General features: G+C 32.1%; 17 protein-coding genes and 2 long non-coding RNA genes across 19 annotated transcripts; 11 read left to right on the top strand and 8 right to left on the bottom strand.

Moving 5' to 3' along the window:
• The first annotated feature begins 41307 nt into the window (after positions 1–41307).
• LOC149488399 (uncharacterized) lies at positions 41308–44384 on the top strand. Its single transcript, XM_089695528.1, has one exon. The coding sequence runs from the start codon at positions 41453–41455 to the stop codon at positions 43397–43399; it is 1947 nt and encodes a 648-aa protein (XP_089551654.1). The 5' UTR covers positions 41308–41452; the 3' UTR covers positions 43400–44384.
• Positions 44385–50695: 6311 nt separating this feature from the next.
• Positions 50696–52121, top strand: LOC149488398 (uncharacterized). Its single transcript, XM_089695227.1, has one exon. It carries the CDS (start codon positions 50726–50728, stop codon positions 52001–52003), a length of 1278 nt encoding a protein of 425 aa, XP_089551353.1. The 5' UTR covers positions 50696–50725; the 3' UTR covers positions 52004–52121.
• A 4983-nt stretch (positions 52122–57104) lies between these two features.
• Positions 57105–59230, top strand: LOC149488397 (uncharacterized). The gene is made up of 3 exons (XM_089695226.1): positions 57105–57829; positions 58098–58164; positions 58251–59230. The coding sequence occupies exons 1-3, from the start codon at positions 57182–57184 to the stop codon at positions 59183–59185; spliced, it is 1650 nt and encodes a 549-aa protein (XP_089551352.1). The 5' UTR covers positions 57105–57181; the 3' UTR covers positions 59186–59230.
• An 860-nt stretch (positions 59231–60090) lies between these two features.
• On the bottom strand, positions 60091–60931 carry LOC149488396 (uncharacterized). The gene is made up of 3 exons (XR_016315602.1): positions 60840–60931; positions 60576–60675; positions 60091–60295 (listed from the first exon to the last, which is right to left on the bottom strand). It is a non-coding gene; the product is annotated as an uncharacterized LOC149488396 (long non-coding RNA).
• A 1328-nt stretch (positions 60932–62259) lies between these two features.
• On the top strand, positions 62260–63891 carry LOC149488395 (uncharacterized). The gene is made up of 3 exons (XM_089695224.1): positions 62260–62317; positions 62681–62750; positions 63091–63891. Exons 1-3 carry the CDS (start codon positions 62264–62266, stop codon positions 63738–63740), a joined length of 774 nt encoding a protein of 257 aa, XP_089551350.1. The 5' UTR covers positions 62260–62263; the 3' UTR covers positions 63741–63891.
• A 237-nt stretch (positions 63892–64128) lies between these two features.
• On the bottom strand, positions 64129–65687 carry LOC149488394 (uncharacterized). The gene is made up of 2 exons (XM_089695223.1): positions 65585–65687; positions 64129–65303 (listed from the first exon to the last, which is right to left on the bottom strand). Exons 1-2 carry the CDS (start codon positions 65666–65668, stop codon positions 64263–64265), a joined length of 1125 nt encoding a protein of 374 aa, XP_089551349.1. The 5' UTR covers positions 65669–65687; the 3' UTR covers positions 64129–64262.
• Positions 65688–108191: 42504 nt separating this feature from the next.
• On the top strand, positions 108192–110031 carry LOC149488393 (uncharacterized). The gene is made up of 4 exons (XM_089695293.1): positions 108192–108198; positions 108897–109095; positions 109222–109283; positions 109358–110031. Exons 1-4 carry the CDS (start codon positions 108192–108194, stop codon positions 109396–109398), a joined length of 309 nt encoding a protein of 102 aa, XP_089551419.1. The 3' UTR covers positions 109399–110031.
• A 6695-nt stretch (positions 110032–116726) lies between these two features.
• On the top strand, positions 116727–169536 carry pb (homeobox proposcipedia). The gene is made up of 4 exons (XM_089694968.1): positions 116727–116916; positions 126454–127070; positions 167115–167257; positions 167366–169536. The coding sequence occupies exons 2-4, from the start codon at positions 126566–126568 to the stop codon at positions 168749–168751; spliced, it is 2034 nt and encodes a 677-aa protein (XP_089551094.1). The 5' UTR covers positions 116727–116916; positions 126454–126565; the 3' UTR covers positions 168752–169536.
• A 1132-nt stretch (positions 169537–170668) lies between these two features.
• Positions 170669–172137, bottom strand: Pfdn5 (prefoldin 5). Its single transcript, XM_089695527.1, has 3 exons — positions 171838–172137; positions 171552–171761; positions 170669–171400 (listed from the first exon to the last, which is right to left on the bottom strand). The coding sequence occupies exons 1-3, from the start codon at positions 171937–171939 to the stop codon at positions 171230–171232; spliced, it is 483 nt and encodes a 160-aa protein (XP_089551653.1). The 5' UTR covers positions 171940–172137; the 3' UTR covers positions 170669–171229.
• Positions 172138–173399: 1262 nt separating this feature from the next.
• Positions 173400–175483, top strand: Grx3 (Glutaredoxin 3). The gene is made up of 4 exons (XM_089695526.1): positions 173400–173714; positions 173845–174013; positions 174095–174360; positions 175249–175483. The coding sequence occupies exons 1-4, from the start codon at positions 173665–173667 to the stop codon at positions 175424–175426; spliced, it is 663 nt and encodes a 220-aa protein (XP_089551652.1). The 5' UTR covers positions 173400–173664; the 3' UTR covers positions 175427–175483.
• A 625-nt stretch (positions 175484–176108) lies between these two features.
• LOC149488389 (golgin-45) lies at positions 176109–179553 on the top strand. The gene is made up of 6 exons (XM_089695525.1): positions 176109–176280; positions 176368–176855; positions 177528–177665; positions 178177–178238; positions 178689–179073; positions 179343–179553. The coding sequence occupies exons 1-6, from the start codon at positions 176253–176255 to the stop codon at positions 179484–179486; spliced, it is 1245 nt and encodes a 414-aa protein (XP_089551651.1). The 5' UTR covers positions 176109–176252; the 3' UTR covers positions 179487–179553.
• Positions 179554–182133: 2580 nt separating this feature from the next.
• Positions 182134–188037, bottom strand: CREG (Cellular Repressor of E1A-stimulated Genes). Its single transcript, XM_089695524.1, has 6 exons — positions 187868–188037; positions 185789–185984; positions 185384–185538; positions 184492–184611; positions 183900–183981; positions 182134–182409 (listed from the first exon to the last, which is right to left on the bottom strand). Exons 2-6 carry the CDS (start codon positions 185979–185981, stop codon positions 182255–182257), a joined length of 705 nt encoding a protein of 234 aa, XP_089551650.1. The 5' UTR covers positions 185982–185984; positions 187868–188037; the 3' UTR covers positions 182134–182254.
• A 748-nt stretch (positions 188038–188785) lies between these two features.
• On the bottom strand, positions 188786–204971 carry CstF64 (cleavage stimulation factor subunit 2 CstF64). The gene is made up of 10 exons (XM_089695523.1): positions 204807–204971; positions 204454–204722; positions 201828–201953; positions 201272–201379; positions 200285–200369; positions 200082–200135; positions 199484–199625; positions 190191–190297; positions 189519–189604; positions 188786–188959 (listed from the first exon to the last, which is right to left on the bottom strand). The coding sequence occupies exons 1-10, from the start codon at positions 204868–204870 to the stop codon at positions 188840–188842; spliced, it is 1161 nt and encodes a 386-aa protein (XP_089551649.1). The 5' UTR covers positions 204871–204971; the 3' UTR covers positions 188786–188839.
• Positions 191655–192685, top strand: LOC149488387 (uncharacterized). Its single transcript, XR_016315650.1, has 3 exons — positions 191655–191791; positions 191918–191979; positions 192054–192685. It is a non-coding gene; the product is annotated as an uncharacterized LOC149488387 (long non-coding RNA).
• Positions 204972–223761: 18790 nt separating the features above from the next.
• On the top strand, positions 223762–227627 carry Sur-8 (leucine-rich repeat protein shoc-2). The gene has a single exon (XM_089695520.1). It carries the CDS (start codon positions 224076–224078, stop codon positions 225768–225770), a length of 1695 nt encoding a protein of 564 aa, XP_089551646.1. The 5' UTR covers positions 223762–224075; the 3' UTR covers positions 225771–227627.
• A 77-nt stretch (positions 227628–227704) lies between these two features.
• Positions 227705–231120, bottom strand: Mtl (Rac family small GTPase Mtl). The gene is made up of 6 exons (XM_089695521.1): positions 230965–231120; positions 230755–230870; positions 230286–230435; positions 230116–230198; positions 229625–229785; positions 227705–228802 (listed from the first exon to the last, which is right to left on the bottom strand). Exons 2-6 carry the CDS (start codon positions 230868–230870, stop codon positions 228725–228727), a joined length of 588 nt encoding a protein of 195 aa, XP_089551647.1. The 5' UTR covers positions 230965–231120; the 3' UTR covers positions 227705–228724.
• A 428-nt stretch (positions 231121–231548) lies between these two features.
• Tes (testin LIM domain protein) lies at positions 231549–237437 on the top strand. Its single transcript, XM_089695518.1, has 6 exons — positions 231549–231710; positions 231797–231926; positions 232578–232730; positions 233082–233161; positions 234167–234325; positions 235089–237437. The coding sequence occupies exons 2-6, from the start codon at positions 231797–231799 to the stop codon at positions 236655–236657; spliced, it is 2091 nt and encodes a 696-aa protein (XP_089551644.1). The 5' UTR covers positions 231549–231710; the 3' UTR covers positions 236658–237437.
• A 156-nt stretch (positions 237438–237593) lies between these two features.
• Positions 237594–238197, bottom strand: Pfdn6 (prefoldin 6). The gene has a single exon (XM_089695519.1). It carries the CDS (start codon positions 238093–238095, stop codon positions 237727–237729), a length of 369 nt encoding a protein of 122 aa, XP_089551645.1. The 5' UTR covers positions 238096–238197; the 3' UTR covers positions 237594–237726.
• A 767-nt stretch (positions 238198–238964) lies between these two features.
• On the bottom strand, positions 238965–264615 carry LOC149488381 (uncharacterized). The gene is made up of 15 exons (XM_089695517.1): positions 264456–264615; positions 259654–259800; positions 256099–256175; positions 255289–255379; positions 251075–251266; positions 249986–250182; positions 249260–249433; positions 246230–246308; positions 245673–245818; positions 244948–245189; positions 243683–243815; positions 242985–243447; positions 242591–242737; positions 242238–242331; positions 238965–241004 (listed from the first exon to the last, which is right to left on the bottom strand). The coding sequence occupies exons 1-15, from the start codon at positions 264467–264469 to the stop codon at positions 238980–238982; spliced, it is 4221 nt and encodes a 1406-aa protein (XP_089551643.1). The 5' UTR covers positions 264470–264615; the 3' UTR covers positions 238965–238979.
• Between the last annotated feature and the right edge of the window lie 23743 nt (positions 264616–288358).

Raw genomic sequence — 288358 nt, 5'->3', positions numbered from 1 at the left:
ACGCAGGAAACATCCGTTGTATCATTTTAGATAGATTGTATATTTTGTATCTGTAGAATTGAAATCAAAGCTATGTATATGTTGTCTCCATTCTTTTCTTATCGGATTGTTGATCCCAATGCGAATGCGTCACTTAAATTTTATAAAAGACAATTAAGAACATCAAAAATAAAGTGATACGTAAATATTTCACAGTGCAATATATTATGTAATTAATAATAATTATATATTTATGAAAAAATAATTACATCAGATTTAATAATAGCAATTGTTTTGAATGTACATAATATGAATAAATGATTACATCATAATAGTAATAATCACAATTGTTTTATTTCCCATTTGTTGCAACCCTAGCATATTTTCATGTAGCAGCAGAAGTACCTACACTGGCGGCGCGGCGGCATCGTGCGACATCAAAGGCATTGCCTTACTAGGTAAGTTTATAATGACTCATTTCTTTTATTATATAATTTACGTTTTACTTTTACAGAATCCGATTCAATGGATTATGAAGACGAGTCACACAACGCCATACGATAGTGATGATGAATGAACATTTCAATAAATGCATGCGTGTTTTTTTATGTTGTTTTGTAATTGTTAATTGTTTCTTAAATAAAGAAATAAACTAAATATTTAAATGATGATTTGTTATTTGCAACACAACTTTATATTTGAGATTCTTTACAAATGTATATTTAGTTTTGTATCATCAAATTTATAAATTTTATTCCATAGTTTTCAAAATTAAATGTAAATGACCATAAAAACATTAATAAAGTAAATCATTGATGTAAGGTCAGGGAACGTAATACATATATACATCTGACCATGTAGAAGCTAAGTCTTGTTGACTGCTGAAGTCTGTAAAGTTTTGTTGTCTGCTGAAGTCTGTACGCAATGAAAATGTCTGCCGTTTCGAAAATAAGTTTTTAAGACCCTAATAAATAAAATATATGAATGGCAGATCTGGTCAAATACTTTCAAAATTGTATTTTTTTCAGCACTTTCATAAGTGTCTGCCAGAATGTTATCCGCGTGATAATGGTCTGCCATTGTTATTTTCCGATAGTAATAATAATCTATTTTCAAATATCAAAATGGCAGACGTGGTCAAATGGTTTCAAAGTTCGCCAAAAATTTCCACCTGTCTTACCTAAGCGCGCGCCCCGTCCACCACTCTGGGCTTAGTGACTCCTCATCTCATGTGTAGTAGGTATAGGGGAATCAACACACAAAAATCCAGGTCTGGTCAAATACATACAGGTAGCTTTGCGCTAGCTCTCTAGCTATTACTTCTTATGGAGAGAAAACGTAAACATGTACCACGGGCGAAGCCGGATAAAATAATAAATAGTGTATTAGATTTGTTATTGTATCTTGTATAGTTGTATACCTACGAATAATTATTCTTACGTCTTGTTGGGAAATGTTCAAATACCTACCTATTGAAATAATTTACTGTTACAAATCATTAGTGTTATTAGTTTTGAGTGAATAGGCATGGATCAGAAATTCAGAATATAATATGCTACTAACTACTCAAATACATACATGTTTACACAACAAACACCACTGACCTCTATAACTATAAGATATAGAGGTCAGTGACCGTCAGTGACAAACACTATGGATACCTACGCTCGCGAATGCAAATTCGGTGATTTACTAATTATTGATACCTAGTCATTGAATTCGTTTTGAAATAGCCTGTACTTTGTAATTTTTAGTGTTATAGACATTTATAAAATGTGGTGCTCATTTTTTTTTGTAATAAATTATCCTGCTACGCTATTGTATTTTCGTTGTTTTATTTCAAATGAACACCCATACAATTTTGTCACGAGCCGCCTCTGGCCTCTGGGTGAAATCAACCAGTCAAATGATTTTTGTTCTAATTGTATTTTGGTAGTAGTTTGTTTAGAATTTACATTACCATTGTTTAATTTTTATTTTGTATTTGCAGTAAAATAAAAAGATGAAAAACTTCATTAGGTATATTGTACGACACCTCACTCTGAATCGCGCTAGCGAAATTTTTTCGTTACAGAGCACATATACAACTTTCGAACAATCTTCATTGAGGCCGGCCGGCAAATCGAGTATGTCGAGAAACTTCACTTATTCGATGGAGGTATTCTACCTTCCTTCCTCCACAGTTGTGGGACCCCGACGTGCATTGAACACGCAGCTTTCTGATACTAGTAGCTAAAATCAAAACCACAGATATGTCTGTGATCAAAACCATAATAATATTTTTACCTATTATTTTACTAAAAGTCGAGTGCATCGAAATCGTAAATATGTTTTTCACCTTCCTGGTTTTTTTTCCATAGTAAATAGTGTTTTTGATTTGTTGTTGTATGAATAATTATTCTTACTTGTTGGTTATGAAATGTATTTTGAAATAATTTACTTTTACAAATCATTAGTGATATTAGTTTTGAGTGAAAATGCTTGGATCAGCATAATATCATATTTGCTACTTCAAATACATGTTTTGATAAAAAAAAAAAACAATAGTGTAATGTAGGTAATAAAATAAAACTGCGTTTTATTGTAGGTAATCAATTTTGACATTATTTATTTCCCAAAATTACAATAAAATAGTTTACGCCAACAAATATAACTTTTATTTTTATAACAATCCTACTTCCTACTAATGCGAAAGTTTGTGAGGATGTGTATGTGTGTGTTTCACGCAAATACTACTGAACCGATTACAATGAAATTTAGCACACATATAGAACGTAACTTGGACACATTGAATAGGTTTTATCCCGGAAACCCCACGGGAACGGGAACTATACGGGTTTTTTTTTGAAAATGCGGGCGGAAAGCTAATCGTTCATAATAATATAAACCGTAGCAGGTGGCGTTTTGAAGTTTTGTCTACCCATACAGAAAAATGAAAACCACAGGAGATTGCCCAAGTGACTATGGCACTTGGTATCGCAATCAAACTTATTGTGTCAAGATGAAATATAGCTCAATTTAAAGCTTGATGTTAGTACTTTTAGATATGATTAAAGTTTTTATGTAAATATAAGCCGCAGTTCGCGACAATAAAAATAAAACAATAGTTTTATTCAACACTTCAAAAAACTACTTAATCGAGTTTAAACTAACGATGAACGTTAAGTTTTACATTTATTACATAGGTAATATTTTAATTTACAAGACAAATGTGAAAAGTAAATCGTAATTTAAACATTATTTCAAAATAACATCGAACAATGCGTCGAACACATTCATTTGACATTTCAAATAGAAACTATGACATATGACGTTTGCAAGAGAGATAGATATAGGTATGTGTCAAAACAAAACTTTTACTTTTATTTCTATTTATTCGGTATAATTACAACTTAATAGTGATAAATATGATCATTATAAATACAAATAGGAATTAACAATATCACGAACACGTGACACAACTAGTATTTTACCGATTCCATACGTAGTCATACATGTTTCAAAAGAAAAACTTTTACTTTTACTATTATTTCAATTTATCCGGTTTAATTAAGACTTAATATTGATACATATGATCATTATAAATACAAATAGGAATTAACAATATAACGAATACGTGGCACAACTAAAATTTTACCGATACCACCCGTGGTCATTCTCCTTTGTGGGTCATTTGTAACAGGATGGCGGTTCTACAGCGAAAAAAGAAAAATGATGGTCAGAACGCTGATACCGGATACCTTAAGATACTGTAATATAAAATATTACTAGATTAGATAAAATATTATAGGTAGTATCTTCACCGTGTGTGACGCGCTTTACATTCACGCCATCTAGAGTTAAATCTTTATCATTTTTGTATACGTCTGTGTGTGTAAACGACCCTGTATGCAATGACAGATGTTAAAACGCATAATTTTACCGAATTGGGTGGATTTTAAGGCAATGATATAACATATTTCAATAAAATATAATATTCAGTAACCGCCATGACTATTCCTAGGTTTGATGACTATTCCAATTACGCAAAAACTCAAATAAACTAGAAATGTAGAATTCAGCGCCATCTAGCGGGATATTGGCTGGGAACAGATCGTAGCAATCACCTTAAATAAATTTTGTTGCAGAACGTAAAGAATTACAAAAGTTGAACTACAATATAAACCATAGGATATAGGTGCCTGGATTGGGATATTATATTTTATAATTGCTTTTTGTTTAAAATTTTGCAAGAGAAGAACTATGACTTTAATAATTATAAGTGACCTATATTATTATCCTACGTCGTAAGTAAAGAAATATATTTGTGCAAAAAAGATTGTGACTACACTCCTACACGCAATTACTTTTGAACCTGAGTCATCACATTTCGAATTGAAGCTCCAAAATAATATTGGCGACGAAAGTTCTCAAATATATTGCGAAAGCTAATAATCCCATATTTGCCATTTCATACATACGCATGTCGTACCAAAACGTCAAATGTTACAGCATTGAGGGGAAACGTTTGGTATTCTTGATCTATATGGAATCAACAATCTTGTATTGGCAAAAGATTAAAAGCAATTTGAGCTTTGACACGCAGCTATAGAGTAGATTTTCGAAAGATTGGTAAATGTTGATAAGGTTGTGTACAGTTGAGTAAGCAGAGGTTTCATTAATCAGGGAGCAGTCGCGACAGTGCAGCAGTACTCCGTCTCGGTACAATTTTTTTCCTCTTGCGCCCTTATGCTGTTATTGGACGCGATTTCCTGGGATTCTGAGGGACTGGGTGGTCTTAATCAATAGAACGTATTACTCGTAGTATGTAGCATTAGAGTTAAGTACACGTTCCGTCTCGTGTGATGAGTAATTATTATAGTAGTCCTGTGGTTAACGGAAAATGTAAACATTTATATTGAAACTTCTAAGAATCGTGTATTTTAATGACTGACAAAAATCGTTTATTAATTCAATTTTGTTTTTATTTCTTACACTGCTAAACACAATTCACAAAAAAAATGTTGTGTGGTTTTATGAAACCACGGTAAAAGTGAAACTTAGGCACAAAATTATCGTATTTGTACGATAATGACTCCGAACACTGCTTTATACCTACTCGGCAGCCGACCGTCACGCGACATGCGCTACACAGACCAAAAAGTTTGAGACGATGTAATAAAAGTTTCACTTTAATATAATACCCACCAATATTTTCGGGAAAAGTTGGGTTGCAGACATAAAATAATATAGGTAACCTATATTGTTACCATGAAATGTTATCGTTTAGTGAAATCATAAAAAAATCTTTTAAAAAATATGTACATTATGAATTTTATAATTATAATGTACATATTTTTTAAAAGATTCCCTATTGGAGGGAAACAACTTGAAACTATTATCGCTTTAAAAAACCCCGCACCAAAAAACAAAAATGTCCTCTCAACTATGTGTTCCCACTACCCACTATTTCAACAACCCTCCAACAATTTACATTTTAATGCATAATTTTACCTACATGGCGGAGCTGGAGGTCCCTAAATATCACCCTTATCTACACCCCTCAGTCACTCTTTGCACTCCATCCCGCGAATAATCCCTCTGGGAATGAGGACTGTTGCGCGCTTTTTCTGTTACTTTTGTTAACGCTCACTGAATATCAATGAGGGAGGTTATACAATGTATACCTACTTTGATATGGATTTTATTTGATAGAATATGGATTTGTGATTTTGCCAGTCAATTTTGGTTTTTTTTTTTCAAAGATGTGTAATAATGAAGGGTTAATTTAAGCATAAGTTAGTAATGAAAATCTTGATTTTTTTTTTACTGTACAATAGGGGAGCGCTTGACCACGATCTCGCCTGATGGTAAGCTGAGATGTGGCCTAAGATGGAGCGCGCTGCCCTAAAGGCTAAAATGTACCTGTTCCTCTGCTCTTGAAGAGCTCCTTATTGTACTCATCGGGGAACACATATTCAGGAAGCATGTTCCAGTCCAGTGGTTTGAATAAAGAATGACGATCCGAACCGCTTTGTCCGGGTAGGTACATGGAACGACAACCATGTGGCGATGCCTAGAATCTGTGCGCCATTGCTAATGCATCGTGGAAGTTCATCTTAAAACTCAATATAAGTAGATAAAAATCTCTCTTTGTCTATGATGCTAATTCCATATTGTCTTAAAGCAGAATGAACGACTAATCTCGAAACATTTAATTTAGAATTATGTTTATTTACCGAATAACATTAGATTTGTACCTACCAACATAACTTTTAACTTTCTATCATTCGTTCAATATCTCAATCTCCGACATGATCACGTCTTCATAGTCGCTCAATTTTTCGCCCAATCAATCTTACACTGACTGTTACATTACACTTAAATCAACTCCAATTTCACGCGTCTCTATATCACCTCACTTTCTAACTACCACCGGTATTACAAACAAGTGATCGATCGCGTGGAAAATTGTACCGAATTGGCGTAAATATTTTGACACGATCCCAATATCGTATTACGAAACAATCGATGCACAAATACTTCCAAGTTTACAATGTCCCAAGTTTGAGTGATCGGCCCCATGGGCTTTTGAATTCAGTGACAAAGCCTGATTACCGAATGCTACCGCTTGGGAGTGAAACAGTATAAAGTTGTTACTCTAGCAAATTATGGAATGTGTAGTGTTCATACACTACACATTCCATAATTATTCGCTAGAGTGTTGTTTACAATGATTGTGCAAAAAAATAGTATCGTGAATACAATTCAAAACAGTATCTATTTGCATATAACTTGCTCTAACGTTTTATTTTATGAACATTTTTTTAAGGATTTAGTCGTTAATTCGTATTTGTTATTATGTAAGAAGCCTGCTTAGAATGCTTTTTCTTTATATCAGATATATAGGTCTTAGGATGTTTTTCACATTCACATTTTGCTCACCATTTCGGTTTGATTTGTATTTTTTCAGATCAATTTCCTTTTTCCTGTTATCTCAGAAATACCTAGAACGTATAATCTTTATTTTGAATTACATTTGCTACCCGATATGATTGAAACTGAAAAATGCGATAAACGCTGTATCGATCGTAGAAAAATGAACTTCATGCTTACTAATTACATTATTTACATTATTTATTATTATTATTTATTACATTAATTATTATGCTATGAAATGAAATTATGGTCATGATATTACTTTTTACGATATACTTATTTCGTGATTGTACCTAATGATATTCGTTACCACGATATGCTTATTTCGTGAAATTCCATACGATTTGCGAGATTCGAGTGCAATTATACGTATATGTTTCAACACAAGTGCAGCAAGGAAGGCAGCGCAAAAAGCGCTTAACAGCGCTACCCAGTGACTAATGATCTGGTGAAAGCGTACGAGGATTCCGAAAAATACCGCTTCGTCGCATCTACAACGATTGAAATTTACAAAAATAATTGACATTGCTGTAGAAAGCGGCTTTTTGTGGAGAATTACATTCGTATGTGCGAATTTGCAAATGTGGATTGCGAAAGTTGAAAAATATTGTAATTACATTTTTTATCCTAGTCGTGTAAGGAAGACTTGAAATAAGTAATGCATACCTATCTGCTGAAATTAAAACGTAATATTTAACTTTTTGAATAAAAAAAAATTATAATATAATATCTAGATACAAATGTATTTCTCCGTTCATTATGTGTTGCAATTTAAGAAAGCAATTATTGTAGGGTTATAGAGATTTAAAAAGTATCTCTATTGGAATTAGTTTTTCGTCGATTGATAATTTAAACATTTTTCCCGTTTTCGTGTTTCGGTCATAAAATTGTACCTATCCTACCTAGATAAATCAAAGTTTACAGTTTGGTTTATTAATTGATGAAAAATATAGAATTGATGAAGACGTTTGTTGACAGGAAGTCACATACGATATTTTCAATTATAAAAAAAATAATAATAATAAAATAATAAAATGGTCTTTATTTGTTTCTCACAACATTAGAAAGGTTACAAAAACTTATTAATACTACACAATGTACAGTAGAAGATAACGTTGTGAGAAACTGGTGCCTGAAATAGACTACATAGAAGTCTGAGGTACAGGTCACCAGCCCCTCTCGCGGATATCATACGAGAATACACAAGTTTACGTACCTACAAAATGCATAGAGTTTTACAAATTTTAATTTTATAAGAAGACAACTTTACCTTAAAAACACTAATACAAAAAAGTAAAGAGAAAAATATATATTATATATATATGTATATATATATATTTAATTTTAATCCTACCAAATCTAAAAGGTATGAATGTGTATGATGTGTGAATAAAAAAAAGATATATATATCTTCGATTATAATCGAATAATTATAATTACGTAAATCTAAGCTACAATCCACATGCATACAATATTTACGATATCTTGAAACTACTCGATTGACGAAAAAGATATATACCAACTACCAAATAATATTTGATATAATATTTCCAAAGAAAATACCAACTGTACAATTCTATAGCGAAGCAGAACGACGCTCGCTAACAAAGAGCGTAGATACCTAAACCGATCCTTTGCAGAGAAAAATAGTAGAAAACCCATTAATAACTGTCACCAGGGCTCCTTGTTAAATGCATACAATACTTGAAGCTTTTTTAAAAGACTCACAATAGCGACTTGGCTAAATTAAAAGTTTTTCGATATATACGTAGCTACGCGACACTGCACGGAACTAGAAAACGAGTAATTATTATATACTTGACTAGTACAGTTCGCAAAATAAATTAAGTTTTAAAAATAAGTGTTTCAATTTTTTGGAAACTTTACACAATTCCAAATTTAATACAATGAACCTAAACCAATAACCAAATCTCATTGCAATTTTATACCGTCGATAATTTATAAAAAAAAAATAAGTTCATTTATGCGATTTTGAAAATAAATCTGACGACGTTGTACCACATTGTTGATAATAATGAATAGGTATCAAAGAATCAAGTAATGAGGACTTCCTATGACTTCAACAAACTCCTACTTAGCAATGATGTAATCTTATTCTAGGCTAGATTGTATAAACTGTGTAAATAGCTTGTACACAACATAACACGTTGATCATTTATCAATAATTATCACGCCGTTTAACAGATCATAAATTATATGAGTCATAAATGAACGGCCACATATTCTTTGTTTATGGACATATTCATACTATTTATTAAGATATTTAAAACAAACAATTCCAAATGGTTGTACAAGTTAGTACCCTCACATAAATATTTAAGACCTGCTCGCTTAAATAAATGTAAAAAAAACATTGTTTCACTCTTGAAATTCTTTAAATAAATACGAATAATATGCCCCTACAAAATACTGAAAATGTGTCGTTGCGAACGGTACTAAAATGTCAAGCAGCCCGGATTTGTAAAGACGAGTAAGTCGAAAAAATCAAAATTAATGATATCAGTGGCGAACAGGCGAGCACATGCACACGTCCTACATACTTACCAGATACAGCTTTCATTCTATGAATCGTCCGGAAACGTTTTTACGCAGATACATTTCGATTTACTAAACTCATATTTTTGTGCTTTGACAAATTGGATGAGAAACACCTTACAACTAATTAAAGTAATTGGTGTGTTAAAAAGTCTTAGGTATCCAAATTTATTGAAACTAAGATAATAAGCTGTATAATATTGGTGGGAAAAACTGAACATTAATTTCGTAGTAATACAGTTATAGATACTAGTACCGTACCTATTGTCAGTACAGTTTAAAGATCTTTTAACCTTCCAATTTTTAATTGACCCAAAAGATACGTTACTCTATTCGCACAATATTATGTTTATTTACAGTAATGTTGATAACAATTTTGATCCTCCCATAACTGACATAGGACAGTTTTCTTTAAAATTTAATTCCAAAAATGAAGATGAATAATTCACAACAAATCTTGTATTTCAAGTTGATTGACTTATCTTCAAATCAGTTGGAAGTTTACGCGGGGGCGCCCATTCCCAATCATCGGATGATAGCATCTACGCCACGCCGTGACGTGATCTCACGTCAATGTTTTGACGAGGATACTGAAGTAGTTTACGGAGTATGAAGCTTCATTGTATATTGATTACGGTGGTATGAAGCATCAGCTTAACGCGGATGAAGCATACAAAAATAGAAAATCATGCTAAATTATGAATTCCTTTTATGTCTACAGCACCTAGTCAACACCTCATCCAGACAACACCTTCGCAGAGATTATACCTTGCAGTCAGTATTTTTGCTATAGTCTTTACCATAGAGTTTCTGTGATCTGTGGTCTTTACTCTCCTTAGCGAGGGAAGCTGTTTTCAAATTGGTAGTTACACTGTATGCACTGCAGATTGACCTAACCTAAGTAAAGTTTGGTTCATTATTCTTACGATATTACTAATAAATAATTCTTAAAGTAGTTCCATGTGAACTTGTGATAAGTATATAACTTTTTGAACTTAATAAACGCATGGCTCTGTACAAGAAGATAAGATAAAAAGGTGAGCTTCATATCGGAAATGGCAACCTACATAACAGAATCGTATTCAATAAATGTAGCCAAGTCTGTAATTTTCTTATGATTAATGCTCAAATAATATAACACTTTATCTATTCAGAATGTAATAACCTCAATAATTAATAACCAATTTTAATAGAATGAAGTGAATTAGAATTACGAATTTTTAATGTTTATTTTTTACAATAAAATTTGAATAAACTACACACATAGCTTGAACAACGCAAATAAATGATATACACATGTCTATCTTCAATATACTTACTACACTAAGAATAGATCAATTTGCATTAAAAAAAAAGCCATTCTTATAAACGACCTAAAAATTGTACCAAAGCAAAAGAAAGCACCATCAATCCTAGAACGAACTACGATTAAAATATCCAAAAACACTCTAGAATCGATTGGCAGATTTTAATTACTCAAATATTAAGTGGTTCGAAGTAATCAAGGAGAGACCCCGTGACCCGTTTTAAAAGTTTTATATGAAGGCGATCGGGAACGAGGGGAGTGATAAATGAACAACATCAATCAGATGAATTTAAATGTTACGAATTTTCGCATCGAGAAGTTATCGTTATTAAGGAATTGTACTAATGGCGAAATGATAAAGAAATAGTGAAGGCTTAGGACTTTCAACGGGTTCGCTCCTTTGAGTGATATTATTTTTAAACGATTTTCGTAGAGTTGTTAATCTTCTTTGCAACTTGAAAGAATTAGGATTATGTTATGTACAAGTACAAAGTTATCGTTGTTTCTTATTAAGTATACAATTTTACCTATTAATTATTCAAATTTGTATGAAAAAGAGCTTTTATCGTAATTTGTAAGTAATGATTATGATTAGTATCTACGCACAATATAATGAAATTATCAATACGAATATTAAGGTCAGTCTCAAATATATTTTCCCATATTAACACCTACCAAAAATTGTACATACATTCCTTATCTTAGCCTTAATTGATTTCAATTATCGAAAGTCGTTTCCAGCTACTATGACGTGATTATAGACATTACGTCCACATAAATAACACCTTATCTTGCTTGATGACCGACGATCAGCTACTGTAGGGACACTTTTTAACTGGAAGCATTGTCGTCTTCGGAAATGAATAGAGCTGCTTGTGGTTCTAATATATTGTATGGTGCTTTAAAAATGAAGTAAGTATTTTGTAAGAAGTTTAGTTTATAATGTATAAAGTACCTGCAATCTGCATGATGTGTTTAATTTGAATAGTAAATTAATAATTCTCACAATATCTTCTAGTCTAAAAGTACCTAAGTAAAGTTTGTGCTATCTTATCGGGGTCGTTAATTGAATTTTAAAATACTTTTAAACATCTATTTATATCTGTGATAAAATGTTATATAGCTTTAAGACATAATCTTTCTTTTTCGAGATTTAAATAAAAGTTTGCCAAACATGTTTTTTTTAATCTTAGATAAAAAAAATATATCAAAGCGTGTGTATCAATAGGCATGTGTTTCAACTAGTACAATTCATTTTTATGCTATTAAAACCCAAATACACCATATTCTTATACGAGTATTCAAAACAAAAACAGTGTGAAAAATAAAAATACAATGGAAGGGTTGAGCCCTTTATAATAATAGTAAAAATATTCGAATTCTTCCTCATAAACTACTCATTTACCTCCAAGATCCTGTCGTGTTTCCGATTATGCTTTTAGGTAACTATTAAAAAATAACTCTGTCATAAGCTATTAATCAATATCCGATAAGGGAAGTCAAAATGGGCGGTCCGTGTTGTAAGCCAGGTGATTTATTTTATAAGTATACGAATGGTGACCAATTTAACATGAACTATGCAGTTCGAGACATATGCTTATAAGGATCTTGAAGACACGAGGTCGTCTTGTCTGGATAATGTTTAGGATAACAATATTTGGTCGAAATGTATTTATTCTAAAGAACAATCGAGGCTTTTCTCAGGTTAGCAAGGTATCATAATTAATTTCCAGGCTGTTTTTGTTATTATAACACTTAATATGTAATTTTCAAAAACTTACACTTCAAAGAAATACCGTCCTTTTGAGAGATTAACAGCAACATTTGCCAACCTGATCTTGCCAACATTGATGGATCTAATTCTTTGAGTAAAGCTAATTGAATAGTAATTAATCAATTATATAATTATTTAACGTAAGTACCTACTGAAATATTGTAAATACAGAAATACAGACTGCCCTTTTTATTAGTACAAGTTACTACGTAAATATATCAAACCTACATATTCCTGACAAAATTTGAATAAATATTTTTGTCATTGCGCAGATTCACGAATTTCAGTTGTGTAGGTACAAAAAGATGCCTGCTACTATTTTACAAATTATAAATATCAATAAGTGGCGCCATCTATTTGATTTAGTCTCGTTATGTAGAAAACGTAAAATCGAAACAAGAAGCCTACCATAGATACCAGCTTCTAGCTAATACCGCCATCTGTTGTTGAGTAGCAAGATCTGTATAATTTGATAAGCTTTACATATTTACTGTTTTATTTACAAAACATACATTTAAATATTATCTATATATTTGTTACTGAAATATCATCCAAAACATTTAAATAAATGATATGTAAATAAAAACTATGACGGTTTTATTGTTACAGTACCTATTGCAAATAAAGATAATTTTGTTAGCTAGTAATACACAAATATTTCCCCTATTTTATTGAACTAATAACGCATAAATTCTTGGGTTATGCTTATAAACGCATAGATGCAAAATAAACTAATACAGTATAAAATGGTATAAGTTTCGTCTAAAAATATTATTAGGTATTGTAACATTTACTTGATGTCAAAAAAGATACGCTTTTTGCTATATTTATATCGTGATAGCTGTAAGCTGATATATATGTATATGGGTTTAAGAATATAAGAAAAGGCCTACAATTTTTTACAATTGTAAATGAGTATTTTGATTTACACTAAACTATACGTATTACATGCAATGACGGTAGGCAATTGTATCGCCTGTCTAGCGAGATTTTATAAAACACTAGCTAGCTGCGCTTCGCGGTTTCACCCGCGTGGCTCCGCTCCTCTTAGTCTTAGCGTAATGATAGCCTATTATAGCCTTCCTCGATAAATGGGCTATCTTACACCGAAATAATTTTTCAAATCGGAACAGTAGTTCCTGAGATTAGCGCGTTCAAACCAACAAACTCTTCAGCTTTTCTAATATTAGTATAGATTCTGATAAATTCATTCCACGTGGCTAGTATAACATTTATGTTAGAATCTACTACCTTTTATCTTCCATCTTTCCTTTTAAAAAATCCTGTCTGTTTATTAGGCATCAAGTTAAATAAGTAGGTACTTCAGTAAGCACCTGAAAATACCTTTTTGGGAATCTCACTATTTTTACCTCAACTGACTCCGCAGAGTTAATATTACCATTATATACCAATAAATAAGCAATTGATAAAGTATGTTATTATAACTATCATTAGTAGATCTAAGGACTTAATAAAATTATTTTAATGTAAAATATTAATAAATTACTATGTAGGTAACTACGTAATATAAGATGGGTTAGTCAATTCAGAAAATAATTAAATGCTTTAAAATTAGTGTAAATTCATAAATATAGCAGTTTTAAATTAAATACCTACTTGTCATATTTTTATTATGATTACACACTGTACATACCTAATATTATTGGGAAAATAAAAAGACAATCTTTTGTTTAAATTCTTTATAAATAAAACGTCACAATATTACGTTGATTATTGGTAGTTGGTAATACAGTATAAATTATAATACAAGGCAGAATAATATATGTACTTTAACTTTTAAGTGAATTTATATAATGGAAAAAATCCATCTATGTTTAGTTTTATTCACTACTCTCCTGGGAGAGTTAAACATAAAATTGTAGCAGATTTACAATATCAATAAAATCTAGATCCTAGATTTTTATCAGCACAACGACTTTGCATTTATCTTGAATAATATTATGGAATATAACTTAATAACTTAACGACAATACGCATCTATGCATTGTTTTCTTTGCATATTCCATTCGTGTTTTTAATTAAGCAATAAAACTATGTTTTCTTATGAAAATATAAATTGAAGCCAAATGTTGTTTTCATTCAATAAAATATTCATTCAACTAGTGTGATAATTGATGCAAAATAACAGATTGAAATTATTGAACATCTTTAAATTAAGAAACGTCTTCATTAATATGCAAAATTATTGTATATTTGTATTTTTTTTTTAATTTAGTGTGATAGGTACATTAAATTGTTTAATAAATAAATAATAATTAAAAACAATATTTATCTTTATTTATACCTACACTCATACACACTCATATTCTCACTAAAATAAAGATATCCATTGATACACCATCCAACCGCTCAAGTGTGAATACACTACAGTCTATAGTCTACTACAAGTGTCATAAATCGTTGTAAAAGCCATATACAGGATTTACGATAGTAATATATAGCTCAATAAAGGGTATCGCACATCGCTATATTGCTACCTTGTCACATACATTGTATTGAAGTGTACTTTACAAAGGAATTCCATGGTGAATAATGGGTGATAACCTTTATTGATGTTCTTAATGATTATGTAAATTCTGAAATGGATCTTGTATGGATAATACGGTTATTAAAGTATGTACATGAAATTGTTATTAATGAATTAATTAATTGTTAAAAATAATGTTATTTCCTTTGGTGCTTATAAATGAAACTTTGAAGTCTCGTCTCAACAGTGAGCCATGTTATTTAATGGAACATTATTTTGTCAATACGCAGATACAAATAAAAGTTAGCTCTTAATGATTATGATATACCTTCCTAAGATTCATTTAATAAGTAAGGACATTCTAAAAAAGCTTTACAAGTTTTCAGTTTATCAACCGACAATTATTGTACATTACTACACAAATTATACATTAGGTATTAACAGAATTCAACTAATAATATTTCTTCAGTCTTCTTCCAGCATCATCTTGGGAGTTGGAACATTTTATATAAGCTGTTCTTTGTAACCATCAAATTTTCGGCCCCCAGCCCAGCATAATCTTCATACATGATTATGTAGTAGTAAGTAGTAGTAGAAGTAGTTAGTAGCGAGGTCTTCCAGCCGTGAGATACCTGTAGAGACGAGCTTCTGATGTGCTATATTCTACAAAAGCCCGGATCTACAGGGTAGATCACGAATGTGCCATAATAATTCTTCTTTTGTAGTAACTTGATGTAATTGATATCTTGATATTGTTCTAGAAAAATCCAGAAGATCGAAGGTAACTGTAACGGCTGAAACATAAAATATGTAGTGATGCAAGTCAGTGAGTATAAATGCTATTACTAATAGGTACAAGTTATTTCTTTATTAATGTTTGTATAGTCAACATTTTTTTTGTATGCGGTGGGAAATTAATTTTTTAAGTTTTATACACCTAGAATAATTGTAATAATCGGTAAGTATATAAGCCAAGTTTCTTTCTGTTTTCACTTTTATTAGTTTTAAATTAATGCAATGATTAAATTGTAACGCTTTCTTCCTTAAAGGTTCATACTATGAAAATTTTAAAACAAAAGTTATTACCATTGAGATAATATTACTACGTATGGAGGAGACACCACGAACAAAATCTGTGCGCCATTTTTTTGCTCTAACTAAGTTTTAAAAATTATTATCTAGTTAGCCGTTAGTTACTTACCGATAAAAAGTTATGTTAGTCACTTTTCTGTATTATTTGTATTATTTGTGCAATATCGTAACACACACGAAGGCATATTTGATGCGTTTCACTTTTAAACAAATAAAAAATGAGCAGTTAAGCCATAGTTATGGCTTATGGTGAGCGGAACATAAGTGATGTAGGCGGTGTCGTCTCCATATGTATATCTCAATGGTTATTACCAATCTTTTGTTTTTCATTTCAACCACCATAAGGGAAGGGAGCGTCCATAAATTACGTGAGGTGTTGTTTTCAATTATTTGAATTGTATGCCTTCCAAAAAACGGACATATCATCTTTATATTATCGAATGTTACTTCCTTTTGAATAAATAAATAAGAATAAAATGACCTAAACCTCATAAGTTACATATTTATTTCAGCCCCTGTCACACCGTCACCGTTGCATCTTGAACATCAAAGGCAGACGATGATCTGAAAAAAGTAATAAGTAAATTATCAAATGTTTCTTATTTATGTGCAATTTAAAAAAGAAAAACAAATTTAAGGAAATCAAAATGATTTTGTTTAAGATACATCAAGATTATAATAATAATATATCTATTAAATTAGGTATGGTATCTAAATATTATGGTTATATGAAGCCACGCATGAAAAAGGCTTTTTATAAGTAAATGATTTTTGTTAATAAATAAATATAACATTGACAGAACATTATCATAAGCGTGAAGAGCCTTGAAAATTATGAAAATCGTGGCATAAGTAATCCATCATTTGCTTCCTAAACAAATATTAACCATAAATTATGTAATATAAATTTATTCTCATTTTATATTTCTTTAAATCTTCATCATCATTGAAGCGAAAGGTATCGGATGATTAGATATGAAATAACAGTGCCTACCTATTCTTTATACTGATAAATAATAAATATATTTTCGTTCCATCAGCATTTTCGCTCCTACTCTGTGATCAATGATGAAGGAATATTTATTATTTATTCACTGTAAACGGACATTTTACAGTGAATGGATCTGGTGAAAAATTCAGAACTTACAAATAATTGCACACAACACCTAAATACTAAAATACAATATGTCTACGACATTAACTAATAAGTTATAGAGGTATTTTTACTTCAGAAAATTTTCTCCCGCCAAAAATAGCCCAACACAAAGCTCTCCCGCTACATTACCTACATCCAAGTTATCCAATATAACAAATAGTGTACACACAACAATACCTATTACCTACTTAACGCCCACCAATCAGCGTCTCGCGAGACTCACAAAAAATAATCTCGAGCACTTTCCGCAAATCATCTGAACCATTGTGTTCTGATAATGTAGTAACGCAAGCGTTCAACAAAAAGCACTTAATTGCACGAGGGATTGCGATGAAAGGAAAGCATTCATTGTTTCCCCGTGAGGCTGTGCCTACATCTCGCCCATCAATTTCCCCGCTGACACACTCGGATTGAGATTTAGTTACGTATCCGGGTAATATCATCGGACATCGTTGTTAACGCTCGCCGATTCTCGTTGACGCGCAGAAGCAATAACGCACCATCGCTCAATGCTAGAAAAATGGTTGCGCAATTTCGAATATACATAGGTATTATGTGCTAATACTAACTATAGCCTATCACTGTACCAAATTGCATATACTTAGATCGGCCTTTTTGCGAAAAAGTAGCAAACTTCTACCTATCCACTATTATTAGTATGTAGGTAATTAATACAACAATAGTTGCAAAATATGTATACGTAGAAATCAATTTGATTCGCATTTATGATGAGATATTTCATAAATAAAATTGAAGTGCCAAAATTATGGAAGCTAACCTAGTATCATGAAAAAAGTTCCCGTGAACCCAATATATGTATAAGAACGTTAAATTATAATTATACAAAATTAGAGCAGTGCCTATAAACTTCGTTGCTAATTAGAAGCTTTTAGCAAATTCACTTTAATCAAGTAAATAACTAGATTCGTCGTTATTCAGCGCAAGCACAAATGATAATGGATTTGTAGGTGTAGAGAAACCGTCGGATTTACAAGCACCTGTTCGAATTAAGCGCGCCCTAATTGAAGTTCATTTATAAATCCGACAACGAACCCGCATAGGTACGTTGCGCAAATATCCATAAGCAATTAGGCGCAAATAGGACTAGTGGTATTCTGTGCTCGAGCGAAATTGAACTCAAATTCCCCTGCCCCTCCGCCCGCCATAGTGTCCTTTGCTATCATTAATCTTGCACGCTGTCGAGCAAACAGCATCCTCTCAGCGAAAACAACTTTAGGGCTGCGAGTTGTCGATAATTTACGAAACTATCGATAAATGTGATTACCAGTGACAGGATGACTTACTCAGCTTAAATTGTACAATGAGTGATTAATTTGATTTGGGATGACATTGTTTTAGTGTGTATATTTAGAGACAAAGTGTCTCGGGAGGATTTATTTACAAATCAATTTAATTAGCCACAACTTTGTGTTTATGTAAACGAATCAATTCCGAATTCGTTTATACCCTTTTTATATTATCTAGAAACTATTCAAAAATAAACGGGAGAAAATGCTTCAATGTTGTATTTTTTCATATTCTTCTTCTATCTAATCTTACGTGCGTTGAAAATATTTCTTCTTATGTACTTATTAGGTATAACGTAGGTATAGATTTTTTAAAATTATCGACAATAGAATGGAACTCACTAGTCACGTCAGAAACATTTCAAAGCCGGGGCAAAGCTGTAGATTTCGTCGTAATTCCCTTGTCTGTCCATTCTGAATGATTTAATATTGAGTTGGATGTATTTTTATTAAATGATACAATTTATTTCATTTTATTTCCTTTTTTATGTTATTGAACAACAGGAATCTACTATTGTTTTCTTTTTACGCAATTATAATAAAACAAAGTCCCAAATAATTAAATTTGTAATAAAAGGTTGTTTTGAATTTCAGCAAGAGAATTAATTATTAATCACCACGTAATTTTAAAAAGCCTGAGGTCCGTGTTGCAGTGGGAACAAAATATATGAGCTGATGATGTGAAAACATAATATTTACAGGGACAATAATTTAAAAACATACTACCTATACCTACCTATGTTGTTGTTGCTGCTATGTATTCATCGTTGTTCCCTTGGGTCGCGTCTGAAACATTCAGACACAAGTGTTACATTACAATATGCTGACGGGGACATTACTTTTACTTCGACCTGTGTGTTTTATGTGAGTCTAATATTTTAGGACAAGTTAAGGTTTTGTAAACAAAATGTGAGCATTGTAGTTATGGTAGGTATCTTGGGATCATATTTAAAATTTGCTAAGTAACGATTTTACATTAAATCTGAAGAAATTCGCTGCAGTAACTAAATATATAAAGCCACTTATAGGTAATCGGTGTGTTGAATACGTCAAACACCTTCTTCATCTCAGTTAGTATTTAAAAAAAGCATAGGCGTACGTTAATACATCAAAGTAATGTTCCTTATATTCCTTAAGTATCCCTAACGTTATATACGAAATTTAGCAAAAAATCCACAAATCCTTGATGGATACCTACCAAAGATAAAAGGCTTTGTCCGATAATAACATGAGATAGAAGCAAAAAGGCGAGCTGAAGATGCCGTCTTTGAGATGAAATGTTGAGGAAGCCTTGTCATACATATAATGGAATGAGTAGATAGATATATTTACCATTTATGCTAAAAATAGCGGGGTAAAAATTTCTGTCAATATGTATCTCAATAGAGACTTTCAATGATTGGCTTATAATAATATGTAAGAACAAAGGATATAAGGATGAGTATTTTAATATAACTAGGTATTCATAGAATGTTTTAATCATGGATTCTCTTTTCCATAGATACTGCTTTACGAATCGGTGGTAAATGTTAAAAATATGTAATGACGATTCGAAAGTGCTTCTAAAAGAAGTCCAATTGAATAAATAAATGTTTGAGTTTGAGTTTGATTAAATAAAAAATGTTTAATGTTTGTGTTTAACATTTAGGTACATTTGGGTACCTACTATGAAATTATTTATACATAATAAAAAATCGTACAGACTGATACAAAGGTACCTAGGTATAGTTGTAATCTCTTTCTACTAATTATCTGTTCTGCTACTCAGATGTAAAAACGGGAATATTCCCATTTTAAACGCCTTGAAAAACATACATTTTCAATATTGAAGCTTTTTAGACCATCCCTATTCCAAGACGTCTCATACCAATTTAGCCGTCAAGTTCGAGGGCTACAATTGTAACAATTCTAATTAGTCGGGTTTTATCCGCGAAATGAAAGGCCACTTACTGAGAATAATCAGCTACTTATTCATTCTGTATTAATTTAATTTTATGTTACTCATAGAATTTAATTAAGCTGAAACTTTCCATTAATATAAATGAGTGTAATGGCCGCTGTGCGAGATGCTAATTAAAAGAGGAAGATGAAATTCATTCGTGAATTACGATATAATTTGGTAATTAAAATTTGTCTAGCGACCTAGACAAATGTTGTTCTAATTTCCATAAAGCAACCGGTAAAATTAAAAATGGAAATTCAGTATTAAACTTCAATATCCATAAAAAATAATTTAAATTTTCAATAAAAATAATATCCTGAACTAATTAGAAAACCAAAAAAATTTTTATTTAATAATAGCTACTGCATTTTCCTAATTTTGACGATATTCAATAGCGATTGAATCTTCCAGTCTTCCACCGCGATCGTAAAAAGATTTATCTTCTTATCATATATTCAGAGAGACCGTAAATAATTTTTCTTCTTCTTATTAATTTATTCATGAAATCGATTAAAACCAGAATCTTCTCTCGTGGTCGGTTTCATCCCTTTACACGGTAATCAGGCTACTTCATGTAGGTACATTAAACTTGATCCCATTACACAAAAACTTTCCTCTTAATATTTTAGCTAACGAGTTAACTTCGGCCGTGCGGTCTTCAGAGATTGCTTATTACACACCGCCGAATATGAGTTTAACTTCAATCCTTCATTCATTCCATTTAATAGTCAAGCTTCGGTAAATAAATTAGGGAAATTAAACATAAGGTTTAATAAATGAGTAGAGTATTTTTCAGCAGATGTGTAACCGACTTAATCACGTTGCAGAACTTAGGTATACCTAACAGTGAAACATTTTGTAAAATGAATTTGCATAAACTTTCTTATGCAAGTCTAGTTACGTGCAACAACTTAGTTTCCAACTTCAAACTTCAAACTTCTAGAATTCTCAAGAGAGAAAGAAGTTTAAATATTCAAAAATATATAATTGTCTGACTTTTTCTCGACGTCACGAGTCCTCAAATCTTTGTCAAGACAAACTTTAAACAAAAGACATGAGACTCAATAACTAACCTAATCACTAAAAATTGAACCAAAAAATAAAATAAAAAATATCTCCAATCACAGTCAATCATTTTATAGCCTAATTCATATTGCACATTCTATAAAACAGCCAGACACCTAAAACACACTCAAACCCCTGGAGCACTATATGTCCCTGCTAGCGCTATCTATCCATAATGCGAGTAAATTTTAACCCTTCTAAAATATATCACTGATAATAGCAATAAGCTGAAGCCCTAAGGCTTGATAATAGGATAGTTGTTTGGCTCTACGCCAGTGACCACGCGAGATTTATTTTATGTCCACCGGTCGATATGGCCCGCCGCGGGACCAACTTTATGGTCCTATCAAATATCGCGTCATATGAATACTATAAATATTTATAACCATATTGGATCCCGGTATTGTTGTATTTGCGTGTGATAGTGCTATTATATAACTCTTCTAGTTTTTAGATTAATACCATACCTAAAGAATATTTTTGTTTGAAAATTAGAGAAATTTAATGTATTTCAATTACGTTTAACGTTATATTTACTTTTTCGTTTAACGTTTAACGTTATATTCCATTTCCATATAATTAATTGTAACTTTATAAAATAAGAAATTATGAAATTGAACGGCATAATAGGTAGGTACCTAAGGTGTGGTATAGGTAAGCTATCTACTACCTACCTATTGAACAAAGTACAATATCCAAGCCTTAAAAAAACTTGTATGAGTAAGTATATATTATTATAACACAAGTAAAGTTTGAAAATGCCATCTCGAAATTACTTAACTCAAAAAGCAAAGAAAAGGAAAGACACTTCTCTGCAAGGAAATTAAACTGTCAAATAAAAGAAAATAAAAATAACATCGCAACAGCGTCCGCTTTCTGAGCGCAGGAAATAACGAACAATTCAAAGTTTTCTGTACAATTCCTTGATTGCTGTAAGTATATCTTTATAAAACATTCTATAAATTTTCTATGTTGACGTTTCATTATTTATGAGCCATTTTTATGAAGTGAAAGAATATTTTTAAATTCCACTTTATTATATAACTGTGGTATTTTATTCTACCGTAATGATTTTTATCTATAATAAGATTACGCTTATGAGAAGGAACATTTAATATGCTTTTTAACATTTCGCTTGTAGACATTAGCTGTCTATAACACTATTTAACTTTCTACAATAGTCCGCGAGCCACTAGAAATCATGTAATTATCATCGATCAAATTGAATCCAAATAATAAAGCAACACAACAATAAACTTGTGACTAAATGCAGCAACAGCTCAAGATTAAATGGCCCAGTGCCACAAGATTACACCAAACTTGTACTGAAACAATTCCAAGGCTTTCCATACAATATATTTCCGCTGGGAAAATTACTTAAGCTTAATTTACTTGCAAACTGCAGTAGTATCTGCATAACGATACAAAGTTAAGCTGTAAGCACATTTGCATGCTAACTATGCGCAAACCCATTTAAGCACATTGTTAACTATGTAGATAGAGAAACAAAAACATGGCAAAAATTTACATTTTAAACATACGAAGCTTAATTTTCTTTTATATTTTTGATAAGGAAATGTTGAACGAATTCTCATTCTCATGTGGATTTCAGAAAAACGTTTTTGTAGAACGTTTGCATATTCATTAACCGTAATTGAACAAAGCTTCTTAATGAAAGAATAAAAATATATTTTAGAAATGTCTTCAAGAAATAGAACAAAAACTGTTACTGTAGATTTTAATTGTAATCAAGGGTTTAGTTATAAAATAAAAACAAGTTTTAAAAGTTGCGTTTCGCTATAAATTCTCGAAATTCAGTTATGTACTATAAATCTACCATCACAATGTATCTTTAGAAATAAGCTAGTTTGGCATTATAAATCCCAAAATAAACAAAGAGTGTAGTTTCAGTCGTGTCCAACCAATTATTCCGCTCAATAAACCCCATGCAAAACTCAACTTTATTTAGTTCTAAACTGCATCTATCTGCTATAACGGAACAAAGTTGAGGCGAGGGTGCTTTTGAGTAAACTAGAAACTATTTTAACTAGCACTATGAACGTGTGCTTACATGACATTTATTTGAGTTCGCTAAAACTCAATTTTGAAAATTGAGATTGAGAATGTTGGTAGTATGTGAAGCTACTTAATAGTTTTAGAGATAAATAAATGCAAATATGACTAGGCAAATTATTTTCCATTGATTGAGAATTCAGAACATAAAAAAATGAAATATATAATGGACTAGCGGTCCGCCCCGGCTTCGCCCGTGGTACCTATGTTTAAACTATCCTATCTCTCAAGTTGGATCGAACTGCACATGGTGTGCGAATTTTATTATAATCGGTTAAGTGGTTTAGGAGTCCATTGAGGACAAACATTGTGACACGAGATTTATATAATATACTAGTGGTCCGCCCCGGCTTCGCCCGTGGTACCTACATGTTTAAACTATCCTATCTCTCAAGTTGGATCGAACTGCACATGATGTGATTTTATTGCAATCGGTTCAGTGGTTTAGGAGTCCATAGAGGACAAACATTGTGACACGAGATTTATATATATTAAGATTAAGATTAAGATAAGATAAGATAAGATTAAGATATATAGGTAGATTTATGCTTTAAAAGGAATAAAAAACATATGAGAATGGAGATAAGTCAAAGTGAATTACGTTACTCCTATGAATGCTATGAGAATAACTGGAATTAGAATAAATACATAATTGACTTTCTTTTGAACCTAAACATAATCCTCATAACTTATAATTGCACAAAACAACAATCGCATTTGTGTCTAAAAAGAACACTCACCAAAAATATTTCAAAATAACTTTAGAACAATACACTAGAGTAAAAATAAGACATAATAACATAGAATTTACATAAATTCAATTCTCATAGTTACGCTGTCTGGTTAGAAACAACCAGCTTTAGATAAAGCTTGCCAGAATATTGTTTGTTCAAATTGCATTTGCATTTCTTGCTCGAGTCTAGACTGGAGGGAATTTACGGAAAATAAAATGTAAGCACTTGAAACTTCGAAATTTTCAACATTTTGGAAGAATTGCTAATTTTATTGTGGTAATTAAGTAAGTAAGGTAATAAGAACTTTATTGTTATGGGATATGGTGCATTTTACGTAAGTTTTATAGATCGATATTTATTTCAAGCAAACTTCTGCTTCAGCCATCGTATTCTAAGCCCTACGACATTTTCAGTTTCACCGTTTTTGTATGTATGTTCTCAGTTGAGCAAAAAGCACGATAAACGAATTTGTTTAACGTGCTTTTTGCTTAAAAGTAAAGCCAAATTAATGAAATTGTTAGAGCTATGATTTATGTGAACAAATACGAAGCAACATCCATGTCCTCATAACCCTTAATTGCCCATGACCAGACGCGCACTTTTTGTCGTGACCATAAACTTTTATAAGCTTTCGCCATGGCATAAATTCGGGAACGCTTAAGCGGTAATCATTACACCAACGAAGCATATTCTAATAATAAAAACATAATTTTATGTTAATAAGTATAATATTATGATATCTTTTTTAAAGTTATCATTGTATTACATATTATGAAATGTAGCCTAACTTTTCGTATCCAGTAATACAAAATTGTCTACTTACTCTTAGCAATAAGTACAAAGTATTTTCGACTATGTAATTTTCCAACACCCACAAACCCCCACTTATATTAGATTCCACCATGATACCACATAAAGACCTAAATACCAACGCTTACGTACACATAATCCCACACAGACAATTATCCGAACTCATTCTAGAACATACTTATCACGTCACTGGCAAAATCAAATAGCAAGATGGCGGCGGGTGCAAAGGGGTGTGGGTTGTAATTTCGCAAAGCATACGTATTAGATTAGGGATCGCCACGAGTATACACTATACATATATGCTGGACTTGTTTAATTAAAATATAAATTAGATAGATGCTATCGAATGTAGCAATTTAACGTAAATGCGAAAACGTATTGTTTGCATATAATAAATGACCATTAATTACGATTGTGGCAGGCAATTTTGTCTAGTCGGGCTTTCGACTAAAATTACAAGTTATTGTGAAATTCATATGAAATAAAGTCGTTACTAGCATGTGTTCCCATGTTAAACCTTTAAAACTGCCCAACCAATTTTTATACGGTTTTTTTTATAAATAGAGTTGTTGATGAGGAAGGTTTTAATTATATTTTTAAGTTGTAGGAAAGGCGGGCGGGGCTGTGGGCGGAAAGCTCGTCTTTTATATCAATATATATGTACTAACTTATTTAGTATGAATAAGTACACGTACAGAAAAAAGCACAAGTACATATACAACAGATATTTTAATTACCGTTTTATTACGGTGCATTTACATCAAACGAGCGAATGCTCATTCTAACCCCACTATGTTAAATTCTTTTAGTATAAACAGGCGTAGAGCATTCTTTCGTTGTTCTGAGTGCGTTCGAAAAATTCTATGCAATGTTCAAATACTTAACAACACTGAATATGAGCTTTCGTTTTTCACTAAAAGAACACGAAAGAATGCTCTTGCTTTAGCTCCAACTCTATGTTCGTTTGATGTAAATGCACCGTTAAGCAAAACCAAGCCATAAAAGGTAAAAAATTGTAAATGTCACGTAAAAATGAAGGCATAATCGTAAGGTATTATTGGCATCATTATAACAGGATGGCTCAGCGCTAACGATCCGTTTATTTTTACGATAAAGGAAAACATCAAGAGTTATATTGACAAAAATTCGATTTTATTTTTCTAGTAGATAGACCTATGGATAAAGTACAATTTACTGAGAATAAGTTAACGTTGGCTACGTTATATTATTGATATGATATATTATTATTGATGATTATAAAACAAAAGACTAATTTTATCATGGAATACAATAATTTTATAAAGTTTATTTCAAGGCATTAAATTTCAGAAAAGATAGAATGAGGGTCTTATATCTCATCGAGCTATCTCATTACTCATTCATACTCATTTCAATACTAACTTTGCTAATTTTATATCTTTCTCTCTACGCTTGAAGGGTTGTTAAATTTTACTTTTGCTATTAAATAAGATATAATGTTAAATTTATCTTGAAATTATTTGAGTTAAATTCATGAGAAATTTTAATTATAATTCATGAGCGAGCATAGCCTAGTATGGGTTGAATTTATTATTGTCTGTTCAATTAGAAAAGTGTAACGTATTAAAATAATCTAAAAAGTATATTTTTACGAGAAATTGCTTGGTTTCACGAGACTTTATATCAAGTTTTGTAAAAGAGTATTAATTTTCATAGGACATAAATTTTCAAGATTAATGCAGATTATAAATCCTATAAATTTCGTAAATAATTAATCACAGCGCGCGTCAATGTTTCAAAATCTTTAAAGAGCAATAAGTTTTCATTATTATATTGTATTTCATTTATTTACTTAACATTTAATATATCAGGTAGATACACAGACCTAAAAACTTTACTTCTCATAAAAAATACGATATTTTACGTGTTTTTCTTGTTTTCCTTACTCAAAGTTAGATTACAAATTGAGCCAAGTAATTAAAACGGCGTAATTAAATGTGTTTGATTAAGTAGCATTGTTTGGCTGTTAACAATAATATCCTTGGGGGCTTATAACCGTAACTCGTACCGCTCTTGTCCCCTGAGATTGACCATGACACGGTGAAATTATGGGGATGGGCCGCAAAAATACGTACCTGTTATAAAATATTATATACATTGTGATACAATATAGTTACCTATTTTATTATTGCACTGCATTTCAGTTATAACTTTTCTAATTGGCAATGTTTTTTTTTCCTTCATTCAATAAGTCTAAGGTCAGTATGGATCATACTGCGATAATACTTATAATCTTGCTAGTTAATTTATTAAATATATTTTTTCATCCTAAAACAATGAAATATTTAGGCAAATGAGGAGGATGCAAAAAAAGCTTCCGATAGTTAAGCGACTCTCTCTTCCATTTTTGCTTTGAAACGTAAAATTTCCAATATAATTTTCTATTGAATGTAATAGTTAATGTATTCCATAAATTATTAGAGAATACAGTTTGTATTTTAATTATTACAGGGCTTAATCTTACTAATATTATAAATGCGAAAGTTTGTGAGGATGTGTGTGTGTTTGTTACTCTTTCACGCAAATACTACTGAACCGATTACAATTTAATTTAGCACACATATAGAGGGTAACTTGGATTAACACATAGGATAGGTTTTATCCCGAAAATCCCACGGGAACGGGAACTATGCGAGTTTTTCTTTGAAAACGCGGGCGAAGCCGCGGGCGGAAAGCTAGTAATACTAATATATATCTTATTTACTACCGAAATAGATCTGTAGTCTGTACATATTAATCCAAATCCTCAGTAAAAGAGTAAAAGTTATTCAGTTTTACACGTCTTATCGTCATGCTATAAAATAACGAGAGGAAAACGAGGAAAATCCAATTTTTCTCAAGTACCATAATTTGTTAAAGTACCCTCGGCGAAAATTTGAAAGATATTAAAGTTCAGTTTAATAATGAGAAAAGTTTTAAAACCTCAGCTTTCGTGATCTCTCATCATTTCTTCATATTTTTATAAATTTGTAAAGAAAAATAAATATATTAGAGTAGATATTTATTATAATTATTAACCAAGACTTGATGCTATTTTAATACGTTAAAAATAACCAACTTTTTATTAAATTAACAATAAAACTGACATGAAAAAGAAACCAAATTGGTTTATAGCAGTTGATAAAACGAAATAAAACAAATATGTATCATAAAATAACATAAATAAAATTATCATAAATAAACTAATGCAAATATTACGCAAAATAAAATATACATTACCTTACTCGCCCGCCGCGACCGTTCACCAAAACTTGTCGGCATCTGAAATGTAACAAGACAATTATTTTAGTTTCACAGACCCAAACAACTAAAGGAATAAAGTGAGCGTTTTGTTAGAAACGAAACAAGTCAACAACACTTGTGAATGTCACGCGATGAAGGGAACGAAAAGGGAGTCGTTAAGCGAACACAATTAAATTATCACCCCGTTTCGATTTTCCATTCCTTTTAGGTATATAAACGTTATAAATATACGCACCTATTTTACATTTTAGTCAGCTGGACATTTTGAATTTTGTCTAAAAATTGAACTCTTGTAGTATCGTTATCCGCTGAAGCTCAGTCGCGTCTAACTTTGCGGCGAGCCGCGCCCCTACACGCTACTTGTACTGAATCTCTACCCCTATTCCGGGCTTTGGGAGGCAGCGGTGCCCAATACCAAAACGGCATATTTGATATCTCAAGCTACAAGTGAATTTTAACTCTATCTCATTGAAATAAGTTTGCGAATCAAGTAACGCTGTCCACGATATGACCTTTCGAAGTCTGTCGAGTGCATTTCGGTACCCGGGGATGCTGCGCAAAATAGGAGCACAAAATATGAACGAGACTGCGAGGCGCTGGCGGGTGGGGAGGGGGGTGCGAACAGACATGGGATATTTGAAATTTGAATAGACCTCGCCAGCTCTTTTCACGGGCGAGCGCGGGGCGGGGGTGAGGGGGGCGCTGTTGTGTCGGAACCACGCTCCGGCAATGTACAGTGCGCAACAAATGTGCAATGTCCATCACGTCTTTTATCAGAACCCTCTGTTACTTTAGAAAAAAACAAAACAACGCTGGATAATTGAATTTGCCCTCATTACATTATCTGCGAAGCAAGATGTTTTAGGGAAATTGTATTCATTCTCCTCTTTATTACCACATATAAATGGAAGATTTGTTTTATTCGCGGATTGATGTTATGAGGTCTTCGTTTAATTGTATAAATTAAACATATCTATATAAGACTTTTCATAAATCTGTCTAAAGATGCTACAATTGCAATTTGTCCTAGTTAATTTAGTACTCACTAACTAAAAATAAAGAGAATCCACATACAGATTTATGGTAGAATATGTAGAATGGAATCGAACAAATAATATTTAATGTTACACATATGAAAACATTAAGTATCTACCTACATCACATTGATAGCAATGTACCTACTAGACAAGAATATAAAATCGCTCTAAAAACACTTATAGCTCTAGTCAGTCTAAGTGTAGTAAAACTAAAGAGATTCAAAAATTTAAGTGCAAACGTATCCACTTATAGTTAACGTTAAAAAGACTGTCTGGGACGGAGAATTTCATAAGTTCTCGAAAAATCTCGGTCTCAGATCCAGAAATTACATCCGCACTAAAATGTTAGATATCTGTGGGTAAGACAGGACTTTCTTGAAACTTGTAATATCCGTGTTATTGCAACTGATATATTATAATAGCTATTATCCTATCCAACTAATATTATAAATGCAAGAGTTTGTGAGGATGGAAGTATCCGTTTTGTAACTCTGTCACGAAAAACTAACTACCTAGATGAATTTGATACTTGGTAATAATGGAAGCTTATGTACCAGAATAACACATAAGCTATAAAAATAGCTTAGTCATATCATATTTTCATTGTAGGTATATACGAGGTCACTGATATAGTCATATAGTCACATAGTCATGTAGTACATACGAGGTCAGTAATATTGTCATAGTCATAACAACAGATTGTTAGGATTATCTCGCGTCACAGGTATTAAACGTGGACCATAAATTCGTGTCCTGTCCGCGTGGAATCCACCGATAACTCACGGCTACGAACATGTCATATAATTTACTGGCTGCTAAGATGATTACGTATGACGAATTGTAAATTAGAATATATTTGTGAATTTTCAAAGTATCAGTCCTTTTTTGTGTGAATAGGGACTCGTGTTTTTACAATTTGTCAGGATAAATCTGCAACTTTAAGCCAACGATTTGGATTATTTTGTAATGGTTACAAAATATCTTTTGTATTAGTAACATTCTGTAAATTGAGCTTTAACTTATACAATTCTTGATTGAAACATCGATAGTCAATGGTGAGGAAACACATTATATCGAAACATAATCCAAAATCTTCAATCATATTATAATATTTGGGTTAGCATTGCAAGCACAGTATTGTTGGTTTTCTTAAATAAATAACTGCTCTTGGCTGCGAACGAGTTCATGGCCTCAATAAAACGAACATTCAATTAGTTAAATATTTAGTTATTGTTATGACCTCAACCCATACAGAACAAACCCTCAGTTTAAAAATAAACAATAAGTAGGTAATAGTGCTCAATTTATCAAAACTCTCAACTTCTGAAAATAGCACGCTAAATTAGCCAAGTGATTTATAATATTAATTCTACTTTTGTTAAAAACACACAAATTAAATTTCGACAATAAAAAGAAGAATTATGACTTTACTATGTCTAGTCTAAAGATGTAACTTGAACTAAGAAAGTACCTATTAACACATTTAAGTACCCAGATAATTTATAAAATCAAAATACCTATGATATATTCTAAGATCAAGAGTAGGATAAATTAAAATATGATACAAACACGGCAAAATCAAATAACTTCTTAACCCAATTTATCCTAAAACAATACACAAAGCAGATGGCCTCACAGTGAACACAAATACAAAATAAATGCACTAAACACACAGAGTAAAACAAATAGATTCAGTTTCGAACAGATCCGCTTAGTGAAGCCCCATTAACTACCATGCATTGGGCGTCCGCCAATTTAATGTGTAACTTGGCTCGGCAAACTGTAATCCCTTGGTTAATGGACGTTATGATTGAGTAACAAGCTATATAAAAATGTTATGGATCCATCATTGAGGATCTGATACATTTCGTGTTGTGAAATCTTGTTTTGTAACTCATATTTCATTGAATACAAATCGTACTTTGATAGTTATTCTTATTCATGAATCATGAAGCTGTTGGTAAGAATATAACAATTGATTGATGCATTCTGGACGGTATTCTAAAATAATAGCATTTACATATTTAATAAAATTACAAGAATCTCGTTGATACACTTAAAAGTCTCTGTAAGTATCGAATCCTTGCTATAAAACCAATAATTTAACGTATTTAAATAGAGTCTCCATACAAAATGATGCCTTGAGGCGATATAAAACTGTGCGAAGAGACAGGATTTTTATACATTAACTTAGTTTAATATTAAATGAAACTAGAGGGTTTTACTTCCAAATTTATGAGATTCTTTGTAATGAGCTTTGTGGCTCGTACTGCACGTATAGTGCCTAATTACCCCTATCCATTCGTTCCTAAATGTTAATAATGTAGAAGATATGTGCTTCCTACCATTACCGCTACTTAGAGACATACAATTTTAACTCGTTTCAAGAAGGACATCGATTTGCTCCGTAGCTAAAACAGGTTATCTAAGCATCTATAAAATATTATTCTTATGATTATACAGTTCCTATAAAATTGCAGGTTTTAATAATATTGCAGTCAATTTTAATTCAAGTAAATTTTTTCTCGTGTGCCCAGTTCATACCAGCAAACACCTCGTTTCCCATATGCAACTTGTATTTGACTTTGAAAAATTTATAAATTTATACCCTAATATATCCAGTTGAGATTACCAGTCGCAATCTTTATGTAGATGCTGTAACAGCCGTTAACAGCGAGGCGCGGCTGAATTAATTGTAAATTTACGATGTCATTAACTTGATGCAGAAATAGTGCAACGAAGGATGGATAGAACGCAAATTGTACGAGAAATGTTTCTTGTTAATATAAACTCAATTTTAATTTTAACAAGGAAACATTTCTGGTTTATGAAGGCATAGAAATAGTATTTTGTATAGTAGAATAATTGTTATTACACGTGGTTATTGACTAATTGTCTCATAAATGTTATGCTGATTTTAAAAGGCTAAACAAAATTTAATCGCACCTGATTTCGAAATACAAGCTGTTCGAGTGTGATCGAAACAGAATTTTATTTTGTTCTAGTCACACAAAATAAAATTCTATTTACGAAGATATATCGCGTTATTGATGTGCATGTGCAGATATTATTATAAGATTTTTGCCATGAAACGTAGTTCCGCTTTATTGCAAAAAGCTACTGAACGAATTCACTAGATATTAGGTAACATAGATTTACTCTGTAGTTAATAAATGATGAAAGATGAAAATCGTAGACGTCGACTAAGTTAAATCGAAATCTTTAAAAATCTTATCGGTGCTTCGTGTAAAATATTTGACCATTACTTTGATATAATAGCTACACTGTTGCCTTAAATCCCCTGAATTTATGGATTGACTTTCGTATATATTTCTATAAGGAATATGAGCTTAGTAACTTGAAAATATTAGTCAAACTATAAAAAGTATCGATTATAATTTACGGTTTGTCTATATTAGATTTACTCTTACGGTTCCAATCTTTTGTTCTTCCCTATTTTCTTCATTATTCTGCACCCTGCCTGCCTGGTCTATAGTATTTTATGCTCTATGATTATTCGGCTTTCATAGTTTATGACTAGGTTCTTTTCAATAGTTAATTCTCACCATCGTCTTGGGCATAAAGCATTGTAACGTCACCTGCGTTACAAGCGGTTATTATTGGAGGTAAAACACCGTTTATATTCTGCGAACGGTACTGTGTCTATAAATCAGAGCGATAATAATTATACGGCACCCATTTGTAGCTATAGGGTGAATGGAGGTGATACAGCGACAATAGTTTGCAATTTCATTGGATTATAGTTGAGTAACGTCTACGATATGTATTCGTTAAAGTTACGTGTGTTACTGCTGTTTGTAATACTTGGTGATTTTTAAAGTTAGGATGTGAATTACTGGATTTTCTTCACTACCTATTTATTCTATTAGAATTTGATATTTATTTCAAAGATTCATATTCATTGAACATAGATCCTTACTTAAAGTTTTCCCAACTTTATTATCAATTGAAATAAGTTAATACTTACAAATATATACAAATTCCCACTGAACGATTGTAATAAAGACGCGTCAAATAAACAACTAAAAATAAGAAAACAAATTACAAGGAACATTTGAAATGATACAGTTTACCTGTTATCGCAGTACCCTCGTCAACAATAATGCAATTATCGCGAACTCGGGAACACGAGTTGAGAACATAGCTAATAGATTCGATTCAACAACTTTATGCCAACGTCATCTTATGTTCGAGCCTTTATCAGCCTTTATGTAGTTGAGGACGAAGCTGACTTGAATGAATATTTTTGTCATTTATATACTATAGTTGCTATGATTATCATGCCATATGTACGTATTAGACTGGGAAGCCTAAATAATAATTTCTTTCTGGAGATAGAAATATCTATCAGGGCTTCTTCTTTTTTCGATATTTATTATAAACAACTAGATTTGCTTCTCATCCTGATAAAAAAAAAATTTCAGAGAATTTATTATAAGGCAAATCTAAACTTTCTTATTTTACTGTTTTGAAAAGCTCTGTCAATTTTTTTCTGAAACTTTCAATCTATTTTATAGCTGTTCTATATTTATATTCGTTTCCCATCAAATTATTCGTGTAAACAACATTGAGATCAACACTTGTCTTCAATATTCAACTCGTATGCTTGTGACACGTAAATATTTCTAGAGGCATTATCCGGTAGGAAATAAATGTTTTGTCTCAGATAACAATTCTAAAGATAGACTACATTTTTGGTTGCATCTGTAACCACGATTTATCATATTCACAATGCTTATATTAGCTAGGTATACAGACACAGTGTAAGCAATGTTCACTACACACACTAAAATCTAAATTCATCCTAAATAATATTTACCCGTCAGCCTGCAAAATATATACAAACTTCGATATAACCCCTATTAAGAATATAACAAACGAAGTAGCTGTCACCGCATTTCGTCCGTGGGGCCCTTTCTGAACATACCCTTTTTATCTCCACTCATTCGACCCTCACAAACTTTCGCAGAAATCATCGCTCCAATCCCACCCTTTAATACTATTAGATTCCTTACATGAAATAATGCAAATAGAAGATATAATATGACTCGACAAGTGGAAAAATATGTTTCTTATTACTTCCAAATTCTACGGGAATCTAGCCTTATCATCACGTATTATTACGTACTAAACATTCACTCTTATCAGATTTTAGTCTACGTACACAAATGTTTTATAGCTAACATTTTTCCAACTGTCGCACAGTTTTACATGATCCATATTTCACGAATTCCAAAGACATAAATAAGTTTGGACTATTGCCTAACGAATTCGATACAAACTGTATTTGTCACTCGCATAAATTTCGCTTGAAATAACTGAATCCAGAAGCCCCTATATACAGATTATACAAAGTTTTATAATATTGGATTTTCGTAGGCGACAATCAAATTACCATATTTTATAATAACGCCTTCTTGTTTTAGGCAAACAGCTTATTCTATCGGAGCGTCAAATGTTACACAAAATAGGAAATTGTTGGCAATCCCGAGATGCGTACCATGTCTCAAAATATGTTACGCGAATTATTCAGTTTTTGCTTCTGCCGAGATCATCGGTTGTCTCAACTCGCCCGTCGTAACTAACATAATTGTGATTTGCTAAAATGAACTTAGTATTCAACGACTTATGGTCCAAAAAATGTTTTCATTTGCAGATAAAATATGCTTAATAAGTAGTAGGCTTAGATTTGTTCTTTTACTCTCGCGGTGGGATTTGAGCGGTTTTGTTAAGTGTTCGGCTTGTTCACGATGACGGAACGGAAAAAATTTCTTATCTCTCTGGAACACGGTTGAAAAACAGATTCGTCTTTAGGCTTTTCTATTTTAATGATGTTGGAAGTAGGTTAGGCAAGTATCAGGCATCTACGAGAATAAAACGATTCATGGTTTGTAACAGTTATGGCATTTTTTACTTTTTATCGGTCTAAAATAGAAATACTTCGAAGTTTTAATAATGCTTCCTAAAAAATTTACCAATTACGATTAAAGTTATTCCAAAAAAATTGCAAAAAATCATTAAACATGATATTTCATACAAAAAAATGAACAACCATGGATAGAATATATAACCAAAGAGTCCACATAGATTTTTCTCCACTTCGAGCTAAAAATGACTCTCAATAGATGAGTGCAGCAATAAATCGGGCACCTTCGGACCCGCACTAACTCTTCGATTACAAGCGACCCGCGAATTGCCGCTGAACAGAACTTAATGAAGATATAAATGAAACTTACCCTTTTAAAATATTGTGTAGGTACCTTCTTGTACATAGAATTACATACAATAGATAGAATAGATGTACCTTAAAAAGTACAGTATAATAATTTATGATTGCAAAAGCGATAATTAGATACGTATCAAGCAAGGTTTTATATTTAGGGCTGATTTTTCAATCCTTGGTTAAAACTTATTCGTCGAATAATGTATAAAACTACCATTTTAAAAACATGTTCTAATTGCCCGTATTTGACAGTTTACGTGACATTTTAATATTATCATGTAATACTTTATTGGACGGATAAGTTTTATCCAAGCATTGAAAAATCGGCCCTTAATCATTGTAAAACTAACTATGGATAGTTTATCTCTGTATTTTTAATTTATTTACTTACAGGGCGTTTAGAGAAGAAACCTCGATACTTTCCTAAAGCCTGTTAGCCTGATGTAAAAAGCTTTAATTTCTAGATAAACCTAATTTATACATGTCTATAAACGTACTCAATTTTAATTTCATTTCTATATCATTTTGATCAATGAGAAAAAAATGTATTTATAAAAATTGAAATATTGTAACAAATAAAGCATCTTACCGCACTATCGATAAATATTCTGTTGAATTTAGACATTAATTCTTCTTATCGGCAGGTCCCAGATTCCAATTCATAGAGCCTGTTATCTACGACCGGGACACTCCGTATATTTACAGTCGATTCAGATTTATAGCAAACTTATATACCTGGGAGGTTCAACTAACTAGAAAGTTTTATGAAACGTTGTTAAAGCGTCGACATCCTGAAAAAAGACATAAAATAAGAAATACAAACATAACATTTTAAAGAATAATAATATAATAATGCAAATTCGAATAAAATGAACCATTTCAACCAAGATTGATGATAATAGAAGAGAGCATCTCTAAATGATAAACTCATAAGGTTCACCACAAATCGTTAATTCCCTGCGATGTCTGATTTAAATATTCCAAGTCTTTACTCTGATATTCCGAAGATGTAAGAGAAAATTTTGCAACGAAAATGTGACCGATCATACGACGTACTGTTATTGCGTCGCGACATTGAGAAGGAGTGGGACAAAAATACGAATTGTAGCAGTTCAAGAGAGAGAGACATACCTTTTGGTAGTTCATATTGATCTTTTACCCGCCATTTTAGCCTGTGCCATTTTCGCTCCGGGCGTCACATGTACGCCAGGGCATGTCTGAAAAAATAACAAAACGTTTTTATTCAGCTATCACTTTAAATTTTAATAAACACCCGAAGGATTCCTTTATTCCCACAATCGCATTTTATGATAAGCCAATGACGTGAAAACGGTACCACAGAATAGGTTTTCATTATAAAAGCAGTTTCATTCTGAGAGGTCCCCGTTTTCTGGGACCGTAAAGATTTAAGCGAAGAATATTATTTTAGGAATATTTCAATGGCAAATCTTCTTGCAATGTAAAACAATGTGATTGCTTTTGAATAACTCTCATTGTTGTTGCCGTGATATTGGATGCCAATAAAAAGTAACGCGAATAATAAATTCGGAAACAAAATTCGCGCCGCGCAGTTTACGCGTAGGTAGCAATTACTCCCGCAGCGTAGCGGAACTTTTTCATTTTGATATATGAAAATTAAAAAATATTTTCCGTAAACATTTGTACATTTAGGATATAAGCGTATTTGCTGTGTTAATTAAACACATCGGATGAAAATATGAGGAGATTATGCTCGTTTACGCTTGCATTGCTCACAAAGATAAATACGAGACGAAATATACGAATATTTCATTAGACATTTTAATTAATGCAACTGTTCCATAAGCTTTTCTTCTATCTTCTTTTGTAGAAAGAGCAAATGATAATGTATAATCATTTTATTTCTTTTATAAGCTCTATTTATAGCTTCATCTTAGGCAATATTGTTTTGTAAAAATATGTGGAATAAAGAATTTATATGACTATAAATAATGGAGCCTATTATCCTCTATGAACATAATGTATTTCTACATTTCTAAATAAAAATTACAGTCCACATACAAGTAAAATCATTGATCTCATTTCACTTTACTGCTACGAAAATGTGAGCGGCCACAAATTATCTAATTATTTCACAAATCGTAAAACATGAATAATTATCCTTGTTTTATTTTCTCCGCCAGATTACTGTCTCTGGCATAAAAAATAAATTATCCCGTCTATAATTGGACGGTAAATTTTATAGCCATCATAAAATTACCATGAAACACTGCAAATAGCTTTTCAAATCAACATTTTGTTCAGCCATTGTGAATGCATTTTTCTGTTGCATGCCAGAACTTAAAATTGAGGTTTTAAAAAGTTTGTTTTAAAATTGAGTTTGTCCTATATTTGTATAGGTATCTGGTAATTATAGTATGCTCTTGTGGTTTAAATAGTGCCTATTCATTATTATATATTAATTTCACTATGGGATAACATCTGGTCATTTAGTATTGGTAACGCCAATATAATTAAAATAGTAAATGTAGAAATTAAACGTTTATTGTTTGTGGTGTGTTCCTTCATCCTTCCCTACATACGAGCACAACCAATCATCGCGTAACACCACCGGGGTATCCCGTGCCCCGGCCCTTGGTCGCGCTCACCGCCGCGTGTGTGTTTGTGTGGAGTGTGGGACTGGACGCCGTTCTTGCCCGCCGCGAGCTGGAGGACCCTGACCGCGTGGCCGCCGCGTGTGTTCTGGACGCTACTCCCTCCGACGAGGTACGTGCCGTGTGTATCCTGTCTATCCCTCTTTGCTAACACCACGTAGATCTAAATACAGTCCACTTTCATATCGAGAATATATTTACGTATATTTTTATATTGGCGCGACCATTGAGTGGTCCTTCGACCCGGATAGTAACCATTGTTTGGTCATTCCGTATAAATACCTGATGATTCCACCGCCCTTGTTAGGATACTCATTGTGTAGGCCCTAATAAGCGATTAGTAGTATCTTCAATGCGAAATACTATTTAATATACCGCATATAATAGAACGACAATGCGTCTTCTACTATTCATATAAAATATATTTTAAACCCGCCCTTATTAGGATACTCATTGTAGGCCCTAATAAGTGATTTAATAGTACATTCATTGTGAAATAACTATAACCGCATAGATCGACATTGCGTCATCTATTATTTTTGCTTAAAATATATTTTATTCCGCCCGTAACATTAAGTTACGCGTATATTATTATTAAAATAGTTAATTAAAACTATATTCATATCGTTTATCCGCAGTTATAACGCTAAAATCATTATAAATCGAACATATTTCATCATATTTATTTATCCGCTACCCGCGTTCGAAATTTATAACGTTATCTAGGTCATTCCGCGATCCGCTGTTATAATCCGACCATATTGAAAATTCATACTCGGTTCATATTACGCTTGCGTCGCTGACCTACTTTATTTAGTCGTATTACTTGTTATTGTAACTTGTATTGTAACATTCTCTGTTTGAATATATACTTTTGTTATTAAAAATGCCGCCTAAGAAAATGACTAAGTTACCTGATAGTGACGCTTCGGATGTTAATGATTCGGAAGATATAAATGATTCGCAGTTATCCATGTTATTAGCTAAACGCGAAGTTATATTCGAAATGGTGCAACAAATGTATGATTTGTCTTTAAACGTTCATAACAACGCCTCGCTTATGGAAAGTTTCCTTGACGAGTCCGCGCAGATAGAATCATTACGTGAAAGATTTGAAAAGTGCTTAGACGAATACAATACTCGCTTATTATTATTAACACCTACCGCGAAACCTGATTATAAAAGCCTCGTTGCATTCGAGTCTTTATATAGCAGAGTTATAAGAATTAAATCGCAATATTCGCAACCAAGTCCGTCACACGGAGATATTAATAATTTGCATAAAAATAGGCCTAAATTACCGCCTATCGAATTAGTACCATTTTCGGGTGATATTCGCTCATTTCCGCTGTTTCTTTCGAATTTTGAATCAGTTGTTCATAACAATCCCGGCCTTACAGATGCCGAGCGTTTATATTATTTACTAGGTAAATTAACGGGGAAGGCCACAACTGTTATAGCTGGTATAACCCCCTCCGCTGAAAATTATAATTTAATTTTACAAACTTTAAAAGATAAATATGATGATAAACGTATGTTAGTTTCCGCGTATTTAAATCAAATGTTTGATTTTAAACCTTTGCTTTCTCCGTCCGCAACAAACTTTGATTTATTTACTGATAACTTTATTAGCGCAGTGCGCGCCTTACAAAATATAAAGTTAGATAATATTACAGATTTAATGATTGTTCATATCGCGTTGAAGAAGTTAGACTCAGATACTGTTCGCGCTTTCGAGACTAAGTTTGGTAGTGAAATGCCTACTTTTGATAACTTAGTTCAATTTATTCAAACTCGTGCGAAGGTATTAGAACGTATTCATCCTTCCACAAATTTGGGAATAAATAAACCGCCTCGAAAGAATAATTATAACCGCAGTTCAAATAATACTTCTTCCGCACCGCCTAAGACGTATCAGTCTTACGTAACAACCGCTGATTCCGCTTATAGTTGTCTTTGTACAAATATTACGCATCAACATTTATTTAAATGTTCGAGTTTTCATAAAATGAGTCCGCAGGAACGTTTGAAATACGTAAAGGATAGAAACGCGTGTATAAATTGTCTCAGTATAAAACATCGAGTTTCTAGTTGTTCGTCGTATTTTAATTGTCGCATTTGTAAATTAAAACATCATACAATGTTACATTTGAAACGCGAATCTTCCATTCCCGCGCCTGCGTCTCACCCCCCGCCGCGCAGCTCACCGCCGTTGCCTGCGCCGTCCGCGTCGGGCGAGTGCGTCCGCTCCGACATTGCGCTATGTACCGCTAGCTATACAGCTGATACTGATAACGCATTTCAATGCAACGCGCCCGCGAATAAACAATGTACTATTTTATTATCAACCGCTGAAGTCGTATCTTATAATTGTAAAGGCGAACGGCTTGTTATTCGCGCGCTTTTAGATTCCGCTTCGCAAAGTCACTTCATTACGAATGAATGTTGTGAACGTTTAGGTATTAAACCGCAGAAAACCGAACGTACTATTATTAAGGGGTTCGGTGGTTCAGAAAAAATTGTAAATAGTAATTCCGTAAATATAAAATTTTATTCACGTCTTGACAACAACATATCTTTTAATATTTCACCGCTAGTTGTTGATCATGTTACGGATTTACTACCTACCGCTGTTATAGACACTTCTGTCTTATCGCATATTTCGCATTTACCGCTCGCAGATGAGAGTTTTGGTACGCCAAATAAAATCGATTTATTAATCGGTGCTTCTCTGTTCCCTCATCTGCTTCTCCCCGACGTAGTTCATGCATCTCGTGACTCGTCGGCGCCCGCTGCATTGCGCACGGTGTTAGGCTATGTAATAATGGGTTCAGTACCCACCATACCTAACATACATAAACCGCCCTTGACGTGTTGTCACGTTCAAGAGACCGCCGCTATTGACTCATTAGTCAGGCGTTTTTGGGAGCTCGAGGAGCTTCCTACCGCACCGCCCGTTCAACATCCCGATGATGTTGAATGTGAAGAATATTATAAATTAACTACAACCCGCGACCCCGTGAGTGGCAGATATATTGTTTCGCTTCCATTTAAGGATGATTTCTACACTCTCGGTGACTCATTTAATATTGCCCGCAAAACGTTTCATGTGCCTCGAAAGAAAGCTTCAAGCTTCACCTAAATTAAGGTTGGCATATGATGACGTCATAGAAGATTATCTAACGAAAAATTATATATCACCCGCGCCTCCGTATGATCCGCGTGACCCTACACCTATTTATATTATACCGCATCACGCTGTTCTGCGCGAGGATAAATCGTCGACTAAGCTGCGCATGGTTTTAGATGCTAGCATGCCAACTTCTGGAAGCCAGCGTTCGTTGAATGACCTTCTGCATGTTGGGCCGAATTTACAAGGCAATTTGTTTACAATAATTTTAGGTTTTCGTCTCCACGCGATTACCATGACCGCCGATTGCCGCCAACAATTTCTGCAGATATTCGTGCGTGAGCTTGATCGTCGTTTTCAATGTTTTTTATATCGTTTCAGCCCGCAGGATCCGCTGCTTCTTTATCAATTTAATCGAGTTTGCTTCGGCATCAAGTCTAGTCCTTATCATGCACTGCGCACGGTAAGACAGCTCGTAGAAGATGACGGCGCGAGATATCCGCTCGCGAGTGGCATTGCGTCTTCCTCGTTGTATATGGATGATATCGCCTTCTCTATTCCCACGGAATGTGAAGCAGTTTTCGCGTCGCAGCAGCTCATCGATTTGTTTAAGGGAGCTCAGTGGGATCTTATTAAATGGAATAGTAATAGCAAAAATGTGTTAGATAATCTTCCCGCTTCGCACAAACTTTTACCCTCCGCGGTAGAGTTTGATAAGACCGTGCAACATAAATTACTTGGTCTGCATTGGTCTACTGTTCATAATTGTTTTTATTTTAAAATTACCGCTCCCGCCGATGTGATGTGCACTAAGCACTCCATCTTGTCAATTACCGCCCGTCTGTGGGACATGATGGGCTTCGTTGCTCCCACAGTCGTGTATAACATCCCATCAGATAATTTCTACCATGTTTCTGGTATTGAAAATCCCGCTGACATTCTTTCGCGTGGCATTACGCCACAAGATCTCGTACCGCACCCTCTGTGGTTCCACGGACCCCAGTGGGCTCGTTCGGACCCATCTGATTGGCCTCTTAGGAGTCTCGATGGTGAGTCTATTGCAGACATTCCCGAACGAAAATTATTAGCGCACACTGTGTGCCCGCCTATAAAGCATTGCGCTTTATACGATACCGCCCTTCGCGTCTCGTCGCGTCGTGTATTTTATATTTATAGGTTCCTTATATTATTAACCCGCCGCGGTGTTATGATGACCGTAGAGGAACCTAATTTCGCTGAGAATAAAATTATTCCCGCCCTGCAAAATAAATATTTTGCAGAGGAGTATTATAATATACTCTTTTATAAATTTTATTCACAGGCTTTCAACCGCTTGAAGCCTTTTATTCGCAACAGACTTATCCTCATCGGACGTCTAAGCGATTCCGCCCTGGAATATGCACATAAGCTTCCAGTGATATTACCGCGCAATGATCACATAATTATTAAGATCATTGATTATTATCATATTAAATTTAAGAATATCATAACGCATTTGTTTCTTGTTATTTTAATTACCGCGCTTTTATTAGCTTTACCCGCGCCGCAAGTCAAATCTGATCACGTCAGTTTGCTTGATAGGCATTCGCTACTGGACAAGTTAGTTCAGTCGTTTTGGAAACGTTGGAGATTGGAATACTTACACGGTTTGCAGGTTAGGCAGAAATGGAATACGCCTTCGACACCTATTACTCCTGGAACGGTCGTGGTTGTAATAAATGATAATGCACCGCCCCTAACCTGGCCTTTAGCCGTCGTAGAGAAAGTACATCCTTCAAAGGACGACGTCGCGCGCGTTTGTACAGTAATTAGAACCGCCAAGGGAACTTACCTTCGCCCGGTCGTTCGTTTATGTCCGCTTCCAAGACAATAGTTATATCGCATTAGTATATTACCGCAGTTAGTTAAGTTTAATTTTAAGTTTTTGCACCGCTTTCGTTTATAATTTCTTAGTTATAATACCGCCGTGACTTTAGGAATTTTTTACACCCCGCTCGCTTTACGCGATCCTAGAGTCATAGAATTTGTTAGTTGTAATACCGCCGTGACTTTAGGAATTTTTATACACCGCTCGCATTACGCGATCCTAGAGTCATAGAATTAGTTAGTTATATTTCCGCCGTGACTTTTAGGATTTTTTATTATCCCGCTCGCATTTTGCGCTCCTAGAGCCATAGAACTTGTTATTTATATTACCGCCGTGGCTCTTAGGACCTTTATCAACCCGCGCGCATTATGCGATCCTAGAGTCATAGTTTTTCGCTGTATCTTATGATTGGTTTTAAATGGTGACCCATTTAGGGCGGGTGGATATGGTAACGCCAATATAATTAAAATAGTAAATGTAGAAATTAAACGTTTATTGTTTGTGGTGTGTTCCTTCATCCTTCCCTACATACGAGCACAACCAATCATCGCGTGGTCACTAACCACGTGACACGTCCAATAAGACGTGAACGCGACGTGCGCGTCGCTGGAGTCAGTCGGGTTCGCTCCGTGCCTTCGCGAGGTTCGGGACTCGGCCACCGCCGGAGAGCTTCCACGAGGCTCTCTAGATCATCAGGCATTGTGCCCTTGTAACACCACCGGGGTATCCCGTGCCCCGGCCCTTGGTCGCGCTCACCGCCGCGTGTGTGTTTGTGTGGAGTGTGGGACTGGACGCCGTTCTTGCCCGCCGCGAGCTGGAGGACCCTGACCGCGTGGCCGCCGCGTGTGTTCTGGACGCTACTCCCTCCGACGAGGTACGTGCCGTGTGTATCCTGTCTATCCCTCTTTGCTAACACCACGTAGATCTAAATACAGTCCACTTTCATATCGAGAATATATTTACGTATATTTTTATATTGGCGCGACCAAGTATTATAAAGAAGGGAACCATCATTCCCGAACTAAGAATAAAATTATATTGCTTTTTGCAGGTTTAAGCAAGGTTCTCTAATAATTACAAAAGTCATGTTATTTTTTATAACAAATAGGTAGGTACTTATTAGTAATTTTACCATGATTGTAGCAATATTCTACGATTAATCTTCGAGTAGTGTCAATTCCGTTCTAAAATCCCAGCTGAACAACAGTCTATATTAAACAAATAAATTAGATACATCCCTACTCACTCCTTCAATACATGATAAAGGACTTTAAATTAGCACGCATATTCATAGCACTATTATTCACAGGCGATCGATACTGGGCAAACAATAAAAGGCTTAACAAACTCAGCTAGTTGGTATCTACAGTTCTGGCATGAGTTCAGAACTATGGTGCTAACGTGAGCATTTCGTACATCTGTCAGCATATGAACGCTCAGACGTTTTTAATATAATTTCTTGTTACATATGAAAAGCGTGATCGTTGGTTATTACTTGCCAAGATAGTATTTATTTTTTATAAGTTGTATGAATAGGAAAGATTTTTATTATTTTGTACCGATAATAATATTATTGTGCTTGTTATGTACTGTGTATACACGCCTTAACTATTAGAGGATGCATGGGGCCACCCAAGAAGGACTTGCACCTGTTAGCAATTGCGACATCGCGCACACCTGCGATTCCAGAGAGTGTTGCGGCAATCATCGCCACCGCGACGCTGTAGCTGCTCCGCCGTGGACGACGAGCACTCTTGGTTCCAACATTGAACCGGGAGGGACGTAGTTTAAGTTAGGAATAATTTATAATGTAATTTTTTTACAATAAATTATTAATAAGTAAATTTCGGTTTTTTTTGCGCCTTCGCGGGTCGGTCAATATAATTGGCGCAGTCTTGTGGATAATCCTTGAGAGCCGTCTCTCGGAACGCGAAACTACAAGCATCGAGTATCGCTATTCCATCGGAGGGACGACAACGGGGATCCAGAACCTACATCTATTGGCCACCGCAACGCGAAGGGTATCCGAACATTGATACTGCAAGAAAGGCCGAAATTTAAATCCTGTAAGTACACTAATTCTCTTAGTGACTTGCCATTCCTAGATTTGTAAGTTTTCCTAGATTACCCATTCACGGGAACCGAGGAACTGTAGTGCGTAGGTTTAAAATTTAAATATTAATTCATCGCGAATTAATTTTCGAATTTTACAAAATCAATTGTAAAATTCAAAAATTTGGAAAATCCAAAAGTGCACGCCTCATAATTTTTTTTTTTAATAAATATTTTTAATTATTATTTTTGTTTATTTAATAACAATTAAACCACATCGAATCAGACCCTGAAAAATGAAAGGGTTCTATTCCTGAGCATACTCAAGCGTAAGAGAAAAAAAAAGACTCGATTAGTAAAGTATTTCGGTCGCTATCGTGTTAACAAGAAAAAGGATCCGCACATACAGACACACGGACGTCCAAGACAGAACTTTTTTAAACTGTTTTTTAACTAGTTTAAATAACAAAAATGACATCAAAAATATCATGAACGTTAAAAATAGTGTTTTTTCTTAATATGTGTGTGTATGTATTATCTTACAAGTGCAATGTATGATACATAAAGACATTTTAAGTTAGAAAAATCAGATGTTTTGCGCGAAGCGACAGTAGTACCCACCTCAACGCTTCGCTTATGAGGCGTGCAATATAGATTAATAAGTTTAAATATTAATTCATCACGAATTAATTTTCGAATTTTATAAAATCAATTGTAAAATTCAAATATAAATCTATATTACGTTGATAAAAGATTAATAAGTTCAAATATTAAATAATTATGAATTGAATTTTGAATTTTACCATTTAATTCATTTTATAATTTAAATTTAAATATATTAAGTAAAGATTATTAAGTATTTTTTTTTTAATCTAATGAAGTTAATAAATTTAATTAAGTTTAATATATTCCTAAAGGTAGTACAGATATTTAAAATGTCAGATTTGGATAAAATTTTTAATGCACTTAGACTTTTGCCAGAATTTGATAGTAATGTTAAATAAATTACACAAATTTTATGGCAAAGAGCAAATCTTTCAAGTGAATTATAGAGAATATATAGAAATATAGTTATAGTTTTTACGTTCCCGGTTGTCCTTCCTGCTACCTTTGAATTATTTAAATTATCCATAGTTCCTAATAAAGATAGTAAAGTCCTAATTCCACCCTATCCTTTTGTGGCAATTCACGACGAGGATTTTATGTACATGGAGGCAGAATGCCCGAAGTCTGGCCTAGGGTATCTATGTGAGGACAAGCTGAACCATCATCGATCCAAAAATGACTGCGTGTATCACCTTATTACCACGCAACGAGTCGTCGCATCTTGTCTCTTCACGCCTGTGGAGCTCGGAGCACCCGCACTAGAAAAATTAGACGACGCCCACTACGTCATCAGTTTCCCCAAGCCATCAAAAATTCACCTATCATGCTCGCAAGATCAATATGACGTCATTAAGGAAGCTACTTAGCCACAATACCCAAAAACTGCATTCTTCAAACGGAGGCTTTCAAGATAGTCAATCGAGAAGACCATATCAAAGGACAGATAATGAAAATTGCAAACCTGCCAGATTCCAGCCAATATAATACAGATGAAAAAGTTCTGAAGTTGAATTCGATAAATTTGGATAAATTACACGCTAGTAACAGAGCTATATCAATGGAAATGCCTATCAGTACCAACAACGGATACGAGATTCTCTATATGCAGCCTTCCATCATACCGATATATGTTCTATTAATAACGAGTGCAGTTGCCCTAGTGACATGGTACGTCGTACGGAGAGTGCGTACATCAAAGCCTATTACTACGAGTGTTCATGGTAATCAAAGAGAAGAAATAGAACATCAATCGGCGGAGTATGAAATTTCAGCGATATTAACGAGCCTTGCCCGCTTGTGTTATGTACTGTGTATACACGCCTTAACTATTAGAGGATGCATGGGGCCACCCAAGAAGGACTTGCACCTGTTAGCAATTGCGACATCGCGCACACCTGCGATTCCAGAGAGTGTTGCGGCAATCATCGCCACCGCGACGCTGTAGCTGCTCCGCCGTGGACGACGAGCACTCTTGGTTCCAACATTGAACCGGGAGGGACGTAGTTTAAGTTAGGAATAATTTATAATGTAATTTTTTTACAATAAATTATTAATAAGTAAATTTCGGTTTTTTTTTTGCGCCTTCGCGGGTCGGTCAATATAATTTGCTTACCTACTACCTACCTATTTGATAAATCTAGCACCTCAGTCATCATGATAAATACAATGAAAATGTTGACATGGCTTGCATTTTGCGAAATTTGTCTCTTTGTCACATTGCCTACAGCTAAAGAAGGCTACATCTGTATCAAATCCAAATATATATCTATTTATAACCCTTCATTGAAACGTGAGTTCATAAATAGTAATTTACAGTTATAATAATGTATGGAAAAGAAGTGTCGAAGTCCCGTTCAAACAGTTTTTGTGCACGAAATGACAAATAAACAAAATAATATAAACAAGACAGTGCCGTCATCCCTACACAATAACGATAACCACTCTAAATTAATATTGAGCGTGTCTAAACTATTTACAACCGTATTGTATCCCATATAAGTTACTCCAATAATGTAATACTTAGGTTGCGACGGGCGCAAACTTTCCCAAACTTCGGCTGCAGAATCTGGCACGAAACTATGAACGGACAGCTTAACACCGTCTGTAAATTTGCAAGAGCAAAATTAATTCCGTTGCCAACGCTTTGTGCAACGATTTATTTTTATAAGTATTTTTAATTTTTACGTTAAACTTCATGAAGCTCGTATTTTATGCAAGCTTTTTCATTTTTTTTTTTAGTTTCTCGTTTACGAACTATTGCCCAAAATTTATAAAAGAATATAATTAAATTCAGATTATTTTATAAGCTCGGCTTCACCCATATTTTAAGGTTCTTCTGGAAAAGGGTTGATTGTCAGACAAATAGGTATTCCAACATGTTTCTACAACGAAGGATAGTCTACACCTGTGCCTTTATTATAAATATATATATAAATTAAACAGAATGAATCCATCACATATCTTCTTCGTAAAAGATTAGTCTGTTCATTGTTATCTACATGAAACCATCAAATCCTCGATCATATTTCTATAGATATATACTAGATAATTAGGTATGTCGTTAAATTAGGACTTGAGCTACTACATTACCAGACCACATAATAACTGCTTCATAGCACACACTTCACATGTTTATACATTTGATCATTCAAATAAGATGTAGGTATGTATTTACAAACCCCTGTATGAAATTAATGATAAAATAAATTAACATATTAGTATGTTAAAGGTGTCCTTATTAACAGAATTTATCTATTGCGATGTCTATCTACAACTTTCAAGCAGAACTTTTGGTCAAGATAGGTACGATCAACATAAGTGCCATATGCCATGCAAACATGCCTGTATTCAATATTACTTATTTAGAGTCTATCTGTACTGACGTTAAATATGTACGTTCGTACATTCGTACGTAAAAACACAAACAATATTCTTTCATACCACGATATTGTGCCAATTAGATTTTTCATACATATTCATTACAATAATATATAAAGCAGTTGGTCAACAGACATCATATCGTATACATATTATAATTTACACGGCGTAAACTTTTCCTTCAACCGTATCCAATTTGATATCAAATGTATTAAATTTCTAGTTACATCATAAAACAGTATATATGTAGTTACTTACCTACCCTAGACTTGAATCGATTTTTTTATTTTTACAAAAATGGCGGTAGGTTTAGGTGGAATTATATTAGATCAGCTATCTGAACATAGATGGCGTGATATTTACTATTACTTTATGAATGTATTATTTAATTTTTATTTTCTTATTCACATAAATTCAACAGGTGTTTAAGCCTGTTGAATTTATGTGAGCAATAAGCAACAAATAATGTACCTAAATAATAGTACAATTATTTTACTAAGCAATTCACCATGAAACCAAACAGAACAACTGTTACTAACGCCATCTCTTTAAATATAGCAGGTTTATGAAAGCCTGCAAAATCCTCGAGAACCTTACAATACGTATTTCTTTACTAGAAACAATTGCTCATTTGTACTATTTGATTAAAACTCACCAAACATTGTGAAGATGTCGTTCTTATCAAACACATGTTTATACATTTATAACTAATGACATAAATACAAAATGTAAATACTTACTCAGTTGTTTTTAATCATATTTACACGTCGCGAACTGCTGTGATTCCAAACGTATCCAAACAATCACTATTTTTTAATTATCACGTCAAACAAAACCACAGATGAAGAATAATTTTTGAAATTGGAATGTTGAAAATTCCATTCTTTATTTTTTTTTTTTTATTTATTTAAAGTTGTAACCCACAGTCCATAGCCACTACCAACAACAAACTGTTGATAATTCTAGCCATCTTCTACTCAACGTTTGAATCATTTCTCTTTGGCGGGAACAGATGCACTTCAGCTTGCCATCTCGCTCTCTCGTGCACATATCAAATAAGTGCATCTCACAGAAGTCGATTAAAGTAGAACCATTAATGTGAGAACAAAAAAGGGTCCCCTTTGAGTAAATTGTAATATATCATCGCCTTGACATTATAGGCTTGGGGCATTTGTGCCGAATCGTCGAGTTAAGTCAACGAATTGCGAAGTTTGTAATCATCAAAATTGTAATCTCATGAACTTATTTTAAAATGTTTCTGTAGATTGACAGAAGAGGTATAAACAACCATCCTAACTACCTATGTCTAGGATTATCTGTGGTCAAGTTATAAAAAAAGATTCTACTCCCTGAAAAAAAAAAGAAATTCGAATAAGACGCTTAATAAGTCACCTATGGAAAAAGCGCGGGAACCTTCGAACGAAGCGGGTGTAATTTTAATTATTGAGCTTAAAATTATTAATTTAATATATGATCAGTGGAGTTTGGTTTTGTATATATAGTTTATAATTGTAGAATTGTATATTTTTAATAAATTTTGTATAGTAGTGTTCGTATAGGTAAGTTTTTTTTTTTATATTTTATGTATAGTATGTAAAAACCAAAAATTCATAGGGTAAGATTCGGTAGATGAACGATCCGCCGGATCCTAATCCCCCAGGGCTGGGTACCCCCGGTCCTGAGGTAGCCAGTTATGTTACAATTTCAAATACATGTCTAGATAAAAATTTAGTTCTGGAAAGTACTCCAAAAAAAAGGCGTCTTAGAAGGAAAGAAAATAATGAATTAAATGAGCTAATGTTAACAGATAATACTTATGTTGATAATAGGCAAAATGAATCTAATATTCAACCTAAAATACTTGATACTAGTTCCATGCAAGATAGTCGATGTGAATATGTAGGTACAGATTCTTATCCTTACATTGTTCATGTTCAGCGAACTGAATCATCACCCGGGGATGGCTCCACATTGCACCCCATAACTTTCGGAAGGTTTTTAAAAAACAATAATATTAAGAATATTGTGTCAGGAAGTATAAAAAAAATAGGCAGAAACCGTTGCATAGTTGCATTTACTACAGCACAGGATGCAAATGATTTTATCAAAAATAAAAATTTAAGCTCATACAACCTTAATGCAAAAATTCCATTGTTTAATATCACTAGAATTGGTATTGTTAAGGGAATACCAACTGAATGGTCACCTGAAGAAATAAAAGAAAATGTGTCCACCCCAGTAGGCTGCGGTAAAATTATTAAAGTGAGGAGAATAAATTATAAAGTAAATGTTAACAGTACTGTATCTTGGAAGCCAACACAATCAGTTGTTTTAACATTTGATGGCCAAGTTTTACCCGAACGTGTGTATGTGTGTTATAACTCCCTACCAGTTAACCTATATATTTTCCCTACCATCCAATGCTATCAATGCTGTCGGTATGGTCATACTAAAAATATATGCCGATCTAAACCCAGGTGTTACAAGTGTGGCCAAGACCATTCCGGTGACACTTGTACAGTAGAAGAAGATTGTGCATCATGTTTGTTGTGTTCAGGGTTTCATTATGCAATCAACAAAATCTGTCCAGAGTTTAAACGCCAAAAAGACATTAAAATTAGCATGGCTCAAAAAAACATTTCATATGGTGAGGCAAGTAAACTTTTCCCACAAATATCAAAGTCGTATGGGGATGTATTAATCTCTTCACCGGCTTATTCATCCCCAAACAGATTAAATGTAAACACTACAAATTCTTCTTACAAAAAAACTTATTTTTTGAAACCAAAATCGCCTCCGAAGATGAACAAGGGTTTTGACAAAATAGCTCACAATACAATTATCAGGGAAGCTCAGATACCTACGCCTGAAAATGGATGTGGTTATCAAGTTGCCCCTAATGATAATGAAACTTCCCAGATAATGGACATAATTACTTCCCTTATCAACACATTATTAAAGAATAACACCTTAAAACCGTCCAACGTTGCCACTTTATATAAATTAATTGATAGTATAAATAGTAATCATGGATTCCAAAATAATACAGTGGAACTGCAGAAGCGTAATACCTAAAAAGTCAGACCTAATTCACATAATAAATAAGCATAATCCTTTTTTAATCGCTCTAAATGAGACTTGGCTAAAACCAAATCTCTTTTTTCGCATTCCAGGCTATGTTTGTATTCGAGATGACAGAGTTGATGGGTATGGTGGTGCTGCCATACTTATTAAAAAGTCAATTCAATTTAAACGTCTAATATTACCAGCGCACAATAATAAATATGTAAATAGTGTTGGCATTAGCTTAAAAAATAATATTTCAATCATTTCAATATATATATCGTATAATTCAGCATCAACGTTTAATTATTTACAAAATTTAATAAGATCAATTTCTACACCTTTATTGTTGCTTGGTGATTTCAATTCCCATCACCAATATTGGGGAAGTAGTATTACTACTAGTAGTGGTGAGCAACTTTTAGATATTATGGACATGCATAATTTATGTATACTTAACACAGGTGAACCAACGCGACGTACGCGAGCGAATGAAAATCTGAGTGCGGTAGATCTTTCTCTTTGTTCGCCAGGTTTAGCATCATCCATATCATGGCGTCCCTTATCATCCTCATTCGGCAGTGATCACTTCCCGCTATTAATGTCAGTTCCCATAGGAAATACTAATAACACAACAAGAAAGCCACGGTTGAAGTACCTATTGAACAATGCTAATTGGGATAAATTTAAAGAAAAGGTTGATTTACGTATTAAAGATCTACCTGAAAGTCAGGCAGGTAATGAAGAGATTTGTTCTGAATATTTAGCGAAAATATTGATTGAAGCTGCTGATGAAACTTTCCGGCATAAATCTGATAAAAGTTTTAAAGTTCCTACCCCACCGTGGTGGGATAAAGAATGTAGTGATGCAGTTAAAGAAAGGAAGCGTATGGAAAGAATATATGAAAATGACATGTCTGATGTTAATTTTGAAAACCTCTCTCAAAATATTAACTTTACCCGATCACTTCTTAAAAAGAAAAAACAAGAAGGTTGGAAATCTTTTTGTTCGTCATTATCACCAGATACTTGTTCAAGTGAAGTGTGGAAAAACATCAGGCGCTTCCGATCTGCTTTTAGGGAACAAACATCTGTCATTTCTGAGGAATTAGCTCACAAATTTATGGATAATTTAGCTCCATCTACAGCGCCAGAGTACATTGGGAAATCATTACCTGTTATCTCCCCTACAGACCACGATTATAGCTCTTTAATAGTATCTCCGTTTGTTTTAGAGGAACTTAAAGGAATTCTTTCATGTGTTAAAGATTCTGCGCCGGGTATGGACGGGATTCCATATTCCTTTTTATCTCACCTATCAGAAATTGGTCTAAAATATTATCTGGACCTCATAAATTTAATCATGATTTCTGGGAACATTCCGCGATCCTGGAAATTACAAGAAATTATTCCTATTTTAAAGCCCAATAAATCTTCAAGTGACGTATCATCATATAGACCAGTGGCTTTATCATCTGTCCTTTGCAAAATTTCAGAGCATTTAATCAAAAATCGACTGGAGTGGTATTTGGAACACAATAATTTTTTATCAAATAGCCAATACGGATTTCGTAAGGCGAAAAGCACCATTGATAACATCTCCATACTGACTTCTGATATTAATATCGCTTTTTCGGATAATCAACATGTTGTTGCTGCGTTTGTTGATATTCGCTCAGCATATGACAATGTGGTTATCACAATCCTACAGCAGAAACTTTTCAGACTGGGAATTCCTGACATTTTGATTAATTTAATCATATGTTTATTAGAAGAGAGATATATTGTTTTGAATATTGATGAATCAGTCCATTTTCAACGTACCATGAGTAAGGGTCTTCCTCAAGGGTCGGTCTTAAGTCCTCTATTATATAATATTTATACACATGATTTAGCTGATTCGTTTAATAATAGAATTAACACCCTTCAGTATGCTGATGATCTGGTATTATACACTATAGATTCTAGTTTAGATTCAGCTTGTATTTTTTTAAATAAAGGTCTCATCGAGCTTAAGGGCTGGCTAGATAAAAATGGATTGGATGTTTCTGTTGACAAAAGCGTCGCTCTGATTTTTACGAGATCGCGAATAGTTCCTAGGGTTGATATTAGTTTTAATGGGAAACGGATCCCACTCCAAAATCATACAAAATTTTTAGGCGTGGTCTTAGATAGCAAAATGTCTGGTACCTTTCACGTTGAGTACATATGCTCAAAATGTGAAAGTTTACTTAATTTGTTGAGGTGTCTTTCCGGAGTTTGGTGGGGTGCCCACCCTTTTTGTATGAAATTGGTGTATAATGCTTTGATACGCAGTATTCTAGATTATGGAACGTTTTTGTTAGAAAGCGGTAACGTAACGGCACTTAAGAAATTAGATAAATTCCAAGATAAAGCTCTGCGCATTGTGTTAGGTGCAATGAAATCGAGCCCTATTAATGCCCTTCAGGTTGAATGTGGAGATCCCCCACTGAAGATCAGAAGGCAATATTTATCCGATAGATTTTTATTTCGTATAATACAATTCACCAACCATCCATTAATAAACAAGTTGAAAATTTTAAACGATCGGATACGTACATCTTCTTTCTGGAAAAATAAATCATTACCTTGTTTAATTATAAGTTACCGAAAACTCATTTCAATGTCATCTAGTATTTTTCAGTCCCCAGTTTTACCTCTGTATGCATATAACTTCAAGTGCCTTTTGATCAAACCAATTATACAGTACAATATAGGAATCAATAAGAATGATATGAATTCAAATGCAAACTTTAGGTTTAATGTTGATAGGGAGTGGCGCAATTGGCATCATATTTTTACGGATGCATCTAAAACCTCGACTGATAGTTGTGTTGGAGTTGGTATATTACACGTACAATTTAAGATTACACAAAAGATCAAGTTACCGCCGGAGTCTTCAGTGTTCACTGGGGAATGCTTTGGCCTACTAAAAGCAATAGAATATATAATATTAATGAAGCTACATAAATCTGTAATTTTTACTGATTCAATGAGTTCTCTGCAATGCTTAGATAAATATCCTTTCTATAATAAACCATTTTACCCTGTTATTTTTGAAATCAGAAATAAGTTAGCTGAATGCGTTAACCTGGGATACTCGGTGACTTTTGCCTGGATCCCAAGTCATTGTGGGATCCAAGGAAACGATAGGGCTGACAGTTTGGCAAAGGATGCGGTGCAATGTGGAGATATGTATCCATACATTAATTATCCTCATGATCTTATGACATTACCGAAGCGATATCTCTTTGAAGCGTGGAATACGGTCTGGGCAGATACTGGGCAGTGTAAGGGAAGGAATTATTATAGAATTCAACCGACAATACCAATAAAGCCTTGGTTTATTGGTGTTGAAGCAAATAAATTAGTTGTATCTACAATAAGTCGCATGAGAATTGGACATATGTGTATTCCTAGCCATCTAGCCAGAATTGGCGTATTAAATACTGAAGTTTGCGAGTGTGGAGAGAGTGAGGGAAATATAGACCATATATTTTTCTCTTGCTCTTTATACGATCATTCTTCCTTTTATAATTCATTAATTTCCTCAAATGTTCCTCTTCCTACTCGTATGTCATATCTTTTAATGTATCCTAAAAAATATTTTATTAATATATCTATTTTTATATTTAAGAATAACGTCAAATTGTAAGGTTTATTATTTTCCATTTAATCTATTTAGTTTATGTAAAAAATATGTAATAATATAATGTAATTTGTATTGATTTTTCCTAACTCTTCTGATCACCTTGCCTTTCCTATCGTGGTCCTATCCTATTTTCCCGTGTATGGATTCCCTACCTTTTACTTGACACTGGCAAATAGTCATATCTTCTTGCCATTATAAAAAAAAAAAAAAAAAAAAAAAAAAAAAAAAAAAAAGAAATTCGCTTAATTAATTTATAATCTTTTTAGACCTAAAAACTTTTTATTGAAGAAAGATTAATTAATAATATTATATTGAAATATTAATCACTCATTTAAAAGGTATTTATAAAAATAATCTATTTGTGAGATAAATTTCAAAAGTAAAAGAATGTATAGTGTATTTTGCTTTTACAATATAGTGTAAAATATGCTTTAATATCTACAGAGTGATCACAAATTTAATCCACGGACGCTCCAAAGTTGCACGGGTCAGAGTCATTTATCAAACTGTAACAAAGGAGCCACTGAGCAGCTGACTGCAACTATGAGAAGAACAGAATCGTCAATGAAAGGAATAAAACGCTTATTCTATAAATTATGGGTTATTATTATTATTTTTATTAATCAAAAATAATTATTGTATTTGTATGTTTAAGTTTTCTGATTCTCTAGTTACCTACGATTGAAATTCCATATTCTACAAAAATATGTCGCAGTCATCTGGCCGAATCTGTTATTTGATTGAATGACTAGCATGTTCGTTGAATGGCGACATTTAATATAAAGATTACGGTTTTATTTACTGTAAGTATATTTATGTTGATATCTTTTCGTATCTGCCTAAAAAATCTGCGGTCACATAAAGTTATATAATAATATTTTTATCTTAACGACCTTACAATCAACGCAGGTATATATATAATTTTATTTAAATATACTTCTTAGGGTTGTACACAATTAATTAATCTATCAAATAAATGAATAGTTACTTGTATTTATGTATGTATATGTATTATACAAAATATAAAAACACAATTAATATTGGGTAAGTATAAATAAAATATTTCCCTATTTTTTTTACAACGACTCGAATTAATAAAATGATTCTAATTTATTTTTAAGTAGCAAGTTTGGTTTATGTTGTTGTATAAACAAAACAATAAACATTATTTGAAATAAATGTCATTTAGTTATTTTGACGTAGCTTAGGTGTCCCCATAAAGATTTATCGACGAGCGTTTGGCTACTGAACTGCATTTTAAACTATTATCTAGTGTCCGTTTACTATCAGGGAGTCGGTATGTCCGTCTTATCGGTAGCACACAAAGAACTCTACGACGTCAAAATATAGCACACAAACGAACAAAGTCATTACCAAATTAACGACATTCAGGTATAGAAAAAAGCATTTAGTAAACAAATCTTTAACAGTGCGGTCGCCTTATTGCTTTGTGAACGTGTGTAAGTGAACCTTAGTTAATTTTTTTTGAGGTGTGCCGAACTAAATGAGCCATCGCAATGTCTACGATGACACCGTCTCCGCCGCAGAGCACACATTCAGACGAGGATTCGAATGATTCCCTATCGTCGGAATTCTCTTCCGAAATCACACCCAAAAACACCGTTCTGACATTGGAACAAATGACTCAGAACAATTTCTACAAAGTTAGTGCACTTACATCACATGGAGTTGAAGACATACTTGCGGACGGCTCTAGTTATAATATTCACGATGGTTCATTTCAAGTTTGTAAAACAGAAGGTGTAGTTTCCGTCCCAAATTCATTTGTACATGATTATAATTCTCGGGATTCTACCGCCTTTACTATACACGATATCCTAGGACTACAACAGTCATATGGTACTAACGCTCAAGATGATAATATACAACGATATGAATATCAAATACCCCAATATGATAATATCAGTAATAGTTCAAACAATAATTACGCATCAGGTGCAGAAGAAGTTATATCAGAAGAATGTGGAAACAAAAATGAAAACATATATTCAGGTCATTCACAAATGGAAGACCAAATAATATACCACAGAAATTACTCTAATGAGAACATGCAATGCCACCATAGGGACGAATTAGGTAATGATATCACAAAAGATGCTGATGTTGAAATCAACGACCTGAACGAGTCCAACTTTTCCAACCAGGTAACTATTTCAAATTCGAAATAAACCTTAATGGCACGGAGATAGATACCACATAGTGATTAGTTAATATCGGAATGAACGTCACTTATTGGTGTGATTTACCGCAAGTCAACCGGATTTTTAATGACAATTTAATATTTTTGTAGATTGTGTCAATTAATAATTGGAACGTTGATATTTTCATTCCCTTTTTGGCTGTTATATTAGAAACAACTCAGTATTCAATCTAAGTATTATTTTAATTTAAATATCGTATAATTTCTTTCAGAATACCACATGGTGTGATAAAGTTGTAATCAATAATCCTACTGCATCAGCATCATCCATATCAAACGGTATGTATTTTAATATTATAAATGACGCAATTTATTGAAAATATTTATATTTAAATCAAACTTATATATGGTTTTCTTTTTTTCAGATATGTCTTCTGATGCATCATATCAAAAAGGATTTACAAAAAGGGCTAGAACAGCATATACAAGTTCCCAATTAGTTGAACTCGAAAATGAGTTTCATCAAAACCGCTATCTGTGCCGACCTCGTCGAATAGAACTGGCAAATTATTTGCAGTTATCAGAGCGGCAAATCAAAATATGGTTTCAAAACAGGAGAATGAAGTACAAAAAAGACAACAAGCATAACAAACCTTCGTCATCTGTGGACGATAACAGCCCATCGACAAGTTCCAAAGAATTATCACCGAGTCAAGATCACAAATTGAGCCATGGGAGGAGTTGTGGGGGACATGATAGACATAGACGCTTGTTATCTGACGGCCATTCGAGTCACCATAAAATCTATCTATCGCCTAATGAATCAACACCGAGACCACCTGAATATTCACCACAGAACGCATTAAAAACTGTGATAAAAAGTCCTCAAAGCACGTTGGATTTGCCCTCCTATACGCCAAACTTAACTTATTCGACATATTACGCAGCGGGCTCAGGCAGAGCCGCTTACTCACCGATGGCCGAAGTTTATCGTTACAATGGCGATGAATCATTACAGCCAAATTCTAGTTCCCTATCTACGTTGCCACCGGACAGTTACGTGCCTAACGGAGTCAACTTAAAATTAAGTGATGATATGATGCGTTATCCTACAAGTGCATCGTACTACAATTCTTTATCTACGGGGGTTGTGATGCCGCCTTCTTCTTCAGATGTTTATGGATATTCGTCGAGTATACCCACGTTACCGACTCCCTATGAAGACAATTTGCTAAATAGATCATCTAACATAGCACTGAATCAAGATGCTTACTTCTCCTATATACCAACTTCTGAAACTTCTAGTCAAAACACTACGTCTGCTGTAAATAAATTCTCTTCATCGTACATATCATTGTAAATATAAATTCCGTTTTATTATTACTTGTTTTAACTTAATATTTTAAAAGAGTTAGGAGGTTTTTTGTTAAAGTGCCTTACTTAATTTGTTATAATAAATAATAATTATATTTCTGAAATGAAAGAGTGTACTTAATGTATAAATAAATATATTATTTAGTTCTGCAAAAGTAGTTTAATTTCCATTTCATGAATTTAAACGTTATTTTTTTTTAATTTAAACAACTTCTGAATACAAAATTAACTCAGTGGAATTAGGTAGTAGTATTGTATACTCTAGTAGAATTTATGTAATGATATAAGTTATCAAGTATAACATAACATAACATAACTTCAACCTCATATCAGAAATTACTTGCCTCCTTTTTTACTTCTGAGCAATGAAATAATTATCAACCAATGTTACAAATTCGATACCTTATAATTATGAGGTTTTTATAAACTATTAGTACAAATAAAACAGCTGAAAATTATATTAGAATTATCTTTAATAAATTAACTTAAAAATAACTGGGCAACATAACTATTAATGTAGTAAACGTAATTTCTAAAAATCTTTATAAATGTCACAGTAAAAATTCATCAACAACACTTGCTGGTGAAATAGGTTCGTATATTGGATGATTTTCATAGCTTTCTTTATAAGTATCTTCAAGATCAGCAGTTGGCATACACGTATCATTTTCCATAGGAGTAGCACTGATTAAATTTTCAGCTTGTTGAGGAAGATAATCATCTATGATTCTTACTAATTCAGTCATAACATGGTCATCCAAGGCTACGTTTCCATGTGAATCTACTCTTTCGTTTATTTGAGATTCAATATAAGCTAGACGATCACAATTTGAATCACATGTATCTATAGAGGATGGTGAATCTGGAATGTATAATTTTTCCCTTTTCTCCGATATGCGCCGTCTATTTTGAAACCAAACTTTAATTGACTTCTCACAGACTTGCAACTTTTCTGTCAATGCAATTCTTTCTTCTCGACAAATATATGGTCTTGTTTTGAATATCTGCTCCATAGCAATGATTTGTTCTGTTGTGAATGTAATTCGTTTACGCTTTTTCTTAGAAATGGTTTTCTTGATTTTCTCACTGCGGTGACCTGTGAATGAATTCATTCATTAATAATACAAACGTACATGCTATATTATAAGGGTATTAAATGCGATTAAGAAATCCGACACAATATGCTGCTGCGATTTTAAAGTTAAATGGATGAAATTGACTATATCATAGAAAAGATTATAATCTTGTGCGCTTTAAAAAGTTTTATAGGTGCTATTTTTCTATATTCATAGTCAATTTATATTTTTATTCTCTATTGTCCTGCAATATATCGTTTTAATAACTTACTGAATCGATATACATTTGAAAGTACTTACATATTTCCGAATTTCGTTCTTCTTTTGTAGTTTGATCAAATTGTGGGTTTTGATAACAGCAATTGGAATAACCCATACTCTGTTCACAAGCCACATTAACCTGTAAAGAAAAATGACGTAATTAGTTGAAAAAAAATATTTTCTAAACATACTAATTCCCTGTATATTTGGATATTATTTGTCTAATCAAGCTAGTAGGATTTTACAATATGTTTTACTATTGAATTCTGGGATTATATTGAATTAATATAAATAGGTACCTACCTGATTAAACCATTCTTGAGTTTCGTTGATACTGCTATTATTACAGGCATCATTTGAAACCTCTGCGTCTTGTGTATAGCACGAAAATCCAAACAAACATTCCTGAAAACAAAATTGTTACAATGAGATAAAAAGTTAATACTTATAATGATATTATTGCCTACAATTTATTTATTATCTATCTATCAAATTATATCCAAGTTTGGAGAAGAAAAATTGAATGAATGCTTTATTCCAACATTCCAAAATATGTTCTTGTATTAAACTTTAATAACTTTTCTACTGTTTGTAAAATGTTCATGTCCATTACTTTAAATTAAACTTTTGCTAATGTAACTTGCTAGGATCTTAAAATTTATTAACTCTTCATAAATAAATATTACACACATTGCTTTTCTCGTATTCGTGTTTTGATTTTTCGAAAACTGTAAAAAATTTTGGAGATGTAAAATATTTTTTTCTTACCTCATTGCTTTCAGGGTTGAAGTTTTCATAAAAATATTGAAGTTTACTGTTTGGACTGCTTTGAGCGGGCGAGCAATTCTAAAAATAAATAATTAATATTAGTTATGTATATTAATATAGAATTTTTCTTGATTAGGTAATTAATAATTATTTTTTAAATTGATGATTTTTTTTGTAAGTCACTATATAACACTCACTTGTTTAGTTAGGTCATCCTCTATTGTAGAATACATCTCACAATTTGAATTTGACATTTTTATTTATTTTTTTATAATTTTCACTCGCACACAACCCTTACACTATCACTTACTCTTATGGAATGGTGAAATTATTTTTAAAAGTTATTTTATATACTTAATTAAAGTGATTAAGCATATCCCAAATAATCTGGAATTTCCATACATTTTTATCCCTAATTAGTGAACAATAGCCACCCCTAATGAGGTTGTTTACAGCACACAAAATCCTGTTATGTCATAAACGATATAAATAATTAATTAACGCAAAAAACAAGTGTGATGTTAAAAAAAACGTAATAATGCTATTAATTTGTACATTTAACTTATTTATAACATACCTAGATAAAAAAATATTTTTGATAAATATTGTCCAAAATTTTGGGTTTTTATCTTTGTCAAAATCTATGTCTATACCTACTTAATATTTTGTTTTAAAACCAATTTTTTTTCTTCCTCATATCATTTAATTTAATATTACGTGCAACAAAGTGGTCTCAAAGTATTCCTAATTTTTATAAAAATAAATGCGGGTACATCGAAATTTGTTCAAGTTTCTAGTTCATCGAAGAAAAAACAGTTACGTGGTGCATTCGTGTCATTCATGTTTTGCTAGAAGCGTGCGACGTTCAATATTATATTTTATATTGATTTTAATTAAATTTCTTATTTGTTTTATTTGTATACAAATTTACGTTCTTTCTTTTGCTCGTATTTATTATAATGCTCCATAACATGCTGATGACTTCGTTAACGGCCCTTGGCGATACCAATGAAGTAAGTTCAAATTTTTTCATCGTTAAATTTTTGTTAACTTTGGTTTAGCATACATAAGTTAGTGTTTGAAATAAGTAAAAATTTTAAATTTAAATAGATTTATATCATAAGTGGCTTTGGAAAATCTAAGGCTAACCGAAATGCGAGTGAAACGGATTTATAAATTCTACACAAAATTCTCATCATTTTGGTCTTCTCTATGATTTAAATTATTGACTAAAACCATGCTAAAATTTAAGAACAATATTTTATTTAAATTTAGTGGATAACCGTGCATAATTAACGATTTTTTAGCTAACGGACTTTTAGCCTTGTACCTACATAATTAGTTATTGTAACCAACTAAATATTATTTTTTTACAGATCAATTGTTGGGAGAACAGACCCTTCATGAAATCCTGGCCAGAAAATAAACAGAATAACGCAACAAAAAGTAAGTTGAATTGGACCAATATATTACCTATAAAACGTATTTAATTTCATATTATAATCCAGTTTGAAAATGCAACCTTTGTAAAATTGTAATATATAAGCATATTAGAAAGTTGCTTTGGTAATTCCGTTATTTTCTATAGGTAGTAATTTATTGGTACGTTACATATCATATTATTTGGTTGTTTATTTTTCTGAATAAGAATTCAAGCGCAAATGATTTTTTTATGCACTTATGGTAAAATAAATTATAGACATTGCCAGGTAAATGCACTTGAATTAAATGAACATAAATAACCGGAAAATACCGTACTATAATACCTACTACCCGTATATTACAGGTCATTCAGTAACCAAAGTGATAAAGAAGAAGAATAAACGCAATCGCACCGCGTACACAACAGATCAATTGCGTGTGTTAGAGAGAACCTACATAAAGACAAAGTATATCGATGCCGAACGTCGCAAAGAGCTCGCACAACATCTAAACATCGGTGAGAAATGCATCAAAGTCTGGTTCCAAAACCGAAGAATGAAAGAAAAGAAAGAATCTTCCGAATCTAGTTGTGATTCCTCCAGCGAAAGCAACGCATTTGAACCCATAACGCCGCCACCGCCTGCTAATATTACAGAAGATATTACGATATCACCTAATTTCAATACAAACTATTCTCATGATATTCCCCAAACTTACCAAAATACAACGCAAAATTATGTATTTCCAACCGACGTCAATCAGAATGGCTACGATTACAATGCAGCTCAATTTTATAATAATTTTGCACCCGAAAACTACGATTATAACAATTGTGGGTATTACTTTCAAAACGAAAGAAATGTTTATCCAACTCAATATTACCCAAATGATTCTACGCCATATTATAACGCAAATGATTTTACACAATATTGTAATTATGAAAACTGGAATGTTAATGGTTTTGAAACTGTTTCCTATGATAATGGTAATGGAAATGGGCTACAAGGTATGTAAATGAAAACAGAAATTTTATTTAAACAATTATCTTATATTTAAATATATCATAGATCTTAATTTATTTTTATTTATTTATAAATGACAGTGTTACTTCGGTACTCAGTGAATTTTACATTATAGACTTTGTAGCATAAGAAACTTAGATAATTAAGGTAATGAAATTAATTATTTTTACATTATTTATTATATTTTTACTAATTGAAGTCTTGATTATGTTATTAATATAAAAATGTTTTTCTTCTTCTTGATTAATTGACAGTTTAAAACTCTATTCTGTTATGTCTATAAAGTTTATTATTTATTTAGATTGTACATGTCTTTCTATAAAACTGACTCACTTATGTTTTCTTATTTCTTTAATTATTGCTTGTACAAAAATAAAGCGGCTTCTATGTTACAAAATAAAAGTATGTACAATAATGCTTATATTCTTTAATTAATTACTTATAAGATAGATAACAAGTTGTAATATTAACAAATGGAAATAAATTATTAAAACTAAAGATATTTTTATTCTTATTACAAGTCCGGGTTTGGGTATGGTATTGTGAATATAGGGATATATTGACCTTGGCTCTGATCTTGAATGACTTGTGGAACAAATTGCAGATGGCAGTCACAGTGACAATTATTTTTGCGAATATTCTGTTGATTGAGGACGAATGATCTAGGATACGAATTTTGTAAGGGAGTAATCCCTGGTACGAATGAAGTGTAGGGCACATTTACTGGTTTTAGTAGTACATTCCCGGACGTAACACATGTAGGTGTATAACAGTTTTGCAGATAAATTGGCGTACTCCTGGAATCGCTTCGAATATTATCCGTAAAGTTAACTTGATGACAATCTGGAACTTTATTGCGTCGGGATAAATCTTCAGGTATTTCTTGGGCTTGTGAAGAATATTGAACCTGGTTAGGTATTTTGTTGTGCACGCTTACATTTTGTGGTATGTTGTTATCTTTTGTAGAAAAAATTTCCATTTTATTAACTAGAGGTACACTCTTTTCAGGCATTTGATTTTGTCTGTCATCTTCATATCTATTAGTAGAACTTATTGTGAAATATGATGATGAAATATTTCCTGTAGTTGTTGTTATTTCATGTTCTCTAAAATCAGCCAGTGCTGTTTGATTGCATTGTTGATTAGGCAAACCTGTTTTGCATTCTTTTATTTTTCCATGATTGACATTAGAATCTTCATTAGTACTTTTTAATGATGTTGTGATACGAACTTCATCATTAGCCGATTGCAAATTATTAACATTATTTAATTGATCGTTAGTTAAATTCACAGTAATTGATTTATTTTGATTCACGTTGTTTACTTCTCGGCTTGTATCTTTTTTCTCCTTCATTCTCCGGTTTTGAAACCAAATCTTAATGGCTCTTTCTGGAATGTTAAGAACATTTGCTATTTCTTGCCGACTTGTGTTTCCTATGTACGGAAACTTTTTGAACTCCTTTTCTAAATATTTTATTTGCTCGGTAGTGAAAGCACTGCGGAATCTTCTGGGCTTTTTAGAACTTCTGCACATAATGTTTTGTGTTGATGATACCTGTGGGTAATAAAACGTTTAATTAATTATCATATATTTAATTCACAGTAGGTATATATTTTGTATAATTACTATAGAAAAAACTTGCACACATATACTTAAAAACATCGTACATAAAGAACTCGGATACAAAAATTAACAGAAAATTTATATTAGTTAATAAAAGGAAACACCGATTTTAATATAATTTAATCTGTTCAATAAACATTGAAATAATTAATAAAATTAAGTGATCCTAATACTCTTAGCATTATGATTAATAATTGATAAAAAAAACTTACCGATCTCTGCATTTCCATATTACGGGCATTAAAATTATCCATGTCAACTTTCATAGCACACTTTTCGATACGGTTAAATTGCATCCTACAGACTATATGACGAAGTAGCTTCCATCACAATACTGAATGTTTATCATTCAGATTTCTATATAAATAACGATTGTCTCGAAAACATTATTTAATAGCTAACAAATTACGCTCATCTCATTAATAGTTAATTAATATCATTAGGTCGCAGACATCAAATATTGAACTCTTAATTTAACGTTAATTAATTATTCTTTACAATTACTAAATTAAGAACACTATTAAAAGTGTTTGGTGTTTTCCTTGGTTGTTACAATAAAAGTGTTTGGTGATTTCCTAGGTTGTTATTACAACTTCGTAAGTTATTTCATTTTCAAGTGTAATATTAATACAACAAACAATTAAGTATTTACTAAGACAGCGTTTATTTCAATCAATTAATCTTAATGTTAGGTTTTTAATTTTATTCTGTTTTACTTGAAGTGTGCTTGAAGCATGATTAGTTTCTCTCCAGTAAAATTAATTCAAAGTGGATTATGTAACAATTCAGTGACATTTAACATCATGATCCGGGAAAACATGACGACGTTTTGTCATTCAGATCTTGGCATTTAAATCCTTGCACTTAATGAATTTTATTTTGGAGGTAGGAAAATCCAATAATATTAATAAAATATTTCTTTTAATATATAAATGCAGTGATACATCCAAATTTAAGTATAATATTCATATTAAAATCATTTTAAACGATTCAATAAACTACAAAAAAAATTCAATGTTTGAACTATCTCTTTGGGCAAATATTTCCTACGAATCTCTTTTGAATTAGCCAATTTTGTTTAGGTTTGATTTTGATATTTGTTTTGATATAGAAAATGATTCTACTTTATTTTTGATTTTCCACCTATGTAAACGTTTCTATAGTATTATGTTTTACTTTTCATTCTATTTTCTTAAGAGAAGTTAAATGTCAAGCCTAATTTTTAACCGACTTCTTTTGTAATTATTGGAAGGTGAAGGTGTCATTTAATATCGCACAGGGACTACTCACTACGTACAACAAAAGTAACTTTACAACTATTTATACATTCTTATCTCCTTACTTAGGTATATTAATGCGAAAATGTATTTGTTCAACCACCAATGGACCAATTCTATAATATAATATTTGTATCTGGAGATAGTTAGGAGCGAGATTTAACTACATTTTGTCGCGTTGAAACGTCTCATTCCCATTAGAATTTCTTTGACTACGCGGATGAAGCCGCGGGTGAAAAGCTAGTAGGTGTACCTATGCTTACAGAGCAACGAAGAACACGTTACATTGAAATTCATAATTTTTTACAACAATAATCTTAGTCTCAGATATTAGTGGATTACTGACATAAAGGTCCTAACATCACTAATAAAAAAATAAAATAATATGCATCATCATGCAATAAAAATCTGTTATAAAAAACTATTCGCACCGGTTCCGTGGAATAGCTTTTTTGGTTCCGGTTGTTTTTCAGTGGATTTATCAAAAATCATTAACATCCAGTCAGCCGATATTAAATTACCTGTGGCTGTGGGTGAAACCGCAGAGCACAGCTAGTTACAATATATAGAACTGTCTTTTAGACATCGATCACCAAATTTTTGTAATTAGTTATTTATTAAAAAACAGGATAGAATTTACGAAAAAGAAACGTTTCATTTAATATTTTTAACAAAATAAGAAAACATTCAACTAATTTTAACTAAATTTATGACGATAATATTATTTATTATTAAATTATGTCCCTAAAAACATGTAAATTAAAATAATATAAACATAAACTTTATCAATTATTATAATTGCAGAATAGAAGCGGCAAGTGAAATAAAAAGTTGCAGTTTCTAACAAATACCATCTGATGAATATTATCAAAAGGTGCAAAAAATAAAAAAATGAAATAATTTTAAAATATTTTATTTATATTATTTAAACTTAAAACAAGGTACTCGAAAATATATTATAAAAATTAAAATAAGTTAAATAATTGATTACAAATTATTGCAATTTTAAATATGTATATTTATATCGATAATTTCTTATTCACAAAATTACACAAACATCAAACTTCATCATTCATATCCATAATTCGAACCCACGATAGTTCTCCCCAATTGTCTCCATTGACATTAGCCTTCGATGCTCCACTATCTTCATTATTAAATTCAGGAGAAGATTCTTCTGTCTTTATATCGCTCACAGTTTCCTCAGTATTGCTTATTGTCTCATCATCATTTACTTCAATCGATGCGTTATCAACTTCGTCATTAACAATAATAGATTGAAACTGTGATTGTAAATTATCTTGTTCATTATTTACATTATGATTAACTGTATTGCTAGTAGTGAAAAAGTTAGGATATGCGTTCACAACCGCATTCTGTACTGGTACAGGAATTGTACTTGTGTCTAAAGTAGGCATAGGTACTTGATATCGTTCAGCCTGCATAATCTGTCTTGGATTATAAACAGTATTATGCACAGTTTGATGATAGGTGTTGTATGGAGGTGGAGGCATGTTATTTTCTGGCGAAGACTCAGTTGTACTAGTAGCTTCGAAATCTTCACCTCCTTCAGCTCTTTCTTTTTTATCTTTCATACGCCTGTTTTGAAACCAAACTTTTACTGTCTTTTCACTGAGTTGCAAGGTCTCGGAAAGCTCGATGCGCCGATTGCGGTCAAGATATCTTGTTCTCGCGTATTCAAGTTCTAACTCCATCATTTGATTTGTTGTGAAGGCTGTACGCGCACGTTTTGGTTTCTTGATTCCATTACTCATTACTTTGTTCACATTCCAATTGGTGCGTGGTACTTGTTGACCATTTGCAGGAGCGTTGTTCCATACATTATTTGCATTCACGTATTGCTCTGTTCTAGGAGGATTAGGATAACTATTTGTGAACACTGGCCCGTTTCTTGACATATTAGTAATAGTAAAAGTAGCATCAGGAATGTTTACGCCGTTTGGTATGTAGTGACCATTGCTAATTGGCTCTCTTTTTTGATATGATAAATCCGCGTATTCCCTGGTTGGCTGGCTGAAGTTATTGTTCATATTGAAGTAATTCGAATTCTCATTTGCCATCGATTTTTGCATCCCGTACATAGGCGCAGGAACAGTATGAGCATTATTATTTTCATATTGAACACCTGGCCATGGCAGAGCCTGGAAAAGATAAAGCATGGTTATTAGGACAATGCTATATTAGTTGGTGTAGAAATAATTATTTCAAACTGAATATTGGGAAATATTGCATCATAAAAGTTCACTTACCATTTCAGGTCGAGGATTTTGACTGTTAGTTTCAGGGCTCCATTGTTGGTCGCTAGTGTCGCTCAAATAAGTTAGCTCTGCCTGTGACTGACTAGCTAAAGACGATGACACAGACATTTCAAAAACAATACCTGTGTTCGTCACGAATACGAAAGCAACTTTAATTGCAAACCATTAAAGGACCAAGTATATATAGGCCCCACTTTTCACTCATTAATGAGCTGTTCAAAACAAGGAAGCCTCAAAATCAGGTGATTAGTGATTAGGTGTTGACCATTTTTATTTTCTATATTTTCAGAAATAAACAAAATTTATGAACAATATAGGTGTTTGTTTTTGTCAAGAGGCACTGTGCAGCTTTGTAAGAAGAGAATTTTGTAAAGTATAATAATCATAATCACTTAAAGTATTATATAATTCTATTTTGAATTAATATTAATTAAGTATATCTATTAACAATCCATCAAATACGCTAAGTACCTATGCTCAAATTATAATTAATTAATTTTGTTCATATAAATTTAACTGGATATATTTCGTTTGATTTAAATTTTAGCCTTTAGCAGTATAATAATTATAATTGCTCGAAAGTTAACATACAATGTATTAGGTAGGTATATAACAGCGTTTCTTTACTGTTTTTCTTAAAACTAAAATCACAAATAAAAATGTCACTAATTTTCATAATAGATTAATCATTCTGTAGGTCATTTTCTTTAGTTTTTTAACGTAGGTAATGAAGAAAAATCGGTAAATAACTACGTTATCCAGAATCATTTATAAAGTAGATACCTACGTATTTAGTTATATTTTAGGGCTAGCTTATTTTTTATGTAAATCTCACAATATAAGCAGACATTTATATCGATATTACATAATGATGCATAAAAAGTCTGTTTATTTATTTATTAATCTTCATTACTATATATTTTCTATTTAAAATAACCAACAAAACATACAACCATATCTTTTATGATTATAAAAAATAACTACAACAAAAAATATCTCTTTTTCAGTCGTAATATCACATAATTCGCATAGCATTCGAATGCATTTGAATTTCTGGACGTGAACAATATAAGAGTCACTACTGTAGGGTTAAGCGCCTGTCATGATAATTATTTCAAAATTATTTACTTAAAAGAGATATTAAATATTAAAATCTGATTTAATTTTATTCTATCCTTTATATAAAAAAAAATATTTGCGATAAGTTTGACGAAAAAAGTGTCATTGTATACCATAAATCCTATATAAGGTAACAAAGGAAGCTAATACATGTTGTTGATTCTGAGAGCTTATTTTAGGAACCTTTAATCAACATAATATTTTTGAATTTTCCTATATTTTGAAGTGAAACTTCTTTAAGCGGTCTAGCGGTCCGCCCCGGCTTCGCCCGTGGTAGGTACATATTTACGTTTTCCGGGATAAAATATAGCCTATACGGATTCGGAAGAATCCCTCTCAGTAATGGTAAAAGAAATTTTGAAATCGGTCTAGTAGTTTTTGTGCCAATACAAACATACAAAAATACAAAGGTTTCCTCTTTATAACATTATTATAGATAAGAAAACTATATCATTAATGTGTAACATAAGGGTTTATTGATAGATACGGTATCAAAGATATTATGGTTCTATTTTAAACTATTTAGGTACTACTAATTACATAAAAAATATAGCACTGTCAATTGTCATATTAAAGCCATTCAATAAATAAATAAATAAAAGTATCTGCATCTGTATCACAATAGTATCTGCCTTAAAGCTAAAAATTAATATCAATCATTATAAATTAAACAAAAAGGTGAAAGATAATAAGTTCAATGCAAATAAAGATATTTTGTATTATTTATTGTAAAGGTATAATGTGAAGGAGGTAAAAGGTATAATAAACATATGAACTTAAAATTAAACTTATACCTAGTTAAAATCTTTGACTGGTTTAGTTCAGAATTAAATTGGAAAGTGGACTAGATTCAGCCAGTAATGCTTAAAATATTCTAAAAATAAGTAGGTATATCGGTTTTTTGATTACTTATTAATCTGACAATTCGTTAATTAACTCCCATGATAGTTCCAAATCTTCGTCATTTAAACGTTTAGAAGTATTTTCTACACATTCAATAGCTGAAGACAATATATTTTGTTCTTTTATGTGTTGAACATCATTTTCAAGGAATTGCACGCATCTACTGACTGCTTGTTGCTTTTCGTCTAGGGTAAAATTGTCATGCTTTGGCATTAAATTAGTTGAGAATGAAATTGTTGCCATATTCTGTGGCTGTAAGTTCATTCCATTTGAGTATGTTGAAACTGGATTGTAATTATTGTAATTTCTATACCAATCCTGATCTTGTGGCATCACAGGTGTTGTCTTCATAGAATTCTGTTGATAATAATGTGATGGTATCTGTAGCGTATATCTTTCAGGTGAAGATTCTGATGTACTGGTAGCCTCGTTTTCTTCCATTTCTTCAGCTTTATCTTTCTTCTCTTTCATACGTCTATTCTGAAACCATACTTTTATAGTTCTCTCTCCCAAGCGTAGTGTATGTGATAGTTCTAAGCGTCGATTGCGTTCCAGATACTTAGTTTTAGCATATTCTTGTTCTAGCTGCAGGATTTGCTCAGTTGTAAACGCTGTTCGTACTCGTTTCGGTTTCTTCGTGCCATAAGTTTTATTATTAATTGAGTTATGCTTATTAGGATTTTCATATGTATTCACTCGATCGTTTACGTTGATATTATAAGTTGGAAACGCGGCCGCGGGACCGTTATAAGCGCTCCTGCTATTCGGAATAGAATCAAGTGAATTTATAGTTATGGGATAGTAATTGTTCGGAGAATGGTGATCTTGATACGTGATATGAGAAAAATGAGTATTATTGTCATTGTTAGCTGTACTTCTAAAGTCTGTTGTTAAATGCGGTAATCCGTAATTTACGGCATTATTCATATCGTAGCGTTGTTCTAAAACGGGCACCTGAAAAATTAAATAATATTATATTATACATTTATCAATATTTTTTTTATTATTGATTGATTATAAATTATAAATAACAAGGCAAATAAGTAGAAAATTGTTCTTACCGATTCATTTTGAGAAGCACTAGTTTCAGAAATCCATTGACTACTGAAATCCGTTACAAATTCTGTATCCATTAATTCCAAACTGTTTGTAGAAACTGCCATTTTTCTGTATTTTGTATTAATTGTATAATATTTACTTGTTGGTTGCACTTGTTACGAAATGAAGGGCTAGTTTAATTACTGTCAATTACTGAACCTCTTTATATACAACCCCACTCCAGATCATTAGGGCTTGCTGACTCAAAATTTTGAACTTCTAACAAATCATTTAATTAACATATAGATCAATAATTATGGATTATTTTCCGGTATGATTTTTATAAGCTAGAAGGCGATTTACTAATTTTTAAGTTTAATTTACCTATCATGTAACTCGTACCTCGTACCTTTCGATAGAATACATATTACAATGTATACTATGAAAAAAATAAATTGAGTTGAGTATGAAAATATAATAAATTGAGTTTATATCATCTGTATTTATAGGTCATCCATAGATAAATTAGACTGGTAGTAGGTACAAGGTCCTCAAAATATTATGAAGTTATCAGCCATTTAGATTATGTTATTGAAATATTAACCGCCCATTGTATATCTTTTATTGTGTTTTTTTTTTTCATTTTTGTATTTCCTTGATGTGTATACAATGAAGAATAAATAAATAAATAAATAAATAATACTGTTTTAAACATAACTGGCTATTATTTTGGATATCCCTTATTAAAATTACATGATATACTTATTTCTTAAGTATTTTTAAAGTTTGTCTAAGCCAAGCACAGAATTATTACTAACACATATTAAACCTATTCAATACTCAACAAAATTTGTTACAAATTATGTGTTACATAATTGACCTCTTAATTAAACGATTATATAATGATCAAATTGATTAATTATTGAGAAAGTCTAAGGCCTTGTAGTTTAACGGAGCATTTGAAGAACTCCACTTCTGAATTATATTTTCAATATCAATATAATAAATATTATTGTAATAATTTATGTAATGATAATATTGTTATTTGGACGTAAATAAATGAATTGAAATAAGCGCCATCTCGTGATCTATGGCAAAAGCTCACTGAAAGCTTTAAGCTCGTAAGTTCTACAACTACGTGCACCGTAGCTTTCATCCGCTAGATAGAACTACGGAACCTGTATCCTCCTGTACTAAATCGTATTTTATTTGTTATTTACGCTCTATAAAGAATAATTATATCCACCAATGCAATTATATAAATTATAAAATATTGAAAACAAAAGCGCATCGGCTTTATAAGCAAACACGTATACTTACGTATATATTTTGATCTTACTGTATTTCATGTTATCATTTTAGATCCTATAGGTGGCAGCATCTTTCATCTTATAGAGAAGCGGCAAAATATATTATTTTTGCAACCATTGCTCATAATATACGATGATATTATATCTTGATTAGTAGAACACTACTGTTCAAAATATTCATTATAATTTATAATACTATAGAATCAACAACATATGTATTATTTGACTTAATAAATCATTAAATCAGTTAAATAATTTTGATCACGTTTGCAAATAAACAATCGACTAAAATTCTAAGCTTGGTGTTACAGTAGGAAATTCGGGGCTTAAAATCATATTGCTATCATTTCAATATTCTAAGTATGTGTTTGTTTATCAAATTCTAAAACATATACGTAAGGCATTTTCAACATATTTTAGAATATATTTTTGTTCAAGTACTTATACCTGTTATGAACTTCTTCCTCTACTTTTGCTTACAAATTTTAAATTGTTAATTATTTATTTATTTATTTATTTATTTATGATGCACCAACAGTAACTCAATTTGTAACATTATATAAATAATCGTACATAAAGTCTTAATCTAAATTGGCTACTAATTATAGGTACATACAGCATTACTTGAGAATTGGATTGAATTTAATATTTAATCTAAATAATTATACACAGAAAAAAAAATGTTAGATGTAGAGCAATGTGAAAACAATATTGTCAAAAATAATTGTAGGAATTCAATAACATTTTTACAGTCATTCAATAATAATTATTAACAAGTAGGTAATAGATAATTATCTTACTTATAAATTTTACCATATCCATGACAATTGTCGAATGCAAAATATTTCAGCAAAGTATGTCTATACTGTGGCCTATGCTTGAGTTTGCTTATATTGAATAAACGTGAGTTGAATTGTGGATTAGGGTTGTCAATTCGTACTTTATTATTCCCTATAATAGTATCTTTAATACCTTAGATTAATAAATAAATGTATAATTTTTAATGAAATTTTAAAATCACAGTATTAATTTTGTAATAAATTTTTAAGAGCATTATTTTTCTTTAACCGCTAATACGTTGTACACTACTAATTTGTATCTTATATCCGAGGATTATTTCACAAATTGTATGAATATTAACATAAGATGAACAATGCAACTTCGTTGTTTCATTTTTTAAATATTGATGCTACGCTCATATTATTCGTAGCGTTATGTAGTGTGTAGCTTTATATGATAGACTATCCAACACGAACAGAATTTCATTTTGTATCAGTAGTTCATACGATTAGCTCATTCAAAAAAGCAATCAATTCGTCAGCTTAATAAATTTACGATTTTAGATTACAATTCACCTAATATTGCCTAAAATTTATAACACATTTAGTTTACCTATACATTAAAATTTCACATTCACAATCATTTTGTTTTAAATATAAGCTCAAGCTGTCACAGTATTTTTAAAGAGCTAATCATAACAATAGATAAAAATAGGGATTATACCTGATCTTGATGTTTACTTACCGAGTTTTTCTACTTGTTTACGCCGTGACAACCAACAAAGGGATTATGACGACTTAATGAACATGTTTAGGTACACAAAATTTCTTTTTTTGTAGGATTTTTTTGACTGAATAAACAATAGTGTTTACATTATAAGCATGTTATTGCCGTTTCCTTATTTGTTTTTAATAATATTTCTGTTTATAAAAAAATCGAATGATGAAACCAACCGTAACTATCCCTATACAGAACATTTGCACATACTAAATAAATTAACAAAATAAATTGAATTTATATTGAGTACTGATTGATATAATTAATTATTATTGCGATGTTAATTAAAAGTAAAGGAACGGAACAGTAAAAATAAAATTAAATAAAAATAAAAACTGCATTACTCGCAGCCCTACTCCATCCGTCGGAGATCATCAATCATCGAGCAAGACAATCACAACCGGCGCATCTGCCGTCGCGCTCCCAGCCCCGTCTACCACCTACTTACCGAATATTTACTATAACCTACTTGAGGTGACAACCCTTATACATCTCACACGAATTAGTTCTATAATAAATTAAAGATAGTTCTAGCGGCTATTTATCGTAATGATCTGTGATAAGTTAATATTATATGAAAGGAATTAAATAGAATAAATCTTAATCGATTATAAATAATAACTTAACGCTGAATTTATACAATTCAGGTATGAAAACATATTTTATCAAAAAAAATGACTTTTGAATAACTAATATTACAATATCAAACGTACAATTTCTTCAAACATTTATTATGTACACCAGTATTAATGCTACATTTCCTTAAAGTGATTATACACACGCATTTCGTTTCATAAATCAACAACCCTCTCCTAAACGCTACTTTTAATCCCGACGCCTATTCCACCTTGTTATATTCTCGTAAAAAATCACTTTCCATATTTCACTAGTGGAAACATTGTAATATCGCGTACAACCCGCGTCTTAATAAACATTTTTTTTCATCGCATGAAAATGACATTCGGGCGTCACGTGTGACATTGATGAAAAAATATAAAAGAAATGACGGCTTCGACGAGAGACGCGAGGGCTCCTGCCTCCTAGCCATCCGCTCGCATCCTTGTTGTATTCTTATAAAACATAGATATCTATAGATTCAATAGAGATGAACTTTACATACTTAGTAGCCAGCGGCATTTTATTTCGATGAGCTTAGAATAGTATCTATATCTATATATCTACTATGCACTGTAGGCTTGTTGTTGTTAATAAACCGACTTTAAATAATCAAGAATCTGGACACATGAGAGAGACTTCTAAAGATCCACTTAATGGTCGATATATTTAAAGTTGAAGATAGGCGTTGTTATTATAGATTTGGAAATATAATTCAACGAACATACTTGGTTAACATTAGTTAAACAGAACCTTAAAGAAGTGATCTTCGTATTGACGAATATCAAGCATTGGCTTGACATATTGTGTGCTGATTCATTAGGCTTATCTTTGTAGGCTATCAGAGAAGGCCTACAAAGTGTCAAAAATATTGCTAACACTCCCCTATCTTCGCCCGTGTTAAATCCTCAATGCATGTTCATTACAATTTATATAACAAACCAAAGATACCATTCTTTCCACTAAATAAAAACCTCGATAAACCTTTAAGAATTCATCCCATGCACGTAACAATATTGTATTACCGTTCCAGTGTATTTGTTATGTAATAAAGCGACAGCGGGTCCCGATTGCGTTTGACAAATGAGTATCATTATTTGACAGCCGCGATCGAGCCGGAAGATGACGGCGTGACAACATGCTGTTGTCTTATGTTTTATTAAATCCGAATATTGGTATGAGATATCGTTATTGATGTAACGGTTAAAGCATCATTAGGTACTCCTGTTCCTGTTTGTCAAAATTAGAATGTTTAAATCTGGCTCGGTGTTTTCCGGATGCTTTAATTTTTATGTGATTATATTTTGTATGAGAAATAAATGTACGTGTATGGTGTAAATGTATGTGTTTTTTACAAAATAGAGAATTAATAGTAGTACTAGAACTACTACTCCCCGAATAAAGATTGCAAAAGTAAAGGGTTGCGTAACTAAAACGTTAATTCAAATCAAATTACAAAGTGATACAATTTAAAGATTTATATGAATAGCACAATCTCTGTATTTCAAACAAAACAGATGAGCTTGCTAATCGATATCTAATAGGTATTGAAATGAAAAAAAAACAAGATGGCGCCAACGAAAAAAGGCTGAATAAAAATTCCTGGAATGCAAATTAAAAATCGAATCATCGTCTGTCTAATAATAACCGTCAAAGAAACCGCGAAGAGCGTGGAAACTAGTAGCGGATCTCGCGCCATAAATCATACTGCACCGCGGAAACTCAGTGATTCTACGCAAGGGTTTGTTTTAATGTTCTGTTGTGTTGATTTAATATATTATCTGTATTATCTAAACAATGTTTGAATCGTTTGCATGTTCTAAATTTAAAGTTTAGCTTTTTTTTAGTGGCCTATTTTTTTTTATTTGGCATGGGCTTTGACAACTGTATAGTCTATGCTTTTTTCAGTTATCATTAATTATAACTTATAGGTAGTCTGTGAGCTATACTTATAAATATTCGCTATTATAACATTCACAAATTCATTCTTTTCTGTCTTTCAATGTAGTGTTTCTAATATAAACGTGTTTAATGTGACTTTCAATTTTAAATTATGACTAAACTTTTAACCTCATTACTAATTAAATAATTTCATAAATTGCATAAAGTAACGATTTTACTGTATCAATCTAATAATGTAATTTTAATTATAGCCTCACTAATGTCAGCAAATAATTTGTTCATAGTATTTCATTAATTTGTCATAATTATAATTATGGAAATGTGATAATTATTAATTATTAGGTATCATTAATGTTTACGAAGCCTTAATTAGTGCTTAATTTAGAATGTTGATGTGTGTCTTTAATTTTTACTAAATGAATTGCGTAGGTACATTTGATTTGTAATCATTTTTATAAGATTCAAATTGAACTTTACATTACTTATTGAGAGCTGCTAAATCATTATCGGTTATTAATTTATCGTGTTTATTAACTGATTTGCGTATAGTTACATTTCTTTGATCTTTTTATGCATTCATTTATTAGTTTCCGATTTCTTAGTTTAAGTGTTTCGTTTAATAATCATTTAATGTAAACCGAAATTAATAAAAAGTTTAACCGTCAAAGTATCATCCAAAAACTGTTCAATTACATAATGTTTCTTCTCATTACCTAGAAAAATGTACCTACGAATTAAAACGAACTTCCCAAGAGTTGTAGTAACCGCTCCATATAAATCCCGATCGTTTATTAGTATCCTTGTACACTGAGAGGCCATGATAAATAGTCGAGCACTGGCGATAGGCCAACCTCGCGGAATAATCAAATTTTGTACTCCACGCTGACTTCTCCATACAGTACCGTGTCTTTTATGGATTTTATTCCCCTTACAAGATGCTGGGGTCTTGCGGTCGCTTGAATTAAATTGTCGTTGATAAAGTCTTTTGAAGCGCTCTTATTTCCTGTTGAAACTTGCATAGATAACAAATGTGGAAAGGGCGGGAAGCTAAATAGGTGTTCCTCATTTTATATCGTGAAATTTAAAACAACAAGATTTTTAAACTTCTAATTTTATTCTCTACTACTTACAACGATTGTGGCTGTCGTGAGTTGTACCTATTAACTATCCTGTGGTTGTACGTAAGTTGTAAGTTTAGTTATGATTCTTTCCCCCATTATTAAAAAGTAAAAAAATATATATAACCAATATTTATTTTATTGTAAATAAAATACTGTACTGTACTTATAAATAAAATACGCTTCATATAAAATATTCCGTTACCATAATAGTAGACATCAATTGGAAAACTTTGTCCATTGATTTCCTATTGAATGGCATCGTATGAATCGCATTATTATAATATATAAGTAGGCTAATATATTCATAAAAAAGATTTGGTGATAATTAAATTGCAATTTTCCAATTAGTGCATTTATGTGATTAATGAAAAAATAAAACAAATTGGTAACGATATAGGTATGTCAAGTTTAAGCAGCATAAGAACTTGAAGCAAAGCCATGATCTGGAAAAGTACTTCTGTAACTCAAATAAATTTGACATATTCCAAAGAGATATGAAAATCATACAAAGGTAAATGAACACGTCAATGGTAACGATGTGTTTATTTTCGCACAGAAGTTTACTGTTCAGTACGATCTTTATAAATAAACCGAGCCCATTGCCTATTCATGACCGGGCAGAATTTTCCCCCTCCCCGTTGTCACCTCACCCCCGTATCAAACAAGCCCCTTCATGTCAAATACTCCGCGCCCCGGGCCTGTCAAACTCTTCGCGAGCGTTTGACAGGGATCCTCCCTAGCCGCGAGGAGGTAGAGTGCCACCTTGCACCATTCCGCGGCGAGTCGAACAGCACGTTAAATAGGGGTATTTAAAGTTTGATTTCGCACTCCAGCTGGGCCTCTCCCCGCAGGCCGCTCGGCTGTCATGAGTCTAGGTGCAGGCGCCACGGCGAATGATGGATGACGTCAGGGAAGGTCGGCAGCATCACGCGTCATTCATGTGTACACAGGCGTAAGGGATACGTTTTTCGCGTGACGATATAATATCGGTGACGGGAGCCCGACAGCAAATTTGCATAAAATTTGCTGTCGGGCTCCCGTCGAACCGCCGCGCCTATAGACAATCGCCGATATCGGGTTTTATTTAACCGTAACTGGACATGTTCGGAATCGAATCTAGAAATACTTGATCGCTTTTTAATAATTTAAATTTTGCTGCAGGGTTTGGCAAATGTTTAAATAATTATCATAATGGTGGGGCGAATTTCTTGTAAATATCTCCCACGTATCGCTCCCCCGGTGAGACGACTCGTTCCTCTAATGTATACTTTATGAAAATTAAATATTTCACTCGCAGCGGCTTCGAGATGTTCCGCCGAGTGGGGATTACAACAAATTTGCATTATTTAATGGATACTGTGCGTGAGGATTTGTCACGAAGTTCACTTGTTTAGTTCACGTTGCTATTTTGATTGATTGTTTGTTTAAAGTTTTGAAGTGAACGTTTCAATCCACGGCTACAATTAGACCGAGTCTGATAACGCAGCATTGCATATCTGAGCTTCGTGTTGCAATACGTCCATATTAAGATCTCTTCAGACTGGTTAGAAGTGTTTGCCTCTTTTTATTTTCCTTTCTCATTTTTTCATGAATAAAACAACAGATTTCTACTTCCGTCGGATAAGTTCGCCCTCCCACCTTCGATTTATTCCATGGATAAAGAAAACTTCTTTTAAAAATGTAAGAAAAGTTCCCTTTAATATTTTCCGTCTGTTAGCTATCTCGGCTTGCCGCTTATATTATGCGCATTTAAAATTATGTTTTTATTTTTGTCCCCGTTATTGAAATGCTCCATTTATGTAAATTGTTATGTTGAGAATTTTCGCTGTTTTATACAGCATTCTAGATTTTGAAATGAAAATCTTTCAGATATATTGACTCAATTTTCTACTTTATAATATGCGTCGATCTCGTATATTCGAAATACACATGAATATAAAAAACAGAGACTTCTTCCACACATGCAGCACCAAAAAAGTATCATATTCGAAAAAATTTAAAACAAAATTATCGAATGGTCGCACTGATTCTTCAATGATTCAGAACTTCGCATTTATGAGCAGAATTTTTTCTTTTTCAACCAAAGTTGATTCCTGTCCTCTACATAAAGGTGGTCACTGATAAATCTCAATAACAATTTATACGTTATTCAGCTTCACGGTGTTTCGATGTTCAAGGCAATATTATCCTTGAATCATCTCTTTATCCACGCTGCAATATTCTACCGTCATGCTGTTACGCGTAGCCAGCTCATTTGTAATTCTAATGCATGTGTGCGATGTAAAAGATAATATTTTATCTATATTCCATGGTGTGGGTTGAATTTGTACTATGCGGTTATGTATTATAATTACTATAAGTTTCGTATTGGATTCGTTCAAGTATAGGTAGTGGATGAAAGGACAGGTTCAAATCAACTGCTACGTTTCTGAAAAAAAATATCATATTTTTTTAATTTTTCATACTTACTAAGTATTGTAAATTGTAATACTATTATATGATACTTACCTATTTTTACTTTTTATGTCAGTTGCAGATAAACTGGAATATCTACTGCAGCTACGAGTTACAACTTAGAAGTCGATCATCAGATTTCAAAAAGTCTCAACATATTGCTGGCAAAATTAACAACAACATCCGAGGGTCAATACATACATACCAAACAAGTGATTTTTGTATTACAAAAATTTTCGAAATAGAATCAAATCATTGAAATATGTTTGAGGATAACTTTACCAAAGATCATACGAACTAGATAAAGCAAATTACGCATAATAACAGAGGTGTGCCCTGTTTCTAGACTGTGATAGGTATCAACGGCAAAACAAGCCTCGTTTTAACAAGGCGTTAAAATTGACAAGGCTATAATGAAACTTGTATCGGACGATCAATCGATCAAGATCACGTACTATCATTTGACGTCACCGAGATTGACGACGCACTATTTAAATTGGCTGTCTGATAGCTAAATAAAATCCCTGCATTGTAACTAGTAGCCCCAATGGAAGGATGCAGATTATTTTTCTATCTATGAGAAAGATTTTTTGGTTAAAATAGCACACATTTAGCACAAATATACACACGTATGATAAGCTACATCTATAGTATAATTTCTTCGCAAAAACATCTTCCTCATACCTAATGTAAAACCATAATCTTTACTTTTATAGTGTAAAAAGTTATTGTTCTTTATCTTAAAGTAGTCCGAAGGTATACGTGCCTAATTTCTGAACACGTTGAATATATAATATTTGTACGATCTTATCTCCTAAAAATAGAAAATATCAAGAAATACTTATCAAAAACTTCTATATAAAAAGATTTCTGTAAACACAAACCACATACATACTTACACAACAATTCGTTGCTAAAACGCGGCTTTATCGTAATTGTTTTTAGGAAAAGATTTCATAAATATTCATGCGGTATTAGCATGCGGGATCTGAATCCCGTATCGGCGGCGGTGTCTGTCATTATATCACCATTTGGTCGCAAAAACATGCACCTTTATACCTAGCGCGCGACAGCCCCTCGCGTTGCGTCGAACTTGATTGACGATTAGGCTAGATGTAGGGGAGCGATTTAAACGCGGCGGTTGGAACGCGATGTTATGAGCAACGAAGGAATAGCGTTTGAAAACTGAAACAGTACCTTCAGGATGAAATATTGATTACAGTAAGGAGGGTTATGTACAGTGCCGTCTTTAGGATCAACGAGGCTATGGGCCAAGGTACTGGCTGGGGCCTATGTAAGGGATGGAAAATCCTTAAATTTTAACTTTATCATTTTTCAGTTTACAATAACGCAATAGGCTAAATCGTAACCCCGTCTCTTAACACCCCACATATGAGAGTTCAATAAATAAATTTTTTGAATCTTTGATACACGAAAGAACGAAGAATTATTTATTCCTGATCTATACTTGCAACTGAAGAAAGAATTTCTGACGTCTACATTCCCAAATATTGAAATAAGTCTCCGAATATTCCTTACCCTAATGATCACCAATTGTGCTGGTGAACGATCATTTTCTAGATTAAAGTTGATAAAATCCGATCATCGAAGCACAATGTCACAGTCACGATTGAATCATCTAAGTTTAATGAGTATAGAATCGGACTTATTAAAATCGATTGATTTTGATGAACTCATATCTAATTTTGCTGCGAATAAATCGAGAAAAAAAGTTTTTTAAGCTGTATATAATTACTGTTATTTTAGTGCAAAAATAAATTTTTAAACAAATTTTCTAAATCTTGTTTCTATTTTACCAAGTGTGTGATTTGATATTTTTCTTATTATGTTATAAAATTTGTTGTTGTATATCGAAAATTTTCAGAATTGTGGGGCCCCTGCCTACCTCGGGGCCTCGGGCCAGGGCCCTGCGGGCCCTGCCTTAAAGACGGCACTGGTTATGTAGCGCACGTGCGAAACATCCTTAGTAGTTACGACTTTAATAGGAAAGGTCTCTTTCAGATGAGTAGTTAAATACTTACCTTAATTTTAATATGAAATATAAATATGAACCACACAAGTCTTTTTACACAAGTACATTTCATAAATACGCAAACATTTATGAATCTATACATATAATAAATCTGTAGAAGGGTCAATTCTGTACATTGAAAATATTGAAAAAATAAATAGCAGGGGGTGTTACTGGATCGATACCAAACCCAAATATGTGGTTAAAAAATTTTTTGTCTGTCTGTCTGTCTGTCTGTCTGTCTGTCTGTATGTGAAGGCATCACGTAAAAACTAACGGTTCGATTTCGATGAAACTTGGTATAATTATACCTTATTATCCTGGGCATAAAATAGGATACTTTTTATCCCGGAAAAATACGTAGAAAAAAAATAAATCTTAATTTTTCTTAATTTTTCCGCGCGGACGGAGTCGCGGGCGGAAGCTAGTTGCAAATATAAATCTAAAAAAACCCATGATCGTTATTCCTAACACTTAAATTTGCTAGTTTAATAGAAAAATAATTCAAGCTGAATCGAATTTAGTTAAACACAATTCTATCAAATTGTTTATGAAGGTCCCGGCTATATATGCACTATAGGCTAAAGTACCTAATTGCATCATAACCTATATATGTATAAAACATCGCACATCTAATTGAAGTTAAAAAAGCCCGCAAAATTATACAGCTCCCACCGTTACGATTACCATAAAATAGAAAAAAATAAGATTTAAATACCCCAAGAACGCTCTCAAGCGTTCTGAATTAATAAAGGAGTCCACGCCCACTCGCAAGGGTAAAAGAAAATTATAATCCTTTCTTTTAAAATGCAATGAGGTGGTTTAAAGGGATTACAGAGGAAATGTGCCTTTAGCAATTAGTGGTCCGTAATTAAAAGCATGATGCATTGTCGGGCAATAAAACTAGTAATAGCGGGTTTTATCGAGTGTAATTGTGAGCTTTTCATTGTTAACTTTGTATGAAATATTGTTAGAACTTTTCACGTATATTTTTATTACAAAATAATAAAAAAATATAACCTTTACCTATAGGTATATTAGTTCAATAAATATTTTGTATTGAAAAGTTATTTATTATCTTATTCATTTTAAAATAGCATTTAGCTTATTATTAACATGCATATATATATAATATTTCAATCAACCATTTCTAATGAATTTTTCTATCCGACTATTTCAGGAGGACAGCATAATTATGATTCAGCTTTTTTTCATAATTATTACACGAATCATAGGGAAATTTATCTCAGCACATTGCACTTCAAAATATACAAGACTTATCAAGAGTGCAGTAAAACGTCCGTAGATGAACGGGAAGCCGGGACACGGAAGTGACGTCACTATCAGGCGCTGATTGCTCGTAAACTTCGCGCGCCCGAGATAACAGTTGCCATGTATATTGTATACCTATGTAGGTATATGCTATGTTGCTTTAAATTATTCTGAGTTTTATAATGAATATTCTAAACGTGATGTTTTTTCATATGATTTTCTTCTAGACCTGATTTTTTATAAGTAAACGCAAATGTAATAGGTATACAAAATGTAAAAATACAATTTGAAATCGATAATATCACGTTAACAAAGTTATTTTCAATTCAATTCAATTTTTATTCTATGACATTAAATATTTGTTTATAGCCAGTTTAATAATTTTTTTTTTCTTAGCCAGTGCGCACAATAAAAAAAAATGCCTATTCAAAAATGGAATATCTATTTATCGATTTCCTTTGTTCTAGGAATGCGCGGGAAACCACCGAGTGATGAGGAGTTTTAGTGATGTCATCATCGACGAGACCCAAGCGAGCTTGACATTGTTCTACAACGCCATGTTATTGTAGTGCGACCGACGGAAATGATGCTTGAAGTTCATTTTTTTATATTTATATTTTGAAACACATAATAATATAGTTATTACAATAATATGTATGTATAGTATCGTGAAATCAGACATATTTTTATAAATAAAATTTTCTTATAATTATAGTTTATCAATAAAGCGCATATTAATTTGAAAATCGGTTAAGTGCGATACAGTCTATCTACACTTAGGGGCATAAATAAGCTTTAAATGATTCCTTTGAATGGAAATACTGGGTTAATAATAATATTTTAAAATATGTCTTGATTAATTATTGTGATAGCTGCCCTCTACAAATATTATATGTATAAACTTGAAAACGAGTTTGCCATCATTTGAAAATAGATGTTTTATAAATAACGAGCAAATACTTGAATAAATCACATCATCATTGATTCATTGCAATTTTCAAATATCTAACTATCACGGTTTATGAGATACAGCCTGGTGACAGATAGACGGAGAGACACACAACGCAGTCTCAGTATCATATATATAGTCATAGTCTGAGTAATAGGGTCCCGTTTTACCTTTTTTTTTTATGAAACTCTAATAGGACTGAATTCAAATGCCATGTTCGGATAAAAAAAATCGGTGTCTTACAACGTATAATTAAAATATATAAATATGATTATTAAATAAACCCACAATCTCCAGCATAATCATTAATAGAGAAGACTTTTATATAGATTCAATCAGTTTTAGAATAATTATGTAAAATTTCTTTCTTTTTTTTTTGGAAGACTCAAATCTCAATACATACATTTATGAATATTAAAACTGATTAAAACTAATTTCCTAATTATAGACTTCGACATTCAACTATCAAATCGTTCTAAGCGCTCTATAACGTCAACAAATGCGGACTACGGTACTAGAGCGTCATTTATCACGACATACCGAATATTACTGTGCGATCGTATTATTCTGTCTCAAATAATAATATTTACTAATTTATATAACAACATAATCAGGTTTTTTGAGTAGGAGTTCTATAAATTATCGCAATTTTAAATTATATAAAAAGATTTTTGACGTTTTATTAGATAGGTACATATATATAGGTAGTTGGCTAATAGACAAAATACTATCGATTTATTTGAAATTTACGAATACAGGGTACAAATTATTATTAATGAATTTTCTAATAAAATCATCAACATTGCGATTACTACGTCAACATTCATACATCCATAGATAGGTACATAATTTCTTATCCAAATATGTGCACCGGTATAATAATGATGCCCACATATACTTGATTATTACAATTAGCATGATTATGTTATTTAAAATGATTACACAATTTTATTTCAATAGAAATACAGAGTTATTTTTAACCTTGCTGATTATTATCTGGATTAATTTCTAACTCATTTATTTAAATTTGCTATGATTAAATGTACAATGATATATAGACATATAATAATACCGGTTTGGGATAAATATTATATTACATAGTAATAATATATTATATAATATTATATGTAACTAGCGGTCCGCCCCGGCTTCGCCCGTGGTACATATGAAAAATAGATGTTGGCCGATTCTCAGACTTACCCGATATGCACAGAAAATTTCATGAGAATCGGTCCACCCGTTTCGGAGGAGTAGGTATGCAGACTAACATTGTGACACGAGAATTTTATATATATAAGATATTATATTGAATACATAATACCTACTTATAATTGAATAATTTTGTATTTTAAAAATGTAACCTAAAAATACTGCACATCCATTTTATGATATAGATATGAAGATCTATGATTAATTAAATACAGCATTAATTTGTAGGTACCTACTAAACTATTTGGAAAAATACTTCTAGTTTTGTTTATTTTTGCTAGATGGCGCTCTGCGTTGTGCTTTATAAAAGTTTATTAAATGCTTGAAGCAAGCCAAATCTCCACCAGCCACCTAAAAAACTTAAAAATGCAAAAAAAACCATCTTATGCAACTAATTAATTTGTTTATCTGTTTCACTTGAAAATCCAATAAAATACAGTTTCTAATAAACATGATAGTGATGACTGATGAGAATATTAACATATTTTCAAAATATGCAGAAACATTATATCTATGTTACATACAAAATTACGACCATTATAATAAAGACATTTACAATTGATTTAATGATACCATAAATGGCATATCTTATTTTATTTAAAACCCCATTACATCAGCGGTCGGTCGATTATTATTTGAGATTTTTATCGTAAAACCACTGTATCATTGTGAGATAATAAAAGCGAATGACAACGTATTATTCGCTATTCATTTCGAACGAAGCTCCAATCTCTGCGGGACTTCGAGAATTTTCGCGAAGGGATCCAAGTACAATTGGATTTTTGGTTAGAAAACCGGAATAATACAAACGGGTATCCTGAAATCTCTGATTTGAATCGTTTCAACGGGGCTTTAGTGTGAATTGGGGCTCTAAAGGTATTTTTCGCTTTTCGCTAAGTCACGGTGCGGGCTCGGAGGAAATACCATGTCCAGGACCTTTGCCTTATATTATATTATGAGACGGCATCATATCAGTCATCCATCAAAACTAGTGTTTCTTTTTCCTATTCCCATATACCTAATAATTAATTACATTCTAATAAGAAAAAATGTACTTACCTATAAGGGAAAGCATGAGTAGGTCGATCGCATCTCAATTTAAGAAACATGAAATCTCACAGGAGACTAGTGTTTCTTTATTATATTTTTTCTTTGCGTATCTACAATAAAGGCAAAGTAAGTCAGGAAAAACAAAAACAACTAGTTAACTATTGCAATATAATGTCGCCAGTAGGGGTACGAGTTACACTTACTGCTACCTATATTAAACCGAGGAGGCTACCTAATATAAAGTAGGACATACATTAGTACCACATTTTAATACCATATTAAAGAAACTATCATACATCTATGTTAAGTATTTAACCCTAACCAAACTAAAAGCTACGCAACAAAATATAAGTAACACAAAACACGGAACACCCTCACATCGTTATGCTCTTTTCATCCACGTTGGATTCAGCATTTCCACATCTTTACATTGAATGTTTATTTAAAATTTTCCACATATCCTTTGTACGTTATCTGTTTGCTGGCGGAGCCTTTGTGTTTGTTGATTCTGCATGCTTCTTATGGAACCTTAATGTTGGCAGATAATGTGGATTTCGTCATACGTTTGATACGTTTGAGGACTGAGCTGCTAAGTATGAAATGACAGTGTGCAATGTATATGTAGTTAAGTGTTTACGCATTCGTTGTGTAGATAAATGGAGACATATTATTTTTGAAATTGATGATTTATTTCAATAATACCTACCAATCTCTGTTCAATTCAATGTCTTAATACTTATTTCAATAAAAATTACAAAGGCAATACAAAAATTACATTTTTCCTATAGTATAGTTCCTGAGATTAGCGCGTTCAAACAAACAAACAAACAAACTCTTCAGCTTTATAATATTAGTAGTATAGATTAATATTTATTTTTACAGTAAATAATATAATAATACGTACATATTCGTTGATTAGTATCAAGTTGATTAGTATCGTCTAGTGACGAAAATTTAAAAATTCCTAGGATTCTCTGATCTCTGTATAAAAATAGTAACACTGAGCAACATTTAGCCCACTTGAGGGACGATATTATTGTCGGATGTCCAGTAGAATCATCTTCCAGTAGTACATCCTACCAGGAATTTAAAAAATCCATTTAAATTCCTCAACTTCAAGCCTTCAACTATAGAAATGAAGACGTACCAAGAGAAAGCTGGCATACCATCGGGGCTGTGATGAAAACCAATACCGTTAGTTTATTCTATTATTCAAGCATATATTTGTTACTAATGTACGCGGTGCCACAAAGAGCTAGGCGTGACCCGCGGGCGTGAGAACGTGCTGGTACCGCCTCGGGTCCCCACTACCCCCCATTCGTGGTAGGGCTGCCAGAAGGAAGAAAATTAAAAAAAAAAGATAAATAGACGTACATTGAAAATTGTAATAAGAATTTATTATAAATAAAGCTTCTGACTTCTTAAGTAACTCAGGCCCCGAAATCACAGACACAATAGAAAATCTATTGTGTCGTGGACCGATCGGGCCGTTCGGGGCTCGATGGGTTAATAAAGTTTACTTTCGAAGCATGTAATATGTGTTAATTATCATAAAAATAACGAACAAGGAACACTCAAATTACGTAGGTTATACGTATGGATAAACCTATCCAAATAATACAAGGACATACAATATATTATTTATTTTATTTTCCTACGAGATAATAAAATAACCGAGTAGCAACCCTAATCTGACCGCATAGCATGCTACGGGTCACGAACAATACCGACCACCGAGAAATACTTTGAACCGTGAAACGTAAATGTATAGAAATTTCCTAAGATCTCACCGGCCCAGGAAATGCGTTGAGCAATCGTCCAGCTATTCGAACTGTAAAAATTGAAGTTATGCGTTACATGGTTGCCAATGTTGAGAAATTTAAAAGATATTTATGCACTGGATGTTACGCAAACTTTGTTTATTGTAAAAAATTGTATACCTACTCGTGCAATTGTATGGTATGTATAAGCAAATTAATATTAAGTAATTTTAAGCCAAGCTAATGTATTTTATACGACGGCCTTCTGAACAAGGTTACGTTATCGCATAGAAGTAAGGGGTCCTAGAACTCCTAGATTCCATTTCCGGTAGAGACCTAAAAAAGTTTCGCTCAGGCAGGAGAACGCTAATCATCTATTTATCCGAAAAGAAAATAGACCAGTAAAACAGGTGTAAATGCATCTGCCCCATACCTCACAAGGGGACATCCAGGAATAATATACCTAATATACCTTACCTATGTTATCGGTCAATTAAGGAAAGCTGGCATGTTCACAGTACTCACACTTATGCAATTTCACTTACAGTATGTTCAAAAATAAATGCGACTCTAGTTTCATTTTAGACTTGAATTGTAAAATGGGTGCGTTGTAGATAAATATATGCAAATATAATTACTTATGAAAGCTCTCATAATTTACCTGTAAAATTATAATTTAAAAGTAAATCAATTGATGAAGTTAATAATTATTTATTCTAATAATAATCAATTGGATAAAAGTATTAATAATCATTCAATTATCAAATAATAATTAAATTTCAGGTCATAAAAACAATACAAATAACACGTGTACGCTCACTCCCAACACACGGATGGTTGTTTTGATAATGATTTAAATAACGGACGTCTTCTGCAGTTGCGGAGCAGTCTTGTCCTGACTTTGGTCGAGTAAAGATATCTAAGAAATATTATATTTGTAGTAAGTACCTACGTAATACCTACCAATACGCGCTAACAAATATGTGTTACATGTTTAGATATTGTATAATTTTCACACTATTGGTTTTAAACTCAAACTCAAACATTTATACAATTAGACTTCTTCTAGAAGCACTTTTGAATCGTCAGAACAGTTTTAACATTTACCACCAATTCAGAAAGCAGTATCTATAGAGAAGAAGAAGAATCTATTTAATCATAATCGTAATCTTCTACTTCACTGAAACTTTCATCGCTCGAAGAACTCGATGTTTCGTTGTCGGAATTTCTTAATGTTATTATAAATGAGTCAGTGTAATTATCTACTTTTGGTTCTAATTGAATATATTTTTCCTCATGTTCTCGCGTCTTTCTCCAAACGTCACTAAACATATCCAGACTAATAGCATTTGCTTCCTTTCTAAATAATTCTTCCACAGTTTTCAAGTTAAAGTTCACATTTTGTGATGCTACTTTCCCTTTAATTATGCCCCATAGTAACTCTATTGGGTTGAGTTCTGGATGGTATGGTGGAAGGCGCAATACACTATGTCCATGATCTTTGAGGATTGCATCAAGTAGGTAAAAATTGTGTATAGTTTGGCTTATTTTTTTTAATAATGTGATAACTCTGATTATTAATTAGTAATTTGATTTTAGTCAAAATTTATATTTTTCTAACAAGATCCTTATCATCCAAATTTCCACCTTGGTGAGAAAAATTGACATTTCTAATGAAAATGAACAAAAAAATTAAATGATTTTATTAAATACTGTAAAATAGTCTATAATTCTTCCATTTACTGTATCACAAAATTCTTCATAGATTTTTAGATATTCGTACCACACCAATTACATCACCCTGTATTTATAAACAATTGCAAAATATGACACATACATAGGCCGGGAGATACTGACACAAAATTTCGGGTCATTTGTAACAGAATGGCGGTTCTACAGAGGTCTTATTACGCAATGACTAAAAGAAAAATGATGGTCAGAACTCAGAACGCTGGTACCGGCGGACTAGTCGCGTGGGCGTTAGTCGAACTCGTCGGATAAATAGCGAAAGTCAAACGATTTGTAACACAAAAATTTTAGAATTCACCGATAGCCCATAAAAAAGATGTAGGCGGTAGTGTCATGCCATACTTTTCCGGTGTAACTTACAGCCCCCCATACCAACGCGATGCGTTGATTAAAAAAAAAAACAATTCAAACATTTGTACCAGGCTAACTTTTGCACAGGTAATCATCATCGTGCAGACATTTACGAAAATCGCCATGCCATACTTTTCGGACGATTTCAAAATGGCCACCATACCGCCGAAAATCTGCAGAAAAAAAATTTTTTTCGCCAAACAATTTGTACCAGTATTGCATTTGGATTTTTGGAGAGTATTTGATAAAATGTGACCATTATTATATTTGCCATACTTCTAGTAGGGGGAAAAAGTGCTGCCATACTTGAAAATTAATTTATTCGTCACGTTTCAAAAATACGACTGTACAATACGTAAAATAATTTTTTACAGTATGGGATCATTATATTCTGTTTGTTTGTATACAATTCTACCTAGAAAAAAATATCGCAGATTGCAAACATGGGGCGGATGATTGTAAGACTTAAGCCAAGACGTAAAAAAAATGAAAAGAATTGGCGATTTGTACCAGTACGGCATTTTTGGAAAGTATATGGTGCAACGTGACCATTATTATATTTGCCATACTTTTAATAGAGGGAAAAATTAGTGCCATACTGCTACAAATCGTTCAAACTACGAATAAAATCTTACAATAAGAAAAAAATCTTATACACATTCGCCACCTCCCACAGGTATGGCATTATCACACTTCTATTTATAATCATTCAGGAGTTGTTGAAAAAAAAATGTAGGGTGGTACAAATCGTTTGGCGAGAAAAAAAAATTAAAAAATTTGCAGATTTTCCGCGGTATGGCGACCATTTGGAATCGTCCGAAAAGTATGGCATGGCGATTTTAGTAAATGGCTGCACGACGATGGTTACCTGTGCAAAAGTGAGCCCGGTACAAATGGTTGAATTGTTTTTTTTAAATCAACGCATTCACGTCGGTATGGCGGACTGTAAGTCACATCGTAAAAGTATGGCATGACACTACCGCCTACATCTTTTTTAAGGGCTATCGGTAAATTCTAAAATTTTTGTGTTACAAATCGTTGGACTTTCGCTATTTATCCGACGAGTGTGACTAACGCCCACGCGACTAGTCCGCCGGTACCAGCGTTCTGACCATCATTTTTCTTTTTGTCATTGCGTACTAAGACCCCTCTAGACCGCCATCCTGTTACAAATGACCCGAAATTTTGGGTCAGTATCTCCCGGCCTAACATGTGCAATGTGTAAATGTGTTGACGTTCCAGCTCTTCTTAATATACCTTATATAAGATTATGACGTATAAATTATAGATATGTATAAAATATAAGAAGTCTTGGTATGGTATATACTTGTTGTATAAATTCCTTGAAATAAATAAAGGCAAAAAGGTTACGTAGGTACTGTCTTCAATATGATTATGAACAAGTGAACGATACAATTTAGCGATGCGACAAAAATAACCCGAAATTATATTAAACGATGGACCTCATTAGGAGGGTGAATGCTCGTCTCTCGGGTGTCATACTGACGAGTGTATTACGTCATCACATAAATATCAAGTACTGTTTCATAAAACAGTGTAGATAATGAATTATTGGTGTGTCAAGCTGTTATTAAATTTGTATAATTACAAGAAAAATAGTATAGTATGTAAATACCTATACACTAGGGAACTTTAGATGGACCCTGGTGAAATCTACCTCGTGAAAAATATATGTAGAGTAAAATAAAATCTTTCATTGCTATCAATAATTGACATTTTAAATTAATTACTTCATTAATTCACTTGAAAAAGCTTATTATTTTTTAACGACATTCATCACTGCTTTATACAACATTCCATGAAAAAATATATTAATCTACACTTTCAAACGCTTCATCAACCAAGCATTCGACCATCAAATCCACGTAACAAAACGAATTAATACAAATCATAGAATTAAGTGTGAAGTCCCAAACATCTTAGCACGCTCTATTAACCATGTTAGTGTCGGCTAGACAAATGCCTCTACTGAACGAAGTCGTTATAATTTATATATTTTTTATTATGAGCCGCTCGTGTCAATATTTTGTCACGAAGCCCATTTACATGGACATGTATTAATGCGATCATTAATTTGTCTGTAACCGAATTAACGCGGTGTTCTTTGAAGTGTTAATTGTCGTTTCGTACGTGAGCGCGTCAAAACAATAGCATAATGGTTCAGGTGGTATGAAGCGGAACATTGTGAAAATACTGAATTATATGTTATATTCCAACAGGCTACACGTATGTCGATCTGCTCTATATTATTATGTCGACCTGCAATCATGACTGGTACTGGATGAAGAGTTTTTTGTTTTTTTGCTATTTAACACACAAGTTTAGTACGTTCATTATGCACATATAATTAATATAGTAGGTATCTATAAAAGAATGCAGATATAGGTATTATAAAATTAATAGGTACTTATAAGATATGCTCCATGGATTAGATTATAGATACTCTACGAAGCAAACAAATGAAGCTTGCTGTCAAATTCTTGCTGGTATCAAACAATTTTTTACCTACTTAATAGATCGACATTTCAAACCGTAGGTACATACCTAAACAATACCTCTATATACGAATAAGTAACATGGCCGTACCAATCTCAAAATAAAACACACAGAACAATATTTTAATTGTGAACGTACAACCACGCCCAGTCACGCGAGATCGCGTTTGTACCTTCGAATTTATTTAGCCCTACCGCTGACGAAAACTCTGCTCATTGGTAAAGTTTTACACGAACCACGCTATAAACAACAATGTTTTATAGAATAGATTATATGAAGATATATTTCTGTTATAAAATGGATTAAACATCTAGTAAAGCCCCACTCTTGTGAGGTCAGTATAAGCTCAGATCAGATAAAACACATAGGTAATCAACTAAATAATATAGTGTGAATGTCGAGGTGACTAAAATAATTATTTTAAAAATACTTTATTCATTTTTCATGAATATTTTAATAATATATTAATCATTTTTATAATCTGCACCTACATGTAAACAATGCAATGAAATGCAAATATTCATTATAACCTATTAACAACAATAGATGACATAAAAGTATTTGTTAAAAAAGCCTCTTAATCAAGATTATAAATTTAATCATATATTTAATAGAAATTTATATATCTAATCATTCTGATGTTTAGACATATCTACACACTAGACATTTTATATACAAGTTTAGTATTGGTCGCTGCCCATGTATCGATAAACCAATCGCGATCACCGGTTCCCAATTTCAATCGATAATAAATAATTCAAACTTAAATTCCACCTGCTATAAATTTTATCTGGTTGTGAGAAGCTATAATTTCCTTGCGGCCAATAGGAAAAAGTTTATTGAGGTTCATTTTTAAAACTCTATAAAAAAGCGCGTACGCATGCAGCCGCTGGGGGCGGACCGAATGCGCCGCGTCGGCTCGATTTCGACCACTTTTTATTTTTAATTTTAATATTCCTTCAATATTTTATGTTTTCTACACATCTGCCACAATAAACGTAACACCGACTACCGTACGACACATTAAAGAATAACACATTGCGAAATGTTGCCAATAATTACATGGGACACATTTAGTACACATTATCGATGATTAATCTAGACCCATTGTGCTTAAGAGCAGGGTTTGAACAACGCAAACGGAACATAACTTATGCTATCTTTTAAACAAAAGATGGATGACCAGTGCTTCGGGCATTTCAACATGAATATAAACGAACGCAGCACCTCCCAAGAACCATACATAATTTACCAATTAGATCGATAACCGGTCATAATATTACCACTAGGGACGTAAGAATCTAGCGAACTTGGAGTAAAAACTGATGGTAGAAAATTATAGATAATTGACCGATTACAGCGGCCCCAAGGCGGCACGACCGCTCCGTGCCTTCGGACGACGTAATGTACCGATTATAAATGGTACCAGACATGTAATAGCATCGATTTCGATCCTGGATTCAGCGACGCTTATTATATTAAGTGAGGACCGAAAATACGGTTGGTGACGGCGTAATCGCTCGTAATCATAGCGTGTAACGTATGCTCTATGTGCAGGAAGCACGGTGTGATGTTCGGAATTTATGATACATGCGAATGTCATTGTATGATAAATTAACAAGCCTGTATTTAGGTAACATACGGTGAATTACATACAGTGTAGTATGCCTGTAGCAAAAATTGTGCTAATTATATTTCTTATAACTGCGCTGATGAGCAACTTTATCCTGAATAAACAATTCATTAAATTACGATATTTAAAATAAGCTTCACCCGAAGATAGTTTCATCACGCTGTAGTAATGAACATGCCTTACTCAAAATAAAGAATGATGTATCCAAAAGGATTCTCTAATATAGTTTAGATAACCTCTTAAGGCCGTTCCCAGAAGGGTCATCCCTTTATTTCTGCAACAATCGCTCGGAAATTGATATTGATGCGGAAAGGGCAGGTTTTCCATAAAAATAGGGTTTATTTAAATAAAGGATGACCGGTCGGGTAGGGGTCTGACGTGTGATGGCTAGTATACTTTATGAGATTGTCTAGTACCCATACTGATACATAGATTTCTGATGATATGAAATAGCTATTGATACAGTGTATCTGCCATCTAGATATAAGCGAGAACTTGCTATGTTAATAGCATATAATATTAACCAGTCTGGTACATGTTCGGTATCAGACCCTGGATCTACTATAATTTTATGTAGTAGTAATTATATACACCAACCTAGTGTTGACAGAAAATCTAGCCGTAAGCTAGATTTAAACTAGTATATAAGACAACAGCTAAGCAGACCTTTTCTATTGTACATCAAAACATTCAAGGCTTGGCTAGCAAATTATTAGAAATAGAATTGTTTTTAAATCATAATATAGTATTAAGGTTTTTTGTGTAACAGAACATTGGCTTAAACAATGTCAGTTGTTAATAAATATTGATAATTATAAATTAAAAAGTATATACTTCAGGACATATGCTATTCATGGAGGTTCTCTTATTTTTGTACATAATAGTGTAAAATGCAAAGAACGAACTGACATTGTTAGTCTTTCTGTAGAACGGACCATTGAACTGTCCTGTGTTGAACTGGAGCGTTACATTATTGTTTGCGTTTATAGACCCCCTTCCAGTGACTATAATATGTTTGAGACAGTCATGGAAGAAATATTAAAGCGTTTAAGTAGGAGTAAAAAAAAAGTTATAGTATGTGGTGATTTTAATATTGATATACTTTTACAAACACAAACGGCAACACGAATTGTTAATTTGTTTCAGTCATTTAATCTGTATAAACTTTTTAATGAACCCACACGAATTACACCTACTTCTGCAACCTGTATTGATAATATATACTGCGACTGCATCTGTTTAGAGAAAAATATTCTCAATACACTCACTTCGGATCACTGTGGCCAGAAAGTAGTTTTTGAATGGGATTGCTTACCTGAATTTAAAAGAATTAATGTTAGGCCTATAACTAAAAAAGGCATTAATAAATTTAGAGATAATATTAATAAAAACCTGCCCGTACTGAATGATCAATCCTGTCATAATAATCCTTGTGAAATGTTTAAAAATCTTTTTAATTTAGTTCATAATGAATTTGAAAAAATATTTAAAGTTAAATCTTTAAATATTACCAAGGATTTACCATTTAGTAAATGGGCGACACCTAGCATACATAGGTGTAGGATCGTTCTTTATGAGTTATATGGTATGAAGCAATATAATAAAGACCCATCTTTTCTTAGTTATGTTAGAAATTACTCAAAAACTTTTAAAATTGTTTGTTTTACTGCGAAGCGTTTGTATATCAGAGATAAAATACGCGACTCGGATAATAAAGTTAAAACAGTTTGGTCTATTATTAATGGTGAAATGGGTAAAAGCAAATCAAGTAATACCATAAAACTTGTACATAATGGCATGGTTATTGACAAAAATGCTGATGTTGCGCTTGCTTTTGAAGATTTCTTTAGTAGTGTCCCTGCTAGCATTACTAATAATTTAAACTCGTCTTCAGTACTTGCAGAGACCTTTTTGAGGGACCATGTTGCGGGGTGCAGTACATTATTTCAATTGCGTCACGTAACTGCTAATGATATTGTTACAGCATTTAAGACACTTAATTTAAAAAACACTTGTGATCTTTGGGGAATGTCCGTAAATTTAGTTAATAATATAATAGAAAATATTGCAAACAATTTAGCTTTCATATTTAATAAGTGTTGTGACTATGGTACATTTCCTAATTTACTAAAGCTTAGTAAAGTTATACCTCTATTTAAGAAAGGCGATCAAGAAGACTGTAACAACTATAGACCTATCTCGATTTTACCAACATTAAGTAAGGTATTCGAAAAGTTAATATTAAACCAATTGACTAGTCACTTTGCTTCTAATAATTTGCTGCACACCAAACAGTTTGGTTTCACAAAGGGGCGCTCAACCACAGATGCTGGAGTTGCACTACTAACACATATATATAAGGCATGGGAAAACTCAAAAAATGCTTTGGGGATATTTTGTGACCTCTCCAAGGCATTTGACTGCGTTGAACATTGTACATTATTGCGTAAACTTAATCACTATGGGATTAAAGGACAAGCTCAGAACCTCATAGCCTCATACCTGCATGATAGGATACAAACTGTAGTTGTTAATGGAGAACGTTCTAGCGGTGCGTCAATTAACATTGGTGTTCCACAAGGATCTATTTTAGGACCCTTCTTGTTCTTGGTATATATCAATGATCTACCTTATTATTTACAGGATAGGTGTGAAATAGTTCTGTTTGCAGATGATACCTCATTAATATTCAATGTGGATAGGCATGACCCAAATGTTGACGAAGTGAACAGTACTCTTTTACACATATCCGACTGGTTTACTGCTAATAATTTATTATTAAATGCCAAAAAAACAACTTGTGTTGAATTTTTACTACCTAACGTTAAAAAGTTGAGCAGAAATATTACCTTGAACGGGGAGGTATTACACCCTACAGAATCGACTGTATTTCTTGGGTTAACATTGGACGAGAAACTACAGTGGGGAGCCCATGTCAACACCGCTGCAGGTAAGCTCAGTTCAGCAGCATATGCAGTCCGAAAGGTAAGGCATCTCACCGATGAAGATACAGCTAGATTGGTTTATTTCAGCTACTTTCATAGTATTATGTCCTATGGAATTCTACTATGGGGCAGGGCAGCAGATATAGAAACTATATTTATCTTACAGAAAAGAGCCATTCGCTCTATATATAATTTACGTGCTCGGGACTCACTAAGAGATCTCTTTAAGAATACTGGTATCCTTACTGTACCATCACAGTATATATTTAATAATATTTTGCATGTACACAAAAATGCCGACGTACACACAAGAGTAGGAGATAGACACTGTTATGGCACAAGGAACAGAAATAGAATTGAAATGCCATTTTTCCGATTAGCTAAAGTTAAAAATTCATTTATGGGTCAAGGTATACGCTTTTACAATAGAATTCCTCATAATATTAAAGAGTTTGGTAGTGCTAAATTTAAAACTTATGTAAAAAATATATTAGTTCAGAGAGCCTATTATAGCATTAAGGAATATATGGAAGATGAAAATCCATGGAGGGTTGTCGCGTAAGAGCCACAGGACAGTTCTTTGGCATATTATGATATATTATGTAGTTAGATTTAAGTTACAGATTATGTAATATTGACAATATGATTTTAAAAGAGCAACTATGGAGTTTCTTGCCGGTTCTTCTCCATAGATACTGCTTTCCGAATCGGTGGTAAATGTTAAAAATACTTATGTAATGACGATTCGAAAGTGCTACTAAAAGTAGTCTAATTGAATAAATAAATGTTTGAGTTTGAAATAAATGTTTGAGTTTGAGTTTGAGCTTCATGAGTTGACGAGAATATTATAATTCTGTTATTGACATTTATATGGGTAGTTGAACGTTTTAACTACTTAGGTATATCAGATAAAACTGATAAATATAGAAATTAAATAATTTTCAGAAGATATTTATCTACTTCGTATCCACGAAATTTATTTTCATAATTGCTGAAAAATACTTAAAGTCATATTATATCTCTGTCTTTAAATCTGTTTTCTTTTTTTCTAGATTTCGTTTATAGTTTAATTTTCAAGTCCCATCGGAATCGGAACACATCGGAATTTTACTTCCCTAAAAATGAACCCTTTATTCGCCACAAGAAAAACAACCGCCAAATCTCAAATAACTTTGTCCAAAGTTATTAATGAACTCCCAAATGGGCAGAAATGTACAAAAGTAAAAATATTGACGTGCACACAAGATATATTGGCGTATAATAGGCGTGACATTACATCTGACCCTCCCGGGACTCGAACCGGAGACCAACACATGGCAGTTGATGTCCTCAGAATTATTTTACCCCATTTCATGGAACTTCGTCATGCCCCACGCTTTACCGTAATGGCATTAAAACAAAAGTAGAAATCGTGTTTAATGCTTCATATTCTTTGGCTGTTTCAAATTTTGATTTCAAGATAATAATTTACATTGTATTGTTTATTATTTTACGGTAGTAATGTAAGATATTACCTATTACGATTTTAAGCATATGTAAAATTCATAGGAAAATTTTGATAAATACGATCACAAATTCATACAATTTCGACTTACATTGCAAACGAACGTATACCAAAAACAGAATCATTTTCAAAATATTTTTGTAACTTAGTTCACATTTTATGTATATTCATGTCATTAAAGAGTCATTTCTTCATTCGTAACATTAACTTACTTTTAGTAATTACTTTTACTACAATATTCTCATTTAGCCATAGTTTTAAGTACAATTAATCAGTTTTTCATTTTTCGCATTTCGTATCTATGATTTACAGCGTTTCTTCAGTTGTTTTCCGATGTCGTGTTCTATCTTGAGATAGGATCCGAAACAAATATTCATTGTTAATTTAAACGTTAGTTACCTAGGTACAATATTGAAAATGTCTAGTTTCTAAAAAAATGTTTTCAAAAGCTCCAGAATATTATGTTAGTACCTACCATATTTGCAAATATAATAAATAGCTAATTTATAAAAAAAGAACAACAATTTACTACTACTTAAATACTTACTAGTACTTACTATATCATAAAATATAAATTCAAAACTTAGAGGGATGTAAAAGCAATTAGGTAGGTAAGTAGGTATAGAAAAATAATTCTACTCGTTAAATACATTTCATATAAAAATAATTGTTTATTCTGGAAAGATAATTATCATCGCGAGACTCCAAGGATATGTCATAAATGTTTTAAAGGAAATTAAAAAAAGGAAATCAAAATATACGTAACCGAAGGTTCGCGTGCTAGGCCCATGTTTGTCAAGTGAGTGCAAACAAAGCTTGGGCTCGGTATGATCGTTAATAGCTCAATTTAACCCTCTTTATTATAAATAGTCCATATTTAACTGAGTTAAACAAAGAACGATTCATATTTCCTTTTTATCTTTTGTAATCGCGTGATGTTTCTTAAGGCAGGAATAGAGCTTTAAATATAAATAATATTAATTGTAACGTATTTTTATTTTTGCGAATAATTCACAAAAATGACACAAATGTACTTTTTTTACAGTTCTAAAACTATTTTGGTTGTACATGATATAAATTTACACTATGCTCTCCTAAAAAAAGATTAAGATTCATTCAGGAATTTTTTACGGATATACTATCCAAAGAGGATATAATCACTACGTGATACTAGGTATCATCAATCATGTCATTTCATTTGTTTCATGCTCATTTAATAACTATAAAGTAGTAAAAATTGTAAAAATATTGATAGTAAGAAATGTATGGATACTTATTGTTTCCAAAAAAACGTACAAAACGGAACAAACTCAAACTCATATTATTAACATCGGTAAAACTTTATCAAGCCCCTGTTACTCTATATTAAGCCTAACCACATACAAGTTAAGGTTTCTTATTCGGTGAACATTATTGAGAAGTAAAACCAAAGAATTGACATGTACACCGCAGTTCAATTAGGCTAATGGGATAGGGCTCAAAGGGATTAAATTAATTAGTAAGAAAGTTCCACTCCATTTTGTAATACCGTCTTTGTTTGTCATTAATACGATTTTTCCACGAGGGGAGTCATTTTCTAATGCTGGCGCTACACATTGGCTTCAAAGTTTGAGCAAACATTTGTACAAACTTTGAAGTGAGAACTTTGACGCAAACACGATTACAAATATGCCTGCTAGACTTGTTTTCAAATGATTTACGGCACAGTTATTGCAAAGATGGCTGATAGATCGGAAGACGATTTTGTGGACGCCGTCAATCTGTTTTATTTGAGTGCGTTCAATTTTTGGTTTCATTCTTTACATCAAAATGTACATATAATATATAATATAATATATAATATAATATATAATATAATATATAATATAATATATAATATAATATATAATATAGAAATTCGATAACTACATCATTACTCCACTCCATTATGACACTCAAAATATACACACACAACTGCTCCGGTCAGCACTCAGCGGCGCGCGCGTTACTAAGCATTGCAACAAGTGTGGCAGGGCGCACAAACTTTGAAGCAACTTTGAAGTTTGATTACTTTGATGTTCGCAGAAAAACCGACTCGACTCGGCAAACTTCAAATATGTGTTCAAACTTTGAACAAATAGGCAAATGTCAGTGCCACACTTCGCGACTTTGTAGGTATTTGCGTATTTGATCACATGTCTAGCGCCTGCATTATAGGAATTTTTTTGAAATGGGTAAGTCACTCGTAATTTGCGTAATTTTAGCGTGTTTATTAATACATCATAAATATATATTATTAACTGTTATGAAATGTATTTTGTTTTCATTTTCTTTTGCTTGTATACATTTGAAATGTTTTAAAAAAAACTTTTTGTATATTCAAGAATCAAAACCAAAACAATTTTCACGCATTTCGACGTTTCCGTGTATGTGGTAAGATTACAGTAGTATTTCTCGTTTTTGAGCAAAAGTAGAATATAATAGAATATAAAAGCTATTTTTGAAAGGAAGGTGCCAATACTTGCTTAAGGTGTTATCATAATAAAAAGAGAGGTGTTACGTCGTCAATTAACTGTAATATTTTTGAACGCAAAAAATCTTTAAAATATTTATAATTCTAATAACTTTAGTTAAAACCCGTGAAAACATTCTAAAGCCTTCCAATAAACCATCTCATATTGATAAATTTGCCTAATACACAAAACATGGCACATTAGCGGCACCGTGCTCGTAGCACCTAATTAACGATATTAAAATACGTCGCCGACCGCAAAGGAGCGTCACAAACATTGCATTCGCACATTGTAAGCCATAAAACGCAAACGCTACCCTCCTTATTTATACGAATGAGAATTTTAAATTAACTGTGTAAAGCATCCAGTGGGGCTGGACGCTGCGCTGGCCCAGTGAGGTGTTTTGGTCGGTTCCACTTTGTACCAACACTTACAGATATACATTGTTACATTTTAATTCGATAAAATGAGTAGAGCATAAGCCAGGTATTTGTTAAAAAATGTGATTTAATTTTGCAGAAATACCTAACTACTGAATTTAAATTATTTTACTACGACCCCGGCGCGGCGATTCAAAATTGATTATATTATACATATAAATTGAATTCAAAGTAAGGTAAGTAATAAAATAGTTTTCTTATCGATAAATACACCTCGAATAATGTATGGTTATAAATATGTAAATAATGGAATCGGTTTGATAATATTGGTTCACCTTCACCTTATTCTACTTTTCCCATTTGCAAAAATTTTGAATAATTATAAAACGAAACAAAACAAACTAAATGTATTTGCAGATATATTTACTGCCTAATCAAAATTTTTAAACATTTTAAATTTATGACTCAACTTCATTATACAACAATTCAAAATTGTTATGAAATGACAAATGTTTCAACAACAAGTGCACAAAGCGGAACACAGCAGAATGTAATACGAGGGTCATTATATCGTGTTCTTGTAAAGTCGCAGCACTTGCCGATATATCTTAGTGCGGTCACCTAAAGCCCTTTCGGACAATGCTTTATTGTTGCTCTTACGCAAATTGAAATATTCTGTATTTCTGTGTACCATTTAAATGTGCTTTTCTTCTGTGTTAAGGAAATTGATGGGCAAACAGTTTAATGAATGTACGATTCTTTATTTTGAGTGAATTTTCCGAAAGTTTAATAGTTTACGATAAATGCTAATAGTAATATTTTTTTCCATCACTTTCCATAGGTACCATTATTGTACATAAGATGCCCTGGTTGCAAATATTTTCCAGGACTGCTTTAGTTGTGTTTATCTTTATTTATTCTTACAGTAAATTTTGGGTCTACCTAAAATACTAAAAACAGTATAATTTCAAAATGGTGTAGCTAATCTATGATGTACATAAGATGCCCTGGTTGCAAATATTTTCCAGGACTGCTTTAGTTGTGTTTATCTTTATTTATTCTTACAGTGAATTTTGGGTGCACTTAAAATACTAAAAACAATATATTTACAAAATGGTGTATCTAATCTATGATCAAGAGCAAAAATTAGGTCGTGCTTGCAACGTGGAGGTCATCACGCCTTATCCAAGATCGGAATTAGAGTGGCATTTGTACCTATGTTATTTCATTTAATTCTATTCGTGATTCATGAGTTAGAACATTCTAGAGTCTCGGCCGAAACCTACATTATATTCACCATACAATTACCGATTAATTAATTAATTAATTACTGTTACCGATTTGTTCATTTTGCAATGTCAATATTTCTTCAAAATTAGACAGTTGTCTACTTTATAATTTAATTACAGTTAGGACAATTTAAAACATACCTAATATATTAAGAAAAAAAACATAATAAATTGAATTTTATGAAAATAACACAGTGGTCATTATTGACCAGTGTTTAGGCATAACAAGATGCAACTACCTAATCTTTATTTCATCATATCGTAACTTATAGGTATTGTTAAGACATTTCATCTATATTTCTTCAAAATCCTTACATATTCTATTTTTATTGAATTCCCGGAGTCGCGGTTGTTGAATCAATGATCCATTTTATTAAGTATCAAGTTATGCAGTTCCGAGTCGCAAGGGCGCGTTCAGCTCCTATCAATCATTGGAGGCTTTTTTGAATTTAATAAAATAAAATTTGTATTTTGTCATCGACGCTCCCTCGCGTTTCTTACAGGGCCGTACTTGGGATGTAGCTGATTAAAAATAATATGTAAGTACTTAAATGTATTTTTCTGTATTCTTACTAAATTAGGTCTATTCTCATTTGCAATTATCATAAGGTAGGATGAATAAAATATAGGTCCATTAAATAAAAAGGTTAACAGTTTTATTAGATTTATTGAGTTTTCCACAGGTGATTTACCTACTTCACGTCACTTCTTAAATTAATAAGTACCAAATTATTAAATAAAGATAAGTTAAGAATAAAAAAATGTGTGGTTTTATGAAACCACGGTAAAAGTGAAACTGTTCGAACGGTTCCGAACACTGCTTTGTGTAGCGCATGTCGCGTGAGTCGTGATGGTCGGCTGCCGAGTAGGTATACCTACTCGGCAGCCGCGATACACGCGACATACGTGTTTTTAAAATTTAAGGTTTAATTATAATTACAAGCTTAAAGTGAATATTTCGTATGCAATCAAAAATTACAAAACAGTTTTGTTTAAAAAAAACCATCAATTTATAATTCTTGCAAAAGCAGAACAGCTATTCCCTCCTTTATCAACCAATTAAAATAAAAACGCAATTTAACTAACACTTCAATCCGTCCCTGTGCAGGCAGGAGTTGGCGCGTTGGCAATGCAGCGCATCTGTCACCGTTCAAGTCTCCCCCCGCGCCCCTGCGCCCCGCGCCCCTGCGCCCCGCGCCCCACAGCCGCAGCACCTTGTGAAAAAGAATGCGACGGTGAAATACGTGGAAAATGTGCACAATATTTATAGTAGAAATCGTATTTATTCAAGTACTATGTATAATCTGTATTTACTATTTTCCATTTTTAGTTTGGTATTTTTTTTATATTTCCTGAAACAAATGTGATGAAGCAAAAAAAGAACCGATCTTAATCTGAACATACATCTCGTCTAGTGAAAAATAATTTGATGTGCAGTGAAATATCTACGTGGAAATGTATGTGATTTTTACTAGAGGAATGTATAAAATACGGAAAATGTAGAGCCTTTATTTTAATTAAAATAAAAAGAAATTAACAAATAACTCTGAATATGTGAAACTTTTATTAAAAAATATATGTAGTTATTATTTTATGCTAAAACGGTTTTTCTTTCCGAACATCCCTACTATTTCTGTTCACCAAGTTTGCATAAAATTTCTTCAACCAAAATCAACGTTTCACAACAACCTCATCAAAAAGATAATTACAACAATCTCACATCGTATCTTCAATCATTGCATTCTTACAACAAACTCAATTTGAATATCATAACAAAGCATGCGATGCACGCTCGAATCGCCGCTGTTATTGCGAACCGCTTTAAATATAAAAAAGGGTTATTTTCTCAAAATGTAAGGTGCTCCGAAATAATGATTAATGGTCGCAAATAAGCGGGTGAGCGTGGTTCGAGCAAAAAGTGCATCGGTGCATCGAACTGACTACAATGTGGACTGGCACCCGCACTTCGTCAATATTTGTTTGAGCATTTGTGTAGCCGCGTAATGCTAAGCGACTCTACTGTTGCAACGTGTTTGCAAATTTGTCGGATTATATCTACGCATCTATTACGTTGTAGTATTAGTATTATGTGATGATTTATTGTGACAATGCGTCAATATCGAATTGTGTTCATAATTGAAAGAAGTTCATAGTTTTCAGAACTATGACTTTTTTCCTCAATTAATAGAACTACATAATATCTGTGTTCATATAAATTTATAATGGAATGGCGGGAAAGGATGCGGGTTCGAGTCCCGCCTCGTGATCGAATTTTTTTCTATTCTTTATAAATTTATATTTATAAAGCATTTGAATGCCACAAAACCAAAAATATCAATTTCAACAAAAAAGGTCGTGTTCCATCGTTACAATATTGTATTTCATATTGGTTGAGATGGTTGTTAATCATCTCAATAGATGGCGCGCGGTGTGTCCCTTAGACACATAAAACTGAAAGAATAGAATAAATTCTATTGCTCTGGTGGGTCACGAGTGGCTAAATTGGTCAGGCATCCGCCCCGGAATGGCGCGAAAGGATGCGGGTTCGAGTCCCGCCTCGTGATCGAATTTTTTCTATTCTTTATAAATTTATATTTAATATTTATAAAGCATTTGAATGCCATAAAACCAAAAATATCAATTTCAACATATCTGTGTTCAAAAAAATGTATGTGTGAAATTTAGCAAAGTGGTAGCAAGTGACTATGAAACGTGTTGCTAAAACATTGAGGTCATAAATGTCAAGGCTATTTAATACAAAACGAATAAAATTAAATTGCTTTTTTTCAACATGAAATAAATGGAGGAAAATATCATGGTGTAATTTTATTTCTTCGAATCAAAAGTTCGTCATACATTGCGACGATATTATGGTCGACTGTCATGGCAACATGGCAACCTTTACAGAAAATACGCATAATAAATGCATAAACAGTAGGTACTAAATAATGTTTAATTAAAATTAAACTAACTATAAGTATTAAATTTCGTCCAGACAGAACAAAATATCCATCTTAGTTAATCAGCGCGTTGTTTCACGAATAACACTCCACTAATCAAGTTTAGCGGAGAATTAATCAATTTCTGTAATTAATTTGGAAGGCGATAGGTACGTCAGCCGCAGACCGACAGGTGGCAAATCTACAGGAAACACCCTAATTAGAGTTTAGACCAGCCTTCCGCGCACTTGGGAAATATCAACGGCATTATAAACTGAACAAATGTACCGTTTCTTATTAATCCCCCTGTTTATTATCGTTTTAAATCTTGTTGCTGTTTCAGTTAATGATTTATTGTGCTAAATTTTTGTTCGATATAAACAAATAATAATTAAAAAATGACGTCTTCGTTCGATTGGTGACTCTACTTATTGGTGTTTACTACAATAATAAAGTCAAGAAAATAAAATACATCTATAAAAAAATATTCTTATAAAAAATATTCATAACTCCTTCTTTATCTACATTATTTTAATCGGCATTCTATTTCCCTCTTGCTTCTTATTAAAATATTTATTTCTAATAGGTAGGTACTATTAGAAAACTTCTTATTCTACCGTCTACGATTCTTAAGAAATTGTTGAGAACCAAAGCAGTGTAAGTATTTTATACGAATAAAGATTCTCTAGTATCAAATCTAAGCTAAATCCCATTTTGAATTTCCAGAGACTCCATCACAATTCACAAGCTCATTAAACTAGCAGTTATAAGCCGACGCGGTTATAAAAATTTTACCAACTAGGTATATTTCGTAAGCAAGGCTTCTGTAGTAAACAAATTGTGTAAAATTAATATTGAAAGTTTTTGCACTACCCGATGATATAAGACAGGCAATCTTGTACGACCTTAGATAACTTTAAATCACCTTATGTAATTCGCTGATCGCGCAAAAACTTTATGACCCTGTGGTCAGTTACAACAAATTGTGTCAATGTAATTACATATTCACCTTGATTTCAATCTGGCACGAGGTTTGCTCCTTTGTATGGGGAATTGAAAATTTTAAATCCTCTTCAAGTTTTACCTTCAGTACTTATGATGTAAGCAAATAACTAAGTTTTAAAGACGAATAGCTCTATCTATTTTTACGTTAGTACCTAACCTTACCTTATAATGGCAGGTATTAACACTATTATTCAACTCTAATTTTTAACGTGAATAATATTTAAATAGAGCTGATTTCGTCTTTTAAACTAAGTAACTGACAAGCTTGTACGATATAATATGTGTATTGTATAACTTATAAAAGCTCTATGGGCCATTTTCAATCTTGTGAAAACCAACAAATTGTTACTACAAATTTATCAATGTAGGTAGTAATCGAATTCAAAATGTATGCAACTACATATATGAACACCTTACTCACACAAGTAAAAAGCATAAATACATACATATAAATATTATAGGACATTATTACACAAATCGACCTAGTCCCACAGTAAACTCAATTAAGGTGATGAATTAATTTTTCTAACATTTACGGCCCTTTTTAAACCTTCGTAATTTTTATATTATTAAAGTTGTCGTGATGAAAATTCTTGACATGAAAGTTCAATAGTAACACAATACGTCTACCGTTTTAGAAACATGATTCCATGATATTTTCTCGATAGAAAAAAAATACAAAGTTCTCATTGTTATTTTTTTATAATCTCTGGCATCTTCAAAATAACAAACGTAAAGTTACGACTTTTTGGATATTAACTATAAAATATACAACCTATACGTCTACCGATTTAGAATTTTGAAATATGCGATGGTTTTGAAATAAACAAGAAATACTTGAAATTAGCGCGCGACCAGCCAATATAGCGAGAGCCGCCCTGTACCTTCCTACCCCGATCGCTGCACGAGTCATTCCCGCTACGGCCGTCACACGGGGAACTTGTGTCGCTCGCGCAATCGTAACAAAGGGTGACAACACGATAAGACAAAATGGGGACAATAAAGAAAATAAGAAGAAGAAACATAAAGGTTGGAGGAAAAAGAATGCTTACAATTGGAACAAATTAATGAAGTAAGTTGGTTTTATTTTAAATTTGATGATAATTGTATTATAGACGATGTTTGATATGTACCCCTGTTTAAAGTACATAACGAATGTGTAAGATTTTTTCATTTATAGCATAGATAATCTTTTCAGAAATCCGGAATCCAGAAGGAAAATAAACCCACTGATTGTTCACAATGTGAACCCACTCCTTCGTAAGTACCTTTATTCAGTCAAAAATATATGTTATCAACGCTCTACTGGTTTTATCGCATGATTCCATTTTTAGCAAAAAGCAACAAAGTGCAAAGAAATAAAAAATCATGGTGAACTTAGTAGAATTATGGTGGATGTAATATGGAACAGGAGCTCATTGGAGTAGTATTATATTTAAAAAAATACAAAAAAATTTCAAGAATTACATTTCTTAGTAGGTGGCAGATAAGTATGTTGTATAAAGAATTTGATGTTGATATTTATTTCATTTATACTTACTACACCTGTGCGGGAAATTGCTTAGTACTAAAACAGGTTTATATTCATATTTACATAGTAATGTGAGTTTTCATTTCGAAAAATTTTGTGTAAGTATATTAAATTGAGTTCCTGGGTGATCTGGAAACACAATTGGGCCCGGAAGATGGCGCTGCAGTCACTCCTCCTAATCACATGAACCTATTTGGATGAATATTTGTGTGCACATTTCATTGTTGTGGGATGATTGGTTGATTCGTTTTCACATTAGCTAATATTATGTATTTTTGTTGTAAACTTAATTTAATGTTTATAATACATTATTATTGGTATAAATAAGCCAGTGTTCGTCTCACATTGCTGTACCTGCCTACCTACCCTACCAGGGCCTAACTTTGTTCTGGCTATTTTATTTTGATTATTTGTAATGAATAATTACAATTATAATAGAGTGCAAAAAATAAATACATGCGTCAATATATTTTGTGTTTTTTTTAAATCAATTTTTTTATTTAAAAAAATATCATTCCGACCGCGGCTTTCCCCGCGTGGAATTAGGTTATATCGTGAATCCTGTTTTATCCCACAGAAGTGTTCAGTTCGGATAAAAAGTATCCTATGTGTAAATCCAGGCAATTAGCTATATTTTATCAAAATTGGTAATGTAGTCTTGACGTGATTAAGTAACAACTAACAAAAAAATATACAAATTAACATCCAAAGTTTCGCATCAGTTTTACTGTATTAGTGATATCTTCCACTCTTGACTTTGACTGAGAAGAATTAGGGTTTATGACTTCTTTCAGAAATAGTACCTTTCATTTCTGGGCATGATGTAATATCTACGTCAGCATCAAATTCTATCTAAATCAATTCAGTAGTCCGCGTTATTGAGTACCATTTCATTTTTTCAGAGTAACAATATTTTTTGTTATTTTAAAGATTATTTATAACCTGTATTATTTTGTAATAAAGTAAACATTACGAAATAATAATAATTATTAATAATGTCTAAGTAGTTGTTAAAAAGAAGATTATTTGTTTATAAGCAAGAAAATAAAACCAATAAATCAACAATTAAATAAATGTATAACAATATTATAACTGTATGACGACTCCATACATGTTTGTCCCGAGTCGGCCAGCGCGGCAGCGCGGCGAGTTTGCAAGAATGACTAATTCGCGCACATCCGCGTTCGCGATAGCGAGCTATTAGACTCCGCCCGCCAAGCAGTGGATTTTTTTTTGTGTATCGTCTTAAGGCTTGTGTTGTGGGTACCAGGCGACGATAAATATAATATTTAATAAATACATATATAGATAATAACACCCAGACCCAAGAACAAATAATTGAGTTCACCACACAAATATTTTCCCTGACCGGGGATCGAACCCGGGACCGTCGGCTCAGTAGGCAGTTACTTTACCACTGCGCCAACCGCGGCATTGAAGTATGTTTCTCCATATTTATTTACAGCTCGATGTCAAGCGTTGCCTCTGTCACACACATGACGTTAATATGCCCAAGTTGTGCCCAACCCTTTGGCAGATGCCGTGTGAACCCAAATTATAGCTTATCACTTATTACGAAATTTATATTTTTGTTATTTTAATGGATATCATCAACCTTTACTAGGAAGGGTGTTGTTAGCTGTAAACAATTGATCACCTAGATACAAAATGATCTCCGGAAATAGAATTATGAATTTAAGTATATATGAATTAATGAAATTACCTACAATTACATACAGCACATAGATATTAATAATTTTAACTTCTGTCTACAAAATTTACTAAGCAGAGAGCTGAATCTACGCAACGACTGCCTCTTATTCTAGCAAACATGGGTGAGAACAAGATATCAAATATTTTTTGTATTTGCTGACAGTCACTTTAATGCTATTAAACTCTTTTTTAGATCGGGACTGCAATTAAATGCTAAAGCAATTATTTTACACATAATGAATTTAAAAAAGCATAATATAGTTACATTATTTTTATACGAGTGGAAATTTTGAATAGGGATTATTAATACGGGATTAACTATATTTATTTACAACTCATATAATTTGATGTTTGATTGGATTATTATAAATAAATAAAAAATCCACGTAACTTGTCTTGTACCTAACTCAGTTTTAGGAGAATATTAATTAATAATATCAATACCTACTAAAATAGAAGTGTAGAGTCAACGCCAGACTTCAAACTGGCTCTGGCTGCTCAACTGACCTCAGACTGTTAACTGCAAAACATCAACTGTCCAAATCTGTTTTAGTTAGTGGTATAGTGGTAAATAAGTCATTTAACTTATTTTTATTGGTTATTATACTCTCTATTTCTATTTCTATATCTATTTGAGAGCTACAGTTATGGCTCCTAGTTATATGTAAGTTCATACTACATACACATAGCAATTGTGCTATTTATTTATTTAAAGCAATAGTTGTAATATATATTTTTTGGGATGAAATTTTTGGTGGTGTTTATTTATACTGGATAAATATACGTTTGGTTTTGGATTGCTTGGCTTCAAAGGGTTTTTATTATTGACTATACATTTTTTAAGCATGCATTGAAAATATCTAATGTTAGACATTCTATAGACTATATGCATCAATCATTAGTCACTACAACTGACCATTTAGTTTCAATTGACCCTTCAGTACTTGTGTTTATGTCACTAATTGATAGCAAAACAGACGCACATAAAAATAAGCCTAGACATACCAGCAAAAAGTGTTACAATCGCTTATAGCTTGTAATTACAAGTGAAGACGGTAAATAAAATAATTAAAGTAATTAACAGGCGATACCCTATAATTATACTTCATAGCGTTACGTACATTACTCATGTGTACATATAACGTTCAATGTTAATGTTACAAAAAATATAACATCCATTTCTCAAATGTCTATCGCATAAATAATTTTCAATTTTATATAACACTTTTTACAACAGTTAGAAATATTTAACGTTAATGTTGCATGCTTCATGAGTTTTGTAATGCGAACAACTTTTCTTATAGGTTCCTTCTTTCTTAGAGGTATATATATTATTTATCTTCGTGTTACTACATTTAGATACTTATAGGTTATACTTATTTCCATAAAATTATATAAACTACATACATAAGGTAGAGCGTCTATGTCTGCACTTGCCCACACTATCTACTACCTTCGTGCTACACTTTTTTGTGAGGTAAATTAAGCTAGAAGCGAAAAACACCAAAACCAAAATAGAAATTGAAAACATATAAATCTATTATATTTTAAAGGAAGTGGCGTTAGTTACACTTTTCGTAATTCACGAACGATTCAGTGGACTTGTGGAGTGGAGAAATTTTTTTGCTTTGTTTGATTTAGGTATGTGTCTTTCGATTACCAAGATTAAAAATTACCAAAAATCTAAACTAACATAAAACGGTCATCCAGGCGAAGTGGAGGCAAATAGTTAGCTTATATATCAATTTGTTGTTGAATAAAATAATGCAACAATAATTAATAGAGATCTCAAAAATAAATATAAAATAATAGAGCAGAAATGAACAAAAAGTATTTAAAATGTTCGATAAATATATTGCGAAAATTCATTTTGTGTGGATAGGTAGTTGTTATTTTTTCACATCAAAAACTACTAAATGGATTTGGTTAAAACTTTAAGCCTTAGGTTAGCTGAATATACGCCAATTCGACATCGACTCTACAATCTACATGTTCTGAATTATTTTAATAAGTGCGCCAATGCATATTTTTCTATGCCCTATTTGCTAATGCAATTTAGCAGACTGCAATAAAATAGCACCATCATAATTATTCAATTATAGTTTTAAATATTCATTATTTAAATAGAAATGAGAATAGCCAGTAAAAATAAAGTCTAATGATTAAAACGCGCTTTGAATAGCTGATGTTAACGGATACCGCGTCGTAGAATATTTAAATAAGTTTTTAACTTTGTTTAATTATTCTTTTTATCCCTTGAATATTCAACAACGGGAAACTGGTGACCACAATAATTATTTCTGTATTGTATGCAGCGTTGGCTGCACACGTTAATGTAAAAAAGTTACGTACAGTCTACAGGTATTTTTTATTACATACCTACCTACCGATTTGGTTTGGATAGGTACCATGATACCGACTCATATTCTACCGAAGAACACACCTACTTGATACGTACCTAAGTAGGTAGGTATGTAACGTAACTATGAAATAATAAGGTAGGTATACTACTACTACTTCGTATAAAAATATAGTTCTTTTTTTAAACAGATAATTAAAGAAGTAAGTACTTTTTTCTATTCCTTAACTCTACCTAAAGTCTACACTCGATAGTTGTACCTACCTAGATAAAAATTGGTCATGAAATATCTTAAATTAGGTAGAGTAAGTGCGCCAATTATGGACTGGTTCCGTAATATGGACTACCTTCATTTCTCGAAAACCATCAGTCGTAGGTAGGTATCGGTCTCCGCAAACTGAATTCCACTCCACCAGAGCCTCGCCAGTCGTTTGCCGTTGGGCAGAGAGCGCGCACGCATTAACGGCAGGCATTTTTCGTTTTTGTCATCGCGCGATGTAATTTTTTACCAAACTTCGTAAGCTCATAACTTCATAAAATATTACTTTTTGGAAAAGTGAATTATACCAGGGGAAAGGTGAGTTGCTTTACAATCATTCATAATAAGTTGATATATCGAATAGTTTAAATATTTTTCTTAGCAACAATATTACCGTAAGAATGTATGTGTATTATAATATGGACCACCGGCATGTTTTAAATATGGACTAGTGGTTCATATTAGTAAAAGTCAAATAGTTTTATTTTAATTTGATTGTTTAAGGATAAAATCTACAAATACAGACAAACATGGGATAAAGAGGCAATGGCTAATGCAAATAAAGCACGTGTTTGCATTATGCGGTTTTCGTGCCACAGGGATATATCCCGTTAATAGACACGTCTTCGAAGATCATGGCTTTATTGACGAAGACCTTCCAGCAGTAGAGGGGCCCTCTAATAACCCAGCGCGCGATATAAGGACACCAGTTGATATAATTCCTGATAACCCGATACCTCAGCAAAGGGCTGTTGTACCTGAACCCGATAACTGCTTACCTGAGACAAAGGCTGTTGCATCTCCCACACCTCAATCTGTAATTGAACCATCACCCCAGACCCGTTGATGGACATTATGAAGCAAATGCACAACCAGGAGTGTCAACACTGACTATGAATGATTCAATAGTTAGTCCCTCTACATCATCTAAATCATATTTTTCGCAAAAAGTGTTTCAGCCTATACCGCATTTAAGGAAAACTGTCAGCAACAGAGGAAGAAAAACTACCAAGCCTGCTACAATCTTGATATCTTTTTTTCAATAATTTTGTACCAAATTCACTATGGTCCATATTTAAAACCATGTGGTCCATATTTTGTACACTTTTTTCTAATGAACAAAAATGACATACTTATTTTAGAAAATGTTGATTATTTCTAAGATTTTAATGTTCCTTAAGAATTCTAATATTTGATTTTGTTCCTAGATAACTACCGAACCTTTTAAAATATATAAGGCTGATTAATCTTTATAATTCTGAGTTTTATTACAAAAAAACCTTATGGTGGTCCATAATTGGCGCACTTACTCTAACTGACACCAAGGTAGAAATCTACAAGCAACGTTAGCAACTTTACCGTTTTATAATATCAGTCAAGATAAATGTTGTGTAGACGTAACCTAATTGCAACAAGGCGAACTCTACATATCAATGCAAAACTAATTTCATTTCTTCTTTTCAAAAATTCTTCTATTTTTAAGGCATATTTATTCACCTTCTACCAAACGAACAGAACAACCTATTTTAGATATAGGTATTCAGATAAAAATGAACAGAACAAACACGTTATCCAGTATTAAAAACATAGACGAATCATACAAAGGCAATGCTCAAGAAAGAAGTCTCAAAACGCGGGGTAATTAAGACGGCCACCCAGCGACCGAGGCCTTGACCGACAGCCCTAATGAGCGTTCATGCTTGAACCTTATCATCATATACGTCAATAATGTCGTGGAGACTTTTATATTTATTTAAATTTGTTTTTTTTATTGGTGGAAATGTTTGTATTTTTTTTTCAAAAATGTTTTGAATATTAGCGACATCATATTCAAAAAAGCTCATCGAAATATTGTAAGTAAACTTACCTACGTTATAACAACGTTACCTAATCCTCAAAATTAATTAAATGTTCACGAGTTGTATCTGTTCAAAAACAAATCAGACGCCATATTTTTCGAATGCATTTCCCATGCAATGTCCCGTTCGGTAAACAAAAATCAAACAAAAGAATCGTAGCGATGAGCTGGTTACTAAGTTTTTTATTCTATTTGGTCGACAACAGCGCGATCAAACGAAGAAGGTGCTATGTCGTTCCGAACGCTAAACTCAAATCCCACGTACATAAAAGGCTTAACTTTCCCAAAACAGGTTTTCTTTAAAGACATTTTGTTTTTCAATATAAAAGCTTCAAACACGAGAGCTCCGCCTACACTTGATTTAAAATTAGAACTCTTGCGTGACAAACGCCGGTAACTTGAAATGATATGGTAAAAAGTTAAGCTTTATATGCAGGTATTAAAGCACATTATTCTGTAATAGTTTATCTGCAGTAAGGTGGGTCGATCCGTAAACGCCATTGGCCCAATAGCGCAATGTGAAACAAACAAGAAATGTGTGGGAACGGGACGGCACTAATCAACGGGTAGAGCAATGACTTTTAGAACGAATTGTGGATCACAGTGAACAAGTATTATGTTTAATTTTTTTCCATAAAATATCCAAAACGTAACCCAAGTTCTAATAGAAAATTAAGAAATATTTATAATAATCTAAATTTTGTATATGTTCAACGAGAGAGATAAATTATAAGGTTATGTTATGGAAAAGACAAAGAAAGAAGATACGTTTTGCTGTTTGACTGCGCTATCGAACGCATCAAAAGTGCTGCACGATTCGTAAAAAGTTTTATACCGTAGCGCCTGTGTTATAAGGTGCAAATTGGTTTAACATAATTTCTGAAGTAGTACTTTTTGGAATGATCGGTCGTAAGAAAATGGGCATGGCGGCGAGCGAGCGGTGACGATTCGTTTAGTAGACATTTGACAGTCGACACGCCACACTGACATTCCGATAGTAGGACTGATAACAAATCTATTGATAATTTTTTGTTGACTCTTATACTCTGTGTTTGGACATAGTGATTAAAATATTGTTTTAAGGATATAGTGATGAGTGAAGTGATGTGTTCAGTTTAATGACTAAATTGTTATGAACTGTTTGTTATTTGTGATACATATTTGTTGGGTAAAGTAAGTTTCAAACTTTTTTAGTATAGACCTGGAGCGTAAAAAATATAATTATAATATTTTCTATAAGAAATACTAAATGTGCTTGTATTTCAGATATTTAATTACTTAGATCATTCTTAACACAAAAATATTATTTATACAAATTATTTATATATTTAAAAGAATATCTTATATATTCATTAAATCTCTAGAACCCATACATAGCTACATACATATGATACATATATGAACCTACAATTATATATTATATATATATTAAATAAATCTAAAGTACCTAGGTACCCATATCTTACTACCATCCTAGCATATCAAGGTATTTTCTTCTGCTCTACCATAAATTATTTTGTCTGAAACGCAATCGCATTTAAATATTTAGATAATAATAAAATATTTAATACCTATTGATATCAATAAATTATTATAAGTATTAATTATATTTAATTTAATCTAGTTGCTCTACATTTTTTCCAAATTAAAAAGAAAAACTGGTTGGCTAGAAATTTTTTGAACACTTCATGAGGTAATCAATTATAATTCTAATAGGTTCAGATTGGTATTTAATTTTATTATTTTGTACATACCTACATGTTTTTTTTTCTTGTTAAATGCTATGTTATATTTTGAATAGGTATTGAATATTTTTGGAAAAGACATATCTAGATGAAAACAGTTTCTAGAAACAAACTTATTCTAGTAGGTTTTGAAGATTTAGGTTACATTTAATATAACCTTATAAGAGGCAGGAGGCTTCATACCCATAATTTTACTAAGTAGGTAATCTAGAGTTAGTTACCAACCTATTTGTACAACCTGAATAAACTTTGAATAAAATAATTTCCTTCATAATAAGTTAATTGTTTTTCAATATAATACTGTACATTCAATAAACAAATTCGTCATATTTCATCAAGCTCTACATCACACAATAAATTTTTACCGCTTTTTCTCTGCCATAATAGGTAGGTATATTTAATTCTAAACACCGCTATTCATCCTACATACTAACCAATCTATACCACACATGTACAGCTTAACAGGCTATATTTTGCATACCACATACATTAAAATACACATAGAATACATGGAAACACTGGAAATCTTAAGTTTAAAGTAGCCAGATAGGTCCCGCCTACCGTCGCTGGGCGGGGCACGCCCATCGCGATACCATGTATTGCATGAATATCCTTTATCACACCCCTTACTGTCTGGCAGGTTTAGCTGGAATCGATTGCGTCTAGGAAATTTGTAGGCACAATAGATAGGTACCTACTGAGATGATGTAGGTAACTGGACTGAATAAAATTAATGTGATTTTGGATGTATGATGTAAAACTTATTATAAATTGTATCTTTTATAACACAAAAAACATTTACGTAGATACATACCACGATTCCTATAGGTAGAGGAAAATTGTTTTTTTTTTTTTTTAATAAAATAATATTTATTAGCAAATTTTACATATTCAGTTCACAATTATTTGCTCTGCCTTCTGAACTAGGTTACCTGTGTCTCAGAAAACAGTGCCTTCCCTTATGAGTTCATACAAGTATTATTAAATACGTTTAAACAGAATATAAATGTTTGGAAAATGTTGAAAACCCATTTTTTAAAGTGTAGCTTATTCAATCTAAAAAAAGATGATAAAAAATATCTCACGAGAACAGGAAATGTATCACTTATAGGTACAGGGTGAATAAGTTAACATTTTTATACAAATAACAAATAAATTATTTTAAATAATTAATAGACTCTGAAAAGACTAGCTAAGAGTAGCTAGATATGTTTTCAGAGTAAGAGAACTGTAAGTACGTATGTACAACAACTAAAACAACCATTTCTCATTGTTATGAGACAAGGCTCAAGTAAAATAAATGTATTTTCCGGTAAGCGAGAGTAGCTTCTATTGTGCTATATACAGGGTGTAATCGTTAACTGTGCACAGGCAATTTTTCCGTAACTATTACAGATAACAAAAAACTTTAAACTGAAATCGAAAGTACTTAACCTAATGAGTAAAATGGCCGTAATAATTTTTTAAAAATAAAACGAGAAATATCAATAAAAATATCTTTAAGCCCTCCCATACATTTAGTATGAGATATGAATATCCCATGTACATTTAATATGAAAGATTTTAGCTTTCTCTTTCTTTTTTTGGTTTTCTGCTTTAATTACTTCGCAAATTTGAAGGGAAGTTCATTTAGAAACTTTAAATAGAGCTCCTCATTGTATTGCACAATGAGGACGTTATTTCGAAAATCTGCTATGAATACAAAATGTATGGGAAATCAAATGTATGGGAGCGTTTAATGTAACATTTTTGGATATTTCTCATTTTATTTTTAAAAATTTATTATGGCCATTTTACTCAATAGGTTAAGTACTTTCGATATCAGTTTAAAGTTTTTTGATATCTGCAATAGTTACGGAATAATCGCTTGTGCACACTTAACGATTACACCCTGTATATACCTATAAACCTCTTACGATGTATGCTTATACTTGTATATTATTATATATCACTAACTAAAAAATATATAACACAGTTAACTTCATCACACATGTAAAGACATAAGAAAAGATATAAAGTTATCGCTAAATATATTTATCAACCTTATAATCTGTTGCTACTTCGATATAAATTTTAGACATACATATTATGTATATCAATTAAAACAGCATCTATAATAACATCTTTGCTATCGTAATCAAATATGATTAGTATTCCGAAATTCAATTCAAGATAGGATAATTATTTTAGAACACTGCTTATCTTTATAACCTTTAAACATTTGATTACATCTCAGATACATACATTTTCCACGAATTATGATAAACACTTTTATTGGATTCCGATCAGATATCAGCATATTTGCAGAATTTGTGTTTTTTTAAATTGTATACTCGGCAATTATGTTTACGTCGTAGATATCAGCTATCTCAATAATATAATTATTATAAGGTACCTACATTGCTTCTTTGGCCTTTCTTGATTCAGAACATGAGATCCTTTTAAATATACCTTATCTCACGAAATACAAAAAGTGAACATAGGTTAAACAAACTGTTAACCCACAGCTCACTAGTAAGTAATAGAAAATTAGTAGAGAACTTTATTTTTTAACTCAAAAGAATGACGCTCTATTTCGCCCAATTATGCGTTTGCACACACAATTTGTTAGAATAACAGTGAAATGTAGCTGTACTTTTTCAGACCCATTATTATGCCATATATTGTTATTTTTACTTCGTATCTTTAAGCTAGATATGTCAAAGATGTGGACAGTAATTTATCCTTTCTTTCTCTAAGATTGTATTTCCTTCATCCAGCAATAAATGAAAAATGAATCAATTCATTTATGAACTAGACTACCCTACCTTCATATAATGCCCAACAGGACTAATTCATACATTACTCTCAACATACAGATCATCACGCACTTTTACGACTGGAAGCACCCTCCACGATCCATCACAAATCTCAGCTGACGTTTACGACCTCTCTTATGACCTATACCTTCCGTTACATGATCACTACACTCACGGTTTGTCGCTTACCCTTTATGGATAGAATTTATTGGTTTTATATTGCATTAATATGTGAATGAGAAACTAGCTTTGTACCCGCGACCTTATTACAAAGAAAATTCCCAAGGGATTAGGATGTTTCAGCTAGGTAAAAAGTGCTCTATCTCTATATTACCTTCTATGTAGCCTCCTAAATAGTTAGAAGGCTACATAGAAGTTAAAAAAATAGCTGCGTTGCGATCTGAAAAACAAACAAACATACCATCGCATTTTACATATTATGAAAAAAATAGCGAGTAATAGTAACGATCTTTAAGCTTATAAGTTAAGTTACATAAAAGTGAATACGTACCTCATTTACACGTATCTTTCTGAGTTTTTGAGGGTATAAAAAAGAACGTCGTATCTGCAGAGTGTTGATTTATGATATTTCTTTAAAAACCTAGTCATTCCTTTCAAGGCTATATGACCATGAAACACGTATTACAGCAAAAAAGTTATTAAGAGTTGTGTAAGTTTTTGTTGACCTTCAGATGAGATAGATTAGAAAGTTAATTGTAAGCACAAATGTAACCAAGATGGCCGCGATAATTTCTAATGCAGGAGTTTCCACTGCAATAATTTTCGCACACGCTTTTCTCTTGAATTGAAAAGGTTTAAATAAATATATGGTGTATGCTTACCTGATGTTAACTTCAGGTTAATTGCAAGGCATTTAAATAATATAAAGCAAAGTGGGAGAAATTTTTCTCACACCGACAATTCCTATCCATAGGACTCATAGGACTCAGGGGTAATTTTACGTCATTTCATTTTAATATAAATTAAAAAAGTGAAGTCCCATGTCCCCTAGTGAGGTAAGGGGCAGATACATTTATACATCTGTTTCACTGATCGATTTTCTTTAGGGACAAGTAGGTGATCAGCCTTCAGTGTCCTGACAGACCGAGACATTTTTTTCAGGACCCCTCGGTGTTACGCTCACGCGTCAACCACTGTACCAAGGAGGCGGTCTTATATAAATTTTAAAATTATAAATCCATACTAATATTATAAATGCGAAAGTAACTCTGTCTGTCTGTCTGTTACTCAATCACGCCTAAACTACTGAACCAATTTTCATGAAATTTGGTATGGAGATATTTTGATACCCGAGAAAGGACATAGGATAGGTTTTATCCCGGAAATCCCACGAGAACAGGAACTATGCGGGTTTTTCTTTGACAGCGCGGGCGATGCCGCGGGTGGAGAGCTAGTTTAATATAAATTAGGCCATATAAAATTGTATAAGTTAGCCGCATACCTAGTTAATAAAATAAAAAAGATAGTAGTAGGTACTAGGTACTATTCTATACTTACTGCAGGTTAATAAGAACCCTCACTATTTATATACAAAAGGTAATTAAAATGTTAATGCACTTTATTGCTATGGCTTATTTCACCTACCAATTCAAAAAGATACATAAAACATATGTACCTTAAACACAACAAATCCACACAAAATATTTAAAAGACAAATTAAGAAGAACAGATTAACTGGATTATGTCAAGGGCCTTACAAATATAATTTTATATAAATTGAAAAGGATACCGTGGGATGTGGTACAACGTGGGTCTTCAATGATCTACGTGGGAACAGTAATGAACAATGATATGGCGCTAGATATTATCAGATTCCTTGAAGTCTCGACGTTTAATGATCTCTAGTATACACCCATAAATATATGTAGGTATACTATATGCGTATAGCTAAGGTTCTTACACCCACTTATAGACTGTACCTACCATACTATAGCTATAAGGTTCTATAATATGATTATTGAACCTTATATTGTGTATATAGAAAAGGCTCAGTTATCGGGATTCATCGGGATAGCAAAATAAAATATGTAGTGACTTTGAACCTGAGTTTCGTTTATTTGTGCTATGTTAAATATCTGAGAACTTAATAGAACATCAGGCTCGCTCTGGCAAAGCTGCAACTTCAGTCTTCTTCTTCAGCCTTTATGATAATAACACTACGTATTCAAATTAATAATAGAACCTAGGTACTGTTGTTTTTAATTTTAGGCTTGTCAAAATGTTGCCAAAGAAAGAAAGGTTTAGTTTTAGCTTCATTTTCTATAATAATATTGAAGAGATAAAATGAAGCCTCCTATAAAGTAGAACTTCACAATCTACTTATCTATAGCCATTCATATAAGAAAGATTTACTTGAATAGCAATACGTTTACAAACAATGACTTTGCTACAAATAACAAATAATATTATATTACTTACCACATACCTAATTTAAATAAAAAAATAATCACGAATTCAGAAGTAAATTAGTTTTCTTAGATCGTGGATGGCTTAACAGTGGATATAACATACCTACATGTAGATTGTTTTAAAGCTTCTGTAATAAAAATAAAAGATTCCTTACATTTCCTCTTTCCATACGGAGGAATTTCTGCAAAGATCGTAGAGCCATGTCATTCTTATTCTAAATCCTATTTATTTTCAAATTTTATTTTGGTAATTTTGATCGACATCAGAATCTCTCTAATACCATACACATTTACATATTCCTAAGAAACAATTATATCTATAGTTGAGATTACTGAAGAATTACATACATAACCTAAAGTCAAAAACAAATCCATTTTTGTATCAAAGAATACTTCACTCAACTACTCAAAGGATGTAAATCCATGGATGCGCCCGAGTACAATAAGGTATTCCCTCCAGTCTATATTCAAAGTGCACAAGCATTACATAAGCGGTATCCCATATATTATACCTATATATTATACAGTGGGCGGTGTCCGCACTCCGCACGCCATTCCATGAGTATTCCCCGAAGAGGAAATCGTTACGGCAAATTGGAAGCTAACCACTAGTTACTAGCTAAACACTACACTCCTACACGCACTACCTTGCCTTAAATAACTAAATTGACGGTCATTTCTCCTTCTAAGAAAATTGTTACGTAATTCCAGAAAAACTCATTGGTTCAATAATCGTAGAGCTATTTTTCATGTCACATAATTAACATAAAAATTCTTATTTATTTATTTAACACTTTATTGTGCAATAAACCAGGTACATGAAATAACAATTTACAATACTTTCTTGTAGAAGTTATATGTAACTACTGCATTTCGCAATGTTCTTGTTCAAATCAAACGCAAGTAAAAAATGTAATTATATTAAAGAATAGATATAGACTAATACACCTTACAGACTAATATCACATTATATTATCACTAAACAGTTTGAAAATTCCCAGCCATCTCACCCTCATGCAGGTTATGACAATATCCCACACATTAAATTAGCTTAACTGCTTTTCGCTCTTACATTTCAATGACGGCGTTCAGAAAATAGCGCCATAAACAAATTCATAAGGAGGCTATGCTCTCGATTTTATGCGTTTTTAAAGGGGAACCCCGCGGAGCCCCGGGAAAGTGAAACGCGGCGTAAAACCGACTCCCTCGCGGAAAACAACAAGGAAGGATATACAGCTTGACAAACTTTTAAATTATCTTCGTCTTTATCATAATGTAAAAAATGACAATTTCCTGGCTGGCGAATGGAACATGAAAAAATAAAAACGCTTTCCTAATGCTTTATTAAAATTAGTTTGTACATGTGTTAGGTACCTATCTACCACAAGAATTTGTACCTAATCGTTTATAAAGCAATATTTGCCCAGCAATATTATGATTTGTTACATATCCGCTGTTTCACACTCATTCGTATGACAGGAAACAACACACTTTTAAAGAAATTACATTTCATCGTGCATCCGTATACGGAAAACGTAGAGGGAATTTTAATTCGACGCAGACCCATACACATTAAAATAGGTTTAACCGCCAGCCGTTCCACTTTCGAAAAAATAAAATAAAACAAAAAGGCGCGATCCCGCCATACCTCGCGGGCGAACCGCAAATTCCACGGGAAAAAATCGTATTTCGAACGTGGTTTGAATTTTAAATTGACATTCAGCGTGAAAACCCGTTTCCACCCAGGATTTTGTGAACATTCCCAGTTCACTGGTCGTATTAGGGTAACACTGTAATATTGCCATGTATGCGGACTGTTCGCAACTTGCAAACTATTAAGCTGACGCCTCACGACTTATCGCTATCATAAACACAGAATAAACTGAAACACATAACACGTACATACCATTTAGATATAGTTTGAAGTTGTCGACTGACAGTTAACCATAGTAAGCACTATCACAGTTGACAGATATATACTACGTACATACAGTTAGGAAACTAAGCCCCCCCCCCCATGAAATTATGACGTATAGCTATAGGGCTGTTACTTTTTGATATTTAACCGACTTGAAAAATAAAGGAGAAGGTTATCAATTCGGCCTGTATATTTCTGTTTGCTTTTTTTCACAGTTGATTTTGTGGTAATTTGGAGATTAAAACCCGTTAAAATACAAAAATGGTGTAGCCTAAATATGAATTTACAAGAAGAAACAATCCGAATTAATACAGCTTGTAAAAGTAAATACGTTTTTATCAGTGCTATATTTCGAAATCTAGTTTTGTTATGGACGCCGAAGGCTATTTTAATGTACCTAAATTATTTATAATGCTTGATATTTGTATTATACATATATTCAATAATTATTTTAAACCAGAATTTACAATACTTGTATGTAGGTATACCTACTAAATTATTTTTAAAACGATAAATTAAATTAAATTAAAAAACACAAAATATGCAAAAATAAATTAAAATTATTATTATACGAGCATAGAACCTCTACCTTTTTGTTTTAGGAAGAAAAAGAAAATAGTTTGACAGGCTTAGTGCTTGAAAAAGTGGAGACGCCACGTATCGATAAAAATACAATAATTATTATATCTATCTTTTTCTTCCCTAATATTTACGTAATTATGCACATAAATTTAAACAAGATTTTTTTAAGGTTTCCTTTTTTTATATTTTCGTGCTCTTCTAGATTGCGTAAAAAATAGATGCGATCTTTAAACAGACTGGACTCCTAATAGGTACTATTTGTAGCTATCATTTTGATAGAAAATATGTCAACATAATATAAAACTCATACTGCCATATCTATAGAAATTAAAAAATAGTCTCTTTTTAACTTGTAGTCAGATATGGTATTTACAAATATATTTATTGAAAGGGCTACAAACTGAAACAATCGATATTTATTTAATGTGAATTGACATCACTTTAAACTTTTTTCCATACTATATTCAAAATCTGTGGATGTGTCACCCGCTACTATCGATCCCCCTCAATACCCTTGTAAACACGCTTGATGGGGGGGGGAGCCATTTCGAACATTTTGTATGAAGTTTCCTTACTGTATGTATCTGTATATTGTGGCACTATGGTTAACAATGCTTACAAATACCTACATACCTACCTAGTTACATTTATCTTGTAATGGCTAATGATTGTTTTTCTAAAATCATCATTAGAATGAGTCCAACGTAATATTATGTAGTAGGTACTCAGTTGAATATGAGTTACACTGTATACGTGTCACGTAGTATCATAAAATTTGTATAATTTCCATATATTTTCCTCTCATTGCAATTTTCATTTGACTGTGATGTGTTCATTATCTCATCATTCTCGTTCGTTGTTCAGCTGAGTTTATGACAATTTTAATAACTTTATTGTTGTCGACATTAGGTACGCGCTATACACTCCATGATGGCCGCTAAATTATAATAAACAATTTGAAGCGCTCATTATTCCCTCGCTCATCACGACTCCGCCGAAATTATTCGACACAAAACCGCGGTAATGTCGAACGTCCACGAATAATTGCTGAATAAACCACAGACAGCCTTCTCTTGTTACAATTAATTTTGCACTTTACTATTCAGCGGAACGTCGAACAATTACGCGTTGTTTATTTAATACAGACAAATTACTTCGATTATAAGTTCATAGAGCTATCATTTAATCAATTTAGACTAATAAACCGCTTTATATACTAGAATAAATATCTGTTTCAGATAATATGCTGCCTTCGAATTATGTACCACTTATCCTGACCCGTGTACAAAACCAGAAACTGTGAACGAAAATGCTAGCGCATGCAAAGCGTAAAGTGAGGTCGCTACACGAATGATCGCGGTCCAAGAGACAGCTATGCAAGAGATATGCAACACAGCCGCACTGCCACTCGACAGTAACCCTTTAGTGCGTAAAATAAAATGCGAAGAGTTCCCAGTGAGGGGCAAGCAATCCACAAGAGTTGGCATGGGGGTGCGCGATGAAATGGAAGAGGATTTCGCAGTGAAGGCGAGGAACACTCCACCGATGGGGCCTGCGCCGGGGCAGGAGCATCGCATGGAGCATGGCGGCAACGGGTTCTGGCTGGCGGCGGTCACTGCGGCCGGGGCGCCGCATCCGATGCTCGAAACTTGCACAGAAACCGGCTTCATCAACAGCCAACCGTCTATGGCCGAGTTCATGACGGCCCTTCCACAGCTCGGTGGAGGAGAACTCAGCCCACAGCACACCCCTCCAGGATACGGCCCCGATTTACCTTCACCTGGTGGCGGTTTAAATGTACCTGAGTATCCGTGGATGAAAGAGAAAAAAACGACACGAAAAAGCAGTCAACAAGGTAAGACATTTTCACTTAATATGCATTTTTTGCCATACAAGAAGCGGTAAATTTGAAAATAAAACGTGAAATGACACTAAATTTGCAAAATTATATGTAAACAATACAAAGTGAATATTAAAGTAAACAGATTGTCAAAAGCTCTTTAGTACTGTAAGTAACTACTCAATAGATAACTGCGGAGGAATTATAATGATTGTGCCTTTCAACGGTTACAAATGGCCATTCAACCATTGTGTTCTGGTTCATGGTCCCAGGGTTTCTTTAATGAACGTCAAATTACTCTGAAATATATTGAATTGCAGCGACGACATTTCGTGTAGATAACCGTTGATCTGTGAGTGTGGGATTATACCGTCTGGTGGTAACAGAGTCAACGGTAGCGAGTCTACCACTCCGTGTAACGGAACGGAATATTCGACATGCACTATAAACACAAATTATAAGTGAGAACATTTGAAAACATAATTTTTACATATCGAGTATTCTTGTAAATATAGCTTCTGCTCCTGAGATAGGCAGGTTGATAAAACAAATAACACGCTTTTGTATTACAACTTAATAAGTGCGATTAAAAATAGATTTTGATGATGTAATTTGTATCTAGAGAGTATTTACGAGTGCGATTATTAAACAAGATATTTTTCTGAAATAACTAAATATCTACACAAATAGGTAATGTAAACAACATCTATGGTTCTGGTAGCTGACATGATTTTGTATGCATAAAAAACACATATTGATAAAAACTACATCAAAAAGCTATTCACCCTCAAAACACAGTCCCAATAAAAGTTTCTCACAAAACAATTGACCCCAAATTTGTCTGGGACACAAAACATGAGCTCGATCCATCACCATCCGTCGAGAGACGACCTCACCTGGCAGTTGGCACTCATACGTCATGTATGATCAAATTGCTTTAAATAGCCCCTAATAATTATTAAAGCTTGCTTTTGTCTGATATTAATAAAAAAAATGCTTTGATATTGAGAGTTACGAAGATTTCAAATGATAAGACGTTGAATATAAGAAGTAAAAATTGATAATTTTTTTTACATGATTATATTTATCTCTATAATTCTGTGATTTATTTAGATCGGTTGATGATTGAAATAACCTATTTGTCCTTAATCAAAAAAAATAATCTGCTTTCACCATATTGTTGACCAAACAAAGCCAGAAAAAAGCTTTAAAATATCTTAAAAATTGCTGAAATATCCAAATTGAAAGGGATAACACGAAAAATATTGGCAGTCAATAACTCATATAATAGTGTTTCAAAATATATTTATTTATATTTGTTGATGCGATGAACGCGCGTCAGTTGAACGGGAGCTGAGCCTCCCGCGGCGCGCGCTGGGGGGCACTCAACTTTGAAAACTATGCATATATCATATTATCACATTCTTACGACATATCAAACTTTTGCACTTGTACACTTGAAGGCTTAAATTTTATCTCTTTTTTAACATTTTCGATAATCGTAGGGTAAAAATTAAAAGAAAATCTGTCTCAGATTAACAACTTTAGACTTACAAATGACTTGGATAGACTTTGATCTTCAAATTTTTATGAGATTTCGAAAAACTGTTCACAAATCTCATCACTCCAAAAAAAAAGTTTAAAAAATGATCTCCAAAAAATGTGCAAATCCCAGACTGTTACGCGTTTTAATTTACATTCTTATTCGTATCGGATAAACAATTTTAAATCTTGTTTTAAGTGGATTAAAATACAAAATAGCTCCAGAAGATAGTTGCGAACTGCTACCGGGGGCAATCCATCACTGTCGCTATCTGGCGATGCACGCTCCTCTATGCAGCTTTGTACTATACTCGGATATTGGATTTACTAAGTTTTGACTGATTCCTTAAATTGTGTTGTACTTATTTCTTGGAGACAGCTGTATACCTTTGTTGACGTGTGTTGCACAAGTTTTACGAAATATTCAACCGCAATTGATGCAATACTACAAGCTGTAGTCATCACCCAAAAATTGGTACTTACTAAAATAAATGTATTGGAATTGTACAGAATCAGTTATAAGATTAATTCATTATTATTTGAAAACAAATCAAACAAAGACAACAGAAAAATATTCTTCATTCATCAATATCAATGAAAAAAGAATTAAATCATGGCGCTTGAATTAAAACTACAGCGGCATTAAACAACGAACAATATTCATAATTTCATCCACTCCTATACATCCGTATGAAAAGTGGAAAGAATGATAGTAAAGGTATCTAGGGACATGAAACAAATCGTTCCCGCGACCACGCCTCCGACACTGTCTCGGGAATCGAAATTAAAACGAACGCCCTTACTCGATCGATCATTTCGATTCATCTTTAATACAATGTATTTTTGCACTGCCTCAATTTGTAGCTCGCTTGAGTGACGTGTGATACGAATTTTAATCTCGACTTCTTTTATCGATTAAAAACCGCCGCGATGTAGCGAATTGTTTGATTAAATTGGCTCGGCTATTTTTGTGTTGAAACTGGCCCTGTTTACAGGGGAAAATTGTTGTGCCACTACATTTTATAAGACAAAGTCTGCCAACTAAAGTCTTCGACAGAATTAGATCTTCTTCATAGGAAGATGCGAAAGTTCGCCATCGAAACTTCCTATACTGTGTCCTAACTGATAACTCCTACATCGTGAATACAAATACTTAACCTACAATCATAATTTCATAATTGTAAAACATATACATAATTTTAATACCTATTATGAAAAAGAAAATCTAGTGTTTCGCAACACTGAATTATAACGTGGCATGACATTTACATACCTTTTATTAAATTAATAGACGGAGCTCTAGTTTTTTAGAATTTAATAAAAGTTATATCTTCATCAAATACAAGTCACATTTCAATAACTTTCTCTAAATAGGGACATCAATTTTCTATAATAAAATATCAATGGTCACTAGTTCCTAGATTGTTTTGTTATATAACTTACATTCGTTTTCGTTTCGCCTCTATTATAAAGGAATATAAAGGAAGTTTTACACCAAATTATCCAAACCGCAACCTTTCAAGTGTCCATTCTTACACAACTCAGCACGACCATTGTAAATAGCAACAAAACTCGTGTTTACACTTTCATTTTTGCAATCCAATTATTCGCAAACAAAAAAATTGAGCAAATCGAATCTAATAGGGCAGGTAGTTTCATCTTCCTTGTAGCCTCAGAGTAATAAATCTTTTGGCGGCCGCTCTTTGATTTATGTGAAAAATGACCGTAAATTTGAGGTTAGGTCGACGTCATAGGGCGGATATATTCCAATCATACATGTCTCCCCACAATTATATAGAATTGAACACAGAATATTTTTCTAATTATTGCTTTTACGTTAAGTAGACACCGGTCAAGGCAATCTTGTTTCCATAGCATTATTTATTCATGTAAAGATACTAGATAGACACGGAGGTCTATTTCTAATGAATGTTATAACTAATATGTATCACGCTATATATCATTAATAATATACAACACGATGAAAATGAAGTAATTGCCTAAATAGGATATTTTCAACCAAGAAAATGGATTCAGTACATCATTTTAATACCAACTATACATCAAGTCAGTCTAGTTATCTACGTTCCAAACCGTCAAATAAATCAAGTGTACTACAAACTTTCCAAATACCATAATTATCATTCGTCAAAATATAGAAGTAAATAGTGATATTTTCGTATAATCACTGTATTCATTGGCTGTCAATACTCGGTATGATTTACGGGGTTCCCTAACACTTTCACCTTCATCATCCCCCACACATAAATCAATGCAATATTGCCGTCCCGTGGCTGCTATTTGAAAACTGTGACTTTGTTATTATTGTTTTCAATTATTGTATTTGATATCAATGATAAAGGTGTTCCTTTTTTATTGATGATCGATTGAAATATGGTTTTTTAACAAAATTTAAACTTAGACCTTTTTATGTATAGGTGAAGCGTGCCGTTACAGAAATATATTTAGATGAATATGATGATGTGTATTGTGTTTATGGGCTATAACAATCAGCAGTAGATAGTTATTCATTCATATATAAAAATACCTACCTACATAGCTAACTATGTATTATGTCCGTGAAAATGTTCACTTACTTCCGCAGTTACTCATTCAAAATCTCCATACCCAAATGAACATCAAAGAACGCTTGATTACAGCAAACCTCTAAAATCCCAAACAGAAGCCGTACAAACAAAGAATAGTCCGGCTAAAGTTACATAAAGGGCAATCAATAAATCAACATCCTTGAAGGCGCCGGGCTCACCTTTGTTCAATTGTCGGCGGCGATTTTAACAGCAATTAGAGACACTTACCTGACGATCCGATGTAATCCTATTAGGGTCCAGGATCCGTGTGTGGCCGGGTTACTCAGCTACTTTTTAATCTGGTAAAGAATACTATGTTACGTATCTACAATGCTATGGTGGGAAACTCGTATTTCCACAAATTTGAAGTGAATTATGCATTCAATAAAATGTAGAATTAGAAGCAGTAGGTACTATACTTCTAATTGTAAATTTTGATTTTTGTACTGCATACAATAGCATAACTGTATGACTGGCGGATGTTTAACAGTACAGATTTTTGAGTATGTTCTGAATTTTTATTTAAGAAATTATGAAGAGAGCCGCTCAATGAAGGTTATCGGTCGAGTTTGAAAACTATCAGGGAAGCGTTTGTCCAGCAGGGACGCAGGAAGTCCTAACGACGAAGACGATTTGAAAAATTAAATACATAACATGTAATTACTGTTTCTTTGTAGGTTCAAAACCATTAAATTAAAGGAAGCATGTTGTTTGAAAGATACAATAACCAAAATCTATAACTAAAGTAAGTAGATTAAACGCGTTTAGCAAACAATAAGCTCGCAACATTGTTCTCGTTTCATATTAGATTGTTTAACACTCGCACCCCTCAAGTAAGCTGTTTGCTGTAAACTGATTTATCATATCAGAGTTCTAAACAAGCATCATCTTACACGCATAAACCCTCATATCAGACCGCAAGTAACATGCCAACTCTATCCTACTTTCAACATTCCATGCCAAATAATTAAGCTCATATTTGGCTAACCGAAACGCAACATCTTCTGAAAAGATACCAGACATGAACGTCATAAATACGAAAAGCGGGTAACCCGATTGCATACCTAATGTTAAGATGTTTAGGATGGAAATCGTGTGCACAGAAGATGAGATAGGGTAATTTACTCAAGGCGGTAGTCGACGAAGCTTGACGGAGACGAGGGTGCAATGTATCGTGTTGTCCGGTTTCCGGGCACTAGTCGTATGGTAATTGACTAAGTTTTCGAAACATGTACATGTATTAGTTATAAATAGTTATCTCATGCACTATGTAAAGTAAAGCAAAAAACAGTAGCTCAGGAACAAATGTTTTCTTTATGTGCAAAATATCAAACCATTCATTGCATATTTTTTATCATTTTTAGAAACCTTTGAATCATTAGTAATCAAATAACCTTGGTGTTAAATTGTTTTTGCATTTACAATACATATTTTTACATAACTATATTCATACACAAACCTATTCCTTACCATATACTACGTACTAGGACATACCATGCGTCTTTCATTATATATTCATCCAGGTACATCCTGACGACAGCACATCTTCCACCACACAATACACGTAAGATAAATCACCGCACCATCTTAATACTAAGCCGCGAAATCCGTTTAATCATCTCGTAGGTTATTAATAACGTGTTTGAAATTAAACAATAAATTTGGGGCTAATCGCGCAGCAAGGCCGCAAAGCGACCGCGCTGAGTCAACATTTATAGAGACAAATTGTTGCACCACTAACGGCCTCACGATGTATTAATCTTGAAGCTACGACACGGGGTCGCTCCCTGCATCGCTTTACTAAATGATCTTTCGATAAAAATGTTTCTTCGGCGACCGAGCTTGTGAATAGAAAAGATTATGAACAGACCTAGGTTTCTTTATTTGTCTGAGAAGACGCGTGGAAAATATATTTCAAAGTATAAAAATGACTGCGGCCTTCAAAAAATCAAAGAGGGGAACAAGTACAGACAAAAAAGTGTTTTTGCTTTCGGCTTCTTTATAATTTAAGTACAATAACATTTTTTCTCTAGAGATAATCAAACTGGTTTCAACCAATTGATTACCCAACAATGTTTAGGTGTAGTTACCGACTACAACTACATCGTTTACAATTTACGTGATATCCGTGTGATTATTTTAATGACACGTATATTGAAGCTTGATTACGTCAATTTTATTAATGGTGTGTAAATAAGGTATAAATATGTCGCGATCTCATATTCAGTTAGCCGTTTAAGAAGGCGTATAAAGCCAGATAATTCTACGATTAAGCCCCGCACATTACGCGCCATGCCGCGCGCCCTCACAATACCCTCATACACCCGGCTCATCCAACGTACGTAAAGTTCATCGCACGCTAAATTATACACAATATTCTTCGCTCGTTCAACGCGTATTTTCGGTAGTTAGTAGGTATGTTGTCTAAAATAATTGTATAAAACAGTGAAGTTGAAATCATCACAAATTATGTAATATGTCTTTTTATTATTATTTGTTTATAATTATTAATGATAATCTATACATATTATAAAACAATAAAAAAAGTAAAAACTGTCTGTATGTAATATATAAAAAAAAAACAATATTAGGGAAACAGTATAGAGCACGAATCCGTAAAAAAAGTCTGTCGAAATAGCGAGTATAGATACTATTTTTAAATAAACATACGCAGTCGACGACACACATTCCTCCAGAACTTTATTTTGATTAATTTGGTTATAGTCCATTGAATGAGTCCCTCCAAGGGGGGTCTAGAGTGCGTGAGTTAGTAACGTAAGATGTTTCTTCGGAAACATGTCAAGAGTCCCTAGGTAATAAACATACTAAAACCCCGGGCCACTAGGAGGAGCCCCGGAGTGGGGGGAGGGGGGAAATGGGTCCATTTTTTTCATTTTTCGCTTAAATCTCAAAAACGGTACATGTTAGAGAAAAACTTTCAAGGAAAAATTGAAAGGCCATAAAATTATCTACAAGTTGTACCTGAATCATTTTTTCCTATATCCTACCGTTTCTGAGTTATACGCAGTAAAACATGATTTTGGCTCAAACAATTTCAACATCAATCGATCAAAAAATATTTCTTTCTTCCAAAAAACTCAAATGTGCAACTTGTGACCAGTACTGATAGATTGCTCTTAATTAGGTCTATAATTGGTAAAATAAACACATTCCTCCATGGAAGCCTTTAGGAGGAATCGATTGTCAAAATATTATATTAGGGCAGTTTGAGTTACTGAACTTGATCTTTTTATTTTTTTCTTCCAAAAAACTCAAAAGTGCAACTTGTGACCGGTACAGATAGATTGCTCATAATTAGGTCTATCATTGCTAAAAATACCAGATTCCACCACGGAGGCGTTTACGGGGAATTGAATTTTATCAGGGTAGTTACGATACATGAACTTTTTATTTTTTTTCTTCCAAAAAGCTCAAAAGTGCAACTTGTGACCGGTACAGATAGATTGCTCATAATTAGGTCTATCATTGATAAAAATACCAGATTCCACCATGGAGGCGTTTACGGGGAATTGAATTTTATTAGGGTAGTTAGTTAAAAAGTTCATGTATCGTAACTACCCTAATAAAATTCAATACCTCCTAAAGGCCTCCATGGTGGAATCTGGTATTTTTATCAATGATAGACCCAATTATGAGCAATCTATCTGTACCGGTCACAAGTTGCACTTATGAGTTTTTTGGAAGAAAAAAATAAAAAGATCAAGTTCAGTAACTCAAACTACCATAATATAATATTTTGACAATCGATTCCTCCTAAAGGCTTCCATGGAGGAATGTGTTTATTTTACCAATTATAGACCTAATTAAGAGCAATCTATCAGTACCGGTCACAAGTAGCACTTTTGAGTTTTTTGGAAGAAAGAAATATTTTTTGATCGATTAATGTGGAAATTGTTTGAGCCAAAATCATGTTTTACTGCGTATAACTCAGAAACGGTAGGATATAGGAAAAAATGATTCAGGTACAACTTGTAGATAATTTTATGGCCTTTCAACTTTTCCTTGAAAGTTTTTCTCTAACATGTACCGTTTTTGAGATTTAAGCGAAAAATGAAAAAATGGACCCATTTTCCCCCTCCCCCCACTCCGGGGCTCCTCCTAGTGGCCCGGGGTTTTAGTATGTTTATTACCTAGGGACTCTTGACATGTTTCCGAAGAAACATCTTACGTTACTAACTCACGCACTCTAGAACTTTTTATTCAATGGACTATTAGATTGTACGACATTTTTCGACTCAGCAATTATTCTAAAAATAAAAATAAAAATTATCCTTTATAAAATATTACAAAGTTCTTCGAAATTTACGTATTATTTTATCGACAGCTGGTAACTTTAGCAGGTACCTTTCTGGAGTATTTTTTTCTGCGTGGCAATAATCAGTAGACACAGGTTGAGAGTGAGGGTCCACATTTTCCAAATTTAAAATTGTTCTGTGAAATTAGTAAATTACTTTCAAACAGGGTCAATTTGATTGATTGCATTTGCAAGGCGACCGTAGGAATTAGGTACCTACATAACTAAGTATAAAAAGTGTCTTTGTAAATTGTAGGCAAGGCAGTGTGTTGCACTATGAATGTAGGTATCTATAATAGTCCGTTTTCTTATGGGAAAAGGTATACATTTTTGAGTAAAGCAATGCCATTTGGTACGAATGTTGTACTCGTCCACCTAAGCCCAAATCGCCTGGTAGCCAGTGTTTACTCCCCGGCAGAAGGGAGGGAGGGGGGGTTATAGAACAGAGCGCCCGGCGCTCGGAAAAAAAATTCTGGCGGATTCATTTGGCCCTTTGAGTCGATTTTGGTGTCGTTATCAGGTAACTAGATGATGCCCGATTCATTCCCCATACCAGTTTTTTAGGGTTCCGTAGCAAAATATGTCACAATCTTTAAATTAATAAACTTTTGGCAGTGGCAAAATCCAAACAAACCAGTATATTTTTATATTTTTGTATGAAACTTGGTTTATAAAAAATACTGTCTGAAAGGCCATTTCATGCAGATTATAAAAACATTAACATGTAACATATATCTTACCATTTTCAATGTGAAATAAATTATAGAAAGTACAGGAACGTTCGTCAGCGCAGCGTAGGGGACGGCTAATAGACCCGAAAAATAAGCAATAACATAGAACAAAAACCAGTCTAGTGCGAGTCTGACTCGCCCATCGAGTGTTTCGTACTTATTTGTCCTATACCATGTTATCTTGTCTGGTAGGACCTGGTTAACTGATACACACACACTTTCGTCCTTATAATATTAGTGTGATTTTTAATCATCTTTAAATTATAAATGAAGTCAGATAACATTGTTAAAAATAAAGATATATAATAATAGAACGTTTTTGTATTAATAATAATGACAACCACCTCCACAATTACATAATTCGGTACATTTGAGCTGGCGTATAAAACACTTCAATCTGGAATTGCAAGATTTCACGCACCGACATCTTATCAATTCAAAGCTTCTCTTTTCTTTTTATTTCAGATGGCCAAGGAATATTTTGATTTTTTTAGATCCCTAAATATATACAGCCTGTAAAACTGCCCTTAAGGTGTGTTGTTTAAGGGCAGCTTCTGTGGGAGGCAAATTTTCAATTTGCCTGTCCGTTTTTGTTAAAAATTTGTTTGCGACCCTCATTTACTGTCACAGCGGGGTACAATGTGAAAAATAAACATGTAAGTACTTATAATAATTATAAAAAAATATAAGTTCTGGATAAGAGTATCCTTAAAATATCGTGACCATCCTTACCTATCATGCATTGTAATCACAAACTTTTCAATTTCACTGTCTGCATAATATTTGCTACTGTAAAGTGCTTCAAATCCTCGTGTGCCATTCGGATATGCCTTCCATACCTCAAATTCATGTGTACCTATAGTTCTTTTAGACCTTCTAGCTTGGAATAGATGATATTCTGTACTAGCCATATCTGTCGACTGTTCTTAACATTATTTTGGCTACTACTACTATATCGTGTGTTCCAAAGCTAGAAGGTCTAAAAGAACTATAGGTACACATGCATTTGAGGTATGGAAGGCATATCCGAATGGCACACGAGGATTTGAAGCACTTTACAGTAGCAAATATTATGCAGACAGTGAAATTGAAAAGTTTGTGATTACAATGCATGATAGGTAAGGATGGTCACGATATTTTAAGGATACTCTTATCCAGAACTTATATTTTTTTATAATTATTATAAGTACTTACATGTTTATTTTTCACATTGTACCCCGCTGTGACAGTAAATGAGGGTCGCAAACAAATTTTTAACAAAAACGGACAGGCAAATTGAAAATTTGCCTCCCACAGAAGCTGCCCTTAAACAACACACCTTAAGGGCAGTTTTACAGGCTGTATATATTTAGGGATCTAAAAAAATCAAAATATTCCTTGGCCATCTGAAATAAAAAGAAAAGAGAAGCTTTGAATTGATAAGATGTCGGTGCGTGAAATCTTGCAATTCCAGATTGAAGTGTTTTATACGCCAGCTCAAATGTACCGAATTATGTAATTGTGGAGGTGGTTGTCATTATTATTAATACAAAAACGTTCTATTATTATATATCTTTATTTTTAACAATGTTATCTGACTTCATTTATAATTTAAAGATGATTAAAAATCACACTAATATTATAAGGACGAAAGTGTGTGTGTATCAGTTAACCAGGTCCTACCAGACAAGATAACATGGTATAGGACAAATAAGTACGAAACACTCGATGGGCGAGTCAGACTCGCACTAGACTGGTTTTTGTTCTATGTTATTGCTTATTTTTCGGGTCTATTAGCCGTCCCCTACGCTGCGCTGACGAACGTTCCTGTACTTTCTATAATTTATTTCACATTGAAAATGGTAAGATATATGTTACATGTTAATGTTTTTATAATCTGCATGAAATGGCCTTTCAGACAGTATTTTTTATAAACCAAGTTTGATACAAAAATATAAAAATATACTGGTTTGTTTGGATTTTGCCACTGCCAAAAGTTTAATAATTTAAAGATTGTGACATATTTTGCTACGGAACCCTAAAAAACTGGTATGGGGAATGAATCGGGCATCATCTAGTTACCTGATAACGACACCAAACTCGACTCAAAGGGCCAAATGAATCCGCCAGAATTTTTTTTCCGAGCGCCGGGCGCTCTGTTCTATAACCCCCCCTCCCTCCCTTCTGCCGGGGAGTAGACACTGGCTACCAGGCGATTTGGGCTTAGGTGGACGAGTACAACATTCGAACCAAATTTCATTGCTTTACTCAAAAATGTATACCTTTCCATACAAGCATGCCCATAAGAAAACGGACTATAAATATCGTCGCATGAATACTCAACTCGCGGAAACGAATTTACAGAATTTACACAAATAATAATATCCAAACTCGCCTGGATAAACTTTCTCAAATGAATCTATAGTTTAGGTGGTCTGTTGCGGTTCTGCATCAGGTGTTTCAGTTTTCAAAATAAATTATTATTTTATATTTCCCGGATAATATAATAGTACCTACACAACAAAATAACTTTCATTCAAATCCGTCCAGTAGTTCCGGAGATTAGCGTGTACAAACAAACAGACAAACACAGACAGTTTTTTTTATTTACGGGATAAAACTCATCCTATGACCTTTCTCAGGTCTCAAGCTATATCTGCACCAAAATTAGAGCCCAGACATACCTACATACAGACACACATACAAAAATTCTAAAAACTATATTTATGTATAGATATGTACTACATATTACTATGTAATACAGATTATGAATATATTATATATATACATATACATATGTATATTATAAAAAAAATACCTATTCAATGTAAGTACAATTTTGACTTTCGTACGAATTTGTTATACCTATGTATAGATGTTATGTATGATTATCTAATACAGATTGTAAATATAATATATATGTACTATTCACAACCGGTTTACATATTATTGATATTATTATTTACTGGAGCGAACATAGGATCTGCCTATAGTAATAATAATAATATAAATCTTTCTTGACTTGATTGATTGCACCGCGACTGTAAGAATTAGGTACCACTATGAATTTTATTTACCTAACTAAACTTTCTCAAATAGGTAAATCAAGACTTATCTTTTTATATTATAATTATTATTTATTAATATTATAACAATACTATTATATTATACATTATATATACATTATTACCTTCGACATTTAGTTATCTTTTCAATTTGAATCTTCTTTAGTTCTCGTTTCTTAAGTCTTTTCATTTTGTTGTTTACCATTTTCAACAAATCAATATTCGGCGTAATTATAAAACACGGCGCAGCAATTTTAGCGTGGTCTACTCGTCTCAACGGAGCGATAGCGTCTGATGTATGAAATAGAATTATGTTTTTAGCTCCCGGAACGTGCGATGGAAGATGATTTCTTGCGTAATTAAAAATATAGTAAGCGCCAAAAGTGTTTTATCGTGATTAAACCAAAACTAAAAGTAATTACACAAAATGCTCTGACAAATATATTGCAAATGTTTTAATATAATTGTTTATGAAAAAAAAATCATAATAAGTATTACCATGTCCAGTAAAAAACGTAAAAGTGTGAAATTTAGAGGTAACTTCGTGAATTTTTTCTATCGAGTCAATTTCAATATTTTATGTTTTTGATCTGACAATATAATCGAAAATATCATCAAGTTTTACATATATTTTATTTTTTATATTTGGTCTTGAATATTACACGTATCAACTAAAAGTTGATTGGTGATTTGACTTTATACGCGCCCTTAAGGGCTTGGTCTAGTAGTGCAAACAAATGCATCCTGTCATCCTATATGTAAATAATACAAATGTACTAAGGGAAAGTTGCTCCACTTAATTTTTAAAAATTAAATCATTCGTATAATTTAATATTCGTAATAAGTACCAAAAATGACAATTTGAAACAATTTTCGTGAAAATTACACCGGGTGATTTTTTTTTATCAGTACACAAAATTTGCGAATACTTTCTATTGATATCTTCAACTTCATGTTTATATAACTGATCAACTTTTACAAAGAAATTTGGACGAAATATAAAAAAAAATAAGCTTTCCATACAAAACGCATAACTCTATACATTTTTTTCGACCTAAGTTTCTTAGTGAAAGTTGTTCAGTTTAACTAATAAAACGGATAAACAAATTTTGTATTTAATAAAAAAAATGTAATGTTTGTGTTAAAAAATTATAAAATAGAAAAATACTCAAATGAAAACAAAAGATATTTATTTCTGACTAGCTTCCGCCCGCGACTCCGTCCGCGCGGATGTCAGTCTTCGCGTCTTCTACAGATTTATTATATTATGTATAATATATAGATTTATATTGATAAACCTAATAAATATTTTGCTATCATTCTGATGCTTTATCGGTTGCACTGGATTTATCTCTTTTTTTTCAATCGCTTGAATGATATAGGATGGGTCCTTGATGGGCATCGAATGCTGAAGTCTCGAATCAATCAATTCTGACAGTAGGCAATTTATGTAAAATCTTGATAATGGTCCATCATTTTATTTTGCCTAAACGTTACATACTTTTTTGCACGCCTCATAAGCGAAGCGTTGAGGTGGGTACTACTGTCACTTCGCGCAAAACATCTGATTTTTCAAACTTAAAATGTCTTTATGTATCATACATTGCACTTGTAAGATAATACATACACACACATATTAAGAAAAAACACTATTTTTAACGTTCATGGACGGAACGGAATTAGACATTTAACTTCTACTAGTCCCATTTTCCCTTTTTGATAAAAAAATTTACTTTATACACTCCCAAGTGTATAAAGTAAATTTTTTAGATATTTCTCGTTATACTTTTAAAAAGTTATTATTGTCATTTTGCCCATTAGGTAAAATAATTTCGATATCAGTTTTAAGTTTTTTGATACCTGCAATAATAACGTCATAATCGCCTGCACATACTTATCGATTACACCCTGTATACAATCCACCATCCACATTCATAATGTTTTCCTGTCCTCCTCTCCTTTTAAATGAGTAAATCTGCTACCACTGAAGGATGTTTCATTGTGATCAGCAAATTTTCACCACTGTTGTCGATTATTTGTTTTTCATTTTTAATCAGCAATTGGGAATCATCAGTTTTGTTTTTTGCAGATTGGTGATGTACCCTAACAATACGTCGAAAAGGGAAAGCATCAACGAATTATCGTTTTCGTCCTCTTTTTTTATTCTTCGCGTCTCTGTTACTTCTGTTTGTTTAGTTCTCAACCCCACTGAATTTTGATGATGTGATATCATCACATCCATTCGATTTAATATTGGTACTTAGAGTTGGTAGACTAAACTAGAAATGGTGGACAAAATTTGTCAGCGCGTCTGTAAGATCAGAATATAAAACCAACATCCTGTTTTTAAGTTACAAAATTAATAATCAAACAACATGCCGCTACGTTGAAAATGACTAGAAGAAAAAATTAAAACACCTCGGATAAATTTTGGAGTAAACAAATCATTTTCCCCGTATGGGGATTTCCCCGGATGAACTTGGGAAGTTCAAGTTCTCAATACAAGTTTATATTATATTTCGTATTTCTCAAACGAAAAATAAACATTTTTGGAACTTCAAAAAAATTATATTATAAGAAAATTTATGAGCTTACTTTAGTTTTAAAGAAATATACATCCCTTTACTGACACCCCGTAAAATAAAGAAATTGTTGCCAACCTTTGCAATCTATTTGGTTTCATTAACTTTATGTTCGAAGATAATTTTTTTTCTAGTAGTTACACGCGTATTTTTTTCGTTTATTTTCCATATCGAAATCAAATGTTTAAAAATACGAATATTTGCACAAAACTAAGATAAAAATAATCAATTAACAAAAATATTAAATTTAATGAAGTAGAGCAACTTTCACTTCGGTATGAAGGAAAATCGAGCGTAGAGCACACGTCAGAACGCTCCGGCCCAAGGAGCGCGACTAAAGAAATTCGCTAGGATTTTTCCTTATTATTTTAAATATTTTTTTAATATTTAAAGAATTATCAAAATTAAAAAAAAAAATTTTTTTAAAGGATTAATACTCATTGGTCTTCAACCAACTGGAATAAATTAATGGAAAAAATAACTTTTAGCAGTATTTATCAATCGATTTTGTGAGGCAAAAAATGGGAAATTTAATGAATTTATAACGTTCTAATTAAGAAAATCATAAGTTTTTCGGCAATTGTATTCAGCAGTTTTTAATAACGACTATATAAGGATAATAATGCGCTGATCAGATTGTGTAAATTGTAATCGGTTGCAACGTAGTGAGTGCACAAACTTAGCTCGAAATGATTTTGGGGGAAAGAGACTTATCTTGAAGGCCTGATTAAGGTAACATAAAGTAACTTTATAAATGTGAAAAAATTCACGCGCATTGCGTATATAACACTAATTGATAAACAAGAAAAAAAAATTCAGTTTATCATTTCATTAGCCGGGAAAAAATTGTCAAATAACTTGTTGAAAACGCAATTTTGCTAGACTGCAGCCTTAAACGGCCATAACGTTGATACCATAATGTGATACAATGGTCCAAAATATTTGTCGATTAAATGACTGAAAACAATTTATAGTTACACGTGTAAAATGAATATAAACCAATATAAATGTGGTGTTTATGCCATTGTAAGTCACCAGCAGGCCGGATTAAAACATAATACGTGTATCATGTTAGCAATGTTTCGTTTTCTCGAGCTTATCACGTATGATACGAGCGTTTTCCCCCATTTCCTCGCATGATGTATGGAACCGAGGCAACTATTAGTGCATCAGTCATTAGTCACCGTCAACGCAACGTTTAGCTACTGTCGGGGGCCGTCGCTGCATAAACAACTACATTTCGTCTCCCGAGGCTTTTAGCTCAAGTATTGTTGAGTTTATTTGGAATTCGGTAACAAAGTATCGCGTTTTTTCTGCATTGATATGATAATCATGTGCTAATTTTGGTATACGAAATTTTATCGACTTGAGTAACAAAACGAATTTGCTCATTTGCTAGTTAAAAATTTTATGATCGTCGACCGTTATGAACCAAACCTTTTGTAAGACTGCATTGAATTCTCATGTTAACCAGAACAAGAAATTTAATTTCACAGAAAATATAATCTATAGGAAAACCGTCTAAAAAAGCTATGCACCTTATTCGCACCTATTTTAGTTCCACACCAACTGGCAACGTGGCAATTGAAAACAATTTCCAATCCAGCAAATGATGTTTATACAAAAACATTTTCTATTAATGTCACTTGATCATTAGAGGAACGGTAGTTGGACCGTTAGCGTCCCGTCAGAGGGTGTTAATTTGCTAAGGCCTTGCTAATGAAAGCACCGTCTTACCGCTGACGTCCTCAGATCCCCGATAACGCAGAGTTACAGGAAATTGACGCTTTAGCACACCCACTTGTTCGATAAATAATCTTCGCGATAGCACCCTTATCTGACATGTGCTTGATACCATCTTGTTTAATTTCGGAATGTAAACACTTGATATAATATGTTAAATTTTCTAGGAAAAAAATCGCGTAATCACAAAGAATTTGATAATTTTATCTACTCTCCCTTTGCTTTTCGATTCAAATAACAATATGTTTGTCAATGGATTTTAAGTTAAAAACAATTCATTTTGACTGCAAAAAAAGTAAAATAAAAGTAGTGATTCCTTTAACATACTAATGAGTTTTCTTAATTTGTTTCAAGAAGCGATGTTATATTTTAAGAGGTCAATTCAAACGCACGTATGGTAATAAGTGCACCCCACAGTAATATTGGGAGTGCGATCGATTCGGAGGGAATCACTCCGCGTTTAAACTAATTTGATTTTAGCATATTAAGGGGGCTCTAGATATAAGGAGCGCGTCTTGCCACCCTGTTGTAATAACGAAAATGATATAAGGTGTGCCCTTAATATCCATCACACGGCCCCGTATTTGCTTATCTATGAAAACACGGAAGTGTAAAAATCGTCAGCCTACCCGGTTATCAGCGGCTTCAATGTTATGTGTACAATAATGAGTGTTACGTTTTATTGCAAGTTTCATAAATCCAGATACAAAAGGGCTGCATCAAATAATATTCTTGCGAAAGATCATTAATTTTTATGTTCATGTAAATATTTATCGTGGCTACTTATATTTTCTGTTGTATTTATAATCCAAATATATTATATTTTATTTTCTTTATTGATTAGTTTAATCTTATCGATTATGCGATTTATATATATTGGGCAGTCATGTCGTTGATATGTTTATGTATAGCTATGAACGAGATTATGCGAAACGTGGGAACGCATGCACATTTCGGTACAGGCATAACGTTACAAAACATGTGGTTGTCCATACTGACATTAGCAAGAGTATTCGATCAAATAAAATGATCAATTAGGTCAAACTCCCAATTTTGCTACTTCCTAGTCGTTGTTAGTTATATTATGAATAAAGCTATTTCGTTTTCGTTCCGAAGCTTTTAATATTTATCTGATCGAGCCACGCAGCGCAAAGCCGGTGGCAACAAACTCATTTAACTTTAAGAATGGTCCCCGCTCAAAAATTTTGCTCGAAACATTTCGCCACTTCGATTTTATTGTCTCCCGTTGTCCTCCTTTCACGATACATTTATTTTATTTATCAGGATTTACGGATTAAGGGAAGTGCTAAACGCGAGCCGATATCGTAATCTTTTTCAAAGTTTCGGGTTTGGAGGTGAGTGGGGTACAATCAAAAGGCAGGAATCACTACGGAAGGTGTACTTGTACGGAAATAAATGTAGGCGCGGAGGGTAGATACGGCGTGCGGTTGTGTCGCCGGCCTTGTGAGCCTCTCAATCGGATGCTGAGGTACATAAATAAGACTGAATGTTACTTTTATCAGCTGTGTCACTTCTTTGTATGCTGAGTTTCTTTTTGTACGCTAAATTTATCCGACCTATTTCGTATATTTTAGGATAGGGTACTTTGTATTTCTCAAGTACTTAGTTATCTTTCAGTATTTATTATATGTTTATGTCAATTATGTCTTTATTCAGTACTGAAAAAAATAAAAAGAATATCGATTCAATCATTCAGCCAAGAATTTGAAAACGCAAGCAATTCCTCTAAAACGCCGCGAACAACTGTCTATTGAACCGAAAAGCATTTGTAATCGTTTAATACCCTCAATTCTTTATCAGCGCCGAGGGAATCTCTATTTACCTTCATTCATCCCCTGCTTTAATGTATAACTTGACGAAAACCATCTTATTATCATCCACATTCTTTCGATATTCTGAAATAGGTGTTATGTTTTTTTAACAAAATATATAAAATAATTCGCACTTTAGATGAGTCATCTGTTTAATGATTATTTTAATTAAATTCAACTTAATCATTTTATTTAATCCGAGATAGAGCTATTTCTAGAGCGCAATGAACAAAAAATTTGCAAAAAAGACTTTCATTAAATATTTAAATCTTCGTCAAAGATCGGTATTTACTGCCTCGCTCTAAATCGCACCAGAAATCAAAATGAAGCTCAATAATAGCATCATTTGCTTATCAATTGACCATTACCGAAAATCGAACGGTACATTACACAACGTCCGAATTCCATCGCAGGCGCGAAATAAAAACATCTTATCAAGTCCAGGCCAATGAAAACGGGCTGCCGATTGCAATATTAACTTCAAAAGAGACATAAATTCATCCCATTTAGGAAAATAAAAACATTCTGACTCTTATCTTGTTCGATTTTAAATTAACGGTGCGCCATCGGTGGCTCAGTGGAGTAGGTACAAGATTTTTGTTCCCCCTTTTTCCGGGGAAGAATTTCTTTTTGCGCAATTTAGAGTTGATAATAAAAGGGCTCTCCATGGCACGCACCCTAATGAAAACTTGTGAACGCATTCAGTATCAATTCCTCATATTTTATGGTTTTCTATACATTTAATTGATAAGACTATAAGTTTTATGGAGCTATCACAAAACCTATAAGGAAGCGACATTGCTTGAAGCTCTATTTGTGGTTTTAACTATTTGTTCAGAACCATCTCTACATATTCTTAAATCCAATAAATGTTAAACTAATATTTGGTATCATCATACAAAGTGAATTAAATTTTAAACAGTAATATGATAATCCAGTTTGGTAGCACTTGACCCACTTATATGCACAGGAGCAAATCGAAAATCAATGTGGCAACGACCCTCGTTCTTTCAATGGAAACCAACTCCCGCGCGACTGTCATTATATTGGATAAAAATATTCACTGAAATAAAACCCCTTTTTATATAGAGCTTTTGTAAAACAGCTATTCATTATTTTATACATAGATAATGCTAAATTAAAAAAAAATCACTTTTTAATGAACATTAATATATGTAAATTGTGAACATAATATCCGTCATGTTTACATCAGATTTCGCACATTATTCACGATTTCTGATAAGGCAGAATTTAAAACTAACAAAGCTTTTGATAAGATCGTTTCACTGTGCACAAGAGCAAATTCTTTCTTTATAATTTCATACGTCATAATAAATGATTAATTCCGTGTACGCATAGCTCTAGGTATATGTTTAACTAGTGATGAGAAGGGAGGACTGAGGATCGTTTTTTCAGCGGTTATTCCCCTCGGCCACGTGGTGGTAACTAATTGCTCAGCTGGGACACACGAAACTTACAAGCCTACTATTTAAACAATACGTCCGTTTTATATGAGTTGAATCGATTATAGTTTAACTTGTGTGAAAAGTAAAAATGATCCTAAACAATATTCTATATTTCAAAGAAAAACACTGGTAATAAACTAACAGAAGAAAACTAACCTGAAAATATAATAACTAGCCTGTTTCTAGGAAAATTTTCAACGATCTAATACATAATAGGTATTTTGCATTTTACTCATAAAATGCATTCTGAAAGCACCATTAAGTCATAGCTACTCCAATTATAATTTAATATTAACTTTTTACGAATGAAAAAGCGCAATTATTCGTATTTCACTTGAATAAATTCCACAACTACACGGAACTGAGCGAAATTAACATACGTCAGCCATATTGAAATTGTTCAAACTGTGAAATTATTTACAAGCGTACCACATGTCCTTTCTCGGAACTTCTCTTCGCGTCGAATTCCTGTATGGAGTAGAAATACGACTTTATAGGAGTAAAATCATACTTTCTCCTGGCGCGAGCGGGGCGCTGCTAGCTAATGACCGCGCGGGGGGTTGCTCCCTATAGGTATCTACATTCTACGCCACGACAACCTCACTTTATACATTTAGCTCACTCACACTAATATAACTCGCAAACTCATGTACTATTTTGTGTTTTTCTTTTCAGTTGTTATTTGTATGTACTGATAGTATTTTCCTCTTGACGACCGCAGGTGTTACTTATTCAAGGTGTTTATTGGAGTACTGCAATAAAACCATTTAATATGCAAGGAAGGTTTTATTGCCTTTGTTTGTAGCGTTATATCTGTTAATGTTTTATGAGGATTTTCGTTATTAATTGGGATTTTAATATATTTTAGTGAAACTTTATTTTTATGATAGCCAAGAATAAAATAGGTACCTAGTTGGGATGTTAAAAATTGACTTTTATTAGCTTTCTTTATAATAAACGTGTTATTGTTATGCATTTTAAAGAAATTAAATATGAGTCAGGGATAACTTAAAACTATTAGATATTCATATCATTAAATGTTTTGGTGATAGAGCCTTTTAATTTACCTTTGTAATCCGTAGGAGCCTGAACATTTAAAAATTATAAAAAAACTGAAATTACCATACCTATTCCCATTCACAAATCAGCATCACATGAAATTGAGATGTCTGCACCGTATTGATCTGTTTATCCCGGGCATCAATTAAAAAACCCTGTCAGCGAGTAGCAAGTCATGGCTGGAGTTTGGGCGTGCATATGTTACCAAAAGTCAGCGGAAAATGCTGACTCACGAACCCCGTGTCAAATCTCAATGGAGACCAGTAACCCGGTGTTTCGCACATGTGAATATATCTATGAATTTTACGAAGTCTCCCAAAACAGAAATCGATAATTTTAATAATGACTTAGGTGACGCGTAGAACACAATGGATGGTCACTCTGCGGTGTGCTCAAATCAGAGACGTAAAGCATGGCACTCGGTTCCCTCTCCTAAATTGTACTCTTACCTATAGAGAAATCAATCATAAAGATACATTTTATATGCCTATCTACTTACTTCACTGGCGAATATATGCACTTTATCCAAACATTCAGCTTTTAAATTCAATACATCAAATCTAATAATTTAAAAAACTAAATTGAAAATACTTATACTAGACATACATACGTATTCGATGTCAAAAAATGTAAAAGTATATGTATGCAATAAAAAAATTATATCGTATATCAGTTTTTATATAATCATCTTTATAATCCATTTGTCATTCAAATCAAGCATTCATCCTCCGTATAATAAAACTAAAAAACAAAGTCTCTTCGTACGGATCGATGTACCTGTATGATCTAACTAGTAATTCTAATTATTGTAAGATAGTTCACGTACACCATAATAACATAGAATATAAAGTTTTACGTGTGACAGATATGATATATCCGTTCGCATGGAGCGCCCAATCATTACGGTGGAGGGAAAACCGTAGACCTCTTATTAGTGGACCCGCTTCATTACTAGCGACTATTTTTATTCAAGACGAGTACCGTCTTATATACGCCGTATAATTATACTGTATACTGGACGGACGGAGATACTATATATTACATGTGTACTTTTTATAGAGATAATAACAGAATAATTTGTCAAATTGACTATGATATAAGCCTTGTAAACCTACAGCAAACAACGTAAACAGCTCTGTTAAAAAAATGATTTAATAAGTGATGCTCTTTCTACTTTAAAACAGACAATACCAACGGCTATTTAATTTTTAACATACGATACCCAAATTTTTATTGGAATAACGCGTCATCCATCAGAGGTTGCCGTCATGGGGTGAGATTGTCGAATATGAGAGGGTTGGATGTATCGGATGTTGCGCGTGTTAGAGAGAGAGGAGATGAGAAATTGAAGAATTTGCATAATCTGCTTGGGTACTTTATCATTGAACCACGTGGCAGTGACTAGTGCACTCGCGGATTAAGCGCACCGGATTAAATCGGCACATCGCGAGGTCACGTTTCCTTCTTGTAGTATGTTGATGTGTTTCGAAATATTGAGCAATATTACCCATAATTCATGTAATGTGGGTAATACATGAACTTTGAACTAGTTGTTATATACTAGGGTTTTACCTTTACCTACTCTTTTTATTCTGTATAGGTATACCTATCACAATTTACGAGTGTGTCAGCCGTGAAACACAAAACATAATGTGTTCCATGGAAAATAAACATTTAGTTCGGATCCAAAAGCACAGTAGCACAATAAATTTTATATCAAATAATAAATATCACGCTGGCAGCCAGAATCGTCCAAAAAACGCTTAACTTGTCCCGCTACAAAAGGAAAAAGCCAACGTCTTCCGTTCGGCCGGAGCCAAAGAAAAAATCTTCGCGAGGGATCCGAGCCTTCCATTTATCATATTCCATATTCATTTATTCGTCAAGTTCGGGATTCATTTATTCGTCATGTCTTGATTTCGTCTCATTTATTATTAAAAATGAACTGTCCGGAGCAGAGCGTGAATACGACTGGGGCCAGTGTTTCAATCTAAGAATAATTTCACGGCGAATTAGGTCATTGCGAGAGGTTTCGCTAGTTCCTAACTCGATCTGTTATTAAATCAAAGCCTAATGAAAACTTTTTAGTTCTGAAATTAATGGCTTTGAAAATCCACCAATGTATAATAATAATCTAACAAAAATATTATGCGAAAATTATTTTAAAAAGCCCAAAAGCATACTTAGCTTCATTGAAATTTTATTCGAGGGTAGATCTAAGGTCAGTTATCAAATGGACCCTCCGGCCTGCTGACCCAGGGTCCTCAGATGATGGATAATGGGCCGATACTATCGTGGACTATCGGAGCCGCTGTAAATCATGTTAAGTGTTTCAGAATCCACACCTGAACATGACTTTAAAAGGCCTGTTTAATTTCCATTGTAAAAATCAACGTTTTACATTATGCGTTATTTTTAAGAGGTATTTTAGAACCTTGTTTCAGTTAGTTAAATAATTAGTTAATTACCCTAATGAATAAATCGTCTATGTATATCTACAAAAATCTGTTTGACTTTCATTATTTTTAAAATGTCTCAAAAATCTGTTACCTACGTTACAAATCACTTGAAAAATGTAAAGCACATGTTAAATTTTGTAACTTTTCAAATAACATACGTGTACCGTAAGGTATGGAGGTAATAGCATTAAATCTTCCAGCCAGTTTAGAAAGAAATATAAGGTTATGACGTAGGGGTCGAAGGCGGAATATATGCGATCCATTTGTAGGCAATCTCGACAATAAAACGTCAGTCTTTGTGTTGGCTGTCGGCGAGTCGTAATTCTGCCATTTCTTGGAGATAACAAATGAGCGCACATTACTAGTGGCCTGCTATGTCACTGGCTCACCTTTACTTCATACTTCAAAATATATACATATTACATACCATATCATTATGTTATGCTCGGGAATTACAGTAGTTATAAAGGTTTACCGTTAATTCCGTATTTGATCGAATTTATAGATGCTACTGTGTAGCATATAACAAGGCTATTATTTTACTGTATTTTCCTATTAAAAATGTGATAAGTAATCAATATAAAATTTATTTTATGATCACGAATAGGAACCGAAACCGAGAAAGAACTTTCAATGTAAGCTCTGACCAATGAATTCCTGGATCCCTTAACTGGACCTTGGTGCGTTAATTGACATAATTGTCACTAAGAAAACTTTCATTACACACAACCCTGCCAAGTTCAACGCACCACTCATATCGAAGCTAACACGGCTGTCTCCAAATCACATGGTCCCTAAAAAACTGGTATCGGATCGCATGATGGGCACATAGGACCCGCCCCGGGCGCCGCTACGACAGGAACAAATGACCACGCATCATAATAAATAAAACAATTTGTTGTTAATTAGATTTCGTGAATTTAATTTTCATGCCAGTAATTGGTCGGTGGGCACAAAGAGCACTCTATCGGTGATGGATGATCGAACGGCGCCTTTTTACTATTTACCTTCGCTTGTAATTAGACGCTTCGGAAGTTTATTTTCATTGCTTATAAACCTATTACTATGTCTGATATTGTTTCTTCATTTCGATGTCTTATTGTTTTTGGCTGGAGATCAGATAATTTTGTTGTCTGTAGGTATCGGTGATTACATTTCAATTTAAATTGGATATAAAATGAAGAATATCTATTATTGTATGTCCGCTTTCTGAAAAAAAAACTTCAAAATGATAAAAATATAACATTCTGTAGAACATATGAATTTAAGTAGTTATTATTGGAAACAAAACGTAGGTACCACCATTTTGATAACCTATAAATTACACAATGAGCTGCAAAAAAAAATCACCAGTAAAATAGAACGAGAACAGAGAGACAAAAGCAAAGAACAAATCGAGGAACGTTATACCTATATATTTCACTCGCTACACAGCAAAGGCAAGTAAACTTTAAAAAATAAACGCCAAAAAATCTTCGAAAGTCACGGACGCTTAACTTTCTTCCCCCATTTTATTTTTCGTTCCCTCTTCTACTGCATCTGTCTCGCTTCAACGGGCAACTTTAAATATTTCTATCCCGCTCTAGTTAGCGAATAAGTAACTTTTTTAAACTGCGAGTAAATCGAAGTCGTTCACTGGGCAAAATTAAATGCTGGCACTCGCAGACATAAGCAATAAAAACAAAATATGAAGATGTAAATCAAAAATTATTTTTGTTGATAGAAAAAATTAATTATGGTGGTTTAACTTAACCGTTGGATTAAAGCTCAGAAGTACCTATAGCATTTCGGATAATGCTGTAGGTAGTCGCAAATGATGCTCCACCGAGGATTTTATTTGGAAAACAGGAATAATAAAATCGTGTGTGGGGAGTTTTTGCGAGTCATAGTTTTAGATATGAGAGTACAGTCTGCAAATATACCGAATCTTGTTTATCATATTTTGATAATTATAAAGACGGGCATAAGAGTTATCATCTGAAGCAATCTATTAATTCTTATCTTACTATCATATTTAATTAATATTATTTTAATATTTCGCCTTTATATGAGATTATTGCGGCACTAATTTACTTAGTTGCTTTACGATTTATTTTGTGCGTCTGTTGTATTATTATAATTAACAATAATAATAATCACTGATACATCTGTTCGACAATAAGTCGTTGTAACATCTATAAAAAAATTACAACAGTCCACATAGTTCCATCTAAATAATATGTTTTTAATTAAAGCGAAAGTTAGTTACAGTAGTTATATTCATTATTGCACGCCTCATAAGCGAAGCGTTGAGGTGGGTACTACTGTCACTTCGCGCAAAACATCTGATTTTTCAAACTTAAAATGTCTTTATGTATCATACATTGCACTTGTAAGATAATACATACACACACATATTAAGAAAAAACACTAATTTTAACGTTCATGATATTTTTGATGTCATTTTTGTTATTTAAACTAGTTAAAAAACAGTTTAAAAAAGTTCTGTCTTGGACGTCCGTGTGTCTGTATGTGCGGATCCTTTTTCTTGTTAACACGATAGCGACCGAAATACTTTACTAATCGAGTCTTTTTTTTTCTCTTACGCTTGAGTATGCTCAGGAATAGAACCCTTTCATTTTTCAGGGTCTGATTCGATGTGGTTTAATTGTTATTAAATAAACAAAAATAATAATTAATAAATATTTATTAAAAAAAAAATTATGAGGCGTGCACTTTTGGATTTTCCAAATTATAATTTAAAATATTCGCAATGTTTATGCCGACCGTACTGCAATGCAAATGAAATGAGCTTCGTCACCGTGTCAGCGGGGTGAACGCAAATTGCAATCATCGAACGGGCACTACTAGGAAATTTTCCTACGTTCACGTGAAATCCACTTCCATTCGTTTCCATTTATTGACGTTCGGTTTTATAGCAAAAATGCATTATGATTTCGATAATGATACGCTTTGAATTTTCTTTCTGTCCCGATGGGTTATTTATATTAGTTTTCTCGCTGCAGAAATTGTAATTATTATCTGCAAAAGCGACACAAGGTATCCCCCTTGTAATTTACTAGTTTAATTTTAGATTCGCATATTGCATAAATTAAACTTAAAATTAGTTACTCACTGAAATACCTATTTAGGTACCTACAAATTTTATTTCGCCGATTGAAGTATTATAGATAGTCCTTATAATCATGAATTTAAAATCTTAAAGGTAAAATAGCCAAATTAATATTTAAAATTAAGATGAAACTTTCGCAACATAAACACAAAAGCGTTGAAACAAAAACCGATGATCCAACGAGGCCCGCTTGATATCGATGAGTGACTTGCAAATATCGCCCTTAGAATATCGTGTTATGGACAACTACCCTTACTTTCTGTTTGTGTAACAAATATTGTCCTTAAATATTTACTCATGTCACCATCTTCAAGAATTATTACATCAAGACATCGAATAATATATTATTCCAACTTGGTTATAACTTAACTAATAACTCTATAATAAATAATGTTTCTTTGTTTACCAGACGTAATTATACGGAAGTGGTATTTGCTTTGTTCACGAAAAATGTATTTGGATTATTATTTTTTATTTATTTTTAATACTATTTATAAAATTTCTGAAATTTTATAGAAAAATTTATTGAAATGGTAGACAAATACATTACTTAAAATGTGATCTTTTCATCCAATATTTGTTCCTGCTGCGCGGAAATAGATGCCATCTATGAGCATATCTTATGTTCTAGCTCCATCCACTGCACTGGCAAAGTACTTAGAACATACAATTTTTAGTTAGGTAAAATGAATAACGTGCAAAAATTTTAAAAACCAAATTATACGTAACTACCTAATGCTTGAAATACTGTCTTACACATCGTATTAGATAGCAAAAATCTCTTCTAATACAATACAAATAAAACCCAACAAAACAAAAAAGCGAACAGTTTATCTCGCAGACACTAACGGGACAGCAAAGTTTTCACGACCGCAAAACAGCTAAAACTACCGCATTGCCATAAACAAGTCCGTGGAAGGAATATTCAAGAGGAAAGTTGTTCTCCACTCAATATGGCAACACTTGCATCTAACGGGCCGAGTTCGGACATCGTGTATCACAATGCATTGTCCCTTAATGAAGCCGGACCCATAAGTTTGATAATAGGCTAAGTTATTGCGGTGTAAGCTCACTTTGATGACCAAAACGTTGCTCTAAGTTTCCACTTTCCACTGACCATTATAGATACTGTTGGTTATTTAATTAGTTCATAAATTAGTTAACTTTCAAACTATTCTATAATTATGACCAACCAATTCAATATATATATAGTTTCATTGTAGGTAACTGAATAAATATATGAAAGACAGGGAGTTAATAGTAAATGGAACAAACCATCTTAGACCGTAGAGAATACCTACAGTCATGTACACACTTAAACAAAGAAATGTTTTACACAAAAAGATTATTCCCCTGTTTTTTCGGTTGCCACAGAATGTTACAAAAAGTTTCAGAGACTATATCGCCTTCACTACTCAAACTTCAAACGACCCAACTGTGACATGAATCCTATTATTTGCCACAATAAAAAAGTTTCATCTAACTGTAGAAGAATATTAAACCTCAGTAGGTATTATGAATTTCCTCTATCAGGATAGTCGGTATTTGTTATAGACAATTTGGTCTACTGAAAAACTGTAGATAGACTATATACGTTTTACAGACTGTGGCTGAATTCCTTTAGGTATTCTACAATTCAAAATTCTCTATATTATATTCCTAGATTTTTAATTCCCTTTTTAACGATTAGAATAGATAAGTACATAATATATATTATAATTTTTTCATTGTTTAAGATACTTAGTAGTTAATTCATTAATTGTATACTTTTAAACTTACTTTACGCATGCTGTGTTTACCTATAAGTGTTTTTTTACATTGATCATATAAAATTGTATTTTAACTTTGATGTTTTATCTGTGATGTAAAGAAACGTTGGTAAATCAAATAAATAAATAAATAAATAGATAATGAGAGGATTAACTTAATACCAATTCACTTAGTAGCAAGAGCTATAAAGTCATGTCCATATTTTATGTCAAAGTTCATACATCATCGGTTTCCCACGCCCAAAAATAAAATTACATACATATAAATTAGTACATATGTATTGAGTAATATCAGTAATATAAAAAAAAAACTGCTTGTCATATTATGTAACAGAACTGTCAAGCCAGTCTGTCGTCGACGCGTCCGACTGCTCTCCAACGGATGTGTTGTTTTTAGCTTACATTACACTGAAAACAAATAAAAGGAAATATGCCGATTGATATAGAAATCCTATACAAAAAAGTTGAATGTCCAATGACGCTATGAAAATAATGTGAACAAGAGCAAACATAGATACACAGAAAATATTTCAATCTTACTAGGTATAAATTTATATAATATTATGTGGAACCACCAGTTTTTGGATGATTAGATGTGTAAGCATATTTTAGCGTAATTGTTATGCTTACACATCTAATCATCTTGAAACGACCACGCTAATTTTAGAAAAAAAAACCGTTTTTTTTTCAGTTAATCTGTAGATCAGAATTTGTCCATGTGTGTAATTTTGTGGGACAGTTGCAACTTGGTGTTCATTTAATACATTTAGTTATAAAAATAGTTAATTCATAATTATTAGAATCTTATATATAAAATTCTCGTGTCACAATGTTAGTCTGCATACTCCTCCGAAACGGGTGGACCGATTCTCATGAAATTTTCTGTGCATATCGGGTAAGTCTGAGAATCGGCCAACATCTATTTTTCATATGTACCACGGGCGAAGCCGGGGCGGACCGCTAGTATCTATGTAAAATTTCATTTTGTCTTTTTCGTTCTAGTCTTTTCTAATCGTTGATAGGATATTTAAATGCAGTCTTAAAATAAATATTCAATTCTTCAAAGAGCTCACAATGATATACGTCAATCGACACATCGACGACAGACGCAAAAATAAAATCTAAAAACAAACAGAAGAATATTATAGTTCACACTAGTGTTGACAAAATGCTTAAAATAACACTTTTGTTTCGTCATGTGGAATTCTTAGAGCTATTTTTTCGGGACTATATAAACTTTAGTGTTATTATATACTCTATTATATATAATATTCAATACAAAAGTTATATTATAGAAAAATAGATACTTATAAAATAGGTAATACTTATAGGTATCTTGCCCACGATCTTTGAATTTCAAGAAAATTTTACGCAATATCTACGCCCTTCGTTCGATCTATAGGCATTGAAATATTCATCAAAAAATTAAAATGTGTACGAAATAATTACACATTAAGAAACGACATGTAGCATTTCCGGTAGTCATAGTTTCCAGTTTTCATAGCGTCACAACTCACACGTCCTAAAATTTCCCTGAAAAGGCTCAAATAATGAAATCCAAAAATACAACGCATTCCTACGCTTAACTTCCGTTTAACGGGCAGGACATTGTTTAGGTTGTTTCTTTTAATTTCCACAATATGAATGGAGCTAATGACTCGGCTCTGCGCATACGTCTAACGGTCGGGCTCATTCATCAGAACTGTCAGCGACATCTATTGACAGTTGACTCCTGTGTCACGCCCGCTCGCCGCTTGGCTGACATTTCTTGTTCTGTTACGAATACGGATTTTTTTGTATATTCCAAAAATAGATGATTTAAAAAAAGACAAGAATAAGGAATACATATCATAGTAATTTTGGTATTTATAATTAATAATATTTTACGTAAAGCCGACTTTAATCAATAATTTTACCATTGCATTTATATATAGGTATCTAAGTATTTTATTCATCTAAACAATAACTTCTTCCGTTACATAAAAAAATGTTTTATAACAACCCAATAAGTATGCTACATACCTATTAGACGTATATCCTTTTAGTTTTATCGATATTCGTCTTTTTTAACTAGCATTACTATACAGCTCTCACACATATTATTAGTCCTTACCAAAACCACGTTACGTCATTAGTAGGTAAGGAAGTCGGAAAATTATTCATCTTTTGAACCCTTCGTCGGCAACAAACATAATAGTTACCGATAAGAATGTTAAAGAAAAATAAACCATTATAATATCATCAGTCATGGCTACCCCGCGGTGGGCAGGTCAGCGGCTGAGAAAAAAACCTTACAATTCTGAGTCGAATTCAAATGAAGAATGATTCATTTATGAAAATAAAATGACAGATTGAATGGATGTGGCAACACAATGGTGACGGCGGCTACTGTGGCCAGCGCTTTGTGCCACGTGCTAGCGGCGAGCGGCGAGCGCCTCCTGGGATTTGGTACTATAATGAATCATTGTACCTGCGTTTTTAATCTGTATGCATATAATCCAAAGAACAAGTTTCCAAATAGCTTATGATTATAAATACCAAGCGCGAAGTATTTTTACTCATAACGCCTTAAGCTGAAAACTTTCATGATCAATTATATCTACTGTTTATAAATCTCGCTCTTAAATCACTCCTACTACAATAAAAAAAATCATTGATATTCACAGTAAGTAAAATATAAATAAACTACAAGGAAATTCAAACGACGTGTTTACATACCTCGTAAAAACAACATAAAATATGTTCGACATTTAAGCATTTGACCTTATCTCGTAAAAATGGCAATTACTCGCTACCCCAGAGTGAGTCCGCGAGTTAGTGAACTCCAAACACTAAGAAAGAAGGAACGGGCAATGAAATTAAAAATATGTCTTAAGGGCAATTAGCTTTAACTTTTACAGTAAGTGCCCTATCTGCTCGCCGCACCCTCGCGCTTTTCAACTGTGGGGAACGGCCAGCTTTTCAGTTTGAGTGAATTTTATGGACTCCATTCGCGTTTTACAAGACTTCACTTAACTCTACTTATTAAAATAAAATCATTATGTGCTCTTATAGACGAACATTATAAACATTTAGTAATAGCTAGCTTAACTCTTGCTTATTTATAAAAATGCTTTATTTTAAGAATTACAAAGGGTAACTGCAACAACAGATTGGATAGAATAACAGATATCCCAGTCACGATGAACAAAACATAAGTGGTCGACAACTGAGGGTGGAATTAGGTACCTAAAAATTCTTAGCTGGTAGCGCATTGACGGAGTGTTTAACAATAAATTTCCATTTATAAAGCCGCAAGCGGCGCGGGGGAGCAGCTTCCGACACTTTTTTCCTTTATTTCCTTGAGGCCGGGGTACCACCCCACCATCGCCGAATTAAAACGTTCGCCAGTTTTATTCATGTAATTACGAGTCATGTTTGAATTTATTGTGCACTTTTGATTTTTTTTTTAATCTTTGTTTTCCAAAAGATTTGGTGCAGACTGCAAAACTTTAACATCAAATCCAATTCGAACTGAAATCGTAAGAAGTTAGAAAAAGATGTGCTTACTTGATGAACAACGATGGTTGTTTGTTTTTACTTTGTTGTGCCGTCATTGAAGATAAAGGTATGAAATATGGTAAATATGTATATTTATATCACGTTGAACATATAGATAAGTTTCAAGTTATTAACACCCCTGAAAAAATTCATGTGATACCTATCTAAAATATCAAGCTCTAAGTAAGGCGAATTTTGTAACGAAATTATCATTAAGTATAAACGAAGTCTTTATCTACACAACATTTATTTCTAAGGTAATCCTTATTAAAATTTAATTAAACCACTGCATTAGGAGGCCTAGTAAATATTCGAGAAAATATTGGCGGGATAATAATTAAAAGAAGCGATAATGTCCCCAGCGCGGTGAAAAACGACCACACCATCCTTTTTATTTGATAAATACAATTTATTCCCCGACGCCCTGCCTTCTTCGCTTCTTTGTGACTTTTAAATTCCTATAAACGATTCCTTTGTTACAATTTGTTTGCTTTTAACGGGAGAAATTGGAACAATGACTATCGAAACTTCGTAATTATTGTTTATCATCGATTCTGTAGAGAATTATTTTTAGATTAGTTGATTTATTATATAGAACTATAATATAAATTAGTTCGTTTAAAATGAATTTTGAGTGAGCTCTGTTCGTAGATTTTTCAGCAATCGCGGCCTTATGTAATGATTTCTCACCATATCTATAACTGGACACTAAATTAAATCTAAATTTAAATATCTAACCTCTTTCTAAATTCTTAAACTAGTAAAAATAAATACGTGATATCTATTATCTTCACATTTCGCATAAACTATTAACATTCCCACCCCCCGAGATCGTAATCAGGGCGACTTTACTGCGCACTAAATATTCTCCGAGCGACAATTGCGATTATGAAAAGTGCACCGTTATTTATGTCCTGGGCCGTTTATTTTTTGTCGCCCCTTTCAAGGGCAATTAAATACCGCCAGACTTAAGCACTTAGCATATTCTAAGAGTCGCGTCTTTATTATCAACCCCTTTAAAAATAGCACGGATTCCAATAAATTTTACGAAGGTGGGGAGATAGATATTGTTTTATTTTAGAAAAATAATTCACAAAATCACAAACAGAGAGATAAATATAAATCATAAATTTCCGGATAATTTATACATTTCTTTCCAAATACATATTATAATATGTACATGACTGTGTCCAAAACGAAAAACTGTAACGTTATTCCATTATTCAAAAAATCTCCAATATATCTGCACCAATAAAAGCAATCACAATTAAACCGGTAATCTCCGGACCCGTGGTTAAAACAAACAATTTTCCCCAAACAAACAATACATTTAGTGAAATGATACTTCGAATAATGAAATTTCCTCGTCTCCCGGTAGGTATCGAAGCGTCTCCCGGGACGACCTGTCAAACTGTTACGAACTTGCACCGTCTGCGCGACAACTTATAATAACCTGCTGTATCACCCAAATGGATTTGGGATCTATTGTGCGTTCCGCTTAATGTTTACAAACTGTTAAAACATTATCAAATTTTAGTTGCCGCCCGCTTTAGATATAGAATTTTAAAGTGTCCGTGAATTTTGATTATATTATTCCATAAAATTAGGGAAATATTGCATAGAAAACGTACAATATTTTCATGAAGCTCTCATCATTTAATTATATAAACATATTGTGATGCGAAATCTAAGAATACAAAAACAATGAGCTATGACCCTCTTTTAAATGATCTTATGAAACCTCTACAGTCTACATAACCCATCTATGAAGGTATCTTTTAGTACTTTCAGTGTAATGCATAGATAGTATTTGATGGCAAGCGCTATAAACATTTTCAAATCTCAATTGCAACTTCAGCCCCGATATTATCAAGCATCTGGAGCGCAGTCAGACCCTACACCGGCGAAATTGAACGTCTTAGATCTGTCTCCTCGTAATCCACGCTTATAATTGATGCCACAATGTCAAGTCGGATCCAGCCCGCTACAGATAATCGGAAAAATACAAATCCGACACGCAATGATCGATCGAAATACTGACAAGTCTTTAATTGAGAGATAAAACCTTATAACATAAAGACATGGGACAAATGTTGGACAAATAAAGTAACTCTATACAAACAATATTCTTGGATGTGTTATTCGGGATTAATAATGACTTCATTTATTCTTAAAATTCATAACCGAGTAGGCATACTTATACGGGACATTTTAATATACATTTCACACGTTCCTTATTTTTCATAGTAAAAATATTTCACGTCGCTAACATTGAATCTTCACATTTATGCCTTTCACACCTCATAAGGTAATATTTCTTCTGGAAAGCTCCCTTCCTTACAAAACTTTTCTGTTGCAGTAACATACAAAATAAATGTTTGGTGCTTTATCAAATGGGAGTCAGAATATGACACCAGACTTATGTTATTGTTACACCGGCTCTATTTATAATTTTTACAGACATTAAACTTTACTGAACCGATCATTACGGCACCATTAGTACAGTCAGAAGCATAAATATATTACCATTTGCAGATTAGCAATAATATCTGTCATAAGAACGGGTTCAATAATATCTGTCTGCCCGTATACAGCAAAAATATCTGACATTAGTAGGCAGCATAATAAAGTGGCATCAAAATTATGTGACGAAAATGTTACAGCAAATAATTGTGACAACCTCTCGAAGCATAAATATGTGACGTCACCTAGGAGGCAATAATATCTGACACAATTTTATATTTCTATATTGTAAAATATAATTGATTCCTCACAAAAAGCATAAATATGTGACACTAGCTTTCCGCCCGCGGCTTCGCTTGCGTTTTCACAGAAATACCGCATAGTTCCCGATCCCGTGGGAATTTTGGGATAAAACCTATCCTAAGTGTTAACCCAAGTTACCCTTTATTTGTCTGCTAAATTTTATTGTAATCGGTTCAGTAGTATTTGCGTGAAAGAGTAACAAACACACACACACACATACACATCCTCACAAACTTTCGCATTAATAATACTAGATTAGTAGGATAGGAAGTAGGATTATAGTAGGACTAGTAGGATAAGATAGGATAGGATTTTAAAAAGGCAAAACGTTATTTATTGAATTAGTGTTATGTATTTTGCTGGGGTAAGAATATGAACAAAAGACACATTATATTTTGTAAATATTTTTTTTAATAAAATTACGATAATATGATAACTTGCCATAATTTTCGATACTCAATAAAATAATAGCAATATTATAGGCTAATTATTATAGGTAAATGAAAATGAATAACGGAGCAATCGTGTCAAACGCCGCTAACGTCAAATATAACAAAACATGTGACAAAACAATTTCTAAATATGTAATACATGAAGGTTACACTGAACCTTCAAATAAAATAAATCTACCCAAGTGGGCATTCATATAAGTATATGAATACTTTAATTTTGTCATGATATGATATCCTTCTAATATTATAAATGCGAAAGTTCGTGAGTATCATGTAAGGATGTTTGTTACTCTTTCACACAAATAAAAGAGAAAATGGAATTTAGCACACACATGGAAGGTAACTTGGATTAACGCTTATGAGAGCTTTTATCCTGGAAATCCCACAGGAACGGAAACTATGCGGGTTTTTCTTTGAAAACGCGGGCGAAGCCGCGGGTGTTAAACTAGTAGGATATATGTAATATCTAGACATACAATATGTAGTATACAACGACGGCACATATTAATTAATATGGTAATAATGTTTTAAAACAACGTAGTTAAAATAAAATTTATTTATTTTGTATTAATTCAATATTAAATTAAAAATAAAATTGTGTCAGATATTATTGCTTCCTAGTTGATGTCACATATTTATGCTTTTAGTGTGGAATCAACGCAAAATACAGAAATATAAAATTGTGTCAGATATTATTGCCACCTAGTCGGTGTCACATATTTATGCTTTGTGTGAGGAATCGATGCAAAATACAGAAATATGAAATTGTGTCAGATATTATTGCTTCCTAGTTGATGTCACATATTTATGCTTTTTGTGAGGAATCGATGCAAAATATAGAAATATGAAATTGTGTCAGATATTATTGCTTCCTAGTTGATGTCACATATTTATGCTTTTTGTGAGGAATCTATGCAAAATATAGAAATATGAAATTGTGTCAGATATTATTGCTTCCTAGTTGATTTCACATATTTATGCTTTTTGTGAGGAATCTATGCAAAATATAGAAATATGAAATTGTGTCAGATATTATTGCCACCTAGTTGATGTCACATATTTATGACTAGCGGTCGGCCCCGGCTTCACCCGTGGTACATATTTCGAAATAAAAGGTAGCCTATGTTCTTTCTCAGGGTCTAAAGATTATCTGTGCCAAATTTCATCAAAATCGGTCCAGTAGTTTATGCGTGAAAACCATACATACATACATACAAACCTTTCCTCTTTATAATATTAGTATAGATTTGTATGAGGAATCGATGCAAAATACAGAAATACGAAATTGTGTCAGATATTATTGCTTCCTAGTTGATGTCACATATTTATGCCGTGAGAGGTTGTCACAATTATTTGCTGTAACATTTTCGTCACATAATTTTGATGCCACTTTATTATGCTGCCTACTAATGTCAGATATTTTTGCTGTATACGGGCAGACAGATATTATTGAATTAGTTCTAGTGACAGATATTTTTGCACATCGCCCCCTAGGCATATATTATTGCTCATGACTGTACATCTTCTGTAATTAATAATATCAAACGCATTAACGCTGTATCTCTTTTGTTTTTCAGTCAATCCAATTAATTTTATTCAAGAATTTATGAGTGATGCATAGGTACTTAAACCATATTTAATTGAAATCTTTGCATTTGTTAGTTCAATGATTCAAATCTCTAACCAATTGGGACAACCAAAAAACATCACATGCAGTAAAATAAACACGGAAAGGGCCGTAGCATTTGAGAAAATCAATTAGGTATCCGTAATTTCAAACCCTCTACCATATGCTCCTAAACCCGACACAAATAATGTGACCACGGCATTTAGTCGGCAGGGCATCGAACGTTCTCTAATGGCATCCAACCGCCAACTGGCCACCACATTAATCCTTTCGGCTGTTGATTAATTATTCAAACTTGCCCCTAGGGCCCGTTCTCAGCACATATTCTTTGCAAATTGTTTACAACTACGAACTTTGTTAAGTGCCATTTACACTTACGACAGTTAAAATTAATATTATAACATTTATTGTTCTGAATGCGCTCATTGTTTCGTCAGTCATTGCGTAGGTACTTGCTGTAAATTTGACAATGGATATTAAATGTAATGAATTACTGTTTTTATTTAATGGTGTTTAATTTAAACAGCCGACTTTAAATAAATATAAGGCATTATTCAAATTTGAACTTTGAAGGTGATTTATAGATAGGTATGTGTTACTTGTCTTCATGTAGGTAGACGTAGTCAGATACAGTTTCTTTTTCAATTGCAATATAAGATGTATCCACTTTTTTACACAAATAATTATTATTCAGTAACTATGAATCTAGAACTATTTCGGAAAATATTGTCCATTTTTATAACTAGTGAAGCCTTGCTACATTATAATGTGTTGTTGTACCATACCTAACCCACAGATAAATTCCAAGTTTACCACATTACACGTGACCAAATAATTCAATAAAGGTTACACGATATTATCAAATGAAGTGCGGACGTAACACCTAGAGATGCAGTGACCCTTAATTCGCAGTAAATCTTCCGTTCAGCCCGCTCTCAGCAAGGGTCACAGCGTAACATCATTTATTACCCACTTGTTTTATATGACAACAAGCTATTTGGCTGGGAAACATTTGTATTATTGTAATAGAATACAATGGCGATCTTACCTACTTCATATTGAATTTGAAGTTTTCTATTTTTTTTTTTACATTTTGCATTAAATGTGGATTATTATAAAGACTTGAAGAAACAGGACACTAGTGTTAGGTTAAACTTAGCTTAACTACTGCTGTATAATTGATAGTACCTATTGTGTTAAGAATAAGTATAGGTAACTAGCGGTCCGCCCCGGCTTCGCCCGTGGTACATATTTACGTTTTCTCTACATAAAAACCATCCTCGTACTTCAAGGAATATAATAAAAAAAGAATTATCGAAATCGGTTCAGCCCTTCTCGAGTTATGCGCTTACCAACACATTTTGCGATTCATTTTTATATATAAGATAAAATTTATTACAGAATAATTTCAAATTACGGAAACCGAATTCCATGAACATGCATAACGAATTGTTGACTTCGTATGAAATTTCGTAGAAACGGTTGTTTCCACGGGTCAACCAACGGCAAATCAGTCAATGTTAAACGCAGCAACAAACTTTAATAATTATGCTATTACCTTACCTATGAATTTCTGTGAATAGGATGATATAATCTTATCCATTGCACTAATTTCTTCAATTATCGAAAGATTTTTTGTTATGATGTAACGCAAACTGAACCACTTATTTTTAAAATTCTTACCATTAGAAAACTACAGCTTTATCAAGTTACATAGGCAATATTTTATGTTGATATCCTTGCAAACCTTGCAACCCATGACATTCGGCCAGTAATTAAAACAAGACACTATGAAAGAACCAAATATACTTACATCATATAAACACTTCTAACTTGTATAAAAACAGTCGCCAATTTATCGACATCCGTAAATCTATAAAGTTCAGCGACACGGAAGTGGGGACATCCCCATAATGTTCACATTATGCGCACCTCCACTCGCATAATACCATCCATTATTAGCAAAAACTTGCCACGCTCTTGCATTTCTCAAATTTGGACAGTCATACAGAGAAGCGCTGTACGTTATTCATCATTAAAGCAGTATTGTTCCCATGGCAGGAATATGGATTTTGTGTGATCAATAAATTGTCTTCTGTTTGAGTTTTTCCTTTGATGATCAAATTATTTTATTTCCCGATGTTACTTTTATTAGTCTTACCAAACTTAATACAAATATTTCGAATAAATTACAAAAATTTCTTCTGGATCATATTCAATAGAAATAATCATAAAAAGTTGTATACTCGAATCTTTTATTGTTACTTTTCCACTTTCCTTGTATCCGCTCTACCTAGTTACCTATTTGTTATTAGTACGGATTTATTGAAAATACATTTTCGAAATGTACAATACTTAGGTATGTGCACTTGTGCAGTATACAGTAGGAACCTAAACTCAATGTTTAAAATGTCTATAATTCAAATCTAATCTAAAATAACACCATAATATAATTCAATACGCAGAATTTTGCATGCGATTGTACTATAAGCTACCGCTTTACTCATAATTATTATTCTAGTAGCTGACCAAGGGCTATCGGGTTTCAAGTCCAGTTAACTGATAATTTACTAACTACTTATACGAGCTGTAAAGTTCTTTAGTATAAAATATAGGTATCGTAAGTATACGCGTTAAATTATTATTTACATACAAACTTTGCTGCTTGGTTGATAAAAATAACTTGCACATAGCGAAATAATAAAAGAATATTTTTAAAGGGGGCGTACGACCCTATCATATAGCATTTAATAAATACGTAGGTATGTACCTACAATGTTTTAATATAGACGGAGCTAAAACCAACATGCGGAAACAACGGAGTAACGTTTGATTGACAGCTGCCCCTGTCCAATAGAACATGCGCTAGTTGACGAAAACGTCATTCGAGAACCACCCAGAACAAAGTTACACGCGAAACTCAAACCGACCATTATAGTCCCTAATTCCACGCAGTTAAGAATAGTACCCCAAATTATGATGCGAATACACACGCGCGGTGGAATCGTCACGCGAACGCGATCGCCCCATTATTCGCCGCCCTTTGTAATTTGAATTTCGAATTCCAATTCGTATTTGTGGTAAAAAGAACAGTTTCGACACAATGGCGTCAAGGGCGGTGCTCTGACATGCGATCAAGTTATTACATTAAAGGAACCCGTGCTTATAAGTTATAACCCTGTAACATTTCCAAGAACACAATAATTTTATACAGCGTATACATGACATCATTGAAAAGTGCTACTTACGAGTACAGAAAATTTCGACGGTATTTTAACCCTTCTTTACAAAACAGGGTGTAATTAAAAGAAACTTATATTTGCAGCTGGAATTTACAGTATTTTAAGGCTACGTTTTTATATTTTTCATAATGAAACCAATTTTGTGTTTTAAATACAAACATATTTATATAGTTCTATTCTTTTATTTCAGAAAATGGACTTCCACGGAGATTGCGTACAGCATACACAAACACACAACTATTGGAGCTAGAGAAAGAATTTCACTTTAATAAATATCTATGCAGACCTAGGCGAATCGAAATCGCGGCGTCTCTCGACCTAACAGAGCGACAGGTAATAAAATATTTTTTTTTCATACATACTATAACTACGTACATATCATATAAATTAAAAAATGTGTCATTTAAGATTTTATTTTAATATAATGTCTAATAATTGCAGGTAAAGGTTTGGTTCCAAAACAGACGCATGAAACATAAACGTCAAACACTAAGTAAAAGTGAAGACGGCGATGACAAAGACTCGACAACTTCAGAGGGAGGCAAGAGTAAAACAGGGCTTGATAAATTCACTGATGATGATGGACCATTGTCAGGGAAGAAAAGTTGTCAAGGTTGCGAATTACCTCCGGGCGCCTTGTGCTCCCCAACTGAAGATATACCCGAATTATCATCGCGTACACGAAACAATAATACACCCAGTGCAACTAACAACAATAGTTTTGCAAGCGACGGAGCGTCTAGCGTCGCCTCGTCATCATCGCTCGATAAGCTAGCTGAAGAAGATTCGAGGGATTCGCATCCACCAAACATTTCTGCTCCTCGTAACTTAGCAAAACGTATCAAACAAGAAGCAAGGAAACGGTCACCATCTCTTGATACAATCGGCTGCAAAGTTTCACCATCTTCTTCTAAAGATGGACTGATTGGCATCGGTGGGTTAACAGATGCAGGAAAGTTTTCTTCTGTTAACCTTACTCCTTCTTCGACACCGGGAACTCCATCCAGCATGCATCAAAGTCCCCTCGGTCATTATGCGCGGCCTTCTCCCCCTAACGTTCCTCCCGGTCCACCGCATCAAGCAGTCCCAAATGCAATACCACCATACGTTATTAGAGGTAACGCTCCTCCTGGACAATTTGTACCTCATCCTGATTTCCGCATGGACAGCAAACAGTTTGTAGGTAAATTAGCACAATATCCCCAGGGATCCAGATCCTACGAAGGCTACACTGCAGGATTACAGGGCAATGATCAACACACCTACTCTAGAAACCATCAAAGTGTAAGAACAGACGGCTCCCCGTCCGCGCGGTCTACTAATGGAATAGTGACAAGGCAAACATACCCGCACGAAATGTATCAAAACTATAGTTATTCTAACTACGCAAAAGATCAAGCTGGATATGGACATCCTGGATATGACCAGGCACAAGGTTACTCAAGTGAACACATGGCTTACGCTAACAGCCATTACGGATACCATTATCATGAGGGTGGGCCGAATGAGCACAGCTACTATGCCAGTGATGGGCAGAAACCTGCTCATGGTGCGGAATACGCAAAAGGTTCCTACTACGACGGAGCTGCATATAGCGGCCAAAGCAGCGGTGCTACAGCAAGCACTTATGCCGGAACTCAAACAAGCGGCGAAACATACGCTGGCAACAGCGAATGCAATGACAGTTACAGCTCTTTTCAACAATTTTACGAGGCATCACACGCTGCGCCTACAGGTGCTGCAGGTGATAACTCTAATTCCTCATCAGACTTCCACTTCCTTTCTAACCTCGCTAATGATTTTGCTCCTGAATATTACACCATTTGAGATAAGGATTTCGCCGAACAGGCGAGTAACCTTTTTGTATAGAATAAACCCAATAACATCTACCAATCTTTGCAACATTAACCGGAATGTCAGAAATGGAAACGGACGTTATTTCTGATGAAAAAAATAAATTTTAAAACATCGCCTAAGGCGTTAGTTCTTGGTATCGCCTATAATTTATATAAAAATAACAGATACGACTTACATAATAAGTAATCATGTATTAAATTGTAAATACCTACACATATTTACTTCTAGTGTTTAATTGATATACATAGTTAAATATTTTACATCCACAATAATACAGGATAATGAATTATTTATATTCGAATATGATTCATAAATAGCTATATGATCTCAAAAACATTACTCAATTTATAGTAATTATTATACTAAATATAAAGCCCGCTTCATTGTTAATATAACATTTTCCATTACTTTGTAGTCGTCTAAAAAATCCAAGAAGACTACAATTTCATACAAATATTGCAAATTATGCATTGTGCGGCCGTAACTTTGTAAATTTGTTAATAATGAATTTAAAATATTAAAATTAATGTTCACATGTTCACGTTTAACAAGAATTAAACTTCTTTATTATAATATTATAATTTACGACACTAAGATTATATTGTTTATGAAATTAAGGAATAGTCGTTGCCTTATTTAGTTTAATATTTTTTCGTGACTGTAAGACATTGTAGATATTAGTAATTACATAGTTAATTAAACAGTGTATTGTAGATATCAGTGCTATCATTTTGGCCTATTAAAAAATAAATCATTTGGTGTCGCATGCTGTTTTTCTTTTTTTGTTTCCCAATTATAAACCTTATAATAATAACAAATAAAGTGATTCATTTCTATAATTTCGATGAAGGTATTATCCATATTACCTCAGATACATCTGTACACGCCTGGTTTATGTAGGTATGCAATAATAAAATAAAATGGACCTTGAAGTCATAGCTAATTTTACTACATCCTTTTGGAGGCATTTTGAAAATTTGTAGATCACCGAGCTCTGTCTGTAATAAATAAGAATTTCAAAGTGCCCTCAAACTATTTGACAAATTTTTAGAATCCAGTAGCAAGCCAGTAGCCTTAGATTACAAAATAAAAGGCCAGTAGCTATAACATTATTAAAAAAATTAGGAACCTAAGGTGTCACCGGACAAACATTATTAAACGGGCATTTTTTAAAGTGAAACTTTTATTACATCGTCTCAATCTTTTTGGTCTGTGTAGCGCATGTCGCGTGTATCGCGGCTGCCGAGTAGGAATACCTACTCGGCAGCCGACCGTCACGCGACATGCGCTACACAAAGCAGTGTTCGGAACCGTTCGAACAGTTTCACTTTTACCGTGGTTTCATAAAACCACACAACATTTTTTTATTCAAGAATTTTATTAATAATTGCCAAATTATATTTTTAACGTCATTTCTTTGCATGACATAATGTTAAAACTCTTTAGTTCCCGCAAATGAAGTTGCAGTTAATATTATCTACTTCTAAGCAGCTATTTCTTGTTGCATACATCACATAAGTTCATAAATAAAGTAGTGAAACCTATCATAATGAAACAATAATTCAAAAACTACCAAAAAATAATATGCTAGGGCATAATGAAGTGTCCTACCACAGACCACTTGATATAATGACGATTCCCATTTAAGTAAGGAGAGATTTATCTCAACTAATGGTATGGCTACTGTAAAATATTTCAACATTCAACTTTCAATTTTTTATGCACATAATTATTGTAGAGCAAAATTGTGGAACAACTAAATCCATTAATAATAATTTAAACTTTAAAGGATTTTAAATTATGATCCTTACATACCTTCTTAAGAAACATTACAGGTTTAGGGATACAAAACTAATATAAAAATGGATTTATAACAAAAAATCAGTATACAATTTAAAAATTTATTTTTTAGTAAGCAAAAATTTTTTAAATTATAATACCTGAATTCAACAGGAAATGTTATTAAATTTTGCAGTTAAAACACAGTACATATTTTAAAATCAATTTATAAGGTAAGGTACTTACCTTTAAGGAGACACAATATGCATTGAATTTTGCAAATTTTTTATCAATATCTATAAAATACTTTTGCAAATTAAACATACAAATTCAAAGCAAATTACAACAGTATTAATAAATACAGATTATATGCATGCAACATACTCATGTTTTTATATGTTTAAAATCTCATATTGTAAATACAAATTGAATACTTCTAAAGCTCCGACATTTAACTGAACTATAGGAAAGGACATTTCTATTTTTTCGTGAATGGAACCTGCATTTCATATAACTTATAGCTTTAAACCTGTCTATTTTTAGCGTGACAAATAAATTTTAAAGTGGAAGAACTCAAAATTGTGAACTGAATAAATCAACTGTTAAATAGTGTATAGAAATATACATAATACAAACTAGTGAGGGATAATATGTTATTAAAACACTATGTTATGTCATAGACTTTTGCGCCTGAGCCTGCGCCTGTATTTTCATTTCCATCATCATAACTATTGCTTCCCGAACTTTGGACTTCTCAATTCCCATTACTTGAATTTTTTCCATTTGCTCCGTTACAAACTTTACTTTTCTCTTAAAATAGTCTTTGGCACCTTCAATGTCCTGAAATTAAACACATTTATGTTATAAATTTGAAACTATACAAGGACTTATGGCATTTATGAATTTCATGTAACACTATCAAAGTAACCGTACCAAATATATGTACAAATGAATGGTGTGAAATTACATAATATATGAAAGAATATATTACCTTTTGTGCATAATAACCCGTTCCAATATCAATTATAACATTCTGTGTATCTGCTAAAATTCCAGGCACATACATTGAGCCAGTAAGAGGGACAAGGATCGTTTCGCCCTTCGCTGTTGGCTTGATTTTATCAACACTCTCACCAGATTCTACAAACTTACGCTGAGCAATTTTTAGAGTATGTAATGAATCTTGGAAAACAGTCAGCTCCTGTAACCATAAATTTTCATAAGTTTATGAACATTTAAAACATAAAAAGACATTTTTAAGGCTGTCAAAGGCTTACTTGATCTAATTGTTGTTTCAGTTGAGCCAACTGGTGCAAATTTAACTTCGATAAATCGATTTGATGCATTCCAGGAGCTGGAGCCGTGGATACCGTAGCCATTTTGTATAAAAATTATTGCTTTGTGAAATCTATAATAGTTTTGTGACAATTTCTTATTTATTTAATTCAATATTCTTGATTCATATTTTGTAACCTCAACCACACCGCATATCTGACACAAGCTGCTAAATGACAATCAAAAATCCAGTTTGACACCGGACAGATGACAGTATTTTTTTCGAGATTTTTTTAATACTTTAGTTTGAACCATAGATTATACACGAAAACGTGTAAAGTAAATATCTCGTTAAAATATTCCTTGGGCTATGGCTTAGATATCAAACGAGCTAGCGTACATAGTATATTATTATACACAGAACATTAAAAACAAATAGAAGTGCTATAATGTCATAATTACTATGAAAACCATTGTCGCCAAACCCACACATTTAAACCGATAGTTATACAGTACACTGTGTTATTATAGTACGTTTATGTACCGTTAAGAAATGAATATTAGCGAATGTTTAACTAATTTGTGTAGAATAGGAATTTTGGTTTTTAAATCATTATTAATTCAAGCTGCCATATAAAGTACAAAATAACCACAGAAAATAATATTTAATTTCATAACCTTAGATCATTTATATTGATTTATGTAATTTGTTTGTGAATTCATTTCATAACTCTTTTGGTCGTTTGGTCGTAGGCTTAGATCATTAAGAAATGGATGGAGTACGCTGGCAAATGTTCTAACTAAACTTTCTGCTGATTTTGGTGCGGTAGTAACTCACACTATTGAAACACAATCACACATTCACAAAAATAATTTGTGTCACGAAAGTCGTAAAAATTTACGACCTTTTAAGTGACGAGTTTTTAAATTCAACTCTCTCACTAAGTTCATAAAGATTAAATTTGTATTTCATTCCAAGTTGTCTCGTAAGGAATGCGGTTCATTATCGCGTTTTAAATTCAACTTTATCTCTTAGTATATAAAGATTAAATTTGTATATTTTCTTTCCATGATAGTCTCGTGGGGCCGCATCAATGATCGAGTAAACATGACTCGATTATTTGTCTTGATCGTATCGCTAAACGATACATCAACGATTATTAGAAATTGCATTTAAATAGAAATGTACGTTAAAAAAAATTAAAAAATATACACAAATGAAAGGTTATTCCATCTTTTTTAATATTCGACATGTTTGAATTGCTTCTGCAAGTCTTGACAGTGCAAAACGTCATTTTTAGTTTTTAGCGGAGCACTCGCAGACGTCCTTTCGATGTAGAATACGAATACGAATACGCAGAGTGTTTGTAATCGATTACGCAAGTAGTTTTTATGAAAGCATAAGATTTTTCGATTCGAATAATCTTATACCTCGGCAAAAGGGGAAACGCCTGCGAGTGTTATCCATATTACATAATGATCTAAGGTCGTAGGCAGTCTTTGTATTGGTCCACCAGCGGGCAGCGATATTTCGAGCATTCCCACAGATTAAACCAAATATGCTCTATGGCGATATTTAAATGTCAATCAATCGATTTCAAAATTGCCATTTGCCTCAAAAGACGAAATTGCCAATGCCAAAATTACTACTTCAGTTTCTTGTCAATAAAGTCTGAGGAAAATCTTTCGAAGTTTCGAGGGATTTGGATTGTAGAAAATCTAGCTTTTAGTGTCAGCAGTTAGTGAATACATTTAAAGTACAACATTTTGTTATAATATTGACATAGAACGGTTTCTACAATTTATTAAGGATAATATAACCTCCAAGAATGTCGGTCATTGTTATTGATACAATCGACAAATTCAACAGTTTTATAAGGTTTGTATTGTTAAAAAAAATCAGACGAAATGTCCTTCATTTTATGTTTTCACTTGAAACTAATAAATATTTCAAATATGTATACTATTTCTAATGTATGTGGACTTCATTTCTATTTACATTCTTTCAGTTCGTCTTCTCTTAGTGTAGTCCATTTTTCTGCAGAATGGGCTGAACAGTGTAAGCAAGTCACTGATGTTCTGCAAGAACTGATAAAATTACCTGAAGCCAAAAACTTTGGGACCCAATTTGGTGTATGTGATGCTGAAAGTCTTTCAGAAGTATCATTAAAGTATAAGGTATTAATGATTTGATAAAATAATTTGATTCATTATAATATATAAGTAAAAAAATACTTGATTCAATAAACTTTGTTACAGATAGATTCAGTTCCAACTGTTATATTTTTCAAAAATAGTCAACAAATTGATAGAATCGATGGTGTGGATGTCGCTCAAATGTCTTCTAAGGTAAAATCATATAGTGCCGGGAAGTCTGTTCAGAATGAATCCCCCAAGCAATCCTTAGAAGAACGCCTGAAGAGCCTTATAAATAAACACAATGTTATGGTATTTATGAAAGGTACAAGGGATGGACCGAGGTGTGGCTTTAGTAAACAGCTTATCCACATATTAAATGAAACAGGGTATGTAAATTTTATTTTATACATTCTACTACTATTTTATTGATTTTTTTGAAGTGAAAACTTCTTAAGCGGCGTTGAGCACTTTTTCTGTAATGGGTATAAAATCTTAAACTTGCGTCAGGACACGTGACCTGATCGAAAAAGCGTAAGACGGATGGATATCAAACATGCTCAACGTTAATAATCAAGTTTTCACTTCTGCCGGCACTCCCGGAGTGCAACCCGTCTTTTTTTAATCCATACCAATCCTATTACCATAACAATTTTATGAATTTAAAGCTAATCATAAAGTAATGTAAATGGTGCTTAGAATTTATGTTATGAATTTACATTCTTGTTCTCCTTGTATTTATTGTTACTTATTAACTAGTGCTTAGAAACAAGATTGGAATGTTATAGATTCCTGTAATGTATAAATATTATTTTTTTCTTTTTTTGTATTCTGTATTACATTTTTAATTATTTTGAAAATTTTGTAGGTTAAATATTAAAATATATTGTAATAAATCATAACATATACTTGTTGTGGATAACCTAAGGTCATGGTATAAAATAGTATCATAAGATTAATTATATAAACATCTTAACAATAATAATTGAGAGTGATAGTAAATTCAGTAGTCATTTATTAGAAATACAACTTTGTTTAATGATTATTGTTCCTCATTGAATTTTCTGGTTGAATCTTGTGCATAATGGAGATTTTGAAAATGAATCCTAATGCATACACAGCATTTTTTAGATAACTACTAATATAACATGATCTTCCTTACTGCTTTATATTTATTAACATTCTGTCAAATTAATTTATTATCATTCTATGTAAAGATATGTCTTTCCAAATTTAATTCCGTTTAAATCTTTTTATATTATATGTGTTTGTTGCAGAGTCCAATATGATACATTTGATATTTTAACTGATGAGGAAGTGCGTCAAGGTCTAAAGGAGTTCTCCCAATGGCCAACCTACCCTCAAGTGTATGTGAAAGGAGAATTGATTGGTGGTCTTGATATAATCAAGGAGCTTTTAGAGAACGGAGAGTTAGAATCTACTCTTAATGCCTAATTTATTATGTGCTTTAGTGGATTATTATTTATTGTAATAAATTTTTATAGATACAAATTGTTTTATGTTCCCCAATTTAACCCACACTTTTCCTTAAATCACATATTTTCTTATTATTTTCTTCTATGACCTGGCCCCGCCCAGTAACAGTGATCTTGCGCTCTCGTTTACTCTCATTATTTTACATACAAATCTAAGATACCTAAAGGCATGGATGGGTTGACATTGTATCAGAATGATAACACAAAAGTCAGGTAATTGCCTGATTAATGTGGGCGAGGGGCTAGCAGCTAGATGCGTGTTAACGAGAAAGTTATGCCCTTGTCATATTATATGAAAAATTATTACCGATTACTTTGAGGTTCTTTTTATAGATACTTGCTAGAAATTAACTACATATTTAACGCTCAAAAAAGGAACAATCGAGCTTTTTGGACTTTGTAGTGAACAGTCAACCGTTTAGAAATATTTCATATACTAGCGAGACTAATTAACAGCAACAAAAAGAATTTCCCGCTGCTATTGCAAGTTTTACATTTATATAATTTGTTTTATCTTATAGCCATTGCTCAGTCTAATAAAGTCTTGAGGACAAACCAGGGCTTTAGATTTCTAAACTGATGAATGAATTGACACTTGTCACCTGATAATATTTGATATATCGTCAACGCTCAACGTCAAACATGACAAATAAACAGTAAACGTATGCCAAAATTCGCGTAAATAACTATAAATAATTTATATATTTTTAACCCATTTAATAATTGTTTATAATATCTTTAATAATATTCAAAAATATTCTTGAAATATACTGCAATCACTCAATATGGACTCCATCACCCCATTTAATGACAGTAAGTACCAAATTAAGCCTTTGAATTTTAATAATTATTAAAGTATTTTACCTTATTTTCCCAATGTCCATTTTATTTGTACAACAGTTATCATGGGGAAAGCAAGAACTGCAGGCGATGGTATGGAATCTGAAGAAAAAATCACGGAAACCAAGCAAAAAGTTGATGTTAAGCCTATTCAATTAGTGAAGAAAAAAGAATCACTCTCTGGTGGACGACTTATCCAAGTATATGCAACGAAAGTCTTTTCAACAGAAAAGAAAACCCATATTTATTCCAAAAACCCAAAATTTGTGCCATATGAGCCTTATCCTGCAGCTGTTAAACCAATGAACCCAAAGACAGTTTCGAAAAGCACAAAGAAGTCAAGAAATCATATGGATATAAACACTCTCGTGTCTCAGATGTCACAAATGAACACAAATTTAAATGAGTTTAAGCCAAGATTGAAGCACATGACAAGCAGTGACAAAACTGATCAAAATAAAACACATGATGATGAAATGCAGAAAAAGATTGATGCACTAACAAAAGAGAATGAGAGTTTGAATGAGCAGCTAAGGCAGCAAGTTCAGGTGAAGTATCTTGAATATTGAAATTTATACTTTTGAACCTGATTTTTTAGAATACAGTAGGTAAAAGTTCTTTATTCGCGGGCAATAGGTTCCGTAAATGTGCCGCGAATAGAGAAACCGTGAATATAGAATGGTAATTTGTATGGGGTTATAGGGGATACGTTCCTAGGTGACAAAATAAGGAAGCAAATACTTTTATGATTTATTAATTACTATTTAATTAGGTATTATCTTCAGGTTTAGGCAATGGCTTAGCACTTTTTACTCGTTTTTTAGTCGACATTATAAATTTGTAGTTGTAGTTTAGGCGTTTTCAAAGAATAACAATTGATTTTTATTTAGGTAAATACATATATGTATGTACCGATTCGATCGGCGAATAAAGAATTTTGGGCCGCGAATATAGAAATTAGGTCGCATTTTTTCCACCCGCGAATAGTGAAACCACGAATGAAGGAAGCGCGAATAAGGAACTTTGACTGTACTAGAAAGGTTTACTATGTAATTATTAACCTTAAATTATGAGCCTTGCTACACAAAAAGATACTGTCCATTTAACATTTATAATTTATTTATGAAAAAATACATATAAAAAGTAGTGGTATTCCAGCAGGTTTTCCTCAAAATATATATTATAATGCAAGCTTCTAAATTTACCAACATTATTAACAGGTAAATAAGGAATTGAAAACTATGCTGGTAGCATCAATGGGTGAGGATTTGGAGACGCAGGTGCAATCATTAAATGAAGATAAGAAACACTTGGCCAATGCCTTAATTAATTCAGCACAACATCTATCTACACATCAGGTTGAATATTTTTTATATCTATCATCTATCTATCTATATATTAAAGTGATAAGATTAAATATATTTAAAACTACATTAAAACATTTGAAGAAATTTATTTATAATATCACATAAATGTAGGTCTTTAATAAATTGACCTTGAATTTTAATTGGAACATGAATGAACAATTGTTATAACATACTTGTTTCAATAAAATTGATCTACTATAAATATGTTCAACTCGTTAATAACTGATGGATGTTTTTGGCAATTCATAAATTGCCTGTCATGCTTTGCCTATTTTAAAATAAAAATTAAATATATTATAATATTTACTTGTATAGATTTTTAGATTAAAGTATTGTAAATATTTTATTATCTTTTCTAAGAATTGACCATCTTACAATATTTATCAGATTCCCCATTTTAAATTTATATCATTATAAGGAATAGATAAGAAAATGAAACATTTAATTACAACATATTTAACAAATCAAAACATTGTATAAAAGCTGTGTGATTCAATTTCAGGAACAGACTGAATGGCTTGCTGGTCAGTGTGAAGTGTGGAGAAGCAAATTTTTAGCCAGCAGGTAAATAAATTATCTATATATATAAAACTCAAAGGTGACTGATATAGTGATCTATCAACGCACAGCCCAAACCACTGAACATATCGGGCTGAAATTTGGCATGCAGGTAGATGTTAGGACGTAGGCATCCGCTAAGAAAGGTTTTCCCGAAATTCTTGCGGGAATGGGGAAAAACGGGGATGCACGTACAAAGTCGTGGGCAGAAGCTAGTTATATTATAAACATCAACACCAAAATAAAAACCCACAAAACAAATAATGATCATATTTCGGTATGAAGGTAAAACTAAAAAGTTCTTTGTGGTTATTATAATATTATTGCTCAAATTAAATACCTATAAAAGACATTTTATGCCACCCAAATACATAAGAGGAAAATTGTATATACTAAATGCAATATAATTTTGCATATAATTAACACAATAATAATAAATACATTGTTCTTTTTCAGTTTGCTGATAGAAGAATTAGCAGCATGCAAGAAGATTCTCAATGAGAAATCAGCTAATTTACAACAAGCAATCAAACAATTACTAGATGAACGATGCAGGGTGCGAGACATGATGCTGTGCACATATAAAAACTTATACAGCCTCCATGAAAGGTGGCTAGAGAATATAGCAGCATCAGAATATATGGGGAGTAAGAAATTATGTAACCGACCAATCGGCAACCTTAACTTCAGCGCGACTATACCTCATTCAACAAATGTATTGGATGTGGCGTTAGTGAACATGAAGCTGGCCGAAAATATAAGCAGCGATGTATGTAAGCAGGATATTGGACATTTGGATAACCTAGCCAGGGTTACGGATGGAGAGAAATTTGCAGAACAGGTGTGTATGATACTTCAATTTATTTTTGTTCAAATCTAGCTCTTATTATAGTTTGTAAACAATGAAATTTTTTATATTCAGTGCCATTACCTTTGCCAGCTATAACTCTGCCTATTACACGAACAGGCAGAGTTTTGCCTCAGACAATTTTTTAGCGTGATTGAGTCTAGATATTTATTGTATGTCTATACTTTATATTTATTTGATGTAAACCATCATAATAATATTTTATTTTTATAATAAATACCATCCCCCTCGTTATTTTTCAGGTAATGGCAATGCCAATAGACGTGAAGCGCCTTAACGAAGAACCGGTGAATGCGCTCGTGCACCACGCGTACAGTAACAGCGGCAACGTCGCACCACCGGTCGCGTCATGCGTGCATTGTAACGGGAAAGTGCAGTTGTTGTAAATTGTGTGAAATGCTTGTAAATAAAAGAAAAAAATGTTTATTGTGTAAATATTACAATAAAGTGATTTGGCTTAATTATGTACTACATTTTCATTTTCAAATTCATACTTATGAAAAATATATAATTCATGACGAGTCAATGATGTTATAAATAAAAGTATGTAGATCTATGATATATAAAAAAGCTAGATACGTTACCCGCTCTCTATTTTGGCAAGAAAAAACTCAGCTAAGTGCCCGAGTTTCACTTAGTCACGCACCATTCAGCGTCGTGGCTGGACGTTCTTTTTATATTTTAATCGGCAGATATTACGAAGTACATGAGTGAGACATGTATTATGTCTCGTGCGTGAGAGTGAAAGAGAGAACAACTGTATTGGTATTGGTGATAATGCGTAGTAAGTAGGTATGTATTAATTACGCTGTTTTTTAGTGCAATGATGTTGGCGTATGCCGCGTCTACTAGTATAATAGAGTCATTGATGTAGATAGTTTATTATAAAACTCTGGAAGTGGCAAGTCGGTTGTCTCTTTCGCTCACGATAGTTGAATCGTGCCATCTTACTTTGACGTCTGTAAGATATTTTGCCGTTTTTGAAGATCGAATGCTAAGATCGAATGTTTTGTTATTATTATTACTTATTTACACCTTTTTACATATCATTGATGTGGAGTTATTTATTTATTACTCGGAAAATAACTGAAATGGTGCGTTTAACTTTATATCAGTAGCTTTTAAATCTTGTATATTAAATATTAATCTACCAATAAGTGCGCTTTGGATCTAATTATAGAATTTGTTAATAAGTCCATCTTTTTTTTTTTGGATTTCACCAATAATCATCTTCCATTGTGGCAAGTCAGTTATTCGGACGTTTTTATTGAGGTTGTTATTTTTTATTTCAAGTAATATTTTTTGTTTAATAGACCATAGATTACAATAATTACACAAAAAAGGTTGTGATTGATTCCTTTTTATAAGTAATATTTTGCACTAAATTTAAATTTGTTTGTTATTTTCCTCAAATATTGTAAAGTGTACCTACACAAAACCTCAAAAAATATATTTATGAATTTATTTATAAACATATATTATATCAAACATGTTTCTTTTAATGTAAGTGAAGTAGGCAGAGATTTTTTTTTACTAAGTTAAGTAATTAAATATAGGAAACTGATATTTTACTCTATAATCATTTATATGAATGAATGAATATTACCAAAAAAAAAATCCCAGTTAATAAAGTTAATGCGATCTTATATTACAATTTCTAAAATGGTTCCCTACCCTGTATTATTTATCGAAGATTTATTTAAATTTATGAAGATTTATCCGTACTCTGCTGGCGTTGTCTGCTTGGCGGTTACTCATTCGATTTTTGCCGCCTTTACCAAACTACTATCTATTCGATATATTGGCTCACCGACTTAGTAATAATAGACAATAGTATATAGAACGATAATGATAATATTTTATTGGATAGCAAGTAGAAGAGAAAAAGAAAGAGACGATAGGAAATTTTAATTTTTGTGAGACAAAAAATTGCCGTTTATATATTACTAGCGACCCGCCCCGGCTTCGCACGGGTGCAATGCTGATACTAATTAATACACTACAGAAAAACTGTGAACGTTGTATATAAAAACATAGCGGCCCGCTCCGGCTTCGCACGGGTGCAATGCTGATACTAATTAATACACTACAGAAAAACTGTGAACGTTGTATATAAAAACATAGCGGCCCGCTCCGGCTTCGCACGGGTATAAAATAGATAGTCGGGCGGCCGGCCGGTACCGCCGCAAACGCTATGTCCCGCAATTTTTAAATCTGTAATATCTTCGAAAATATTCACTTAAATCATACGGTGTAAAGGGCCATATAGATCTATATTAAATGAACAATCTATTCAAGGTATTTAATTGGTTAAGGATTAATGCTGTATTGGTTAAAATCGCATCGAAAATCAGCCATTATTTATCGTAAAAAGTAAATGACAAAAAAAAGTTATTGTGGGTTATCTATAAGAGATAGACATATACCATCGCGGACTTTTCTGTAGACCTTTTCAATGTGTATAATACTTAGTACATTATTTTGATAAAACTCGTAGGGTTCAGCCTGCGTTTGCAATGTAAGCGGAAGAAATGTAATTATTTACGACATCACATTAGAAACCTCAAAAATAACAGTACTTCTCCACTATTTAATGGATGTTATTATACATATAAACCTTCCTCTTGAATCACTCTATCTATTAAAAAAAACCGCATCAAAATCCGTTGCGTAGTTTCAAAGATTTAAGCGTACAAAGGGACATAGGGACATAGGGACATAGTGACAGGGAAAGCGACTTTGTTTTATACTATGTAGTGATGGCATCACCCTAATTCCGAAGTAGCCTCTACCCCTATCACTGACAAGAATCAATGTTATTATTTATTATTAAACTTGTTAATTCAAACTGAATAAAGAGATTGTCTTATTTAACTAGGTACATGATGAATAATCGATATCTTATGAATTTTGTTTATTATATCTCGTTGTTTTGTTCCTTTGTTTATTATTTTTATCGTGTAGTTTTTAGTTTTGAATAATAATATTATTAAGAAATGGGTTGTATTATCTAAAGGGTAAAATAAAGACATGTTAAACAGATTACCAATTTTATTGTTTAATATAAAATGAGTAAAAAATATATCCTCGCTACATCCCCGTTGGTTATTTGTATGTATCATATACATAATATTATTATATATACTTTTAGTATTTAGTCAAGTCTTCGGTGGTTGAAATTATCAAGCATTTCAGTTCCTGTGTAGTTATATGCGAGATAATCTCTAACTGATACGTATTTAGCGCCGCCGAACCAATCCACCATTGCTATTTGAGCTATCTTCATTTTGGTGATGAACCAGTCGTGATCTGAAAAATAACGTGATTATTAAAATACTATTATACTCTTATAATAATATCCTACATTTCATTCAACAACAACTCTTAAATCGATCTAGAATCTAGATGGTTCAAGTAAGTTCACCTACTCTCTACTTTAGAATTTAGATCATTGCGTAAATGCGCTCGAACATTCCATTTAGGTACTGTGGACACGTCGTGATATAACGCAAAATCTTCTATTCGATGACGTGTAAGATTCAGGGCCAAATCTATTAAATAAAATATATAGGTATCAAACTAGATGATATTTTCAGGATTCTGTTTGATCAAAAAAACATAATTGACTCGATAAAAAAAAATCACGAAGTTACCCCTAATTTTCACACCTTTACGTTTTCTACTTGACATGGTAATACCTATTTATGGTGTTATGAACCCTTCCTATACTTCACATACTTATATCCATTTTTAAACAAAATCTATGTAACTACGTATTTTGCGATTCCATTTGCAATTTTTGGAGCATTAGAATTCCAAATGATTATTAGATATGCTAATACAAACGTATTATGACTAATGGACGTAGGTGCATGTATTGACTAACTGCTTAATTTAAAACGTTCTCAACTTGTCTGCAAAAAAGCAAAGTCCTTGTTACACGATTAACTGGTTTGTTTTAAATAACCTGAACCAGCCTTCCGCATATACACTGGGGAGATAACTTTCTCACAACTGCCTTTTGAAGCATGAAATTCATGCTATATTATGAAGTCTAGACTTAGGTACAATTTAATCCTGCTCTTAGATATTATGTTTCGGATTATACCTACGTACTTAGTAACGAATTAATATAGACGATGTACTTATTACCTACTTCACGTATGAACAATCAAGAACCATTGTACATATTATCATAATTATTATTAGTTGTATCAGCTTGTATTGTTGTTCTATGTGTTTATATAGCAAAGAAGAGCTATCAGCTGATGAGACAGAAGGACTTTTTATTGGAATACGAGGCCTGACTGTAGTGGGATCACACTATGTTGATACTTTGAAAACCTTGATTAGTTTTAATTCTTAGTAAGCATCGCAATATTTCTAGTTTTTACGTGTTGACATTAAATATATCCCAGGTTATATTATTATTTAATCAATCACGTAAAACATTTTGCAAAAATGTTATCTTCACACCTTGACCCGACCTTATCGAAGCTACAGTAATCATGTCACGTTCGTTTTCTGGTCATTACTTTATCTATGTTATTGTAAAACTATCACCCATTCTTAAAATAGCTATGTTTTATATAAAAGTTTTCGAAATTAATCATTTTCGCAGACTCACTTATTTTTTAAGTCTTTGTCAATAGAGAATGTGGACTGATTTCGTATTCAATCCGCAATATCATGAATTACAGTTTTAATACCTCACGAGTCACGATATTTTATCCTTATACATAGAATCCGTATATTTATCATCCATTATCCAGTGAATAAAAATCCAAATAAATACGAACCGGTCGGCCATGTCGCCATCGCAGGATGTCTTTCAAACAAAGCGGCCTTCGCGAATTTAAACTCGGATGTGCCTTCTTTGACCTGTTGATTACAATAACTTTATTATAACACAAATATTCAGTCTAGATATATGAAATTATGTACTAAAACTGGATTCTCAAAGATATTTTGCTAATATTTGATTATCATTTTATTTTATATGTCTGCGAATACTAGACTACCTATCGTCTATCCCAAGAAGGAGACAAAAAAATCAGTGATTGAGTTATTCAATTACCAAAAAAATCTCGCAAATACATTTGTCTATTTTTTGTACTTTAACGTATGTTACCTACTTTACCTTGAACTGTAAATTAGCAATACATAATATCATGAATATTAATAAGATAAAGCTTGCTTGTTTGCTTTGATTTCTTAATGAAGTCAAAGTCTGATTTTTTACACACTAAATAATTTTAGCAGCATATTTTCTATTTTAGGAGACAAGATTTTGGCTGACAAAAAATCAGTCATTTCAAATGTAAATTTCGTTTGTATTTGATTACCAATAGCAAAATATTATATTGAAAATGAATAAATAAAAAATGATACCTTTTTCATTTTTCCCGACAGCATAAGACGAGTGCATCTCGGATCTTCCGGGTCGTATTTTTGGTTCTCACAAAATCTTGTTTCTTCCAAAGACACCAAAATAGTTGCGCGCGTGTTTTTCTTAAAAAAACATTTTGAACTTCATATTTCTTGTATGACTATTTATTTATTCTTTAGGAATAATCAATGTGTTTAATTAAGCAATTACAGGTATTATTACTATAATTGCTAACAGGAAATACATATTATCTACATGTGGAAGTAATATTTTTCCTCTGAATACGGAAAAAGGACACCAAAAGCGAGTTTTTATGATGCCAGAATTTTTATTTCTAATTGCAATGAAAAATTTTACGCAAATAGCGGTTTATCTAATTTAATTTAATAACACCGTAGTATAGAGTATAGACAGATGCAAACATTCACTTACATCGTCGAGTTAAAGACAAAAAAAATCTCAGTAAAGCTTTGTTTTATACAAGTAATAAAAAAAACTGTAATTCCTGACCAATGGTAATATTAATAGGTGACACTTAACATTTTATCGTCGTTATGTTATATATGTAATATGTATTGAACATTACGTTTATCATTGCTATGTAAATATGCTAAAGTATTTATGATAACGCACGCCAGTAAACAGATATACCTACCTACCTTTGTTAACGTGGATTTGCTTTTTTTTTCGGTGACAAAGCTAACTTAAAATTAGGTAACTATGTCCACAAGAAGAACAGACAGAACTTCAAAGTAAAGTATAAGTTTAACGTTGTATAGCATTTATAGAGACGCACGCTTCGCCATCACGCCTTATTTTAACAAGGGTATGGGCATGGAGAAGACAATAGATAAGAAATGCATTCCAATGATTTCAAAATTCGAATCAACTTACCGCTAAATCACGAGCTGTGAAGTCCAGAGGTGACATATAGAAATAGGGGACTCCAGTGGAATTGGCGAGTGAACCATCGACCACAGATTTAACATTAGAGAAAGGGAAACCTTCTATCGCTGGTAGCACGGATATAGTTGCAATCGAAGCCCAATCTGTAAAAGTGCCGTTACAGTTGACGTTCCTCTTATAAAAGTAACCCGGTTTATATGGGACCTAAATATGATCCCACGTAAAATAATGCATAAATTATCTTGCTCTCTTTTTCCATAGGTAATTATACTTTATAGTAATAACATTGGTATTTCAGCACGTTTACGAATGTTACAAAGCTATAGGCTATACAGTAGTCATTGTATTTTGTAACTACATAATTCATTAGCATTCAGAATAAATAATACATACCGCAATTATGAAGCACGTATCTAGCCATAGCAACTAGTTTGGTGTGGTCTGGGGGCCCAACCTTGTGATCCCTGTGATGGGGACGCCGAGTTGAGATTTCATTGGACAAGTCCTGATTTTGATAATTTATTCCGTACCTACATTCTCCGTATATGTTCAACAGACTAACCGCGACCATGAATAATTTCCACATTTTCTAAAATAGAAATTTAATATTCATAGGTTTAATAATTATTATTATAGTTATAACTAAGAAGATAATATAAATTATTAATAAAAATTAAAAACAGATTTTAAAAGCGATGTTCATGTATTGAACTAAAATTGATTGCAATGTTATGTCTGGTTTTTCATGATATGAATAAATGATAAAAATAAATACAATTTATGTAATTCATTAGCCAAGTATCAACATCGTTTTGTTTGGGTATTAAAAGTTGAACGTTCCTGTACAATTTATTGAGAAACGAATCTGTACGAGATAGAAATTAAAGATTTTCACTAAACGGTTTAAGACACAAATAAAACTGAACATTTTTAAATCGATGGGCCCTAGGTAGAAGGGATATTGCCTATCATATAAATTTCATGAAACTAGTGCCTAACGTAGGTATTTCCAATATGTACATAAGGAATTTGTGTGTTGTTAAACAATATAAGTCACAATACTAAGTGGCACTTATCTCGATAAAACTATCACAAACTTGTTAGCGGCTACATGATGATTTAGTCTGGAGTCTAGACTAAATTGCTTGTACCTACCTTGAAAATCTTAAAATACGATGCTTAACGTACTTAGTCAGTCATTAGATTTATAGTTTATATAACTATTTAATAATATGTGGTGAGCCGTGAGAGAGAGAGCAAGCGAGTGTTTGTGTTTAGTTTATATTATTATTTTGTATATCGTGGCCGTGCTTACATCACAGCCTACATTCGAACATGACAATGTTTTGTGCATCTAATGTTTATACCTAGGATAAATTATTGGATTCATCAGAACAAAGTTATGTTTGTGAACGTTTGCCAAACTAATTTCTTTCAATGGAGAGAGCAGGACCATCCCGCCAAAATCATGACATTTTAATAATAATAAATGGTAATAAGGGGACATGATTAGTGTAGTAGTAATGAGCACTTCGAACTTTTATCATAACGTCGCGGTCTCCGTTTCGAATTTCAATGTGACGCAGAGGAGAGTACGGACGAACGTGTTTTTAATTTTTTGGGAAGTCTACCTATTTATTTGCACATAATACAGATCACCATTGCTCCTAACAATGAAGGAAAGACATAAAATGCATGCCGAAAAATTAAAAGTTCAATGACATGACCACACCCGCATTAAGCAACGTGGTAGCCTGCACGGTGCACCATCATAAGAGGACCGTGGTGGCAGTAGGTATGTACCTATATTGGAAATAAATATAGGCTGGTGATGATTATGAAGAGGAACTCGAGATATCATACTGACGGCAGACTAGAGATAGCAGATAGTGTTTCAAATATGGATCGTAATATATTTTCCTATGGGTGTGGGAATAAATTGTTTTATCGCGGTAGAGAGTAGCCTACTTCACCTGACTTTTTGGCGGGAAATCAAACTAATCGGAAGATTGGCGGGAGTTATGAAATTATGATACGTTAATGATTAGGTATTTTGTAAAGGAACCCGTAGAGGTGACTCGCGTATTCCTGGCCCCAGTTGTGTTTTAGTATTTAATGATGATTTTCCTTATACGTTTTAAATAGAACGTTTACTATTAACCACGTAGGTATATATCTTTCTAATGTCTAGATATAGGTATAGATGTGAAAAATACATTCATTTGGCTATTTGTCAAAAACTTGTTTCGAAGTCATAATAGATGTGCATTAATAATAGAATTCAATATCAATATATGAAATCAATTGAATATTTATTAAATTAAAAAGCAAACTTAAATTATTCTGTCCTAAATCATTCAGCAATTACTTATGAACACAGAAATACATAATGTAAAGCAAATAGGAAATAATGATATGCATAAAATTACATGAGTTAAGATATTATTTCTTTCAATTTTAATAAATACTTACGCTTAAAAACAATGTAAGTAACACAAAATAAAACAGTTAAATCATGTATTTCTTATTTATCAATGAATATTCACACGTTACGCGAGCTGCGTAAACGCGGCAACTTATTAACGTCCACCTATTAAACTACACTTTGCCGAATGCCGTATGACGCAACTGTCAGCGGCAAATAGCCGGTGCGATTTCAATTTAAATTGGTGTCAGTGAAAAAGCACTCTTCATGGCAAAATTTGTTTGTTCAAGGCACTTGACAGATTACACTGTCAATATCACGTCAATGTCAAGTTCATTGCAATATCAAATTTATTTTTGCCCTCGTTATTTGGTGAATGAGTGGCTTTTGGTTATTATGTTAATCTAAGTTAAATATTTTCTAAAACATACTAAGGTATGTATAAAGCAGTGCGTAAGCGCACTGCTTTATAACCTCAACGTATATTATCTTTAGGATAAAATAAGTAAATATGTATAACGTTGGTGGGTCTAGAGAAGTATATATTTGTAATTCTAATCGAAAGTAGGTACTCATGTTATCGATCAATTTGCATACAAATTATCACATACACCAAAGAAAAAATTGGCAACATTGTTAACACCGTAATCAAGTTTTTCTATTGCATAGCGGTGCATGCAACAAATTTGTTCTAGGTATCCGACAAAACTAGGCTATCCACTTTAGTGGCTGGTACTTATAACATTGAGCAATAATCCGTAGGTACTTTAAAAGAACTATTAGGTACTTGAGGTATTTTTCTCTAATATTATATTATGTTAGTAAACTTCGTTATAGCAATACAGATTTATATCGATTTTAATACACTAATCAAATGTTAATTTCATTGTTTTCAAAGGTGAATAAAGGTGGGTCAACGACCTTAATTGTTTATGTTCTACAAACAATATTGAAATAAAACGAAATTTCTCTTAAAATATTTATTACTCATAAAATTATATTTTTATCATTTTGACAAATTAGCGCTGTGTGCTTTTAGCGATTTGTTCTTTCAGCATGAGTATACTGGAGCGTTGTTCTGGCGGTAGAAGGGCTATCTGTTCATCAGATAACTGGAGCACTTGCATTATCAACGCAGCCTGTGAATAATAAACAATGATACAGTTTAAAGTTGTTTTATTTCTAACTAGCGGTCCGCCCCGGCTTCGCCCGTGGTACATATTTCGCAATAAAAGGTAGCCTATGTCCTTTCTCGGGTATCAAAATATCTCTATACCAAATTTCATGCAAATTGGTTCAGTAGTTTAGGCGTGATTGAGTAACAGACAGACAGACAGAGTTACCTTCGCATTTATAATATTAAGTATGGAAAAAATAAATGTTTATGGTTTTATTAATAGGTCTTTTTTATGATTCATTGTAATGAATCCCTTATATGGCTTGTTGTAGTGGGTAGGTTGTTCAGGACATGTTTTATTTGTGTATAAGTGACATATAATATAGTAATGTGATTTAATTAAGTTTAAATAAGTTGATGTTTTCACGAGAATTATAAAAAAGAACAATCTTTATCTTACCTGAATCATTTTTTATTTATTCAAAAACACGACACGGGCTCGTTAATCCAATTACCAATAAGTATTAAATTAAACTTAAATTGAAAAGAAACATTAGGAATTGCAAATAAATTATTCTTACCTTTTCTTGATCCGATGCGCCAGAAGGTATGCCTTGAATAGTTCTAGCCTGCGCGACACTGGGCATTCCCGGTGGCATTTGCGGTGCTACAAAATAGAAACATGTATTTATGATTATTAGTTATCGCAAAAAATATTAAAATATTGTATAGAAAGGAAATCCTCTTTACGGTATCTGTATTACTCTTTACGGTATACTAGCGGTCCGTCCCGGCTTCGCCCGTGGTACCTACATGTTTAAACTATCCTATCTGTCAAGTTGGATCGAACTGCACATGGTGTGCGAATTTTATTATAATCGGTTAAGTGGTTTAGGAGTCCATTGAGGACAAACATTGTGACTCGAGATTTATATACATATACTAGCGGCCCGCCCCGGCTTCGCCCGTGGTACATATGAAAAATAGATGTTGGCCGATTCTCAGACTTACCCGATATGCACAGAAAATTTCATGAGAATCGGTCCACCCATTTCGGAGGAGTATGCAGACTAACATTGTGACACGAGAATGTTATATATAAGATTAAGATTAGAGTAAATCTTTTTCAATATTATAAATAAGCTGAAACTACAGAGGTGATTCCATTACTTTACCTGGAGACTATCCATATCCGAGTATTCATTTTTAACTCTGATCAATCAAAATGATACAAATAATTAAATATAACTTACGTGGCTGCTGCATCTTAGTTTGCGTCCTTGGATCGTTGGGACGAACGCGAGGATCAGCGTTGAATCCTGATTGCATGTTCGCTAGACGAGGATCACGCGGGAACATTCTAGAATTTTGTATTAAACATAAATTAAAAAAAAATGTATGCTATAAATATTGTAAATGACAGTGTATTTGCCTTTGCATACACAATAAAAAAAAAATAATTTGGCATGTTTATGTTCGAATTTTAAAATATTTCGTAAGATTGATTCATTTATGAATTTATGTCGGTGTTAAAACTAAAAGTAGCTATCATGCTCACGCATGCAGGAAAATATGTCAATGTTTGTGATAAACAATGAAAATGGAGAAGTAAAACTATGTGCTTTCATGTTTGGAAAATAAATGTACGATGATATATTTATTGGTGGGCCGTGGCCCGTGGGAGTTGGAACTATACCCGGCGCGGCCTAAGATGATCCCTATGACAGTTCGTCTTAGTGATTGCTCGTATGATGGATCGTGTCGATACTTTATTATTTTATAGGCTATATATAAGGCGTGGTTTGCATTCAGTCACGTCGGTAAACATGTTTTTACAAATATTATAAAATGAATTTTTAACGTCTATTATGTAAACGAAACGGTAAGTAAAACGAAAGTTTTCCAAAACATAAAAATGCACCTTATCATTTTCTCGTAATCTTTAACCCGTTTAACACAGTGTATATTATTTTATCATGAAAATGGAATCCCCCATTTAATTTTTCTAAAAAACTTATATTATCATAGGTAAGTAAATTAACGCGAACGGTAATTAATTAATTAATTATGCTGCGATCTTCTGTTCCATTCAATAGTGAATGAACTATAGCTTAAGCATGGAAAAAATGTGAACTCGTTTCCATTATCGAAATTTGTTTATCGATACTTTCCGCACTAGTCGATAAATGCCAACGATGTAAGTTTTGAAGGACGTAAACGTAAAGTCAGATTGATATAATTTCTCGTAAATGTTAAGGTGATGAATTAATTTTTCTAATATTTACGGCCCTTTTTAAACCTTCGTAATTTTTATATTATTAAAGTTGTCGTGATGAAAATTCTTGACAAGAAAGTTCAATAGTAACACAATACGTCTACCGTTTTAGAAACATGATTCCATAATATTTTCTCGATAGAAAAAAAATACAAAGTTCTCATTGTTATTTTTTTTTAATCTCTGGCATCTTCAAAATAACAAACGTAAAGTTACGACTTTTTGGATATTAACTATAAAATATACAACCGATACTTCTACCGATTTAGAATTTTGAAATATGCGATGGTTTTGAAATAAACAAGAAATACTTGAAATTAGCGCGCGACCAGCCAATATAGCGAGAGCCGCCCTGCACCTTCCTACCCCGATCGCTGCACGAGTCATTCCCGCCAAAGACTACTATGTATATACGGACAATTCCCGCTACGGCCGTCACACGGGGAACTTGTGTCGCTCGCGCAATCGTAACAAAGGGTGACAACACGATAAGACAAATGGGGACAATAAAGAAAATAAGAAGAAGAAACATAAAGGTTGGAGGAAAAAGAATGCTCACAATTGGAACAAATTAATGAAGTAAGTTGGTTTTATTTTAAATTTGATGATAATTGTATTATAGACGATGTTTGATATGTACCCCTGTTTTAAGTACATAACGAACGTGTAAGATTTTTTCATTTATAGCATACATAATCTTTTCAGAAATCCGGAATCCAGAAGGAAAATAAACCCACTGATTGTTCACAATGTGAACCCACTCTTTCGTAAGTACCTTTATTCAGTCAAAAATGTATGTTATCAACGCTCTACTGGTTTTATCGCATGATTCCATTTTTAGCAAAAAGCAACAAAGTGCAAAGAAATAAAAAATCATGGTGAACTTAGTGGAAGTATGGTGGACATAATATGAAACAGGAGCTCATTGGAGTAGTATTATATTTAAAAAAAATACGAAAAAATTTCAAGAATTACATTTCTTAGTAGGTGGTAGATAAGTATGTTGAATAAAGAATTTGATGTTGATATTTATTTCATTTATACTTACTACACCTGTGCGGGAAATTGCTTAGTACTAAAACAGGTTTATATTCATATTTACGTAGTAATGTGAGTTTTCATTTCGAATAATTTTGTGTAAGTATATTAAATTGAGTTCCTGGGTGATCTGGAAACACAATTGGGCCCGGAAGATGGCGCTGCAGTCACTCCTCCTAATCACATGAACCGATTTGGATGAATATTTGTGTGCACATTTCATTGTTGTGGGATGATTGGTTGATTCGTTTTCACATTAGCTAATATTATGTATTTTTGTTGTAAACTTAATTTAATGTTTATAATACATTATTATTGGTATAAATAAGCCAGTGTTCGTCTCACATTGCTGTACCTGCCTACCTACCCTACCAGGGCCTAACTTTGTTCTGGCTATTTTATTTTGATTATTTGTAATGAATAATTACAATTATAACAGAGTGCAAAAAATAAATACATGCGTCAATATATTTTGTGTTTTTTTTAAAACAATTTTTTTATTTAAAAAAATATCATTCCGACCGCGGCTTTGCCCGCGTGGAATTAGGTTATATCGTGAATCCTGTTTTTTCTCACAGAAGTGTTCAGTTCGGATAAAAAGTATCCTATGTGTAAATCCAGGCAATTAGCTATATTTTATCAAAATTGGTAATATTGTAGTCTTGACGTGATTAAGTAACAACTAACAAAAAAATATACAAATTAACATCCAAAGTTTCGCATCAGTTTTACTGTATTAGTGATAATTGATATCTTCCACTCTTGACTTTGACTGAGAAGAATTAGGGTTTATAACTTCCCTTTTCACTTCCCTCGCGGCGCTTGTCACGCACGTACGTCTTTTTAGTTGGTGCAAGTTAATTAATCATAATTTATAATCTTAACTTCGTGATCTAATAAATCTGTGACTTGAAATAGTTGTTGTGCTAAATATTAATAAATAACAAGAATAATTCAAATAGTAAGAACCAAGAAAACAGTGTTAAAATAATTGAACAAAAGTGATTAGTGAAACAAAGAAATCTGCAAGTCATTTCAACTGTTGCTAAGTCGTAAGATCAATGACCTTGAAGTCAATCACGTAATTAATAAAGTAGATTACGGACTTATAATTCGCACAGTACCACAACGAACGCTTGGCAGTACTTTGAACCATACAGACCGCGTTACCCAACAACCCGAGTGTCCGAGGTTCGATTCCAACTGGTCACCAGATTTTTTTTATTTTTTTTTATTTATTTTTTTTTTTTTTCTCTCCTAACCACAATTCAACATGCAACGTACTCCACCGCAAAATAATGCCTCTTGCCTCTCTGAAACAGAAGTTTTAAAGGCACAAGTCCTAGATAAAAGGAAGAACTTAACGAAGAGACAAAAGAGACATATTGGTCACAAGAAGAAGACTCCTGTAAGGAAACTGATGTTCATTTTAAGGAGGAGATATTCGCAAAAATTGAATCTTGGAAAGCAGACCAGGAAGCAATATTAAAGAAGTTATGCGATGATATAAATGAAGTTAAATTACAAAATACATCTATCCAAAAAGCAAATGCTGAAATGAAAAATTCTTACGGCGAAATAGAAAAATCACTAAATTTTATTTCCCAAAGATATGAAGAATTGAATAATGTTGTATCCGCTCTGCAAAAGGAAAAAAGAGAGACAATGGACTATGTTAGATCCCTAGAGGAACAAATTGAAGATTTGCACAAAAATCAACGCTCAACCATGTTGGAATTTCGTAACATACCCTCTAGTCTAACTAAATCGCAATCAGATTGTATTGATATTGTTACTAAATCCTGCGATGCTATACAAGAACCTATTAAACCATCTGATATCAAAAATATAATACGAATTTCTGGCAAACAAAATAAAGAATCAAGTACCATTTTAGTAGATTTTCCATCAACCATTTTTAAAAACAAAATTCTAGAAAAATTGAAGAACTTTAATAGAAATAAAACTTCTCACAACAAATTTAATTCGAGTCATATTGGACTGGCCTGTTCAACTACTCCCATCTATATAGCAGAAAGTCTAACACCAAAAACTAGGAAGCTTTTCTTTCTTACGCGTACATTTGCAAATGAATATCACTATAAATATTGTTGGACATCCAACGGAAGAGTATTTCTAAGAAAAGAAGACAACGCTAAACAAGCTCTTATTAAAAATGAGCATCAGCTGCTTTCACTTAAAAATTCATTGTGACTAGATTTTAATTTTAGTTTTCGAATAAGCTTTACTAACCACTACACATCAATTTATACACTTTTACCACTACATTTAAGAAATATAAACTTCAGCACACGCACAGATTTTTACACTGTTATTAATAAAAAATATATTCTAAAAATAAAAAAATGTCGTTCTTGTCTACACCATAAGGTATGTGTCATGTTTCTAAATGATTTCTTTTTCTTAAATATTATTAACATTCGATAAGCTCAACTCCAATTTAATTAAAGATCTTGATTCTTCATGCGCTATAAGTTGTGTATCTTGCAATTTATTAGAATTTGAGAGTCATAAGAGAACACAAATAAGGGATGATCATTTCTTAATTCTCACTGTCAATATAAGAAGCGTACATAAAAACTTCGATTCATTAGTAGTTTTTATGGAGAGTTTGGGAGTGGATACGGATATAGTAATTCTCACAGAATGCTGGATTAATAAGGATAGCTTAATACCTCCCATAGACAATTACCGTTCAACACATACACTTAATAGCTATAATCAAAATGATGGTGTTATTGCTTATATTAAAAAAGATATAGAATTTACAAGCGAAGAACCCTTACTGGATGACGGTAACTGCCTTATTTTAAAAGTATCTGATAACACCACCATTGTGTGCTCATATAGACCACCATCTTTTTCGAACCCTAGCAATTACATTAAATCAATCTGTGATCTTTTATCCTCAATTAAATCTGATAATGTTATATTCACTGGTGACATAAACATAGACATTTTATCATCGAACTTATCTAACCATGCATGTGAATACCTAAACGTAATGTGTTATCAAGGATTTCGACAAGCTGTCGATAAACCTACTAGACTGCTTACATGTATTGACCATTTTATGGTCAAAACAAAGAAATCTTGCCAAACGTATGTATTTGAAGCATTAACGGACCACTCCCCTATTTTACTAGTATTAAACAAAACTCAGTTACATAAACATAAACCAGAAGCTTACAAAACAATATACGACAAACAAATTATATCAAATATTATCAATGAAACAGATTGGCAACATTTTTATGAAATTACAGATCCAAATAGTGCAGCTAATTTTCTAACACTCACAATAAGTAGAGCTATCGAAAGAAGTCAATGTTTAAAAAGAATACCCAATCGTAAACGCCCTTTGAAGCCTTGGATTACACGAGGACTAATTAAAAGCATAAGAATAAGAAACAAATTACACGCTAAAACTAAAAAATCACCGTGCGATGAAGAAATCATTAAAAAATATAGAAATTATAGAAACTTATGTAACAAACTAATTAGGACAGCAAAGAATACTTACTATAAACACAAACTTGAACAGCAGACTGGCAATATAAAAGAAACTTGGAAAATTATCAAAGAAGCATGCCATATTACCAAAATTAACAACAATTGTACAAACTTACTAAGTATAAACCCTTGCCCTACCAAATCTCTTAATGCTGTTAATCAATACTTTGTCTCAATCGGATCAGCTCTAGCCAATGAAAGTCTCAAGAAACTCAACCAATCAGAAGTCGAACTAGCTATTCTAGCCAGAGACAATGATAGTCCAACCAATTCATTTGCATTTACACCCACAGATAAATATGAGGTAAACACTATCATCACTGGTCTCAAAAATACGAATGCTTCGGGACATGACAATATACCCACACCTATAATTCAGACTTTCAAAGATATTCTTTCGGAACCTATAGCCCACTTGTGTAACTTAAGCCTCTCAAGCGGAAAATTTCCTGATGTATTCAAGAAAGCCATAGTTTGCCCAATATATAAAACCGGGGACAAAGCTCTTCCTTCAAACTATAGACCAATATCATTGCTTTGCACCCTTTCCAAAATACTAGAAAAATGCGTCAATAAAAGACTCATGAGATACCTGGAGTCATATAAATTACTTCACTCTAACCAATTTGGCTTCAGAAGCGCCAAGTCTACTGAAGACGCAACCTTACGAGTAACATCAATGGTCACCTCGTATCTTGACTCGAATAAGAAATGTATTGGGGTCTTTCTTGATTTACAGAAAGCCTTTGACACAGTTTCTATACCTATTCTGCTAAGTAGGCTGGAAAATGTAGGTGTTAGAGGTATTGCCGAAGACTGGTTCCAAAGCTATCTTAGCGATAGAACCCAAAGAGTAAGAGTTGACAACAATCTTAGTGCAGAGTATAAGTGTACGTACGGAGTACCGCAGGGCAGTACGTTAGGACCTACTCTGTTCTTGATTTATGTCAACGAATTATGTAAACTCAATATTGGATGTGGACAAGTTACTATGTTTGCTGATGACACTGTTGTTCTCTTTAATGCAAAGACTTGGTCTGAAGCCATTGATAGAACTGAAAATGGACTTCGATGTATAAGCAAATGGTTAGAAAACAGTCTATTGACTTTAAATACGGGAAAAACTAATTATATTTGCTTTAGCAAAACCTCATCTATGCAGCCAAGGGGGAACGTCAATGTTAAATTACATATCTTTCCATGTAACCGCCATAACAAATCTAGCGTATGCTCTTGCCCAATACTGAATAGGACCGTCAATATGAAATACCTGGGTATCTGGATTGATGAGAAACTAAACTGGAAAGAACAAATTATTAGCACGTCGAGCAGGCTCAGACAACTTATAGTTATTTTTAAAACCCTAAGAGACATTGCAACCCAAGAGTTAATTATTAGAACATACAAAGCACTGGGTGAATGTGTGATCTCATATTGTATTGTTAACTGGGGTGGAGCTGCGAAAACATACATGATACAAGTAGAACGTGCGCTTAGAGCTCTGCTCAAAGTATCGCTCAAACTACCGTTCCAATTTCCAACATCGCTGCTATTCAAGAGGGCTAATGTATTGAGTGTTCGTAAGATTTTTGTGCTTCAAATAATTAAACGGTTTCACCGCACTGAGGTACCGAAAAATAATAATCCCTTGAATACTAAAAGAACCTATCGTGTACCTGTACCTTACACTAAGACTCGTTTTGCACAAAGGCAGTTTTATTATCTAGCACCCATTCTTTATAATCGTTTCAGTTTATATATTAAAAATGCTTTTGCTCTCACTAATCATAAAATATTACAAAAACTAAAAGAATGGCTTTTACCACTCGATTATTCTGAAATAGAGCACCTTTTAATGCCCACATATACAAAATAATTACCAAATATACCTATAAATTTATTTTATTTTATATTTTTATTTTCTTTAATTTTATTTATCTACCTATAATGATAAGTTTAAAATATGTTTTTTTTTAACTATATCAGCTTTCTTTTATGTTTTAAAAACGACATTGGAACACATTCACACACATACATACGCACATACAAACACACACACACACACACACACACACACACACACACACTACTTGCACTACGTCTTCAAAATACACTTTTTTTTTTAATCTTTAATTACTTACTTCGTTTATTATAAATGATACTAATCAAATAATTATTTTAATTGTATTAATTATTTTAATTGTATTAATTATTTAATTGCTAAACGGTAAATATTGTGGAACTAAATATTATGTTATGAAATGTAAATTGTTTTAAATATTTTAATTTATTAATTTTTTTTTTTAATTATTATGATTTATAAATTTTCTTCTTGTGTCAACTTTAAGTAAAATTTTCTTTGTAACTAATTACTATTTTAATGTATTTTATTGAACTATTCTAATGTATTGTATCGGGAAGGCACAGACTCCTGAAACACAGCGAAAGCTATATTGGGAGTCTGGGGTCTATATTTTGATGTAAGGAACCTTGTTCAATAAATGATTTTTATTTTTTTTATTTTTATAACTTCTTTCAGAAATAGTACCTTTCATTTCTGGGCATGATATAATATCTACGTCAGCATCAAATTCTATCTAAATGAATTCAGTAGTTCGCGTTATTGAGTACCTACCATTTCATTTTTTCAGAGTAACAATATTATTTTTTGTTATTTTAAAGATTATTTATAACCTGTATTATTTTGTAATAAAGTAAACATTACGAAATAATAATAATTATTAATAATGTCTAAGTAGTTGTTAAAAAGAAGATTATTTGCAAGCATTGTTTATAAGCAAGAAAATAAAACCAATAAATCAACAATTAAATAAATGTATAACAATATTATAACTGTATGACGACTCCATACATGTTTGTCCCGAGTCGGCCAGCGGCAGCGCGGCGAGTATGCAAGAATGACTTCGCGCACACCCGCGTTCGCGATAGCGAGCTATTAGACTCCGCCCGCCAAGCAGTGGATTTTTTTTTGTGTATCGTCTTAAGAATTGTTATAATTTCAACGGAATATCATTGTAATGGCATAAAGCTACGTAAAAATTAATAAATGCCATTTTTAGACGCCTCCAATACGTTTCTAATTTAATGGTGACGCCATTACAAGTTTGTCTCTTGAGAATAACTGTCAGTGTCATAGGGATCATCTTAGGCCGCGCCGGGTATAACTACTTCAGAGGTTTTCAAACAATGCTTACCTCTCAATCGGACTTTCCGTAGCGTGAGTAGGTCTTAAAATAATACATTTAAATTTACGCAATTCTTAAGATTGTAGTAATTGTAAGTAGAAAAGGGAAGATAAGTCACATGTATCTATGAATAGAACTTCTTTTATAGTTACAACATATACATTATACACACTTTGGAGAAAGACGCGGGTTTAAAATGTTTCATTTTATAAAGCTTTTGAATGCTATAAAAACAAAATATCAAAGACATACACAGTTGTTATACCTATTATGCATCGTTGGTTTATCATTCATGCGTCGTAGCCAAGAAGCTTATATCTAATACACTGGAGATTTCAGTATGAACATTAACTTGTAACAAGAAAATATGACCTTGAATGACGCCTGTATGTTTTTTTATCCCTTTCACACCTAGGTAGTCAGTTAGGTACTAGTGTACACACGTACACTAGTACACGCATACATTTTGTTTGTTTGTTTGTTAGTGACTCACGGGTCAGGCTGCGGCGGCGGCACGGGGTGCGGCACGGGCGGCAGGCTGCGCATGTCCTGGTCGTGTACCGGCGGCGCGCGGGCACTGCGCAGGTCCACGTCCATGTTCATGGGGGACATGCCGGACATTTGGGGCGGACGGGCTGGAGAAAAAATTGGAAATATGTAGTACTCCCGCTTGTAGGACTCCCGCACGAAGGGTTCCGTACTATTGGGGGGGGGTCTCCATAAAATATATTTTTTTTATATTTGTTGTTGTTGTTGTATTTGTTGTTATATCGGCAACGGAAATACATGATTTGTGAAAATTTCAGCTGTCTAGCTATCATGGTTTATGAGATACATCATACAGCCTGGAGACAAACTGACAACGAAGTCGCAGTAATAGGGTCCAGTTTTATCGTTTCGGTACGGAACCCTAACAAAGATCTTTATTTTTTAAATGTAATAAGTAAGATAATTTTAAATACCACGCTTAAGGGTGCTTTTCCACCAAAAATGAGCGAGGAATGTGTATGTAAAAATAACCTATCATATTGTTTCATTTAGTATGAAGTTAGAAGTGTTCAGCGTTTGAAGCGATACTATTCTATACTTACGGACATATTGATTTGGAGGCGGCACTGGATTGTTTAGCATTGGTTGAGGCTGAGCTGTAAGTTATTGAAAAAAATTAATGCTTTATTATATTTTTCACAACATTAGTTCACTAAAGTTTTGTACATTCCTTTGAATCATTCAACAATGAAACTAAAATTGAAGACACTTCTGTTTTAATTAAGTAAATAACATAATTTCATACCAGGTGGTGGTGGGTTATAAGGTTGTGGTGGTTTATCACCAGGCTGCAGTGGTGGTGGTACTGGATTACTGGGATGTAACATGCTCTGAAAAATAATTCATATTCTTTTGGTTATCAAATAAGATTGTTGTCACAATATTCAGCTAACACTATAGTAGAGCCATTTTAATAGGCAACATTTGACAGTTCAACAAAATTCAACAACGTAACCTAGTAACGACGACATAGAATAACATGATATTTCGTTTTGTTGTAACTGCACATTTGCTTAACTTTTTTCAATTACGATTACATATTTATAATAATAATGACCGATGCAACTAATTTTAGTATTTGATTTTACTGATAAACCATTCTAAACATAATAAACATTTTCTTATTTAAAGAACTGACGTCGCTACAATTTTGTGTCAATAAACCTTTTTTCTTTTTAAATACCAGAGACGTTACTCTAAAAATCGAAATCTGACATCTAGAATCGAATGCATTGATTACTTGGGAATAAAAATCATCATAAATTATTGACATGTGTTTCAAGTTCGATTGACAAATGTTTCAAGTCCGTATCGATTAATTCGCTTTAATCGATGTTTTTAAGAAGGTTACCACCCTATGAAGATAAAATTGATAGACGTCAAATGTTGCCTATTAAATTGGCTCAACTATAACTTCGGATTTCTACTTATAATGTTCAATTGGATAGATTTTTGTAAATTTTTCAAAGCTAATTGGTTTGTAAGGCTGATTGTATCTGTATGAAATTTGGTATAGAAATTATGCATACATTTCCAATTCTAACATATTTTAAAGAATTAAGGATTACCCTTTTGGCATTAATCTCATAATACATTACTGTAATTGCTTTTTTTTTCTCTTTTATTCCATTAACCTATTCCATAACATCAAACATCAAACAAGTAATTCAAATACGAGATATATTATTCAGTTCTGCAAAGTAGAAATAACATTTTAATTTTTAATACTTACTGCTGCAGTAGCTGGATCAACAATTCTCATGATAACTTGAGCTTGCAGTAATGCATAAGCTAACTGAGGGTTTTGAAGTAACATATTTCTTGCCTCAGTTGGATTGTTCTAGAAAAAAAAAATGTTGTGTGGTTTTATGAAACCACGGTAAAAGTGAAACTGTTCGAACGGTTCCGAACACTGCTTTGTGTAGCGCATGTCGCGTGACCGTCGCGACACGCGCGACAAGCGCTACACAGACCAAAAAGTTTGAGACGAAGAGAGATGTAATAAAAGTTTCACTTTAAAATAAATTTAGTGTATTCTGACTTTTAACGGCAAAAAGTAAGAAGTACTATTTAATAAGCTGGTGGAAATTTCATCTTCATACTTCATAGGACAAACTCCTGCCATTCTTGTAATATTTGAAGTCACACTAAGCCCCCTCCTTGATATGCAAACAAATTTTATTGGACTCTAATTAGGCATTTAAAAATAAATTATTATTAACAAATTATTCACAAATAGATATGGGAGGTGTCCTCATAAAATGGAATAAAATATAATAATTATTAACCTGAATACAAAGTTTCATTTGTTTCATCAATTCAAACATTTGTTCTGGAGGTAATGTTGCAACTGCTTTGCTTATAGCTTCCGGAGCTTTATCTGGATCTACTGGGTCGCCATATGGATTTTCTACCTGTAAATTAAAAAAATAAGAATATGAAACTTTCTGGGTCTACTTGTATTCAATTTAATAATGATTAATGTAGAAAAATAATATCTAATATGTTATCTGTGAACTTCTTACTGTACTGGCTGGTTTGGTGATATAGGTATATATATATCTGTGGCATCTGGGAGACACCTGTTAACTCCATTTTTGGCAAAATTTTGTTAGATACATGTTTGATAAGTACAGAAAGCGCAGATTTTTTTGATCCAGGCGTGATATCTCTACGTCCACGGGAAGTAAATGAAAAAAAATTTTACACTCCTGTTAAATCCAAGATTTTTTGCTACAATCAAGATATATTATAATTATCATTAATATATCATAGTAACTTTTGATGCCAAACCTGATAACTAATATAACAAGTACATAAATGTTAATTCCAAGCTTTATGCCTATGGACTAAAACTTGTTAAGTCCCAGTTACCGCGTATGTACCAAAAACATGAGATACCTACATGTTAATTATTGCAACTTATCAGATTTGGATTTATATTTCCAATTTGGTATATATAACGGTGACTACTAAATAATTAAAATACAGTGTTTTTTTAATGTAAATATCTATTTATTTTCAAAATAACCACCATTTTGCCGATGGGGGATAATTGATGTGGCTCCAGGGCGACTAGGAGAGTAAACTCTATCGTTATGGCGGTTATGAGACTGTTCAATCGGAAAAATTTCTTCATCTGTGAAAAAAATATTTTTCCACGCTTCACCAGCGGAGCGCGCTTTCAGTAAGCGACATATTTCAAGGAGTATTTTTTTATCTTTATCACCCAACCGCTGCGCTTTTCGCAGCTTGTATGCTGTTAACTTGAGCTCATTTTTAACAACTCGTTGCAACGTTGCATGACTTACACCTAAATCTCGAGCCATTTTTCCTACCTTGGCTTGTGGATTGCGGGTCAATCTTTGTTTGACGATATGTCGAAGCCTAGGCGTCCTCAGAGTTCTTTTTCTGCCTCTTCCCGGACGATCACCAAGATGGCCAAGCACATCGTATTAAAGTCGCAGTATCTCGCACTGCCGCTTACCATATAAGGATATTATTGCAAAAAATTACTAATTTTTAATTTATTCTCCTCACAAATAACTTTAAGTTGGCGCCAAATCATGTGAAAATAATAATTAAAAAACAAAAGCAACGCAGCATGTCCCATTTTTTAAATTTATTATTTTCAAATTTGTCAACGTAATTTAGAACCACCCTGTATATTACCTGTTATTGTATTGCATTGGCTCAAAAATCTACCCATAAAGAAATCCACCACAAGTTTCTCGTGCCAGGTCACACTCATTTTATTAGAGTGTGACGGTGATCATGCGTTGATAGAAAGATTTGAGAGTACAACCCGAATATTGCAGTTGAATGTTATAAAAATGACAAGCAAAAATTTCTCGGTGAAATTTATAACACAAACCGAATTTTACGGTTTTTCGAAACTACTAAGAATTTTGTTAAAAAAAATATTGACACTTCAAAACAATCTTTTGCTTGGAATTATTGTATTTTCTTATAAATTAACTTAACTAAAATTAACTTATTAACTTATAAATAAAGAAATATAACAAAAATAACGTAAAATTGTTTTAATTAAATGAATAGCAATGAAATAATCATTATTTTTATTTTGCTCATTTTGAGATAAGTCCATTCCACTGCAATATTTTTTTTTGGTTAAAATCTGATAAGTCACATTATTCGCTAAACTACTGCGTCAATTTTGTAAACTGTACAAGCAAAAAAAGGGTTAATATATGATATTTCATTATAATATGACATAATTCATTTATATCTTATATCCGATTTTTAGCAGCCAATAATATGTTAAATTGCTTCTCCTGAAAATTTAACTTTTTGGAGTTAACAGGTGTCTCCCAGATACCACAGATATATTTCAAATAATAAAAGATGTTAGTTCTGTTCTGCACTACATTCTGTTGTTTTATTAGAGGTTATGGGCCCAGCACGCTTCCACTGCGCGCCGATTAATGTATACTTAATATTTAAGAAAATCCTCTAAATTATCATATGAATGAAAACCAAAAAAAAAAAAAACAAAAATAACCTATTAATGAAAAAAAACATTGGACCCAAATACTCTTTTACTGTTATTATAAACTTTTAAAGTATGAGTGTGAGTCAAGAAATGTCTTTGAGAAGCAGTCAAGTGAATTATCACTTGAAGGATCATTTTAAATAATATTAAACTAGCATTCTGCAATTGGTGTTGCTCGCGTTGTCTAAAGCAGAAATACATTATATACTTTACAACAAATTATAAACTTTCCTCAACAAACACTCTTAAAAAATAATAAAGCAAAAAAAGAGACTGACAGATACAAAGCAGGAAGCTTCATCCCTTTCAAATAAGTTGAAATACAAAAAAGAAACCTTAACATTACTCCATTAAAAATGCCAATTTGGTATACAACAATAATACATAAGTATATACTATACCTGTGGTCCTTGCATCAAAGCTTGCATTTCCATCCTTGACTTTTCTGTACAAGCATTATCAACTCTTAAGGATCGACCACCGATTTCATAGCCATTTAAATTTCTCATTGCACTCAAGGCAGTTTCTTGGTCCTTATATTCGCAGAATCCATATCCTTTAGGCTTGCCGGTTTCTCGATCAAACACTAACTTGAAAGACAATACTGGACCCACTTCACTGAATATATCTTTTAATTTCTCTTCAGTTGCTTCATACGGTATATTACCAACTGAAAAAGGACAATGTTTTCATTACTTTATTATAATTATTATTTATTACCACATACTTTAAAACATTCATAAAATGATTGTACCGAAAACAGATCTCATGGATTTATCCATGATACTCTGTTCTTCCTTTTCTTTGTTTTTATCCATTTTGATTTAGATTTCTTTTTTTAAAGAAGGTTAATTAAATAAACAACAATAAAATTGTTAAATATATTCAATTATTCAAAACTGAATGCACATCGAAGCTTTAACCCTATGCTTTAACCCCAGCCGCCAAAGCCCAAAACATTGAGTTGACATTGAAGACATTGAGGAATTGAGAAATTTGGCATTTGGCAAGTGCCAAGTGTCATTAGAATTTGACATTTTTATTTTATACAGATAAAAAATATGTAATAATAAATATTTCATCATCATCATGTGATCATCATCATCAGCCCACTACTGTGACACGGGCCTCCTGTGTGCGAATTAAGAGTAATTCAAGATACTCTCTATATGTATGCTAAATTTCATTGTTATCGGATCAGTAGTATTTGCGTGAAAGAGTAACAAACACACACACACATCCTCACAAACTTTCGCATTTATAATATTAGTAGGACCTTTGAAGAGTCTACGTTCGGAATAGTGATCAATTAATTATTTATAAAAAAACATCATTTATGAATACTATCAGAAATAATGTAAATATTTCTATTGAATAAAAACTTCACTAAACCAACATATCATTATCGAATAATAAACTGCGCGACTGCGCATAATATTATGGGTGTATTCCGTTATGCACTGCGACCACTGTAATAAGAGCGTTTTCACATTATCCGATCCGATATCGGATGTCGGAAGCCGATAGCCGATATCCGATATCGGAGGGAAGTAAAATGTATGAAATATGTACCTGTCTTTCACATTGTCCGGTCCGATATCGGATATCGGAGCCGACACCGATATGCCCGTGAGCTATCGGACGATAATGTTCAGTGTTACCAACTCAATTTTTGGAAAGGCAGTATACCAACAGCAAAAAAGCACTAGTTTGCGTATTTTCAGTCTTATAGGGCTTTAAATCTTAAAAAAAAATTCTTTGCTTTAACCTAAAACCCTTTCTATTAAAAGAAACCTTTTTTTATTAAGAAAACACACATTTAAGTATTTATAGGCTTTAAAAATACGATTTATACGGCAGCTATTTTAATTACCGTATTAAAATATACGGCAATTGGCTGAACTGAAGTAAGCAAAAATATATTGCGTTCTTAAATTCAAATATCTATCTTCTAAAACATTTAAGTGTCTATAATCTTTATTTTAACTCATTCTGCCTCGCTCCTCCTCCTACTCGGATGTTGGTTGTGCTGTTTATTGTATTGTTGTCATTGAGTGCTTTGTTTTTAACCGACTTCAAAAAAAGGAGGAGATTGCACACCGATTTTATTTTTATTTTGAATTTACAACAAAGAATACAAAGTTTGAAAACTCTTAATTCTAAAATAATTGCTTATGACAATAAAGTAATTTATGTATCTTTACTTACAGGAAATTACAACAATCATATTACAAATATATTTGAACGGGTGACAATATTATTTTAGGATATTACAGTGTAATAAGAAAAAGAAAAGAAAATGTGAACAAAGATTGTATCACTTAATAAATTTATCATAGGTAGGTACTATATGAACTTTTATAAATGTATAAAGTGAAAAAATGACTAAATGATTAGGAAGGTACGTCTTGCTAAAAATACATTTAATAGATTTTGAAAGGTAACTAATATGTATTACTATTCTATTAACTATTAACTAATACTAGGTTGTAGTAGGTATTGATATAAATTTATTTAATTTATAATGTGTTAACATATACTATACAAATGACCGATATCAAAACTATTTAGTAAATAGCACATCTAAATAATATGCAGTAATTAATGATATCAAATCTTTTTTACATTTTACTTTTCATTTTTGAAGCTGTTTTTTTAACGTAGTTATTTTTAATGTATGTACAACTATGATCTATCATTTGATTTTTTTTTAATATTACCTTTTTTATCAACTGGCAATTTAGTTTAGTTTTCTCTAAAAATTTCTGGCAACACTCATGATGATATCGGAACGATTTTATCGGACAATGTGAAAGGGCAAATTGTATCCGACATCGGATATCGGCTATCGGCGTCCGATATCCGATATCGGATCGGATAATGTGAAAACGCTCTTAAAGGTGTGACGTCAATTCAGTATACTGTGAAGCCGTTCCTTTATAGCCAGTTATACTGGTTACGATTTAAAACGGAACGCAATCCAGTATACTGTCAGCCGCATTTTTTCAAATGAGCATTCAAATGAGTGTATTAAAGTTTTCTAGAACATAAAAATAAACTGTTTTGGAGTACTGTCCAATTAACAATATTTTAATTAATATATTAATTGTAAATTGAATTTATCTTATATATAAAAATGAATCCCAAAATGTGTTGGTAAGCGCATAACTTGAGAACGGCTGAACCGATTTCGATTATTCTTTTTTTATTATATTCCTTGAAGTACGACGATGGTTCTTATGTAGAGAAAACGTAAATATGTACCACGGGCGAAGCCGGGGCGGACCGCTAGTAATATAATAAAAGTAAGTACTTTTTCATAAAAAAGAATAAAAAAGAACTTTCAGCTCGTATTGAACATTTTCAACACAGTCTAATAAAGTTAATTTTTGCAATTCTTCCATTGTTTTATTTATTAATCCAAATTAATTACAGAACTTTAAAATTTTCTGATTTTACTGTAGCTTTGTATAAGACGTTAGGCACTCGAGTGGTTTTGACTGATCATATTACTTGCTCTGTGGACTGATCACGTGATCAAAGTACTGCGAGTACCACCTCGAAAACGCCAGTGCTCACAGTAGAATATGGCGGCGATTAATGACGTCATAAATTTCCCTAGGGTACTGCGGCAGTATACTGGCAGTCCATAACGGAACGAATTTTTCTACAGTGATAGCACTGTGCAGTGGTTGCAGTGCATAACGGAAGACACCCATGGCCCTTCTCCCATTACGATACTAATTCTAGAATACGATACTCGAGTAGAATACTGGTTAGATATTTGCTCGCTACCCGATGCTCGCATATTATGCGACTGAAAAATGACTAAATTCATCATTATTGTGCTTTGTTTTTGTGGACGGACGTTATAATAATAATATTAATTCATTTATTTATTGTAACAACAGTTATGTCGTTATGTCAAGCAATCAGCGATTCCAGTTTTTCTTTTTAATAGAAATAGAAGACGCCAACGTAAGAGTAGGAAATACTGGATTCATCCATATATTGAAAGAAATTTGTAGCCGCACGAGAACTACAACATGATGATTAGAAATTTTTATCTTTCTATCGAAGAGATACCCGCGAGACGCGACGCAAAAGCGACCAACACATCGTGCGATACTAGTCGCGTCGCGGACGTGTAGGATACCGGTAGCGAGCTCCGTCACGCTGGAACCCGCTTTAAAAAAAACCTTACTTTTTTTCAGCCTATTTTACCTACAAACGATGCTAATAAATGTAGTATATGTCAATTTTTTGTAGTCTTATTAGTTACTTAGAAAACATCATTGATATCGTTCGAAGTAAAAATATAAATAATAGCGTGTTGATTAGTTTTGGAATGGGTTCCAAATTGATTGTAGTTTATTGTAGTGGCAAGAAAATTCTTTATTTGCGTTGTTTTATCTCAAATTATTGCAAGAAGGTCACAATAACGAGATTTTAAAAAATAAATAACACTTGTTCAAAAACTACAAACGATGCCAATAAATGTAGTATAGGTCAATTTTTTGTAGTCTTATTAGTTACTTAGAAAACATCATTGATATCGTTCGAAGTAAAAAATATAAATAATAGCGTGTTGATTAGTTTTGGAATGGGTTCCAAATTGATTGTAGTTTATTGTAGTGGCAAGAAAATTCTTTATTTGCGTTGTTTTATCTCAAATTATTGCAAGAAGGTCACAATAACGAGATTTTAAAAAATAAATAACACTTGTTCAAAAACTACAAACGATGCCAATAAATGTAGTATAGGTCAATTTTTTGTAGTCTTATTAGTTACTTAGAAAACATCATTGATATCGTTCGAAGTAAAAAATATAAATAATAGCGTGTTGATTAGTTTTGGAATGGGTTCCAAATTGATTGTAGTTTATTGTAGTGGCAAGAAAATTTTTTATTTGCGTTGTTTCATCTCAAATTATTGCAAGAAGGTCACAATAACGAGATTTTAAAAAATAAATAACACTTGTTCAAAAACTACAAACAATGTAGTTGATTGTAGCTAAACTCATATGTATGCCAATAAATGTAGTATAGGTCAATTTTTTGTGGTCTTATTAGTTACTTAGAAAACATCATTGATATCGTTCGAAGTAAAAAATATAAATAATAGCGTGTTGATTAGTTTTGGAATGGGTTCCAAATTGATTGTAGTTTATTGTAGTGGCAAGAAAATTTTTTATTTGCGTTGTTTCATCTCAAATTATTGCAAGAAGGTCACAATAACGAGATTTTAAAAAATAAATAACACTTGTTCAAAAACTACAAACAATGTAGTTGATTGTAGCTAAACTCATATGTATGCCAATAAATGTAGTATAGGTCAATTTTTTGTAGTCTTATTAGTTACTTAGAAAACATCATTGATATCGTTCGAAGTAAAAAATATAAATAATAGCGTGTTGATTAGTTTTGGAATGGGTTCCAAATTGATTGTAGTTTATTGTAGTGGCAAGAAAATTCTTTATTTGCGTTGTTTTATCTCAAATTATTGCAAGAAGGTCACAATAACAAGATTTTAAAAAATAAATAACACTTGTTCAAAAACTACAAACGATGCCAATAAATGTAGTATAGGTCAATTTTTTGTAGTCTTATTAGTTACTTAGAAAACATCATTGATATCGTTCGAAGTAAAAAATATAAATAATAGCGTGTTGATTAGTTTTGGAATGAGTTCCAAATTGATTGTAGTTTATTGTAGTGGCAAGAAAATTCTTTATTTGCGTTGTTTTATCTCAAATTATTGCAAGAAGGTCACAATAACAAGATTTTAAAAAATAAATAACACTTGTTCAAAAACTACAAACGATGCCAATAAATGTAGTATAGGTCAATTTTTTGTAGTCTTATTAGTTACTTAGAAAACATCATTGATATCGTTCGAAGTAAAAAATATAAATAATAGCGTGTTGATTAGTTTTGGAATGGGTTCCAAATTGATTGTAGTTTATTGTAGTGGCAAGAAAATTTTTTATTTGCGTTGTTTCATCTCAAATTATTGCAAGAAGGTCACAATAACGAGATTTTAAAAAATAAATAACACTTCTTCAAAAACTACAAACAATGTAGTTGATTGTAGCTAAACTCATATGTATGCCAATAAATGTAGTATAGGTCAATTTTTTGTAGTCTTATTAGTTACTTAGAAAACATCATTGATATCGTTCGAAGTAAAAAATATAAATAATAGCGTGTTGATTAGTTTTGGAATGGGTTCCAAATTGATTGTAGTTTATTGTAGTGGCAAGAAAATTCTTTATTTGCGTTGTTTTATCTCAAATTATTGCAAGAAGGTCACAATAACAAGATTTTAAAAAATAAATAACACTTGTTCAAAAACTACAAACGATGCCAATAAATGTAGTATAGGTCAATTTTTTGTAGTCTTATTAGTTACTTAGAAAACATCATTGATATCGTTCGAAGTAAAAAATATAAATAATAGCGTGTTGATTAGTTTTGGAATGGGTTCCAAATTGATTGTAGTTTATTGTAGTGGCAAGAAAATTCTTTATTTGCGTTGCTTTATCTCAAATTATTGCAAGAAGGTCACAATAACAAGATTTAAAAAAATAAATAACACTTGTTCAAAAACTACAAACGATGCCAATAAATGTAGTATAGGTCAATTTTTTGTAGTCTTATTAGTTACTTAGAAAACATCATTGATATCGTTCGAAGTAAAAAATATAAATAATAGCGTGTTGATTAGTTTTGGAATGGGTTCTAAATTGATTGTAGTTTATTGTAGTGGCAAGAAAATTCTTTATTTGCGTTGTTTTATCTCAAATTATTGCAAGAAGGTCACAATAACAAGATTTTAAAAAATAAATAACACTTGTTCAAAAACTACAAACGATGCCAATAAATGTAGTATAGGTCAATTTTTTGTAGTCTTATTAGTTACTTAGAAAACATCATTGATATCGTTCGAAGTAAAAAATATAAATAATAGCGTGTTGATTAGTTTTGGAATGGGTTCCAAATTGATTGTAGTTTATTGTAGTGGCAAGAAAATTCTTTATTTGCGTTGTTTTATCTCAAATTATTGCAAGAAGGTCACAATAACAAGATTTTAAAAAATAAATAACACTTGTTCAAAAACTACAAACGATGCCAATAAATGTAGTATAGGTCAATTTTTTGTAGTCTTATTAGTTACTTAGAAAACATCATTGATATCGTTCGAAGTAAAAAATATAAATAATAGCGTGTTGATTAGTTTTGGAATGGGTTCCAAATTGATTGTAGTTTATTGTAGTGGCAAGAAAATTCTTTATTTGCGTTGTTTTATCTCAAATTATTGCAAGAAGGTCACAATAACAAGATTTAAAAAAATAAATAACACTTGTTCAAAAACTACAAACGATGCCAATAAATGTAGTATAGGTCAATTTTTTGTAGTCTTATTAGTTACTTAGAAAACATCATTGATATCGTTCGAAGTAAAAAATATAAATAATAGCGTTTTGATTAGTTTTGGAATGGGTTCCAAATTGATTGTAGTTTATTGTAGTGGCAAGAAAATTCTTTATTTGCGTTGTTTTATCTCAAATTATTGCAAGAAGGTCACAATAACAAGATTTTAAAAAATAAATAACACTTGTTCAAAAACTACAAACGATAGATTGGTTTTTGAGATTGCAATTTCGATCCACGGATTGTTTATTGGCACACTTAACTTTAAATCCGGATCACATTTTCGATCGAAAATCTGCAGATATTAGATTGGATTGAATATTAATTTCGGCCGTAAGTAACTAATAAGACTACAACAAATTGACCTATACTACATTCATCAGCATCGTTTGTAGATAAAAATAATTAAAAAAGAAATATTTTTTTGCTCTTGAATCACTATAAACGCAGTATAAGGCTTTCGATGAACCAATTTTTAGTCTTCAAAAAGCTCTACAGTTTATAAAATCGTTTGTAGTATACGATCCTTCAACTGTATCGTAGCTGTTGTTAAAAATACTAACAATTACTCTCTGATTATTGATTAACAATTTTCAATTATCAAAAAGTTTTACACTTTCAGAAATTATAATTAAAAATTCAACTCATTTGCAGCTCAAGTTTTCAATACTTACGAAAGTCCGTGTAAACTACTAAAACTCAAAATAGTGCAATATAAAAAATTGGAATTAATATTGTCATTTATCGTTTATTGTAGTACTGGTAAAATAATTTATCCTCTAAAATAACTTCAAGAAAAATCAGATAAAACTAGCCAAATTGTAGTGGTATAATAAAATGACACTGGCATAAAAACTACAAACGATATGAACAATTGTCACAGTACCTTTATATTTGTATGTCTTGCTTATTACTGATTATAAGTGCGAATGAATAAATCTACTTAGTGTTTGATAGAGTGATACATTTTAAGACGTTAGAAAATAGAAAAGGAAATCGTTCGTAGTTTCACAGTTTGTCTTCCGACAGCATACCTTTATATGTATATGGACATTACCGATTAAATATAAGCGTGCGTACACAAGTTTACAGTTACTATAGTGCCTACAGTAAATGTAGCATCGATTATACCTCAAAATATAAATTCAAAATCGTTGGACTTACAAGTATGTCCTGTTTTTCGTATTAAAAAATAATGACAGCCAACTATACACGGACTTTCGTAAGTATTGAAAACTTGAGCTGCAAATGAGTTGAATTTTTAATTATAATTTCTGAAAGTGTAAAACTTTTTGATAATTGAAAATTGTTAATCAATAATCAGAGAGTAATTGTTAGTATTTTTAACAACAGCTACGATACAGTTGAAGGATCGTATACTACAAACGATTTTATAAACTGTAGAGCTTTTTGAAGACTAAAAATTGGTTCATCGAAAGCCTTATACTGCGTTTATAGTGATTCAAGAGCAAAAAAATATTTCTTTTTTAATTATTTTTATCTACAAACGATGCTGATGAATGTAGTATAGGTCAATTTGTTGTAGTCTTATTAGTTACTTACGGCCGAAATTAATATTCAATCCAATCTAATATCTGCAGATTTTCGATCGAAAATGTGATCCGGATTTAAAGTTAAGTGTGCCAATAAACAATCCGTGGATCGAAATTGCAATCTCAAAAACCAATCTATCGTTTGTAGTTTTTGAACAAGTGTTATTTATTTTTTAAAATCTTGTTATTGTGACCTTCTTGCAATAATTTGAGATAAAACAACGCAAATAAAGAATTTTCTTGCCACTACAATAAACTACAATCAATTTGGAACCCATTCCAAAACTAATCAAAACGCTATTATTTATATTTTTTACTTCGAACGATATCAATGATGTTTTCTAAGTAACTAATAAGACTACAAAAAATTGACCTATACTACATTTATTGGCATCGTTTGTAGTTTTTGAACAAGTGTTATTTATTTTTTTAAATCTGGTTATTGTGACCTTCTTGCAATAATTTGAGATAAAACAACGCAAATAAAGAATTTTCTTGCCACTACAATAAACTACAATCAATTTGGAACCCATTCCAAAACTAATCAACACGCTATTATTTATATTTTTTACTTCGAACGATATCAATGATGTTTTCTAAGTAACTAATAAGACTACAAAAAATTGACCTATACTACATTTATTGGCATCGTTTGTAGTTTTTGAACAAGTGTTATTTATTTTTTAAAATCTTGTTATTGTGACCTTCTTGCAATAATTTGAGATAAAACAACGCAAATAAAGAATTTTCTTGCCACTACAATAAACTACAATCAATTTGGAACCCATTCCAAAACTAATCAACACGCTATTATTTATATTTTTTACTTCGAACGATATCAATGATGTTTTCTAAGTAACTAATAAGACTACAAAAAATTGACCTATACTACATTTATTGGCATCGTTTGTAGTTTTTGAACAAGTGTTATTTATTTTTTAAAATCTTGTTATTGTGACCTTCTTGCAATAATTTGAGATAAAACAACGCAAATAAAGAATTTTCTTGCCACTACAATAAACTACAATCAATTTGGAACCCATTCCAAAACTAATCAACACGCTATTATTTATATTTTTTACTTCGAACGATATCAATGATGTTTTCTAAGTAACTAATAAGACTACAAAAAATTGACCTATACTACATTTATTGGCATCGTTTGTAGTTTTTGAACAAGTGTTATTTATTTTTTAAAATCTTGTTATTGTGACCTTCTTGCAATAATTTGAGATAAAACAACGCAAATAAAGAATTTTCTTGCCACTACAATAAACTACAATCAATTTGGAACCCATTCCAAAACTAATCAACACGCTATTATTTATATTTTTTACTTCGAACGATATCAATGATGTTTTCTAAGTAACTAATAAGACTACAAAAAATTGACCTATACTACATTTATTGGCATCGTTTGTAGTTTTTGAACAAGTGTTATTTATTTTTTAAAATCTTGTTATTGTGACCTTCTTGCAATAATTTGAGATAAAGCAACGCAAATAAAGAATTTTCTTGCCACTACAATAAACTACAATCAATTTGGAACCCATTCCAAAACTAATCAACACGCTATTATTTATATTTTTTACTTCGAACGATATCAATGATGTTTTCTAAGTAACTAATAAGACTACAAAAAATTGACCTATACTACATTTATTGGCATCGTTTGTAGTTTTTGAACAAGTGTTATTTATTTTTTAAAATCTTGTTATTGTGACCTTCTTGCAATAATTTGAGATAAAACAACGCAAATAAAGAATTTTCTTGCCACTACAATAAACTACAATCAATTTGGAACCCATTCCAAAACTAATCAACACGCTATTATTTATATTTTTTACTTCGAACGATATCAATGATGTTTTCTAAGTAACTAATAAGACTACAAAAAATTGACCTATACTACATTTATTGGCATCGTTTGTAGTTTTTGAACAAGTGTTATTTATTTTTTTAAATCTTGTTATTGTGACCTTCTTGCAATAATTTGAGATAAAGCAACGCAAATAAAGAATTTTCTTGCCACTACAATAAACTACAATCAATTTGGAACCCATTCCAAAACTAATCAACACGCTATTATTTATATTTTTTACTTCGAACGATATCAATGATGTTTTCTAAGTAACTAATAAGACTACAAAAAATTGACCTATACTACATTTATTGGCATCGTTTGTAGTTTTTGAACAAGTGTTATTTATTTTTTAAAATCTTGTTATTGTGACCTTCTTGCAATAATTTGAGATAAAACAACGCAAATAAAGAATTTTCTTGCCACTACAATAAACTACAATCAATTTGGAACCCATTCCAAAACTAATCAACACGCTATTATTTATATTTTTTACTTCGAACGATATCAATGATGTTTTCTAAGTAACTAATAAGACTACAAAAAATTGACCTATACTACATTTATTGGCATACATATGAGTTTAGCTACAATCAACTACATTGTTTGTAGTTTTTGAAGAAGTGTTATTTATTTTTTAAAATCTCGTTATTGTGACCTTCTTGCAATAATTTGAGATGAAACAACGCAAATAAAAAATTTTCTTGCCACTACAATAAACTACAATCAATTTGGAACCCATTCCAAAACTAATCAACACGCTATTATTTATATTTTTTACTTCGAACGATATCAATGATGTTTTCTAAGTAACTAATAAGACTACAAAAAATTGACCTATACTACATTTATTGGCATCGTTTGTAGTTTTTGAACAAGTGTTATTTATTTTTTAAAATCTCGTTATTGTGACCTTCTTGCAATAATTTGAGATAAAACAACGCAAATAAAGAATTTTCTTGCCACTACAATAAACTACAATCAATTTGGAACCCATTCCAAAACTAATCAACACGCTATTATTTATATTTTTTACTTCGAACGATATCAATGATGTTTTCTAATTAACTAATAAGACTACAAAAAATTGACCTATACTACATTTATTGGCATCGTTTGTAGTTTTTGAACAAGTGTTATTTATTTTTTAAAATCTTGTTATTGTGACCTTCTTGCAATAATTTGAGATAAAACAACGCAAATAAAGAATTTTCTTGCCACTACAATAAACTACAATCAATTTGGAACCCATTCCAAAACTAATCAACACGCTATTATTTATATTTTTACTTCGAACGATATCAATGATGTTTTCTAAGTAACTAATAAGACTACAAAAAATTGACCTATACTACATTTATTAGCATCGTTTGTAGGTAAAATAGGCTGAAAAAAAGTAAGGTTTTTTTTAAAGCGGGTTCCAGCGTGACGGAGCTAATAATAGCGTGTTGATTAGTTTTGGAATGGGTTCTAAATTGATTGTAGTTTATTGTAGTGGCAAGAAAATTCTTTATTTGCGTTGTTTTATCTCAAATTATTGCAAGAAGGTCACAATAACAAGATTTTAAAAAATAAATAACACTTGTTCAAAAACTACAAACGATGCCAATAAATGTAGTATAGGTCAATTTTTTGTAGTCTTATTAGTTACTTAGAAAACATCATTGATATCGTTCGAAGTAAAAAATATAAATAATAGCGTGTTGATTAGTTTTGGAATGGGTTCCAAATTGATTGTAGTTTATTGTAGTGGCAAGAAAATTCTTTATTTGCGTTGTTTTATCTCAAATTATTGCAAGAAGGTCACAATAACAAGATTTTAAAAAATAAATAACACTTGTTCAAAAACTACAAACGATGCCAATAAATGTAGTATAGGTCAATTTTTTGTAGTCTTATTAGTTACTTAGAAAACATCATTGATATCGTTCGAAGTAAAAAATATAAATAATAGCGTGTTGATTAGTTTTGGAATGGGTTCCAAATTGATTGTAGTTTATTGTAGTGGCAAGAAAATTCTTTATTTGCGTTGTTTTATCTCAAATTATTGCAAGAAGGTCACAATAACAAGATTTAAAAAAATAAATAACACTTGTTCAAAAACTACAAACGATGCCAATAAATGTAGTATAGGTCAATTTTTTGTAGTCTTATTAGTTACTTAGAAAACATCATTGATATCGTTCGAAGTAAAAAATATAAATAATAGCGTGTTGATTAGTTTTGGAATGGGTTCCAAATTGATTGTAGTTTATTGTAGTGGCAAGAAAATTTTTTATTTGCGTTGTTTCATCTCAAATTATTGCAAGAAGGTCACAATAACGAGATTTTAAAAAATAAATAACACTTCTTCAAAAACTACAAACAATGTAGTTGATTGTAGCTAAACTCATATGTATGCCAATAAATGTAGTATAGGTCAATTTTTTGTAGTCTTATTAGTTACTTAGAAAACATCATTGATATCGTTCGAAGTAAAAAATATAAATAATAGCGTGTTGATTAGTTTTGGAATGGGTTCCAAATTGATTGTAGTTTATTGTAGTGGCAAGAAAATTCTTTATTTGCGTTGTTTTATCTCAAATTATTGCAAGAAGGTCACAATAACAAGATTTTAAAAAATAAATAACACTTGTTCAAAAACTACAAACGATGCCAATAAATGTAGTATAGGTCAATTTTTTGTAGTCTTATTAGTTACTTAGAAAACATCATTGATATCGTTCGAAGTAAAAAATATAAATAATAGCGTGTTGATTAGTTTTGGAATGGGTTCCAAATTGATTGTAGTTTATTGTAGTGGCAAGAAAATTCTTTATTTGCGTTGCTTTATCTCAAATTATTGCAAGAAGGTCACAATAACAAGATTTAAAAAAATAAATAACACTTGTTCAAAAACTACAAACGATGCCAATAAATGTAGTATAGGTCAATTTTTTGTAGTCTTATTAGTTACTTAGAAAACATAATTGATATCGTTCGAAGTAAAAAATATAAATAATAGCGTGTTGATTAGTTTTGGAATGGGTTCTAAATTGATTGTAGTTTATTGTAGTGGCAAGAAAATTCTTTATTTGCGTTGTTTTATCTCAAATTATTGCAAGAAGGTCACAATAACAAGATTTTAAAAAATAAATAACACTTGTTCAAAAACTACAAACGATGCCAATAAATGTAGTATAGGTCAATTTTTTGTAGTCTTATTAGTTACTTAGAAAACATCATTGATATCGTTCGAAGTAAAAAATATAAATAATAGCGTGTTGATTAGTTTTGGAATGGGTTCCAAATTGATTGTAGTTTATTGTAGTGGCAAGAAAATTCTTTATTTGCGTTGTTTTATCTCAAATTATTGCAAGAAGGTCACAATAACAAGATTTTAAAAAATAAATAACACTTGTTCAAAAACTACAAACGATGCCAATAAATGTAGTATAGGTCAATTTTTTGTAGTCTTATTAGTTACTTAGAAAACATCATTGATATCGTTCGAAGTAAAAAATATAAATAATAGCGTGTTGATTAGTTTTGGAATGGGTTCCAAATTGATTGTAGTTTATTGTAGTGGCAAGAAAATTCTTTATTTGCGTTGTTTTATCTCAAATTATTGCAAGAAGGTCACAATAACAAGATTTAAAAAAATAAATAACACTTGTTCAAAAACTACAAACGATGCCAATAAATGTAGTATAGGTCAATTTTTTGTAGTCTTATTAGTTACTTAGAAAACATCATTGATATCGTTCGAAGTAAAAAATATAAATAATAGCGTTTTGATTAGTTTTGGAATGGGTTCCAAATTGATTGTAGTTTATTGTAGTGGCAAGAAAATTCTTTATTTGCGTTGTTTTATCTCAAATTATTGCAAGAAGGTCACAATAACAAGATTTTAAAAAATAAATAACACTTGTTCAAAAACTACAAACGATAGATTGGTTTTTGAGATTGCAATTTCGATCCACGGATTGTTTATTGGCACACTTAACTTTAAATCCGGATCACATTTTCGATCGAAAATCTGCAGATATTAGATTGGATTGAATATTAATTTCGGCCGTAAGTAACTAATAAGACTACAACAAATTGACCTATACTACATTCATCAGCATCGTTTGTAGATAAAAATAATTAAAAAAGAAATATTTTTTTGCTCTTGAATCACTATAAACGCAGTATAAGGCTTTCGATGAACCAATTTTTAGTCTTCAAAAAGCTCTACAGTTTATAAAATCGTTTGTAGTATACGATCCTTCAACTGTATCGTAGCTGTTGTTAAAAATACTAACAATTACTCTCTGATTATTGATTAACAATTTTCAATTATCAAAAAGTTTTACACTTTCAGAAATTATAATTAAAAATTCAACTCATTTGCAGCTCAAGTTTTCAATACTTACGAAAGTCCGTGTAAACTACTAAAACTCAAAATAGTGCAATATAAAAAATTGGAATTAATATTGTCATTTATCGTTTATTGTAGTACTGGTAAAATAATTTATCCTCTAAAATAACTTCAAGAAAAATCAGATAAAACTAGCCAAATTGTAGTGGTATAATAAAATGACACTGGCATAAAAACTACAAACGATATGAACAATTGTCACAGTACCTTTATATTTGTATGTCTTGCTTATTACTGATTATAAGTGCGAATGAATAAATCTACTTAGTGTTTGATAGAGTGATACATTTTAAGACGTTAGAAAATAGAAAAGGAAATCGTTCGTAGTTTCACAGTTTGTCTTCCGACAGCATACCTTTATATGTATATGGACATTACCGATTAAATATAAGCGTGCGTACACAAGTTTACAGTTACTATAGTGCCTACAGTAAATGTAGCATCGATTATACCTCAAAATATAAATTCAAAATCGTTGGACTTACAAGTATGTCCTGTTTTTCGTATTAAAAAATAATGACAGCCAACTATACACGGACTTTCGTAAGTATTGAAAACTTGAGCTGCAAATGAGTTGAATTTTTAATTATAATTTCTGAAAGTGTAAAACTTTTTGATAATTGAAAATTGTTAATCAATAATCAGAGAGTAATTGTTAGTATTTTTAACAACAGCTACGATACAGTTGAAGGATCGTATACTACAAACGATTTTATAAACTGTAGAGCTTTTTGAAGACTAAAAATTGGTTCATCGAAAGCCTTATACTGCGTTTATAGTGATTCAAGAGCAAAAAAATATTTCTTTTTTAATTATTTTTATCTACAAACGATGCTGATGAATGTAGTATAGGTCAATTTGTTGTAGTCTTATTAGTTACTTACGGCCGAAATTAATATTCAATCCAATCTAATATCTGCAGATTTTCGATCGAAAATGTGATCCGGATTTAAAGTTAAGTGTGCCAATAAACAATCCGTGGATCGAAATTGCAATCTCAAAAACCAATCTATCGTTTGTAGTTTTTGAACAAGTGTTATTTATTTTTTAAAATCTTGTTATTGTGACCTTCTTGCAATAATTTGAGATAAAACAACGCAAATAAAGAATTTTCTTGCCACTACAATAAACTACAATCAATTTGGAACCCATTCCAAAACTAATCAAAACGCTATTATTTATATTTTTTACTTCGAACGATATCAATGATGTTTTCTAAGTAACTAATAAGACTACAAAAAATTGACCTATACTACATTTATTGGCATCGTTTGTAGTTTTTGAACAAGTGTTATTTATTTTTTTAAATCTGGTTATTGTGACCTTCTTGCAATAATTTGAGATAAAACAACGCAAATAAAGAATTTTCTTGCCACTACAATAAACTACAATCAATTTGGAACCCATTCCAAAACTAATCAACACGCTATTATTTATATTTTTTACTTCGAACGATATCAATGATGTTTTCTAAGTAACTAATAAGACTACAAAAAATTGACCTATACTACATTTATTGGCATCGTTTGTAGTTTTTGAACAAGTGTTATTTATTTTTTAAAATCTTGTTATTGTGACCTTCTTGCAATAATTTGAGATAAAACAACGCAAATAAAGAATTTTCTTGCCACTACAATAAACTACAATCAATTTGGAACCCATTCCAAAACTAATCAACACGCTATTATTTATATTTTTTACTTCGAACGATATCAATGATGTTTTCTAAGTAACTAATAAGACTACAAAAAATTGACCTATACTACATTTATTGGCATCGTTTGTAGTTTTTGAACAAGTGTTATTTATTTTTTAAAATCTTGTTATTGTGACCTTCTTGCAATAATTTGAGATAAAACAACGCAAATAAAGAATTTTCTTGCCACTACAATAAACTACAATCAATTTGGAACCCATTCCAAAACTAATCAACACGCTATTATTTATATTTTTTACTTCGAACGATATCAATGATGTTTTCTAAGTAACTAATAAGACTACAAAAAATTGACCTATACTACATTTATTGGCATCGTTTGTAGTTTTTGAACAAGTGTTATTTATTTTTTAAAATCTTGTTATTGTGACCTTCTTGCAATAATTTGAGATAAAACAACGCAAATAAAGAATTTTCTTGCCACTACAATAAACTACAATCAATTTGGAACCCATTCCAAAACTAATCAACACGCTATTATTTATATTTTTTACTTCGAACGATATCAATGATGTTTTCTAAGTAACTAATAAGACTACAAAAAATTGACCTATACTACATTTATTGGCATCGTTTGTAGTTTTTGAACAAGTGTTATTTATTTTTTAAAATCTTGTTATTGTGACCTTCTTGCAATAATTTGAGATAAAGCAACGCAAATAAAGAATTTTCTTGCCACTACAATAAACTACAATCAATTTGGAACCCATTCCAAAACTAATCAACACGCTATTATTTATATTTTTTACTTCGAACGATATCAATGATGTTTTCTAAGTAACTAATAAGACTACAAAAAATTGACCTATACTACATTTATTGGCATCGTTTGTAGTTTTTGAACAAGTGTTATTTATTTTTTAAAATCTTGTTATTGTGACCTTCTTGCAATAATTTGAGATAAAACAACGCAAATAAAGAATTTTCTTGCCACTACAATAAACTACAATCAATTTGGAACCCATTCCAAAACTAATCAACACGCTATTATTTATATTTTTTACTTCGAACGATATCAATGATGTTTTCTAAGTAACTAATAAGACTACAAAAAATTGACCTATACTACATTTATTGGCATCGTTTGTAGTTTTTGAACAAGTGTTATTTATTTTTTTAAATCTTGTTATTGTGACCTTCTTGCAATAATTTGAGATAAAGCAACGCAAATAAAGAATTTTCTTGCCACTACAATAAACTACAATCAATTTGGAACCCATTCCAAAACTAATCAACACGCTATTATTTATATTTTTTACTTCGAACGATATCAATGATGTTTTCTAAGTAACTAATAAGACTACAAAAAATTGACCTATACTACATTTATTGGCATCGTTTGTAGTTTTTGAACAAGTGTTATTTATTTTTTAAAATCTTGTTATTGTGACCTTCTTGCAATAATTTGAGATAAAACAACGCAAATAAAGAATTTTCTTGCCACTACAATAAACTACAATCAATTTGGAACCCATTCCAAAACTAATCAACACGCTATTATTTATATTTTTTACTTCGAACGATATCAATGATGTTTTCTAAGTAACTAATAAGACTACAAAAAATTGACCTATACTACATTTATTGGCATACATATGAGTTTAGCTACAATCAACTACATTGTTTGTAGTTTTTGAAGAAGTGTTATTTATTTTTTAAAATCTCGTTATTGTGACCTTCTTGCAATAATTTGAGATGAAACAACGCAAATAAAAAATTTTCTTGCCACTACAATAAACTACAATCAATTTGGAACCCATTCCAAAACTAATCAACACGCTATTATTTATATTTTTTACTTCGAACGATATCAATGATGTTTTCTAAGTAACTAATAAGACTACAAAAAATTGACCTATACTACATTTATTGGCATCGTTTGTAGTTTTTGAACAAGTGTTATTTATTTTTTAAAATCTCGTTATTGTGACCTTCTTGCAATAATTTGAGATAAAACAACGCAAATAAAGAATTTTCTTGCCACTACAATAAACTACAATCAATTTGGAACCCATTCCAAAACTAATCAACACGCTATTATTTATATTTTTTACTTCGAACGATATCAATGATGTTTTCTAATTAACTAATAAGACTACAAAAAATTGACCTATACTACATTTATTGGCATCGTTTGTAGTTTTTGAACAAGTGTTATTTATTTTTTAAAATCTTGTTATTGTGACCTTCTTGCAATAATTTGAGATAAAACAACGCAAATAAAGAATTTTCTTGCCACTACAATAAACTACAATCAATTTGGAACCCATTCCAAAACTAATCAACACGCTATTATTTATATTTTTACTTCGAACGATATCAATGATGTTTTCTAAGTAACTAATAAGACTACAAAAAATTGACCTATACTACATTTATTAGCATCGTTTGTAGGTAAAATAGGCTGAAAAAAAGTAAGGTTTTTTTTAAAGCGGGTTCCAGCGTGACGGAGCTCCGGTAGCGTAGTGTGCGAGCCTACATACAAATGTATGTGGGATACTCCGCAGCGAGTAGCGACTAGTCTCCGAGACTTGTAGGATACTTGAATCGCCTGTGCGTATCGTAATGGGAGAAAGGCCTATAGCAACTCCCTGTTTAGTGTTTGTAGCTCTGTGGTATTAGCTGTGGTAGCTCTCAATTCTTGTTATCCGTCTGTGTAAGGTCTGTGTTATCCGTACTACTCGTACTAGGTACTACTTGCTCTGTGGTATTAGGTACGATTTTTTATCTGTTTGATGTTTCGATTTGCGATTCAAAGAAAATTTGAAGATACGCTGTCCTTGTTCTAAAATTAATAATTTTTACAAATATTTCCATCTTAGTCATAATCGAAAAGTGTTTAATTGGAAGTGTTTTTGTTTTCGTAGGTATTAATATAAGACGCTTAATGACAAAATAGTGAATAACGGAGACAATTTTCCTAAACTGCATTTTGAATATCAGTATTGATTGTTTCCAATCATTGTAAAATAGTGCGATGAAAGTGGTTAATATTATTTATTTTGTTTAATTCTTCAGTGATTAATATTAAAAATCACGTGTATTGACAAGTGCGGCATGAATCTCGATAATTCATCGAGAGAGAATTCGGAAGCGTTGGATTCCGTCGGCACAGTAAGCCCAAGAGAGAAATATCACAGTATGAAGGACAAAAAGGTATCAGTACCAAGTACGGAAGGTGCACGGCCTAAGGTCGTGACTGTTAAACACCCCGAGTCAAATAAACCAAAACCTACAGCTAAGAAAAACAAACCCATTCAAGCCGATTTAGATGTCATCAAAGAGTTCATGAGATGCAGAGATGAAGGAGTAAAAAGATTAGATCTCAGCAAATCTTCAATTACTTCTTTACCACCAAATGTGAGAGATTTGACTCATCTAAATGAGTTTTATTTATATGGAAACAAGCTGGTTGCTCTACCTGCAGAGTTTGGCTGTTTGACAAACTTACAAACACTGGCTCTCAATGAGAATTCACTGACAAGCTTGCCTGATTCTCTTGCAAACTTGCAATCATTAAAAGTTTTAGACTTGAGGCACAATAAATTGAATGATATTCCTGAAGTAGTCTACAAATTAACATCTCTAACAACTTTGTTCCTGAGATTCAATAGGATAAGAGTAGTGGGAGATGGCATAGCAAATTTAACCAATTTAACCATGCTTAGTTTGAGGGAAAACAAAATAAAAGAATTATCATCAGGAATTGGTAATTTAGTCAACTTGGTTACTTTTGATGTATCACACAATCATTTGGAGCATTTGCCTCAAGAGATTGGGAATTGTGTAAATTTGTCTACATTAGATTTACAGCACAATGACTTGTTGGACATACCAGAATCAATTGGCAATTTGCAGGCTTTGACCAGATTAGGATTGAGATATAATAGGCTTACTTCAATACCAGCTAGTCTTAGCAATTGTGTTAACATGGATGAGTTTAATGTTGAAGGAAACTCAATTTCCCAGTTACCAAATGGTCTACTTTGTAATTTAACTAAATTAACCAGCATTACTCTATCAAGGAACTCATTTGCAAGTTATCCATCAGGAGGCCCTGCTCAATTCTTTAATGTTTACTCTATTAATTTAGAACATAACCAAATTGATAAAATACCATATGCTATATTTTCCAGAGCAAAAAATCTCACAAAACTCAACATGAAAGAGAATTTATTGACTTCCCTTCCTCTTGATATAGGAACATGGCTGAACATGGTGGAGCTCAACTTGGGCACAAACCATCTCACCAAACTACCTGATGATATACAATGCTTACAAAACTTGGAAGTTTTGATCTTATCCAACAATCTCCTAAGGAGAATTCCCCCCAGCATTGGTAACTTGGGAAAACTGAGAGTACTGGACCTGGAAGAAAATAAATTAGAAGTTTTGCCAAATGAAATAGGATTTCTGCATGAATTGCAGAAGTTAATAGTTCAGTCTAACCAATTGACTACATTACCCCGCTCTATTGGTCACTTGGTTAACCTCACATTCTTGAGTGTAGGTGAAAATAATTTGCAATATTTGCCTGAAGAGATTGGCACACTTGAAAATTTAGAATCACTATATTTGAATGATAATCCAAATTTGTGCAACTTGCCATTTGAACTGGCCTTATGTGTTAGTTTGCAAATAATGAGCATTGAGAATTGTCCATTAACTGCTATTCCATCTGATGTAGTGTCACTTGGGCCATCATTAGTAATTCAATATTTAAAATCGAAAGGCCCCTATAGAGCCATGTGATATGAGGAAGATGATTATTTACCATCTACATCTGGCACTGAAATACCTTAAATTCTATTAATCCAAGAAAATTAAAGGATAATTTCAAATACGATAGCATGTCATTGTAACTTCTTTGTAATCATGCTATAAGTTTTATTATGTGTTTACATAATGTAAAACAGAATTTAATCAACATTACTTTAAATCAAAGTTATGCTTTAACTACTTAAATGTATTGGTGTTGTATATAAATCTAGATATCAAATGTTCAGTACTTTCTAAAAGTAAATCTTATTTTAAAAATGTTTTTATTGTATATCCAGTGGCCAAAAAGGTATGATTTATTATTATATTATCTTAGATAAGAGGACATGTAACTGAATGTTATTTATATATTTTATGTGTTGCTGTTGTATAAATGTGTAGATTTAATTTCCAGAAATTACTATAAGCTTAAGCAAAAGCATGACAGCAAATATTTTAATATTTTAGTAATCTTATCAAGAAAGTACATCTATGTTAAAAATTACCATTTGAATTCTATTTAGGTATGTAGGTATTTGCTTAATGTCATCATTGATGTATATAGAATTTAATATGTGTACATTATTTTATTAAGGTTGGCTTTGATTGTTTAGAAAATAAAAGTATATCACATAAGACAATGTGTAACATATATAATTGCAAGTTATACCTACCTAGTTATTAAATGATGAATGCAAGTCTTGTATTTAGTAAATGATTAATTTGACTTTGAAAACTATTGTACACCTAGTGTCCCTTGAAAATAGGTATGGTAAGGATTTTATTAATTTTTCTATGAAAACATTTAGGATCTCATGGTTTCTCACAGTATTTGACTTTATTTTGTAAATGTTTCTCTCTGAGACATTGCATTGAAACTTATTTATGTGTTTTAATTACTAATTCTTTGTGTAAACAAAGTTGTTATAGGTGTTACATTTTATGTATAGCTGGCTTTTTAAAATAATGTTTCATTGTTTATCAGTGTTGTAAAAATATTGCATTTACTATTTTAATGTTTAAGTATATAGGATTTGTAGTAAGAAGTTGTGTGCTCATGTATAGTCCTTAGTTTCTTACTTACATCTTTCATTCTCTAATTACTTATATTTATATTAAAGGTATCAAAGAATAAATGCGTCATCAACTTGTTTTGCACATAATACCAATTGTCAATTGAATATATGGTATGTTGACATTCAAAACTGATCCATATGATAGTCATGTCCAATTATTATTATCAGACCATGTGTAAAATACATACTTTTGAATGGCCTATAAGTGAATGCTTCTAACTTGTGCATTTTTGGCTAATAATTATTATGAAAAAATATAGTTATCCCAGTTAGAACAACTATATTACCCCTCTGTCATTGAGGTATTATTACAGTACATAGTAAATCAATGCCCTCTGTACTGATTGTTGGCTTTTTAATTTTTATTTTTTAACTTCATAATGATTCATTTTTGAATACTTTTCACACAATTTTATTATTGTCAACTTAGATTGTCAATCGTGTTTTGGTTGTTTTATTGTGATTAATACGATTAATATAAACTGTGATTGTTATGTATCTAAACAATTGAGTAATTAGTATGTACTAACATACATATTTCAATAAACAAAATTTAATTTTGTTAAAGGTTTGAACTATATTGGCCATTTGGAACGTTAACAAACTGGTTAAATTAATATAATGCATTTAATTATTTAATTACTATCCACGGTGTTCTATAATAATTATGTGACAAAAATAAGACTTAATGTGTATTTTTTTTAAGATTACTTTTGCCACTGTGTAAGATTTATGTACTCCTATGTGTTATTAATTAATATGAAATAAATTATATAAATCGTGCAAGTTGTTTTATTTAAAATATGTAATGCTTCATTTTGGCTTCAATGAAAGGATTAAAACAAACACAGATTAAATTCAATAATTTATAAAGTGCAGTTACATAAGTTTATTATATCGATAGATTGCGCATTTCGTCCTTAAATATAAATAATTGAAGTTATATACAATATATTTCAAAGCGTTACCTGTAAATCAAAGCAATCTACAAAATATCTAAAGAACAATAATCGTTGCAGTATGATAACGCACTTGAATGCTTATTCATTCTTACATATAAAAATATTCGCCCTAATAAATCACTATAAAACACACAATATCATCATCACGTATGCCCATTAGACAGTATGAAACTAAACTATAAATACAAAATTCGATAAAATGAGACAAAAATATTAGAATAAATATGTAGCATCAATATATAGCTATCCAAAATGCCGCCATACTTGAAGAGTGACAAAATATATCTGATACAAAAAATAAATTTATCAATACTTTTTGTCGCAAAAATGCTAATAAATGCTGCTGACGTTTAATTATAAATGCTGAACAGTACAAAACATCCATCCTTGCAACTAATGACAGTACTATTTGAGTAAGTTAATACAATTTACTAGCATCTATGATCAGTCCTTATTCACAAGTTACATATATTAAGAATATATTTCAAAAACCTTTTAATATCATCATTGAGGTTCATTTGTGTAATATTATAAAAATAACATTGTTACTCAATATTATTTAACAGTAACAATTTGTTTCCAACCGTAACAGCTTTATTTTACAAACATGTCTAAACTTACACCTATATTCATAAATCTTTGGCATATCTATTTACTTAAAAAGCAGAAAATATACATAAGAATGTATTATTGTGATGATTCGTTTGTAATCTTGAAATTGTATTATTATGGCACATAATATCGCATAAAAGGATAAGAAGTAGCATGAATAATATATTGTGATCCGCTAAATATATCAAGGTTTTTTTCTAAAAGCATTCACAAATTGGTTCAGAAACACATTATTACTGTCACCTTGAGATTCCTGCATGAATATGTTGACTTAACTTTGTCATTTTGTGCATCACATTTACATGATAAGACACTTCCTTTGATGTCTCTTTTGAGGCTCTGGCCTTAATACTGCACGAACTGCTTCATCAAATACCTGTTATAATAAGATTTGAAAATTTATAACTTGATATAAAATAGTTAAGAGATGTTCTTTTATGTTCTCTTTAAAATCCAATAGAACTATTTATATGTAGACATGTGTTTTTTAATGGAAATTCCTATTTCCTCTTTTGGAAGTCCTGACTCACAACAGTCTGACAAACATAAATATGTAAATATTAATATAAATATGTAATACTAGCGGCCCGCCCCGGCTTCGCCCGTGGTACATATTTCGCAATAAAAGGTAGCCTATGTCCTTTCTCGGGTATCAAAATATCTCCATACCAAATTTCATGCAAATTGGTTCAGTAGTTTAGGCGTGATTGAGTAACAGACAGACAGACAGAGTTACTTTCGCATTTATAATATTAGTATGTAATATTAATATGTAATATATTTTGTATTAAGCAAGAGTAGATAGCTATATAAAGCAGTTGAAATGATATTTGAATTTTTTATAACAATAAATTTTTATGGATATTTGTTACTCTTTCACATGAAAACCTAAGAATGGATTTAGATGATACTTGGCACTGTGGCTTATATACCAGAATGACACATAAGCTATGGAAGTACTTCATTGCCTATAGGTAAAATTGCATGGCTAAGCTTAAAATAAATTGAAGGGTATACACCTATACCTACGATACAAGCTGTCTAATATGGCCTGCAGGTCATATTATCTTTTGAATAATCAGGTCCTACTATAATATTGTTGTATTTTTATGTTTAATTAATTTAAGATAATGATTTCTATGTATTTAATTTTATATTTATGGTGAATAAATAATTATGATTATGATTAAATATATACCTGTTTGAGTCCACGCTGAGTCAAAGCTGAGCACTCCATATATTTAACAGCTCTGATCTTATTTGCAAGTTTCTGTCCCTGTTCCCGCTTTAGAGGCGACATGCCTTGCTCAGACAACAAGCTCAGTGTTTCACGATCATCTCGTAAATCAATTTTTGTACCTGAAATTATTCAATATATCTTTTAAGTACTTAAATTTTTAAAGACATTCAAAACTCCTGCTAGAATAATTTTTTTTTATTGAATTAAGTATAATTTTTTTTTATTGTAATGACACATAGTATACAAGGCACATATAGAGATGCTTTTTGGGATAGTTTTTTCACATTTAACCAATAAATTATCAGGTATGTATATGTAAATGACTGTGTGGGTAGTACAAGAAGTGAAACAGAATATTTAATGCAATATAAATGTCGTAATATATTAGTTAGGTTGAAATTTAGATCGAGACAATGTCACAAAACCAATTCCATTTGGATTCTACTTACCAACCAGGATGATAGGGGCATCAGGACAATGATGTTTAATTTCTGGATACCATTTTGAAGTTACATTTTCATAAGATGAGGGACTGAAAATCAACAGATATTTGTGTTATTTGAACAGATCTTATAATAACTCATGATAATATACTCTTTTATATTTTTCAATTAGGTACCTTGTCACACTGAAACAAATAAGAAACACATCAGTTTGTGGGTAACTCAATGGTCTCAGTCTATCGTAATCTTCTTGTCCCGCTGTATCCCACAATCCTAATGAAACTGCTACTCCATCAACAACCATTGGTGCTGAATAGTTGTCAAATCTGTAACAGCCAATTTATTAAACACTAGCGGTCCGCCCCGGCTTCGCCCGTGGTACATATTTCACAATAAAAGGTAGCATATGTTCTTTCTCAGGATCTAAAGATTATCTGTGCCAAATTTCATCAAAATCGGTCCAGTAGTTTATGCATGAAAACTATACATACATACAAACCTTTCCTCTTTATCATATTAGTATAGATTGATTCAGACCACAATTAAAGATTGTTTTAATTTAATTTAGTTTCCAATAAAAAATAATTACTGCGATTTTATTCATCTAAAATGTAACAATGCTTATTTCAATAAGAAATTACTTACACTGTAGGAACATATTCTCCCGGAAAACTATCCGTCGTGTAAGATATAAGCATACAAGTTTTTCCCACAGTTCCATCACCTACAACCACGCACTTAATTGGTCGTCCTGAAGACATCTAAAACAACGTAAACTTATGATAAAATACAGAAACCAGATTATGAGTCACAAAAAAGCAAAAAGTTGAAATGGAAATACACTTATAAATGCACCTTATTATAAGTTTTATTAACTATTGGTTTGTTTTTATTATTATTATTATTCCGTATATTTGTTTAATTCACTGTATTTTAAGGATAATAATTCATTTAGGGATTTTAAAGCCAAAACTCGATCCCAATATAGAAAAAACACATTGAAAGATGGTTGCTTGGTTGCCAGATAGAAGAAATTTATTTTGTGTGTTTGTGTATTAGAATATTGTAACAAAAATTTAATTATCAAAAAAAAAAATATAAATTTAAGGGATATAATTGTTGTATATAATGTATATGATAACATGGAATTTTGCGAAGTAATTATGACTCATCATTCTTACACCTTGAACTTGGAATATGTAACCGCTGAAGTAAACGTAGACTATTATACAGTATCTTTATTATTATATTCAAATTCTATTGCTTCAAAAATGAACTATATCATAATATAATTTATAAGAAAGATCGACTGTATTTTGTTTATTATGAATATGGAAATTGTTTAAAGAACTGGCAATACTGATGACAAATTGTCAAATTAACGAGATATTATTGGTCAATCGGTTCCGTCAATGGTCATTGATGATTATTGTTTCATAATCATATTTCATACATTTATTTGTTGTTTGAAATCGAATACAAGTCGATGTATTGTGTATTGTTACTACGTGCATATTTTATCAAACGTTATGATATTTAAAAGATTTTAAAATACAGTATCTGTTTTGAGACCTGTTTGGATTACGTATCCCATAAATAAGGTATGGTACGGTTATTATTTCTTTAGTTAAGTACTTATGTATTTTTTAAGTTTGTCGGGCATAATATGATTACATATGTATTTTAGATGAGTGAATCATGCGTGGAGACCCCTGAAGCGCCGGCTTGGTTATCTAAATTGGAGAGTCAACGAGAAAAATTAAGTAAAGCAAGATTAGGTCATGATAGTGGCGCGGGAGCTCCCTGCAATTCTTGCGGTAAATTAAATTATTATTTTACTTTATCTATATTAAAGAATTTATTATGTAAATATCTATTTAACATTCTTCTGGACTAACAGTTGTCTCGTGTTTAGTTCTCTGGGATTAAAGCTGTAAGTACAACGATAATGGACCAATGTATCTATCTACATTTTAATTTCATTATAAGATCCATATATTTACTTCCATGGATTATGTTTAGCATGACACACTTTACTTTAAGCTCATTAGGTTTTTGCTGTGTTATTTTATTTCAAAAACTTGATGCACAAGTTAGTTTGACTGTCATATTATGAACAATGTTAATGTAGAAAAACATAACATAAATTGTTTTTGTTTTTTGAATTAATTTAATGTTTAGTAATGCCAATGTAATCAGTATTTCAGCCTATTCCTCAAATTTTAATTTACTTCTTGCTTCTGCTGTTTCTAATAAAACAATAATTTTTTTTAATTCCCAAAGAATTGTTGCTTAGGAAGCTCCTGTATAGCTAAATTATTCCTTCTTTGCTTATGTGTATTATTAAATGCATTCCTTTATTTAGCAATATAAATGTGCTAGTCTCAGCAAGATATCTTTTCTTTTCCTAATATAGTTCAATTTTTAATGTTACTCCTATATTTCATATGATAATGATTAAATTTCAGGAACGTCATGTCCTGGGCTAGATTTACATTTCTGGCGTAAGGTTTGTCGAGCCTGTCATTGTAGTAAAGATGTACATGATGTACAAGATGATGACCTGTCTGGGTGGGCTCAATTTGAGCTGTTGGGAACTGCAAAACCTAAAAAGGCTTCTCGTAAGTTTATTTATTATTCTATTTATGTACACTGTTATCATTAATTTATGAATAATATTGAATTATGAATGATTAATGTCTTAATAACAATAACAAATACATAAATAATATTGTGTTCGCTTATCTGTTTGTCTGAATCTATTTCAATGACAACTTCAACTTAATTGAAAACTACATATAACAAGATGTTATTCATGTTTTTTATATCTTTCTTATTTATAACTACTGTTATTATAGTTTAATTTTGCTGATGTATTATTTTTTTAATAGAAGTACTTGTATTTAAAAATCAATTCTCAATAATATTGTAGTCAAGTTGTTTTCATTAATTGAATTTATATCCTTTTACAGTGCCTCTTATAAAAATTCGTGGAGTCACCGATAAGCCTGTTAAACTCGATTGGGTACCACCTAACGCTTCCACTGAATTGGTAAGACTTATTTTATCTGTTATCTAAACGGATTTGCTTTATCTATTCTGAATATATATTCGTAATCATTATGAAGTATTGCAATAACATTTGATAAGATAAACATATTTCCGATACCTGATAACAAGATAGTTCAATAGATACTTACAAATAAAATATTATATGTTTTCTATTGATTTTTAAAAACCGTTTTGGTATAATTGGTTTGGCTATGGATAAATAGATTTTCTCATTGGTATTCAATATTTAATCAGTTTTGTAATGATTTACTAACTTGTATTATATAATTTAATTACTTTTAACATTCTGAGTTTCAGTAATTTTATTATACAAAAATGTTTTTATAATAACAAAATAATTACAAATATCACATTATTACAGTAATAACCATTACATATTTTTAAATTGTGTTATGTGTATAATGTATCTAAATCAGAATGCTAATTAAAACAATATTCCGATCTCACTACAACACTAAATCTGTTAATTGAAATATGGCAATACTACATAAAAAATGTCCTGAAATTTCATTAAAAAAATAAAAAAACAATTTAAGGAATTATTTATACAAGGACATAAGGACAAGGCAGTGATGATTCAGATCCCAACCTATTTAGACCGTCGGTCAATTGACCATAATAAAGTGTAGGTGTTATTATTATTAGGATGATTAATCTTATAAACCCGCTACTTTATTTGGGTCTAGTGCATTTGGATAAAGATGCACATGTGCATAATTTTTTATTATGTAGATGTGTGAAATTGTTGATTTGGATCTGGAATATTGCACATACTTCAGATCTCATAAGACATGTTTTGGTAGTTTCATAATTGAAAGAGAAGACACTTGAGTCATACTTTCTGTTTTTTAATTTGGTAAATACCAATGTCAGATCTGAGGGGCTACCATGACTTCTTATAGCAATACCAATTCCAGTTTCTATATCTATGGCTATAAGAGTAATTCCCCTAGTTATGGGCTTTCATAAATACATTTATCGTTAGGTATCGGAATACATGTCGTGCCTGGGCCCGCTGGCGCCCGTGTCGGGCTCGGAGGCGGCCCGCAAGCGGCGCGCGCAGCTCCGCACGCAGCTGCCGCCGCACGACGTGGCGCCCGCCGCCAGGCACCACGCCACGGACCAGGAGAAGTCGGAGCACACGGTATGTTTTTTGAAGTGAAAACTTCTTTAGCGGCGTTGGGTATAAAATCTTAAACTCGCGTCAGGACACGTGGCCTGATCGAAAAAGCGTAAGACGGATGTTTTTTTAAGCTATTGCATAGCTTCTATCGCGGGCCTTGAGCGCGGGGACCGAATCCAGAAATTGCGTAACGAAAAACCTCACACTCCCCACGGGGAAGGGCGCGGAGGTGTGGCTTGAAGGCATAGCATGCAATAGCTTTACCGCGGCAGTCCCCGAGTGCTTTGTGCTTTTTTTTTTAGCCCTTATATTCCATGCGTAAGACGGATACCATTCCAAAATATCAAACATCCTGAATGTTAATAATTAAGTTTTCACTTATGCCGGCACTCCCGGAGTGCAACCCGTCTTTTTTTTGTGATATTATTATGTGATAGGTAGATGTTTGTGTTCTTTTGTGAGTGGTTTTTAAGTTTTAGGATATTTATGGTAAGCGTTGCCGGGTAGAAGGCAAATATGTATATCATGTATTATGGTGCATTTATTGAAAATGGTAATAAATGTCATTTATACCTACCTAAATTTATAAAAGATATTCACTCTTCAAAGAATTAATTTTAGCCTATAAACATAAATTAGAAACAGTAAATTTGTATGACGATTAATGTTTATATCTACAACCAGAATAGCCTCTTTATTGTAGTATGAAAGTTGTAGAAAAATTATGCATGTCATGAAGTGATATATTTCTATAGGTACTAATAATATTGTTTTTTTTTTACAGGAGTACATCTCTCGTATCAAGGACCATGTCGTGGGTATGGGTAATGTTGTGAGAGTGGGACCGCTGCAAAGTGCTGAAATATGCTCGGTAGAAAATAGCAAAGTTCACACAGCACCCAAATCGTACGCGCTACCATTGAAGATATCGAATATATCTCGTGGCGTAAAATACAACATAGTACCGAAGAATGCTTCTGATAAAAAACTCGTTTTGGACTCTCAGGGCAATGTAGTTAGCAGTGCTGCTAATTTACCAGATTATAAGTCTAGCCCCATTTTGAGTCGCATTGTTAAAGATAAGCTTCATGTTATGAAAATCGAGTCTGATCGTATCAAAAGTGCAGTAGAACATGGCCCAGTATATGACAAACTCTTAAAGAACTTGAATGATCTCAATATGCCAGTAACTAACGATGTCTACTTACAACCGATTAAACTTTTCCGTGATGAGTACAACAAGAACCCCCAATTCAAAGAAGAAGTCAACGAGTTTGCGTCAAAGGCTTTGGGGACTCAAATTATACCAGATCTGTTGACTGTCACTAACAATAACGTTATGGGAACTGCTAAACTACTTGATAGCAGATTACAGAAAGGAACAATTTTTGCGCCAAATGGAGAGATATGGAGCTGGAAGCAAGAACCAGTAACTCCAGAACATAGTGGCACTATATGTTCCACAAAGATCAGTCCCCAATATTCAACCACAACTAAGCCGCCTAATCAAGTTGAACCTCAGCAAACTGCTCCTCTGAGAGAGTATCTGAGGACTCATTCTGAGGAGGATCTTCCTCCTCCACCCCTCCCTAATTACAATACACACCCAGGAAACTTAACCCCACAAACATTCAATGACAATTCCCAACTTTCTGACATTCCTGTACAAGTTAGTAACTATGCTGAACAGCTTGATCCTATTCTCACGCAATTCGCTGATATATCTCTTAGTCCAGCTGAATTAGAGTTTAATAGAAAACTCTACAATGAAGGAGTGCCTTGTCAGCGTTGTCAGAAACCAATGTTTGCAGGTGAAGTCGCTGTTAAGGCTGAAAGGGCTGGACAGGAGTCCATATGGCATCCTCAATGCTTCACTTGCTGTAAGTGTGGCGAGCTGTTAGCTGACCTTGTGTACTTCTATTACAAAGGGGAAATATATTGTGCCAGAGATTTGGCCAATGTTCTCGAAATACCGCGCTGTGCTGGGTGCGATGAATTGATTTTCACTCGACCCTACACAGCCGCAGAAGGCAGAGCCTTCCATGTGCAACATTTTTGTTGCTATCACTGTGATGCACCTCTTGGTGGAAAGAAATATGTGCCAGATGATAAAACTGGCTTACCTATTTGTTTGCAATGTTATGATCAATTTTATGCAGAGCGCTGCCGAGCTTGTGGTGGTGTGATAGGCCCTGAACAGCAAGGTGTGTCGTGGAGTAATATGCATTGGCACGCTAACTGCTTCATATGTTCAGGCAGAATGTGCGGAAAAAGTTTATTGAGTGGCCGCTTTGTTGTTAAACAGGAAATGCCTTTTTGTAGTGTGCCTTGTGTACAGAGTAGAATTAAGTGAAATAATAGTATTATTCATATTATATAATGAAAGATATAGAAGTATCAAATTGTGTGACATCTATTTTTATATTTATAAATGATATCTTTGCATGACATATACATAAGATTTATAACTTTTGAATTGTTTCCTTTTTAACAGTTGGTTACGAATTAATTACGGTTTGTATAGACTGTGAATGTTGACATGTAATATTTCATCAAATTTTTTATGAAATCAAAAAATCAAAAATCAAAATTTTATGCTATTTTTTAAATATGTAAGGAGTGATTATATATTCCTAAGTAAAGTGATCAATGACCACCATAATTGAAATGAAGTCGGTTAATTAATACTTGTGAACATAAATGGCTTCCACTGAACTATTTTTAAAGTCATAAATAATATCCTGTTTTTCAGTAAAATTTATCGTATGAAATTAAAATATCTAACTGTTAAAAAAGAAAATACTTTAACTGCCAGAGTTTATACTAGAATTTAGTATTTATTTATATTTAGAGGACTGAATAGTGATTTTTCTACACTTAGAATGTAAGCATGGGGACCATATTTTTAAATCGTCAAATAATTGAATTTACAAAGTACATGTATAGAAATATTAAACATTATTATATTCATAAAAAAAGAAAAAGACCATATTAAATTTACAAGTTTATTATTTATAAAATGTGTTAAATATTGACTTTACTGATTATATTATTATATACCATATATTGTGCCATTGAATGCATTTTGTATTATTATTTAAGCTATGGGATAAATAAATATAAATATTTTGAAAAAAACTGACTTTTTTTAATACCCTTATAATTTTAATAGTGAATCCACACCAGAAGCAAGGTTCTCCTTATTCATTTCATTAGTATAATAGCAAATATGGTATCTAAATCAAATATGGTGTTAAGATAAGGACAACTTAATTGGAAATCTCACAACTAAAAATGAATGAATAATTTATTTTTGTATAGACATTTAGTGTCCGAAGACAACATATTAGAAAATTAACAGGGATTCACACACAGTTTTAATAAAAATTAAAGCACTTATGATAGATAATGATAAAGAACAGTTACGCAGTAATTTTCAAGTTTCCAAGATCATTCTTCAGTTTATTAAGGTTCTCTTGTATTGCTTGCTGTTTGTTTTCTAAAGCTGATATATTACCATCTGTTCTTTTGATTTCTTTGCTGATATATTCCATACGTTTTGCGACATTTTGTCTAGCTTCTTCTAGATCTTGTTTTACTAATACTGGGCCTATTAGCTTATATACCTCAGAATCATTCTTTAATAGTGATAATTCTTCTTTAACCGCCTTGTTTTCATTCAATTGGCTATCTAGTTGTTGTTTCATTGCTACAGCCTTATGATACTCTTTTTGAAGACCATTGAATACTTCGAGTTCCTTTTGCAGTTTTTTCTGTATTTCTTCGGCCATTATGGATTAATAAATTATTTTCTAGTTATTATTGTTATTCCAGCAGACAATAAATAAATTTTGCAGCTTGATTTGCGTTCTAGATGAAATCACAGAGCAAGTAATATTGGATGAAATAAGGTTAGGTTAGAATTAATATTTTCGAATTTCGGTAAGTCAAATTGACAGATGTGTTGAATGACAGAAGTCAGAACATGGTAGTGGACATAGATAAAAATTAAATCTAGTTATGTTTAAAAGTGAGTTTAAGGGATTACCAATTATGTATCAACGATTACAACATAATATTATCTCAAGATTATCTCTTAGTAATTAATAGGTATAACTTATAACTTTATTATTTATTTCCTTATTTATTCTATAAAAGAGTTTAGTTGAGTGTGTTCTTTGATAACATCTAGGCTTAGCTCTACTTTAAACCTATACCTACTTTACTACGCTTCGCGGTTTCACCCTCGTGGCTCTGCTCCTGTTGGTCTTAGTTTAAAGATATATCTAGCCTTTCTCGACAAATGGGCTATCTAACGCCGAAAGAATTTTTAAAATCGGACCAGTAGTTCCTGAGATTTGCGCGTTCAAACAAACAAATAAACTCTTCAGCTTTATAATATTACTAGTTTCCCGCAGCTTCGCCCGCTTTGCCTAAAACCTATTAAGTTTATGTTATATAACAAAACCTTCCTACCAACCAAAAGCCATTTAAAATATGAATCTATTTTATTGCTGTTGTCTCATTATTATTCATGATTGGGTACAACAAATGATTTAAATAATGGGAGAAAGAAGGAGAAGAAATATATACTTTAACATTTATTAACTTACGGTATAACAACTTAGAAAATAACATTATATAATAAATAATATCTTAGACATAATATAGGATTTTATAATTTTTGGCCATATTCTAAAGTCCATGCGTAGCCAGCATTCGGGTCCCCGCTCTTCTCAGCCTCTTGTTGAATTTTTTCAGTCTTTTTCAATACATTTTGCAACGTTTTATACAATTCCGCGTTAGGTGTAATATATTTAGATTTCTTTTCTTCTTTTGACTTGCGTTTACCGAATCTTTCACGAACGAATTTTTCATATAAATCTTCATCATCATTTTTATCATCATCATCATCATTTTCTTCCTCTTCTTCTTCGTCGGTAGAATGACTTGCGTCTTTATTTTTATAATTTTGGTTAAAATTGTCACGATAATCATAATTGTTATTTTTTTTTCTTTGATCGGGCTCTTTAAGACTGTATGAATTTTCCGACTTAACCTTTTCATATAAAGGTTCTTCGTAGTTAAAAGATAAAATATCATCAGGCAATTTTATGTCAGGTAACTTGATCGATATGTCACCGAATTTAATATTCAAATTATCATCAAACTTTTCATTTCCTGGCGGAGGATCAGACTCTACTTCTTTATTTTTCTCTCCAACTGAATCATTGTTAGATATTGGGCTTTCTGTCTGTTCATTACTTTCTGCCTCAACGTGTTTATAATCTAAAGGAATTCTTTCAAACTGTTGTTTTAAATCTACTTTTTTATTTTCAACATCAACCTTTTCTTCTTGAGGATTTTCAACCTTTAAATGTGAGCTTTTTAGTTCCTCGCTTGATTCACTATCGTCACCCTCAATGTTCTGTTCTATGACAGGTTTAATTTCTCCATCGTTTATATAAACAATTGTTTTCAGATTGCCAGAAGTTGTGTCGTTTGAATGTATGTTTGAATCAATAGGGGAATTTTCATACGAGTCATTTTTGTCAAAAACTTTCGAATCAGCATTGCCGGACTCGTTCTCAGTAGAAATATTCTCTTTAGATATCTGCTCAGTACTTTCGTCGATGTTCTTGTCAATAGGATTTTTATAGTTTTGTGTAAAATTTGATTGGTTATATGTATCATCATTATCTTCTGTCTTTAGATTCTCGTCTGAATTCCTACTATCATGGTTTTTAAATTTTGCGTTATTTTGTTCGCGTTCAATGTTTTCCTCACTGTTGCTATTCTCAGTTGTTTCATCACTATCCTCCTTATTTATATTATGTTTAAACGCAAGTGGTTTCAGGTTTTTTACGGTCTCTTTACTTTCATTACTGTCGTTATAGATTTCGTCACTATTGTGTAAAAATGGTCGTGATTTTTTGCGATCGTTATCTGAATTATGATAATCAAGGTTTTCATTCGAAGATTTTTCCTGCGAATTTGATAGGCGGTTTTCGTATGCTATATTTGCTGTTGATTCTTTATTTCTTTCAGAACTTTCATTACGTCTGTTTATTTCCTTAGAACCACTACTGTCATCACTTTCAGAGCTTTCATCTATTTCTTGTGAGCTTCTTTTATTATTAGAGCTTAACTCTTTCAGTTCATCGCTTGCAGATTCTTCGACAGGAATTTTCCTTGGTATGTGTTTAATGTAAGTATCTTTTAAAGTATCACTTTTGTAAGGTTCATGTGTAGTTTTTATGTTAAAATTAGCCAAATTCGCAGTATTTACCTCTCCCTCCGGTTCTAATTTTTCAGTAGAATCAACGTCATGGTTTGTAACGTAATTGTAGACAGCTGGTGCAAATCGTTTCTTCCTTAAACTATTGCTATTGTGGCCTGCAGTTTTATGAGAAATTCGCCCTTTATTTTCTTTTATAACACTGTTTTTAGCAGCTTTTAATTCTTCAAAACTAGTTTTATTTACGTTAAGATGATCACAGTCATTTAGTTGAGTAGTCGTGGAATTGATACTTGAATCCAAATTAGGTATATCATTTTTTTCATTTTCAACTTCATTGCATTTGTCATTAATATTACTACGGTTAGTGATATTCATAGTGCATTGTGTTGAATTAACACAATTTATTGTGCCATTTGTTGTGTCATTAACCAGTTTGTGTTCTATAATGGCGTCTGTAATCTGTAAAATATTTAATTTAATATAAATTATACGAAAATTTGTAATTCTTTAGGATCAGCTAAGTGCAATGAACAATGTGGTGCATATTTGCGATATATTATAAGCGTTGATAGGTGAATAAAACAACAGATACTAAGTATATTTATTTATTAAAAGTAGGCACATTAATTTATAAATGTATAAATGTGTTTATTTACAAAGTGGTTGATAAACTTTCTACAAAATATTCCATTAAAAATAATACTATTTGTATGACTAAATAAATAACTACAGAATAACGAAATACAAGATGTAAATGAAATAGTCACTTAATCAACTAATTAAAGATAGTAGAAATAATAAGGCTTATGTTTAGGCAAGAACTCTACTTATTTCTACGGATACATAGATACGTATAGGGTAATTGCATGAAGGTTATATAATCAGTAGAATATTTATTTTTGAGCATAAAAGAAGTTTCTGAAAATGATTTTTGATTTGTGACAAAATAAAACTTTTTTGGAATATATGCATTCTTGCATGTTTGTATTTTGACAAAAAATATCAAATTTTTTCTTCTGAGATATCATGTAAAGAACCTTCCAACAATTAACTCAACTAATATAAATAAAACCACAACATTTTATGTACACTAATTTAAATGTGATCTATAAAATATGGCAATCGTTCTAGACTTACGACTTCTTACGCATATTTATTAACAATTTTTCTACGCATTTCATTTAACGTGCAACAAACAACTTTTCTATGTGTAACTAATAACTACAATATACACATAACATTCTATCAGGGTGCCATGTTATTTTACATGATGTTTTTTTAAAATATTACGTACCTACTTGAGGCCCGTGATACAATGTTTACATCAATCTACTAAAATAAGTTACGAAACTAATAACTATGATACTTGCTAATCTACAATCTACTGACTACAGTAATACGCACTGAATGTATTTCTATATACGTATTGAACTATGAACAAATAACAAACCATAATAATTTACACCATACGATTTTGATATAATAAAAAATATTAAAAAAAGAGTTAAAAAATGTAAGTTCCAACAAGTTCAAAGACTGGTGAACTTTATTAAAATCAGAAGCTACAATTAAAAATTATTTACAAAACAAAAAAAAAATTGAGACTCAACATTCAGTGCGTATATTTACAAATGACTACACTACTTTGCTGTGCTACTTCCCGTGGAAGGAGTTGTAGGAGAAACTACTCACGTATTGCTTAGCGGGACCGAACGGTACGGGTTCCGCCCACTTGGAAAAGTCCATGGAGGGTAATATACCGCTTCTGCATGGTACACGAGGATTGCTGAAATTATCACACAAATACAATATTTAATAAGCATTTCATATACACCCCTTTGACAGAAGAACATTTTAAGTGTTTTAAGTAGAGTCTTGTTCAGTTAGAAAAGCATTTGGAACTTCTTTTTTCTATTAAAGATTAGAAGGTGATTCATGAGTAGTTTTATGTAAGTTAAATCAACTGCTTAATAAGGATTTTTAATTTTTTAAATATGTATTATGTACCTACTAACGTTTGATTACAATATATTAAAAATACTTACAGTTCATGGTCAGGCAAGACCATAGGATAGAGCTGTACTGTGTCGATGATATCTGTGTTGTCGCAAATAACACGCGCTAGTCGGGATTTTCTTAATTCTGTTAACTGCTCTGGGGTGAATGATGAGGGCTGGTTTGGTAGCTCGAACCTATGAAAATAAAGGAATTACACAACATGCCTATGTTTGTGTGTTTGTACAGCATTTTATATCTTATTAGACAAGTTCGCTTTGAGATAATTTATCATCGCGAGCTTACTTTACTGTGTGCGGGTAAAATGTTATTTAATAATAAACAATAAAATATAAGAAAATTAAGTGTAACGCATAATTTTCAAGTTTGTTTAATTTTCAATTAAAATATTAATAGTGTATTCAGAAATTAACTTTTACTTACCAAAATCTATCACCACGTCTGGAATACGAGAACTGTGTCGCAATGATGCACGCGAAAGTCGGTCCTAACATGGATCCACGTAAAGGCCTTTCAGAGACACCTCCCGACCACAAATCTATATCAATCGGGTGTTCAAATATCGACTCGTATTTCCTCAAAGTTTCATTGGGCATAGAGCCATAGAGATCCAAGAAAGTATGAGCGTCAGAGAGACCGCAGAATTTCCTGAACTCCATGTATCCTGGTAGACCGAATTCCCTGCCTCGTTGCATGTTGAAGGATACAAGATCCATTCCGAATCGAGCACCGACTTTCTTGAAGAGGTGGTTGGTGACTTCTTGTGTGATAGAGTCGTCCATAGCTTGGGCAACTTGGTTCATCAGACCCATAACGTATTCATCTAACACGCCCGCTCTGTATAAGTCGTATGGTCTACGGATCAGGTCCGATAGACGTTTAGACGCTGGAAGAGGAAGGATAATTTTATCGGAATGTTAGTAACTATAAGTATGAAATTTCAAATAATGCAATTTTTTAAATGATTGAATTTAACCAATGGTATGTTTACATATTTAATTATGTGAGTTGATATGGAAAAAAGAAATTCAAATAAAAAGATCTTGGCTACCTTGTTAATTTTTACAGATAGGTAATTTTTCATGAGAACATAATATAGAATAGTTATCGACAAAAAATACCTATAAACTTGTGTGCTTTAGACCATCTCTCAACAGCAGTGGGCAGCAGGGAATGTCCGAAACGATATGCGGCTGCAGCGAACGAAGCAATAACATCCGGGTTTACTTCTGGATCGTAGCCATTCCAATATCCCTATAAAAGTAAAAAAAAAAAATAATTACCAAGGTTCAAAATTTAAAACGTTTTAATAAAAAAATAAATACTATGAATAAATCAAATACCCAATTAACTACATATTAAGTTTTGTCCACCGATTGATTGTTGTACTGATTTTTTATGATCATAATATGTATTTGAAAACAAAAGTACTGTAGATTTAACTGAGCACTATTTTGTATTCGAAAGTTCGCCCAATTTCATCGAAGCATAAATATTATTTATAGCCATTAAACATATCGGTATCTTGTTATTTACGAATTTTGGCTTCATAGTTAAAATTCATGGTAGATATACCTATACCGTAAAATCTATCGATTCGCCCACGCATTTAGAATGTTAGTAAAATATCTTATAGATGATAGTCTATAATATGATTATGGGCTATAAAATAAGTTATTTTATTGTTGTTCTTTTAACCACGTTTCGGTGTAGGACGGTAAGGTATTTGACCTACGAATTGAAACCGGATTATCTGAAAGAAAGTTAGTGCCAATCTAAACGAGATTTCCAAAGGGTACCACATATATGAAAGTGCAAAGCGGAATAATATATTATGATCCTTATCTTGTGTAGAGCTGTGTATTGAATGAAAATGCTTTCGCGAAAACTGAGTATGATGAGTTGTTGTGATTAATGTGAATTCTCAAATATCGGATGATTTGCTTAAAGGAGGCGGGAGAAAGTTCAAACTGGTTGCGAATTAAATCGAGCATTCGCTTGTTATTGTAAATAGCTCTCTTAAATGCCGAAACTTTTTAAAAAATTCCACTGCAGTGGAAAAAGCTCTGGGATGCAAACGGTCCACAAGATTTTATAATGTGTGTGTGGATCAACTACATAAAAACAACAATTTTTTAAAAACATATTGCAATCCTAAAAATCACACTATTGTTTTAATTTATTTTTATCTTTTCTAGATACTTAATAATAAACAATAATTATGACACAGAGAGGGATTTATAAATATATAAAGATAATTCAAACGTATTGCATTTTCACGTCTTATACCTATTGTACGATTCTAATCGTACAGACAATACATGTTCCCGGAATGCAATGCGTCGATGGTGCATATTTTATATGTATCTAAATTAAAAACACTCACCTCTTTCTCGAGTACCAGTCCGAACTTTTCCATAACATCCTTACCCAACAATATGGGCAGGAACTCGTTATACGTGATGTGTTGTATCTCCGCGATATTGATCCTTCGAGCCTCTTGGAATAGGGTCTCATCGTCCCAGTGAGGATTCACTTCAGCCAGACCCTTGGCAACACGGTTGTGTTCCCGGGCCATAAGTGTGTGCATCACTGTTAGTACTAGCTGTTCGTTCACACGGATCTCACCTAGAAAATTTCATTGTTAGCTGTTAATCTATACTAATATTATAAAGAGGAAAAGTTTGTAATTATGTAACTATGTATGTATGTATGGTTTTCACGCATAAACCTCTCAACCGATTTTGATGAAATTTGGCACAGACAATCTTTAGACCCTGAGAAAGAACATAGGCTACCTTTTATTGCGAAATATGTACCACGGGCGAAGCCGGGGCGGACCGCTAGTTATTGATAATTGAAAACATAAGGTATTTCCAATAACTCCAAATTCGACTTCACTCTCGTATCCGAATAAAATTGCCTACAAGTTATATCAAATTTCAGTCAAATCAGTTCAACGGTTCTGTGTGACTGAGCACAAAACTAAATACCTACTTATATGTACATTATAATAGATAGGTACACATTCATACTTCTTATATTTAATTCAATAAACGAATTGTCTATGTTTATGTCCTCTGATTCTAAACTGTCTATTAAATAACTTACCAGCTTCGAAACAGTACATATTCTTGTTAGGCCTCGTGCAACCTTCGTCAGGAATGTCAAGTTTCAAAGGAAGTAAGTCTTTGAGACCATATTCTTTGAACACTGGGTTCATACGTAATAAACCACCGTAACCCGTTCTTAATTTTCTGCAAATAGAATGAAAATGATGTTAGAAATTGTATATTTTCTTTTCATACTTATATTTTTTAAATTCTCATGTTACAGTGAATAGAATCAAACTCCTTCGAAACAATCATTTTTTATCAATAAGCGTATTCTGGAGAAACAAAGTTTGAGTCTCAGCTATTATACCTACAGAAATTCTAATATTTCTTTGAATTTATGGATTTTATCTTAACATATATAAATCTCGTGTCACAATGTTTGTCCTCAATGGACTCCTAAACCACTTAACCGATTATAATAAAATTCGCACACCATGTGCAGTTCGATCCAACTTGAGAGATAGGATAGTTTAAACATGTAGGTACCACGGGCGAAGCCGGGGCGGACCGCTAGTTATTGTTATATAATTATAATAGGTATTAGGTACATACCGTGCAAATTTCTCTGTAACCCCATAGACTGTATTTCCGTCAATAGCTCCAGTTAAAGTATTGAAAGGTGATCTTGAACCTAGAATATAATAATAGATATTTATTTAACTTTTCAACAAATAGCGATACTTAGAAATATAATTTATACTACCTATTTGGCGAGTTATAATTGAAAAAATAAACGTTTTAATTACATGATAAATGCCTTATTTAATCTGTGGCAGACGTGAAATGATTGCTATTTGCTACACATCAAGCTAGCTGGTATGATTTACATTTCCCAATGTAATATTTGCTTAACATAAAATTAATGGATATTTTGTCACGTCATATATCTTAAAACGTAAATCTAGGTGTACACTGTACCTACACTGTAATCTAATGTTCAAGTAATGTCCGTTACTTCGACACGGTGCATTAGTAAACTATTTGAATTGCTCTCCGCGTCTTATGAATGAGTGGTGCATGTCAAGGATACACTATACCCAAGAAGCTTATATCTAAACACACTATACCTGACATAGTGGATGTAAGTTTATGAATAGGATTTCAAATTGAAATTTTGTCTACAGGATTTCCTATTCAACACAAAAAAAAAACGCTTTACCTACTTCTTCTTGTTGGAACAATCCTTTAAAAATATTGAAATACTAAAATACACTTCGCGTATAGAATAACTTATAAAAAATACAACAGAGGAAGGAATGATGCAATAGGAACGTAAAATTAGAACTCGTAATAATTGAAAATCCTGTACCTATAACATTGTGGTCACCATGATAACCACGCGAAGCCACAGCAAGAATGTTATGTAAAAATCTCATAATGTAAAAGACCTCTTCAATAAACTTCCTGTTTAAAAAGTTCCACTAAATTACGCGTTTGAAAGTAAAAGTACGAGTGCATCATTATTTGAGCGGAGTTTAAAAGTATTATGTCCATATAAATTGACACAACAATATTTTAGCTGATGCCTGATACAAAGTCTTTCGATTCACTTACGTGAAAATAGCTTAGAAGATAATGGGGAAATTTTAGACCCATTCACTTAAAGGTGTTAGATATAGATAGGTACTTTTTGTAAGATTTGAAAGTTTCGGAAGTGGAACGATTCCTAATAGATCATTATCGTTGTCTATTATGACGGATCTACCACCCATAAACAATTAACTAAAAGAAAAGGGTAGTAGAATTGAGTGTCACTTAAGTTTCATCTAGTTCTCTATAAAAAGTTTCATCTTAACATAAAACACTCTCTGCAGACGTGATTATCTGGCAATAAATATTTTAAGAGAAAAGTGTTGTTGTTATATTATTAAAATATATAGCTCAGACGGACTAAGCTTTCACTTATTTGATCCCGGGTCAGAACCGGTCACATGATTGTATCTCAGACGATCTTTTATTGAATACTACCGTACATTATGATATAACGCCTTAATGACGCTTTTATAGTGTTGTTGAATAACAACGTAAGTATAATGTATACTAAGTTGAAGGAATTAGCGGATTTCTTTTTGCCAGCAAAACGTGAGACGTAAAAAATAAACTGTTATTTGAAAAATATTGAATATATTTAACCGTTTCGTTTTGTCAATCAATATTTATTTATAAAATTTTTTGTACAAAATATTTTACAGTAGTTCATTAATTATCTTTGTTTTTGATTGATAGTCGCTGTTAAAATTACAAAATAAAGCTCTATACCGAAAGCTCGACTTTTGCTACGCATTCGTTGTTCGCAAGGACATTACTCTAGAGTTTGACAATGATATATTGATAATTACTACATGCATTACATATAACCATTATGCAAAAGATAAGTATGAACAGACTAGCCCTATCGCAAGTGATTTATATTCATTTGTGACCTATGTCTGTAAATGTTCGCATTACCCACGCATTTCTACAATTTTGTTATTGAGCAATCGATTACAATTTGTTTGCGCCTACGTCTATGACTACATGACTACCTCTTTGGTAAACCAAGCTATGTACAATGATTACCTATATAGCCTGGGTTAGTACCTAATGATCCTATGATATTCTTTTTATCCCTGATTTGTATTATTACTTATTAGTTCTTGAAACGATACGTATTTTAATGAAAAGGGAAAATAATAAAAAAAACTAAATCTGGGTAAAGAAAATGGATTAAAAACGGATATGAAATGTAAGAATCTAACCTCTATGTCATAGAAACGTTTAACAGTTATCTAATATAATATATTTACAACAATGTATTTTAATATAATGATGTAAATAATGTCCCATTATCATAAATACGTCGTAAAAAGCCCCAATAACCCACTTATGTTCTATTATAAACTGTAAACAATAAACAAGCATATCTAATCGTAAGCTCGAAAACATGTGACATTTATTAACTAGCTTTACTGTGAGAAGAAATTTAATTAAAACTATTATAAATTGTTTAAATATGTCGATAAAATACTTAAGATAGTAGTATAAGGTGTCATAACTGTAGGTAACATGTATTTATAGATAAATGGTAGGTAATGTTTTTAATAAATTTTCGATTTACTTTCGAATTTTTTTTAGCTTTCTATGTTGGACAAACGTATGTAACGCACTTCCTTTGCTCAAACTTTATATGCAAATGAATCTGTTTATCTTTAAATTCGTGGGAGTTTTGAAAGTGTAGCACTATAATTACCAGACATTGATTTTATCTAGATGGGTTTTATTTTGTAAATTAAAGCATTCTAGTCGTTTTATTTCGCATTCTATTTTATGTTTGCAAATTATTAGTTTTGAAGCATGAGTGTTGCTAGTTACAGATTTATTTTAAAAATTATGTGGCATAACTTAACATCAAAGGTGTGTGTTTTGTCCAAGGTTTTGTCTATTAATTGACATTTCATAATAACCTAACCATTTTATCCTATAATTCCTATATATATTAATTGACATTTCATAATAACCTAACCATTTTAGTACCTAACCATTTTATCCCTAAAATTCTCACGTTGTATGTTGTTTTCCTTTTATAAATAGTCAACAACTTACCAAGTTTACAACCAGGTCTTGGTGAAGGGAAGCCCCTGACAAAGTCGATACATTTAACACCAAAGAGGCGGTAGAAATAGTCGTCATCAGGAATACGTATTTCATTACAATACGGGTGTTTGAGGTGTGGTGGTCGCTTGCAGCACTCTTCTGGGTCGTTACGGTTTATTGGGTCTGGAAATAGTTGTTAAATTAATATTTGTATAATATTAATATAATATATGTGTCGATATTTTGTACTATCAATAGATACATTTCATCAGAAAGCTTTCATCGTGAGCTTTTATTGAGTGTTATTTATATTTGAAACAAATGATACTGGATAATCTTATAATAATTATTTTAAGTATTTTGGAGTAGAAGTGTTCAGCTTGAAACATGATCTCGTCGTATTGTATTTTTAGTGTAACGAGATGAAAAACAATAAATCATACAAATTCTTGTTGCATTAAAATACTGTCGCATATAAAATACTAGTGGTCCGCCCCGGTTTCGCCAGTGGTGCCTACATGTTTAAACTATCCCATCTCTCAAGTTGGATCGAACTGCACATGGTGTGCGAATTTTATTATAATCGGTTAAGTGGTTTAGGAGTCCATTGAGGACAAACATTGTGACACGAGATTTATATATATTAAGATTATAATAAACTCGCTAGCTAGTGCTAGCGTGTATTTAAACAACTCTCTTCATTTCACACAATTAAACACTAAAAAGCGTCCTTACCAAGCGGCGTCCCAGTGAGCGTATAGTCGTGGTCCATGAACTGTCCCCATGCGATCACCATGACAGTGCCCGCGTGGTCATGGAACCCGTCGTCTGGGTGCATGGTGCGGGACACCACACGGGAGAGGGGCAGGTCGTGCCCGGAGTGCGAGATGCGAGGCGCGTTGATGCCGTCCGCGAAGAGCGGACCGATAAGCCTGGATCGATGTAAAAAGAACTTATGAAATAGATATATAAACTCAAAAGCTTTGTTTTATTTGTTTAGATTGTATTCAGACCCTTTTACAATCAGGATTCAATGGATACTTAGTACGTTTTATTCGGTAGGTGCAACATGGGATTTAAAAAAATTTATGCTTTTTACACGCTTTATATTAGCTGCACCTGTATGTTTGTAACCGACTTCTTTGGGCGCGATTTTGACCCACTTTAAACGGCCAGATTTCGTTCAAACTTTGTAGATTTATTTAGGACCGACTAGATTTCCGCCCGCGGCTTCGCCCGCGTTTTCAAAGGAAAACCCGCATAGTTCCCGTTCCCGTGAGATTTCCGGGATAAAACCTATCCTATGTGTTAATCCAAGTTACCCTCTATATGTGTGCTAAATTTTCATTGTAATCGGTTCAGTAGTTTTTACGTGAAAGAGTAACAAACATCCATACATCCATACATCCATACAAACTTTCGCCTTTATAATAGTATTAAGATTAAGATGACAATACACTAATTTGATAAAATGAATAATAGTTAAAAAAAAATAAAAAACACGCGTTTTATAGAAAACCGAACTAAAAGCGTGTTTTTTAGTTTTTTTAAACTATTATTTATTATAGGAATGGTTTAAATGTACATGTAACATTAATTAAGCTAGCTTTAGCCGGAAATTTCACTAATATGGATGAAAATTAATCATGTTAAATCCCAGGCTGATTTATCTTTATCGTCCATCAATCTAATTTCGTGCAGTATTTTTTAGTTATAGAGCATACAGGAACAATTAATATTAAACACACCAAAACCCAATAGCTATGTTTGCAACTACTATACTTATCATGAAATTAATGCCAAACACAACTAAATATTACTTACCTCTGGAAAGGAGCCATAGTAGCGCCCCAAGTGGGATGCTGCAAGTTGTTACACAGACCATCCAATCTACGGTACTTGCCGGCGCGGCACTCAACATGAGAGAAGACGGGAGGACACACCTCACGAATAAGGGTGCGAGAGGTGTCTATGAGGGGTAGACCCTTCTCTATCTCTTCGTAGGTAAGGCCATACCTGTAAAGAATGACTTGTTAATTTTCTAGTACTTCGTGTTGTGAGGATGTTGTTTGAATGTGTTTGTTTGCTTTTTCACTATTTTATTTTGGTTCATAAATTGTCAATTATAGTAAAACTAGCGACCCGCCCCGGCTTCGCACGGGTGCAATGCTGATACTAAATACACTACAGAAAACGCGAACGTTGTGAACGTTGTATAGGTATAAAAATATAGCGGCCCGCTCCGGCCTCCGGCATCGCACGGGTATAAAATACATAGCCGGGCGGCCGCAAACGCTACGTCCCGCAATTTTTAAATCTGTAATATCTTCGAAAATATTCACTTAAATCATACGGTGTAAAGGGCCATATAGATCTATATTAAATGAACAATGTATCCATGGTATTTAATTGGTTAAGGATTAATGCTGTATTGGTTAAAATCGCTTCGAAAATTAGCCGTTATTTGTCGTAAAAAGTAAATGACAAAAAAAAGTTATTGTGGGTTATCCATAAGAGATAGACATATACCATCGCGGACTTTTCTGTAGACCTTTTCAATGTGTATAATACTTAGTACATTATTTTGATAAAACTCGTAGGGTTCAGCCTGCGTTTGCAATGTAAGCGGAATAAATGTAATTTTTTACGACATCACATTAGAAACCTCAAAAATAACAGTACTTCTCCACTACTTAATGGATCTTATTATACATATAAACCTTCCTCTTGAATCACTCTATCTATTAAAAAAAACCGCATCAAAATGCGTTGCGTAGTTTCAAAGATTTAAGCGTACAAAGGGACATAGGGACATAGGGACATAGGGACAGGGAAAGCGACTTTGTTTTATACTATGTAGTGATGATAGTGATGATAGTGAAGCTGCGGTAAAAAGTGTCATCGATTTTTTAGGTCCAGACTGGGTATTATGAACATTGATAATAACATATTTCCATTAAAGTTATGAAAGATGTTCCTTATGTAAGATTCTAAAACGTAAACTCATTATAATATATTGGCTATTTACTACGTTACATGATAATACATGAAATGTAGAGTGCTAATTTGTTACATCATTAAGATCGTTTTCTGCGAGGTGACTGAGTTCACCATTATATCAATAAATAATTCAAGATTATCGCAACTCATTAATCTTTTATTTTTACTTTCAAATATTTAACACTCATTAGATGCAATCTCATTAGTTAGTTAGTCTCAAATATTTTAAATCATTTGTCTGTAAAATGCCAAGGTCAAAACTCTTAAACAGTAAAATGAAATATTATCATGAAGCAATTCATACTACGCTACTAATTACCACTTGAGAAATTATGTTAGTATTGCGAAGTATGTATATGGATTATCACTATCAGTATCGTTCTATTTTACTGTTCATTGCTCAAAGAATAGGGTACAAAGTGGTATTTTATATCTATTATTGGCCGTTAATTCAAATATGAAATGCCGTGATGATTTTTGCGATGTTTGGAGCTTTGTCACTGAATAATTTTAACTGAAAGTAAATTTAGTTTTCAGTGTGGTTTTCAGCATTCTGCATCCCGAGAGGCGTAACTCATATTAACTTTATCAAGGCTTAGTAAAATGTATAATCACTTTAATTTGTTTGATAAAAGAATTTAGAAGAACTTAATGATATCTATTATATCAAAATGAGTAAATGGTTCTATATATTTATAAATTTCGCATAATTTGTAACATCAAGTGTCCGTCCACGTTCATATGCCACGTTAAAATTACTCAGAGGTATCAGACTAAGACTCTTCTTATACGTACTATGTAATTAATTTATTTTGTAAGTATGTACCTACATTAAATTGTTTCATAATTTCCCTTTACTTTTACTTCAGAAGGTCAATGTCTTTTTTGAGATCTGGTTCAATAATAATCAGTTTATGAGCCGTGTTGAGTTATTAATTTGTTAATTTAAATTTATTTGGAACGATATAGAAGGTGTGTCAATGGCGTAACAATAGGAAGATTGGATTTATAAATATTTCGTATCCAAGGATGTATTCTAATCATATTATAGCTACATTAGGCATACACTTTACAAATAATAGCGAACTTTACTGAAAATATGCGATAATTTTCCACGAAACTCAAGAATTAATAACAGTGATCATACAAATAATTTTATAGCTATAATTAAAGCTTAGGAGACTAAAAAGCTTACAAAAAAGATTCGAGAAAATACTATCTACCTACGCAATTGAAAATAATACGTCTAACTAATTATAACAACATCAGTAATTATAACGCAATAATGAATTTAAAGTGAGTTTGGTAATCTATTTATAGCCCTTGCGGTTGTCATTATTTGCACTTCGAGAGTTATATGAAATTACTTTTGCAAAATAGGTACTTACTACATAATATTTTAACCATTGTCGTATAATTTGTATTTTAAACTCTTGTGTTAATTTGCTTATTGCGTCAATAATGGTATCAGATTAGCCGAGTTTATCACAAATTATTATTACGAAGAATATTGTTAGGCATATTCTTTTAAAAGAAACTTATTACAGTGTGTACTGTGGTCCTTCATAGCATTAAGATACCAAAAATTGATAAGCGTGTGCTACGTAACAGCAGTGCTTCTTGTTAATCCTGATAGCATTCTTATAGCGATTATATTTTGAAACAATGGTCGCACGATCCAGACACTAGACCTAGATATGTCAATCAACTGCCCACAAAGACATCGCATATCATGACCTTCAATACACGATAAAAGTATTTTAATTTCATAATCCACATAACAGACCTTGCGTTTGAGATTTATGAACTATGTACTGTCGTAACGAAAGGGTTTGTTCAAGTTGTGAAAGCTCTTGCCAAATTTTTGGTCGTTAGGAAAATTTTAATTAGTATTTAGTACCTACATTGCGTAAGTATGTTGTTTTAAAGTTTACTGACATATGATTTAAATATTTACGTAAACTATTAGTGAGTGAATGGGTACATAGTACGAGAAATCAACACTTGTTGAAGAGGTCAATGTACGTTCACACGCTAAATATGGATAGTATCATTGTATATCACTTACATGGAATATTTTGTTATTTAGCTTTTCCATTTAGTTCATTTATTATCAAGCTAGATTTTTTAACACTGTATGTGATTTTTTATTTATTTATATAAACGGAAATTTATCGACTTTCGTATCAAACTGCGATTAAGGCACCGTTAAATTGTAAAACGTACCTACTCTGAATAATAGAATATGTTAAAATCGTTATAAAAATCGATTGGCTCATCATTATATTAATAAATATGTATACAAAAGAAGCGGCACTAGCGTCACTAGGCTTATAAACACGCAACACATTTATTACAATAAAAAATGTATCGAAGCCTAATTTGGCATGCACGCATTCATCATTCAGGTGTGAAACATGATGGTTAAATTAATTATTTAATGGACACAATTTGTCAGCTGATACTCATTTAACTAAACTAGTCCATTTGATAGTTCCTCGTCGTGATTTAACTGTCCCTGATTTGGTTATAAAAGCACGGATATTAGACATTAGTTGAAGATCTATATTCTATAGCATTATATTATCTGTGCTGAAGATCAACCTTGTGGTCAAAATCTTATCGGACCAATCAGTACAATGTACTCATTATGTAGCTTAAAGGTTATACAACATTCTAAGAAGAAAACTAACAATAGATAATGAATGAATTATTAAGCAATAGTAGATATTAGATCTTATAGCAATAGTAGATCATACGAGCGGTACGATTTTGATTGAAGGACAGTATGAAACTATGGCATAATTTGAACCATTGAATTATTACAACCATTTGTTGAGTACATATAATATTATTACAGATATTGGAAAGGAAATTATTTAACAGCTTAGAATATCTACCTATATCAAGGATATTTGTATATCCTGTTACTTCAAATATCAAATAATAAATATAGTAACGACTATGATAAATTATCTTTGAAAAAATGAAATGTCATCGCATTCAAAAATCAAAAAGTAAAAGTGTTAGTTACTTACGTGCGGGCTAAATTGGTAGAAATGTCAAGAATAAGTTCACCCACGCTCGCAAAATCTTCGGCGTGCCAGTCACCTTTGGGTTGAGATACCACTGCAAAAAACAGTAACATTATATTATGTATTGTACATTCGATGTAGAGCATTTCAATGTCTTTATAAAATGCTGTATATATAAATATATCTAGTCTATATACAAAATCCTGTACCGAGAGATTAATTAAAAAAAATATGCCAAAGAGCCATCTACATAATATAACTTTTTCCAGTTATAATTAGTATATTCTATAAAATTCAATATGTTCAAAATGTTGGTCGACTGATAAACGCCATTAATTTATTGGTGAATAATCTGCAATTAGTGTCATATTATTATAATCAAAAGGTTACTGTATAGCTGTTAAATTACTAGTAATTTGATTTGACCTGGGAACGCAAATTATAGGAATATCAAAGGTTAAGCAACTTAATATTTGTATGTCAAAAAATGACCGGTACTCATAACTTTATACATAATTATATTATTCTCAATATATACTTATGTTGAAAATGTTACCCAAATGTTAGCGGGTCATATAATTTTTCGGCTAAATAGCATGATAATCATGACCGAAATATTTTTTTTATTACAAAGTTCATACAGAACAAAAAAGTAAAAGACTCATTAATTAAAAAATATACAATTTAACTAAAATGTTACGAAAGTCGGTCACTGGATGAACCCAAAGGCAAAGGTTAATAACCTGTTGTGTAAAGGTTGTGTACAATAAAAACATGACAAAAATAAAATTGTAAAAATAGCAAAAAACTTACATATCCTAGTTCTGGCATCAAGATATGCTTGGTTGATGGCTTCGTAAGTAATGCATGTATGTTGGCCGTCGTACGCGCTGCAACAAAAAGTTAGATTATAGATAGCGTTTACTGCAGGCAACAGGACTGAGGTAAAATTTGTCTGTTTAGGGAAAATATTGACGATAGGTTTAATTAATACAGAAAATAAACTACAAATTAAGGGAACATTGAGATACGAGGCAATTAACTTTTTCACAAGCAGGTAAGTAGATACTTAAAAGTAAACGTAAAAATAGAAATACAAAAATAAATTGGGGTTAAAATGTTAAATGTTTATGCTAATCAAAGGCTATAGAAAAGCTAATAAAGCTAATTATGACTACAAAAATACGGATATTGGAAAGATAACTGACCACATTATTTGCATAACATAATAGGAAATTGTGTCGTTAATAAAAAATATAACCAAATATATCTGCGTTTTTTTTTTATTTCGTAAAGCTGTGTTCTACATACCGAGAACATAAGTCATTAGCATACATTTAAAAAAATATATTTTATTCTATTGTTGAGCGTGAATATAAAAAAAGTTTTTAGTAAAATTGTGATTGAAGAATCTTTACGATGCGTGACCTAGATTTATTAAATTGCGTATTTAAAAATAATAAATATAAGTAAATACCTACAACGTGTCATCGATATTAATTATTATTAAAGTATGTTTTGAGTAGGTATTTATTTTTAGATAAACTTTCTCTTTTGTTTATTTTAGAAGGTAATCTTTGGGTCATTTGTAAGAAATGTAATTGATAATAATGGTTATTTTAGGATTGATATTAAAATATCTAATCTTTAAACATCTTAATGGATAGAAAGGAGGTTCTTACGAACAAACATGTTTATAAAATGTTGAAGCAGAAAGTCTTTAAAAAGTTCGAACAAGATCTAAGTACCTATGTAGGCTTAAAAGAAATTGGTTAGATTAGCTAGAACTTGCTAATAAGGTCCTCAGTCTAGACATTGACGTAATGTTAAACTATTTGATGATTACCTTATTCTTTCTTGATGAACATCAAAGCAAAGATTAAGTAGTAATTAGATATTTATTTTTATTCGGGTTAGTGAATCAATTACAACATAAATTACATAAAATGGAAATGTTTATGCAAAAAATCCTTTCAAAAGATTACTTGCTACATATTTATACGTTTGAAAATAATCTAAATCGGAAGCAGTCGTGGAAAGTGAATGATCGACGCAGCGATGCGTCTTAACATTTCCTACTATCTATTACATTCTTGTTTCCGTTATTTGATGGTTTCTCAACGGTAATATATCGCAGTAATGTGTTTGAATGTCGTGGGCAAACGAAACTAGAGGTCAGGCCGTTAGCTTGACATCGGCTGGTGAAAATTACTGTACCTATGCTATATAGACAGATAGTCTTTGTTGTATTGTAAATAGAAGGTTGGAATGGCAAAGGATGAAATATGAACTGTTTTATAATGAATGTAATACTTACATATATTATAAGTATATGTAAGTATTACATATACTTATAGGTCATAAAAATTTCTCTATCTACTTGTTTATAAATGTAAACTTTCTTCAAACATTAAAAATAATAAGAACAAAAGTAGATGGCAATGAAATGTAATATATTGACATTATAAAACAGCTCAATCTTAATAGTTAATATATATAAATCTCGTGTCACAATGTTTGTCCTCAATGGACTCCTAAACCACAGTACAAACTGGTGAAAACAGTTCAATTTCTGAGAGACAATTTCGCAAAAACTTGAAATGCCCGTCTGGGCTGGGCGCAGTAGGTTAATGAACCTGCACACTATTCGGATTACGATCAACAAACTAAAAAAAAATGTTTACCGTTATAATTTTTCGAAAAAAAAAAACCTGTATGGGACAATGACTTGAGGCACATGACTTGCAAAGATTTTTATTAAATTGTTATGTTTTTCGTCCATGGATTATGATAAGTATAGTCTCAGGAGATGGATGGAAATCCGCCAAGAACTTTTATGAGTGCGAATAAACCTAGCAAATTTCTAAAATGGTTTGTTTAAAATTAACTTATGATTCTGATGCTTGAAACAATATTTATTTGTATTTCGGGTGCAATAATATATAATTTATATTATCTTTCGAAAGAGATAATAGACCTTTAGTATTGTAATAATGATTTTATCACTTTGATGCAATAGCTAAGTTCCACTTAATTTATGACTATTTGATAAACAATTGGCTCTGGAGCAGAAGCGTAGCGTGCCTTGGCGGGGCCCCGTATAAAAATTTGTTTGGGGGCCCTTAGGAAGGGTAAAGATTTCTCATAAAAGCGCACGTTGGGTGCCCCCTTGGCGTGGGGGCCCCGTATAATTGATACGGCAGATACGGCGGTAGCTACGCCCCTGCTCTGGAGCCTTTCGTACAAGCTCAGATAATATAATACTATACTATTAGTACCTACAAGTATAAACAACCACATGTTTTATGGGATAATGATTCCAACAAAGACGATGACGAAGCAATTTATAATTATATTTTCAGTACAATGCTAAAACGTAATTTCAATATGTACGGAACTTTTGAGTATATGCAAAGCAAACTCGTTATGGATAAATTTAACCATCATAACCTTTAATGGTTTCGGTCATGTAATCCGCCCGTGTAAAAAGCACAAACTATGAAATTTATTACCACAATTATCTCATTATCAATGTAAGTACTAGTGATTTCCGGATGATCCTTTTACTGGCATTCACACGGAACCGGTCATCTCGAGGCGAGTTAGCGAAAGGATTTTGAAAGTGAACGTTTCTTGCTCGACTTGTTGCCTAATGTAATGTTCGAAATGAAAGCCTTACAGATGAGCCAGGGTTACGTTACGTCACGTTATTAAGATTACTTTATCATTTCCATTCCTTACGTAATGTGTTATGCTATAGAATTTGCCTAAATGGAATTATTCTGGATGTTGCGGTAATTGCTGTTACATAGCAACTTTTCCGTTGAGGGTCATAAAATACGTGTAATTGCATATCATTTATCGTGTCAATTAAAAATTACTTCATGTTTTTCGATTATGATTTATTATAGACGTTGCCAAGAGCGAACAGTTTGATAAGGTTCCCTATGATTTTGTTGTCAAATAAAACTGGATTGTTCAGCATGTAATGGAACCATGTCAAGTTTACGGTGTGATGCAACAGTTGGTGACAGTGGCTGACTTCCACCGCCTCTTCTAGTTGTTGACATTGGGTAGCGGCTGACTACATGACTATTGTATGGGTAATGGAGTTGTTATTTGATACTGAATTTCACCTCGAGGCTATACATGGACTTTTGTTCGATAAAACGACGTATGTTATAATCAATGTCATATTACAATAAGGTGGCTCTTGTATAATAAAACATAGACATTGTGTTTAGTATCAGTTCAAACTACATTACATATTATAGTATGCTATATCATTGTTTTACCATTTCAAACAGACAATTAAACCTGAAAACAATTTATACATATAGATTTTTTGGGCGAACAATATATACTTACAAGTTTCCTTTAAGCAGATTAAGGCTGTAGTCATAAGCGGAGGATCGACCCGGCCCGGTCAGGTATAACGCGCAGTCATCGTCTCCATCAGCCACCAGGGGAGCCAGCGATGTCACATACGCACTAAATAGCGCTATGAATAGCGCTCTGAAACAAAATGCATTATTAAATTATGTTGAATTTAATATTCTAAATTAAAATTTGTTCTCATATAAGTCAATATGTCACCGTAAACGCATTATGGTAATGTTACAGCACTTTTTTCTACGTTGAATTTTTTTTTAGTTGTAACTAACTACAGTGTAAACTCTATATAACGACACTCCATTTAACGTCAAACTCCGTATAACGTCAAGATTTCTCGACTTTGGTTGGTTTATATTGTTGTCTATACAATAATACACTCCATATAGCATCACGCTCACTCTAATTAACGACCATAATAAGACATTAACACTAGGAACTAGGACTAGGAAGTACTGACTAAGTTGCCGAAATCAATGAAAATGTAGTTGTGTACATTCTTTTTTACTGACATACCGAAGATTCTCAGAAATGCAGTCGTAGAAAAATAAAGAAATAATTCTGCATGCCGAAGAAGATGGACGATCTGCCAAAAAATTTAAGAAACCTCAATATGAAGACCTTGATCAAGCGATGATAACATGGTTTCGTAGGCAATGTCAAAATAATATTCCTGTCTCGGGACCAATCATGCAATTTTCCCTTTCTCTCCATTTAACGACCACTCTCTATAACGTAGAAAAATGCACGGTCCCTTAAGTGACGTTATATAGAGTTTACACTGTATATAGTTTTAAATTTTACGAGTCAAGTATTAAATTTAATCATATCAGAGCTTTATTCTGTGAAGTTCGTCTTTATTGTTTGTTGGTGAAAAATAAAATTAACGAAAGGAAAATGAATTAGGGTGGTTGTATAAAATCGTAATACCTACATGAAGTGTGATTTTTTGAATTTGATTTTTGCCGCAATAGTGTAAATAAGTACATTACATATACTATTAATTATTAAACTTCATTGAATTTAAATATGTATTTCAGTTAAACTAGATAATACCGCTAAGAGGAAAAATTCGCTACTTATTTCAGGTCAACCTAGTTGAAGCCTAGTGGGATTAGGACAGCGATTACGCAAAAATATTTTAACAATGATCAATTAACTACATTAACTCTACAAATACATAGTCAAAAATTGACAGAGTTATACCACGTTATACGTAGTTATACCTTTGTAATCCATATTATCTTACCGCAAGGCGTACTACAAATACCTCGGTGGATCTATTTGTCGATAATTTAGTCTTAATTGACATACCTATCTCAAACTTTATAAGTGAACGGTTAATTAAGGCAAAGATCGTAAAATGTGATAATTATTTGGAATCCTCTGATGGATTGCATTCTTCAAACTTCCTGTTTTTATTAGTCGCAAATATACACAATATTTACCAGCTATTTTAATGGGTACTAAAATAAATTCAAGTAATTTATTGAGCATTTCGATTGTGCAAAAACATTTAGTAGGTCAATACTTTTATAGTTATCTTTAATTATGAAATTATAGTTATGGTGGCTATTATAATTTAAGTGGTTTTAACAAGAAGCCGAGCTTTCAGCACAATTTAACAGAAATATCTTATTTATATGCATATTAAGAAATTAAATGACTTTTAAAAAGATGATTAAAAAGTAAATTGATTTGATATATCTTCATTATATTTACACTAAATTACTGTGGCGGTGTAAGCAATTAGTATCTATCCTTAGTTCCTTTTAATTCGATTCGGATCGAGTTATCACTGCATGAATCAACGAAAAATTTCCTAAACTGTTCCTTCAACAGTAAACACAGAACATGTTAACCACATAAGGTGGCCTAAACTTGTTTCCATTTAACTTGAAATTTATAGCGCTGCCTTCGTTAAAGCAGAACTTAAAGCAGTTGTAATGAATTATTCATTTTACTAATAATTTACGAGTTTCATATCAAATAGTGTACTACATGTACATTGTACAATGACTAAGGTACGTGTGTTTTATTGCAATGCCGTTATAGGTTCCTGTAGCGATAAAACGTATTTCCTTTTAGTTTAGTCATTCAATAGCGTATCAAATATTATGTTAAAAAAAATAAAAGTAAGAGTAAAATTGTTGTGAAAAATGTCTTACTTTTTGTAAGTATGTCCTTTCTATCAGAATTTTTCTTAATTAATTAAATGAATGACATATGTTTTTCATAATCAACATAGAATAGGACCTATATATGACCATTTCCATTAATTTAAATCCAATCCAATCTTATAAACGTTACCTTTTAAAGTTTTTAATACAACAATGAATATACCCCTAACTCCTGCGTAAAGTTATTATGCAATAATAAATTGTCGTGTCAATTGATGTGCCAGTGACCGTAAGTCTCACCAGACATCAATGCTGTGAGAAACGACCTGCACATACCACTTACTTCCGTAACAATTACATTTCATATTTTACCACGGATGTGTGAACAATTGAATGTGATCAGGTGTGAGAATAAATTAGAAACTGCACGATTTAGCACCTTAAATGCAAACAATATATTTAATGATTGTTAAAATTAAGCCTAAATTTTCCCACTCTTGTGAAAGTGTTTAGAATTTGTTATTGTATGAAATCGTTGTAGTCCTATTCATAGCTGGAGTCATAGAATGTTTTTATAGAAATCCAAATTAATAAAATAAACATGAATATTCTATTCTAAGATAAGATCTACATCGTTTTTTTAAGTGCCTATAAGATTAGTTACACAACAGTTCTCACGGGGCGCCAACTTTCATCACGTAAGCCGGCGCGTGCGCAGCGAGCCTATTGTTAAGTTTAAATATTTGTTATACAAACGAAAAATTAACATTGAGATGGAGTGTGGCTTTTGAACTTACAGAGTCCTAGATTTCAACGTTTTTTTGTGCTTACACAGATTCTTTAAGAATTCTGTTAGTCGTTTAAACCGCATATAGCTTTACCTCACTACATCCATATTCGGGTGCCCAAAGAAAACAGTTTTTTATCAAACCGACACACTCGTTTTACGCTTATGGAATGTACAGCCATCGTAATTGGTTAAATTTGGTCCACAGCCCTAGTAGTGTCACAATTACGTAACCTAATAACCTTACATTTTAACCTTGAGATTAATAGCACTTTGTAATTATGCATATGACTTATATGAGAGGGCAGTTTCATAATTTTGGCTCGTGCAATCATAAAATTGTTTAAGCAACAAAGGGCGACCGTGGTCATACAAATCCTTTCAAAATAAGTTATTTAGTGAATATAAAGAATACGAGAGGTATAAAAATTCAGTTAATCATTAATTTCCTCGAATTCTGGTTCAAGATGAAGAAGATGATTAAAATTATGCACAAATATGATAATCGGTGATCAAACAGAGATTAAAGTAGAGATGTTTTGTTTTCGTTAAAATTACTTAAACATAGCCTCTTTCTATTGATAATGATGTCATGATAGATATTTCTATTCAACAATTTACGTTAGTTTTTAGCCATAATGCCGATGGGCCGGAATAATCGTATAACGGTAAAGTCCACGGCAGGTTAATATTATTTGAATATGTGCCAATTCCGGTTTCACTTCCTCTCTGTTTTTAGTAATATAGCCTAGTATTGGGAAATATATACGTGGTTTGGTCAAACTGGTGTCAGTTGATACTGCATATTTGTTTAGTAACTAGCGACCGCCCGTTACTTTGGCCGTATTGAGTTGCATTATTAATGAATTTTAGATGCAATGTGTGCGCTGTTATGTGATAGTATTGGCCCTAGATTATTTAGTTTACATTCGTTATGCTTAACGCTATGACAGACCGTACGCATAGCTAGCATGAACGTTAAACGTTTAACTTGAAATCGTAGTGTGACGGTAGAACTGTAGATTATAATACTTTTACTAGTAGTAGAATATACATCCTTAGAGTAGAAATATAAGCTACTGACTTTTTTGTTAAAAGTGAAATTTATGGAAAATTTAACTAAGAAATTCTTAGCGAATATAGTTTACCCTTTGACTCGAATAAGAATTTTTAATATGATATGATTCTTTTCATTTTGCTCTACTTTGTTAAAGCCTCTTCTTCCCCTTTACCATGAACCTTCTTCTACAATTTTTTTATTTATCAACGTAATTTGTCATTTTATTCAAATTTACTAAATAGTATTAATTATAAAACACAATATCTTGAGTATAATATTATTTAAATAATCTATTATATTATATTCATATAATGTAACATTGTTGAATCATAAAGCTTAAAATCATGCACCGATTTAAACGTCTAATAAAATTTAAATTATTTAATAAAAAAACATAATTAAACGAAAATGCTAACAGCTGTAAGAAATTACTGTTTAATTTAAAATAAATTATTATATTTGTTAACAAGATAACACGAGTGATAAAATTAAATTTATATTTTATAGTTACTGATTAAGTACTATTCTTACACATATATTTTATTTTTAATTAAGATACTAGAATATTAATACAATTTTTATGAATATTAACATGATTAAATTATGAAACAATTGCTACGAGTGTAGCCGTATCGTAGGCGCTACACGCCCTATGAAAGATTTCAACGATACTGCAAATATCAAAAATATAATGTATCATAAAATATGTCATTAATTAACCATACAATTAACCAGACATAATTTTCAAATAAAAACATTTATTTTTATTCATAAATGAAGTAATAGAAACAATAAAGTAAAATAAAATTACCTTGAAATCATCATAAAGTTCACAACACAATTATCACTATAGCACAGTTACACAATTTTTCACAGGTTGTCAGTTCATTTCATGATATGTACAGAGTACAGAGGCGTCCTTCCGATGCAGCGCCCGTGTAAGCACTGTGGGCTGAGGCTCCGGCGCGAGCCATGAAGCCTCCATGAAAGTTGGAGGCACGTGATATAACCCAAGCTACCCGTTCTCTTCGAGTGTTAAGCTCAGGTTACCTACGCCGTAACGTAGGCTATGAAACGGACGTCAAACTAATTCATTCAAAGCGTTTATGAGGGTTTAAGGGAATGGTTTATTGTTTTTAAATAACTGATCAAAAAGGAATTATGGATTTTAGATAAGTGTTCTATACATTTTTTTTATAATTTTGATGAGCTTTCATGTCCTGTGCAAAAGTTAATATTGACTTACGACATTGGTATGCAAAGTTATCTAGAGAATAATAATATTAACACTCAAAACGTCAAGCTTATATTTGAAGCAAAAGTAACTTTATAAACACTCCAATCTGATTATTAATCGATTCATTTTAATAATTAACAAAAACCATAAAATTCCTACGTGAATGTCTAAATTCGAAAGTATGTATTTATGTTTAAATATACATTCTGGTATCCTGTTACTAAATGGATTTTAAACATTTTTTACATTGTTATAGATTAGACAGTGAAGAAGGTCTAAGACTTTCTTTACGAAAATTAATTTTCAAGAGGATGGAATTTTCATGTGGTATAAATGAGAAATGGATGACTAATATAAAATATGGATAATAAAAGTTACTTTCATCAAAATTCATTTATTTCATAATGTATATTTCTCAAATTGTTATCTGGAAATTTAAATAAATTAACGATTCAGATACAGATTGCATAACATTTAAATTTAAATTACATTAAAATTACAAAACATTAATCTAATTTCGAACGCTTTCATTGTAGACTCTCTTTCAATTCTGCAATAATTCGAGCTTTGTGTAATTTTGTCTTCAGTGAAATATTTATTGTAGATCTTTGATTAGCATAGACTCAACGCCAAATTGTTTCATAAGATCTTATCAATAGATCAATTGAAGTAGCTTCAAGCATGACGCGTTGACATCACAATTGATTATGTGAGCGAATCGAATAATTTTTCGCTCGATTAACAAATGAATTTTGTAAACAGTCGATATTGTATTTGACCACAATCGAATGCAAGACTCGTACTTTTCGTAACAGATGCAATTCAAGGTATACTCTTTACGTGACTTATATTTTAAAACCCCGAAAAAGATCACTAGAATACCTAGATGGCGTCAGTTATCAATATAGAACCGAAGCATAATACTTTTCGTTAGATAGGTACCTACCTATTAAAAAAAAAAACTTTTTCTTTCTGTTTCATAATTTTTATATATATACTTAAATGTCCCAAACTTAAATTTCATAATGTTTCAATTTCATAAGCTTATTTTGCAAAGTTTTGTGAAAGACATTTACTTACACAAATTCTCCATAATAAAATCCTTATATAAAATTCCTTTCCTTAGTAAAGCGAGTAAGTTTACATACGTAAAAACATTATTTAAATTAAATTACATTTTCAAAACATGTACGTATATCTTCTCGATAATAAGTAAAAGTTATTAATTGCACCATATAAAATAATTTAATCAAGCAGTCCAATTTTATTATGTTTTTATTATGATAAAATCAGATGGAATTCAATGATGCAATGTTTGCTAAATCGCGAATATTCTTATCTTAGATTTCTCTGTTATGCATACAGTTTCCTTTCGCGGACTCATCACGTGCTCTTACTTCTCCAATTTGAACATTAACGTTGAGAACTTGTTCTGTTACAGAGTAAATTTGAATAATAGTAGGAAGAATAGAATGCCTCTAACATTAAATTTTCGTAGAAAATTGTCTTGGACGAGATACAAATATGTTTAAGAAACATTATGTTTTTCACAGTTTTACACACATTTATAAACCTTGTAATAAAAAATAGAATTGAAACAATATACTTTTTTTATACAAATAATAAAACCTCGTTGTAAAAGCACATCTGAACTAATTATTATTATTAGTTATTGATGTACGTATACAAGACTGGAATGAAAAACATATTCACTGAAGGATTTGTCCTCAGTTAAAAATGCCCTTTAGGAATTAAAGCGCAATGGATTCACAAGTTAATAAGAAGTGATTATGAAATTATTAAATAAAATTCATATTAAAACATTACATTGATATAAATAACAACTAATTAACCCGCATGCAAACGAGATAGAGAGTGATTACTTTTTATTACACGTCCAAATCAATAAAATACAGTATTATGTAAAGTGTATGTTAGTATGTAAAACATAAAAGTGAACTGGATTATCAGAAAGCTGTCAATTAAAGTCTATTAACATTTAAAAGTGTAATGAAAACGAGAGCACCAATTCTCTAGTGATCATTAAGAAATACCGGTGCAATTAATCATGTCAAATATTTGTAATTTCATTGCAAATTAAATTGGGACTTAAAAGTTCGACTCGTGACATATATAGAAAAAAATAATTGATCATTCTTAAAATATAGGCTGCGTGAAATTGCGAAATCATTTGAAACGTAAATGCTTTAATTAATATTCTATTGCGTTTAACATTCCTAATTAAACTTCGTTGGAAAGGTATATTTGAACTTATTATTTATTGATTTATACGAGACTGGAGTGGTTAACATATTTACTGAAGGACAAAAAATAAAAAATGTCCTTAAGGAATTAAAGTGCACAACTTGTGATTTTAAGAAATATTAAATTAAATTCATATCTAGAACGAGATTCATTTAGCAATTTTTCTTTATTTTTGAAGGTTCATATTCATAAATCATAAATTATTGAAACATAAAACCGTGTTAATCGTTTGAACTCTAAGCCACTATTTGTTGATTGTGTACACGCCTTTTAGCTTCTTTCTTTACTTGTAAAAATACATTAGCGAACGAGTGTTACATGAATAAACATAATAAGCAATGAGTGTACGAAGATCTTCCATTCTCCAGTAACATATCTGACCTTTTTAGTGCGTACTTGTTAAGTTGCTAACAATTATGCTTTAAAAAAACCATTACTTTTACGCGCCAAGCCTATATTTAAGCGGCCGTTTATGTTTGTACGCCTGAATATGTGCATATTGTTTTTTTATGTTTTAGAATATACGTTTGTATTATATAATTATATTAAACTTTACGGTATATTTATGAATATTTTAAAGTACGTAACACTTTCAAAAATGTAAGCTTATCTTATAATTGAGACAAACATTTTCATTTCATCAGTAGAGCCATAGCACAGAATACTAGTAGCTAACACTACATAGTAAAATTTTACTGTTTATTATTTCTCTGGCGAGCAAGTAAGAGATGATGAGAGTGTAACTGGAACCTACAATGAGGATTCATAAAAATTATTAAATTATATAGTAACCCCTTTTCTTAATATTTGTATTTGAATAAAATTATTTAAAACTGATATAAAAATAACAATCATTTCGTAATTTCTCTCGAATATTTAAGGATTATAGCACAAAGTCACAAAATAGATAGTTCAATGATATTGCAATTTAAAATTACGCAAATAAATTATCTGCTAAGTTATGGATATTTACCGAGGAGGATCTGTTACGAGAGATTATGCTCTAGATCACGACTATCATCGCAATGATTTGATTACATCGCTCAAATATAATTGGTTGTGAAACACTAACACTTTTGAGATTTAATTAGTTTAGTGTTAATGTAACACGCACTGTTCTAGAACATAATATTAAACGTGCTCAAGTTTTGAGGTACTATTAGGTTGTGTACATATGCATTATTTCGGTATGAAAACATGTCTTTGATCTCTTCATTCGCCTAAACCTTTTTTGGAAGCGCTTTCTTTTCTACAAAAACCTAGACCTCGTCACCATCGCCTAGATTTTCATAGAGAGGGAGGTTTCACTCCAGATTCTCAAATGGAACCCAACGACAACAATTTCCTATCAAACACAAAAAGTAACCAAAAAAGAAAAGAAAAGTCTTAACTCAAAAACCGTCGATGCATGAATTTTAAATGCATCATTTAATATTTACTACCGTTTTGGAAATCAGTTTCTATAAAGAAGAGCAGAAACTGTAGGTACTGAAACTTTTTAAATCATATACCTACCTAAATATTACAACATTTTTCATTTGAAATAATTATAATGATGACAAATTTATTCAGAAAAATATAGATAAAGTAATAATTATTTGGTAGGGATATAATTTCTTATTGATATTTTATATCATTTATCACCTTGGTATTACTCTCGACCAAACCCTGTCCTGGACAGAGCAAATTAATCTCGTTAGTCGTAAGATTTTTGGTGTTGCTGCAATGCTAAGACGTTTGCGCAATTTTTTGCCCATATCCACGAAAATTTTGCTCGCACAATCTTTGCTTCTTCCTATCCTCGACTATGCTGATGCAAGCTACTTAGACCTTACTGAGGAGCATTTAAACAAATTAGAACGCCTCCAAAATTTTGCGATAAGATTTATCTTTGGTCTTCGCAAGTTCGACCATATCTCAGACTTCCGCTCACAACTCAGATGGCTTCCTATCCGCCTTCGCCGGAATACGCATCTCCTGTCCCTCCTGTACTCAATCCTTTTCGATCCCAGAACTCCTTCCTACTTAAAAAAGAGATTTATATTTATGGGCTCGTCTCATGAATGTAATTTGCGCTCCTCTAACAATCTTACGCTTTGTATGCCTGCTCACATCTCCAAATTTTATGATTCATCTTTTACCGTGCAAGCCGTAAGATTGTGGAACTCCCTACCAACCGCAATAAAGCAAGCGCAAACTTTGAATAGTTTTAAAGCTGCAATTAAAAAATATTATCTGTCCTCATAATCATTCTGCATCTGTTCTGTTTTACCTATTTCTCTACCTGAAATTTTTATATAATATCCTCTTCTGCACGTTTTTCTTTCTTTCGTTATATGTAATTTTATAACTTACTCATATCTATTATATTTATTTGTATTCACTCCTTGTATATGCACTATCTACCTTTTTCAATCTTTTCATTTTCCTATATCCCAAGGTTGCCTGGAAGAAATCGCTTCAAAGCGATAAGGCCGCCAATTTGTACGGTGAAGATTCTTTTTGTATATTATTGTATTGTTTATCTGTGCATTGTACAATAAAGTGTTTTTTATTATTATTATTATCATTTAGATTTAAAAAATATAAAGACAAAAATTATTGCAATTCAATTCGAAACAGAAAAAATTCGTCCACAACATATACTATAACGTCTACTACTAAATATATCGCCACCAAATACCTTCATACACATAATGAGCCAATTAAACGGAGACCAATGATCAGTTTTGCAGGCGTAAATCATTGTTCGCAATCTAACTCTTCCGAGCAGCCTTGGTTTGAATAAGTAATTTTAATTCAAATGGGTAACACACGATCAGTGCGGGAATGTGGACCGAGGTCGATCTCTTATAAGCCAGTTAAGCGTCGATTTGTCTTATCGATATGTCGAAATTTTCGGGATCGGACTTTACACTGCCATTAATCAATTCAATTAGTCTTGCAAATATGTTGTGCGTTTAATTATGAATGTACTTTACAAAATAAATGGTTAACATTTTAGGTCGTAAAACCATAAATTCGTAGGATAATGTTAGATATTTAAAATCTTAATGTTTTCCGCTATTTACTTGGTAATTATTTTAGGCACGTACTATGAATTAACGTGAAATAGAATTAAGTATAGTATTTTCGGCACCAACAGAACATTATCTCAATCGTTGACTTATATTTTAAATATTTTTTTTGGCTACTTAATAATTAATTCCTGGGTTATATGTGATGAGATTGATTCCAAAATATTCTATTTTTCGCATTTTAAAGATTCGTGAATACTGTTGTTAGTTTTTCGTAAATTTTGCAAGCAGCGGACAGAAACTTTGCAGACTTACCAAAGAATATACATTTGTATTTCTAATACAATTTTGCTTATATTTCAAAAATTATCGAGATTTACTGACGTTATAATTATTACCGGCATTGGCCTTGTTTCATAAGTAAAAGAATATTAAAGCTGTTACAACTTACGCGTAAGCTTGGTCAGCTGAAATGTCAAGTGTGCTAGTATCATGTGACTAAATAATTCAGTCTAAAGGTTCTCATGAATAATTGTGTTAATGGACTTTACCTAGTTTTTGAGGTTGATAAATCATATTTTTTTGAATAATAAAAGGTTTAGTATGTTTAAGCTGGTTCTAGATATGTAGCTATTAGAATTAGGATCTCTTTCAAGTCAAGAGATAATTAATAAACATGTGCCAATTTTTTAAGGAAAATATCTATTGTATTTTTTATATACCTAGGTACATAGTAATTAGTTATCTACCTATGTAATAGTGTAAAATGAGTGCACAAAATTGTGAAATATTCGTAAACATAAATAAGAAACACTACCAATTCAAGACAAGGAATTACACGTTCTTGGGCAATATATTGACATATTCCATAAAATTTGATCCTATTATATTTTTAAAGTAATAAATCTGAACGCAATGAGGATTTCCGTTCCAAGTTGCCCGCTCCAAAAATTGCTTCACACCAATGTTTCATACATGTAATGAAATCATTAAGCTTAAACGTAAGCTAATTAACGCTGACAGATATTATATGTCATGTTGTTTTGAACTTAGCGTCATATGTTCTTTGAAATATTGTGTAAAATAATATGTTCATGGTATGGTATTAATAAAGTACAACGAACAAGTTGTCTAACGCGTTGCTTGAAGATTACTGTCAGTGTAAATGATATGATGGAATTAATTAAGGTTAATAATCGCCGTTATTAATATGTTACTATCGCTTACAAAATCATTGCCAACTTCTTTTATACTACACATTGTTAGAACTGCATTTTAAGGGTCGTACTATCTTTTTATGTGTGAAATAAAATTTCCTCGTCTTTCCTCCTTCAAAGGCGCTGCGGTGTTGTAAAAGTTAATCTTTTGTAAACAGTATGTAAATACATATGTATATACTCTCCAGGCCCAGACGCAAGCCTTTCTTTAACTTGAGTCTGAGTATCTGTTCAGCTTCTTCATCAGCTGATCAGCTTTTATATTGATGATTCGGCTTAGTTGTGTTTTCTTTTTATCTTTGAATACTAAATACATCAGTTTTTAGATGCATTTCCTCTACCACGAATTTGTCAGTGTTCTTTTGTAACTAGCTATACCCCGCGGTTTCTACCATTAAGAGCTCATAATGGTTTATACCGCTTGACGAAAGCCTAAAGCCTCGGGCAATAAAAGGGCTATCTAACAGTGAAAAAAAATTGAAATCGAACCAGTTGTTCCTGAGATTAGCGCGTTCAAGCAAACAAACAAACATTCCTTCATCTTTATAATATAGAAAACGTTTATTTGTAGATACATTTTATAATTGTATTAATCATATCGCCCACTTAGTTCTACCTATGTTAAAACAATGTTATTACCTAATAAATACACTAGTTAATTGAAACTGTGTTAACAAAGTGTAAAATTACTTAGTGATTATAATTAATATCACTGCAACAACGATTAAAATGTCGGAATAAATAAAGTAACACGTTATTAATAATGACAGAATGTTTACAGTTTTATTGTTAAAGTTTTTTTATTATAATAAAACGACATTGTAAATATCTTTTCAGGTTACATAAAGGTTAATAAGATAAGACGTTTAATAACCCATCGTTAATTGGTAATGCGTGAACAGTGACTAAAAGCTTCACAAATTCATATTCCAAAGAATGTCTCTATTGTTCCAATTGTGGAGACTCTATCTTCAATTACCCTCGTTCTTTCATAAAGAATAAATACAGAAAATTGTGATAGCAGTATTTTTATGTTTCGTAACAAGAGCAATCTTGCTTTTAATTCTACAGTTCAGTAGCTACTAATGAGCGCCGAATTTGTGGTATGTCATCATTGTAGATTTTTCGTCTTATTGGATGATTTTGCTATAGGTAATCAGTTTGGGTAAGAGCATGTCCGAGTTTTGTAATTTTGTAATACAGATGTACAAATTCTTATTACGTAAGACTGTGTGTTTTACTTGAAATAATTTTTCTCACAAAATAAATAGTATTGAGTGATTGAATGATAATAACGATAATAATTATAGATAACTATAATAGAGTAAGTAAGTAAGTAAGTTATTTCAAGTTTTATAAAGTTCACTTCCATGATTTATTAACTAAATTTAATAATGTTTTAGATGCTATGCCTTTGTTTGCACATGTGCAATAAACTGTCCAAATAAATAAACATTTTGTAAACAGATGTAAAGAGGCTATACGAGCATGGGTAAAGATTAAGAAACAGAGACGGTACTTAAGATATACATGTTTGGTTTTGTCTTAGCTCAAGTAATTATGGCAGACATTTGCATACGCATTGTGTAACATTTGGTCAAACTTGGGCATAGCCTGAATTCCCACCGAGAACACCGGAACCACGCGTTTTGAACAAATATTTTAATGATTTATGAACGAAAACGGTAGTGTCACAATCGATTATAAGATTTAATGCTTTAAATTTAAAATGTGCAACAAAATTGCATTTCGATACCTAATTAACTAACACAATTTATTTTAAAATGTTATATAACAAATTCAATGCCTGCGCAATTAAACTAGAAATAAATTGAATATTACAAAGTTCAAACATCAGTTACGTTAATGATTTTATGAACGCTTTAAAATATTATCGTAATGATTGTGATTATGAAGGCTTTACGAGGACTTAATAACAGAATGTGCCTTACTTTGACAGCGGTATTAGTAATTTTCAGGCTATTATAATGAAGTGGGTATGGTGTAACTGGTTACATTCCAAATGTACAAGAACAATTACATACGAGGCCTGAGGGTGTGGTGCACAGGACTTGAGAAAAACTAGGATCGTGCCAATTCATTTTATAACATATACGGATAAGGATAAGAACTATATTAGGTTATACATAGTTTTAATAATCAAGCTTACCTTTATTTGTCTCGTTGGCTACCAGTATATTGGTTGTTTATTTCGTAAGCGGATTTGCTTTTAATCTGGCCGTGTAATCTGTATTATAATATTTCAGCTGATTGTAAATTAAGTACTTGATATGTTGCAGAAGAAACTGGTTTTGAACATCTATTTGATTACGTGAAAATATAATTGGTTTAGGGCCGATTTTTCAATGCTTGGATAAAACTTATCCGTCCAATAAAGTATTACACGATAATATTAAAATGTCAAGTAAACTGTCAAATACGGGCAATTAAAATACGTTTTTAAAATGGTAGTTTTATACATTATTCGACGAATAAGTTTTATCCAAGCATTGAAAAATCGGCCCTTATTAAGTAGTTTTCCATTATTGTATTGTTTTATTCATCAAATATGTAAACAATGTTATCTTATATCAAATAAGTAGGCATTGATTTGTATTTATAATACCTATAAGTAATCAAAAACTTAGAAAAATGTTATTTTGATATTAATAACCTATCAATCTGCCTTTCTATTTGGGTCACAACTCTAATGGACACTGAGTTATAGTACCTAAATATATAGATTGAAATTTGAAATATTGTTCAGATGTTCAGATGAAAATACTATCATGTAATGTCTTCGGAAATTAAATTATCAGGCATAATAACAGTGTACACGGTATCTTACCTAGCTTATCATCTACATCTAATGTACCTAATCCTTATCCATACGAAAAACCACATTAAAAGCTCCATATTTATTGCAATTTACAAACATAAATTTATAAATAAAGTTTTCATATTTATGCTCGTAATAAATACAGTACTTAGATGGTAACATAGTTTTTTTAGATCTAATAATTTATACTACATGACGTTTTCAAGGAAATAAACATGTCGTTAAAATCATAATATTCATAACACTAAAATAAATAATGGTCCACACTATCAATCTGAATGTATATTTCGATGCATCTATACATATAATAAAATCGTAGGAAAGTCAAAACTGTACATTGAATATTTTTTTAAAAGAATACATAATCCATGATCTATAATCGATATAGAAGCCAAAAACATAGTTTTTAGAATTTTTGTCTGTTTGTCTGTTTGTCGGTTTGTCTGTTTGTCTGTTTGTCTGTATGTTTGTCCAGGCTAATCTCAGAAAGTACTGCACGGATTTACTTCAAATTTTGCATGAATATTACTAACAGGTCGGGTCAGGCTGTTATATACATATTATCATGCTATCACCTTCGGGGGAGGAGCTGTGAACCTTTATTTTTCTTACGTATTCCGTGTACTACGACAGCGTACAATATAAAGACTCATGTTTAAATGTTGTTTTTGAGTAAGCCATGCTATTGTCTACCTTTACACTATAAAAACTACATCATTTAAGTAATTTTGGCAGAGAAACAGTATAATGAATCTTAGTAGTATAAAGACAAATTTAAAACAGCGCCATCTATGAGATTTCATTAAAATTAAATCAATTTACATAATATTAACGCTCCTTGGAAATTCATAATTTAAATATTATGATGTTGGTGAGTTTGTTTTTTTTTTAAAGTTAAATAAATAATTCATATCTTCCCAGAGTAAATTTCAGGTGCGCTTATATTTCATGTGAATATACTAAATTTTTATAAGTGAGGGTAGATGTTTATTATTTGATGTTAGTTACAGTTATATAGGTAATAGACGTAGTATTTGTATTCTCTTTGGGTAATAGTAGATAACAGTGATTGTGTTCATTGGTTACATTTTTAAAAATCTTCGGCTTCCCTGCGTTCCCACAAAAGGTAAGTTATAGCTTTTATATTTATTGTTTATTATAATTATATAGTTAGACTCATGTTTTTAATTAGTTAAAGTTATGACAAAATAAGAAAATGATGAAATTTTATTTTTATCATGTACATAATATATAACTTTTACAAGACTATATTATACGTCCAAAGAAGGTCACTTTAGTTCTTGATAAAACTTTATTTGTTAGTAGCTTTTTATTAAAATTAGGTACACTTATCTTTTGATTTTTTTTTTATTTACAGATTCAATGTTCATAAAAATTGACGATTTGCGTGAGGATGTAGTGGAAATTAGTAACCTTGCGCGTGGTCAATCAATATTCAATACATATTATAATAAAATTCTAGAAAAGTGATGTCTGTACAATGAAAATCTATACATATAATAAAATCGTAGGAAAGTCAAAACTGTACATTGAATATTTTTTTAAAAGAATACATAATCCATGATCTATAATCGATATAGAAGCCAAAAACATAGTTTTTAGAATTTTTGTCTGTTTGTCTGTTTGTCGGTTTGTCTGTTTGTCTGTTTGTCTGTATGTTTGTCCAGGCTAATCTCAGAAAGTACTGCACGGATTTACTTCAAATTTTGCATGAATATTACTAACAGGTCGGGTCAGGCTGTTATATACATATTATCATGCTATCACCTTCGGGGGAGGAGCTGTGAACCTTTATTTTTCTTACGTATTCCGTGTACTACGACAGCGTACAATATAAAGACTCATGTTTAAATGTTGTTTTTGAGTAAGCCATGCTATTGTCTACCTTTACACTATAAAAACTACATCATTTAAGTAATTTTGGCAGAGAAACAGTATAATGAATCTTAGTAGTATAAAGACAAATTTAAAACAGCGCCATCTATGAGATTTCATTAAAATTAAATCAATTTACATAATATTAACGCTCCTTGGAAATTCATAATTTAAATATTATGATGTTGGTGAGTTTGTTTTTTTTTTAAAGTTAAATAAATAATTCATATCTTCCCAGAGTAAATTTCAGGTGCGCTTATATTTCATGTGAATATACTAAATTTTTATAAGTGAGGGTAGATGTTTATTATTTGATGTTAGTTACAGTTATATAGGTAATAGACGTAGTATTTGTATTCTCTTTGGGTAATAGTAGATAACAGTGATTGTGTTCATTGGTTACATTTTTAAAAATCTTCGGCTTCCCTGCGTTCCCACAAAAGGTAAGTTATAGCTTTTATATTTATTGTTTATTATAATTATATAGTTAGACTCATGTTTTTAATTAGTTAAAGTTATGACAAAATAAGAAAATGATGAAATTTTATTTTTATCATGTACATATATAACTTTTACAAGACTATATTATACGTCCAAAGAAGGTCACTTTAGTTCTTGATAAAACTTTATTTGTTAGTAGCTTTTTATTAAAATTAGGTACACTTATCTTTTGATTTTTTTTTTATTTACAGATTCAATGTTCATAAAAATTGACGATTTGCGTGAGGATGTAGTGGAAATTAGTAACCTTGCGCGTGGTCAATCAATATTCAATACATATTATAATAAAATTCTAGAAAAGTGATGTCTGTACAATGAAAATATGTAAAAAAAATAGCAGGGGTTATTATTAAATCGATCTCCAACCCAAAACTGTAGTTATAATTTTTTTTGTCTGTTTGTCTGTATGTTTGTGCACGCTAATCTCAGAAACGACTTATCCGATTTAGATGCGGTTTTCACTAATATATTGTGGTAATCTTCATTTAACATTAAGTGTTTATTTCATGTTAATCGGTTTGTAAATAAAAAAGTTATGACCATTTAAGTATTCACGGCGAACATTTGCAAAGGCATTCTATTGTACACTATACAGTGTACGATAAAACGTAAGTTATCTGTTATACGCTACAGTAATTATTCCTTATAAATGTCCAGGTGATCATATCGAAAGTCCCCAAGGGTGGGGGGGTAAGCTGAGGTAGTAGGGGGGGAAGGGGTCAAATTAGAATTATGCTTACTTCTAGGTAAATTTTATACATAAAATGTCCTTTAAATTATGTCGTATTATATTTTTAACCCCTTTTAACCATTTTTAACCATCAAAAAGATGGGTGATAAGTGTTTGACCGCTATGTTTGTCTGTTTGTGCCACCGTAGCTCGCTAACAGGTAATACGAATTAGATGCGTGTTAGGCAGCATATTTTCCGACGCTGGTTCTTAGATAAAGTGTATCAAAATCGGTTCATCCATTTATTATACCTAGGTATATAGAGGTAAAAGTGGAAATGTGGGAAAAAATATTAGTTATATTTTTATCCAATTCGGTTTATCCATTTATTAGATTACAGCGGTGAAAGTGGGAATGAACAATAATCGAATGTGGTCAAATAATATACTCAAGCGGCATAATATCAAAATATAAAAGAGCAACGTGTTTTATCGAAATCGGTTCATCCGTTTATTACATTTAGGGGTGACAGTGGTTAGATAAATAAACCAAATGGAGCATCAAACGACAGGATATGACGTGTACATATAGGTATAATTAGATAATATGGTTTACATCAAAATCGGTTCTGCCATTTACTAGGTGTGGAAAGAGAAGGGTTGAAAGTCTGTGAAAGAAGAGGGGGATATGGGAGCGAGAGGATAGCCACACTCTGGAAATTTTGAACTCTACTCAAAGCCACATAGGCCTGGCTCTTGGCAATTTTTTTTCCTAAAGATACCACTTCTTTTGCCACTGTGATCCATTACAATTTGTGCACGGTTACGGCCCAACTTAAAAGATGTCAAGGAGCAACAAACTTATAGAATATAGATATCAATATGATGTAGGAATGTAATATGGAGGTAGAGGTAGGTCTCGCTCACTTGAAAATATCACATGAAAATAAGAAACCGAAGTTAAAAATTTAAAAATTAAAAAGAAAAACCCAACGCAACGAAGGAAAAGGAATAAATAATAATTTTACAAACTTCCCGACGATCTTAAAAATTAAGTACCATTATAAAAAAAATATAATTGTATATGATATGATAATGATGGTATGGCAGCCCCGATGACTTTGTTTTTTTATTTTTATAAATATTTAAAATGGTATTTATTTTTAAAGATCTTCGGGAAGTTTGTAAAATTAGTGAAACTTTTATTACATCGTCTCAAACTTTTTGGTCTGTGTAGCGCATGTCGCGTGACGGTCGGCTGCCGAGTAGGTATAAAGCAGTGTTCGGAGTCATTATCGTACAAATACGATAATTTTGTGCCTAAGTTTCACTTTTACCGTGGTTTCATAAAACCACACAACATTTTTTCCTTTTTCTTTGCACTTTTCTTCGTTGCGTTGAGTTTTTTTTTAATTTAATTTTTATTGCACGGTCTAAACGGTTTAGTTACTACGGCGTGAGACAGGAAAGATCTGAGCGCTGAGACAAACGTCGAAACGCAAAGGAATAGAATCCGCTATCGATACTAATTATTGTCTTAAGCGTATGATGTTTTGATAAGGATTTGTTCACCTTACCAACGACGACGACGACCACGAACAAAATTTTCATCCAGTCGTAATTTAACAAAATTATGCAAAACACAATTAAAAATAAATTATTAAAATTTCCTGTCGTTCTGGTGATTGGCATTTTTTTTTTGAGATCAACGAATGAAAAAATAGATTTTTCGTAGAAACGGTTATATATATTGTCAAAAACATCCATACAAGGAAGGAATTTATTTTTATTTTTTAGCTCAGTTTAGTAATAAATTTTACTAACAGTTCGTTTAATTATTTATGGTAGTACGTGTTTATTCAATAAAAGTTAAGTAGTAACTACCTACTATGCAGTCACTATTCCACGCGGACGAAGTCGCGGGCACAGCTAGTAAATAATAATAAAATCAACAAATTTCCAATTCTTACATAACACGAAATCTCTGTTTCGCTTCCTTATAAGCATTTTGTGTCAAGTATATTTCATCTAATTGCTAATACCGTGACCCACAGCAAAAATCGTTCGCGCACTCGATAAAACTGTTTCGCAATTTGCACAAAAAGTTGACTACCGTCGCTTTACGAATGCAATACAAAATAAACATCGACCGCCGCTTTGTAATTCAACACTCGAAAGAAATATAACGGATGCAATCTTTCTATTATCCATCACTTTTTCTGATATACTTACGTTGGATTTCAAATAGATCATTTTGTAAGTAGCTCCACTTAGATTCTGGATTGCATTGCATCATGATTAAATGGTATAAATCATAATGGATTGCATTGCATCATGATTAAATGGTATCTATACATATAATAAAATCGTAGGAAAGTCAAAACTGTACATTGAATATTTTTTTAAAAGAATACATAATCCATGATCTATAATCGATATAGAAGCCAAAAACATAGTTTTTAGAATTTTTGTCTGTTTGTCTGTTTGTCGGTTTGTCTGTTTGTCTGTTTGTCTGTATGTTTGTCCAGGCTAATCTCAGAAAGTACTGCACGGATTTACTTCAAATTTTGCATGAATATTACTAACAGGTCGGGTCAGGCTGTTATATACATATTATCATGCTATCACCTTCGGGGGAGGAGCTGTGAACCTTTATTTTTCTTACGTATTCCGTGTACTACGACAGCGTACAATATAAAGACTCATGTTTAAATGTTGTTTTTGAGTAAGCCATGCTATTGTCTACCTTTACACTATAAAAACTACATCATTTAAGTAATTTTGGCAGAGAAACAGTATAATGAATCTTAGTAGTATAAAGACAAATTTAAAACAGCGCCATCTATGAGATTTCATTAAAATTAAATCAATTTACATAATATTAACGCTCCTTGGAAATTCATAATTTAAATATTATGATGTTGGTGAGTTTGTTTTTTTTTTAAAGTTAAATAAATAATTCATATCTTCCCAGAGTAAATTTCAGGTGCGCTTATATTTCATGTGAATATACTAAATTTTTATAAGTGAGGGTAGATGTTTATTATTTGATGTTAGTTACAGTTATATAGGTAATAGACGTAGTATTTGTATTCTCTTTGGGTAATAGTAGATAACAGTGATTGTGTTCATTGGTTACATTTTTAAAAATCTTCGGCTTCCCTGCGTTCCCACAAAAGGTAAGTTATAGCTTTTATATTTATTGTTTATTATAATTATATAGTTAGACTCATGTTTTTAATTAGTTAAAGTTATGACAAAATAAGAAAATGATGAAATTTTATTTTTATCATGTACATATATAACTTTTACAAGACTATATTATACGTCCAAAGAAGGTCACTTTAGTTCTTGATAAAACTTTATTTGTTAGTAGCTTTTTATTAAAATTAGGTACACTTATCTTTTGATTTTTTTTTTATTTACAGATTCAATGTTCATAAAAATTGACGATTTGCGTGAGGATGTAGTGGAAATTAGTAACCTTGCGCGTGGTCAATCAATATTCAATACATATTATAATAAAATTCTAGAAAAGTGATGTCTGTACAATGAAAATATGTAAAAAAAATAGCAGGGGTTATTATTAAATCGATCTCCAACCCAAAACTGTAGTTATAATTTTTTTTGTCTGTTTGTCTGTATGTTTGTGCACGCTAATCTCAGAAACGACTTATCCGATTTAGATGCGGTTTTCACTAATATATTGTGGTAATCTTCATTTAACATTAAGTGTTTATTTCATGTTAATCGGTTTGTAAATAAAAAAGTTATGACCATTTAAGTATTCACGGCGAACATTTGCAAAGGCATTCTATTGTACACTATACAGTGTACGATAAAACGTAAGTTATCTGTTATACGCTACAGTAATTATTCCTTATAAATGTCCAGGTGATCATATCGAAAGTCCCCAAGGGTGGGGGGGTAAGCTGAGGTAGTAGGGGGGGAAGGGGTCAAATTAGAATTATGCTTACTTCTAGGTAAATTTTATACATAAAATGTCCTTTAAATTATGTCGTATTATATTTTTAACCCCTTTTAACCATTTTTAACCATCAAAAAGATGGGTGATAAGTGTTTGACCGCTATGTTTGTCTGTTTGTGCCACCGTAGCTCGCTAACAGGTAATACGAATTAGATGCGTGTTAGGCAGCATATTTTCCGACGCTGGTTCTTAGATAAAGTGTATCAAAATCGGTTCATCCATTTATTATACCTAGGTATATAGAGGTAAAAGTGGAAATGTGGGAAAAAATATTAGTTATATTTTTATCCAATTCGGTTTATCCATTTATTAGATTACAGCGGTGAAAGTGGGAATGAACAATAATCGAATGTGGTCAAATAATATACTCAAGCGGCATAATATCAAAATATAAAAGAGCAACGTGTTTTATCGAAATCGGTTCATCCGTTTATTACATTTAGGGGTGACAGTGGTTAGATAAATAAACCAAATGGAGCATCAAACGACAGGATATGACGTGTACATATAGGTATAATTAGATAATATGGTTTACATCAAAATCGGTTCTGCCATTTACTAGGTGTGGAAAGAGAAGGGTTGAAAGTCTGTGAAAGAAGAGGGGGATATGGGAGCGAGAGGATAGCCACACTCTGGAAATTTTGAACTCTACTCAAAGCCACATAGGCCTGGCTCTTGGCAATTTTTTTTCCTAAAGATACCACTTCTTTTGCCACTGTGATCCATTACAATTTGTGCACGGTTACGGCCCAACTTAAAAGATGTCAAGGAGCAACAAACTTATAGAATATAGATATCAATATGATGTAGGAATGTAATATGGAGGTAGAGGTAGGTCTCGCTCACTTGAAAATATCACATGAAAATAAGAAACCGAAGTTAAAAATTTAAAAATTAAAAAGAAAAACCCAACGCAACGAAGGAAAAGGAATAAATAATAATTTTACAAACTTCCCGACGATCTTAAAAATTAAGTACCATTATAAAAAAAATATAATTGTATATGATATGATAATGATGGTATGGCAGCCCCGATGACTTTGTTTTTTTATTTTTATAAATATTTAAAATGGTATTTATTTTTAAAGATCTTCGGGAAGTTTGTAAAATTAGTGAAACTTTTATTACATCGTCTCAAACTTTTTGGTCTGTGTAGCGCATGTCGCGTGACGGTCGGCTGCCGAGTAGGTATAAAGCAGTGTTCGGAGTCATTATCGTACAAATACGATAATTTTGTGCCTAAGTTTCACTTTTACCGTGGTTTCATAAAACCACACAACATTTTTTCCTTTTTCTTTGCACTTTTCTTCGTTGCGTTGAGTTTTTTTTTAATTTAATTTTTATTGCACGGTCTAAACGGTTTAGTTACTACGGCGTGAGACAGGAAAGATCTGAGCGCTGAGACAAACGTCGAAACGCAAAGGAATAGAATCCGCTATCGATACTAATTATTGTCTTAAGCGTATGATGTTTTGATAAGGATTTGTTCACCTTACCAACGACGACGACGACCACGAACAAAATTTTCATCCAGTCGTAATTTAACAAAATTATGCAAAACACAATTAAAAATAAATTATTAAAATTTCCTGTCGTTCTGGTGATTGGCATTTTTTTTTTGAGATCAACGAATGAAAAAATAGATTTTTCGTAGAAACGGTTATATATATTGTCAAAAACATCCATACAAGGAAGGAATTTATTTTTATTTTTTAGCTCAGTTTAGTAATAAATTTTACTAACAGTTCGTTTAATTATTTATGGTAGTACGTGTTTATTCAATAAAAGTTAAGTAGTAACTACCTACTATGCAGTCACTATTCCACGCGGACGAAGTCGCGGGCACAGCTAGTAAATCATAAAACCTTTTTCCCGATATTCATACAATCCAGCACGCCTATAAAGTAAAACTATGACAATTAAAACAATGCAAACTTCCACACAAAAATACTTTTAGTGTAGTTTCTATCTTCAAAATAATTGAAGCTGAATCATTAAATTGATTATTTCCAAGGCATACTCATACGCTCCAAAGCTAGCCTTAGAGCTTTTCAATTATGTACTATGAATAACTAATGCTGAATAATAATTTTCCCAGTATTTCGTCATTTTATTGAAACTCCATCTCACGCCTACCTGATTACAATATCGTAGTCTTGCAAATTTAATATATTTAGCTACGCTATGTAATTATAATGTTTCGTAAAGCAAATAAATTGAAAGTTACAAGATGAGATTAACAAATGAGATGCCACCAAAAAGATAAGCGATGTGATGTAGGGCATTAACGAGTGCAGGTGGGTGTATGTATATTGTATAATGGTATTAACAGATGAACTAATTTTAGTATGTACTATCATAAATGGATTAAAATAAATTTAAAGAAATGTTACTATATACATAACTGTACATGGAGATAAATATTTTCAAAACGAACAAGACGTTTTTAATGTGCATAAAAGTATTAGAGATAATCAGTTACCTGAAAGTATTTTGTGAACGTCGCAACAGACTATATTATTATCATATTATAAGGAAAATTAAGCAAAGAACATTTTTATACGGTATTTTTTATTTAATTTGTACAATCCCCACAAAGCAGAATAATATCGTCGTCATGCAGAGTAGATGTAGATATCGTATTGTATCATGCAACCATTTTTAAATCGTGTAACATCCTTTATATTGAAATCTCGCCCGGAAGTCTCCTCTAGATACATAGGCACATAGCGAACCATATTAACGGACCGAATAAAATTCTATCGTCTGTTAATGCCTTAATATAAAATGTGGATCAATATGAATCTCGCAGTCATGTGACTCCGAAGGCCGCCGCTCAAACGGGGATGGATTCGCAATCCGCTCGCCGAATTCATTCTATTTTACGTTTTATGAGTTTACGTGCAATTATTTTATTTTATTACCCATCGAATGTCAATCTAGTTGTGCGTACATTGCCTAATAATTACACAATACCATTTATTTAATCTTAATTTATGTATCCTGTTAAAGTAAAGAGACACGAGTTACTAAATTAGGTAGTAAAAAAAAAATCGCTATGAATATGCTTAGGTAAATCCGAACATAATGTTTCAGATTTTTTGCACCGCTGTCCTTGTAAGCCATCCAATATTTTATGCACTTACTAGCTTCCGCCCGCGACTCCGTCCGCGCGGATGTCGGTCTTCGCGTGGATGGTTTATTTCTCCATTAACTCTGACAATGACATCTTATTAATATCTATTGGATCCAAATACGGCTAGGCCTATAATAATACGCAAAGTGTGTTCGCGGTTCTACAGAACAACGTCTATGGATAAAACTGAAAAATTAAGATAATTTTTTTTTCTACGTATTTTTCCAGGATAAAAAGTATCCTATTTTACGCCCAGGATAATAAGGTATAATTATACCAAGTTTCATCGAAATCGAACCGTTAGTTTTCACGTGATGTCTTCACATACAGACAGACAGACAGACAGACAGACAGACAAAAATTTTTTTAATCACATATTTGGGTTTGATATCGATCCAGTAACACCCCCTGCTATTTATTTTTTCAATATTTTCAATGTACAGAATTGACCCTTCTACAGATTTATTATATGTATAGATAGTAATATTTACAAGTTATCGTAACTACTTTTAATCGCAATCCATTAATCTGTAATATCATTTTTAAGTTCCTTATTCATTTATTGCAATCATTTAAGAAACTCGGCGAGAGGTACATCCGTTGTATAGAGGTCGCGCAAAAATCTTGTATGCGCAGCATTTTTAGTTAATTGCTTTGATAATGTAGGTATATTGCTATAACTCAGAGCGACATACGTTATAGGAGTGGCCAATACAGATTTGTCTTTAATAATATTAGGTCACGACGTGTGCGATATGTACATGCTTGATGAAAAACTTGGATTTGCTTTGGCCCAAATGTAATTGATTATTGCAGCAATTATAACATGAACTAGAACGAAAAGACTTTATTATCTTAGCAAACAATCGTTGCTTTTTATTGCTTCTATTGAAGGGAGATAAATATTTTAAATCATAATCACCAAGTTTAGAGTAGTCAAATCCGATTCGATGGATGTTCCAACCTTAACCGATTTGCTTTAATTACGCTTTACAATTTAAATCCATCATCATAAAATAATTTGATTGAGAACAAAATATTTCATAAATATTCGGATGTTAAGTAATTAAAAATTATGCTCTATATTAATTTTGATTAAGTCATTTGTGCTGCATTCATTATCCTTATTGCAATAAAGAATTTATACAATTACCGCAATGTCTTTAATCGATCTACATACATAGAAACCACAAAAATAGGAATAAGTATGCGACGTATTATAGAATGTGTTAATTAGTAGTTAAGCTTAAAAGCACATATGAGATTGAAAAGGTTTAAAGACAAATAATATTTATCTTTTAATTAGTAACTTAGAATATATAATGTATGCGAAAATACCGTAGCACAATATTTGGCAGCATTAAACTGCCAATTTTTATGCTAAGTATTTTAGTACCTATTTTACCGTTCTTAATGGTATTTTGAATTTTAGGAGACGGGAAACGTTTCTCTTACTTTCGTACAAGTAGGTAAATCAGTTCAATTCGTGTTAGTTTCAAATTATGTAAATTATTTTTATTTTCTTATTGTAAATAATCAATAGACTGTTTGTATCGTTTTATTGATTTGTAAAATATTTTATTACATTCGTCATAGTATTTAAGTTATATAGAGCTTTGGCATAGGTTCATTATTCAACCTTATACATAAAGAAAAGGAATTTCTCTATGTCAATAGTTGCCTTGCCCCCTACTATTGGCAAAATACCGCAAAATACGGCAATATGTCGTAGGTAACCAGTATTGTTAGTCCAACGTGAGTCAAACTGTGGCCACTTTATAATTGTAACTGTCAAATATTAAGCCAACGTTAGCCTCGGTCAGTACGCGTTGATTGTTTCGATAAGATATATTCACTTACATCGCCTCTGGGCTTGATTCATCGATGAAGTGATTGCAAAACTAAGTTGCACCTAATAAATCGTAATATTATACGTAGGTACATTGTACGTCCAGACGAATTATGAACTTATAGAGATCCGTGAATTTTGACTTTAAAATAATAATTAGATTTACCATAGATTGTAGAACTTTAAAAGCTCCCTTCATAATTTATAAACAAACCAAATGAAGAACATAAAAACATGAAAATTGTCTCTAAAATTATGATAATTTCACATGTTATTCTTAAATTTAACCAAATAAGTAGGATTAGGTGGTGTTACAGATACAGAATACAGATGGGAGGATCCGTTTAGAGCCGAAGGCCGATCCGCTTCTTGCTCTATCTAACTGAACGTGCTTGTACTAAAAATCTGCTCTTGATAAAATCAGTCTGTACAGAATGGAGGGAAGATTTGCAGTTCTTAAGTTTCATAATAACACATTTACAGTGGTAACATGTACAGAAGTTGCACAGTGAACACCAAATTAGTAATTTTACGATCAAAAGCTTTACATAATAATTAATAAGTACCTTAAAGTCATCTTTACCGCATACAGCCGAACATTCTCTTTATCCAATGTTAGTACTTATTTCATAAGCGACGCTCTGCTTTACATCGTGATGTACGTGAGCGGATGCTGTAATATATTTGAGCTTTGGATGTGGTAATGGTACTTCAGTGCCTTATACAATTCATTACATGCGATATACTTATTGTTGGTTTCGCCATCCTTAGATAAATGATAACAGACATTGCTCACTTTCGAAAATACATTCGTACGCACGTGATGTTATCAATTGATTTTTTGTTACTCATATTATTTTGGTCGAGCACTTTCCAAAAAGAAAAATGGTGCTCTCATAATTTTGTAAGGATAAAAAGAAATCTTTTTTATTTTTCGCTCTGCTTACATTGTATAATAAAACTGTATAAAAATAAGTACCTACCTTATTAGGTATTTATTTTTATACAGTTTAATTAGTTTAATAAGACTATTGTCTTAGGTAATAGTAATAGTAAACGCGTAGCTTTTTAAATAAAATTGTATGTAATAAACTTTTAGTTAGTAATGACATATTTTCATCAAATTATCTGATAAGTGATCGAAGCTGATGCTGTTGTTTATAAATAAAAATGTATGCGTAATTAGGAGCCGTTAAAATAAGCAAACAACATTAATTGCAAAATTTTCAATAACGGATATGACCTATTCCTTATACAGTGCTTTATTACCTTGTATTTTATCTTCCACGGAGTTTTTAAAGTGATTGAATTTTTGACAATTTGTTTAATGAATTCTGATGATATACCTATTGGTTAATCCATACTAATACCTATTATAAATGCGAAAGTAACTCTGTCTGTCTGTCTGTTACTCAATCACGCCTATAACTACTGAACCAATTTGCATGAAATTTGGTATAGAGATATTTTGATACCCGAGAAAGGACATAAGATAGGTTTTATCCCGGAAATTTTACGGGAACGGGTTTTTCTTTGAAAACGCGGGCGAAGCCGCGGGCGGAAAGCTAGTTAATAATATAATTTATTGTATTTACTTTTTATACCAATAAACTCTTGTAATATTTAAATCTCGGTAATAATTTTTTAGATTGATTAAATAGCAAAGGAAAATAAAGCCATTTCACGTGGTGGTCCAATAACAATAGTAAGCAACTAGAATGTTATTGCAAAAGCTGTAGAGTGTAGATAAACCTGTCATTATAATAACTGTGAATGAAAGCATTTCAAACAGTGGTCGAGTGAACGCAAATTGCATAAGGCACTTGCAATGAATGGTGTGCAGTCCTCTCTAAACTTCTACGACAGTAAAATAACATGCATGTATATAAACTGTATTATTTTAAAACTTTTTTCAATCAAGATTTTTTTTCATTTTCATTTTCAAAATAGTTACAAGTGTTTGCTTTACTTTTTGATAGCGTCCATTCAATATCTTTTGAACGAAATAAATTTTGCAACATCGGATTCAAAACATCAAACGAGTTGTTGCATATTTTTGTAAATTGCTTAGGTATAATTTATTTAAAAGCAAATATTGC

The sequence above is a fragment of the Colias philodice genome, chromosome 5 (genome assembly GCF_061535455.1).
Source record: "Colias philodice isolate Cphi_HAF_F1 chromosome 5, ilColPhil1 Martin Lab GWU primary, whole genome shotgun sequence".
Taxonomy (NCBI): domain Eukaryota; kingdom Metazoa; phylum Arthropoda; class Insecta; order Lepidoptera; family Pieridae; genus Colias; species Colias philodice.
Note: the sequence above shows the minus strand (reverse complement) of the source record. Positions and strands in the feature narration are given on the sequence as shown.

What these genes read in the sequence shown, in the direction of transcription:
- Mtl (XM_089695521.1), bottom strand. Translation starts at nt 230,870, where the DNA reads ATGTCTTCAGGACGACCAATTAAGTGCGTGGTTGTAGGTGATGGAACT. An exon ending in TGCCCCTATCATCCTGGTTG is followed by an intron (nt 229,786 to 230,115) that starts GTAAGTAGAATC and finishes GAATAATTTCAG; the next exon opens with GTACAAAAATTGATTTACGA. An exon ending in CTCAGCGTGGACTCAAACAG is followed by an intron (nt 228,803 to 229,624) that starts GTATATATTTAA and finishes TTATTATAACAG; the next exon opens with GTATTTGATGAAGCAGTTCG.
- CREG (XM_089695524.1), bottom strand. Translation starts at nt 185,981, where the DNA reads ATGTGGAAATTATTCATGGTCGCGGTTAGTCTGTTGAACATATACGGA. An exon ending in TCACAGCTCGTGATTTAGCG is followed by an intron (nt 184,612 to 185,383) that starts GTAAGTTGATTC and finishes TGTTTTTTTAAG; the next exon opens with AAAAACACGCGCGCAACTAT. An exon ending in TGTCGGGAAAAATGAAAAAG is followed by an intron (nt 183,982 to 184,491) that starts GTATCATTTTTT and finishes TGTAATCAACAG; the next exon opens with GTCAAAGAAGGCACATCCGA.
- Sur-8 (XM_089695520.1), top strand. Translation starts at nt 224,076, where the DNA reads ATGAATCTCGATAATTCATCGAGAGAGAATTCGGAAGCGTTGGATTCC.
- LOC149488394 (XM_089695223.1), bottom strand. Translation starts at nt 65,668, where the DNA reads ATGCAATTTAACCGTATCGAAAAGTGTGCTATGAAAGTTGACATGGAT. An exon ending in ATATGGAAATGCAGAGATCG is followed by an intron (nt 65,304 to 65,584) that starts GTAAGTTTTTTT and finishes TATTACCCACAG; the next exon opens with GTATCATCAACACAAAACAT.
- pb (XM_089694968.1), top strand. Translation starts at nt 126,566, where the DNA reads ATGATCGCGGTCCAAGAGACAGCTATGCAAGAGATATGCAACACAGCC. An exon ending in ACGAAAAAGCAGTCAACAAG is followed by an intron (nt 127,071 to 167,114) that starts GTAAGACATTTT and finishes CTTTTATTTCAG; the next exon opens with AAAATGGACTTCCACGGAGA. An exon ending in TCGACCTAACAGAGCGACAG is followed by an intron (nt 167,258 to 167,365) that starts GTAATAAAATAT and finishes TAATAATTGCAG; the next exon opens with GTAAAGGTTTGGTTCCAAAA.
- LOC149488399 (XM_089695528.1), top strand. Translation starts at nt 41,453, where the DNA reads ATGATTTCTACACTCTCGGTGACTCATTTAATATTGCCCGCAAAACGT.
- CstF64 (XM_089695523.1), bottom strand. Translation starts at nt 204,870, where the DNA reads ATGGATAAAAACAAAGAAAAGGAAGAACAGAGTATCATGGATAAATCC. An exon ending in CCGCCGCCGCAGCCTGACCC is followed by an intron (nt 190,298 to 199,483) that starts GTGAGTCACTAA and finishes ACAAAATTCTAG; the next exon opens with AATGTTCCCGCGTGATCCTC. An exon ending in AACTAAGATGCAGCAGCCAC is followed by an intron (nt 189,605 to 190,190) that starts GTAAGTTATATT and finishes TCTATTTTGTAG; the next exon opens with CACCGCAAATGCCACCGGGA.
- Pfdn5 (XM_089695527.1), bottom strand. Translation starts at nt 171,939, where the DNA reads ATGGCTACGGTATCCACGGCTCCAGCTCCTGGAATGCATCAAATCGAT. An exon ending in TGAAACAACAATTAGATCAA is followed by an intron (nt 171,762 to 171,837) that starts GTAAGCCTTTGA and finishes TTATGGTTACAG; the next exon opens with GAGCTGACTGTTTTCCAAGA. An exon ending in CGGGTTATTATGCACAAAAG is followed by an intron (nt 171,401 to 171,551) that starts GTAATATATTCT and finishes GTTTAATTTCAG; the next exon opens with GACATTGAAGGTGCCAAAGA.
- LOC149488393 (XM_089695293.1), top strand. An exon ending in AATTGGAACAAATTAATGAA is followed by an intron (nt 109,096 to 109,221) that starts GTAAGTTGGTTT and finishes TAATCTTTTCAG; the next exon opens with AAATCCGGAATCCAGAAGGA. An exon ending in CAATGTGAACCCACTCCTTC is followed by an intron (nt 109,284 to 109,357) that starts GTAAGTACCTTT and finishes TTCCATTTTTAG; the next exon opens with CAAAAAGCAACAAAGTGCAA.
- Pfdn6 (XM_089695519.1), bottom strand. Translation starts at nt 238,095, where the DNA reads ATGGCCGAAGAAATACAGAAAAAACTGCAAAAGGAACTCGAAGTATTC.
- LOC149488398 (XM_089695227.1), top strand. Translation starts at nt 50,726, where the DNA reads ATGTTAACAGATAATACTTATGTTGATAATAGGCAAAATGAATCTAAT.
- Tes (XM_089695518.1), top strand. Translation starts at nt 231,797, where the DNA reads ATGAGTGAATCATGCGTGGAGACCCCTGAAGCGCCGGCTTGGTTATCT. An exon ending in AAAACCTAAAAAGGCTTCTC is followed by an intron (nt 232,731 to 233,081) that starts GTAAGTTTATTT and finishes ATCCTTTTACAG; the next exon opens with TGCCTCTTATAAAAATTCGT. An exon ending in AGGAGAAGTCGGAGCACACG is followed by an intron (nt 234,326 to 235,088) that starts GTATGTTTTTTG and finishes TTTTTTTTACAG; the next exon opens with GAGTACATCTCTCGTATCAA.
- LOC149488389 (XM_089695525.1), top strand. Translation starts at nt 176,253, where the DNA reads ATGGACTCCATCACCCCATTTAATGACA. An exon ending in AACATCTATCTACACATCAG is followed by an intron (nt 177,666 to 178,176) that starts GTTGAATATTTT and finishes ATTCAATTTCAG; the next exon opens with GAACAGACTGAATGGCTTGC. An exon ending in GAGAGAAATTTGCAGAACAG is followed by an intron (nt 179,074 to 179,342) that starts GTGTGTATGATA and finishes GTTATTTTTCAG; the next exon opens with GTAATGGCAATGCCAATAGA.
- LOC149488395 (XM_089695224.1), top strand. Translation starts at nt 62,264, where the DNA reads ATGCTCCATAACATGCTGATGACTTCGTTAACGGCCCTTGGCGATACC. An exon ending in CCCTTGGCGATACCAATGAA is followed by an intron (nt 62,318 to 62,680) that starts GTAAGTTCAAAT and finishes ATTTTTTTACAG; the next exon opens with ATCAATTGTTGGGAGAACAG. An exon ending in ACAGAATAACGCAACAAAAA is followed by an intron (nt 62,751 to 63,090) that starts GTAAGTTGAATT and finishes CGTATATTACAG; the next exon opens with GTCATTCAGTAACCAAAGTG.
- LOC149488397 (XM_089695226.1), top strand. Translation starts at nt 57,182, where the DNA reads ATGTCTACGATGACACCGTCTCCGCCGCAGAGCACACATTCAGACGAG. An exon ending in AGTCCAACTTTTCCAACCAG is followed by an intron (nt 57,830 to 58,097) that starts GTAACTATTTCA and finishes AATTTCTTTCAG; the next exon opens with AATACCACATGGTGTGATAA. An exon ending in AGCATCATCCATATCAAACG is followed by an intron (nt 58,165 to 58,250) that starts GTATGTATTTTA and finishes TCTTTTTTTCAG; the next exon opens with ATATGTCTTCTGATGCATCA.
- LOC149488381 (XM_089695517.1), bottom strand. An exon ending in AATCTGCTTAAAGGAAACTT is followed by an intron (nt 256,176 to 259,653) that starts GTAAGTATATAT and finishes TTTTTGTTGCAG; the next exon opens with CGCGTACGACGGCCAACATA. An exon ending in AAGACCTGGTTGTAAACTTG is followed by an intron (nt 246,309 to 249,259) that starts GTAAGTTGTTGA and finishes ATTATATTCTAG; the next exon opens with GTTCAAGATCACCTTTCAAT.
- Grx3 (XM_089695526.1), top strand. Translation starts at nt 173,665, where the DNA reads ATGTCGGTCATTGTTATTGATACAATCGACAAATTCAACAGTTTTATA. An exon ending in AAGTATCATTAAAGTATAAG is followed by an intron (nt 174,014 to 174,094) that starts GTATTAATGATT and finishes ACTTTGTTACAG; the next exon opens with ATAGATTCAGTTCCAACTGT. An exon ending in CACATATTAAATGAAACAGG is followed by an intron (nt 174,361 to 175,248) that starts GTATGTAAATTT and finishes TGTTTGTTGCAG; the next exon opens with AGTCCAATATGATACATTTG.